The 288,358-nt window shown below is 41.8% G+C and overlaps 4 long non-coding RNA genes and 1 pseudogene across 5 annotated transcripts; 2 read left to right on the forward strand and 3 right to left on the reverse strand.

Annotated features, from left to right (window-relative positions):
• Positions 1 to 8,888: 8,888 nt before the first annotated feature.
• Positions 8,889 to 22,201, reverse strand: LOC145520027 (uncharacterized). Its single transcript, XR_014064131.1, has 3 exons — positions 20,263 to 22,201; positions 10,352 to 10,413; positions 8,889 to 10,058 (listed from the first exon to the last, which is right to left on the reverse strand). It is a non-coding gene; the product is annotated as an uncharacterized LOC145520027 (long non-coding RNA).
• On the forward strand, positions 21,127 to 154,960 carry LOC145520025 (uncharacterized). Its single transcript, XR_014064130.1, has 7 exons — positions 21,127 to 22,376; positions 39,651 to 40,620; positions 41,761 to 41,955; positions 42,584 to 42,752; positions 124,040 to 124,138; positions 151,432 to 153,360; positions 154,641 to 154,960. It is a non-coding gene; the product is annotated as an uncharacterized LOC145520025 (long non-coding RNA).
• Positions 75,534 to 80,552, forward strand: LOC145520028 (uncharacterized). Its single transcript, XR_014064132.1, has 2 exons — positions 75,534 to 76,890; positions 78,254 to 80,552. It is a non-coding gene; the product is annotated as an uncharacterized LOC145520028 (long non-coding RNA).
• LOC145520015 (large ribosomal subunit protein eL21 pseudogene) lies at positions 83,413 to 83,965 on the reverse strand (annotated as a pseudogene). The gene has a single exon (XR_014064127.1). The product of XR_014064127.1 is annotated as a large ribosomal subunit protein eL21 pseudogene (transcript).
• A 67,346-nt stretch (positions 154,961 to 222,306) lies between the features above and the next one.
• On the reverse strand, positions 222,307 to 237,275 carry LOC145520023 (uncharacterized). The gene is made up of 5 exons (XR_014064129.1): positions 237,110 to 237,275; positions 232,530 to 232,648; positions 231,498 to 231,633; positions 225,198 to 225,422; positions 222,307 to 223,079 (listed from the first exon to the last, which is right to left on the reverse strand). It is a non-coding gene; the product is annotated as an uncharacterized LOC145520023 (long non-coding RNA).
• Between the last annotated feature and the right edge of the window lie 51,083 nt (positions 237,276 to 288,358).

Raw genomic sequence — 288,358 nt, forward strand, 5'->3', positions numbered from 1 at the left:
TCCCTTTCGGCCGCATTGCTCAATTCCTTCCTGCTGAAGTTAGACCGCACACTTGCCTTTGAGGACACAAGACCCTAGCACATAACAATAACTTGACCTCAAGTTACTGGCAGCTTATTTCCTCACTGTGTGTGCGTGTGTGTTTATTTCTAAAAACAATAAATTCCCCTACCCAAATCACCAGGCCACACGTGTACAAATGCACAATATTGAAAAGCCTTTTTTTGCAGATGACCTTAACTCTTTTATGGAAGAAAGTGCAGGTTAAACAAAAAGTGGCTGAGCTAGGATTTAAACTCGGGAAATCAGACTCCATGGTTTGAGCTCTGAGACCCCCTGACTTTGTGTCAGGTTGGCCTTTCAGAAGAGCTCCCTGGTACCTGTGTGCTGTTGCTCAGTCAAGTCTGACTCTTTGCAGCCCCATGAACTGTAGCCGGCCAGGCTCCTCTGTCCATGGAATTTTCCAGGCAAGACTACTGGAGTGGGTTGCCATTTCCTCTTCCAGGGGATCTTCCCGACCCAGGGATCCAACCCACGTCTCTTGTGTCTCCTGCATTGACAGGAGGATTCTTTACCACTGCACCACCTGGGCTACACCTGAAACTAATGTAATATCCGTAAATCAACTATATCCCACTTTAAAAGATTTACTTGGGAGGGTTGGGATAACAGAAGCTGGCAAGCAGAGCCAGGACTCCTGGGCCCTTGTTTTTTCATATCACTAAGACCATAGAGCCTTGGTACTTGCACAAATAAATGACCTTGGAGACAGCCACAGGAGGCAAACAGAAATGCAGAGTGAAGAACAAGGCACGTCCTTTATACAAAGCAATCTTGCGTTCAGGCTGTACTGTGCCTCTCAGCCATTCTCCAGACAAGATTCTGTGCCCAGAGCAGAGACTTTCCCCTAAACAGCAATATTTCCGGTATATTCTACTTTTCATTTCCTTGATTCTCCCTCCAAAGGTCTCCAGGCAATTTACAAACTGTAGGTTGTGTTTGCAATTCGGACCCTTAAAGTTTATCTATCTTTGTCTCCCCTGTCACTTTTTCTTTGTCTTTTATGATTGTGATTGAAAAAGAGGAAGGGTTGGGAGACCAAAGCTCATGAATGTATATGAAGCCATTACATCTGCCGGGTGAGATGCGGGCACAGGCACTGTTTTTTAAATGGTTGCCTCCACATCACCAGAACTGCTTTTGAGCTTTTTCCTCCAATTGCACAAATTCATTATTTACTCTTTTACTGCATCTATTTATAAGTCCACATGGACCCTCTGGGAGGCCCACTTTGAGCCTCAGAGCTCCCGTAATGAAGCCTAGCTCACTCTCCTTTGATATATCTCCTTGCTACTGTTGCTCGGGGAATAGAGAGTGTGCCCACTTGGTTTTTGGAAGGTCAGCCTGACTGAGGACAAAGGATTTTAAATTGTGCTCTGTGGAATCCTGGAATCCTGAGTAGGCTGCCTAGAGTTCTAGGAAATAACAATAATAAAATCAGCCATGGACATTCTTTTATTTTTCAAGGCACTGTGATTTTATTTTGATTGTTAAACTTTTTCTGGGGTTAAAATAAATATGTAGCACAAGCTGACTGGACTCCCTGCAGTTTGTTGTCAGCGTTACCATAGGCGTGGACCGAGCAGGTACTGGGGACGTTCTCTGGTTCTGACTTGTCCCAGAGAGAGGTTTTTTTTTTTTTTTTGCTGCACTGGCTGAGTCTTTGTTGCTGTGTGCAGGCTTTCTCTAGTTGCAGTGAGCGGGCGCTGGTCTCTAGCTGTGGTGCACAGGCTTCTCATTGCGGTAGCTTCTTGTGTTGTGGAGCATGGGCTCTAGGTGCCTGCGCTTCAGTAATTGTGATGCATGGACTTAGTTGCCCCTTGGCACATGGGATCTTCCTGGACCAGGGATCGGACCCGTGTCTCCCAGGGAAGTCCCCCAAATAGAGATTTGTCACTTGACTAGGATGTCAGCCCCTAGAGTACCTGGCAATAGTAGGCACTCAATAAATATTTGTGGGATGAATAAATAGATGAATTTTCTGACCACCCTATGTTCTCTGATGGCCCCACCTGTAGCTTCATTCTGCTTCAGACCTTGTGTCCATTTTGACCAAGGGCAGCTTTGCTCTAGCGACCTCACATGCTTAGAGTCAAGGCCCTCAGGCCTGACTGGGATCAAGTGACCCCATCACGACTCCCCCGATCCCCTTTCCTGCACGGAATTTGCTCTCAAGGGAGTTTCTGAGTGCTTGGCTCACCTTTGGTCCCAGCTCTTCCCTCTCCCTTCTGGTGATGGCTCAGGTGGTAATTCTGGTCCCTGTTCTTTAGTTCCTCTGATTCAAGGACAGAAGCTCTGGGGTCCTGTCACTCTTGGGTTTTTCTCCAAATAAGTGCCTATTCTCTTAACTTGAGAGTCTTGGCCACCAGCTGCAATAACCAGGTCTCTGGAACTGAGAACTTTGTGGCCTGGCTATTCCCTGGAATATGCTTCTCTAGGGAGCCAGACTTCCCAAACAGAGAGCTGAGCACCTGAGTATGGGGACAGGACTGCCAGGGCGTGACTCAGTTTCTCTTCTAGCTAGTTGCTCCAGTCCCCCAGCCTCCAAACTCTCCAGAACAGTCGAACAGACTAGAGTTTGGAGGGGAGGGAAGTCTCTAACTTCTACCCCACTGCTCATAGGTAAGTTAACAACAAGTGCCTCAACTAACACATATGGTGACTCCTTGGAGTCCCTGGCCTGTTTGCTCTCTGAGGTTGCATTTTTAAGAAATGGACACATTTATTACCCAAAAATTCTTAATTACAGTTACCTTGGGGAGGGCACACAGAGCGAGAGAACCTTGCTTCTTCGAGCAGTCGACCCACTTCCCTCAGGAGGGAGCCGTCAACGTGGTGGGAGCAGACGTCCTTCTGAGGACGTAGGTGGAATGGGTCCATGAGGAAGGAAAATAAAGACCTTACAGGGACAGGGCACCTGGGGAGGGTTCAGAAAGAGATGTGAAGATTTTAGAGGAAGCAGCTCTGGAATCTAAGAATTCGCGTAGTACGATTGCAATCTTCTTCAGAGTTTTTAAAGACCACAACAAAAGGTTCAAACTGTTTTGGCTGCTGAATTAGCTTACTTGAATGAGATACCACGCTGTAGTCGAACAACTTGAGAACCAGGGATTTCAAATGTTGAGTGCCAAGCTACTGTGGATATAGCAATGGATGAAACAGACCCCAAACCCCTCCTCACGGAACTTACTGGAAGAGATAGACAGTAAATACAGTACGTAAATTATGTCATCTATTGTAAAGCTGGAGAAGCTGTAGGGAATTCCATGTTGAAAATTTTAAATATGGTGGACAGGGAAACCCTCCATGAGAAAATGTCATGAGAACAAAGAGTTGAAGGCTGTGAGGGGGTGAGCCAGGCAGGTATTTGGGGGCAAAGTCCCAGAAGAGTTAGAGTTAGGGCATGTTTGCAGGACACCAAGGAAGTCAGTGTGGCTGGAGTGGAGTGATGGAGGCAAAGCGTGGTACAGGGGATTACCTTGATCATACAGGAGTTTGCAAATGCCTTTAACTCTCTCAGGAGAGTTCTGAGTAGAGCAGAGAGCTCTGATAAATATTATGTCTAAAGTTTTAAAAGGAGGAAAGATGGACGAGGAGGCAGATATAAGGAGAGCAGTTAAGAATTACTAGAAAAATTCAGATGATAGAGATGTTGGCAGTGAATATAGTGAGAAGTGTGTGCATTTGTTAGCATTGCACATCCATTTGTTTATTAATACATCATTTGATAAATGAATTAGTAAATATTTATTGAATACTGACAGAGATTACATCTGAAATGGAAGACAAATAATTATCATAAGCTCATTCAACTCCAGAGTTCTAGGAGCCTAAGAATCAGAGAAGAGAGCATTGCTTCTTCCTGTCAAAGACAATATTTAGAAGCATAAAGAAGTATTTGGCAGGTGACATTCCTGTTTTGGGTGGAGAGAGGACAGAGCAAAGGCAGAGGCCCAGAGCATGGGGAATGCTGAGGAATACAGTGTTGGAGCCTCGTGTGTGAGGGGGTGTGGCTGGTGGTTATGCACCAAAGGCAGGTGGGAGATAACAGTGAAGGGTGTGGTGATGAGAAAGCTGCTAGGTTGGGGTTGGTGGTGGGACTCCCCTTGGCAACAGCAGTCAAAGGGGACTGACTTCTCTCAATCTCACCTGTTCCGGGGGAAGGAGACAGCCAGAGAGCCTGCAGCTCAGTGGGGTGCTGAGACCGAGGGTCAGGGCCAAAAGAGCCCTCAGAGATCACCCAGACATCTTCTCACTATCCAGAGGATGTGTGGAAGCTCGGAGAGCGGAGGAAGTCTCCAGGTTCACCAGTTAGAGAATGGCAGAGCTGTGCTCTTAAGCCTGGACAGAGTTCTCTCCTATTGCACTTGAATATGTCAGAAGGTTTCTTCAATCTCTTTCTCTCCTTTGTTCAGTGGAATATGACCCTTTCTCTTTGACATCTATTGCTCAGGATCCATCTCTGCTGATTTCTGTCATAGACTTCGACTCAAAGTCACACTGGCCTTGGGCTCTTCCTCAGGAATTTTGACCTGTGGCCCTTTGTGCACCTCTGGTCATCTGCCTGGAATCGTGACTTGCTGTCTTGCTTGTGTGACTGCTCCTACCTGGTGACCCATCTGAGGCTATGCCCAGCTAGATTCTGTCTTTACTAATCTCCCATACAACACACTCCATCAAAGCTTCACTTCTCTCCCACCCCAAACTCTAAACCCAGCTTGTAAGGTCTCTCATGTCTGGATACATTCTTTGCATTTGTTCTTCTTTTCCATTTCTGCTTTTAATTCCCCTTTTCCTTTTAAGAGGTATCCTCTCCCTCTTACATTCCCTCTCTTGTTGATTATCCCAGTATTCATAAAAATGTCCAGGGACTGATTGGATAATTGGAAAGAAATAATCATTTAGGGAATTTGGGGTAAGGAGGGAAAGAAGCTGTGAACAGCCATACTTCATTGTTACTTTTTGTCACATCTGTGTTTCTCATAACAAATACCGGCTAGAGTTTTTTATTTGACCTAGACCGTGGACAGTAGAGCTGTTGTGTCTCCTCTGCCCCTTCCTCTCTTTCCTCCTCCTCCTTCTTCTTACTATGCATTTTCACATAATAGACAAAGATGTCCATTCTTCAGAATGTGACTTCAGACTGCCAGCAGTATGAGCTTCCTTTTCTTTAACCTGCTGTCCCTAAGCCAGGCCATCTTGGTTTGTTTATTGGAACCCCATTGTGTCATTTTTCTTGGTTTCAAGTTTTGATCAACCTTCAAATATTTCTTCTATTCTGATGGACACCAATATTGTACCTCCAGCCCAAATATCTTTATAGATTTAAGACCTTAAAGATTGTCGTGAAGCTATCACTCTCATGGCTGTTGCAAGTTTGAGGCTGAGTTCTAATCCCATTATTGTCTGGCTATCATCTAAGGTCAGTTTCTTAGCTCTTGAGCTGCTTCCTTCTCTGCTGAAAATAGGAAAGAATATGAATACCCAGTGTCAAAGCTGGTGGGAGGAAAAAACGATATAATGGATGTAAAATTGTCTTGTAACTTGTAATTGGATGTTTTAAAAAAATCTCTAAGAATAGCTTTGTGAGTTGTATTTGCAACTTCAGCTACTGCTAAGTCTACTGCTAAGTCACCTCAATCGTGTCCGTCTATGGGGTTGCACAGCCCACCAGGCTCCGCTGTCCCTGGGATTCTCCAGGCAAGAGTACTGGAGTGGGTTGCCATTTCCTTCTCCAATGCATGAAAGTGAAAAGGGAAAGTGAAGTCGCTCAGTTGTGTCCGACTCTTCGCGACCCCATGGACTGCAGCCCACCAGGCTCCTCCATCCATGGGATTTTCCAGGCAAGAGTACTGGAGTGGGGTGCCATTGCCTTCAGCAGATACCAGCTAAATTTAGACATTGCCCCTGCAATAGACATATGTTGCCACCAGGTGGCAGGAGAAACCTGTGATGAAGTCAAGGAGAACACACGTTCCAAAAGCTAGAATGAGATAAATTGTGATTGTTAAAAGAAGCCAATTTAGTGATTATTAAATAAACAAAAAAGCCTATTTACAAATCACAGTGTCCCTAAATAAACCAAATATAAAGTTTCTAATACAATGTGTTTCAAACAGTTTTTTAGACAATGGTGACCATTTTTCAGATAAAATCATATAGAAAATCTCATATAGATGAAATAGATGAGAGTGGCAGGAAGAGTGATACTGTTTCTGAAGTAGGGCAGGGACACTGGGAGTCTGTTCTCTCATCCTCCTCTTTCATTCTTGAGCCACCTTTGCTGAACTTCAGGGCTTCATGGGACGGAGTTTCATTTTTAAATTATTATTAAATTTTTATTTTTATTTTACTTTTACCAAATGGTTCTTTATGAGAAAATAGCTTCATTTTAACTTGATCTGTCAATATCTTAGGCTACTACATAAATTATAGGTTACATGATAAATATATAAATGTATTCTCTAATAACCCTTTTCCCCCACCCCTTTTGCCCTTTTCCCCTTCCCTCTCCCCACTGGTGACCGCTCGTTTGTTCTCCATATCTTTGAGTCTGCTTCTTTTTTGTTATATTTGGTAGTTTGTTGTATTATTTCAGATTCCACATGTAAGTGATATCATATAGTATTTGTCTTCCTCTGACTTAGATTTATTTTTTTATTGAGATGTAATTGACATACATTATATTAGTTTCACGTATACAACATAATGATTCAGTATTTGTATATATTGTGAAATGATCACTACAATAAATCTAATTAACATGTCGCCAACATAATTACAGAATTTTGGGACAGAGTTTTAAGCCACTATTCTGATATTTTCCCAACACACCCTTAAAACATTCTTTTATCATTATGAAAAATATATGGTAGTTTAAAAAATACAGAATTTAAAATAGTTTATATAAAATATAAATTATCAATATATAAAATATATAACTATAAATTATAAAATTTATAGAATTCATAGAACAAACAGAATTTTTATAGACTATCCAGGATTATGACACATAATTATAAAATTTTAAATTTTAGAATGAAAATATATTATTTTAAGGCACTTAAAGTGTCCTAAAATAATATTCTTTTAAAATATTTTTATTGAAGTATAGTTGATTTATAATGTGTTAATTTCAGCTGTACAGCAAAGTGATTCAATCATATGTGTGTGTATATATATATATATATGTATACATTCTTTTTCATATTCTTTTCCACTATGGTTTACTACAGGATATTGAATATACTTCTCTGTGCCATACAGTCATACCTTGTTGTTTATTCATTCTATATATAATGACTTGGCATCTGCTAATCCCAAACTTTCAATCAGTCCCTTCCCCACCTCTCTATCGCTTTGGCAACCATGTCTATTCTCTGCTGCTGCTGCTGCTAAATCACTTCAGTTGTGTCCGACTCTGTGCGACCCCATAGACGGCAGCCCACCAGGCTCCGCCATCCCTGGGATTCTCCAGGCAAGAATACTGGAGTGGGTTGCCATTTCCTTCTCCAATGCATGAAAGTGAAAAGTGAAAGTGAAATCACTTAGTCGTGTTCGACTCTCAGCGACCCCATGGACTGCAGCCTACCAAGCTCCTCCGTCCATGGGATTTTCCAGGCAAGAGTACTGGAGTGAGGTGCCATTGCCTTCTCCGTGTCTATTCTCTATGTGAGTCTATTTCTGTTTTGTGGATAAGTTAATTTGTGTCATTTTAGATTCCACATAATTGATATCATATGGTATTTGTCTTTTTCTTTCTGCCTTATTTCACTTAGTATAATAATCTCTAGGTCCATCCATGTTGCAGCAAATGGCATTATTCCATTCTTTTTTATGGCTGAGTAGTATTCCTTTGTTTGTATATACCCCATCTTTATCCATTCATCTGTCAGTGCACATGTAGGTTGCTTTCATGTCTTGGCTGTTGTAAATAGTGCTGCAATGAACATAGAGGTACATGTATCTTTCTAAATTATGGTTTTCTCTGGATATATGCCCAGGAGTGGGATTGCTGGATCATATGACAAATCCATTTTTAGTTTTTTGAGGAACTTCCATTCTGTTTTTCATCATAGCTGCACCAATTTACAGTAAAATAGTATTCTTAATATTCTCTGCGGCTCTCTGTCTGTTAGGTTAATTGTTGGAAATTCTCTGCCTAGGTCTCACTCAGTTCATGAAGACAGACTGAGCACAAGCATTCAACCCCTTTCACCCTTAAGAATATCAACATGATTCATTAAAATGAGAAAGTAGTGTGGCATATTAGAACATCAAATATTTTGAAGAATTTCTAGAAAATAGAAGGCAGATGGAGTTTAAACTCATGGGCTAGCCAGAATGGAGAGGGCCAGGGCTCAGTCTTGCCCTAGAGACAGCAGCAGAATGGAGGGGAGGCAGGTTTCTTCAGGAAGGGGAGCCTGCCCGCATCCCGAAGTCAACAGTATGGAGGAACACAGCATGGGAGTTGGAGGAGCTGGCTTGTTTAACTTTTTAAACTTCCCTCCTTTCCCCCATCAAATCCACCTGCAGAGTGGGTGTCCTTTCCATCTAAGGCTGAAGAAAGAAGCATATTTTCTAAAGAAATCAATAAATCTGCATACAAGAGGCCAGGCCCCACAAATTTTATCAGTTTTCTTTATCTAGACATTGGGGCCAGTGGGCATTGGAGATGTTGCTGCCTGTCTGTTCCCCACCCTCATACCTTAAAGAGATGCTTCCCAGTGAACACACTCCACCTGCAGAGGGAGAGCCCACGTTCATTCCTCTACCTAAGGGGTAGGGAGGGGAACGCTGGTAATGGTTGAGCAAACACACACACATCATTAATCATTAATCAACCTAGTCCTTTATTCACCAATATGAATACAACCACTGATCACCAGATGCATGAAGAAAAGAAGCAAAAAATCATAATGCAATAACAGAATTGATCCCAGAGAAAACAGGGATCAGGGAAAAGAAGAAAAGGTGAGTTTGGAGGTTAGACACCTAGATTCAAGTTTAGACTATGTCACGGCTGGGGAGATGGCTTGACTTCTCTGGGCCTTAATTTCCTTCTGGCTCTGAAAATTGTAGGACCAGGAATGTACCCAATGAGGGCACAGCATGAGGTATTTTCCTCTCTTAGATGTTACAGATACTGATTTCACAAGTGGCCTTGTTTGATCTCCAAGTTGCTGAATCTCTGCATTTATAACTCGTTGCTACTTTTTTCTCCTATGGATATGAATATAGAATATGAAGAAGTTGAGAGGACACCCTCTTTTACTATTCACTACCCAAACACTGACTAGTCTCTAAGCAATTCTTTCTTGGTAATACTTCAATCCTGGACAAGTATATTATCTCTTTCATAAAGATGAGAATAGAAAAAAATCAATATAAGGTTTATGGAAAAATTCTCAGCACAAGAGAAGCATGGTAATGTACTGTAACTAAGCAAATTCACTTTCCTCTGAAATAAATTTCTTATGAGAAACCAAAAATACGTTAAAAAATATAATTGCTAACAAGATAGACAAGGTACTTGCTTCTATTTAACTGACTAAGCTGTTATGGAAGGGAAAGGAATAAGAAAATAAAAGGATGCATACAGAGGAACAAATAAAGTAGCTTAAATAAAGTTCATATAGGAACCAAGAAAGTGGAGACCATATACTATTAAAAAAAGCAATTAAGTGAGGTGGAAGACAAATGTTAGTTGTTCTTAGAATGCAGAAGAAAGGGGCAAAGATATTAGAGCAATATCAAGCAAAATGACATCTATAAGTAATAGAAAGGAGTTGTTGTTTAGTTGCTTCTGTCATGTTCGACTCTTTGCGACCCCGAGGACTGTAGCCCGCCAGGCTCCTCTTTCCATGGGATCTCCTAGGCAAGAATACTGGAGTGGTTTGGCATTTCTTCCTCCAGGGGATCTTCCCCACCCAGGGATTGAACCTGCATCTCCTGCATTGGCAGGCAGATTCTTTACCACTGAGCCACCAGGGAAACCTCTATAAGCAACAGAAAGCAGAAATTAACTTCATAATTAATAGGCACTCTAGGAAAAGAATCCAGAACAAATGGAGTAGAGGAAATAGAGGAAAACATGAAAAAATGATTTATGGATTAAAAAACTTTAAAAATTAAGAAAATTGAATTTCAGAGAAATAGAAGTAATCTTACAAGCATCCTGATAAGAAGGAAAAAACCCAGTTCTGGCAAATGAGCCAAAAGTAGATTGATTTTAGAATTCTTGGCAACAGTAAACATTAGAAAACAATGTAATAGTGTATGTAGAACTTACTGGAGAATGCTGTGGCTCTCATATGAAGGGTATAGAAAGACACCATCAGGTATGTTCAGTACCTGGAGAGACATAACACCCACATAATATTACTTAACAAATTAGTAACAAGGTGTTCCAGATCATTAAGACATATTTTACACTGCAGTAAGCATTGAATATATTAATTTAGTGATAAATGTAGTTGCACAGAAGGCACAGGACTATGTATTAAGAAATTATACATATTTCATATATCTAAAGGAGAAAATAACATTATCTGAATTCAAAATAAAAGAAAGAAAGAACGGAGGGCAAGGGAAAAATACAGCTGCTGATTTTCTTGTCTTTAATAGATTACAGTAAAAATGACAGTCTTTGATAAATAAAGATAGATTTGAGAGTGCTTTTGAAAGTTTTACATGCAATTCATTACTAGATTTTCAAAAGTTTTAGAAGAGTAAAATAAAGTTTAACCTATAGAATACTAGAACAGAAAGGAAATATCAAAGAAACAAAACCCAGAAAGCATAAAATGGCATTGTTGCTGTTGTTGAGTCACTAAATCGTGTCTGACTCTTTTGTGACCCTGTGGGTCTGCCAGGTTCCTCTGTCCATGGAATTTCCCAGGCAAGAATACTGGAGCATGTTATCTTTTTCCTTCTCCAGGGGATCCTCCCAACCCAGGGATCGAGCCTGTGTCTCCAGTATTGGCAGGCGGATTCTTTACCACTGAGCCACCAAGGAAGCTCCAATGGTATTAGAGAGACCAAATTATAATACGTATGAGAGTAAATGTAAAAAGCTTAAACTTTACTGTTTCAGTTCAGTTCAGTCGCTCAGTCGTGTCCGACTCTTTGCGACTCCATGAACCGCAGCATGCCAGGCCTCCCTGTCCATCACCAACTCCCAGAGTCCACCTAAACCCATGTCCATCGAGTTGGTGATGCCATCCAACCATCTCATCCTCTGTTGTCTCCTTCTCCTCCTGCCCTCAATCTTTCCCAGCATCAGGGTCTTTTCAATTGAGTCAGCTCTTTGCATCAGGTGGCCAAAGTATTGGAGTTTCAGCTTCAACATCAGTCCTTCCAATGAACACCCAGGACTGATCTCCTTTAGGATGGACTGGTTGGATCTCCTTGCAGTCCAAGGGACTCTCAAGAGTCTTCTCCAACACCACACCTCAAAAGCATCAATTCTTGGCACTCAGCTTTCTTTATAGTCCAGCTCTCACATCCATATATGACCACTGGAAAAACCACAGCCTTGACTAGACGGACCTTTGTTGACAAAGTAATGTCTCTGCTTTTTAATATGTTGTCTAGGTTGTTCATAACTTTCCTTCCAAGGAGTAAGTGTCTTTTAATTTCATTCCTGCATTCACCATCTGCAGTGATTTTGGAGCCCAAAAAAATAAAGTCAGCCACTGTTTCCACTGTTTCCCATCTATTTGCCATGAAGTGATGGGACCGGATGCCATGATCTTAGTTTTCTGAATGTTGAGCTTTAAGTTTAAAAAAGTTAAAATTTCTGAAATTTGAACACAAAATGAAATTCAGTGGTTTGCTATATTCTATAATAAAATAAAATGCAAAAATATGTCAGGAAAGCAGAAACAAGAAAGAAAGTAGGGCGCTTATAGTAACTGTTAACCAAGTCATTAGAATTATCTTATATTGCTAGAACAGCTGATATAGATCTGTGATTCTTTGAGTTAAGCTGCTTTGGAATCACCTGGAGGGTCTGTTAATAAGCAGATCCCTGGGCCCCACCCACAGAGTTTCTTATTTAGTAAGTCTGGGCTGGGTCATGAGGATTTGCATTTCTAAGAAATTCCCAGGTGAGGCTGATGCTGCCAGTCACCGAGAAACACTAACTGGGAGTGGAGATTCGATAGTAATGAAAGTACATGTGCTAAGGAAACCTCAAAATATACATAGCAAAAGCACTGGAAATATTAAGAAAATAACACATTTCAACATTACTATTCTTAAACAGAAGTAATTTTTAAAGGGATGAAATTATCTAAATATTTTAATTAACATTATTATATAATACATATATTATTATATTAATATCATACAAATAAAAAACATCCTTTCAAAGATGCATGGAATATTTGATTTAACCACAAATTAATGTACCTTTATAAATAATCTATTTATAAAGATTGAGGTAGAAAAATATATAATTAAAGTTTTTGGAAAAAAATATTAATTTTTTATACCAAGAAGCTAGAAAAAGAATAAAAACTTTAAAGAAAGTATAAATAAGGCAGTTATAAAGAAATATACTTACAAGTAGAAAACTGGTATTTGTACATTTGTCAGAACTGGTTCTTTAAAAAGAGAAAAGCTTCTGGAAATTTTAGTCACATAGAAGTGGAGAAATTATGTAAATAAAAGTGTAGCTCAGAATAGTGATATAATAATAAATATACAGAATATTAACAAATTAAAAATCAATCATGTGAACAGCTGGAGCAGAGTAACTTAGAAATGGATGGTTTCCTGGGAAGGGAGGAAATGATCAAAATTGATTCTAAGAACTAGAAAGCCTGAATGGCATGATAATCAAGGAAAAATATAGAAATAAAATTATTAAATCTCAAAAAAAAGAAAACATACTCTAGGCTAAAGGTAATTATGGATAATTCTTCCCCAGTTGACAAGAATTGGAGATTTTCATATCATTTGTACTGTTTTAGACTGTGGAACCTGATGAATTTAAAGCCAATCACAAAGTAGCGTAATTTAGATATTCTCAATTGAGATGGATTAAAAGGAAACCTGGAGATCATTCTTAAGAATCTGAAATCTTAAGAAAAAAAGTGAATGGAGAATGACATAACAAAACCAAATAGGGCTTATTCCATGGAGGAATGGATTACTTTCAAGACTTTATTACAATAAGGCATCATATCCACAGTATCACAGTGGGATCCCTGAAAAAACATGTCTAAGCCAAAATCATCTTTGGTATAATCGGTTGTAGTGATCAAGAGTTCCCATTAATCTCACAACTTTAGTGCGAGTATTTACACTTCCAAAAATAGAGGATTTGATGGGTTCAGTTTGCCCTCATACATATGGTGTATACCTCTAAAGCAGTGTCTATATCAATAGCCATCTTAAGAGTTCATGGGGCTTCTCTTGTGGTCAGACAGTAAACAATCTGCCTGCAATGCAGCAGACCCAGGTTTGATCCCTGAGTCAGGAAGATCCGGCTTTCTTCATACCTTTGCAACTGCTCCCTGGTACCATCACCTATGGCTGGAGTGGCAAGGTTGTATATGTGACATAGGCTTCAGCCAGGCCATGCTTGTGGAAGAGACCTGCTTGGGATCCCTTTTCTCAGGAGGAAAGTGAACTGGAAGGTAAACTATGGACTTCTTTTGCAATGTGTGCAGTTCATGGGCATATACTTTCTGAGCCATACAGCATCTGTGATAGAAAAAACCCCAGAAGAAAGAGGTTTAGAAGAGAGATGATGCAGTGTGATACATTTGTCTATGCAGGAATTCTTAAAAATAGTGGTGATGGCACTGAACTTCCTACAGCTATGTGGGTTGGGTTTTGAGCTATTTCTCTTGGCTATTAACAGAGTGACTTAAAAGACTAGAAGTGGTGTTAGGACAGAGTGATATCCAAATGCACAATAACGAAGCCAAACCCCTATTGCACTCAATATAGGAAAATTAACTCAAACTGGATTAATAACCTTAATGTAAGCGGTACTACTATAAGATTCTTTAAAAAAAAAAATAGGCCTAAATCCTCATGATCTCAATGTAGAAATTGTTTCCTATATATGGCAACAGAAGCACAAGCCTCAAAGAAAAAATAGCAAATTGGACTTCATCAAAGTTAAAAACTTTTTTGCTTCAAAAGTTTCAAAGGACATCATCAGTAAAATGAAAAGATAATCCAGAGTGGAAGAAAATATTTGTCAGTCATATATCTGATAAAGGACTTAGATCTAGAATAAAGAATTTTTACAATTCAGTAATAAAAAGACAACACAATTAAAAATGGGCAAAGGAGCTGAATAGATATTTCTCCAAAGAAGACATACCAATGGTCAATAAGCATAGGAAAAGATGCTCAACATTATTAGCTGATTAAAGAAAATGCAAATCAAAATCACAATGAGACACTGCTATATTCCTACTAGAATGGCTATAATTTAAAAGACAGATAATAACAAGTGTTGGCAAGGGTGTGAAGAAATTAGAACACTCATATAATGCTAGTAGTTATGTAAAATAGTGCAGTTGCCTTGGAAAACCAGTCTATTCCTGAAAATGTAGACATAGAGTTATTCTATGATCCAGTAATTCTGCTGAAGACAGACAAAAAACCAAACTTGTGCATGAATATTCATAACAGCATTATGTATTATATGTATATATTATTATATAATATTATATATTATGAGTACATAATAGCCAAAAGGTGAAAACAACCCAATTGTCCATTACTGGATTTTGAAAAGTATTGAAAGGAATGAATCTAAAAAATACAGTATATGAAAGAACCCAGCCACAGATGACAACATATTTTATGATTCCATTTATACAAAATATTCAAAAAGGCAAATCAATGGAAACAGAAAGTGTATTATTTGTTGCCTATGCAACCAATGGTTGATGGGGGATAAGGAGTTTAGGGATTCTTAAGGGGAATGGAGTTTCTTTTGGGGTTGATGAAAATCTTTTAAAATTATTTTGTGATAATGGTTGCATATCTCTGTACATATACTAAAAAGCATTGAGTTGTGCACTTTAACTGGTAAATTATATGGTATATGTATTATATCTCAATAAAGGGGCTTCCCTTGTGGCTCAGACAGTAAAGAATCTCTCTGCAATGGATAGGAGACCCGGGTTTGATCCCTGGGTCGGGAAGATCCCCTGGAGAAGAGAATGGCTACTCACTCCAGTATTCTTGCCTGGAGAATTCCATGGACAGAGGAGCCTGGTGGGCTATAGTGCATGGGGTCACAAAGAATCTGACACAATTGAGCACAAAGCTGTTATGAAGGTTAGAATACTGCAGACATTAGGGTCACACGCAGTTTGAATCTCAGTATATCCTGCATGTCTTCTTACATGAAAAAAAAAAGTTTATTTTTCTACCTTGCTCTTCTACTCCAGTAATCTGATTTTCTGCAGTATCTATTTGCTTCCATTACAGCTTTAATTCCAGGTTCATTTTTATCTCTATCCAGTCTATCTTGGTGTCGGATTATTACTTCTTCATGATTCTTTGTTTTAGTCGCATAGATGCAATATATTCTTGAATCTTGCTGAGAGTATGACATAAATGCTTCAAAAATTTCTCCTGCTACTTGGAGTAAATCTCTTTCGTAAGAAGATTTTTTAAAAAAAGATATTCTCTCCCTCTGACCTTCAGTAGTATTTATTTTGTAGATGTGACTTTACTGTTTCTCCACTTGGGGCATCCCATCTCCAAGACAGCACTGCCTGGCCTTCCACAATGAACACTAATTAGCTGTATCCTAAATGTTGTACATGCCCTGGGGTAATGCAAGTCTGAGTCGTCTTCCCTGGGATCAGTCTACAAATAGCTAATGGAATGTTAACTAAAGTTTGTTTGCCATTTTCATTGAACTTTTCGAGTGGGGATATCAAATATCTGCTGTAAGGTGTCAGATATCAGCTCTATTTGCCAGTCCCTTTTTTTTTTTTATCTGTTAAAAGGTTTGATATTGAATTACCTCGACATAATTTAGGAAGATTGAGAGTCACAGATGTATTGATAGGAATTCACATAATTGGAAAAGCACTTGGAAAACTTCAGCTTTGAGAGAAGAATGCCTTATCTTGTGATAGTAATTGCTGGAAGAGGCAACAAGAAGGCTTTTATGAGAAACACTGGTTAGCTAGACAAGTGAATCTCAGATTTGATTCCTACCATACTCAAAATGAATTCCAGATGGATTCAAGAGTTTAAAGAATGTATAGTAAGAAAATGAACAAAAGTAAAATAGAGTTGTTATCATTTTTTTTCCTCTGCAGCAGAATACCTTACCAAGCACTGAGGTCACAGAAAAATAATCATAAAAGAGTTTCAAGTTTGAGTCCATAAAATGAAAACTTCTGTCCATCAACAAAAATAACCAAAATTTAAAAGGTAAACCTACTTTGAATGGTAATGATAATGACAAAGTCATGATCCTAGCATTTAATATCTATACATGGAACCTTAGGAATTAGTGGGTTGGCCAACAACTTCATTTGGGTTTTTTGTACTATATTGTGGAAAAACCCAAATGAAGTTTCTGGCCAACCCAATTCTTTGGTCGCCTTTCTGCCCGGGTACAGTGTAGGCTGGTAGACCCATACTAGACTTTTGACTAACTTGAGCTATGGGAAGGCCATCAAGTAAGTGTACTGGTTAAGAGCATGGCCTCTGGAGTGTCTAGGCTTGAATGTGAGTTTCAGCTTTACTACCTACTAGCTGTGTTGCCTTAGGGAATTCATTTCCCTCTGAGCCTCAGTCTCTTCATCTGTAACATGGAGGATAACGACCATTTCTCCCTTACAAGGTTATAGTAAGGGACAATAAGAGGAGATAAAGGACTTAAAATCCCTAACAACGCCTAGCACACAGAAAGGGCTTGACAAATGGTACCGCTTTGTGTATCATCACTGTTATCCTCATGCTTTTCATCATGAGTCTTTACCATTATCCCCATCCTCATTAGTCTTCATCATCATCGTCACGACCTGTGTTTGAATCCTCCTTCAGGTTTTCTGAGGGTCAGAAGCTTCAGTGGATGAGATAAAATGGGGTCAGATTGGGCAGAACATCACATGTCCCCGCTACTGTTCTGCCCTGGTTCCTCTCCTCCCTTGGCTAGTTTCCTGGTTTGGTACTACCTGCTAACTCCGACATTCCATCCCCTAGCCAGTCCTGATGTGTTAGGGTGCTGTGTGACATTGGGAATGTTATGAAACCTTTGTTTCTTCCAGCGTCCTCACTTGGAAGTTGGGAATAACAGTTGTACATTCCAGTTGTAATGAGGATTTTAAAAAGCGCATGATGATGAAATTTAGCATTGTAGCAGACATGTTGTAGTCCTCCAAACTCTTAATTAATTTTGAGAGAGGGTGACTTGCTCAGTGTCACATATCTGATTGAACTAAGGAATGCCCTTGGGCACTGTGTCTGAGTATTGTTAGATTTATGGCCTGGTCTCGTGTTAAATACAGAAGGACTGGCTGTTGCTTGGGTGTTCTATGCTTGACCCAGTTCTCTCTGAGCGCCATTTTCATCCACTTCTGAAATTCCTATGGCGGCTTTTCCTCACTCAGTAGCCTTTTGGCTTTCTGTGATAGCTTACTTTTCTTTTGTTTCTTTTCAAATTACTTATGACCACTTGGTTTTTTTTTTATACATAATTTAGAGAACTGAAGCTAACACCCCTCCCCCACGTAACAGTTGGCAAAAACACTAAAAATATGCCAAACCTTAATTTTATGTGTGTACTTTTTTTTTACCCCTTAAGAAATAATAAAAAAAAATTATACTTGCAAAACATACAGTGTGGGTCTTGAATCAAGTAATCAAGTTACTTCTGCCAGATGCCTCTGACAGCACCCAAGAAGGTCTAGATTTCTGGGAATTGTATTCCTGTGTGTTCCCATCTACATGTCTGCACTTTGTGTGTATGTAAGGTGTGGGCTGCATGCAGCTCCCCCACCCCAGGACACAGTTCCTGGTGTTAAAAAACAATGCCGAGGACATTTTGGGGGGTTTCAAACAGCATATTTTTGTCTCAACAGTCTGATGCTGAAGCAGACCTCCTCTGGAAAAGCAAGTCTGTTCCTTGTGCAGTTTATCCCCAGCCCCCTCCCACCCTAGCCATATGCCTTTTCTATCTAACTCCCTTCTCTTGGATGCCATAAGGTTTGGCAGAATCTTGGCACGGGGCTCAGAGATCTGAAATTATGTTGGGTGTGATGTCTGACCATCCTCTCCTTGTCTGTCCAGCTTTCCTTTCCGTGGTGAAATGGATATGCGTGGTGATGTGGATTTTGATGTGTCCCTCTGGCAGTTGGAATCAGTTGCATCTCATTGATATTGACATGCTCACTCTGATTTAAACACTGCCTTTTAATTTAAAGCATTTTATTGGGAAGGTGTTCTTAGCATATGTTTCCAAATGACATTATTCTTCTGTAGCTATAATTCAGTGGGAACTAGATTCAGTAGGAGCTGGATCATTGCCCCTTGGATGTGATTCCTCTACTTATAAGACGTAGTGCCACAGTGTTAGGCATCACAGATGAATGGTTGTCCTTGTGTTATTAATATTCAATACAGAAGATGTATCCAAATACTTTTGCCACCTGATATGAAGGGCTGACTCATTGGAAAAGACCCTGATGCTGGGAAGGATTGAGGGCAGGAGGAGAAGTGGATGACAGAGGATGAGATGGTTGAATGGCATCACCAACTCAATGGACATGAGTTTGAGCAAACTCCGGGAGATGGTGAAGGACAAGGAAGCCTGGCATGCTGCAGTCCATGGGGTCGCAAAGAGTCAGACATGACTGAGTGACTAAACAACAATGTTGTTACGGCCCCTATGCTGTAAACAATTCAGGGTCATTCGTGAAACACTCTAGAAAGACCACAGTATTATAGCTGCCATCTTGCTTCTCTGAACTCTGCCTTCCTCAACAATTTCCCACTAGGTTCCCTGACATCGTCCACCTATAGGATTTCTCTTCCTCAAGTCCTGAGCTCATCATGATTGAGAAAGCTCCTGTACTCCTTTCCTTTAACACTATGGTCCTTAGAAGGAATTCACCTGTACCCTAGATCCAGGCTCCAGCAGCTAGCCACCACTCTTGGTTTCCTCTTTGACCCACCCCCTAAACCATCTACTAAAGTCTGTTTGGTGGTAACCAAATTTTGGACCTATGCACCACCAGAAGCTAGTTCAAGGTACCTATGCAATTCTTCCTTCCTTCCTTCCTTCATTCACTCAACCACTCAAGAAAGATTTGCTGGATCCCTGCTCTCAAACAGACTTTCCCCAGGCCTTGCGAAGGAGACAGAAAAGCAAGGGGACAGTTACACAATAGTAAGATAAAGGCTAAATTAGAGGGAAGCCCAGAATGCTATGAAGAAGAGATTCTTAACCCAGTCAAGGGCTGAACAGACAGCACAGAAAGGGCGATTGTGCAGAGACATTTTGTTGGAAGCAAATTCATGGAACTGAGTTTGCACACAGCCAGCACTTCTGCCTCTGTCCATGGGACTTGTTTCTGCCTTAGTTCTCTGCCTCATACTTTACTGGTTGCTCTTCCTAATTCTCCAGTCCCACCTTTGGTTGGAAGATCTTGAGTAGAAGTGAATTTCACTAGAGCCCAAGTTCCATGCTTAATTCCCACTGGTACCCCCATCCCCTCCTGATATCTGAGCCTTGGACTCTCATTGCTACAGCATCTTCCTGTGTAGTCAGACTGGCCCAGACAGGTATGTGGAGAACCAGACTTTAGGAGCTGGGTCACATACTGGTCCACACCTGCCTGTCCCGAGCCAGGTTAGCTCCCCCAGACCCCTTCTCTTTGGTCCCATATACTGGATTCTCCTCCCAGCTCAGAGTCCACATTTAACCGCTATCTCCTGCAAGGTTCAAGCATACCTCACATCAGCACAACCGAACTACAAGTATAATTATATATATGTTGAATGGGCTGAATGTGGTACAGTAAAGTCTGAAAATAATTTTTTTTCCCAACCAAGACTCTTTAAATCAATACCCACTTCCTATTTGTGGGTAAAATCTCAAACAGAGATATGAGCTTTTTCTGGCAATTTCATGTATCAGAACAGACTCACTTTTAGAGTACTAACAAGTTCTGTTTGATTTAAATTAAAATTTCACTCTCTTACCCAATTCTCTTTGTCCTCCAAGTCCCTAGCTCAGGGCGGACTCAGCCTCCTGCCTTGGAAGGGAGCTCTGCCTCCCAGCTCCTGCCCTCTCCTCTCCATTCACCTGCTTCTGGGGAGAAGGAATTAGAGGGAAGTAGTAATTCTTGTTTGACACTTGCTGGCATAATTGGGTCTTGATGTTCTCACTGTGGCAGATGCCCAAATGCTCAAGGAGAGATTCTGTGAGTCCTTGCAGCCTGGCTCCCCTGGGGGGGCGTATTTCTGGCATGGATGATGCCGCCTCTGGCTGGCTAACAGCCTCCCTTCAGTTCTGACTCAGAGGGAACGGCTCCGGACTCCTCCTGCTCGCAGTCTTCAGCCTGCAGGCCATCCTCCTGTGTGGCTCCAGCCCAGTACTCTTAGCGGAGTCCACCTGACCCATGGGAAGCCTACACCCGTGCTTCACCTTCTGGATAGGGGGTTCTATCTCCACTCTGCAGTCACAGGCAGTTCCCTGGGGGTTGAGGTGGGCTGAACACCCAACCCTTGTCATTTCCTCCCTTCATGGAGAGGGGACAGGGATGTCACATACTTCCTGTCGGATGGGCAACCCTTGTCCACAAAACCCTTCCTCTGACTCTCCTAAGCTTGTCTAGGCTGAAAGTGGGTGATGAACGGAGGGCCCCGTGTCCCATTTGTGGCCACTGGTGACCTTCGGGCTTCAAAGAAAATTCTGAGACACTAGTGATATTCCCATCTAACAAGAGATACGGTGTGGACTGTTTAATTCGAGAAAATGTACCAGACAGGAAAAGGCCAGGCTTGGAGGAAACCTGGTCTTGAACCGATTGGTTTCATGAACTGAGACCCCTCCTCACTCTGCAGGAGACTTCTGGAACCGTGGCTGGTGCTGTCCTGAGTCTCTATCAGCACATTTTGAGCCACAGGATCTGGAGGGAACCCAGTGGAGAGCTGGAATCGAATTGTGAAGTGGATTAAAGTGATGCCTGCTACGCGCTGTGGGCCACAAACATGCAATAAAGAGGGAACCGGCTCTGGACAAAAGCTGGTCATGGCGAATGGCCGCGCGGGTGCCTCTGGAAGACCGGACATCGGTGGACTGGCCCCACCTCCTGCCTAAGCCCGTGATGGTGGTGAGCTCGGGGAGGGAGGAGGAGAGATGGAGAGAGTGCATGTTGAGGTTTAGTGCGCTTAAGAGAAAGCCCACTGGAAGAAATTTTGAGTCAGGGGGGAGGGAACAGGGTGTGGAGAGAGGAGGAGGTAGGAAGAAGAGGTAGCAAGTGAGAGTGAGCGAGAGAGAAGGAGAATGCAACCCGGAGCAAGAAAGCCACAGCATAGGTCCAGAACGACCTGCACTCTGGCCGCCTCGCCCAGGGTGTCGCGGAGCGCGTGCTGCCAGTTCAGTGACCGCACAGGCCTGAGCCTACAGGGTTGTATCCTGGCCTCCCGGCCACCCTCGCGCGACTCCTCGTCCAAGTGGCGGAGAGGAATAATATGACGGGTTCAAAGTCAGGGACTCCAAGGAAAATGCAAGTAAGGGCTTCCTGGAGGTGGTGTCCGGCCGGGGGGTGTTAACAGGGATGCGGTGACTGGGGAAGGGGGCCTTCAGGAGGTGGGAGCAGCAGCAGGAACGACACAGACCCCCTCACACCCAGCAGGAGAGTAGACTGGACAGAGGCCAAGAGTTGGGTCAGGGGTCAGAGGTCATCAGCACCTTAGCTGGCCTCTGGGAACTTGGTTGCTTGCGTTCTTTGACCTTTAATAATTTCCAAGCCACCCAGTGTAGTTGGAGTCCAGGCGCTGACCCCTCCTGCTTAGCCCGCAGTGTTACAGTCTCCGTTACAGTGAGGGAACCGGCTTACCTTCCGCGCGGCCCCTCCGACCCGCCCAGCTGTATCTTCGCCTCCCTCCTCCTCTCCTCCTCCCGCCCCGCCCCGCGCCCAGGTGGCCGGGAAGTCGGCGGAGAACCTTCGCGGCTGCTGTAGTCATCGTCTCTAGTCTCCACCAGCACACCCGTGAACGAAAGAGTGCAGGATAAGGAACAGGCAAGGGTGTGGCTGACTCTGGAGTCTGAAAGCCTAACTTCATCATCTTCATCATTTTCTCCTGGACAAGTAAGTCACTTACCATCTTTGTTTCCAATTTCCTCTTAACCCCCCTGGGGATTGTTGAAGAGTCCATCGAAGTTGCTGCTGCGTAATGCACAAATATCAGCTGTTTAACAAAAACTACAAGGCAGGGGTCCCCAACCGCCGGTCCGTGGGCCGGTCCCGGTCCCGAGGCCTGTTAGCCCCCAGGCCGCAGGGCAGGATGCCGGCAGGGGTGAGCGAGAAGCTTCGTCTGCCGCTCTCCATCTTTCCCCATCCATCGCATTACCGCCAGATTCATTCTACGACCCTGTCTGGGGAAAACTTGTCTTCAGCGAAACCGGTCCCCGGCGCAAAAAGGTTGGGGACAGCTGCCCTAAGGCAATGGTGTTAACTGCATAGGATTGCTTTCTAGCTAAGAAACTTTCCCCAAATACTTATCATGGCCTTACGAGTTATATCAGAGTTTTTCAGTGTTTCTCAAAGGTAAGAGTTACCTGGAACTCTGCTTAGAAATACAGATTGCTAGGCTTCTTTCCAGAATTAGAATTTCCAGGGGACAGGCCCGGTGATCTTACTTTAGCAGGCATTCCAGATGATTCGGGCAGCAGTCTGGTTTGGGAAATGGGGCTCTGTGGTGTTCTATAAAACTCAGGTGCTGGGAATCTAATAGAGGAGGTCAGGGTAAGACATGGAGGTTGAGGGTGTGTGATAAGAGATGCAGCCAATAATTTATTAGAAGTGAGGCCTTATTTTTTAAGCGTTGGGCATTAGAGTTATTGGTTTTTGTCCTGGTTGTGAGTCCGAGTCTTTGCGCTGAGGAACCAGGCTGCCCTTCTCCCTGTTGCTTTCATCCTGAAGATTAACAGCCATGTTCTTCAGCAGCTGCTCCTGTGGGAGAAAGGCCAGGGCACTGAGAGCATAAAGACAAATAAAATCAGAATCTTGAGGGGATAACCACCATCTCGTGTTCTCTGCAGCATTACTCACAGTAGCCAAGTTGTGGAAGCAACATAATTGTCTGTTGATAGATGAATGGATAATGAAATTGTGATAAATACACACAACACACACACAATGGAATACTAGTCAACCTTAAAAAAAATGAATCTTGCTATTTCCAACAACACTGATGAGTGTAGAAGACATTATGCTAAGTGAATTAAGCACTGAAAGAGAAATGCCACATGGTCTCACTTACATGTGGAATCCACAACGGTCAGACTCATAGAACCAGAGCAGGGGAAGGGTGGGGGGAAGAGGAAATGCTAGTCAAGGGTACAGAATCTCAGTTTTGCAGGATGAGTACGTTATAGAGGTCTAAGGTACAGCATGGTGGGATTATGGTTATTACACTGTATTATGATATTAACATTGTAGATCTTAGATGTTCTTACTACATTAAAAAAGGTAACTGTGAAGTAATAGATGTGTTAATTAGCTTGACTGTAGTAATCATTTCATAACATGTGTATATCAAAACATCATGTTGCAGACTTTAAATATATACAATTTGTATCGAATAATAAAATGTAAAAAATAGAGGTTTACCAGCACTGGCAATAGTTTCAGGCTCCTAGTAGACCCTTGAACACTGATGAATGAATGAGCTACTAGTAGATAGCGGCCCAGAATCATTTTGTGATGGCCAGGAGTTCATCCTAAACTGGGACAATTCCTAGCAAAGGAGGCACTGGACAAACAATCCAGTTGTATCTTCCTGGGAGTGCTATTTTCATTGGCAGTAATCACAGCCACTACTAACTGAGCAGACGCCACTTGCCAGGCATTGTGCAAATTGCTTCATTGCCAGCTGGGAGGCAGGTGCTACTGGTATCACCATTACCCTCTTTTCACAGAGGAAGCTCAGAGAGGATAAGTAAATCCTTAAGAATCCACAGCCAGTGGGAGGGGACCTGAGATTTGAACCCAGGCAGCCTGACTACAGTGCTGGAGTTATTATTGTTAATATTTTATTTATTTATTTGGCTGCCCCCGGTCTTAGTTGTGGTACACGGAATCTTTTAGTTGCGGCATGCGAACTCGAGTTACAACATGTGGAATCTATTTTCCTGACCATGGATTGAACCTGGGCCCACCTGTAGCACAGTACCTTAGCCAGTGGACCACCAGGGAAGTCCCTAGTTTGGAGTTATTAATGCGACCCTGAGCCATATCTCAGGCATCGTGTGAGTTACTGGATATCTTTTACTAGAGGAATATGGTTGGGTCCTCAGGGTGCAATTTGAAATGGTGCTTTGCAGACAGTTCGTGAGGCTGGAGGCAGGGAGACTGCTCAAGAGATCAGGGCAGAGATGAGGAGGTCTGGATCAGGACAGAGGCTAGAGGACTGGAGGGGAGACCCTGGAGGGGACATCTGACCTCACACCCACCTTCTAGCCCCACAGCCCTGCATGTCTGTCTCTGATTTATGGTCTTCAGGCCCAGGGCACCCACGTTCAGTGTGATGAGCCTTTGCTGACCCTTTAAGTCGGCTGCACTCCTGTGCTCTTGGGGCTGGCACCTGGTGAGGAATAATGGACTATTCTCCGTCTTGGTAAGGACCTTTCAGTGTTGGGTCTGCCTTGACAAGCTTTACCCGTCGCACAGCTTTCAAGATTTATGAGGTTGATTTGCAGTCACTGGTCACTTTCCTGTTCTGAATTCTCTAATGCTTCTCTCTCGTTTTCTGCTTTAGAGTCCTTATGCTTTTCTTCTCTTTATATTTTATTCTGCTTGAGTCATGACAGTTTCCCTCTTTATTGCATTGCTTCGAAGAAACCCCTTCCCTGTAACCCAGTATTGTCCGTCAAAGCAGCTCCAAGTGTAGAAAAACCAGGAATCTAGAATCTGAAAAACCTGTGTCCAGGGACCATTTGATAATTAGCTTGAGCCTTGATCTCCTTGACTGTAGAGTAAGGATCCTTTACCTCGCAGAATTGTTCTAAAGGTTAAATGAAAAGATATTTGTATAAAAAGGCTCTGTAAATCCTAGGACATAATGTAAATGTTGATTAACTTTGTTTAGTTCAGTTGTTCATAATTTCTTCCCATTCAGTCATCTCCTTCTGCCCTGTTCTTGTGATACCTTCTCTTTGGCTGGATGACAGGAGTTACTAACATGAAAAACACCTGCCTGGGGTGGCACGTGGGACCTGATTGAAATCACCTGGTCAGAGAGATGCACTGGATCACTTTCTCTGCTGGAAGGGGGCTTCTCCCTTCCAGCGTGGTCAGAAGACTTTATTGCTCAGGGAGACAGACAGTTTTCATATTGTATTTTCTTTTCTGAAATTAATTATAGCAGTACTTTTCTATATTAAAAGTTAATTGTTAGTCACATTAGGGAATTATTTAATGATTTGGTAGTTGCATTGCCAAAAATACTTGAGGCCAAAATTAGTGGACTCATGGGGAGGTGAAACATCTTGAAATTTGCAAGTTGGGTTTGAATAGTATTTTCCTAGTTCGCTGGGTTTCAGGAATAACCTGAGGTGCTTGTGAAAGCACAGATTTCCTGCCCCCCTCCACCCTTGAGGGCATGAATCAGCTCCCCAGCTAATTCTTAGCATCAGGCAACTCTGGAAAGCACTGATTTTGTACATCTGGGAGATATTTTTTATACCTGTCTTAGTATTCTTGCCTTATTCCTAAATCATAGTTTTAAAAGCTAACAAATTCAACATATATATTATTTTAACAAATCCATTGTGTGTGTGTGTGTGTGTGTTTTGCATATCCCCTACATACTCATATACAGCAAAAGTTAAACACACTCTCTGGTTTGTAAAAATAAGAAATTTATAATATTGAGTTATGAAGTTGGTTTCTATTGTCTTTCTGTTTTGGGGCTTCCCAACTGGCACTAGTGGTAAAGAATCTAACTTGGGAAAGGCAAGGTGAACTCCCTTGCTTCTCTTTTTTGTTATGTTTTTAAAAAAATTATTTTAATTGAAGGATAATTGCTTTATAATATTCTGTTGGTCTGTCCCATACATCAACATGATTCAGCCATACAGGTGTACATATGTCCCCTCGCTCTTGAACCTTCCTCCCACCTCTCCCCCCAGTCCCTCTAGGTTGTTACAGAGCTCCAATTTGAGTTCCTTGAGTCGTATAGCAAGTTCCTAATGGCTATCTATCTTACATACGGTAATGTATGTTTCCATGCTACTCTCTCCATTCGCCCCACCCTCTCTTTCCTCCTCCCCACCACCCAAGTCCATAAGGCTTTCTTCTCTCTATGTCTCCATTGCTGCCCTGCAGATGGGTTCAGCGGTACTATCTTTCTAGATTCCATATATATGCATTAATATATGATATTTGTTTTTCTCTTTCTGACTTACTTCACTCTGTATAATAGACTGTATCCCTTGCTTTCTTAATTCCCCAAAAGAATTTGTTCAAGGAAAATTTTTTGACAGCTACAAAAGTAATCAAGGCTGTTAGCAGTGAGGTTATCAATTTTAGTGGTTTCTGACTGAAAGAGGTTTTCCAACTATTTCAGTAGGACTAATTTGAAGACTCAGATTAAAAACATAGGCACTGTGCTGAGTGCTTTCTCATATATAATCTCATTTAATTTACATAGCAACTTTGCAAATATATGATCACCATTTTTCAGGTGAGGAAATAAAGGCTCTGAGAGTTTAGGGAACTCACCCCCAAGTTACATTGCTAGTTAGAGCTGTGACTTCCTTGAAAACCTCATAATCAAAAATCACAGCTGTCCTTGAAATGAATTGCTCTTGAGCCTGAAGAGTTGAATTTGGATGTGCTTTTTTGAGAGATTAATGATTAACCTTAGAATTTAGAATAACAGCATGGATGTTGGTAACGTGCAGAAACATATTTGCCGTAATAGAAAGGGAACAGATTTGAACAGTCAGAAAAAAATGGCATTTAGGAGTTTTGTGACCTTGAACAAGTTTCTGAACTTTCCTGAAATTTGGTCTCTGAAAAATGAAGACAGTAAGTGCCTAATTCACTCTTCAGAGATGGTTGAGAGAAGTGAATGAGACTCCGATTTAAAGGGTCTAAGAGTGTCTGTCACACAGTTAGTGCTTAATAAAGTTGACTTCTTTCTTCTTTCCTCCTCCTGGTCACAATTTGAATGTCTGCAATTTAACCCTGTCATTATACATTTTCTTCTCAAGCTTTCTACCAACCCTTTTCTAACTGTAATAGGATTCTTAAGAATAATATTTAAATGTATCCATAATAACTAACATTTATGGAGTGTTTTACATGCATTATCTTTGAATTCTCACCACAGCTTCTTGAGGAAGATAGTATTATAATTATCATTTTCAATTTACAGATGAGGAAGCAGGCTGAGAGAGGGAAGTGATTGTCCAAGGACACACACGTAGTAATGGCAGATATGAGATGAGACTAGATCCACCTTACATTCTTTTTTAAACAATATTTGTATTTATTTATTGGGCTGTGCCGAGTCTTTTGGAGAAGGCAATGGCACCTCACTCCAGTACTCTTGCCTGGGAAACCCCATGGACGGAAGAGCCTGGTAGGCTGCAGCCCATGGGGTCGCAAAGAGTCGGACACAACTGGGCGACTTCACTTTCACTTTTCACTTTTATGCACTGGAGGAGGAAATGGCAACCCACTCCAGTATTCTTGCCTGGAGAATCCCAGGGACGGTGGAGCCTGGTGGGCTGCTGTCTATGAGGTCGCACAGAGTTGGACACGACTGACGCGACTTAGCAGCAGCAGCAGCAGCCGCTGGGTCTTTACTGTAGCATGTGGAATCTAGTTCCCAGACTGAACCCAGATCCCTTGCATCGGGAGTGCAGTGTCCTACCCACTGGACCACCAGGGAAGTCCCTTGCCTTATATTCTTAACTGCCATGTTCTATTGCTTCCAGAAAGATAACCACTTGCCAGTTTTTCCTAGTCTGGAGAGATAGGTCCTGCAGAGGGGAAGGGGGCAGTCAACACCAGTCCTCTGGTTTTCCTGAGTCCAGGACTGTCAATTTTGGTTCTGAAGAATGGGTTGACTTGTTCATGTTTTTCTTTGGGAACTGGCATCTTGTTATGATTAATCTCATGTGTCAATTGAACTAGACCTTGGGATACTCAGCATAGACATTAATTTCTGAGTGTATCTGAGAGTGTTTTTGGATGTGATGAGCATTTGAATCAGGGGACTCAGTCAAGCAGATTGCCCTCCCAAATTTGGATGCACATCATCCAAATCCATTGAGGACCTGAACAGAACAAAGAGGCAGAGGAAGGGGGGAATTCTCTCTCTCCGCCTGACTACTTGAGCGGGGACGTCAGTGGTTTGCCCACAGGCTGGGACTTCTACCATCAGTACTTTTGGTTTTCAGACTTTTGGAATTGGATTGAAACTTGCACCATTGGCTTTCCTAGGTTGGTCTTTAGCTTGCAGGTGGCAGGTCATGGGGCTTCTCAGCCTCCATAATCACAAGAGCTAATTCCTCATTATCTGTCTGTCTGTCTATCTCTTTCTCTCTCCTGTTGGTTCTGTGTCTCTGGAGGGCCTGGACTGATACACATCTAATCAGGCTAATTCCTAATGTGATGCTTAATCTCCTATCATGATTTCCCCTGAGTTTTCTTGTAACTTTTCTAAGTAGCCGTAGGAGCAGTGGCAGCAGAACCAGCAAGAGTGATTTTGATCAAATATGTACAGTTTCTGCAACTTTCTCCAGTGCTTCTAGAGCATCAAGAGAACTTGTCAGATGCAGGCTGCATCTGTATTACTAATACCAATGTTTGTCACTGATTTCTTTTAATCTCTTAAGTTTCTTTTCCCTGACAAAGCTACCTCCCAGATTCTTCAGCTTTCTTTACCATTTGTTCTAGTTCCACTGCTTCCTCTTCTGTATGCCTTCTTGGTGAGTAAGAGCAGCAACTGGTGTGACTGGAGCCCTTTACACTTTATAAAGTACTGTGTAGTTTAATTTTGTCCCCACACTGTCATTGCCCTTGCTGTGCCTTCTGTCTGGAACACACTGCCCCTCTTAGGTCTGGCAGACTTCTAATCAGGTTCCCAGGTGGCTCAGTGGGAAAGAGTCTGCCTGCCAATGCAGGAGGTCCAGGTTTGATCCCTGGATCAGGAAGATCCCCTGGAGAAGGAAAGGGCAACCCACTTCAGTATTCTTGCCTGGGAAATCCCATGGACAGAGGAGCCTGGTGGGGCTACAGTCTATGGGGTCACAAAAGAGACAGACACGACTTAGTGACGAAACAGCCACAACAAACTCCTATTCATCCTATAAGACCTAGGTCAGATATCCTGTCTGAGGCTTCTGAATGTCCCAACATTCTGACACTCTGATAGCTTTGAACATGCCAAGCATATCCAGCTTTGGACCTTTGCATTGACTGTTCTCTCAGGTTGGAACATTCTTTTCCCAGATTTCTGCATGACTTATTTCATTTCAAATTTCACTCAAAACTTACCTCCTTTGAGAGGCCTTCATCCTTCATAGACATTAGCCTATTACTAATGTTCACAAATATTGATTAATTTAGCTCTGTAATGCTAGGGGGAAAAAAAGAAAAGATTAATTGACTATAGGTATGTGGGTTTGTTTATGGCTCTCTGTTCTGTTCCATTGAGCCACATGTCTGTTTTTGTGCCAATACCACACTATTTTGATTACTGTAGCTTTGTACTATTGTCTAAAGTCTGCGAGGGTTATACTTCCTGCTTTGTTCTTTTTCCTCACGATTGCTTTGGCAGTTCTGGATCTTTTATGGTTCCATATAAATTTTAGGATTTTTTTGTAATAGTTTTGTGAGAAATGTCATGGGTAATTTGATAGGGATTGCTTTAAATCTATAGATTGATTTGGGTGATGTGGCCAACAACTCCCCATTTTTAAAGTGTGGGCTGCACGTAATTTCCTTTCAAAGAGTAAAGTAGCGAAGTGACTAAAAAGAAAAAAAAAAAAAAGAATAGCATCACAGCAGAGAAAACTGGCAAACACTCCCTCCGTCAGGTGATTAGAGTCCGTATCAACAGTAATGTCACATTGACTGTATGCACCCAGGCAATATGATGTGATGAGGGGGGTGCTTTACCTCTCTGATGTCCCTCCCCAAATCCATAGCCACAGACTGATCATAAGGAAAACACCAGATACACTTCAGTAGAAGAGAAACCCATAAAATACCTGACCAGCCCTCCTCACAATGGTCAAGGTTGTCGAAAACAAGGAGTATCTGGGAAATTGTCACGGCCAAGAGGGGCCTAGGGAGACCTGATAACTAAATGTGATATGGTCTCCTGATGGGATTCTGGAACAGAAGGAGACACTAGGTAAAAACTGAGGAAATCTGAATAAATTACGGCCTTTAATAAATAAAAATGTATCAACATTGGCTCATAAATTTTAATAAGTGTATTATGATTCAGAATGTAAGGGTGAGAGCGTGTTTAGGAACTCCTTGTATACTCTTCCTAATTTTTCTGTGAATTTAAAACTGTTCCAAAAAATGAAGTCTGTTTAAAAAAAAACGCAGATCCTGGATGAAGTCACTGAGGGTGGGGCCCAGGAAGCTGCGGATTTCCAGGTCTAGAGGCTTCCCAGGTGGTGCTAGAAGTAAAGAAAAAGTGAAAGCGAAAGTTGTTCAGTCGTTTCCCACTTTTTGCGACCCTATGGACTGTAGTCCATGGAATTCTCCAGGCCAGAATACTGGAGTGGGTAGTCTATTCCTTCTCCAGCAGATCTTCCTGACCCACGAATTGAACCGGGGTCTCCTGCATTGCAGGAGGATTCTTTACCAACTGAGCTTTCAGCGAAGCCCTAGTAAAGAGCCGGCCTGCAAATGCAGGAGAAACAGGAAACCGCAGGTTCGATCTCTGCGTTGGAAGGATCCCCTGGAGGAGGGCACGGCAACCCACTCCGGTATTCTTGCCTGGAGAATCCCGTGGACAGAGCCTGGCAGGCTACAGCCCATAGGGCTGCACAGAGTCGGACACGACTGAAGCGACGTAGCACACGCACACACGTACTTACTATCAGTCAGTGTTTAAACAATCACTGGCTCATCATACAGTTGGTTGCTTGGCTGCTCCCTACTTGGACATGATTTAATCAAAGTCATAGAGCCTGTCTCCTAGTCTCTGAGACCCTGGGCTGATACAGAACCTGGCTCAGGAAAGTGCTCCATAGAAGTGGACTGAATAATTATTATTAATGACCAGTTCTGCATCTGTGATGGCAACTTGGAGAGAAACAGTTAAAACAATAAGCCCTTAGGTTCAGTTTCAACTTATCTTAATGACACAGCACTTGCTTGCAGTCATTTCTCTCTTGACTCCATCAGGAGGCATTTACCCTGGGCAATGCTGCGATTGTTAAGGATTCCTGGTCCCCATTGACTGGTCTTTGCAAGGCTGGCATTGCTGCTTCCAGTCTTTGGGGCATGCTCTCTGCTCCCATGGGTGCTGGGGGAATGAGAAGGGGTACAGGAAGGGGTGAGGGCCAGTCATCTGCAGATGTCCAGGGTGCGTGATGAGGGAGGTGCTAATTGAGTAGAGCTGGGAATCAGCCAGGCCACCGCCAGGGCCACCTGCCTGCTCATTCACAGACTCTTGTGGGGCGCTGGCTTCCTGCTGCCTGGCTGGAAGCTTGGGCCAGAGAAGCTCAGCAGCCTGGGGAACCTCTGCTGTAAACTCCAGAAGTGCTGGAATCTCCTGCCTCCTCTCGTGGCTTCCCTGTGGCCTGGTCTCATTTCCTGTCATTTTCTTCCCAGGTTGGCTGTCATTTCCTGGCTTTGATCTTTGGCTGTGGCTTCTGGTCCCAGTTTCTTTTTGACTCTGGGGAAGCAGCATCTAAGCAGACTGAGCCTCTGCTGTTACATTCTCTGGCGTTGCCCTGGGGTGACCCATTGTGTTCTGTCTTTGGAGGGACCATGTGGACTGTCAAAACAAATTCAAGAGCAGCTTTCAAAAATGGCTCCTATGCGTGAAACAGGAGCAGCAGCTGGCTCACTCTGGGCCAGGCAGTGTGCTTTGCATGCATTCTCCCAGGTACCCCTAAACACCAGCCCCATGAAGAAATATTATAAATAGACCCATTTCTCAGGAGGAGAAACTGAGGGCCAGAAAAGTTCAGTCTCTTGCCTCTAATAAGTGGTGGACATGGGCTTTGAATGCAGGTAGTCTCATGCTAGTATATAAAGTAGGTTGATCCTTAACAGAAATGTATGCATTAACAGAGACTAAGTAATAGTGACTTAAAATAGGTTTTAAGTGACTTAAGGAAAAGTGGTGACTTAAAATAAAATAGGTGTAATTCTCTTTCCTAAAATTCCAAGCTAGGACAAAAGGGATGGAGAGGTGGGTGAGTGTAGCAGACGCATATGTATGATGAGATAGCCAAGGCCCCTCAAGACTTATCACATCTGTCCACTCAGATTATTGACATTTTAACACCTGTACCTGCCTGGGGCTCTCTCTGACCCCAGAGCACTCTGCCTGGAGTCAGAGTGCCCCCTTCTCTAGTATCCCTCAGTGAGTTTCTGCAGCTGTTGGTATATAACTACCCCAGCTCCCTTGCTCCTTGGGCAGGACATCTGAGTCACATTCTTCTCTCTCCCAGTATTCCCCATTGTGACTGAGGTCCAGCTGCCCATATGCGATCAGTAGGTAATGTGCACCTCATTGATTTCTCTCCCTTCTCTGTTTCACTTCCTCGCCCCCTAGTGGTGATTCCTGGGATCGCCTTTGAAATCAGTGCAGTGGACGCTTTAGGGCAGCCCAAACCAAGTACAGTCATGGTGTACTCTGCAGAGCCTCAGGGACTCAAGTTCCTTCTATCTTGTTGCTGCGTCACCCCTCCCACCCCCACCAGGGTGTTATCTTCATCTACATGATCAAAGCTGGTTTATTACCAATACGCCCATTTTCTTATTCCTGAGAACAAATAGAAAGTGAAGAGCAAGAAGCTTCTTTTTAAAAAATGTTTGTTTATCGTGATAAAAGTTACATAAAACATACTACTTTAACCCTAAGTAACTGTACATTTCAGGGGCACTAAGTACATTCACACTGTTGTTCAACTGTCACAACCATCCATCTCTCAAATCTTCACTTTCCTAAGCTGAAACTCTCTCTCTATTAGAAGGGATGGGGGAATGGATGGAGAGGTTAGGACTGATATATACACAGTACTGTGTATAAGGTAGATGACTAGTGAGAACCTACTGTATAGCACAGGGGGAAAAAGGTACAGTCTGTTTGTAGGACATGCATTGTTAACTTTAAAAATGCATTACAATAGACAGTAGGTGCAGGCAAACACTGTTTGATTTCACTTACATGTGGTCCCTAGAACGGTCAAATTCATAGAATCAGAAAGTACATTGGTAGATGCCAGAGGCCAAGGGTGGGGAGGTGAGGGGGTGGGAAGGGGAGTAAGGACTAAATATTAGTACAGAAGAAGGTTCTTTTTAGTGACATAGCCCAGGAGTAGTGCACATCACTTTCCCTTATATCCCATGGGTCACAGTCTCGTCACATAGTCATAGCTATCTGCAAGGGAGTCCTTGTGCTCAGTGAAAACTCCAGGGTTCCATCTCTGAAAGGAAAAAGTGGAGAATGGATTAGCATGAGGTGGGCTTCCCCGGTGGCTCAGTGGTAAAAAATCTGCTTGGCAATGCAGGAGACATGGGTTCCATTCTTGGGTCAGGAAGATCCCCTGTAGAAGGGCGTGGCAACCCACTCCAGTATTCTTGCCTGGGAAATCCCATGGAGAGAGGAGCCTGGCAAGCCACAGTGGGGTCGCAAAGAGTCAGCACGACTGAGCAACTAAACATTAATAACAAAGATGCTATACTATACTGCTTCATTAAGCAGTTGAAGGGGAGGGAATAGGGGTGTTGGGTGGATTGTGGTGAGGTTAAAGAGGCAACCTGGGTGAGAATATGAAGGAAGCTGTTAGGCAGGTTAAGGAATTATGGCTCTCTTTGCTGGGCAACCCACTCCAGTATTCTTGCCTGGAGAATCCCCGTGGACAGAGGAGTCTGGTGGGCTGCATGGGGTCGCAAAGAGTCGGAAACAACTGAGCAACTAAGTACAGCACAAATGAAGAAACGCTTCTATTAAATAAGGGCTTCCCTGGTAGCTCAGCTGGTAAAGAATCTGCCTTCTATGCGGGAGACCTGGGTTCTAGTCCTGGGTTCGAAGATCTCCTGGAGAAGGGAACGGCTACCCACTCCAGTATTCTGGCCTGGAGAATTCCATGGACAGAGGAGCCTTGCAGGCTACAGTATTCTGGCCTGGAGATTTTCATGGACAGAGGAGCCTGGCAGGCTACAGTCCGTGGGGTTGCAAAGAGTCAGACACGACTGAGCGACTTTCATTTGGAGATGATGGTGGGGGAGGGTCACACTGTTTTCAACAGACCTGTGACCTGATGGAGTTAAATTTTTTAAAGAGTGCTCTGTTAATTGATCGGGAGATTGGAATTGACGTGTATACACTACGATGTATAAGATAGATAACTAATGAGAACTGTCTGTACAGCACAGAGATCTCTACTGAATGCTCTGTGGTGACCCAAATGGGAAGGAAATCCAAAAAAGAGGGGGCTATATGTATACATATAGCTGATTCACTTTGCTGTACAGCAGAAACTAGCACAACATTGTAAAGCAACTATACGCAGGAAAAAAAAAAAAAGAGTCCTCTGTTGACAGTGAGGAGTTGAATTGACCAGGGAGGACTGGAGGTCGGGTCAGCAGGTGGCTGACTTGTGCGAGGATCCAGCTGAGAGCCTAATCGGGGGCACTGGCAGTGGGGACAGAGATGCACTCAGGGTATGTTTAATCGGTATTGAGATGAGAGTGCAGGAAAGCATGGAGGATGACATTTGAGTTTCAAAGCTAGACTCCTGGGTTTTGTATTCAGAGATTCGGAACACTGGGGAGCAGTTTCAGCTCGGCCTAGAGGCAGTTCCTTACACGAAAGTTGCTTTTCTGTGGTTCCAGGCATGCCAACTGAGTGGCCTGAGACAGCCAAGTCACACAGTTTCTTTGCTTGCGAGACAGGCTATTCTTAGCCTTTGTGGGGTTATTGCTACAGTGAATAAAGAGGGGATGACCCTTTGCCTGCAAGGTCAATTTAGTCATGTCCGACTCTGCGACCCTGTGGACTCCAGCCGGCCAGGCTCCTCTGCCCCTGGGATTTCCCAGGCAGGAATACTGCAGCGGGTTGTCATTTCCTTCTCCCTTCCTGACCCAGGGATCGAACGCGCGTCTCTTAAGTCTCCTGCGTTAGCAGGCAGGTTCTTTACCACTAGCACTACCTGGGAAGCCCATGGTCCTTTGAGGGTGAGTTAAATGGAAAAATGTTATAATGAGGAAGACTCAAGAAAGACAGAATTGAGGAGGCTGAGATCTAAGACAGAGCATATCACATAGGGACATTTGAAAGGGAAGGCTTTCAGAGAGGCTTTTATTGTATTTGGTTTGTTGGTATATTCTTGTTCAGTGGCTCAGTTGTGTCCGACTCTTTGTGGCCCCATGGACTGCAGCATGCCAAGCTTCCCTGTCCTTCACCATCTCCTGGAGTTTGCTCAAACTCATGTTCATTGACTCAGTCATGGCATCCAACCATCTCATCCTCTGTTGTCCCCTTTTCCTCTTGCCCTCAATCTTTCCCAGCATCAGGGTCTTTTCTAATAAGTTGGCTCTTCACATCAGGTGGCCAAAGTAATGGAGCTTTGGCTTCAGCTTCGGTCCTTCCAATAAATATTCAGGGTTGATTTCCTTCAGAATTGACTAGTTTGACTCTTTGCAGTCCAAGGGACTCTCAAGAGTCTTCTCCAGCACCACAGTTAGAAAGTATCAATTCTTCGGCATTCAGCCTTCTTTATGGTCCAACTCTCACATCCGTACATGACTACTGGAAAAACCATAGCTTTGACTAGACAGACCTTTGTTGGCTAAGTCATGTCTCTGCTTTTCAATATGCTGTCTAGGTTTGTCAGAGCTTTTCTTAAACTTGTTGGAAAAACAGACTTTGGTGTCTAGCACCTAAGAGCTCCAAACCTGGCTCTCCCACACATTTAGCTGTATGAACTCAGGCAAGTTACTCAACCTCTCTGAACCTCAGGTGCCACACTGGGAAAGCAGAGGCAAACATTACTTTCTCACAAGGTTGTGAATATTACATGACAGTGTGTGTGATGTGCCCAGCACAGAGCCTGGCACACGAAAGGTGCTTAACAAAGATGAATTTCCCCATTTGTCTAAGAAGAACTGAAAGATCTATTTGATTCTGTTGGTTTAGTTAAAAAAAAAAGTGTGTGTGGGGGGACAGTTAATTCAGACAGGAAAAAGGAAAAAAATACCCCCTCTGATATTTGGAATTCAGTCAAGGGAACCTGGTTGTTTGACTCGAATCTTCTTTTTCCACCAATTGTGTTGGCATGGTCTCAGCATAGCCTTTGTCAGAGCCACTTGCTAGAATACCAAAAGAAGAGACTCTGTGGAAATACGAGGCAGGATTGATATGGTGACTTTGGAAACATAAAATAGGGTGACATGAAACGATTAAATCATGTTTCCCCCTCCCACCTCAGGGTAATGACTCCAAGATTGAGGGGAATGGCTCCAACAGAAGGGAGAGGGAGCCATAGTTGCGGTCCACATGCCCGCTTCATTTTGCGGTCACTCCTAGCTGCCCATCTGTTCGTGGCGGCCTGGTCTAGCCAGGGGGCTTATAAAACGGTATCCACATCTAAGGATGCCTTCACTCAGCAGCTGGGAGGATGAGGGAGAGCCACATCCAACACCAGGCGCTTTCTGCTACACCTTCATGCCCCTCTCCACTCTGTTTTCTCCTGCTTGCCTTTCAATGTCACTTAAATATAGTTCTCAATTATTGTTATTTGTAACAGAATGTAAAAAGGAAAGGTTGCTAAAATGTATGGAATTCCTATTCTGTGCTAGGTACTCGCTGGACAGTGTGTCTAGTATCCGATTGTCTAATCATTCCCATCGGGTAGGCATGATGAAGAAACTTAGGCTCTGAGAGATTAAGTCACTTTTCCAAGTCCATAGACTAGGAGGCGGTGGCACTGGCGTAGGCCTCTAGTCTCTCTCTGCAGAGATTTTACTCTTGGACTAATGATGAATAACAATTAGAATACCCTAACACACCCACCCACCCACACTCACACCCTATCATCACCACCACCAAGAGAGGCACACCCACCCACACAGACACACACACACCCATCACCACTACCATCATGCCAACCAACACTTTCTAGGTTTTTGTCTCTCCTAACAGATGATCTCTTATTTTTAGTTTGAACTGAATGACTTCTTTGATGCTAAAGAATGCGCTCCCTCTAGTGGCAGAGTGTGGTTTGGCACAACCTCACTTTCTTGGGGACACAGGTAAATAGAAAGACAGACACTTTCTTTCATGTAGTTCAGTCTTGTCAAAAGACACAGTATTGAGACTTTCTTAATACAGTGTAAAGAAGGAATCCAGATCTGGGCAGATCCCCATTGCAAAGTTAATGCCAAGGGGAATGATGACCTCTTATCCCAGCATAGCAAGAGGACAGTGGTGTTAGCATTTTCACAGAGCTCTGTGATTTCCTGAGAGCTTTCACATAGTGTCTCAGAATCGTCACAACACCCCTGGGAGGCAGGCGTCCCTACTTTATAGTTAAGTGAGCTAGGAATCAGTGTTGTTAAGTGGCTTTTTCAAGGTTACACAGCTGGTCAGTAGAGGAGCCATGATTCTAATTTGGGATTTCTTGTACTCTTTAAACTATACCAGGGAGGTTTTCCAGTACAGAATCAGTTCTGTATCACAGTGGGTTGTCTGTCAGGTGAGGGACAGGTAATCATGGTGATGGATATCAGGATTAAATGAGACAGATTAAATCATAACAGATGGTTATAATTTCCTGTTACTTGTCGCTCTCGCCTCTGGCCCATCCTCTCACTGTGCCAGAAAGATTGAAATAAAAAGCACAAATTCCACTGGATCCTTGCTTGAAAACCCCCACGGCTCCCGTGATTCTCAAGATAGAGCCCGAACTCTTAGGCTTGGCACTCACAGCCTTTCCCAATCAGAACTCACCTTACCTCTCCAGGCAACTTCTCTTTTTGCACCTTAACTTTCTGTCACATTAGGAAACTCACCTTTTTCATCTTTGCTGACAAATATCAGCCCCTTTCATATCTTGTGCCACCTTCTCCATCCGGAGTGATTCTACTAACTTTCCTTTTCCAGGTGAGATATCACCTATCTCTGAAGGATTGTGGAATCGCATGGATTACGCTCTGTGCTCCCTTCTTGACTCTTCTCACACTTGATACATAATTTTACTTTAAGTGCCTTTCTCTCTCTCTGTCTGTCTGTGTTTCCATCTCTCAGTTGTTGCTTAGTTCATCTCTGTGTCCTCAGCACCTAACATAGTTCCTGGCACATGAGGAGTTGACGAGACGTTTGCTGAGTGGCTACAGGAAAGGTACAGAGTATTTTCTTTGGGAATTATGGACAGAATCCAAGCCCACTTGATGTGTAAATGGTGTTTAGGGCTCCTTGACAATTTGTCATAAAAATTTGTTGTGAGCCTGCATTCAAATACTTTTGCTGCTGCTGCTGCTAAGTCGCTTCAGTCATGTCCAACTCTGTGTGACCCCATAGACGGCGGCCCACCAGGCTCTGCCGTCCCTGGGATTCTCCAGGCAATGGAGTGGGTTGCTATTTCCTTCTCCAATGCATGAAAGTGAAAAGTGAAAGTGAAGTCGCTCAGTCGTGTCCGACTCTTTGCGACCCCATGGACTGCAGCCTACCAGGCTCCTCCATCCATGGGCTTTTCCAGGCAAGAGTACTGGAGTGGGGTGCCATTGCCTGCTCCGCAAATGCCTTTGGCCATGGTGTTAAATTCAATGTAAAAATAAAAAGTACTTTTAGGGGAAAAAAATGATGCAAATAAGACCACTTGGTTAACTGTGGGACTTTTTTCACCATACTTCTACAAATGCTTTTGAGCATGAGGAAGAGAGGGGAGTTTGTGGCTTCTCCACTGAGTCAGCCTTGAAAGGTCTGGGCTATTTTACAGCTGGTTACCACCAGAGGGCGTTGGCGGCGAGAGTGTGCCATCCCCTTCTCCATGGGCTACCAGGGACCACTGTCCCTTCAGGAACCCACGGAGATCTGACCCAGCTGTTCCCTATCCCACCTTCCCTGAGTTAAGTTTTGAATTATTTTAATGATCATCTATAAAATCTTCTGATTAAACAAATTAAACAGGAGTCTTTGACCCCCCCCAGCAATAAAGAAGATTGATCGCTGAAGAATTGATGCTTTTGAACTGTGGTGTTGGAGAAGACTCTTGAGAGTCCCTGGACTGCAAGGAGATCCAACCAGCCAATCCTAAAGGAAATCAGTCCTTAATATTCATTGGAAGGACTGATGCTGAAGTTGGAACTCCAATACGCTGGCAACCTGATGCGAAGAACTGACTCATTGGAAAAGATCCTGATGCTGGAAAGATTGAAGGCAGGAGGAGAAGGGGATGACAGAGGATGAGATGGTTGGATGGCATCACTGACTCGATGGACATGAGTTTGAGCAAGCTCTGGAGTTGGTGATAGACAGGGAAGCCTGGCGTGCTGCAGTCCATGGAGTCGCAAAGAGTCGGACATGACTGAGCTGCTGAACTGAACTGAACTGAACTGAAATACTTCTGTGGCATCCTTGACCAATGATCTTTCAGCATCTGCTTGAAGCTAGTGGCCTTAATGCTCTGGAGACAGGCCATCAGTTGTTATTACAAACACTTTCCTTAAATATTGATCTAAACTCTGCCTCCTTTAACATCCCTCTTGCTAGTTGTTGGGTATGGGAAGCACAAAATCCTTTTTTCTTCCCTCCAAAATTATTTTCCCCTGTCACCAGCTTTTGAACCCATCTTGCTCAGAGGCTTTGCTGGTGGCTGCCCATGAGCAGTCTCCTCGCGGGCTTGGAGGTCTGCCTGAGTGTGGGCTGCGCACAGCTGTCACTGTGAGTGTGAAATGCAAAAGAGCGTCTGCCGGCTGCCGGCCAGCATGGATGTGTCCTCAGCTTCCTCTGGTGGGAGACGGTCAAGGCTGGAAAAGAAGTATTTATTACACACTATGATAACAGGAATTAAAAACCATCCATGCTCCCTCAGTCATAAAAATCAGTGGTTTCATTTGCTGGGTTTGCTGCCAACGCCTGTCCATATGCAGAGCTCATTTTTATAGTTACACCGATAAGGTGGATATTTCATGTGCTTTTCTCTGCCCAATGAATCCGATTTTTCCTGTCATTTGAAAGTGACTGGAATTATTTCAAAGGCTGTAGGACAGGTCTATGAGGGGAAGCACATTGACCGGCTCACCTATGGCCTGCTGTGGGACAGGCAGGTGTTCCCAGGTGATCGTGGATTGAGGGCAACTGGGTGCCAAGCCCTCCCATGCCCACAGGCCAACAGTAGCTGCCAGGGACCTGGCCCAGACTGAGTCATACCAGTCTGCGAACGGTGGTCAATGGGGCTTCGAACACTCCATGGGGTCTTCAAGGAGTCTAGCTGCCTTCAGCCTGCTGCCCACGGAGCCTGAGGAGGGCTCTCGTTCGTTCATGCCCACAAAACCCCCACCGCCTGGCTCTGTCTTTGCCTGGGCCGCTGTACTGGTTCCCAGTCCCCTCACAGGGAGCCCAGCCCAGCCCCTGTGGTCACATGCGCTCTCACTGATGCTGCCGTGCTGGACGCTGGGATGACCATTCAGATCCCTCTCAGAAATGCAGGCTGCAGTCCTCCAGCCACCAGGAGTGTTACATTCAGACCCCTCTCCCAGCATCGCCTCCACTGTAGACAGCTGCCTCGCCAAAGTCCTGGCTCCTTCCTTGGCAGCCTCCATGATAGAGCAGGGAAATATAGGCCTTGCCGGCTCCCTGCAGCCCCGGCAGCTCTGAAGGGCCATCCCCGCCTCAGAGCGGAGGCCTCCGTTGAGGCTCCATCACAGCCCAGCTTCTCCCTCTCCCCAGTTCTGCCCCCTTCCCTCCCCTTCCTTCCGTGGGCAGTGATCCCCAGATCACACCCGAGTAAACCTTCTCTGTGTATTCTTCAGAGGTGAAAAATGAGGCTTAGAGAGGCCATGGCTTTTCCAAAATCAGATTTCATGATCTCTTTAATATAGAGCAGGTAAATAAATCTATTTACCCTCACTTTTTTGGTATTTTGGGACACTGTGTAAATTTGGAGACCGTTGCAGCTTCCCAGAAAAGATAAGACCAAGTAGAAACAAATGCAGGAAGAACAGGATTAGACTTTGAGGGTATGTGATGAACGGTGCGCAGCCAGCTCCCCTCATCCTGCACTCTCTCCTTCCTCCCCTTCTTGATTTTCTCATGCAGGCTCCAGGGTGGGGAGACTCCCTGGACAGTGATCAGAGACCAGAGGGGTTCCTCGGTGAGACAGTGACAGGTCCAGGAAGTCAGCGGGTGGCGGTCCAAACTCACTGTGCACGTGGACCCTATGGCGTGCATTTGGATTGTGGCCTTTAAAATCCCAGTGCCTGTGGGAGTCTCTGGCCACCCAGTTTTCCCCAGGTGGGTTTGAATCCATTCCTGCCTCACAGGATGCACTGATGCCCTCAACACGTGCTGTCTCCTCTCTGCCCCCAACCCATCCAGGCTGAACCAAGACGAGGGCATTCCTGGCAGGAATGGTGGGGGAGGGTGGACTCAGCGTTGCATCAGCCTCTCTGTTAGAGTAGGCATGGGGCACCAGCACAGGTCCCTGTGACCCCAGATGTTGCCTGAAATGTGCCCCTTCCCCCTGCCTTCCCTTCTTGTATCAGGACACCCACTTTCGGCAGTGATTTTACTATTTCTGAGTTCCTCTAAATCTTGATGGATTCCCTGTGATTGGCCTGTGTTCTAGTTTTCCTGCTGAGTTCCTGTGTGGTGGAGGGGGACTCCCTTCTTTAAGGCTGCCTTCCTGTTTCCCGACTCCAGTCCTCTTAGCCTGACCCCAGTGCCAACGGTGGGCCCACCTTCTGGTTGGGCATTGTCCATTTTTTGTTTATGATTAATACCCCAAGATCCAGCCTTATGCCTGGCACATAGTAGGAACTGAATACATATTTTTTAAATAAATAAATTGTAAACATGTAAGGGAAAGAATGGGGTTCCCCAGGTGTTTCAGTGGTTAAAAAAAAATCTGCCTGTAATGCAGGAGATGTGAATTTGATCCCTGGGTCATGAAGATCCCCTGGAGAAGAAATGGCAACCCATTCCAGTATTCTTGCCTGGGAAATCCTATGGACAGAGGAGCCTGCCGGGCTGCAGTCCGTGGGGTCGCAAAGGAGCTGGACACGTCTTAGCAATTAAACAGCAACAACAAGGTAAAGGATGCTGCAGGAATGGATGGTGATCAATTTTTTGTTTTCAAAGCTAGGATGATATAAAATGCTTGCATTGTTTTTCACCAAAACCTAACCTGTTAGAGAAACCTAAGACTGATCTCCTTAGATTTTAAGAGGTGCCAGAGGACTTAATTTAACATGCTACAACTCTTCAGATTTCAGAGCAGTTACCTTGGATGCTTTTGCTGTATAATCCCAAATCCTGTTCACAATTCTGCTGTTTGGATTTGGTGCGTATTCCCGTCCACTTGGGGATAAATCGCCTTTTTAATAATTCTTTGATAAAATGACTTCAGCCATCTTTGCTGTTCGAAACCCAAATGCACGCAGATATTTATTTATAAACACACCATCTCATGTGGTGTGAAGGGATTCAGATACTCTTTGGAGGTACTTCCACTCTAAGAATCCACTTTTTGAAAAGGAGACTTTGTGGTGGTTCCCTGTGGGGAAATTTTTTTTAAATTTTTATTTATTTTTAATTGAAGGATAACTGTTTTACAGAATTGTGTTGGTTTTCTACCAAACATCAGCATGAATCAGCCATAGGTTTACATAATCCCTGTGGGGAAATTCTGTGATTGTTCCCTGTGGGGAGACCAGCCACTTGACTAAGAAAGGGCAAGGACTTCCCTGGTGGTCCTGTGGTTAAGACTCCTTGCATCCACTGCAGAGGGCCTGGGTTTGATCCCTGGTTTGGGAACTAAGATCCCATGTACCGAGCAGCATGGCCAAAAAAAAAGGAAAAAAGACACCTACATGTACTGCAGGCTCAATTAAAAAATAAAAATAAAGGGCAATAATAGGGCTGGGCATAAGCTACATGTGAGGCCGACTTGGGGAGGTGGCTGAGGGTAGGAGCTTTTCCTCTAGGTCCTCCCTTTGCTGCTGCCTGTTCTTGGGCCATTACTGAGGAACGTCCTGGGCCCAGTTCCTGAAAGTTAGCTTGTGTTCCAGAATGCCTGCCTCCACTTGCCATGGTGGAGCCAGGTCTGCATGCTCTGGATTTTCACATATTCTTCACATGGCCTCTGTCACAGACTGAATTGTGTTTCCCCTAATTCGTATGTTGAAGCCCTAGCCCCCTGTATTTTGAGAGAGGGCCTCAAAATTTTGACTGTATTTTGACTGTATTTTGAGAGAGGGCCTTTAGATGCTTCCCTGGTAGCTCAGATGGTAAAGAATCTCCCTGCAATGCAGAAGACCTGGGTTTGATCCCTGGGTTGAGAAGATCTCCTGGGGAAGGGAACAGTTACAAACTCCAGTCTTCTGGCCTGGAGAACTCCATGGACAGAGGAGCCTGGCAGGCTACAGTCCATGGGGTTGCAAAGAGTTGGACACGATTGAGTGACTTTCACTTCCACTTTAGATGATGAAGCCAGAAAGGTAGGCTGGCATCTGATGGAACTGGTGTCCTTATAGCAAGAGGAAGCATTCTTTCTGTGTGAGCACAGAGGAAAGGCCATGCAAGGACTCAATGGCAAGGGGGATGTCTGCAGGCCAAGAAGAGAGTCCTCACCAGAAGGCAAGTTTGCCGGCACCTTGATTGTGGACTACCAGCCTCCAGAGCTGTGAGATATAAATGTTCATTGTTTAAGCCACTCAGTCTGCGGTACTTCGTTATGGTGGCTCAAGGAAACTGAGGCAGCCTTCTCATGGGTTTTCTTTCTTCCTTCTCCCCAGGGACATTGTCTTAGTTTCCTAGGGCTGCCATAACAGATTACCATACCCTTGGTGGTCTAAAGCAGTGGAAATTCATTCTCTTATACAGTTTCAAGAATTAGAAGTCTGAAATCAAGGTGCTGGCAAGGTCACACTCCCTTGGAAGTTTCTGGTTTGAAATCCTCCTTGCTGCTTCCTGCTTCTGCTGGCTCCAGGGCTTCCTTTCTTGGCTGTGCCGACAGAACTCAGATCTCGTCTCCTTCTCTCTGACTCTTCTCTTGCCACTTGTCTTTGGATTTAGGGTCCGCCCAGATAATCTGGTCTTCCCTGGTGGCTCAGACAATAAAGAATCTGCCTGCAATGCAGGAGACCTGAGTTCCATCTCTGGATCGGGACGATCCCCTGGAGAAGGGAATGACTACCCACTCCAGTATTCTTGTTTGGAGAATTCCATGGACGGAGGAGCCTGGCGGGCTACAGTCCATGGGATCGCAAAGAGTTGACTATAACTGAGCAACTTTCACTTTCAGATAATCCAGGATAATCTCATTTTGAGATCTATAATTTAATTACATCTCCAAAGACTCTTTTTGCAATAAAGGACAGGCTCAGGTTTTGGGGGTTAGGATTGAGACATGTTTTTTTTGCTTTTTAGTTTAATTTTTATTTTGTATTGTCGTATAGTTGATTTACAATATTGTGTTAGTTTCAACTGTATAAGCAAAGTGGTTATGTTATACATGTATCCACTCTTTTTCAGATTATTTTCCCATATAGGCTATTAAAGAATATTGGGTAGAGTTCCATATACTTTACAGTAGATCCTTATTGATTATCTATTTTATGTATAGTAGTGTGTATGTTTGGAGAAGGCAATGGCACCCCACTCCAGTACTCTTGCCTGGAAAATCCCACGGACGGAGGATTTTCCATTCATGGGGTCGCTAAGAGTCGGACACGACTGAGCGACTTCACTTTCCCTTTTCACTTTCGTGCATTGGAGAAGGAAATGGCAACCTGCTCCAGTATTCTTGCCTGGAGAATCCCAGGGACGGTGGAGCCTGGTGGGCTGCTGTCTGTGGGGTCGCACAGAGTTGGACACAACTGAAGCGACTTAGCAGCAGCAGCAGCAGTGTGTATGTTAATCCCAAACTCCTAATTTATCCCCCTGCCTATTCATCCCCTTTGGTAACCAGAAGTTTGTTTTTGAAGCCTGTGAGTCTGTTTCTGTTTTGTAAATAAGTCCATTTGTATCATTTTTTAAATAAGATTCCACATGTAAGCGATATCATATGATATTCTCTAGTTCCGTTTGTGTGAAATACGTGCTCCCGTGTCCTGGCTGTTATAAATATTACAGTGCCGCGCTGAACATTGGGGGTACATGTATCTTCAGATTATGATTTTCTCTGGGGATATGGCCAGGAGTGGAATTGCTGGGTCATGTGGTAGTTCTACTTTCAGGTTTTAAAGGAACCTCCATACTGTGCTCCATGGTGGCTGCACCAATTTACATTTCTGCTGGGTATGAGGGTTCCCTTTTCTCTATGTCCCCTCTAGCGTTTATTGTTTGTGTGTATATATATATATATATATATATTGATAATGGCGATTCTGACAGGTGTGAGGTGATACCTCTCTGTAGTTTTGATTTGCATTTCACTAGTATTTAGTAACGTCGAGCATCTTTTCATGTGCTTTTTGGCTATCTGTGTGTCTTCTTTGGAGAAATGTTTATTTAGATCTGCCCATTTTTTGATTGGGTGGTTTATTTTTTTGATAGTGAGCTGCATGAGCTATTTGTATATTTTAGAGATTAATCCATTGTCAGTTGCTTCATTGACAAATACTTTCTCCTCACTTGTGCGTTGAGACATATTTTTTGAGTCACCATTCAGTCCACTATTGATGGGCGATTTTATAAAAATGATGAACAAAATTTTTGTGTTTCTTGGTAGATAAGCAGGAAACCCTTTTGATACCTATGAGCTTATGAGATCTTGACAAATGTTGGGAGAGCAGCTCTTGTCAGAATCTCCAGTTAAGAGGAGGAAAGGCTGTTAGAAGTGACTTGCTCATGACTATCCAGGGAACAACACACTATGTGCCTACATTTTAATCCAGGGTTTCCTTTCTCCAGATTCCATGTTCCTCTCACTCTGCCCCTCAGTATCTCACCCTATATGGATGAAATAAAGATAATAGTGTTAAAGAGAGTAATTACAAACCTGTGTTCAGTACTCTGGCCTGGCCCTGTGCAAAGAATTTTATTTGCATCAGCCCATTTCATCTTCACCACAACTCTACAAGGTAGTTGGTTTTATTATGTCCATTTTACAGTCAAAGAAACTGAAGCACAGAGATCTGAAGTTAGTTGTCCAAGCCTCCCGGCTTGGCAAACGGCAGAGCTGGGATTTTGAATCCAGGTCTGTCTCAAGACTCTACCCATGGACATCACCATATGGCCAACACTGAAATCAGATTGATTATATTCTTTGCAACCAAAGATGGAGAAGCTCTATACAGTCAGAAAAAACAAGACCAAGAGATGACTGTGGCTCAGATCATGAACTCCTTATTGCCAAATTCTGACTTAAATTGAAGAAAGTGGAGAAAACCGCTACACCATTCAGGTATGGCCTTCCCTTATGATTATACAGTGGAAGTGAGAAATAGATTTAAGGGACTAGGTCTGATAGACAGAGTGCCTGATGGCCTATGGATGGAGGTTCATGACATTGAGTAGGAGACAGTGATCAAGACCATCCCCAAGAAAAAGAAATGCAGAAAAGCAAAATGGCTATCTAAGGAGGCTTTACAAATAGCTGTGAAAAGAAGAGAAAGGAAAAGCAAAGGAGAAGAGGAAAGATATTCCCATTTGAATGCAGAGTTCCAAAGAATAGCAAGGAGAGATAAGAAAGCCTTCCTCAGTGATCATCAGTGCAAAGAGTAGAGGAAAACAATAGAGTGGGAAAGACTAGAGATCTCTTCAAGAAAATTAGAGATACCAAGGGAACATTTCACACAAAGATGGGCACATTTAAGGACAGAAATGGTATAGACCTAACAGAAGCAGAAGATATTAAGAAGAGGTGGCAAGAATACACAGAAGAACTATACAAAAAAAGATCTTCATGACCCAGATAATCACAATGGTGTGATCACTCACCTGGAGTCAGACATCCTGGAATGTGAAGTCAAGTGGGCCTTAGGAAGTATCACTACGAACAAAGTTAGTGGAGGTGATGGAATTCCAGTTGAGCTATTTCAAATCCTAAAAGATGATGTCGTGAAAGTGCTGCAGTAAATTGCCAGTAAATTTGGAAAACTCAGCAGTGGCCACAGGACTGGAAAAGGTCAGTTTTCATTCCAATCCCAAAGAAAGGCAATGCTAAAGAATGCTCAAACTACCACACAATTGCACTCATCTCACATGCTTGCAAAGTAATGCTCAAATTTCTCCAAGCCAGGCTTTAACAATACGTGAACGGTGACCTTGCATATGTTCAAGCTGGTTTTAGAAAAGGCAGAGGAACCAGAGATCAAATTGCTAACATCTGCTGGATCATCGAAAAAGCAAGAGAATTCCAGAAAAACATCTATTTCTGCTTTATTGACTATGCCAAAGCCTTTGACTGTGTGATCACAATAAACTGTGGAAAATTCTGAAAGAGAGGGGCATACCAGACAACCTGACCTGCCTCTTGAGAAACCTGTATGCAGGTCAGGAAGCAACAGTTAGAACTGGACATGGAACAACAGACTGGTTCCAAATTGGGAAAGGAGTTACATCAAGGCTGTATATTGTCACCCTGTTTATTTAAATTATATGCAGAGTACATCATGAGAAACGCTGGGCTGGAGGAAGCACAAGCTGGAATCAAGATTGCCGGGAGAAATATCAATAACCTCAGATACGCAGACGACACCACCCTTATGGCAGAAAGTGAAGAAGAACTAAAGAGCCTCTTGATGAAAGTGAAAGAGGAGAGTGAAAAAGTTGGTTTAAAGCTCAACGTTCAGAAAACTAAGATCATGGCATCTGGTCCCATCACTTCATGGCAAATAGATGGGGAAACAGTGGAAACAGTGTCAGACTTTATTTTTTTGGGCTCCAAAATCACTGCAGATGGAGACTGCAGCCATAAAATTAAAAGACGCTTACTCCTTGGAAGAAAGGTTATGACCAACTTAGACAGCATGTTAAAAAGCAGAGACATTACTTTGCCAACAAAGGTCTGTCTAGTCAAGGCTATGGTTTTTCCAGTAGTCATGTATGGATGTGAGAGTTGGGCTATAAAGAAAGCTGAGCATCAAAGAATTGATGCTTTTGAGCTGTGGTGTTGGAGAAGACCCTTGAGAGTCCCTTGGACTGCAAGGAGATCCAACCAGTCCATCCTAAAGGAGATCAATCCTGAGTGTTCATTGGAAGGACTGATGCTGAAGCTGAAACTAATACTTTGGCCACCTGATGCGAAGAGCTGACTCATTAGAAAAGACCCTGATGCTGGGAAAGATTGAAGGCAGGAGAAGGAGGGGACGACAGAAGATGAGATGATCAGTTGGTATCACCGACTCAGCGGATGTGAGTGTGTGTAAACTCCAGGATTTGGTGATGGACAGGGAGGCCTGGTGTGCTGCAGTCCATGGGGTCGCAAAGCGTCCGACACGGCTGAGTGACTGAACTGAACTGAACTATCTCAATCCCCAGCACAAAGTTTTAATCCATGTTAGCTGCTTCCTAGAAAGAATGATGTACTTGACATTTGCAAATACCTATGGAATAAAACCCCAGATAACAAATAACAAATAACGGTCCAGGCCTTGAATTAAGCTTGCAGTCTATACTGTTTGCTTTTTGAATCTGGAGAAGCAACACAACATAACAGTTAAGGTCATGGAATCTGGAGCTACTCTGTCTGGGTTCGCATCCTTGTTGTGCCAGTTACTTTCTACATGACATTGAGTGAGTAACTTCACCCTCTGGTCTGTTTCCCTGTAAGTAACATGGGAGTAATAGTCATAGTATCTATTTTATAGGGTGGCTACATGGATTTAATGAGTTATTATTTGTAAATGTTTTAGAACAGTGCCTGGTATGTGGTGAGTGCTAAATTAAATCACAAGCAAAACCCAGCAAGCTTCATCGAGTTTCAAGACAGGGATAAGACACACTTTAGGGAACTCATGTGAAGGTTAAATGTAAAAGCTCCCAAAGCAGTGCTTGGTTCAGTGCAGTGGTTCACCAACAAACGGTGACTGTTTTTACGATACGTGGGGAGGTGAAGGTTGCCTTGATTCCTCCTCTGGACCTTCTTTGGCAAAAACACTGCAGCTTCAGGATTCCAGGAAAGGAAGTCCTCAAAGTTCCCACCCTAGTTGGCACAGAGAGGCAGAGCCGTCTTGGGTGATATCAATCACAATTCCTGTTAGAGTGCAGTTTGCTGATGTGGGACCGCAGAGGACCTCAAGCAGGGACCCCTGTCTCTCTAAAGACCCAAACCTCCTTGAAGTATCAGGACTAGCTCTGTTTAGATTTTCTCTGACTCCCTCCTCCAAAAGACACCCAGGCCTCTGCAGAGTGTGAGTAAAGTAATCCACAGGGCACTGTGCGTGAGAGCATCTCCAGGACACAGGCACCTGGACAGCTCACTGTGTGATTCTGGGATCTGGAACGGAGGCCATCCACCTCGCCTGCCTCCAGGGAGCAGAGACACATTGGGTTATCTTCTCCGCTGTGTGATGGCTGATTGTCCACCACTGGGCTCTGGGCTTTGTGAGGGCGAGAACTGGGCTCAAGTGAGATGCTTAGTGAATGAATGTTTCCAGAATTGAACTGTACGTGTGAAAGACCAGGGCCAGCTCTGTGGGTGTGTGACGTGTGTAGTTGCCCAGTTAGAAAGGCCCTGTTGTTGGCTTAATCCTCTGCTGTCTCTGTCTTGAAACTGTTAATAATTTTAGAATAAGGGCCCCTGTGAATCATGAATCGGGCCCAGGGAGGCTTGTTTACTTTAGAGTTCTCCAACCACAAGCTCTCAGGAGCTCCAAAAGCCTGATTTGTCCTTTGGATGGTGACTAAAAAGATGTACAGGAGTTGAACATTCTTACTTGATCACTTTTCTTCATTATGTATGCTTTTGGCTTCATGATGAGAAAGCTTCCTACTGCCTTCCTGAGATGATGTATCTGCTGGTCTTTTTCTTTAATTACTGGGTTTATTTTTATTTATCTGCCAACCTGAGATTGCAGGTAAGCACTGCCTTTTGCCGGCTATCATTTTGCCCAAGAAAGATAATAATTCAGGCCTGCCCAGGTAGAAACTTTTACACAGTCTGGCCTGCTGAGTGCTGGGGCTAGTGAAAGGATGAGCTGGATTGGATCATCCAAAGCAGGGACTAACCTAGAAGGTTACGTCTCGGGGTCCAGAAAAATCTAGTCCTCCTTCCTGGCGTTGCCCTCTGGAACACAGAGCAGCTTGTTGAATTAGGGGTCGTTGCTTGCAGGCAGAGGCACCCAGTTTGAATGTCGTCGTCTCTAGCACGTACGATTTCTACGAACTTGGGCATCAAAGAGTGAGCAAGCGACGAGGTCTCTGTCATCACATAGCCGGGAGCCTAGGGGATGGAGCAGACGGATGGAAACCACGTAACAGCACAGATAGGTAATTATTGGTACAAGCACTGCTGCGTGTTGTGGTAGGACACTGCAGGGAGTTATGAGTGTTTAACAGGGAGAGAGGATTGGGGCATGGAAGGCCTCCAGGGGGACATGATGTGTGAAGGAGGAGTTTATCAGGCAGGGGAATGGGGGTGGGGGGAGAAGGCAGAGCGGATGCGAAGCCTGCTTCCCTGAGATGGGAAAAGGTGCAGGGCCCTGGAGAAATTGACAACAACTGTGTGGAATGGAGGAAATCAGGAGTGAGAGGGGATCAATGAGACTGGACAGGTAGGTGAGGGTACAAAGCAGAGATGAAGATTTTGTTTTCCCAGCCTTTAGAACAAAAGTCATGGAAGCCACTGAGAGAATTTAAAAACTTTGTGTTGTTAAAACTGGTCATCCTGAACGATGGAGGCAGGTTGGATGACACAGCGTGGGGAAAGGGCCCAACAAAGAGCTAAGGGAAGCCTGGACTTGTGGGTGCATCACTGGGAAAATCCGAGGGCTATTTAAGGAGAAAATGGGCCTTGTGATGGCTTGTTATGGAGGCTGTGAAGACTAGTAACACTTCTCCCCTCCTGGGGGAGTAAGGCTGGAACCAGACGAGGTGGGAACCATATCTGCCCACGGCAGGCGTTCAGTGTACTGTTTGCTTGCTCCTTCTCCATTCTGGGTTTCTGAGGTTCTGTCAGCCCTGGAGCCCCCACCCCCTGTCCCAGCCTCCGGGATGTCTGCCTACAGCCTCAGCTTCTTGGAGAATTCAAGAGCGGTCAGCGCCCAGCTTTTTTGACCCCGTCGCCTGGCTGCTGTTGCCTTCCACGTGGTGGGACCCCGTAGGGAGATCACTGACAGCCAGCGCCCTCAGCCTTTGTCCTCATGGCGCGGAGGCACACCACTGCCACAGGTGAGGAGAGGCCGTGTGCAGGTGGGGGAGTCCCGTGCCCAGGTGGAGCCGAGGTCCTGCCGGAGGCCCTGGGGAACCTAAACTACAGAGTGGGCTCTGCCTGCCCATCAGAGCAGGAGTGCGGGGGGGGGCAGGAGCCACGGGGCCCTCTTCTCCTAGTTGCTGGCTGGGGGGGCGGGGCTTCGCAAGGGGCCATGCTCACGGCCTTGCGCACCTGCGTGAGTCAATCTGCCTGTCAGTGGAGGTGCGCAGGGGCATGCAAAGGAGCATGCGCATTGTGTTCCCTCTCTGCTTGAGCACTGGCGCGCAGATCTGCACGTCCAGGCATACATGGCTCTGTCTGTATGCACATGCTTGCTTGGAGGCGTGTTTCTGTGTGGGTGCACGTCATGGACTGGGGTGTCTCTGTGGGTCCCGGCAGCAGCCCTGGGCCTGAGCAGCCCCGCCCCCCCAGAGTCACACATGCGCCCAACTGCCAGCAGGGGGCCCCTGAGCACCACGTGCGGGGCTCCTGGGAAGGGGGCCAGTGGCGGCTGTCCTGCCTTCTTGAATCGTGGCGAGGACTGCAGGGGCCTTCCTCTCTGCTCTAGTCCCTCCTGGCTTTAGCCCTCTCTCCTGCCCTCAGCCCACATGGAAGCAGAGGTATATCCATAGCCAAGGGAGACATTGGGCATTGGAGGATGACTGTGACCTGGAGCAGGTTCCCTAGAATGGTGGGGACTGACCTTTCTGTAAGTTGCTGAAGACCTGCCACCCTCCTGGTTCCTTGTTGGGCTCTTGCTGAGAGATGCTCGGCCTGGACCTTGGCAGGCAACAGACTCATAGGCGAAACCCCCCGGCCTGGGCTGAGGCCTGGGAGGGGTGCAGTCTGAGGACAAGGGCTCCTTCCCTGTGGACCACAGAAGGGGCAGAAGATAATGCTCAGAGATGCCTGCTAACCCCTGCTTGAAGTGGCATTGAGGTCGAGCAAGATAAACAGATGATGGCTCCCTTTCTTGAAAGTGGGGCAGTAGCATCATCATGAAGGAAGCATGAGTGCCACAAACACAGCCAGCCGTCACTGTGCGACCTCAGGAACTGTCAATCAGGAAGGCTCGACAAAACTCAGGACCCACTGGACTTGACACGTGCCTGCGAGAGCCACCAGAATGCCAGGGTCACTGCTGGTGTTGACTCGGGCCTGGATTATCTCCCAGGTGCTGATTCTGCAGTACAGGGCCCTGGGCTGCTTGTCTCTGGACTTGCTGTGCCCAGTGCAAGGCTGAGCTGGGGCTGGCACTTGAGGGTGCCTTCATGAGCAGAAGCATGGAGTGGGAATGGATGCTACCTGGGTGTAGCAGTTGGGGTGATGGAGGCATCATGGGAAGAGACAGGTGGAACTTAATGCTGAGTCTGGACCAGACCTGTTCTGGTCATGCTGGCTAGAACCTGGAGGAGGTAGGCTTTCTGAGAAGGAGGGCTCAGGTCAGACCCTTGCATACTGAACTGGAAAAGAGCGAGCCATCAGGTGATCCTGTGGGTTTTATACAGTTTTTTGCCAGGCCCTGGGGGTTGCCTGGAAGTACCTTAAGGCAGCCCAGTGGTGGTGAGAAGGAAATGGAGAGGGAGACAATGGCAAGACTCTGGACCCCTGGCTTCAATTCAGTTGAAGCTGCTCAGTTTTGTTTTGTTTTTTTTTTTAATCTTGAGTACAAATTAGAATTCATTTTTAATCAGGGGAGTATTTATGGAGTGCCTACTGTATGCATCTCGTTGTACATTCTAGAGATACTAGATTGATGACAAAGTAATTGCAGTTTTGGATGGTGAATTTCATATCATTTTAACTAGGCTGAAACACATCTTTGTTAATCAAAATAGGAACCATTACAATCAACACATTTTTTGCCAATGAGAAATAAGTTTGTTAATGCCTATAGCATAAAAATCCGTGCTTTGGAATTCAGTGAACTCTTGGAAAACATTTTCTGCCTCCTGCTGGTTGTGGACGCATTTTCAATGCAGAAAGTTGTCCAGATGCTTGAAGAAGTGGTAGTCAGTTGGTGAGAAGTCGGGAGAATATGGCAGATGAGGCAAAACTCTGTAGCCCACTGTGTTCAACTTTTGAAGTATTGGTTGTGCGACGTGTGGTTGGGTGTTGTCATGGAGAAGAATTGGGTCCTTTCTGTTGACCAATGCCAGCTGCAGGCGTTGCAGTTTTTTATGCATCTCATCGATTTGCTGAGCATACTTCTTGGTTGTAATGGTTTCTCTGGGATTCAGAAAGCTGTAGTGGATCAGATTGGCAGCAGACCACCAAACAGTGACCATGACCCTCATTTGGGTGCAAGTTTGGCTCACCGGTTGTCAAATAAAATCCACTTTTCATTGCACATCACAGTCTCTTTGAGAAATGGTTCATTGTTCTTGCATAGAGTAAGAGAAGACGACCCATTTCAAAACGATGATGGTTTTGATTTGCGGTCAGCTCATGAGGCACCCACTTATTAAGCTTTTTCACCTTTCCAATTGGCTTCAAATGCCGAATGACCGTAGAATGGTTGACATTGAGTTCTTTGGCAACTTCTTGTGTAGTGTAGGAGGATCAGTTTCAGTGATGCTCTCAACTGGTCTTTGTCAACTTCTGAAGTCTGGACACTACACTCCTCATCTTCGAGGCTCTCATCTCCTTTGCCAAACTTCTTGAACCACCACTGCACTGTACATTCAGGAGCAGTTCTTGGTCCAAATGTGTTGTTGGTGTTGTGAGTTGTCTCTGCTGCTTTACAACCCATTTTGAACGTGAATAAAAAAAAAATCACTAGAATTTGCTTTTTGTCTAACATTTTTCTATATTCTAACTGAACTGAACTGAAAATACATATAAAATAAACAGCAAGTAATGTCATATTCTAAAATACATATAAAATAAACAGCAAGTAATGTTATTAGCAAAAAAACATAAAGCAAGAAATATACATTCACATGATTTATAACATAACCACATTTAAGAATGTATTCCAAAGTCAAACAGCAAAGTTCAGCAATGCCAAGCCATTATTACTTTTGCACCAACCTAATATTTGGAGAACAAAACATATAACAACCGTGCTCTCTTGACCATTATATTCTAATAGGGAGGACAGGTAAGCTAATAAATGACAGTTTAATTTTGGGTTGTAAGTGGTATCAGTAAAACAGGGTGTGGGATAGAGCGACTTGGGTAAGGATGGATGGGGCCCCCTGAGGTCCCATGGTTAAGGATGGCCCCTCTGAGGAGGTGCTATTTGAGCTAAGGCTTGAATGATGACAGTGGGATGAACATTCTAGATAAGATTTTGTTTGAAGAAAACTCTCTGTGGAAAGATTTGAAAATCTCTCAGTCTTCCTTTATTTGTATTCATTTATTTAAATTTCAAAGGTGATACATATTCATTGTAGCAATTTCAAACCTTATTAATGTACATACAGTCAAATGTAGAAGTGACTTCTTCCTGCTTCGCCTCTTCCACCCCCCACCCCTAATTCCACTTCTTGAAGGGAATCCCTTTATCACTTAGGTGGATAACCTCCCGGATTTTTCTCTGTGCAATTGCGAATATATATGTTAATTTCCAACTTTATCTCTGCTTACTTGTCTTGTCGGACAGGCAAGCTCATCAAGGCCAAAATGGACTCTGGACTTTCTCCCCTAAACTTCTTTCTCCCCCAGGTTTTCTCCTCTTTGAAAAAGAGGTGTTCAGGCCCCAAGGCTGGGAGACATCCTTGATTCTCCCTTTACTGTAGGAAATCCAAGTGCAGTCGCCTAGCAAATCCTATAGACTCTATCTCCAAAACATGTCCCTGCCGGACACTTGTTATACTCCACTACCACCAACTGGTGTAAGCCACCAGGACACCTTGCCAGGACCTCCTCCCTGCTCTTCGTCCTGTCTCTTTACTTCCTACAGTTCTTTCTTCACCCAGCAGCCAGAGTGGTCTTTTACAACTGGTAAACCTGGTCATGTCCCTCCTTGCTTATACCCCAGTGGCTTCCCAGACTCTTCATCTGCAGCCTGAGATTCAAGGACTAAATGATCTCAGACCATGGTCCTTCTCTCCAGTCTCATCACGTCCCTTTCACCTCCTTATTCATTACCCTCCATCTTCTCCCTGCTGTGTCTCAGGGCTTGCGTTTGCGGAGCTAGTTCTCTGTCATCATTCTGATCTTAACTTGGTGTCGCCCTCCAGGGAGGCATTCCCCAGGGCTGCAGGTACAACAGTCTCCCTTTTGCTCTGCCCCTCTACCTCTCCAAACACTCTCTATCCCACCACCTTGTTTTACTTCCTTCATAGCACTCAGTGTATTGGAAGGCATCATGCTCATTTGTTTCCTCGTTTATCATCTGTCTCTTTTGCGCCTCACTGAACTCAGGCTCTGTCAGGGCAGAGATCTTGACTCATGTTTGTGTTCACAGATCCACTGATGAATAAATAAAACTGTTCCAGATCGTTGCTAATGAGCAAGGCTCTAGTGAACATTCTTGGGCATATATACATCTTTGGGTGATTGTGGAAGGGATTCTTTTGGACACATTTTTAGAAGTGGAGTTTCTAGGTCCAAGGTGATGTATTTTAAAATTTGATGGATATGTCAAATTGCTGCCCAAATTACTGTTGCATTTTGCACTCCCACTGACTTGGATGGCGAATGCCTTCTTCTAAGTCCTTGTCAACACCTGATCATAGAATCTTTTCCTTGTTTTTGGCCTGTGTTATGAGCAAAAATCAGGTATTTCCTTTTGATTTGTATTTCTCTGATTATGTGAAGTTGAATATCTTTTCACATTTTTTTTTGGTCATTGATAATTTTCTTTTGGGTGACAAACTCAGTGCTGGTCCCACTCCCTAATGTAGTTCTGTTTGTAAGAAAGAAGAACAGGCAATGGGTAGGGATTACCACTGTCAGCCACACATCATTTGGCTATGACTACTTTTTACTGGCTGTTTAACTCTATCTTATTAATTAGTAATGCTCTTTATGTTTTGTGGAGTTTACTTTGTTATGTATGTTGCAAATATTCTCTCTTTGTCTTTCCTTTATCTTTCAGTGTTGTTTAAGCTATTGATATCTTTGGATCCTTAACTTTTTCTTGAGGATAACATGTATACCTGTAAACATTTAAAAGCAATCTATCAGTTCAGTTCAGTTCAGTCTATAGAAGACATTAAATAAAAAGTGACTCTTTCCCATTACACTAAGTTAACCTTGCATATCTTCAAATTTTTCATGTTTACATGCACATTCATTTATCATTCATTTATTCTTCAGTGATTCATTCTTCTAGCAAATATTTACAAGCCACTTACACTTCCAATATTTATTGGGTATTTACTGTATTTCTGGCATTGTATAGTTATATTAGAAAAAGATATATGTATTATCTTCTATTAAACTTGTTTTTGGAAGATGTGCTTTTCTTTTTTTTTTTCTTTTTAACATTTTAGATGCTCCTATAACAGGACCTGTATCTGCCTCATTGTTTTTTAATGTTTGCTCACTGTTCTATTTTATGCCTATGCCATAATATATTTAATCTGGTCCTTACTGATGGACATTTACATTGGTTCCTGTGTGTTTGCAATTACAAACCATGTTGTAGTGAGTATCTCTGTAGCTATATCTTTGCAGCCATGTGCAAATATATCTGTAGGGCAGACTCCTAAAATAGAATTGCATTTTAAGTTGATAGACATTGCCAAATTGTCCTCCAAAACTGTGTTCCAATTCACACTCCATCAAGATGTGTGAGAGTGCCCATTTTGCTACTTTATTTGCAACCCCGGATATTATGTCTTTATCATTTTTGCAAACATTTAGTGCTGAGAATGGTGTTTCATTGTTTTATTTTGCACTTCCCTAATTAGGAGCGAAGCTGAGAATCTTTTCATATAGTTATTGGTCACCTGTATTTCTTTTACAAATTGTATGTCCACATTCTTTCCTCATTTTTTAATATCAAGTTGTCTGTTTAAAAAACTTAAGTTGATTTGTAAATTCCATATAGTATGGGTATTCAAGCTTTATTTGAAGATTGCAGATATTTTCTCCCAAGCTGTCGTTAGTCTTTTATTTATTTACTTATTTGATTTTTGGCTGCACTGGGTCTTCGTTGCTGCACGTGAGCTTCTCTAGTTGTGAGGAGCGGGGGTTGCTCGCTAGCTGCAATGTGTGATCTTCTCATTGCGGTGGCTTCTCTTGATGGGCTCTAGGGCAAGGGCTCAGTAACTGGCACAGGACCCAGATGCCCCACAACGTATCATATCCTCCGGGACCAGGGATCAAACCTCTATCCCTGGCATTGGCAGACGGATTTTTAACCCTGGACCAGCAGGAGAATCCTTATCTTTAGTCTTTTAATATTGTTTATGGTATAACCCCACCTTTTCAATGGTGGATACCGCTGAATCCCCAGGACTTCTTGGAGCAGTTTTAGAAATGATGATCTATAGCAAGGCTGAGGGGCCATGCCCCACTATAGGTAATAGAGCTTTTTAAGTAACACATGAAGGACATGAAATCCTAAAATTTTCAACAAACAAAAGTACTTCTGTTTGCAGGAAAATGTGCAAATCAGTGATGAAGCACCGTAACAACACAGGAGAAAAGGCAACAGCAAGGCCAATGGAAGATTCCTCCTCACCTCGAGGTCAGGATTCAGCTGTGGTCCCCCAAAGTGGGATTACCTGGAAATCTTGGCCAAAAAGAGAAAGGAGGAAATCTACCTAAACACAGGTTGATAACTGCTACAGGAAAAGATCAGAGAAATGTGACCTACACAGGAATTGTAGTGGTCTCCTGGACCAGTCACTGCCAAGAGGATGGGAGTACTTCAGTCATTTACCGCCTGTTCACCTGTAGTTGTTGGTCGACTGAACCTCAGATGGGGAGAGGGTCACCTTCCCTTGAGTGGCGATAACCTCAAAATCAGGAAAGGTTGTCGTTCAGAAGGAGAGAGGAATGAAGAGGCAATTGACAGTGGTTGCTATGAGCTGCTTTTATTGTAATCAGTTAATTTTATTTTCCCCAAACATTAGCACAATTATTGTTGGAACAATCTGATCCACTACTTTGAGGTTTTTCAGTTCACTTCAAATGATCAGATACGTAAGAAAGAGTGCATGTACGTGTCTTAAGTCTGGTTCCACTTCTGGAAGGGACACTTGGTCGGGGAAGTGAGTCACACTTTCTTGCTGTGAACACAACTGAGCATTCAAGAGACTGAATAGTTGGTGTCAAGAAATAAAGTTGAAAAAAAAAGAAAGTTGGAAATTTATTGGAGGCTGCAAATTACACGTACGGTTCCTTTACGATGTCCTCACTCTCTCTTCTTTGAATATTTATTGAACACACACTATCCAATTTCAGAATTTTCTCTCTTTGAGTTTGCATCAGTCTAGTTTGGTAACAAAGCTACCATTTATTAAGAAGAATTTCAATGAATTGGTTAATTATTATTATTTTTTCGATGGGTTGAAAGGAGCTGGGACATGAGGATGGCAGCTAAATAGTGCTCAGCTGGTTCTGGGTATTTTCCCTCCATGAAACAAAGCCCCAGCTTTTGTTGTTGTTGTTGTTTTTTTTCCCCAGTGAAAATGTGCAGGTTCCACATGTTGGTTAAAGTGAACAGTAGGGTTGTGCCACTGGGGTCATTCTCAAGGGGTATTGTGGGCTTTGTGGCAGGTTACAGTTGCAACGTGTAGATTCCCGTCGATAGAAATGAGATTGAACATGTTCTGACTGGAGCGGCTGCTGGGCTTAGAAGACACTGGAAATCTAGTTAAGTCACACACAGCGTGTGCCGTTCAGAGCGTGTGGGATCACGAGAAGCACTGTGCACTGGGTCTGGATGCCTGTGGTGCCCAGGGATTGCCACAGGCAGCGGAGAACAAGAATTATGCTGTAGGTAGCTCCAAGCTATTTGAGCTAAAATTGCTCCTCCAGGATCTGGAACCCAGTCCAAATTTCCTCCAGCTGTTATACTGGGGAATGTAGGAAAGGGAGGAGAAGGCTCACCCCTTGAGATGTTTTTTGATGCTCTTGAACATCAGAACTGATTCTCCAGAATACGTTTTCTTTGTGTGTCCAGACATCTGAACATTGCAGCCGAGTCAAGTCTTGAGCTTCCATTCCAAGGTGACCTGGAATGAAATACCATTCTCAGCTTGGCAGATGTACATTTCATGACCTCAGAGAAAGAGACCTGGAGGTCCTGTCCACTTGGAGGAGTGAAACTGGAAGTGCCTCCTGGTGCTGGTGGTCTCAGCAGCGGGGCGGGGGTGAACAGCAAAGAATGTTGATGGTGAGAGAGAGAAGGAGAGGGAGGGAGTGTGCCCTGTGCCTGTTTCTTTCTAAAAAAAGCTCTGGTAACAGGTTTCTGGGTAAATGAAAGTTGCATTGTCTCCCATCAGAGATGACTTGAAAATAAAGTGCTTTAAAACTAATACTGCAGATGTCTGCAGGAAACTTAGCACCACACCGAACACTGTAGTTAGATAGCTGTGCAAAAAAGTACATGAAGGAAAGGGCTAATGTGCAATACTTCTATTTAAGATAGAAGGAGGAAATAGAAATTGTGATAGCATGCTATTTCAAGTAATAATAGAAAGTACTTGATGTTTACATGGTGAATGGATCAATACTAATTCTGTAGTCAGCGCACATACAGTAGTTTGGATTATACAAGTGATAGATGCACTCAGTATAGCCGAAATCTCCACCCTGCAACATTTATTTCTTGCTGCGTGTTAGATGGAATTTTCCACCCAACTATCTGGAAGGATTTGCATAAGAATGGTGATAGAGCAGTATTCTTTAATGATGTGCTTTTCTTTGTTAAACTTCAAAAATGTCTATGGTGCATGATGAGGTTTGGGTGAATTGCCAAGCTAATGCTTTTTATATTTTCTTTAAAGAGCTTATCTTCAGTGTGTTGTGGGAGTTACTTTATATTGTGGTTTTAAAGGCAGTGGCAGTAAAGCTGAATTTGTAGCAATCCCCAATAAACGCCTCCTCCTCCTCCTCTAGGGCTTGGTCTTGCTAAGAAGGGAATTTGGGGAAGGCTGCTTCTGGTTCAGCTGCAAGGAGTCCCTTGGATTTATGTTCTCCGACCTGGTTTTGCTCACCAAGAAGTGAGGTTGTCACTCTCCTTCCCAAACAATGACTTCTTGTTAGCCTAAATTAGCCCGGTTCTTGTCAGATGGGCTTGGAGCTCTCATGGAGGATGAGTTGAGTTATTCAGATCAGAGCCTGGGAGCAACTGTGGTTTGGAGAGTGACCTTTTTGTCCTCCCCACAAGAACCTAATGTTGACAATGTGAGGAGGAGAAGGGACTGGAATCTTGGGAATTCCAGGAATGCACCCTCCAAGCAAAAGAAGCTTTCCTTCCTGGCTTGTGCTCTCAGAATCTGCTCTGTGGCAAGGCTTTGCAAGTACAAAGGTGGAAAAACAAACCCCCCCAAAGCTGGAGCCCTGGAGGGTAATCCAATAGAGGACTTCACGTTAACCTCAGTTTCAATGAGACAAAGAATTTGAAAGCCAAGAATAGAAGGAAACTTAAGGTCACCTAATCTCCCCTTTTGTCTAATGCAGGAGTCTCTTTCCCAACACAGCTTTGCAGTGCATTGATCAGTTGCTGCTTGAATACCTCTGAGGACAAAGAACTCACTTCCTCTAAACAGCGATGACAAGGGTGACACTATATGGAGGACTTATCATGGGTCAGGCCTGTGATAAGCCTTGAAAAATCATGGTCTTATTTAATGCTTGCAACAACCTTATGAGAACTGATTGCACCATCGCTTTACAGATGGGGGAACAGGCTTCGTGTGTTGCAGAGAAAGGAATTTAGAGTGTGCATTCTTATTCCCTGCACCCCCTGCCTGGGCTGTCCCATGGGCTGTCCCATCATGGGCAGCCTCGATTCTTACTTTTTTGTTCCTTGGAGACACTTGGAATACTCTGTCAACTTAAACAAAAAGCGTAATGTGAGAGTTGCGAGTTAAGTTTTATTTGGGGCAAAATGAGGACTGTAGCCTAGGAGATAGTACCTCAGATAGCTCTGAGAAACTGCTCCAAAGAGGTAGCGGGGAAGAACAGTGTATACGTGATTTTGATGAAGGGAGTGTACATGCAATCAAGCATATATTTTCCCAGAAGGTTTGTGCTAGTCTTGTGAAGCTTTCTGCTAGTTGCTAGAAACCATTGTCACCGTGAAGGATTTTAGTGCTTTTCTAGATATGAGGAGATGTTAATATAAGAATTGAGCTTATAAAATCAGCTCCTGATAATACCTAACTATCTGATGACCTGTCCTGCCAGTACCCCGCTCCCAGCCAAGCACAGAGTGCCTCATTTCTGCTCTCCACCCTGAACTCCTTTCGGGTGGTGTTGAAGGTCAGCAGCTGCAGCAGCACATGATTTAATCCTAGTAGAGGTTAGATGGCAAGCACCCATGGCAAGTGCCAATTTGTAGTTGAGAACACCTTGCCAGTCTTGTACACACGAGCCCTTCAGACATTTGAGGCAGCCTTCCTGTCCCTCAACCTGCCTCCCAGTTTTCCTTTTTCCTCTGTTCCATGCCAAACATTGCATCTCAGTTTGGCAAGTTCCTCTGGACCCCTTCCTGCTTACCGGTGCTCTTCTCAAGATGTGTTTCACTTCCCTTTGGGACATATTGAAGAGACCTTATCACTGTTGCCTAGTTCTATTAGGAGACCGTGGGCTCTGTTGGCAACAGGGAACCATGAAGGCATCTATTCTGGGTGCGGAGGGAGGCTTTCCAAAGAGCACATGGTGAACTTTTTCCACAGCCCTTTTCAGGGAGAAGGCATTTAAAAAATCCAGAGTATTACAACAAGCCAGGGTTGAGCTTCCATGCCATGGCTGGTGGGAAAACCAGTGTCAGAGTAAGGGATGGAGCCTTCTTGCAGGGTTTTTGTGGTGGTCCTCCCAGGCCCTGGTGGAGACAGCTGCTCTGAGATCTAACTCGGCCTGTGACCTGGATTCTGCACAGCTCACTGGCACATCCCTGATGAGACCCTCTGCACTAGCCTCCCAATTTATGAAAGATGATCGTGTTGTTGACACTCTGGAGTTGTCTTTCTTATAGAGTGAGTCCTGACTCAGAATCAGGCCATCTCCCTTTCACTGTGTGACCTTGGGCAAATACCTCTACCTCTTTAGGCTTTCATATCCATATCTGTAGAGGTCAGTGTCATCTTAACAGTGTTAAATTAATTAAACAAGGAGAAAATTAGACTGAGGTGGCTTGGCTGCCATGGTGCCTACATCAGCAAACCAAAATCTAAGGCTGTAAATGCCTGTGCTTACTCGCTCAGTCGTGTCCAACTCTTTGTGACCCCATGCACTGTAGCCAGCCAGGCTCCTCTCTTCATGGGGATTCTCCAGGCAAGAATAGTGGAGTGGGTTGCCATGCCCTCCTCCACGGGATCTTCCCAACCCAGGGATCGAACCCAGGTCTCCCGAATTGCAGGAGGATTCTTTACCATTTGAGCCACCAGGGATGCCCTAAACAAAGAATGGTGCTGGGCCCCACCAAAGGGCCGGCGCACCCCCTCCTGCGAAGGTGAGGGAGGTTCTGCCCACATGCTCTGGCAGTCGCCATGGTGGCCACTGCACACTTGGGAGGGGCAGCGGCTGGGGGTTCTGGTGCCCCAAGGCTTAGAAGCCACGAAATCAAAACACCGAGGACAGCCAGTCACAGAGGCCAACCTATCACAGAGGCCCAGCCAGTCCTAAGCTCCTGCCAATCAGTAATTTCGTTCCTTCACTTTCTTTATAAAAGCCTCTCCCTAGCTCCTATTGGTGGGGTTTGGTGCTGCCTGATTGGAATGGATTTTTGTTGTTTTTGTTGTTTTCAGTCGCTCAGTTGTATATGACTCTTTATGACCCCATGGACTGCAGCACACCAGGCTTCCCTGTCCTTCACTCTCTCCTGGGTTTGCTCAAACTCATATCTATAGAGTTGGTGATGCCATTCAACCATCTCATCCCCTGTCGCCCCCTTCTCCTGCCCTCAATCTTTCCCAGCAACAAGGTCTTTTCCAGTGAGTCAGCTTTTTGCATCAGGTGGCCAAAATACTGGAGCTTCAGTTTCAATATCAGTCCTTCCAATGAATATCTGGGTTGATTTCCTTTAGGATTGGCTGGTTGGATCTCCTTGCTGTCCAAGAGATGCTCAAGAGTCTTCACCAGCACCACAGTTCAAAAGCATCAATTCTTTGGTGCTTAGCCTTCTTTATGGTCCAGTTCTCACATCCGTTCATGACTACTGGAAAACCATGACTTTGGCCATACAGACCTTTGTTGGCAAAGGTTTGATGTTTCTGCTTTATAAAATGCTGTCTTGGTTCGTCATAGCTTTTCTTCCAAGCAACAAGCATCTTTTACTGAAATAAACTCTTAAAATTTTTACTATGGTGTAGTTCATCTTTTAACAGTTCTGGTGTCAGAAGAAGGAACTGAAGGAGGCCCCTCAGAGTCTCCAGGAGCAGGAAGTAGCCATCAGTGGGGACTGTTGTAGCCCCTTCAGTGGCTGCCTTCTTGTGGTCTCTGGACGTAGTGGGTGAGTCCCTCCCGAGTCCTGGATCCCAGCTCCACAGCTTTCAGACTTGATTTGAGCATTTCTTTTTTCCAGACTGGGTCTGGAACCTGGACGGTAATAAATTGGTCCTACTTAGAAATTGGTCTGAGTCTGGGGTTGAACTGGGTCTGACTTAAGCTGGACTGGGGCCAGTGTGAGGCCTCAGGTGAATAAACTTTAAGGCTGAACAAGTAGGTTAACGTTTCCCAAGATCGTCTTGACACCATTGACACAGTGGAGAACTTTTAACCTAGATGAGCTCATCCATTAAAAGGTGCCCTAGAGAAAAAAAGGGTCTTGGCCACTTTAAAGGGTGGAGGGAAAATTATTTTTCCTTCTTTACAGTTTCTGGGGACCAAGATAAGACCCACTGAGACACCAACATGTTCTGTAGCCTCTAGACAGCACCCCGGGAAAACTAGCAGAAGCCCGCAAAGGGTAAGAATTCTTCCCAAAGTTGGCTTTCCTTGATCCCTATCTGTGGTGCCTGTTCCAGAGAGTACGGTAAAATCTCAAATTGTTCCTCCCTTTCTAAGGGCTTCCCTGGTGGCTCAGATGGTAAGGAATCTGCCTGCAATGCAGGAGATGCAGGTTCAGTACCTGGGTCGCGAAGATCCCCTGGAGAAGGGAATGGCAACCCACTCAGGTATTCTTGGAGAATCCCATTTACAGAGGAGGTCCTGATTCTTTCTCTCCCAGAGATTGAACAGTTTGTCTCATGCTGTGTTCTAAGAATGTGGCTGGCAGCCATCAGGTTGGGGGCCTCCAAAATATGGCTGAACAGAAATGTAGATTGCACCCTGTTTGCAGCTGGGGTCCTACTGACTATAGCCAGGCTCTCGGGGGAACTCATGAGAGTCCCTTGGACAGTGAGAAGATCCAACCAGTCAATCCTAAAGGACACACTGCTGAGTATTCATTGGAAGGACTGATGCTGAAGCTCCAATACTTTGGCCTCTTGATGTGAAGAGCCGACTAACTGGAAAAGACCCTGATGCTGGGAAGAATTGGGGGCAAGAGGGTTAGGGGTGACAGAGGATGAGATGGTTGGATGGCATCACCGACTCAACAGACATGAGTCTGAGCAAACTGTGGGAGATAGTGAAGGACAGGGAAGCCTGGCGTGTTGCAGTTTATGGGGTCACAAAGAATTGGGCACGACTTATGACTGAACAACAACAGGGGAACAGTCTTTCTTTTGGTTATCTGTGAGAGTGGCTCTGGATCTTGGGAGGGTAAGTTCTTTTGGACACTCTGCTGTCTAGGGAGTTATTCAGTACTGGCAGGGATATTTTTATTATTTGTCCAAACTGAAACTTGATAGGATATTTGAAATGATTTTTAAAGTAAGTATCTCTGTGGTCAGAAGTTGGCCAAATTGGAAGCTAATGTTCAGAACCTGATAGGAAAAAAAAATTGTTTTTAGGCCTTCTCCCTAAGCTAAAATGAAACTATGTACACAGAGGGAAAGAAAAACATTCTGAAGCCATTGTGGAAAGATTTACTAAAATGTTCCAACGAAACACAGCTCTAAATCTAGAACATGGGAATCATTTGATTTCCATCTTAGTTGAAGATCTTCTCCTTAATATAAAAGTAAGTTAAAGATAATGTGGTTGGATGGCTGGATCAGTGGCTGGATATAATTCAGATGACAACCAAATGATTTGAGGAATTAAAAACAACTCTGGGTGCATGCTCAGTCGCTAAGTCATGTCCAATTCTTTGCAACTCCATGGACTGCAACCCGCCAGGCTCCTCTGTCCATGGGATTTCCCAGGCAAGAATACTGGAGTGGGTCACCATTTCCTCCTGCAGGGTATCTTTCTGAACTAGGGATCGAATCCACGGCTCCTTCGTTGGCAGGTAGGTTCTTTACCACTGAGCCCCCAGGGAATCCCCCAGAACAACTGTACTTGACTTACAAATCAAGTCTTTGTAAGAATATTGTTGAAGCTCTAGAAACAGTTCAAAACCCACTATTGTTTTCACCAATCCCTGGATATCGCCTATTCAAACTAAAGAGGTAGTCAAAGTACCTCTTCAGCCATGATGAGGGTCTTTCTGATGGCCAGGTTGTGTCACTGCATGCCCCCAGGACCCCCATGAGGGTGCAGCACTGTGTGAATCAGTATCAGTACAACAAATGAAATTGCACTAAAATGATGTTGATGACAGATGACCATGTTGAAATAATTGTAACTTGCTAAGTCGAGGTTATTTTGAGTTAAAAAATTCTCAACACGCATACATTTAAAAAAAATCCTCTTTTAAGGAGCAATTTTTATAAGTAGCAATTTTTTGTAATCCTTATGCTTTTCTCTGCATTTCTGAAGAATAGTTTTCTTTCCTTACCTACCCATCTTTCATCAGATCCCATAGCAAAGTTAAGAGAGGGAAAGGGAGTGTCATGTCTCTTTATTGGTTTAAAAATATTTATTAAGCATTATATACTTAATATTTTTAGTTTTAAGTTTTTATTCATTGAAGTGGAAAGAGCACTAGGCTGAATTGGGAGATGCGGCTTCTTGTTGTGGTTTTGTGTGACCTTAAGAGAATCTCATTCTCTCCCCAGGTCTCCTGTTCTTCTTCTGTTGGGGCTGGTAAAAGTGATTTGTAAAGTCCCCAAGTCTGGCTTTCATGTGTCAAAGCAACTTCAGGCTGGGCAAGACAAGTCAATCTAGTCAGCGCTACTGAAGTCCCTATTAAGTTCTAGACCTTGTGCTGGGCATGGGATACAGTCAGTGAAAATAGACATGGAACCATTCCAGCTGCTGCTGCCTGGGATTATAGCCCAATACCAGCTCTTGCTTGCTAGAGAATCTTAGTCAATTGTTTCTCTTCTGTGCCGTGTTTTCCTCATGGGATTGTGGTACTAGTGAAATAAAGGAATACATGTCAAGGATTCCTATAGTACCTGGGGCATGATGAACACTAAATGATGTTGACTTTTATTTTTATTATTGGTAGAGGAGGTAGATATTAATCTAATAATCAAAAAAATAAATATAGCATTTCAGTTGTACTAAGTGCCCTGAGAACATGTATCAGCAGGATTCCTTCAGCATGAGAAGTAGTGATTAAGCTTAAGATCTGAAGGATAAGTTCACCAGTTGAAGGAGAATGGAACAGACTCCGGGGAATGGCATATGCAAAGCTCCTATGGTGGGAAGAAGCACAGATTTCTGTGGATTTAGAGTAGGCCAGGATGAAGCAGAACAAGAAAGAGGAGAGAGTAGAGGTTGGAGGTGGGGCAGGGACCAGGCTGTGCTGGGCTTTGCTGGAGCCCAAGATTTGGAAAAATTGGTTTTGTAAGTGCCTCCTGGAAGTCAGAGTTCCCAGTTAGACCCATGGCTCTGACACTCTGAGTTGATATCCACAAGGATTTGGCTTTCTCCAGATTGGAACCCAGTGGAACCAGATTCTAAGGGACACTAGGAAAGTGCATGTGATGAGTTGTGGCTCAAAAGGCTTGACACCTTCTGGGCCATTTTGCACTTAGATCATGCTCTCAGGACCAGAGTCCCAGACTGTATTCTGATCCTTTCAGTGTCCTAGTCAGGGTGTCTGTGGGTGGTCACATTTGAATAGGGTTGGAAAGACAAAACCAAATTCTTCCCTGTCTACAGGGAGACAAGGCTTCATGGGTCTTAAGCTCTCGAGAGCACATTTACTATTTGAGAATCAGATGAAATCTGTGGATTTTTCTACTGGAGAGATGCATTTACACACTTAAATCCAAATTAGGGTGTACTTTTAGGCTGGGTTTGTGGGTCCCCTTGAAGCTCAAACATAGTCCCAGGTTAAATGTCCTTCTAGTACAAGACAATGCCCAACATTATGGCCATTCAATATCCCTTTCAGTATCTCACCCCTCGCTCTCTGTCTCCCCCATCTATCTCCTCTCTCCTTCTCTGTTGCCTCCATTTTGGACTCTCATTGAGGGTCAGTCTCCCCTTAGACTACTTCAATTTTCTTTACCTTTGGTAAAGAAAGCTCAGCTCAGGAAAGCTGAGCGCCGAAGAATTGATGCTTTTGAGCTGTGGTGTTGGAGAAGACTCTTGAGTGTCCCTCGGACTGCGAGGAGATCAGTCCTGAATAGTCATTCTTTCTGTCTTTAGATTCTTATCCAATCATCTCTTCACATTCTATGGGAAAAAGAAAATGTATTGAGGGAGGGATGAAAGTCAAATAAGTGAATAAGATTATAAATACTGATTTTCAGAATAAATCAAGCTTATTATAGATACTTTGGAAAAAACATACAAGTTAAAAAGTTTATAGTCTCGGCACCTAAAGGGAATCAATGGTATTTTTTTTCCTAGTATTTTTCTGTGGAAAATTTTTTTTATAGAGTCATGATCAAAATGTATATGTATATGTATTTTTACATTTAAATGCTTTACTTAACATTTATTTTTCCTTTAGCCCAAATGCATATATGTATTAAATTTCTTTTATTATGTAAAGTATGAAACATACACAAAACAGAGGCAACATTATAAGGCGCCTACCACCCATCCCATGTACCCAACATCTAGCTTTAAAAATTATTAGCATTGTATCCATGAACTTCTGATGTGCAACAAATAGCCTCAAACTTTAGTAGCTTAAAATAGTAACCATTGATTTTGTTCAGAATTCTCTAGAGGAGTGATTTTGGCTAGGCTCAGCTGTGTAACTGTTCGGCTAGTCATGGCTGGCCTCAGTCTTGCATCTGTGTTTTGCTGCCACTTAGCTAGATGGCTTTGCTTCTGGGACTGACTGGCTGACATGTGGGGCCACAAGAGGGATTGGGTCCCTGTGTCTCTCGTCATTCAACAGGTTATCCTTGGGCTTTTTCACATGGTGATAGAAGGCTTCCAACCACAGCAAGAGGCAAGTGCTAACGCTTAAGTGTTTTTCAAACTTCTGGTTGTAGCTCACTAATACAACTATTGGCCAAAGCAGGCCACAGAGTCAATTTACACTCCAGGGGTGGAGAAATAGATTCCACTTCTTGATGAAGAATCTGCATCATCATTTTGTACGGATGTGAATATAAGCAGAAGAATTTGTGGCCTTTTTTAGTAAGGGTACGGCTATAGGCAAGAGAAGAATTTGCGGCCAATTTTAGAATCTACCACAAATGTGTTGCTAATACTAATATTGGTAAATCATCATTTCTGATGTTATTGGTAGATTGTCCTGAATATAATTTAGATGGCTGAGTAACATACCACCCAGTGCATTGCTGAACTTTGTGTGACCATTCCCCTATTGTTGAGGAGCGAGGTCATTGCCATTTTTTTGCCATTATGAGTAATGCTACAATAGATGCTTTGTGCATAAAACTTTTTCTGGTTTTGGGATTATTTCCTCTGAGTAGTCACAAAAGTGGTATTACTGTGTCAAACATTTTAGAGCTCTTAGTACACTTTGCCAAATTGCTTTCCGAAAGGATTGTATCAATTTACACTCCCACCAGTGTGTGTGAGAGTACCCCACAGGGATCCTTCTAAAATGCAAATCTGATTATCTCATGCCCAGTTTAAAAATGATCTCTACTGCCTTCATAATAAAGATTAAACTATGTAAGACAGAACTATGTCTGCTACGTGACTTTTGAAAAACTGAAAGGCCGTTTTAGCTTGATAAGACCCTGTATCCAAGGTTTATAGAATCTAGTGAGGAACAAGACTTGATAGGCTCAGAACCAAGTGAAGGCATCACCCTCAAGTTGTCCTTGAATGCAGGTGTCATCATTATAGAGGAGGAAGCTGAGGGTGAAAGACTGCAGTATTTAAAGTAGAAACCTGTTTACAACTTTCTATATATGGCATCATCTATGGATGTGAGAGTTGGACCACAAAGAAAGCTGAGTGCCGAAGAATTGATGCTTTTGAATTGCGGTGTTGGAGAAGTCTCTTGAGAGTCACTTGGACAGCAAGGAGATCCAACCAGTCAATCCTAAAGGAAATCAGTCCTGAATATTCATTGAAAGGACTGATGCTGAAGCTGAAGCTCCAATACTTTGGCCACTTGCTGTGAAGAACTGACTCATTTGAAAAGACCCTGATGCTGGGAAAGATTGAAGGCAGGAGGAGAAGGAGATGACAGAGGTGAGATGGTTGGATGGCATCACTGACTCGATGGACATGAGTTTGAGTAGGCTCCAGGAGCTGGTGATGGACATGTGTTTGGTGATGGATGGTGTGTTTCAGTCCATGGGGTCACAAAGAGTGACCCAACTGACTTGGACACAACTGAGTGACTGACTGAACTGACTGATTTTAGCATCACCTTTGCAAAGGAATGTACATATAAAAGTTTAAATATATATTTAATCAATGCAAAATAACTATAATATGTTTCTTTTTTTGGTTAGAATTCTTTAGTTCCAAAACCTGAAGACTGTGAGTCTTAGAATGAGACAGATCTGAGTTTGAATTCTGGCATTTACTAGAATTTGAGCAAGACTTAACATCTCTAAGCCTCCTCCACTTTGTTATCTGTAAGATGTGGGTAATAATGCCTACATTCTAGGGGTTTGGTGATGAATCAACATATATACCAAATGTCTAGCAGAACCATTCAGTCAGAGCTATTCTTCTTCTTCTTATGTGAGATGAATAGATAAGTAGAAGGGAACCATACATGCAACTAAAATGAGGAGGCATTGATAATCTAAGACTATAAATAAGGCTTTGTGACTTTTTACACCGACTCGATGGACGTAGGTTTGGGTAAGCTCTGGGAGTTGGTGATGGACAGGGAGGCCTGGTGTCCTGCGATTCATGGGGTCACAAAGAGTCGGACACCACTGAGCGACTGAACTGAACTGAACACCCACATTACCATGATTTGAATCTCGGCTCAGTCTACTAGCTGGAATTTACAGAGGATTCCTTTTTCCCAGTGTTATTGAGAATCCCCAGGTTCATGAATCATTGGTTCCCCTTGATGCTCACCTGGAAAGGGAGAACAGAGACCAGGATGCATTCCTCAAGATACAGTTCCTCGACTGTGGCTCTCCAGGCTGCCCTATCTGAGCTCTGGGTGCCTCTAGCACATGGCTAGTGGGGGAGGACAGCTGTTGACCAGAGCAGGCTCCACCCACCCTTGGCACTTTTCCATAGGAGTATCTGATGGAGCTCTCCCTGGGCCCCAGGAGTCCCAGGACTTGCTTGTTATCCATTGCAAATATATATATCTACAGATTTGCTCAAGCCAACCTGATTTTCTGGTGCTCTTTTTTTTTTTTAACTTTTTATGTTACATAGGAGTGCCTGGTGGCTCAGACAGTAAAGTGTCTGCCTGTAATGCAGGAGACCTGGGTTCGATCCCTGGGTCGGGAAGATCCCCTGGAGAAGGAAATGACAACCCACTCCAGTACTTTCAGCCTGGAAAATTCCATGGATGGAGGAGCCTGGTAGACTACAGTCCATGGGGTCACAAAGAGTCGGACATGACTGAGCAACTTCACTGGTTCACTGGTAGGTGATTAACATCGTTATGTTGTGTTAGTTTCAGGTATACAGCAAAGTGATTCATTTATATATACGTATATGTTAGTTGCTCATTCATGTCTGACTCTTGGCAACCCCATGGACTGTTGTCTGCCAGGATTCTCTGTCCATGGAATTCTCCAGACAAGAAGACCGGAGTGGTAGCCATTCCCTTCTCCAGGAGATCTTCCTGACCCAGGGATCGAAGCTGGGTCTCCCGCATTGTAGGCGGATTACCTTCTGAGCCACTCTATTCCTTTTCAAATTCATTTACAAATTCATTTATGTTGGTAGGTTTCAAATTCTTTTTCAAAATCATTTAGGTTGTTATGTAATATTGAGCAGAGTTCCCTGTGCTATATAGTAGGTCCTTGTTGGTTTTCCATTTTAATATAGCAGTGTATACCTGTCAATCCTAAATTCCATAACTGTCCCCCCCCTTTTCCTCCTGGTAACGATAAGTTTGTTCTCTAAGTCTGTGAGGCTATTTCTGTTTTATAAATTATTTATATCATTTTTTAGATTCTGCATATAGGCAATATCATACAATATTTGTCTTTCTCACTTTACTCAACATGGCAGTCTCTAGGTCCATCCATGTTGCTGCAAATGGCATTATTTCATTCTTTTTAATGGGTGAGTAATGTTCCATTATATGTATATACCATATCTTCTTTATCCATTCATCTGTTGATGAATGTTTAGGTTGCTTCCATGTCTTGGCTATTGTAAACAGTGCTGCAATGAATATTGGAGTACATGTATCCTTTTGGACCAAGCTAACCTGGTTTTCTGATAGTCCTTTCCATAGAGATGTTTTAGTGTGACACTATCCAAGAGAATATATAAGATCAGCCACAGGTATAATTTTACATTTCCTAGCAGCCATATTAAAATATATAAAGAAATAGATGAAATTAATTTCAACAATATGTTATTTAATGCAGTGTATCTATTATTTAGCATATAAAACATATAAAATTATTAATGAAATGATCTACATGATTTTTAAGATCATATAGCTCAAAAGCTGGTGTATTACTATATCTTATGCTTACGGCACATCTGAAGTCGGACTAGCCACCTTTTCAGTGCTCAGTAACCACAGGTGGCTAGTGGCCGCTAAATGGAACAGCACCAGTCTGAAACAAAACCAACTGGACTCCGAGTGGTACACCTCTCCAGCAGTACAGGTCTTGATGCCCACATTCAACTATTTTTCCCGAAAACCTACTTCTGATTTCAGCTTGGATGGATCTGTGGGGATTCAATATACTATATACTGTACCTAAAACTATTCTTTTTAACATAGTATTGTGTCCGGTTTACCAATTTGGACTCTGTTTCCGTTACAGTGAATTCCCTTTTCAGGAGTCTCTTGTGTTTTCCCACTTTGCTGCCACCCTAAATTATCAGAGAAGAAATGTTTTTAATCCTTGAACATTAATAAGAAAGGAGCAAGAGAGTCAGTTTTATTTTTATTCCTCCCATGAGGTTCCTCTGTTCCTCTGTGGATTTGTGGAATAAGAGAATGTGTGGGAATCCGTAACCCAAGTGCACAGGATATGATGGGGAATGGATATCTCCTTGCAGTGACCAGCAGTGTCTGAGCCTTGGGTAATGGCCCAGCTAAAATGTAGACACTTCTTAGAAAGAATTCTCAATTAGTGATAACAGATCCTACTATGTGTAAGAGCTTCACATGCCTCGTTTCCCGAGGTAGACATTATTATCCCTGTTTTATAGATGAAACAGAGAGGTTAAGGAACTTAGTTAAGGTCACAAAAAGGACCCAGAGTTGGATCTTCAGTGACTTGATGCTTTCCCTTGTCTCAAGGCCACCCTTCAATACTGGGTGGCTAAAATTGGCTCTGAGGATCAGCTGGCATGTAGCTGGAGACTTACAGATCTTTGCAGGAAACATTTGTCATTACTTACAAAGAGATGGTTCTAGGGCATCACTGTTCCAGTTACTATTGCTGTAAAACAAATCACCCCCAAATGGCAGGCATGAGAGGCCTCAGTTGGAGGACTTGAAGGCTCAGGGTGGAAAACAGCCAAAGAAAGTTGTTTACTCATGGACTTGCTGGTCAGTTAGGTAGCTCAAACCTCTCCGTGCGGCCTTTCCACATTGTCTCCCTGTGTGGACTGGTTCTGGCTTCCTCCCTCATAGCACGGTGACTGGGTTCAAAGGCTAGAAGAGACACACCGCTTATCATGGTCTCACCCCAGAAAGTCCTGCACCATGTACTTCATGCATTTTATTCAACATGGTGGTCACAGAGTCCTGTCTCAAGGCGAGGTGAAACAGATTCTGCCTGCTTATGGGACATGGTAAGGTTCCTGCAGGGCGAGTGGACCCACAAACATTGTCATGGCCATTTTTGGAAAATACAGCCTGCCATGGTCATTATCAATGTTACAGAGAAGGAAAGGTGGATAGGTTCCAGGGAAGGAAATGTTCTGTTGAGTGCCTGGGTCTCTAGTAAATGTCAAAATAGTGAAAGGGAATTAGGAAGATGATGGAAAGGGGAAGAAGTTCAAATGCAAATGAGGAGTATTGGAAGAGGCTTCCTCCAGCCAAAGATCCCTTCCAAAAAAGCAATGATTGCGCCCTTGACTTAGTCCACTGGCCTGACTTATGCTCTTTTTGTAGCCTCAGGTGGCCTCCACTGGCCAGAGCGGGGTGTCCTGAGTAACCTCCTACAGCCCAGGCCCAGGAAGGGCTACAGCATCTTGCTTTCAGCCTGCCCCCCTGGCTTCGTGGCTTAACCCTAAACCTCCTTTTCCTAGAGATTTGGAATTTCATTAAATCAGAGCTTGAGCTGAAAAATAACGACTGCCTTTATATGCACTGGCTCTTTACTGGCAGGCCATTACAGGGAAGATAAGGTTCCATAACACTGTAGGAATAAAGCCCAGAAAATTATGCGAAAAGCTCCGCCATCCAGGATAAATGTTATAGAAGGCATTAACCTTCCATAAAAAATCCCTTTGCTAGGCAGGAATTTAAATGACAGCCACTGTGAGAGGAGATATTTAGCCTTCTCTTAGAATAGCAGGTTCTTTGGTTATCAGCAGTTGAGTATTGTTCCTCTTTTTCATAGGAATGCTCAGCAGAATAGCAAATACGTAGACGAAGTCTTTTCTGGGTACACCCCTATATTGCAGTATATACTTCCCGAGATGTTATGTGTACATTCTCTGCCTTTATTTAGGAAAATTGAATAAGAGATTGATATCCAAATAAAACTGAAACAAACCTTTATGATAGCCTCCAAATTACTTGTCTTGAGAGAAAAATAATTTTTTCTCCCTGAGGTATAAGTGTGATTCTCCAATGAATGTGTTAGGGCAGAAATTACAGTGATTATCCTCTCTTTTTGTATAAATTTGGCTCTTTCAGCAAGCAAGCCAACCCAATCACAGGGCAGAGACTTTGTAGAGAAGTTTATGCATGTTCCACATACATATTTATATGCTTTGGGGGAAAAAATCTTAGATGATAGCGTAAAAGTTATTATTCTGTTCTAAGTAGTCAATCTCTGGGTCTCCATGCTGAAAGCATTTGCAGCAGGACAAATATGACTCTGCTCCATTGTCTTAGAGTCTCAGCTGAAGTCCCAGAACTGCTTCTGGCCCTTCCAGAGTTTGGTGTGGAAAAGAGGCTGAATTTCCCAATGTGCTAAGTGGATTGAGTTGTAATACCTACCCTCTTGAGCTCCACTCTGCCTCCCAAGTGGCAGGAATTCACACATGGGACATTATTTTTCTGTTAACTGAGCAGCTTTGTAAATATTGTTTGGGGGACCCAGTACTGAAACTTAGCATCATGGGTGGTTGAGAAATCCACAGTTGCCTCTCAGTTTGTTTAATCAAGTTGACATTCTTATGAGGCAATAAGTTGAAGAATTTTAAGACTCTCTCTAGACTAAATCACAATAAGACCAAACAGATTAACTTTGAGAGTCAGAAACAACTCCAAAGAAATGAAAGGAAAATAGATCTTCTAAAAGGCTTTATGGTTTTTCCTAATGATAAGCTAGTGATACACCCGACTAATTTGTGTTAGAAAATATTTATTTAGAATATTTTAAAGTTTTGTGCTTTAAAGTAGACTAAGTAAAAAAAAGTCCTCTTCAGAGGACTGTATTTGATCCCAAATGAGATGCTATTTTTAGGAAGAATGTAACTAATATTTATCTGGGGCCAAGATGTGCCAGTGCTCTTTGAATTCTTATCATCACTGGACAATATACGTATTATTATCCCCCCCCCCTTTCTTTTTACATATAAGAAAAACCAAGGCTGAGAGAGGTCTATCAACTTGCTCAGACTTCAGATTACCTGGACTAAACAGAGTTTGTTTCTCCTAACTTGAGAATCATTCTAGTTCTTTAGAATGTCTCTGAATTCCAGCGGGCCAGACAGTTTCTTAAGTGACAGTCCTAGGTAAGATGTCTGATTCTTCCTTCCAGTTAAATCTAAGCCATTGAAAAGTCTCTCAGTTGTACTCCTAAACTGATCACAGAAGCATGTATTTCTTTCTTTTGTCAGTAGAATCGTCCCCGGAGCGCTGGGCACCACCATCTTCTGACCCCTTCCCTGGTTCCTAGGTGTGCTCACTCCTCCCATGCTTGCTCACCTGGCATCATGGTTCACAGCAGCCAGAACCATCTTCCAAGAAATTAATATGCTGGGTCTCTCCTCTGTTTGGGACTCTGCAGATCTCCTGCTGTACCTATAGTAACATTCGAATGTCTTACCTTTGCTTATGAAAGCTAGTGGTATCCTGCCCGACCTTCCCCTCTCCTCTTACCTCCTGCACTCTCTGCTTTGCTCTCCAAGCTCTATGCCCCCATACACATTTGACTATTTCTGGAAAAGAGCAAGCTTTCCCCTCCTTCTTGCTCTTTTTCTCTCCACTCTTCTCCTGGCTCTTCATATGGCCTGTGTCTTGCCCTTCGGGTCTTGGTTTAAAGACCAGTCTCTCTGTGAGAACTTCTTTCACCATCCTATTAAAGCAGCTCCCTCCACCATGTTATTTGCCATCAGAGGGCCTTGCTGGCTTTCTTCATGGTGCTTGTCATTACCTATAATTACGTACAGTAAATCCCCTACATACAAGCACATTCTGTTCTGAGAGCATGTTCGTAAGTCCAGTTTGTTTGTTGAGTCCAACAAAGTTAGCCTAGACACTCAACTAACACAAAAGGCTATGTAGCACTGCTCAATAATATACTTTTCGGGCTTCCCTGGTGGCTCAGATGGTAAAGAATCTGCCTGCTCTGCAGGAGACCCAGGTTCAATCCTTGAGTCAGAAAGATCCCCTGGAGAAGGGCATGGCAAGCCACTCCAGTATTGTTGCCTGGAAAGTCCCATGGACAGAGGAGCCTGGTGGGCTACAGTCCATGGGGTCTCAAAGAGTCAGTCATGACTGAGCGACTAACGCGCATAATACTTTTCACATGTAATACATAAAAGCACAAAAAACAAAACATTTTTAGTCTTATAGTACAGTACCTTGAAAAGTACAGTAAAATAGCCGGCATACAGGGGCTGGCATCAAGTGAACAGGGAAGAAGAATGACTGGAAGAGGGAGAGGAGGTGGAAGATGGTAGAGCTGAAGGATCGTCAGCAGGGGTTATGGAGGGTAAGCTGCATTTTCATTCACACCTGGTGCTGATGGAATGCCCATTCGCATCTTTGAAGGTTCACAACTTAAAGGTTAGTATGTAGGGGACTTACTGTGTTTGGTGTATTTGCTTACTTGTTTGTTATCTAGCCCTGTTCTTCACCCAGCTCAAACTAAGTCACACATGACCAGGAACCCTTATCTTCACTGTTACCTCAGTTCCTGACCCGTGGTAGGCACTCAACAAACCTTTGGTGCAAAAATTAATCATACTTGTGTAGTCCTTCTGCTCTTAAAGCCCTTCCCCATCCCAAATCACAGTCTATTCGGGAATCCATCATCTTTTCAGTATTACTGGGAAAAAATATTGGAGTTGACTTTAAGAACCTTGGTCCATATTCCCATCATGCGTACTAAGTTGCTTCAGTTGTGTCCAACTCTGTGTGACCCTGTGGACTGTAGCCCGCCAGGCTCCTCTGTCCATGGGAGTCTCCAGGCAAGAATACTGGAGTGGGTTGCCATGCCCTCCTCCAGGGGATCTTTCTGACCCAGGGAAGCCATGTCTCACAGCCATGAATTTGCTGTAGAAGCGTAAGCAAGTCATTATTCCTCTCCAAATGATCTTTAAATCCCCCCTGAGCCCTGATCCCGGATTGTTTCCAGTTTTGCTACTACTGTCCTCTTGAAGCAACCTTGACAGAAGCAACTTGGTTTTAACTAAGTCATTATGTCGAGATGCAGCCTGCAGTTTATTTAGGAGGACCCAGTGTTTCCCCTCTATTTGAAGACTCTTGAGTGGTGTTAATGGAGGGTGTCAGGTGATGACGTCTGGGGGAAAAAGGATCCTTCCAGGCAGCAGTGCACATGAGAGGCAGATGGGATTTATTGCCAGAAGCCTCTGTGAAGATGGGGAGAAACCCATTTGCCTTTTGTAACACCTCAGCTGGCTGAACAGGCACAGAGGAACTGGTGCTTAATCGTATCTAGAGTCTCAACCTTATCACCTGAAGAATGGGAATTCCTCACCAGGAATCGCAGCCTGCAAAGGCAGCCAGGGGCCAGAGAAAGCAAGATCCTGCCTGTGCACTGGCTTTGGATGGGTCTGGCTGCCTGTCTGTGCCTCCTGCTTGTGGGAACCTGCTCTCTCCTGTAGTGTTCACCTGGGGATGGAGGAGGAGAGCAAGGTGGGTGCCATGGGCTGTGCTAAACACTCTGTGTACATTGCCTCTCCAAATGCTGTGAGGCAGTTATCATTTCCATGCTGTGCCCATTTTCCAGATAGGGACCCTGAGGCATAGAGATTGAGTAATCTGCCTGAAGCCTCGGCGTTAGGAAGTAATTATGTTCTGGTGCACTCCTTACGATCTCGATCTCTGTTCCTTCCTTGTGCCGTTGGTCAGTTTCTGCTGTCACAGGGAACCCAACTACACAGAACGAGTCATTTTCAGGGACTGTTTGAAAAGCATTGTAGGGAATCAAATGTGTGGGGTTAGATCTGGCAAATGAAGTCCCAGAGGCCCAGCTTCATGACTTGCAAAATAAAGCTAGGCAGAGTACATCAGATGTCCCCATGGAGACAGATAATGAACTGTGGGAAAGAATCACCTGCTTAATGGAGAAAAAAATAGTTACGTGAACTTTAAGAGATGTGTATTTTTCTTTTTTTAAATTAAAAAAAATATTTTTTGACCATACCATGTGGCATGTGGGATCTCAGTTCCCCGACCAGGGATCAAACCCGTGCCCCCTGCATTTGAAGCATGGAGTCTTAACCACTGGACCGCGAGGAAAGTCCCCTATGTTTTTCTTTATACCCCTATTGGCATCACGATTTTTGAGTGTTTCAGGAAAGCCAAATTTTTCTCGAGCCAGCAAATCAACCTTCTAGAAGGTCATCTGGGGCCTGAAAGAGAAGCTATTCAACAGTGTTTATGGAATGATGAAGTTGGACCGGGCCCTGCTGGTCACTAAAGATAACGAGGTGAAGAAGGTACAGCCCTGCCCTTGCAGAGATCAGGCTGAGGGTGCAGGGCAGGGACAGATAGGTGAGAGGCCAATTTAATACTCCGTGATTCATAGCTTAGAACAGGAGCCTGTGCGAACATGGGAGAAAAAGTTCCTTAGAAGAAGCAAATTTTGAGATGAGATTTGAAGGATAAGTCAGCAAAATGGGGAAGACAGTGTGGGCAAAAACCGCGGAATCATGGTATATACAGAGTGTCTGGGGCAGTAGGAAAAGAGGCTGGAGAGAAATTCAACCCAACTGTGAAGGGCCTTCCAAATTGGACTTTGGAGCACAGACATTACCCTGTGCTAATAGCTAGAAAGATCCCTCTGGGGGGTGGGCAGAGCTATTTGAGACTGTACTGGAGAGAACAGACTGGAGGAAGGTTGTCCTGGTAGTCAAACACACACACTGGAATATTACTCAGCTATAAAAAGAAATAATGCCATTTGCAGCAACATGGAGGGACCTAGAAATTATCATACTGAGTCAGACAGAGAAGGACAAATACTATATGATATCACTTATATGTAGAATCTGGGACTTCCCTGGTGGCTCAGATGGTAAAGTGTCTGCGGGAGACCCGGGTTCAATCCCTGGGTCGGGAAGATCTCCTGGAGAAGGAAATGACAACCCACTCAAGTATTCTTGCCTGGAAAATCCCATGGACGGTGGAACCTGGTAGACTACAGTCCATGGGGTCGCAAAAAGTTGGACACGACTGAGCAACTTCACTTTCATATGTGGAATCTAAAAAAAAAAATGGTACAAATGAACTTATTTACAAAACAGAAATAGACTCACAGACATAGAAAACAAACTTATGGTTACCAAAGGGGAAAGGGGAAGGGAGGGATAAATTAGGAGTTTGGGATGAACAGATAACATACTACTTTATATAAAATAGATAAACAACAAGGTCTTAGTATATAGCACAGGAAACTATATTCAGTATCTTATAATAATGTATAATAGAACAGACTGAGGAAAAGAATATATAGAACTATGTATATATAATGGAGAAGGCAATGGCACCCCACTCCGGTACTCTTGCCTGGAAAATCCCATGGACAGAAGAGCCTGGTAGGCTGCAGTCCGTGGGGTCTCGAAGAGTCAGACACGACTGAGCAACTTCCCTTTCACTTTTCCCTTTCATGCATTGGAGAAGGAAATGGCAACCCACTCCAGTGTTCTTGCCTGGAGAATCCCAGGGACGGCGGAGCCTGGTGGGCTGCCGTCTATGGGGTCGCACAGAGTTGGACACGACTGAAGCGACGCAGCAGCAGCAGCAGCAGCATGTATATATAAAAGTGTGTTAGTCACTCAGTTGTGTCGAACTCGTTGCTATCCCATGAACTGTAGCCCACCAGGGTTCTCTATCCATGGAATTCTCCAGGCAAGAAACATGGAGTGGGTTGTCGTTTCCTTTTCCAGGGGATCTTCCCAACCCAGGGATCTAAGCTGAGTCTCACACATTGCAGGCAAATTCTTTACTGTCTGAGCCACCAGGGAAGCCCATGTATATGTAAAGAATATATAAAACTGAAGCACTTTGCTGTACACTTGAAGCATTGTAAATCATCTATACTTCAGTTGAAAAAAAAAAAAGATGGTATAGGGAAAGGACCTGAAACAAAATGGATGCTTACTGTGTGAGGTGAAAGTTGAATACAGATGAATTGTATTATGTATATAGTTAGACATTTATATACAGATGCACACTCACCTATACCAGCTATATAATTTTTATGATAAACATGCATACCTGGAAATTTTAAAATATTTACTTTCATTACAGAAACTGAATGCGAATTATGGCAATTTTGAAGTGTCTAATGTTCTCTGTGTTAGGATGACAAATTGTTCCTTCCAGATATTCGTATTTAGTAACAAAGTTTTCTACTTGATTGCTTATTATTTTGTTGTACTATTACAGATGTTGTATTTGATTTTAGAGTGGAATTTGCTGTTCCATATCATTAAATAAATTCTCAGGGCTATAATTTATTTCACTCCTCAGAGAATAGAAGGAATTCAAGAGTTTTGAAGCATATGCCTGTCTTCCAAGGAGTTAGAAAAACACAAAACACCCTATTGAATTTTTTTTTTTTAACCACCAATAAAGATAGCTTTCCTTGGGGAGGAGAAGGAGAAGATGATGTTGAAGATGGGCTATATTTGTTATATGATGAAGACAGGCTCCCTTTTAAAGCTTATGCCTACTTACCCTTCAGAGCTGGAGAGAACCCAGAGCTGCCTGTTCACCTGGGCTAAATTAGATTTCCCCCCTCAACCCCCATCCCTCATGGCACCCTGTTCTCATCCTTCATAGCATTTTTCATGATTGTGAAATTATATATTTGTGGTAGATTGACTGCAGCTGCAGATTCTTTCTTCTTCCGTCAGAAAGAGGTGAGATCGTTTGTCCTCGCATTGAATCTGGGCAGGCTTTCTGACCGCGAGGCCAACAGGACCTGGCAGACCTTATGATGTGAGAGTTTCTAGGCTCTGACCTTAATAAACTGGGAGCTTCTGCTTCCTGTCTCTTGGGGCACTTTCTGGGAGCCTCACGCCCCTGAGCAAGATGCCTGATTACTCAGACACTGCCAGGCCAGAGGGTCCCCATAGAGGCCCTTGGTCAACCGTCCTAGCCAAGTGTAGTTTTCCAGCTGTTACTGCCAAGGCATCTGACGTGTGAGTGAACTGCACTGGACCCTGCAGACTACACCATACCTGCCTGTTGAATTCTGTCATGTGACCTCCATTGACGTCACGTGGAACACACTGCCTAGCTGAACCCTGCCTGAATTCCTGACCCTCAACATTGTGAGATCAAATACAGTGGTTGCTGCTTGAAGCCACTGTGGTTTGGAGTAGTTTGTTTTGCAGTAATAGATGACTGGAATAACACTGATTCAAGTTTAGTTATTTATTAATATCCATTTTCTCTTGCCTGGAGAATCCCATGGACAAAGGAGCCTGGTGGGCTACAGTCCAAGGGGTCGCAAAGAGTCAGACACAACTGAGCGACTAACACACACACACACACACACACACACACACACACACACACACACACACACACTTTCTCTTTTAGATTGTAAGCATTGTGAGGACCACAGGGACCATGCCTGGTTTGTTCACACTGTGTGCTCATTTAGCCCAGTATTGAGACACAGTAGGTACCTGTTTTTCAGTTGTTGAGTTGTGTCTGACTCTTTGTGACGCCATGGCCTGCATCACGCCAGACTTCCCTGTCCTTCCCTATCTCCCAGAGTTTGAGTCATTGATGCCATCTGACCATCTCACCCTCTGTTGCCTTCTTCTCCTCCTGCCCTCAATCGTTCCCAGCATCAGAGTCTTTTCCAGTGAGTTGGCTCTTTGCATCAGGTGGTCAAAATATTGGAACTTCAGCATCAGTCCTTCCAATAATATTTAGGGTTGATTTCCTTTAGGATTGACTGGTTTGATCTTCTTGCAGTCCAAGGGACTCTCAAGAGTCTTCTTCCCAGCACCACAGTTTGAAAGCATCAGTTCCTTAGCGCTCAGCCTTCTTTATGGTCCAGCTCTCACATACATACATCACTGCTGAAAAAACCATAGCTTTAACTATGCAGATCTTTGTCAGCAAAGTGATGTCTCTGCTTTTTAATACACTATCTAAGTTTGTTATTTTTTTTCTTTTTTTTTTTTTTTTTTTACAGTCCAGGTCTTTATTTTTACACCCATCAGGCCATGAATTCATAGGGAGTGGGCTCCAACAGTTCGGGTTCCTTTCCATTGGTTCTCACGAAGTGTGCTTCTCTGGGTGGAGCAGGCTGGCGCTTCAGCTGAACCCAAGTCCCTTTCTCTTTGGCTTCCTTCATTTTCTGATCATTTTCCTTCACACGTTTCAGGAAACTATCTCGGCTCTTAGAGTGCTTAATATGCTCAATACGTACATTAATTCTCTTGGCAAGAATCTTGCCCTTTACTTGTTTATTTACAATGATGCCAACAGCATGCTGGATAACATTATAGACTCTCCCAGTTTTGCCATGGTAACATTTGTGGGGCATTCCTTTTTGAACAGTACCCATTCCCTTGATATCTACAATATCACCCTTCTTGTAGATTCTCATGTATGTGGCCAAAGGAACAACTCCATGTTTTCTAAAAGACCTAGAGAACATGTAGCGGGTGCCCCTCCTCTTTCCCTTTGTGTTGGTCATTTTGGTGGATTACTGGAAGATGGCGGTTCCGGCCGAAAAGCTATATTTTTTCTTCCAAGGAGCAAGCATCTTATAATTTCATGGCTACAGTCACTTCAGTGATTTTGAAGCCCCAGAAAATAAAAGCTGTAACTGTTTCCTCTTTTTCCCCATCTATTGCCATGAAGTGATGGGACCAGATGCCATGATTTTAGTTTTTTGAATGTTGAGTTTTAAGCCAGCCTTTTCAGTCTCCTCTTTCACCTTCAAGAGGTTCTGTAGTTCCCCTTTGCTTTATGTCATAGAGTGTATCATCAGTGTATCTGAGGCTATTACTGTTTCTCCTGGCAATCTTGATTCCAGCTTGTGAGTAGGTACTTAATAAATACTTATTTAAATAACGAACATTCCATGACAGAAGTTGAGCAAAGGAAAGTTAGCTTATAATGTAGGTATGGATCTCCTATTCAGGTTCCTGAATTATTGTGTACTGTCTTGTTAATTGCTTCATTTTTTTCCATCATGCTTCTGTGCCCTGATAGTAAAATTATTCTATTTGTTTGCATGCAATGCATTTTGAGGATAAGGATGCTATTTGCTTTAAGTTAGGGACATAAATTTTTATCAGAATGCATCACATGCACAATTATCTCAGAGAGGTGATGGCAAAGGGTGAGTATTGCCTGGGTCTGAAATGAATTAAGAAGCAATATCTATCTATCTAGGGGCTTCCCAGGTGGCACTTATGGTAAAGAACACACTTCCACTGCAAAAGATGTAAGAGATGTAATAGATGCAGGTTCAATGCCTGGGTCAGGAAGATCCCCTGGAGAAGGGCATGGCAACCCACTCCAGTAATCTTGCGTGGAGAATCCAATGGACAGAGGAGCCTGGGGAGTTATAGTCCATAGGGTCACAAAGAGGACATGACTGAAGCAACTTAGCCCACACACATCTGTCTGTCTGTCTGTCTGTCTATCTGTCCATCCATCCATCCCATCAAGCATAATTTTGGCTCTAATGCAAAAATGGAAAAGTAATCCTTGGGCTAGCATTTGGTATCACACTGTACACAGAGAAACAGGTATGTTTATAGTAAGAAGAATGGCTTTTTTGCCTGATTTGCTTTGACAGCCAAGCTTCTGCTTTCTTAGTGTCCACAAATCTCAGCTATTAGTAAGGCTTTTGTTAAAAAGTGGTGCGCTGGCACTGGGTCCTTTGTCTTTTCAACAGACAATTCTGTGTCTGTACCAGCAATTCTAATTATTATTATTCCTATTATATTATTATTTTGTTTGGTTGCAATTTCACTTTCCACACCACAGTATATGGTAAGCATCTGGCGATTCTTAAAGCGTCTTTATTAACTTTCTCTGAGAACCTTTTCTATCACCTAGAAGATAGGTCTTGGAAAGGGCCAAGCTGATGTGACTGCCAAGGGGGTTTTACTAATAACATTTTACTTTCTTCAGAGAAGCTCTTTATAGTGAATTAAAAAATACTGTTATGAACTTTAGCAGTCTTTTAAAATTTTTTATTTTATATTGGACTATAGTTGATCTTCCAATGAACACCCAGGACTGATCTCCTTTAGGATGGACTGGTTGGATCTCCCTGCAGTCCAAGGGACTCCCAAGAGTCTTCTCCAACACCAGTTCAAAAGCATCAATTCTTCGGCGCTCAGCTTTCTTCATCGTCCAACTCTCACATCCATACATGACCACTGGAAAAACCATAGCCTTGACTTGTCTATCCTAAAGGGGATCAGTCCTGGGTGTTCATTGGAAGGACTGATGTTGAAGCTGAAACTCCAATACTTTGGCCACCTCATGCGAAGAGTTAACTCATTGGAAAAGACCCTAATGCTGGGAAGGATTGGGGGCAGGAGGAGAAGGGGATGACAGAGGATGAGATGGTTGGATGGCATCACTAACTCGATGGACATGGGTTTGGGCAAACTCCGAGAGTTGGTGATGGACAGGGAGGCCTGGCATGCTGCGATTCATGGGGTCGCAAAGAGTCGGACACGACTGAGCGACTGAACTGATAGTTGATCTACAATGTTGTGTTAGTTTCAGATGTACAGCAAAGTGATTCAGTTACATATGAATATACATCTATTCTTTTTCAAATTTTTTTTCCTATTTAGGTTCTTACAGAATATTGAGCAGAAGTCCCTATAGCAGGCTTTGTATCAGATGGGTTTTCCAATCTGAATGCCCATCATTAATATTGCCCTTTGGCTGGAAGTGGGTGTGTACCAAGGCAATAGGACTGTGGATTGGATGCTTATGCTCTCACAGTGGGGGCCCTTTTCTATTAGGTAAACCAGAGTCCTAAAAGCCCAGATGCTTCAGTTATGTGTATTTTTTTCCTGACGTGAATTTGAAAGAATTTAATGGCAGTATAGTCAGCCATAGGACTGGAAAAGGTCAGTTTCATTCCAATCCCAAAGAAAGGCAATGCCAAAGAATGCTCAAACTACCGCACAATTGCACTCATCTCACACGCTAGTAAAGTAATGCTCAAAATTCTCCAAGCCAGGCTTCAGCAATACGTGAACCGTGAACTTCCAGATGTTCAAGCTGGTTTTAGAAAAGGCAGAGGAACCAGAGATCAAATTGCCAACATCTGCTGGATCATTGAAAAAGCAAGAGAGTTCCAGAAAAACATCTATTTCTGCTTTATTGACTATGCCAAAGCCTTTGACTGCGTGGATCACAATAAACTGTGGAAAATTCTGAAAGAGATGGGAATACCAGACCATCTGACCTGTCTCTTGAGAAACCTGTATGCAGGTCAGGAAGCAACAGTTAGAACTGGACATGGAACAACAGACTGGTTCCAAATAGGAAAAGGAGTACGTCAAGGTTGTATATTGTCACCCTGCTTATTTAACTTATATGCAGAGTACATCATGAGAAACGCTGGGCTGGAGGAAGTACAAGCTGGAATCAAGATTGCCGGGAGAAATATCAATAATGTCAGATATGCAGATGACACCACCCTTATGGCAGAAAGTGAAGAAGAACTAAAGAGCCTCTTGATGAAAGTGAAAGAGGAGAGTGAAAAAGTTGGCTTAAAGCTCAACGTTCAGAAAACTAAGATCATGGCATCTGGTCCCATCACTTCATGGCAAATAGATGGGGAAACAGTGGAAACAGTGTCAGATTTTATTTTTTTGGGCTCCAAAATCACTGCTGATGGTGATTGCAGCCATGAAATTAAAAGACGCTTACTCCTTGGAAGAAAGGTTATGACCAACTTAGACAGCATGTTAAAAAGCAGAGACATTACTTTGCCAACAAAGGTCCATCTAGTCAAGGCTATGGTTTTTCCAGTGGTCATGTATGGATGTGGGAGTTGGACGGTGAAGAAAGCTGAGCGCCGCAGAATTGATGCTTTTGAATGGGGTGTTGGAGAAGACTCTTGAGAGTCCCTTGGGCTGCAAGAAGATCCAACCAGTCCATCCTAAAGGAGATCAGTCCTAGGTGTTCATTGGAAGGACTGATGTTGAAGCTGAAACTCCAATACTTTGGCCACCTCATGTGAAGAATTGACTCATTGGGAAAGACCCTGATGCTGGGAAGGATTGGGGGCAGGAGGAGAAGGGGACGACAGAGGATGAGATGGCTGGATGGCATCACTGACTTGATGGACGTGAGTTTGGGTCAATTCCTCCGGGAGTTGGTGATGGACAGGGAGGCCTGGCGTGCGCAAAGAGTCAGACACGACTGAATGACTGAACTGAACTGAACTGATAGTCAGAGATAATGCAAAAAGTAGTGCCTAGTGATAATTCATTTGGGAGGCTCAGGGAGCAATTCCATGTAGGGGGTTCATTGGGTATAGATTTGTAAGTGGGTAGGGGAAGGGGTGCTCACATTGTCAGTGATCATGTTAAAAGCTGTTTTGCACCACAGAAATCTTCAAATTTCATTCATGATTGAAACTCATTGAGAAAAGTTGGTGTGATAGTCAGGATTCACTTGCTTACAAATGATGGCACAACTCAGACTATCTTTTTTTTTTCTTTAAAAGGTAAAATTTATTGACCTATAATTGAAAAGTCTAGGTCTTCAGACATTATTTGAATCTAGGAGTTCAAACAATGTTAATGTGTTGGATTTATTCTAAGGAAGGCTTTTTTGAACTAGTGACAAAGACTCTAGCAACTCAAGGCTTTTATAATCCTTACGATTTACAGTCCCAGAGAACATAGATTCTTTTCTGAAAGTTTTAGCAAAAATCCTGGGGATGATTCTCCTTGGCTTTATTTAAGTATAATTATCTCTGAACCAATCACTGTGGCCAGAAGGAGGGTGTATGTTCTAAAATATCCAGGATCATGTGATATTGCTTATATGTGGAATCTAGAAAAATAGTATAAGTGAACTTATTAACAAAACAAAAATAGAGTCACATGTAGAAAGCAAACTTCCAGTTACCAAGGGAGAAAGTGGGGGAAGGATAAATTGGGATACTGGGATTGACATATACACATTATTGTATATAAAATAGATAACTAATAAGGACCTACTGTATAGCACAGGGAACTCTTCTCAATGCTCTGTAATGGCCTATATGAGAAAAGAATCTAGAAAAGACTTGATATATTTATAATTGATTTACTTTGCTATACACCTGAAACTAGCACAGCATTGTAAATCAACTATACTTCAATAAAAATTAAAAAAAAAAAATCTAGGTCTGGGCCATGTGCTTCTCTTGAAACTGGGAAGCAAGGTCAACCTCCAGTGAGTGATGTTGACTAGAAATGGTGGCAACACAACATGGTTTCTTAGAGGATAGCCTCAAGATATAGTCCTTTACAGTTGCTTATTAGTCTTCTGGGATCCCAGGAGCAAAGAATGCAAAGCTTCCTGAACTGAGATTCAGGTGGAAGAGAAATCTGAGTCATTTTGCCATTCACACACTAAATGGTTGTGGACTGGTCACTTTCCCTCGTGAGGGTCTCAGATTCCTTATTGGTACAGGGAGGAGTTTGGATCAGGTGATTCTGATGATTCCATCAAGCTCAAAAGTTCTTGAGTTTCCTTGTCCCTAGCTGGAAAGATTATTGGAAGTGTCCAGAGAGCTGAAGTGTAGCGTTGCGCTACGTAAACTCCAGGGGTTTCTGATTCTGACGTCGACGGTGATGGTCCTGCTCTTTATTAGAAACAGCCCTCAGCCCTCTGCTCTCACAGACGCTGCTTCAGAGCTCCCTCCTTCACTGCCCCTCAACCCCCAACCCCAACTCAGTAGTGATGTTGGTGAGAAACTTCCTGGCTGCTGTAAGATCACGGAGATAAATGGGAAGGTCAGCCCATTGCCTGAAAATGAGTTTGGCTTAAAGGTTCCTTGCCCAAGAAAAGGAAAGAGAAACCTGCTGGGGATAGCCAAGGGGGAAAGAGAAGAGTGAGTGACCTCTTTAGAAAGAACTGCAGCCCTGGAAATCTGGCTAATGGCTGGAGAGGGTATGTGGTGATAACTCACAGCGGCCACTTGGATTTAATTATAGCAACATTTGCAGACAATAAGTGGGTCTTGAGTGAAGCCGGCCTGATAATATGGCAGTGACAAAAGCTGATCTGGATTTCTGGCCAAAAGGATGGATGAGGAATGACAGATGACATAGGAACATTTCGTCTAGGAGATGTGTGTGTGTGTGTGTGTGTGTGTGTGTGTGTGTGTGTGTGTGTGTGTGTGTGTGTGTGTGTGTGTGTGTGTGTGTGTGTGTGTGTGTTTCTTTTTTATATCACCATCGTCAATTATTTGTAGAGATTCCTGTGGTGAAGATGGTAGTATTCTGAACTGTGGCAAGACTTGGAGTTTGGAAACCTAGGTTTATGTCTAGTTTCCACTTACTCACCAAGCCTCAGTCTCAACATTTGCAAAATGAGGAGCTTCGCTCTTTGTAGTCTTGAAAATTAGTAATTTTCAGACTAGAGGTTTACTAACGTACATTCTATTTTTTTCACTCTTTACTTTTAAAAAAAAATGATTTATTTATTTTTGACTGCCCTTGGTCTTTGTTGCTGCATGGGCTTCTCTCTAGTTGTGGTGAGCAGGGGAGATGGAGGCAACTAGGTCTCATGTCTTTCATTAACCAGCAGGATAACCTGGGCTTGTTCACTTGATGGCTGGATGGGATTCCAAGGGGGATGGGAACTTTTAAAGTTCTTTTGAATCTTAGCAAACTGTCTTAACTTTACTTCTGCTGCGTTCTGTTGATTCAAACAAGTCACAAAACCCACCCAGATTCAAGGAGTAGAGAAGTAAATTCCACCTTTTGAGAGGCATTGCTGCAAAGTCATGCTGCAAAGTCGCATTCACACAGGAAGAAAACCATTGTATCTATTTTTCTGAACTATCTACCACAGCCATTCCTGTTGGTACTGAGTGACCACAGAGATTGCCACAGTTGCTATGGAATCATAGCACCCTGCAGTAAGAAAACAAGGCATTGTCATTAGTAACTAAGTGGAACTTTGATTGTAGATTTTTGTTGTTTTTCACCTCAGGAGAAATTTGGGTTGGGTTTTAGAGTTACAAGTAACAACCCAAGAGAGAAAATGGGAAGTACAGGATAAAAATGAAATAGTAGAAAAAGATGAAGTCAGGAGCACTGTTAGGTAAGAATGCATGCTTAGAAGTCCTGTATAGTTGCTAGAGGTGGGCATGTTTCGATCTGGGCTCCTGGAAGCCAAGGTACAGAGGAGAACTTCATCACTTGTGTGAACCATGGTGCCTACAAGAGAGAAGGAAGCTAGTATCTGATGTTAGGTCTGAGTCAGAGTTAGTAACGTATAGCTCAGGGAGGGAATTTTTTATTTCTCAAGGGAACACCAGAGGGGTTGAATGTACTAAGCAGAATTTGAAAAGAGGGAAGAGTAATTGAAGTTGATCCATATATATTGAGTATTGTTGTTGTTTAATTGCTAAGTTGTGTCTGACTCTTTGCAACCCCGTGGACTGTAGACCTCCAAGCTCCTCTGTCCATGGATTTCCCAGGCAAGAATACTGGAATGGGTTGCCATTTCCTTCTCCAGAGAGGTCTTCCCAACCTAGAGGTTGAATCTGCGTCTCCTGCGTTGCCACATGGATTCTTTACTGCTGAGCCACCAGGGAAGTCCATATATTGAGTATATTTGATTGTAGCTAAGGCTAACAGTCACATTTTACAGATTGCAGGTACTTTTTAGATAATGCAGTACTATACATCATCATCTACTTGTTGTCTCTTAACAGTGGTATGAAATAACTAGGGGAGATATGGTAATATGACTCACTTATCAGACAGGGAAACTCAGAGAGGTCAAGTGAGTTGTTCAAGGTCGTATAGTAAATAAGACATATCTTCTTACTTTCAAGTCAGTGTGCTGTGTGTGATATATTGGGTGAGATGCCTTGGAAGATACAGAAGTGTGCCATGGTATCACGAAACTATGAACTCTCTGGAGGAGGAAGGGTTTGATAATGGTACAAATAATAATAAAGCCTATTTTTCTTTTGGTTTCTTTTTTGGTGTCTTATTTCTTTTGATCTTTGCACAGTCCCTTTGCGATAGTATCCCCATTTTACAGATGGTAAACAAAAACAGAGCTCTGAGGACAGAAATACTTGACTGTGATTTCCCAGATGGTAATAGCAATATTGGTTTCAGTCTCTCTCTTTTATAAAATTCTGGGACTTTCCATTAATTGATGCTGGCTGAGGCACATGTAAACTTGATATTTTTATTTTTTCATTTTTTTATTGGAGGATAATTGCTTTACAGTGGTGTGGTGTTCTCTCCTGTACATCAGCATGAATCAGTCATAATTATATATAACTCCTCCCTCTTGAGCCTCCGTCCCTCCACCCCATTCCACCCTCGAGATGGTCACAGAGCACCAGGCGGGGCTCCCTGTGTTATATAGCAGCTTCCTGCTAGTTCTCTATTTTACACATGATAGGATTTTTGTCAGTGCTACTTTCTCAGTTTGTCATAGCCTCTCCTTCCCCTGCTGTGTCCACAAGTCTGTTCTCTACGTCTGTGTCTCCATTTCTTCTCTGTAAATAGGTTCATCAGTACTGTTTTTCTAGATTCCATATATATATATGTTAATATATGATATTTGTTTTTCTCTTTCTGACTTCATTTTGTATAACAGGTTCTAGGTTCATCCACCTCACTACAACTGAGTAATATTCCATTGTATATATGTACCCATATTTTCTTTATTCATTCATCTCTTGATGGACATCTAGATTCCTTCCATGCCCTGGCTGTTTTAAATAGTGCTGCAGTGAACATTGGGGTACCTGTGTCTTTTTGAATTATGGTTTTCTCAGGGTATATGATCTTAGTATTTTGAATGTTGAGTGTTAAGCCAGCTTTTTCACTCTATTCTTTCACCTTCATTGAGAGGCTCTTTAATTCTTCTTTGCTTTCTGCCATATGGCTGGTGTCATCTGCATATCTGAGGTTATTGATATTTCTCCTGGCAATCTTGATTCCAGCTTGTGCTTCATCCTACCCGGCATTTCACATGATGTACTCTGCAGTACAGTAAGGTTCCCTTTTCTCCACATCCTCTCCAGCATTTATTGTTTGTAGGCATTTTTGATGATGGCCATTCTGACTGGTATGAGGTGATACTAAACTGTTGTAAGACAGTACAGCAGCCATATATGAATAGAGCCTTAGGAAATCAGAAGCGGGGACTAGCCAAATTAGGAGCAGAAAGTTAGTGGAGGGACTCAGAACCTGAAGGGCTGGCAAAGATGTGAATGGGAAGTGAAGGCCAAAGAGCTAGGTTGGGGGAGGGGATAGTACAAAGACAGGTGCAGAGGCAGATGTGAGTGAGGTACATTCAGGGCAATGATGAAAAAAATTAGTCTGATTATATTGGACACTTACTGTTAACATTTTAATTCAACACAATGAGGACTTATGTGCAGAAGGTAAAAAGATGAATTAGTTACAACTTGGTCCTTAGAAAATCAGCAGACAAACAACCATAAGAAAAGTAGTAGAACCTAAATTTTGGACAATACTGTTTGACCAAATATTGGGAGAATTGTCAGAGTAAGGATTTTGGTCTTGATTCTATTGGAGATAAAGTAGCATGGGTATAACAATGCAAGGATTCCAGGAGCCATGTCACAAATGTAGAGAGGAGAGAATCCTAATGTCAACTATTAAATAGAAAGACCCCTGACCTGTGTGTCCTGGGGACAGTTTAAATCAAGTCCCTGGACTGATCTGTGGCAGAGAGTTCCAGCATTCTGAATGCAGGGAATGGTCTATCACCTCAGCACCATTGTGTATCCTGGCCTACAAAATGTATTCAGACCTAAAATGTATTTACGTGACTCTCTTAAAAAATGTTGTTTTCTCTGATAATAAATGTAATATGTGTTCATGGTAGGAAAATTTTAAAATATAGAAAATAATTTTAAAAAGATATACGATCCAGAAACATTGTGAACCCTTTGGAAGAACTTCCTCTAGATTCTTTTTCCTAGTTCTGTGTCTTACATAGATGTCTTCATCCAATTCCTCCTACCTGTCGAGCAGAGAGAGAGCTCAGTCCTTGTTTTTATCTCTGATAATTTTTTTAGAAGTCTTTGAAATGAAATCACTCGTTTGTATGAAGTATCATCACATTATTAAATTTTTTTCTAGGGAAGGTGTAGCAATTTTTACCCTCACAATATGAGAATGCTTTTCTTAATGCACCTCTCTCAGCCTTGAGCATAATCATTAAAGATATGTCTGTTATGCTAAACCCATGAACCCAGTATAATCATTCATCAGGCAAATCCCAATAGAAGGTCAGTTTACAAAATACTTCTCAAAGCTGTCAAAGTCATCAAAAATAAGGAAAGCTCAAAAAACTGTCATAGCCAAGTGAAGTGAAAGTCGCTCAGCCGTGTCCAACTCTTTGCAACCCCATGGACTATACAGTCCATGGAATTCTCTAGGCCAGAATACTGGAGCGGGTAGCCATTCCCTTCTCCAGGGGATCTTCCCAACCCAGGAATTGAACCCAGTTCTCCTGCATTGCGGGTGGATTCTTTACCAGTTGAGCCACAAGGGAAACCCAAGAATACTGGAGTGGGTAGCCTATCCCATGAGATCCAACCAGTCCATCCTAAAGGAGATCAGTCCTGGGTGTTCATTGGAAGGACTGATGTTGAAGCTGAAACTCCAGTGCTTTGGCCACCTGACGCGAAGAGCTGACTCATTGGAAAAGACCCTGATGCTGGGAAAGATTGAGGGCAGGAGAAGAAGGGGACGACAGAGGATGAGATGGCTGGATGGCATCACCGACTCAATGGACATGGGTTTGGGTAAACTCTGGGAGTTGGTGATGGACAGGGAGGCCTGGTGTGCTGCAGTTCATGGGGTCGCAAAGAGTCAGACACGACTGAGCGACTGAACTGAACTGATCCCATCTCTAGCGGATTTTCCTGACCCAGGATTCAAACTGGGGTCCCCTGCATTCCAGGCGAATTCTTTACCAACTGAGCTAGAAGAGGAGACCAAGGAGACGTGATAATTAAATGTAGTGTGGCCTCCTGAATGGGACCCTGGAACAGGAAAAGGCTGTTAGAGAAAGCTAAGAAAATGTGACTAAAATATGAACTTTACTTAATAATAATGAATCAGTATTAACCAGTATTATAATCAGTATTAACTGTGTCTTTGGAGTAAGTCTTGAAGTTAGATAGTATAAGTATGCCAACTTTGTTCTTTTTCATTTCCATATGTATCTATCAATATATAAAAATTTTATAGTCAACTTGTGATTTTCTATATAAAAAGTCTTACTGGAATTTTTATTGGCATTATATTGAAATCACAGGTACATTTGGAGAGAGACATCTTAATTATATAGAGTCCTCTAATCCATGGACATTGTATATTTTTCCATTTATTTAGATATTTAATTTCTCTCAGCAATATTCTGTACTTTTTTTGTATAGGAATCTTATATAGATTGTGTTTAATGTATTCCTGAGAATATTTTCATTTTTTGGTGCTAAGAAATGAAATTTTAAAATTGTGTTCCTACTGTATGCTACTGTTACATAAAAATTCAATTAATTTTTATTTTAATCATGATTTTTAGAAATTCAAATTCATATTCTGAGATCTTACTTTATTCACTAATTAGTTCTAGTAGTTGTTTTGTATCTTCCTGAGGATTTTCTCATGAATAATCATGTCTTCTGCAAGTAGAGCCTGTTTTCCTTCTTTTTGTGTGTGTGATCTTTTATGACTTTAAATTTTCTTAATTTATTGCGATTGCTAGCATGACCTGTGTTATGGCAGACATCCTTGCCTTCTTCCTGATCTTAAGGGGAAAGCATTCATTGTGTCATCATAATGATGACATTACCTGTAAGTTTTTCCCTGGGTGTCCCTTACCACATAGAGGAGATTTCCTTCTACTCATAGTTTGTCTCTGAGAATTTTTATCATGAACAGGTGTGAAATTTTGTCAAGTAATTTTCCCCTGCATTTTATTTTTCTCTTTTGTTCTGTTAAAATGTTTAATTGCATTGGTTTCTTTTTAAATACGAAGGCAGCCTTGCATTACTGGTGTAAACTTGACTTGATCATGATATCTTTTGATATCTTACTGAATTTGATTTTATTAAAGTTTAGGGTTTTTTCATCTATGTTCATGAAATATATGGATTTTTAGTTTTATTGTAGTATCTTAATATGTATTAGCATCAGAACAGTTTCACTCTTCTGACCTATTTTCTGGAGCAGTTTGTGTAGAGTTGGTATTCACTAGAGACATCTGAGTCTAGTGTTTTTCTTTGTAAGTAGAATTTTTAACAAGATATTTTCATTTCTTTAATAGCTATCAAGTAGTCTCTTTCTTCTTGATTGTACTGTGCTACCTTTCCAGAAATATATTTATTTTACTTAGGTTGTCAAAATTTTTATATGATAATGTTTATAATTTTTCTTCTTAATAGTATTTTAGTTTAAATACTTTTTAAAAATTCCTGAGATTGGTCATTTGTGTCCTCTTCCCTATTCTCCCTCCCACTTTCAGCTCAGTCTAACTAGGGAGCTAGGAAATTTGTTGATCAGAGAGTAAGCTTCTGCCTTTAATATTCTATTTATTGTTTGCTTTCTATTTTATCATTTTTTTTGCTCTTAATTTTATTTCCCTTTTTTCCTGTTTTGAGTTTATTAATGCTTTGCTGTCCTTTTTCTAGGTTCTCAAGGTCATTAATTGTAGATCTTTCCTTTTCCGATATAGATATTTAAAACCATGATTTTCCCTTTAAGTACTACTTTAACTGTTTACATCCCACAAATATTTATATGTTGTATTTTCATTATCTTTCAGCTCCAAATATTTTCTAATTCTTCAGTGATTTCTTCTTTGACCTTTGGATTATTGAGAAGACTGTTGTCAAATTTCTAGATGTTTGTGATTATCCTAGCTATATTATTGGTACTGATTTCTGATTTAATCTTTTAATACTCAAAAAACATACTTTGTATGCCTTTAATTCTTTGAAATTGTTGAAACTTGCATTATGGCCTAACATATAGTTTATCTTGATGAATTTACAATATGCATGTGGAAATAATGTGTATTGTGCAGTGTTTGCACATTTATATGAATGATATGTCCAGTTATTCTATTCTGTATATTTACTGGTATTTGTCTAGCTTTTCTATTATTTGTTGAAAGAGGGATGTTAAATTCTCTCAGTCTGATTGTAGCCTCATTTATTTCTTCCTTTCATCCTGTTAGTTTTTTACTCAGAGATTTTAAGTTTCTGTTACTAGGTACATGTACATTTATGATGGCTATGACTTTCTAATGAACTGATTCTTTTATTATTATGAAATGTTCTTCATCATTTTTTGTAATACTCTTGAGATCTGTTTTATCTGATATTACTACAGCCATTTCATCCTGACTATGTTTACTCTTTATGTAGTGTCTTTTTTTCTGTCCATTATTTACATTTACAATGTGTCTCTTATGCATAGCATTTAATTTGGACTTGATTTTTTAAAATTCATTCTGCTGACTTGTGTCTTTTAATCAGAATGACTAGCCAGTTAATATTTAATATATTGATATGGTTGGACTTAGAAAATGGTCTGCCATTTTATTCTTTGTTTTTGATTAATTAATTAATTTTTGGCTGTGCTGGGTATTCATTGCTGTGCAGGCTTTTCTCTAGTTGTGGCAGGCAGGGGCTACTTTCTAGTTGCAGGGCACAGGCATTTCAATGGCTTCTCCTGTTGCAGAGCACAGGCTCTAGACCCATGGGCTTGAGTAGTTGTGGCTCACAGCCTCTAGAGTGTGGAATCAGTAGTTGTGGTGCATGGACTTGGTTTACCAGTGGCATGTGGAATCTTCACAGATTAGGGACTGAACCCATGTCCCCTGCATTGGCAGGCAAATTCTTAACCAATGGACCACTAGGGAAGTACTTTTTTCAATTTTTTCATCTTTCTTGTTCAAATAGAGTAACTTCTATTAATCCATTTTAAAATTCACTTTTACTTTTCATCTTTGTTTTGCCATTTAGGCCCATCAATTGAATTTAAAATTTCAGATTTGTTTTTTTGTTGTTGTTCTAAAATTTCCATTTGTTACATTTTTATATTTTCTGTTTCTCTGCTGAAGTTTCTTTCATTCACTATGAGTGTATTTCCCTTGACTTCCCTGAATATATTTATAATAGTTTTTTGAAATACTTTTCTTGTAAACCAAAATAAGGACCATATTGAGGTTGGCATCTATTATTTACATTCCCTTTACATTGAATCATATGTTGAATATTTTTACATTACATCCTGGACATTGTGCATGTTATCATGGAGAGACTCTGGATTTTGTTATATTGCCCTAAAGAGTGTTGATATTTTATTGTAGTGGCCAACGGACTTGGTTTGACTGAAACTGAAAACTGCAATGTCTATGGTGAGTGGAATTTCAGACCTGAGATCAGTTCTTTAAGTCTTAACTGCTAGCTGATTTCCATTTGACCCACCAATGAATGGTTTAGGGGTCAGGCAGAGACAGGCTGAATTTAAGCACAAAATCTAGTTTCTTCTTTCCTGACTCTCTTCTCCCTCTGCTCTCTTGTTGCCCAATTTCCCTGGGCTTTTTTCAGGTGCTTCTTCCAGCCAGAATAGTAGCAGACTTTTTTTTTTTAATTTCAAACATGCCACTTTGGCCACGATTCTGGCTGCCTTCAGGACATGCCAGAAAAAACTGGAATTCACTTAGTGTTGATTTCTTGCTACAATTTTTGACTGCCTTCCAAAATATGCCTGCTTTTTTTTTTGAGTTCCTGGAGCCCTCAAGACTTTATATTTTCCTTCCACCATTTATAGATGTTATTTATGGGAGGATAAGTTGTTACAAAAGCAGAACTTTGTACTTTGTTTCCTATCCTTGGAGGTCTATGATTTGCTTAGTGTTTCCTTCTAAGGAATCCCCACTTTACTTGAGCTAGCTTGATTGTGTTTCTCTTTCTTTCAAAACCATAACAGAAGCCATTAGTTATGGAGCAGAGAACTGCTATAGACTTGGCATAAAGGGGCACTGGCAAAGGCATAGATTTGGGAAACAGACATACCACTCTTTCAGCTATAGGGCTTAAGCAAGTATTTGTATTAGTTATCTATTGTTGTATAATAAATTACCCGAACACTTAGTAACTTAAAACCAGAAACATTTATTATCTCACAGACATTCCAAGGGTCAGGAATTTGGGAGCTAACTTAGATGGATGGTCCTGGCTCAGATTCTCTCATGGGGTTTTGCAGTGAAGCTGTCAGACAAAGTTGCAATGCTAAAGACTTGACTGGGGCTGGAAAATCTTATTTCTAAGTTCAGTCACTGTTGGCAGGAAGCATTTGGCAGAAGGCTTCCGTTCTTTGACACATGGGCCTCTCAAAAGGGCTGCTGACTACATAACTCCTCCCCTAAAGCAAGTGGAGAGGGAGAAAGAGGGAAGAAGGATGAGAGAAAGTGAGAGTGAGTGAGCATCGGAGAGAGAGGAGAGAGAGGAAGAAAGTGGTTAGCACTTAATCCATATAAATAAGCCTCTTTTCTTAGGCTGCCCTTAGCAATTGACTTTGAATTGCCTGGAATCTAAAATTCGAGGTGACTGGTTTACTTACCATGGCTTTCACAGCTCTTGGTCACATTGAACCTGTAGAGATGCCTAGTGACATTGCCAGAACCTTTAACCTGAGTCAGTCTTATAGTTCTGAGATGAATTTGGAGATACACAAGAATCCCAAGTATCAAGCTTTGACTCACTGATGTACCGAGAATTCACTTTGAACTTTGTGAAGACCACCAAGGACTTGGAGCATGCAAAGTTAGAAGGAGAATAACCAGGCTGATTCTGGCCCTTCTGTCATCTAACAGAATCCCCTCCCCTCCTTCAAACCCCCTTTTTGAGTGATTCCCCCCAGTACTGCAGTAGGGAGGCCTGTATACTGGCTTTTCCCACACTGTAGCCAACACAGTTCCATTCATTCTATTCTTGTCCTGGGGAGGAAACAAAAGTTGGACCTTAATGGTCAACTCCTTTAAGGTTCTCCTGGTTGTTCCCAGCTGTGAGACGTTGCTTCTGCGCCACCTCTGGAGTTTCCCATTCTCAATCTCTTTGTGCTTTTTGGATCCATATTATTTGTACCATAGAACTGGGACAGAAGCTAGCGTTTTGGTTGTAGTTTGTGAACTTTAGAGTAAATTTAAATTCCGAGGGCCTTTTTAGCTTGGGAGGTTGCTAAACATATGAAAATAGGCTTGCTTTTAACCTCCTATACCTGTAACATCAACAAATCCTCTCTGGGAGGGAACCTGGAGAATATGATGTCGGAACCAAGTCTCCCTCTTGGTTTTTCCCTGTCACAGATTGCCCGACAGAGATTTCCAGGGTCAGAGATTAGACAGTGAAGATGCCTTCACCTGTCATTTCCATATATCTCCTTCAATAGTCAAAGGTACCACTCAAACAACAAGAACACTCAGCCATTCGTCTGATTGATTCTCAAGACCAAAGAGGACAGGGAAGGGAAGGCAAGAACCAATGTGCTTCTAAGCTTCCTCACTTTCCCCAATGGTTTGGAATTGGTTGGTCTGATAAGACACATACTGCAGCAGGCACAAGCTTACTCGGGCACCATTGTTTTGAACTAGTGGATGTACCACCACAGCCCTTTCTGAATTTTTCATGTCACAGAGTATTTTTAAGCCCCTGTGTTACTTGTTCTCTGTTCAAAATTACATTGTAGTGCCTCTAGGAAAGTGATAGGCATACCTATCACTTAGAGCTCTCTGATGTCTTTAGTGAAGTAGGTTCCATTTGCTTCTTTGGGTCTTATAGCAGTAGTCAGTAGCGCACACCCTGGAGCCATTCTGTCTGGGTTTGCATCCTGGCTCTGGCACTTACTAGGAATGTAGTCTTGAGCAAATCCCATACTCCTTGCTTGGTGCCTTATTTTTCTTATCTGTACAATGGGGATAACTATGGTACCACTCTATAGAGATGTTATGAATATGAATTGAGTTAATAAATATGAACAATTCCTGGTACTGTGTAAGCACTTTCAGTATTAGTTGCTGCCATTGGCCCTCATTCTCTTCTCCTTTTATTTGTCCTTCTCTTTCTTCTTATTGTGTATTATGCATCCTGGCCTTTCCTGTGTTTCCTGAGATGACCGCAAGATGTGCCAACACAGGGAGGAACAGACAGCAAGGCTGGAGGAATTGTGCTTCAGGCCCGTATAACTTGTATTTCCAGAAAAATATTATCTATTGAAACCTTAATACATATTAAATACTTAACATGTATTTCTGTAATTCTTACAGCAATACTAGAAAGGAGGTATTATTATCATTATTTTATAGGTGAAGAAACGAGAGGGGTAACTTGACCAGAGTCCTACAGTTAGTAAGGGCAGCACTAAAAATCAAACTTGACCCTATCTTACTTTAAAACCTATGAGATTTTCTCTAGGCTTATCAGGATTTCTTAGTTCCTTCCACTCAAATTCTCAACCCTAGTCCTGGGGAAATGGGTGGATGGCAGAGGCTGTGTATGTTCAAATGATGCCAGGAGCTCTCCTTGTAGAAAAAGTACAGAGGACTATGGATCGTGTGGCTAATTGAGTGTGCAACTCCTAGGTTAACTGGCTGTAGGTGGCACCAGCATCATGACCGATGAATCTGTGGCATTTCACCCTTTATGAATGTAATCTTGGCCTTGGTATATTTCCAACTAATTACACTGAGTGCCTTCGGGTATATGTCTAGGTCTGTACAGGGCAGTGCAATGGATGGGAGCTTCTTTATTCTGAATGATGTTGATACAGTTTTTCCAAATATGTGGAATATTTCCAACTCCACTGATACCTTTCCTGGTAACGAAATTATGAGCCATAAATGAACTCACCTATGAACCTTCCTACTGAAAGATGTCGAGTATGGCATTGTGTTTTTGAGTTAGGAAGCAGAGAAGTATCAGCTTTTCTTTTCCTTCTTGTTTTTCCCGGGGTTGTCGCTTGGCATTCTGGGTAATGTGCATATTGACCGGGGGTTGTAGCCATCCAAACAAAATGTATAAATGATATGTAGGGTTTCTCCTTTAACATACGAATTTGGGGGAAGATGCTGAGTTAAAGGGAAGATGCCTTGGTGCAAAATAAAGTGAGTTAGGCTGCCAGCAGAAGTGCTAACAGGGAGACATTTTGTAATTTATCACGTTTTAAGTGGTTGTCTCTGTCTCACCAATAAACAGCAGAGTTATTCATTTGGATTAGCTAAAAAGCCTTCTCACAGACAGGGATCTGCGTCTGAGTTTGGGGATTCCTTGCTGATTACAAGTTAAAGTTCCTGAATGGGTTTCCTTGTCATCTCTCCTTTCCCACCCAGCAGAAGGTGGAGTTCTTGGCAGTTCCATTCTAACTCTGTAATTCCTTATTTTGCCTCCTTCCTCACTAATTCATTCTGAGCTCCAGACACACTGATTTCTCCTTACTTCAAACGGGTTTTACCTAATTATTAACCCAGCAGGAAGAATTAACTTTTAACTCCAGTGTTGTTTTTTGTCTCTTGAGACCTCTCAGCATGACTGAGCACCGTGAAATCTGAGCAGTGATTTCTGGACCTGGAGTGTGGTTGTGGAGGAGGAAACTTGAGGGGTGACCTGTAACATAAGAAAATCATTTTGATGGGAATGTCTGCAAGTGAGCATTCACTAATGAGGCTGAGAGCTTGTTTATAGCAAATAATAACAGTTATTATTCTTTACTTGCTATGAATCAGCCTAGCACTGGATCATCTGCAACATGCCAAGGTTTTTGCTGTTTCCTTCTTAAGGCATAGGGACAGAACAATTTAACAATGTGATGAGTAATCCAATTAGAAGAGTGGAGATCTTTGTCACTAAGTCAATAAATAAAGACAAATAGCTAATGTGTATATATGTGAAATAACATATCTACAATCCATGTAGTCAAGAAAGGGTAGTGTCCATTGAGAGAGAGGGACAGTGTGGAAAGAAATAATAAACACAGTTCAGCGTTATTTGCTATAAATGTGTTGCACTCTCATTGAGCTCTTACTTGGTGTCAAGTGACTGTAAGCACTGCCATTTGTTCATATATCACCCACTGCTGTTTCCACACTGTGAGAGCGGAGTACAGAGGTTGCTGCAGGACTACATGGGCCACAATGCCTAAAATATTTACTGTCTGGCCCTTTGTAGAAAAAGTTAGCTGACCTCTGTATTAACTCATTTGGTTCTCCAAATATCCTTGAAAGTGAAAGTATCAATTGCTCAGTTGTATCCAACTCTGTGACTCCATGGACTGTAGCCCACCAGACTCCTCTGTCCATGGAATTTTCCAGGCAAGAACACTGGAGCAGGTAGTCATTCCCTTCTCCAGGGGAGCTTCCTGACTCAAGGATCAAATCCAGATATCCTTAGGTGACTACTGTTGTTCAGTCACTCAGTCGTGTCTGACTTTTTGACCCCATGAACTGGGGTGCACCAGGCTTTCCTGTCCTTCACTAGCTCTCAGAGTTTGCTCAAACTCATGTCCATTGAGTTGGTCATGCCATCCAACCATCTCATCTCATAATTATAGGTGACTGTAATTATCCCCATTTTATAGGTAAAGAACCTGAAGCTTAGAGAGGTCAAACACCTTGCAAGGTCATACAATTCAAGAGTGACCAACTCAAGATTCAAACTCAAGTCGTCAGACTCCAGAACCTGTACTCTTAACTGCTACACTGTAACTGCCCTTCTTGCTATAGAAGACATGACTCTAGGGTTTTAGTTACCTTGCAAATAGAAAATGATTTGAACTCACCACCCTGCTGGGCCTTTCAACAGCCTGGCTTAGGCTCTGGACAGAAGAGTACTCTGGGTGAGTTAGAGGTTAAAATGGGGAAGTAGTTGATGATTAGGTCCAGATACGCTCGACTGAGTTCCGCTTAGCCATTGTTTTTTTTCTTTATTAATTTTTACCTCTTGCCTGCAATTGGCACACTTTAGGAATTCAAAAGAAGGGTAAAAAGTGGAAACAGTGACAGGTTTTATTTTCTTAGGCTCCAAAAACACCACAGACAGTGACTGCAGCCATGAAATTAGGAGGAACTTGCTCTTTGGAAGGAAAGCTATGACAAACCTAGACAGTGTATTAAAAAGCAGAGGCATCACTTTGCCAGTAAAGGTTTGTAGTTCGTAGTTCATAGTCAGTTCAGTTCAGTCTCTCAGTTGTGTCCAACTCTTTGTGACCCCCATGACCCGCAGCACGCCAGGCCTCCCTGTCCATCACCAACTCCCAGAGTCCACCCAAACCCTTGTCCATTGAGTCAGTGATGCATCCAACCATCTCATCCTCTGTCATCCCCTTCTCCTCCTGCCTTCAATCTTTCCCAGCATCAGGGTCTTTTCCAATGAGTCAGCTCTTCGCATCAGGTGGCTAAAGTATTGGAGTTTCAGCTTCAACATCAGACCTTCCAATGAACACCCAGGACTGATCTCCCTTAGGATGGATGGGTTGGATTTCCTTGAAGTCCAAGGGAATCTCAAGAGTCTTCTCCAACACCACAATTCAAAATCATCAATTCTTCTGCACTCAGCTTTCTTTATAGTCCAACTCTCACATCTGTACATGACCACTGGAAAAAGCATAGCCTTGACTAGATGGACCTTTGTTGGCAAAGTAATGTCTCTGCTTTTCAATATGCTGTCTAGGTTGGTAATAACTTTCCTTCCAAGGAGTAAGCGTCTTTTAATTTCATGGCTACAATCACCATCTGCAGTGATTTTGGAGCCCAGAAAAATGAAATCAGCCACTGTTTCCACTGTTTCCCCATCTATTTGCCATGAAGTGATGGGACCAAATGCCATGTTCTTAGTTTTCTGAATGTTGAGCTTTAAGCCAACGTTTTCACTCTCCTTTTTCACTTTCATCAAGAGGCTCTTTAGTTCTTCTTCACTTTCTGCCATAAGGGTGGTGTCATCTGCATGTCTGAGGTTATTGATATTTCTCCCGGCAATCTTGATTCCAGCTTGTGCTTCCTCCAGCCCAGTGTTTCTCATGATGTACTCTGCATATAAGTTAAATAGGCCGAGTGACAATATACAGCCTTGACCTACTCCTTTTCCTATTTGGAACCAGTCTGTTGTTCCATGTCCAGTTCTAACTGGTGCTTCCTGACCTGCATACAGATATCTCAAGAGACAGGTCAGGTAGCCTGGTAGTCCCATCTCTTTCAGAATTTTCCACAGTTTATTGTGATCCACACAGTCAAAGGCTTTGGCATAGTCAATAAAGCAGAAATAGATGTTTTTCTGGAATTCTCTTGCTTTTTTGATGATCCAGAGGATGTTGGTAATTTGACTTCTGGTTCCTCTGCCTTTTCTAAAACGAGCTTGAACATCTGGAAGTTCACAGTTCACGCATTGCTGAAGCCTGGCTTGGAGAATTTTGAGCATTACTTTACTAGCATGTGAGATGAGTGCAATTGTGCGGTAGTTCGAACATTCTTTGGCGTTGCCTTTCTTTGGGATTGGGATGAAAACTTACCTTTTCCAGTCCTGCTGAGTTTTCCAAATTTGTTGGCATATTGAGTGCAGTGCTTTCACAGCATCATCTTTTAGGATTTGAAATAGCTCAACTGGAATTCCATCACCTCCACTAGCTTTATTCATAGTGATGCTTCCTAAGGCCCACTTGACTTCACATTCCCGGATGTCTGGCTCCAGGTGAGTGATCACACTATTGTGATTATCTGGGTCCTGAAGATCTTTTTTGTACAGTTCTTCTGTGTATTCTTGCCACCTCTTCTTAATATCTTCTGCTTCTATTAGGTCTCTACCATATCTGTCCTTTATTGAGCCCATCTTTGCATGAAATGTTTCCTTGGTATCTCTAATTTTTTTGAAGAGATCTCTAGTCCTTCCCATTCTGTTGTTTTCCTCTATTTCTTTGTATTGATCACTGAGGAAGGCTTTCTTATCTCTCCTTGCTATTCTTTGGAACTCTGCATTCAAATGGGTATATCTTTCCTTTCCTCCTTTGCTTTTTGCTTCCCTTCTTTTCACAGCTATTTGTAAGGTCTCCTCAGACAGCCATTTTGCTTTTTTGCATTTCTTTTTCTTGGGGATGGTCTTGATCCCTGTCTCCTGTACAATGTCACGAACCTCCGTCCATAGTTCATCAGGCACTCTGTCTATCAGATGTAGTCCCTCAAATCTATTTCTCACTTCTACTGTATAGTCATAAGGGATTTGATTTAGGTCGTACCTGAATGGTCTAGTGGTTTTCTCCACTTTCTTCAATTTCAGTCTGAATTTGGCAATAAGGAGTTCATGATCTGATCCACAGTCAGCTCCCGGTCTTGTTTTTGCTGACTGTATAGAGCTTCTCCATATTTGGCTGCAAAGAATATAATCAATCTGATTTCGGTGTCGACCATCTGGTGATGTCCATGTATAAAGTGTTCTCTTGTGTTGTTGGAAGAGGTGTCCATGTGTAGTCTTCTCTTGTGTTGTTGGAAGAGGGTGTTTGCTATGACCAGTGCGTTCTCTTGGCAGAACTCTATTAGCCTTTCTCTGCTTCATTCTGTACTCCAAGGCCAAACTTGCCTGTTACTCCAGGTGTTTCTTGACTTCCTACTTTTGCATTCCAGTCCCCTAGGATGAAAAGGACATCTTTTTTGGGTGTTAGTTCTAGAAGGTCTTGTAGGTCTTCATAGAACTGTTCAATTTCAGCTTCTTCAGCTTCTTCTTATTCAACTGATTGTTGTATAGACTTGGATTACCGTGATATTGAATGGTTTGCCTTGGAAACGAACACAGATCATTCTGTCATTTTTGAGATTGCATCCAAGTACTGCATTTCGGACTCTTTTGTTGACTACGATGTCAAAGCTATGGTTTTTCCAGTAGTCATGTATGGATGTGAGAGTTGGACCATAAAAAAGGCTGAGTGCTGAAGAATTGATGCTTTTGAATTGTGGTGTTGGAGAAGACTCTTGAGAGTCCCTTAGACAGCAAGGAAATCCAACCAGTCAATCCTAAAGGAAATCAACCCTGAATATTCATTGGAAGAACTGATGCTGAAGCTCCAATACTTTGGCCACCTGATAGAAAGAGCCAACTCTTTGGAAAAGCCCCTGATGCTGTGAAAGATTAAAGGCAGAAGGAGGAGAGGGTAACAGAGGATGAGATGATTGGGTGGCATTATCGACTCAATGGACATGAGTTTGAGCAAAATCCAGGAGATAGTGAAGGACAAGAAGCCTGGTTTGCTGCGGCCCATGGGGGTTGCAGAGTTGGACACAACTTAGCTACTGAACAGCAACAACAAGGAGTTCAAAGAATATCTGTAGAATAAAGGACTGAATATCATTGTGGGGTTCTTGCCAAGATTCCACTGCCTCTCCTTCCTGATAACAGCACCTTGAATTTCCTTTGAAAAAGTACCTCTCCACCATAGTCATTCATGTAGACTGAGTTGGATTGACCTCACTTCTGACTCTGATGGTGGCCTCTGATTATCCTAAACTAACCAAAATATCCTTTCCTTCTACCTATTATGATTGGTTCAGGGATGGACACATGATTAAGCTAGTCCAATCAGAGAGAAACTCACCACCCTATGGAATTGCAGAGACAATTCCCATGGAAGATGGCAGTGTAAGGATTTGAGGAATGAAACTGCCTCTACCATGGGAAGAGATCCTGGACTTGCTAGGGTGCCACCACGTGGAGGGAGCCAACTCAGACTTTAACTTGAGTTTTGCAACCAGACTTTTCCCTGAACTATTTAGTTATTTAAAAAAAAGACAACAACAACAACAAAAAAGAAACAACTAGAGGGGAGAGAGAAAAGAAAAAATTAACTTTTTTGTTTAAGAAGATTTGGATTGGATTTTCTGTTATTTGCCATCAAAATATTTCCAATTGATGACGACAGTACTATACTTTGGTCTAGTTCAAAGAATATGGGACTGGAGTGAGGAAATCTGTGTTTAAGATGTGGTTTTCCAACTGAGTTGTGTGTTTCTACATATTTTGCCCTACTTGTGATTTTTCAGTTTCCCCAACTGCCCCATCTTCATCATAAGACTGTTGTGAGGAGGAGGCTGCTGCTGCTACTGCTAAGTCGCTGCAGTCATGTCCGACTCTGTGCGACCCCACAGACAGCAGTCCACCAGGCCCCGCCGTCCCTGGGATTCTCCAGGCAAGAATACTGGAGTGGGCTGCCATTTCCTTCTCCAGTGCATGAAAGGGAAAAGTGAAAGTGAAGTCGCTCAGTCGTGCCCGACTCTTAGCGACCCCATGGACTGTAGCCTACCAGGCTCCTCCGTCCGTGGGATTTTCCAGGCAAGAGGACTGGAGTGGGGTGCCATTGCCTTCTCCAGAGGAGGAGGCTACATCATTTATATGATCAGAGTTGCATCTGAGGGTAGAGAAAGAGAGTACCCCCAGCAAGCGATGGTACCTTGCAGACAAAGTCAGCTCTGTTCTCTCCACTGGGTAGAGCAAAGCCTTCCAGAGCTTTCTCAGGCTTGCTCCACTAGCAATCACACAATGGTTAGATGATACCATTTATGTATATGGGTTGATGGACGTTTCATGTTATTAGTTTCCAAGGGGAAATATTCTTTCATGAGTCTCTTCTGGATTTTCTATTTTGGGTTAGGAGTGGAGGACACAGAGCTAGTTAGATGACCAAGGAGAGTGCTGTGCTGACTCAGCTGAAAGGAGTCAGGTGGAGGCTAGATAACTGCACATTAGGATGCAGAGAGCAGAAAGGGCACAACTGTACCAGACCTGCATGAGTTCCATGCTTGTTTCCAGGTGGAAATGTTTAAGTAGTCGGCTCAGTGTACCATGGGGATGGGAAGCAGACAACCAGGCTTGTGGTCTAGATTGTCAAGACCACCTAGACAATCTAGTCAGTCTAGATTGTTGCACCACCTCTCTGCAACACTGAGCTAGTAACTAAATGACTACAACCTCCTGAGGCCTCTGGTTTTCTTATCTGTTAAATGGGTATCTTGTACTTGTCCTCGCAACCTCACATTGCTGGTATATGGGGTTAAAATGAGAGAACATCAGTGAAAATGCTTTGTAGAAAGTCCAAGTAAGATGATATATCTGCAAAAATTCAGAAGTTGCTCGTGTTTTCAAGACGTAGTTCTTGCTCACTGAAATACTTTGCACAGGGAATGCTCCCTGTATGAATTATGCTTTCCAATGTCATATCTAACAGATGACGGTATTTTCTAAGCTACTTGTGATCCTTAGGACTCAGTGTGTATATGTAGCTGCTTTCTAGAAAGGCCTGTGCATCATCTTCCTTATTGTCATCATCATCACTTCTTGCATCATCTTGTATTAGCCACATCCTGCTCATCATTATTACCATTTATTTATGAAATGCCAAGGTATGTCAGGTATTGTGGCTGGGGCTTTGCATACAATCTCTAATTTAAAACTTCTGATAACCCTGTGAGATAGTATCCCCTTTTCATATAAGAGAAAAATAAAAATACAGAGAGATGGTGTTTCCCAGGCTCATATAGTTCAGGGAGAGCTATGCTGTAACCCAAGCCCTCGCTCTTTCCACTGCAGCGTTATTGCCTCCACCAAAGGGAGCTTTGGAATTAGACCTGGAAGTTCTGATCTCATTCCATTGCTTCAGCAATTCAACACAAAGGCTCTGGTCCAACTCCTTTCCTTTTGTGTCTCAGTGAGTCATATTTCATTCCTCTCCCCTCTGATCCCACCCTCATTGCCAGATTCTGGAACTGGCTGTGTGTTTCTGGTCTATAGTTCAGCCTCTCTCCCCAGGCGTTTGAGAAAGGCATCCTCCACACAAAGGGAAACCACATTTTATTAAAGCAAACATGCCGTCCTCAGCACTTTTACTTATCTTATTTATGCACTGCAGTGCCGCTTTCTATGACCTAGTGATTATCATTTCCCAGAGCTATCATCATTTTAAAGCTACCTGTTCATCCCGCTTCAGCAGATGGTAGTGTGCTAGGAGTATTGTAAGAGCTTTAAAGAAAGAAAACAAACAAGCAAAGGAAAGATGTGTGGTTGGGTCAGCTGGAGGAAGGACTCACTTATGTTGGCTCCTGACACTGTTCTGCTTCAGCTGGGGCTGAGCGGGTGGGACATTTCTTTTAGAGGTCTCCAGCTCCCAGGCAAATTTAGGTGGTGAGATTCTTTTTTTTTCTCCCTCTCTCTCTTTTTCCCTAACAATAGGTGGTGTGAAGTAGGCAGTCTACTCCTATTTTTTGGTTTAAAAAATTCTTGTACCTGATCTTTTCAATGAAATCTCTTTATCAAAGTCCTTTTCCCCTTCCCTCACTCATGTAACCAAATACTATTTGGACACCTACTAGTGCAAGGTGCTGTTCTGGGTTTGAATTCAGACTGCCACAAACAGTACTACATTTTTGGACAAACCTTTTGCTTCTCTGGACCTCAGTTTTTCCTTCTGCAAAATGAGGGGGCTGGCTCAAGTTGCTAAGTTTCCTCGCAGAAGCAAAGGGATTGAAGCTCATAAAAGCCTTTTACGGAGAGCAAATCCTCGGGTTGCAAACAACCCAGGCTTATTCTCCAAGGAGAACTCCTCACAGAGTCACAATTCACAGTACATAGGCTGCTCAAGCTGAGTAACGACCAAGCTATTCCTCTTTTCTGTTTCAAATTCTGAAATTCTTAATACCCTAGAGCAGTATTTTTCAAGGTTTTTTTCACTGTCTCCTCCATAAAGAACTTTTTAGACTTTTTCCTAATCCCCTTCTCCCTGTGAAAATTTAATATAGCAAAAATACTGGATACTTGTTTATGTAAATACTATGACCCTCGGGAAGGCGGGAAAAACTATTGCAGTAGCTAAGATTGTGGGCCCTCAAAAACAAAATTTTGTCACCCTCTCCTTGAGATTGCATGCCCTACAGCAGGGATATTCAAGCCTATTTTTTTTTTTTTAAGCCGATACAAATTCTGTACAAATTCAGTATATGAAATTGATACAAGGCATCATTTTAGTAGTATACATGTATTTTAAATGTTAAATTATATAAACGTGTTCTGTCGCAAAGTCAGCCAGCAATTAAACCAGTCAATATCCTGGTAGTCTCCAAAAGGTTCTCATTGAGTATATACTACTTGAATGTACCTCCTGTGTTTTATCCTAGTCTTAAAGCATTTCAAAAGATATTTGAAAATTCAAATCAAATTTGAGGAGCCCCTAAAATACTGGGACACAGTTTGGTTCTAGTCTTCTGGAACATAGGCTTTGGAATCACATGGGTTGGGGTCTGAGTTTATTCTCAGTCCCATGGTCTCCAGCTATAAGACTGTGGGCAAGACTTCGTGCTTCTGTTTGATCATTTGTAAAGTGTTGGAGAAGACTCTTGAGAGTCCCTTGGACTGCAAGGAGGTCAAACCAGTAAATCCTAAAGGAAGTCAGTCTTGAATATTCATCGGAAGGACTGATGCTGAAGCTCCAATTCTTTGGCCACCTGATACAAAGAACTGACTCATTGGAAAAGACCCTGATGTTGAGCAAGATTGAAGGCAGGAGGAGAAGGGGACGACAGAGTATGAGATGGTTGGATGGCATCACTGACTCAATGGCCATGAGTTTGAGCAAGCTCCGGGAGTTAGTGATGGAAAGGGAAGCCTGGCGTGCTGCAGTCTGTAGGGTTGCACAGAGTCAGACACGTCTGAGCAACTGAACTGAAAGTGGGTATTGGGATCTTTGCCTCATAGGGTAACTCCGAGGATTGAAAGCGATAATCAGCTGTGCCCAGCACATAGTAAACATAAATTATCTTTTACTTCATCCTGTGTCTTTGTATCTTCCACTGACCGTCGCTGCCCATGCCGAACACACAGCAGACAATGGCTGCAGAGGAATACGGGGCTAGATCAAACAAGGAGGGGTTCCAGTATCACTCACGGTGACTCTGGTTTGCTTGTCCTGGACCTGGAACAAAGAGGTGTATTATTACTCTGCCTGAGATTGTGTTGAACTGGCATGAATCCCAACATTTTTTTTTTTTTTTTTATGAAACTAGTGGGCCCGGCTATGAGCTCTTCATATTTGTAGTAATGTAAATCTGGTCTTGAAAAAAAAAAATCACATATCATTAAATAGAGGCCACCCAGTTTTATAGGTGGAAATACCACATGCTGTTTCATAACAAAGTTTCTTGTAAAGTATGCTGCATCGTAATAGAGTTTAGCAGTGCATGCCATTTTTTCCCCCTTTGGACCTCTGAGTAGTCTATCTATGTATGTTTATGGATCAGGTGGATCTTAAATGTGATGACAACCATGAAGTATCACTGACCAAAACTTTTCCAAAGCTCTAGTTGTGCTTGCTTTCCATAAAGATGAGAAATGACTTGGTGGGCTTTGGGACCAAGATAATGAAGAATACTACCAGATATAGATGTTACAAGGACAATTCAGAGAATCAGGCTGTGGTCAAGTCCCACTTGAATTCCTTCTGGGATTTTGCTGTGGTCATTTGCAGAAGACTGAGAAGGCAATGGCACCCTGCTCCAATACTCTTGCCTGGGAAACCCCATGGACGGAGGAGCCTGGTAGGCTGCAGCCCATGGGGTCGCAAAGAGTCAGACACGACTGAGCGACTTCACTTTCACTTTTCCCTTTCATGCACTGGAGGAGGAAATGGCAACCCACTCCAGTATTCTTGCCTGGAGAATCCCAGGGATGGAGGAGCCTGGTGGGCTGCCGTCTATGGGGTCGCACAGAGTCGCACACGACTGACGTGACTTAGCAGTAGCAGCAGTTTGCAGAAGAGCTAGTGTGAATTCATTGACTGTGTATTCTCTCAGATCCATCAATGTGAAAATCAGAAATGATGGCCTCAACGACCCCCTTCTCCACCCTAACCTGTTGGAAGAGGGAAAAATGATGTGGGTGAGTTGGAGGGGGCTGGGGAATGAGAAAAGCATGCACAAATGGTTCTCTGGGTTAACTTTTAACATTTCTGCTAAGGGAAAAAAATTATGTCTTTCTCCCTTTGTATGTGTGTTGAAGCCTACGGTTGATAAAACAAGCTCTACATCATAAATTCCCATTTGGACATTCAGTTTTGAGACCCTGCATCCAGCAGCCTTATCACTTTGAAGGGAAGTCACAATCACTAATAGAATCTGCTAGCTTTTCACACACTGAAATTAGCTTTGATTCTTCCCCCAAACATATATTGAAAAGCAACATGCGCATACAGTACACTGACCCATCAAAGCAACAATCAGTGCTGTGGAGGAAGTTTGTGGACTCACCTGCTGGGGTTGGGAGAGAGAAATGTATTTCTTTCAGGAGTGGAAACAGAATTTCTGAGCCCTCTTCTGGCCCCAGAGAAGGGAGAACCTCCTCCTTCCCTTCCTATGGAGAAAGAGAAAGTAAATGCCATTTTCCTTTGCAACTGTGAATAATAACATTTAAGCTCTGAGATCGGGTTTGCTTCTTTAAATTTGAAAAATGATATCCTGTTTGGATGAGACATTTCCTTGAATGCTTAGCATAAATTGAGCCCTTAAGCTTTTAACAAGAAATTCTGGACTGTCTTGCCTGAAAACTCAGAGTGGATCTTGGAAACACTGCAGGTTTCTTGATTTGTGAGAACTAGCCTCTTCCATGAGATTACTAACAGCACTCTGTGTTTGATATTCAGGAGAAGCCATCTGAAATAATCCTCGTTTGGTTATCTTTTTTTCCTCTCTCTGCCTTTGTCTCATTGTCTCTTGCTGAGTCTAGTGCTCTCTTGTCCCTTTCTGTCTTTCTCTCTCTTCCCACTTTCTCTATCTCTCTTGTGTTCACAAACACACTTCTTTTCCTCTCCCTGCCCCCGATTTTTTTTTTTTTTTGAATCATGCTTTCAAATGACATGGACCCAGTGAAGGTATTACAAAGCTGAGAGGTAAGTATGTGGCAGCAGAAACTGCATTTTTCGTCACTCACAGTGACAATTAAAATGACAACAACAAGGCTAGGCTCTTCCATCATTGTTTTTTAATGCTGTCAGCACCAACTTTGCCAGAATTATCCTGTCTGATGCATGAGTGGACTTTGTCATTTTTCACATTGTGCTACCCAGAGCCAGAATATCATTTAAGAGAGTAAATTAGCTTCCATCTCATTTAAAGGAGCCCTGTAAAAACCCTTCTCAGCAACATGTTTCCATAGCCAGAGAAGGTTAATTTGGTGGGCTGGGAGGTGTCTTTTGATGTAAAATCTCTGTCTCTCTGTGGCATGGATGATGGTTTGGATTCTGATGTCAAGAGAGTAAAGGCATGTTGGTGAACCACATTTGGTTCATGAAGAGGACTCAGTGGGTCAGTTGTAGCCACTGCAACTGAGATTTTAATATACATATATATGAATGTATAAAAATTCTAAACATATAGAAAAGATATTCATATATTCTATTCTAATATATAGTAAATGTATTCATTTCTATTCTAATATATAAAAATATATTAATTTTATATATGTATATGATATATCTGATATATGCCTTGATCGTTGTTCAGTTCTGGAGAACACACATAGGATGACAGAAACACTTGGAGTCCTTCCAAGGAGATATAAATGGCCAGTTGTTTCACAGTGTGGCTTCCATCTTTGTACCAGGCAGGATGAAGCTCCCCGCTAGGCAGAGACTTCACTGAACTTTGAGAAAGGGTCCCGGCCCTGCTTCTCCCTTCTCATTTAGACCCTACAATTGATAGTCTACTGATGGACTGAATGGGGTCCGAAGAGGACCTGTATCATGTCTGCAGCTGCCAGCGACCTCAGAGAATTGGACTCTTTCAGTGTTTTTTTCTGGAGAGGGAATGAGCTAGAGAGTTGACTGCCAGGCAGAGGCCAGGGCCACAAAAATCTCAACTCAGAGAGACTGAAGTCTGACCTGTCTCATAACATGGAAACTTCTAAAGTAGACGTTTGGGTGACATGAATCAGTTCTTGATCAATAGGGAGCACGGATAATAGAACAAATCTGACTTGGCACAGCCAACATATTTTTGTGTTCCTGGAGGTTGTTGTATTTTGAGGTATATTTATTTGCTTGTCTAAAGATGAGGACCTCACTTGAGGCCTCTTTCTCTTTTTTCCTTCTCTCCAATGGTTAATGTCTTTAAGCCACCACTCAAGTGGCTTACATTTTTTGTTTCTCTCTCTCTGAGATCAAGGACTGGGTTGTGCTGATCTTGTGGCCCAGTACCTAGTGTAGCACCCACACATTCTAGATGTTGGTGAATGTTGAAGTCCATGGACTGATTTATGAAAACATTTTGAGAAAAAGAAGTATGATTCTATGCTCTTGGGCCAGGCCTTTCCCAGCCTTAGTTCAGGTACATGCTTGGAGAAAATTCAGAAACCATGGCATAGAGAAAGGTTATAAATCACTTACATGAAGTCAAAGGAAGTTGAACGTCCCTGGGAACTCATCAATCCTCATTTACTAGGAGTGGGAGATGTTTCACATTTCAAATCCTGGCTTTCTGGTTTTCAAGGGTAATGCCGTATTGACCAATTGTTCATGGCCAGTGTGTGCCCCCCGCTGCTTTTCATCTGTGAATAGCAATCTCATTGATGTTGGGAGATGTTCATGGACGTTGAAAGCATTTCACTTTGTTGTTTAAAGAGGCCTTTGTCCTGAAGGCATGAGATTATTCTTTCACATGAGGTGGAAAGGAAAATAAGAAAGCCTCCCTCTGTCCTTGGGTTCACATGGTAGGAATTCTTTCTGGCAGCAATAAAAGCCTTTGGAGGAGACCTTTCATTCTAGGGGTTTCATGTTAAGAATTGCTCATGGGGATGGATGCTAAATCCCAATTTGCTCAGCTGTATTTCCCAAGATCTGTTCCCTGGCAGACAGAAGCTCCATGCAAGCTCCACCAAGCCACTGCAGACCAAGTTAGAGGATTTGAATATTAATGCCATTCGGGTTTTCTTTTAGAAGAAGGCCTCTTAGTCACAATAGTGAGACACTGCCTGCAAGTCTATGACTGAACGTGAGAATAAAGAGTTCAGAGTGTATCCATAAAAGGAGAGATCGAGAAAATGCACACAAATCATGTCCAACCGTCCAACCTGTCCCACCTTCTCTCTCTCAGTATGTAGAGAATGCTCTCTCCAGGGACGTGCTTGTTGCATAATGAAGTCTCGTCATTTGGGAGCCAAAAGAAAATCAGTTTTCTGTGTAGTCAGATACATTCTTGATGAGATTCCGAGCCTCACAAAAGAATGTTGCAGATTCCTTCCACTCAAATCAAGCCTCTAAGATGTTGATCTGGAGAAACAAAGAAATGGAAAAGGAAAAATGAGTTTGTTGTCAAATTGAAATACCACGTTTTTGTATCGCTGGCTGATATATCTGTAATTCTCACCTGCCATTCCTCCATCCTCTGTGTGTGTGTGTGTGTGTGTGTGTGTGTAATTTGTCCCTCAAAACCTGCAAAACATTGCAAAACTGGATTTAAATATTTCAGGCAGACTGCGTCCAGCATTTGCATTCCTCTGACTCATTCAAAGAAGAGACATCTGAGCAGAAATACAGCAGATAAAAGAGAAACCATTAATCCAAGAAAGATTACTAGCACAGAATCTTTATCCTGTATCCTTCCTGAAATGAGACAAAAATCTTGCTATGTACATCCCTCTGGCTTAGCTTCAGATAGTAAGCAATATAGAGGTATAGATGTGATCCTTTTTAAAGGCGCACTACATTTGTCTGCAGCCTGAAGCATCATCCTTCTGTTAGAGTCTTGCTTTCTTGAGTGTCTTGCTTGCTTCCCCAGGTCTTCTGCCCTTGTTCTCATTCCTTCCACTGTACCTTTCTAATTGGGTCTCTTCCTTCCCCAGAATGTTAGAGATCTGGTTAGTTAAAAGACCGTTACATAACATCCAGGGTAGTACTAAGTGCTTTGGGCCGTGAGCAGGAGAGATAGGGTCTCAGCTTAACTCATTAACTATAGGATTCTATGTATGACTTTAATTTCTTCATCTGTAAATTGGGCAAATAATGACCCTTATGCCCTGCTTTACACACAAGAGATACTGAGTTTATTTGAAGAAGCTTTGAGAGGAGAAGCAATGTGAAAATACAAGCTATAATATTTTTAAGCATAATATGCAGAGCAAATTGGATACGGAAGTGTCTCATTTGGGAAGTATTAGTCCTATTTACTAAGAATATTTATTTTTTTTCTTTTTTAAAAAATAATTTATTTTTTAACTGAAGGCTAATTGCTTTACAGAATTTTGTTATTTGCTGTCAAAGCTTAACATGAATCAGTAATAGGTATACAGATGTCCCTTCCTTCTTAAACCTCCCTCCTATTTCCCTCCCCATCCCTCTAGGTTGATACAGAGCCCCTGTTTGAGTTCCCTGAGACATACAGCAAATTCCCATTGGTTATCTTATTTTACACATGGTAATATAAGTTTCCATGTTACTCTCTCCATGCATCTCACCCTCTCCTCCCGTCTCCCCATGTCCATAAGTCAGTTCCCTATTGCTGTTTCTCCATTGCTGCCCTGCAAGTAAATTCTTTGGTACCATCTTTCTAGATTCTGTATATATGCATTAGTATATGATATTTGTTTTTCTCTTTCTGACTCACTTCACTTGTATAATAGGCTCTAGGTTCATCCACCTCATTAGAACTGACTCAAATATGTTCCTTTTTATGGCTAAGTAATATTCCATTGTGTATATGTACCGCAATTTCTTTATCCATTCATCTGTTGATGGACATCTAGGTTGCTTCCAAGTTCTAGCTATTGTAAATAGTGCTGCAATGAACATTGGGGGTACAAGTGTCTTTTTCAATTTTGGTTTTCTCAGGGTATATGCCTCAGAGTGGGATTGCTGGGTCATATGGTGGTTTTATTCCTAGTTTTTTAAGGAATCTCCAAACTGTCTTCCATAGTGGCTGTATCAATTTGCATTCCCACCAACAGTGCAAGAGGGTTCCCTTTTCTCCACACCCTCTCCAGCATTTATTGTTTGTAGACCTTTTGATGGTGGCCATTCTGATTGGTGTGAGGTGATATCTCATTGTAGGTTTGATTTGCATTTCTCTAGCTCAGTCGGTAAAGAACCTGCCTACAATGCAGGAAACTTGGGTTCGATTCCTGGGTTGGGAAGATCCCCTGGAGAAGGAAATGGCAACCACTCCAGTATTCATGCCTGGAGAATCCCATGGACAGAGGAGCCTGGCAGGCTACCGTCCATGAGGTCGCAAGAGTCGGACACGACTGAGTGGCTTTCATTGCTACTCACTAATAATGAGCGATGTTGAGCATGTTTTCATGTGTTTGTTAGCCATCTGTATGTCTTCTTTGGAGAAATGTCTGTTTAGGTCTTTTTCCCACTTTTTGATTGGGTTGTTTGTTTTTCTGGTATTGAGTTGTATGAGCTGCTTGTATATTTTGGAAATTAAGCCTTTGTCAGTTGTTTCATTTGCTGTTATTTTCTCCCATTCTCTAATGACATTTAAATCAGCCTTTCTTAGGAAGGAAATTTCCTGCTGTCTTAGTTGAAGCCAAATACTATAATAGTTATTACCTTTTCCATTTCTTGAGCATTTACTGCACTGTGCCAGATATTATTCAGGAATTATTGCATTCCATTCTTACAGCAACCCTGAAAAGTATTATCTGTTAACATTTGTATTTTGAAGACGAAGAAACTGAAGCTCAGAGAGGGTAAGAAATTTGCCCAAAGATAGATAGCTAATGGGGGTCTGGATCTGAATTCAGGTTTGAGTTTAAACTCTATTATTTAAACTCTAAATTATTTCCAGTATATTGTCCTGCTGCTGCAATTTCCAAGAGCACAATCAGGTTAATGTTCTCAACTTTTATGTTTCTCCATTTACATATTTCCACTCCAGATGGGTGAGAATATGTACAGTTATAAATGTATTAACACACGGTGGTTTAATATGCAATTTCCAAGTTTAACAACCCTTGCTGTCATTTCCCCATGAATCACCCGTCTATGGGTCAAGCCTAGTGCCTTTCATTCTGGATGAAAACCAGGAACAGTGGTCTCCACTCTCACACATAAAGTGGCATTCTTACCCCGAGTGTCCCAACATGAGGAGGTGCCAAGTCTGAATCTCTCACAGACAAGTGACGCTGGTCTGATAGGTCTCTGGTCACTGCAGTTATCTCCGTCTTTATGTATTGGGAAGATGTTATCAGATGAAGTGTGCTAAAGACCTCTGATATCTGTGTGTGTGTGTGTGTGTGTGTGTGTGTGTGAGTTGCTCAGTTGTATCTGACTCTTTGTGACCCCATGGACTGTAGCCCGCCAGGCGCCTCTGTCCATGGGATTTTTCCAGCAAGAATACTCAAGTGGGTTGCCATTTCCTCCTTCAGGGGATCTTCCTGACCTAGGGATCAATTCTGTGTCTCCTGCATTGGCAGGTAAGTTCTTTACCACCATGCCACCTGGGAAGCCCCTCCGACAGCCATGCCCTCTGCAGATGGAAGGGATGATGATGATGCTTTAAAGCAGGGGTTGCCAAAGTAAGGGGCCAGCTAGTAAACATTTTAAGTTTTTCAGGTCACACAGTCTCTGTCATTAATCACTGAACTCTGTCATTCTAGTGCAAAAACAACCATTGATAATACATCAGTGATGAGTGTGGCTGGGTTCCAATAAAGCTTTATTTACAAATACAGGCAGTGATCTAGATTTGGACTGTGGGTGTAGTTTGCCAACCCCTGACTAAAAGGAAGGTGACTGCAATATTTTGAGCAGAAATGATAGTCAAGAGGTGTTCATCCCATTTTCATTTCAGTGGACCTCCTTAACCAAAGATCAAAAGAGCATGGACAATAGTTTTTCTCTCTGGTCATTGTCCCTTTTTAAGATGGCTAGATAAATATAGGGCAGGATGACAGCAACGGTGATGATTATGAAATAATGAAGCTACTCACAGCCATCTGAAATCGACATAAGCAGTTGTTTCCATCTGAGGCAATAATTGGAAGTCAAAAAATTTTTTTCTAACTGCTGTGCCTGCTGTGGTCACTGGCCTTTTTAAAAATAATGTATTTCCACGTTGCAACAGTAGCAAAACCTACTGTGTCCAATTAAATCTCCACTTTTGGCAGCCCAGGGTGTGTGATCGCTTTCTGGAGAAAAATCCATGTCCTTGTGACCTTATCTTCTTATACTTTGCATTCAGCTCCGAAATTAAGTTGCAGGAAGTGATTCCGTATTGAACGATTCCATTCAAAACGGCAGAAGTCACAAGTTCTCTGAGGAGTGACAAACATGTGGACTGCTTTTTTAGATAGGCCAACATCTTTAAGTAGCCTCTGTAAACTGGGCCAGAGCTTCAGACATTTCCAGGCCTGGTGGGGCTGGAGCTTTCAGATTTGCTCCAGCTAGTTTTTATTTCTGACACAGGCCCTTATTTAGATAAAGAGAGTTTATCTTCCTTGTTTCCTAGGGAAAAAAAAATATATATATTTTTTTTAGTTCCCTAGAAAAGACTCTTCTAGAGGCATTGTCAGTCTAACTTCCTCTTCTGGTTAAGAACCTGAAGGACAACATTAAAACTTGAGGTTATAGAAGTTATGCCAACTGGGACTAAGCTGTGATTATTTTGTTGATTTAGAGGCAGAAAGGTGAGGTCAGAATAGAATCGTGTTTCTCCTGTAATTTAGAGGCTGGGAACCATGATGCCTTCCCCCCCTGTCCACTCCCTCCCCTCAGTAATGCTCAGATGATCCATTCAGAGTGACTTGATTTCAGGTTTGAAGCTGGAGATCGCAGTAATAATCTTTCTCAGTATGAAGCACTTACTGATGGAGTAGTCTTTGCCATTTTTAATTGCAGTTTCCCCTCATGCCATTATTAATTATCTCTCTGATAAGGTTCCTCTTAGGACTTGTCACGATGCCAAATATTGAAATAGAAAGGTTTATTTATTTCCAAAGACACACAGAATGGGACAGGTTTTGCAATTTACTGGTTCGACTCTCAAAGGTTCATACTTTCAGAGAGTATGTTTCATGAAAATGGGGGTGCTTTATGCAAATTGAGTGCCCCCGTGGATTTCCTGTTGGTAACAGACCCTTAGGAGTGTTCCTTGCTTGGAGCATCCTTGGACTTCTCACAAAGCAAGGTGTTTTGTGAGCCTAGTGAAGGTCAGTGGTGCCCAAGTGCTCCTGGTATTGCATCCCACCTTCTCTAATTCTCCCACCTAAACGTCCCTGTACTCTCACTTTCTCAGACAAACAGGACCCTTCAGTGTGCCCAAACTGGTCATAACACTTTTCTGCATCCACACTCTTGTCATTTCCTGTATTTGGAATATCCTCATCCATGCCCCAACCTGTTGAAATCTTACAGCCATTCAAGGCTCATCAACCTTTCCATTTCACATGGAGCTTTTTATAATGCCTCCTTTGACTCTGCTTGGATACCTGGATTATGTCTCTTGCGGTGTTCTGTTGTGCGGCCAGATGTTGTCAACATTAGTAATCTGGTCTTACCTGTCCTAGCTCGATCGTGAACTCCTTGAGGACAAGAAGGTGCTGACTCATTTTTGTTGTCCCCGCAGCGCTTTGCAGGGTGTTGGGTATAATAGTTTCCTATTTAGGCTCAGCTAACTCAATTGCAATAAAAAAAAAATACTCCAGTTCAGTTCCAGGCGAACCACTCCAGAGAAGGTTGGCAATAAAGATCGTCCTCTGAAAGAACAGGTCTGTCCTACTGGGGCTTTGAACATTTCAGGGCAGTGGGTGAGGCCTGAAACAGAGTTGATCCTAAAGCTTATTGGGAATAGCAACCCCACAAAATGCCCTTCCTTCACTTGTGGTGACAGAGACATAAAAAATAAGATGATCCTTTGCCGTGCATGCTAAGTCAATTAAGTCGTGTCTGATTCTTTGCAACCCTGTGGACAGTAGCCCACCAGGTTCCTCTGTCCATGGGATTCTCCAGGCAAGAATATTGGAGCGGGTTTCCATGCCCTCCTCCAGGGCATCTTCCTGACCCAGGGGTTGGACCCGTGTCTCCTACATCTCCTGCCTTGGCAGGTGAGTTCCTTACCACTAGTGCCACCTGGGAAGCTTGATCTTTGGCAATAAAGCAAAAAATTCTATGGGACTGAAAAGCAATAGGAGTTGAATATATATAATATATGTATAAGTTTCTATATACATTTATTTTATCTATATAAATTAGTTTCCTAATTTTTTGGATTTGAAATATTTATAAATTGTAGAAGGAAACTTTTGGAGCTATAGTGGGATCTTTTTGAGGTTGACTGCAACTTTCTTATACAAAAATATTCTTTGTGATGAGTGTTAGAGATGAGTGTTATCCACAGAGACAACTTTTATGTTTTACTCTTAAAGAATAATTTCAAGTCTCAAACTTACCCTTTTCTAACTTGTAGGGCAGTTGGGTGTCTTCTAACTGAATGATCTCAGCAAGACATCCTGACCTTCCGAGGAAGTTAGCATTCCAACAAACATTTGGCTTAGAGAATTCCTAAAAAAGCAATATGTACTCTGAAGGGCAGTTAAAATTCAAGAAGCTGGTGGAAGCTGTGTGTGTGTGTGTGTGTGTGTATGTGTGTGTGTGTGTGTGTGTGTATGTGTGTGTGTGTGTTGCGCTCTCTGGAATGTGAGAGCTGGTGTTCTCCCTCACAATTTGTTTCTTTTTTTTCTCTCATCCTGATTACACACTCAGATCCCATATGTAACAGAGTGTATATTATGTTATTCCTAGATTATTTCAAAGGAAACAAAACATTCCTTCCTTCATGAGTCAGTTTCCTAGTTGCGGTGTAGAAAAAGGCAGAGAAGCTGTCAGAGAAGCTGATGAAATGACAGATTTTTTTTTTTATTTAAATGGGCTTCAATGTTCTGCAATATTCCAAGTCTGAAGCATCAGCTGAGTAGCTCTCCTTTTTGTGTGTAGGTTTTAAGAGTGCCAGTTGTGGTTGAATGTTAATAGTCAATCTGGCCATTGATCTCTGAAGACACAGAGTACCTCTCCAAATGTGCTGACTCTGACATTTCATGCAATTTTATGTTCTTGGTGTGGGGAGGAAAGAGAGGGCGATTACAGACCAGTGGGATTTGTTTGTTTTTGACATTTTGACATTTGGGCATCTTTCCTTATACATCCATCCCTCTACCCTGCCAACATTTACTGTACACCCCCTACTCCATGCCAGGCTCTGTGCTAGGAACTGAGAAGTGTTTATCAAAAAGCAAAGCCCCCATGGGAGACAACGAAAGAATGATTTCCAAGAAAAAAAGCTTCAGACGGTTCCCCAATCACTGCCCTTTCAGAGCCTCTGTTGTCTGCTGCTGGCTTGATCCAAACCCTCTTTTCCTCCTTTTCTAACTCTGTGGCCCCTCGAGACCTTTGTGTGCCTTAGAGGTCAGCTCACAGATGTGGCCATGGGCCACCCTCCTCTTTATCTATATAGTACTTACAAGAGAACGAGGCACATGGGGCTTTTATAATTTTTTTTTCCCTTTTCTTTTTTTGATTAGCATCTGCACAAATGGCCTCAGTTCATTGCTTGAAACTAACTAATCCGGCTTGTTAAGATGGAGATTGTCATCCACAAGTTGTTATTAGCAGGCTTCTAAAGGAAGAGGGTCTCAGGCAGAGCAGGGCGGGCTTGGAGAAAGGTTATATAATATAATATGTTCTTCAGGCGCCGTATGAGGGGGAGACAAAGCTGCCTTACGGGACCTGCTCTCAAGTGCTACTTAGAGGCTTACATAGTCCTGGCTATTCTACCTCATGAAAAGGGAGATCCAATCACTGCTTTCTGGAGACTATTCTCCTCATCTCTTTGGCTGTCATATGTATTTAACAGTAGTGCCCTCAAGGACAATGGGGTGGGGAAGCGTGCTAGGGGGCTCCAGCCTCCAGCCTGTAGTTTTTCATTTCACATTGCAGGCTTTGCTAAGAATGGTCTTCTTTGTTTCCATTTTGAGTCATGGCTGAATTCTTATATGTTGTCTGATCTTCAAGCTCAAATACCCAAGGGACCAGGCAGCTGTGAATCAACCCTGCCTGTGTGTATGTGTGTGTGTGTCAGCTAGCAGGTACTATAGCAAAGAAGACAGTATACTTTTCCTTATTTCTTTAAATCGATAGGGATTTGGAGGAAAAGCCTTTAATAAAATAGAACTGTGACTGATTATTTCCCCCTTTCTGAGCACTGTTGTAAAATCAGAAGGTTATGAATGGCATGAGGGAAAAAAATAATAAAAAACCCATTTCTAATGTAGTCCTGTGGGTTTAAGCCCAAACCTTCGATTTATAATGAAAGCTCAGTGTCTATACATGAACCTCCCCTTATGAGATGGATCTCCTTTCTGATTGCAGAGGGTAAGGAAATCTTCTACATGCTTTCACTTATTGGGAAGGTACACAGTTGCTTATCTGTTGTTTTTCTTCCACATAGTCTACGATTTGGAAATTCGACATCATGTTTTTTTTTTTTTTCCCTAGGCCAGATGTTTTATCCTGCTACTTTAAGTCATCTTGACATGCTGCCACGAAGTGGAAACAACTGCTAGTTTTAATATCGCTCCATATCTTTATTACAAGGTACGTCCCATGCATCTTAATTCCTCCTATTCTCCCTCTCTGTTGTTCCTCTGATCTTCTTCATCCCAACCCCCCACTTTGCTCCTGAAGAAGGCATATTGTAATTGCATGACAATCGTGTCCCAGTAGCTAAAGAGGTTCTAGATAGCGTGATGAATATGCAGTGCATTATCTCCCAGGATGTGTGCCTGTGTCTTTAATCACAGCTGGAATGCAAAATCGGGCTCCACCTTTCAACTCTATCTCCATCATGCTGAGAGAGTGAGAGCGAGCGAGACGGAGACTGCTAGACAGCTCGAAAGAGATTGCAGCTCAGATGTCCTGAAAAACAGCAAATCCCTCAGACCTGGCAGATTCCGTTACCATGAGAACTGCAGATATTTCCATTGTGATGGTTTGCTCCAGCAGCCATCTGTTACACCCATTTGATTAGGAAGTACAGTTCAGCTTGTATGGGATTTTCATCACACCTTATCCCAAGGCAGTATACAGAGCCTCTTGCTTTTTTATATGCTAAACTCCAAGGCTTCAAAGTACTGTAATTTACCGAGGCGGAGGGCATTTAATGAAACAGTATGAGAAGGTCATCAAAGACCAGAGCTCCAAGAAGAAATACACACAGGAGATGTAAAAGAGGATTAGATTCCACAGCAGAAACGCAACCAACTCAGAAAATTAACCATATTTAGCAATCCCTTCTTCTCTTGGTGGAGGGGAGGGAAATGAAGACCTAAGTTCTGAGACCTGCAGGGAGGAAGATGTTTTGTGCAGTCATGGCATGAATGCTTCCAGAGCAGGAATTCTGCCTAAGGACTCCAGGATGGTCAGAAGAAAGGGGGAGAGAAGGGTAGTGCCTCAAACTCATCTCATCAGTTGAGTTGAATCCACTGTATAAAGATTACATTAGCTCTAAAAATTTTATGATGCCATCTAACTTTCCTGTAGACACAAAATGACCTTAAAAGTTCCTTGAAGCAGTGCTGTAATTTACAGATTTAAACCAGTTATTTGGACTAGTGGCCCCTCAGTGTATTTTTGTAGGGGAGGAAATGCTGATGGTACATCATATAGACATAAAAATAGGAATTCCCTTCAATTAAGTCTCTCCAAACACCCTTCCCGGGCAGTAGGCATTCTAGGTCCAAGCTTCCGAGAGGGCTGGTGGAATCTGGAAGGAGCTGCCTAGAGAGTCTTAAACTGACTGGAGTTCTTGTGAATCCAGGAAGTTAATTAAATGCTTACGCACCAATGTGAATTTGTGATTGCTGCACTGGGGCTCTTGATGTGGCCTCCCTTTGTCTCTTAGCCTGTGTTTTCTAGAATGGACCTCTGATAATATATCACTCAGATTGGGCCAGAGCTGCCAGATTTTTGAAGTTGCAAGTCCCATTATGCCCTGTTCTGTTGGTTGGGCTTCTGGCTGACTCTTTCTGAACAAGGGAGACACTTTCCAGATCTGATTGCTCTGTGGGCTAGAGAACTTCCCCCCACTCTCCTTTCCTGATCTGGTGTCAGGTTGCCATCTAGGGAGACAGGAATGTCTGGAGGGACCAGAAAACTCAGTCTCAGCTTTGATGCCAGAGATAAAATCAGTGACCAGACCCTTAGAGATAAAAAATCAGGACAAGTTGTTGTCTTTTTTTTTTTGGAAAAGTGGATTTTTTAAAAACCTTCAGTCGAAAGGCTTGAACTTCATTGATGAGGACTTGTGTTTTCACTGAATGAGGAACCAACTCTCTGAGCCAGCAGCTGAAGATTCCAAAGGATCATGATGTCTTCTCTGACAATGGGTCCTTAGAAGGCCCTCTTCTCTCCCGGCAGCAAAGGCCCCGCACTGTGATCTTCCGGTGGTGCTGACTTGCCCATTAAACCCTCAATCCTACACCTTGGAGACTGCCTTCTGTCCAAAGTTTTTGAGACTGGGCCCTGGTTTTATGAACGCAGTGCCTGTCTCTGAAAGACTGCAGATGCAATGAGGGCCCGGATGGAAACGATAAATACCATTCAGATTTCCCGCACAGAACTTCTTATAGTGGTGCCTTTGTTGAGGGAAACAGGGATTGAAATGCCTTCCCCCACCCTTCCTTCTCCTTCCAGCCCCCTTTCACTGCTAGGATCTCAACCACCTCTGGAAAGCAAAGGTTAAGAATCTGAGGAGAAATCAGTTGACACACCAGAGACTCCAGCGAATGTATCACTCACTTGCCAGCAATTCGGTGGGGTGGAGAGCTTCTGGGGAGGGGAATGAATTTTACTTGGAGCCAGAAGAAAAGCAGCCCTGGGAGGGGAGTGCTCGCTAGAAATATCCTCCTCTGAGCTGGGATGTTAACAGTGGCACCTTCTGACTTAATGTGGCATCTTTCTTCGTCGTTATCAATCTCTTGAGAGTTTTCGTGCCATCTGTACCATTTGCGCTTCAGGCTCCCATATGAAAGTCCAATCTGGCAGCATAAATACTGGCTAATGAAGAGTAGGTGTCTGACTGACTGGGAGAGAAGGGATCCTGTCTCAATGATGGGGCAGGATTCATTCATTTGAGAAAAAAAAACAACTGCATTTCTATAGCCATTCAAGAAGAAATTCTCTCTCCTTCTCTCTTTACCCCCTTTTCCTCCCCTCTCTGATCCTCCTTTCTCATTTTCTTCCTGTGTCATCCTTTGTTAATGGAGTTCATGCAAAAGTCAGCACAAAAATGGTCTTTGCCTAGAATGTTATACCTCAGAGATTAAAAATAGGAACGCGATGTGGACTTGCCGACATGTGGTGGGTTATTTTTTTTCTCTCTCTTCAGTGGGAAAGCTATAACTACATAGATTAGCAAAACTTGTGCAAGAATGGATGTAAAACAGATTTATCTCTGTGTCAGCTTTATCTGATCCATTTGGTCTTGCAGAGTTTGGATGGCCTCCTTTGTTACAATAACCAGCTCTCAAACATCTATATCCTCAGGGTATTAAATGTCAGCCTCCTGATGTACCAGTCGAGGAGAGAGGGTTGGCAGTCTGTGGGCTGGGGAAGTTCTCCTTGTGCGCAGGGCAGAGGGGCTGCTTGTGTGCCAGGCTGGCTTCTGGGATGACCTCCAGAAACTTCCACCACCTCCCCGTGTCACCGTGCAGGGGTGTCGAAGCTTACCACCACCATTAATATCCTTTTACACAGAATTCAAAAAGATTTCCTGTCACTGACAAGGACAGATTTGTTAGAGGTCTCTCAAGGAAATGGACAATAACTAATTAATTGAGCTCTCCAGGACTTTCCGTGCTGTCGTTCCTCATTTATCTGTTCTCGTTTCTCACCACGCAGGTCCAGCTCGCCTTTTTCTTTCTCTCCTTCCTTTCTTCCCCTCTTCTATTATGTCCATCACCCCCATGTTTCCCTTTTGCTTCATGTTCTCCCAGCTCTTTTTTTCTTTCTCTTTTATAGAATCTTTACATTAAAAAAAAAAAAAAGCCAAGCCCTAGCAGGGCACGCATATGCAAAGATTTTTCTAGAAATATGGATCATTTCTTTTGAGTCTAAAAACTGTGTTCTTCCAAGGTTGGAAGGGGCCTCAGAAGTTTCTATTTTGTACTGGATATGTAGGTAATCTTTAGTATCCTTGATAAAGAATTGCAAATTTTTGCTAAAAATCTACACTGACCATACATCTGTGTGTATAACTACATCTGTATGTGTATCTGCATCTATGTCTGTATCTATAATCTCCTATCTTGTTAAATGGAAAATTCATCATAACCTGCATGCAGTTCCATGAGACCCTGAATACCCCATGTGGATGTTGCTTCATCTTTCTCCCCATAATTGGGCTCCTTGGCTCCTTGGTTTAGAGCAGGGCATCAACAAACTCAAGATTTCCTGGTCTCTTTTCAGTCACTCTGTGCACAGAGAGCCTGAATTTCCAATATGCCTGCTCTACTACTTTTGTTTTCGTGTCCATCTATGCAGAGAAGCACCAGGCATCAGTTCAGTTCAGTTCAGTCGCGTCCGACTCTTTGCGACCCCATGAATCGCAGTATGCCAGGCCTCTCTGTCCATCACCAACTCCTGGAGTCTACCCAAACCCATGTCCATCGAGTTGTTGATGCCATCCAACCATCTCATCCTCTGTCGTCCCCTTCTCCTCCCGCCCCCAATCCTTCCCAGCATCAGGGTCTTTTCCAATGAGTCAACCCTTTGCATGAGGAGGCCAAAGTATTGGAGTTTCAGCTTCAACATCAATCCTTCCAATGAACACCCAGAACTGATCTCATTTAGGATGGACTGGTTGGATCTCCTTGCAGTCCAAGGGACTCTCAAGAGTCTTCTCCAACACCACAGTTCAAAAGCATCAATTCTGCGGCGCTCAGCTTTCTTCACAGTCAACTCTCACATCCATACGTGACTACTGGAAAAACCATAGCCTTGACTAGATGGACCTTTGTCAGCAAAGTAATGTCTCTGCTTTTAAATATGCTATCTAGGTTGGTCATAACTTTCCTTCCAAGGAGTAAGCGTTTTTTAATTTCATGGCTGCACTCACCATCTGCAGTGATTTTGGAGCCCAGAAAAATAAAGTCTGCCACTGTTTCCACATCTATTTGCCATGAAGTGATGGGACCATGGGACCATGAAGTGATGGGACCAATATCCGCTGGATCATCGAAAAAGCAAGAGAGTTCCAGAAAAACATCTATTTCTGCTTTATGCCAAAGCCTTTGACTGTGTGGATCACAATAAACTGTGGAAAATTCTGAAAGAGATGGGAATACCAGACCATCTGACCTGTCTCTTGAGAAACCTGTATGCAGGTCAGGAAGCAACAGTTAGAACTGGACATGGAACAACAGACTGGTTCCAAATAGGAAAAGGAGTCCGTCAAGGCTGTATATTGTCACCCGGCTTATTTAACTTATATGCAGAGTACATCATGAGAAACGCTGGGCTGGAAGAAACACAAGCTGGAATCAAGATTGCTGGGAGAAATATCAATAACCTCAGATATGCGGATGACACCACCCTTATGGCAGAAAGTGAAGAAGAACTAAAGAGCCTCTTGATGAAGGTGAAGGAGGAGAGTGAAAAAGTTGGCTTAAAGCTCAACATTCAGAAAACTAAGATCATGGCATCTGGTCCCATCACTCCATGGGAGATAGATGGGGAAACAGTGGAAACAGTGTCAGACTTTACTTTTTTGGGCTCCAGAATCACTGCTGATGGTGACTGCAGCCATGAAATTAAAAGACGCTTACTCCTTGGAAGGAAGGTTATGGCCAACCTAGATAGCATATTTAAAAGCAGAGACATTACTTTGCCAACAAAAGTCCATCTAGTCAAGGCTATGGTTTTTCCAGTGGTCATGTATGGATGTGAGAGTTGGACGGTGAAGAAAGCTGAGCGCTGCAGAATTGATGCTTTTGAACTGTGGTGTTGGAGAAGACTCTTGAGAGTCCCTTGGACTGCAAGGAGATCCAATCAATCCATCCTAAAAGAGATCAATCCTGGGTGTTCACTGGAAGGTTTGATGTTGAAGCTGAAGCTCCAATACTTTGGCCACCTCATGCGAAGGGCTGACTCATTGGAAAAGACCCTAATGCTGGGTAGGATTGGGGGCGGGAGGAGAAGGGGACGACAGAGGATGAGATGGTTGGATGGCATCACCGACTCGATGAACATGGGTTTGGGTAGACTCCGGGAGTTGGTGATGGACAGGCGGGCCTGGCGTGCTGCAATTCATGGGGTCGCAGAGAGTCGGACACGACTGAGCGACTGAACTGAACTGAACTGAACTGATGGGACCAGATGCCATGATCTTAGTTTTCTGAATGTTGAGCCTTAAGCCAACTTTTTCACTCTCCTCCAGGCATGGAGTGGGGTTATTGGAGGTGGCTCAAGATCAAAGCGGCCAGATTTGGGACTGAATCCTGGCTCTGCCACTTTCTTTTTGTTTGTGGTCATTGGACTTCTTGATTCTTCAGTTTTACCATCTGGAAAGTGGGGATACCAACATCTTGAATCATAGTAGTTTATTGTTTGAATCAGAGGAAGTAAGGCTGTGAACATGTTGGAAACTTAGTGCCGACTTGAGGTTACCTAAGAGTGGAAGGTTGCTTGGGGGAAAGGACTTTCAGTGCTAAAACTGGAAAAACTGGGATGGGTGGTCATCCTACTCAGAGCAGTCCATTCTGCCCACATCCCCCTGCAAGGACCCAACCCAGCTTAAACAATTACCCCAGTGAGTAATGGAACTTTCTCCACAGTTGAAGAAAATCTTTTTTGTTTGTTTGTTTTTAAGTGGATTAATTGCCCGATCTCTTTTCATTCAGTGTACTCTGAACTTTGGTTTGGAGAATCAGAGTTACTTACTATCTTACTATCTGTCCCCTCAATATCTCAAGGAGTGGCATGAAACTTTAAGCAAAAGTATGAAAATATTTAAAATGAAGCACAGATTCCTTCCTCTGAGTTGGAGCTTGTTCATTCTTCAAGACCTAGTATATTCCTTACCCCATTCATGAGCTTTTGCCCATGAGATCTCTCTCTTCAGCATGATTTGTGCTTTTAGGGGGTAATGTGTTAGGTTATTGCTTTACCTGCAAGTTTATTTTTTAAACTCCTTGAAGGCAGGCAGCCTGCCTTATATTTTCTGAGTATTCACTGAATGAATGAATCAATGAGAGAATGAATGATTTATAAGTGGGAAAATAAGTCAGAGGGAATAAATGGAGCATGAGAGAGCACATAAATGCATGAGTAAATTAATGACTTTTCTGTGCTAATTAACAAGCATACATGCCTTTCTAGTCTAGCCCTGTTGTGTATCTCATGTCTAGAATTTTTGACTTGAAATCCTGAATCCCAAGTCCTAGTTCTCAGTCTTAACTACCATCGGTTCAGTTCAGTTCAGTTCAGTTCAGTTCAGTTCAGTCACTCAGTCATGTCTGACTCTTTGTGACCCCATGGACTGCAGCATGCCAGGCTTCCCTGTCCAGCACACCAGAGCTTGCTCAAACTCATGTCCATCGAGTCAGTGATGCCATTTGACCATCTCATCCTCTGTCATCCCTTTCTCCTCCTGCCTTCAGTCTTTCCCAGCATCAGGGTCTTTTCCAATGAGTCATTTCATAGCTGCCATAACAAATTCCTAATACTCAAAATGACCCAGCTTACCTTGGCAGCACCACTCACTGTTTGATAAACTGGGAAAATACACTTATTTTTTTCTTTAAAATTTTAAAGATTAATTTAAAAATGAGAGTAAAACCTGCATGTGGCGAATAGAAAAAACATTCAAACTACATATGAATCTAAAATGAAAAGTAAATATCTATCTTTTCCGTTTCCTTTTTCTGAAGGAAAGAAATACCCCCCATTTCATTCCTCTGAAATTAAAGTTTCTTCTTTTAGTTTTTTGGTGGCTACGGTTGAAATTCTAAATAAAATAAATTTATGTTTTTGGTATATCAGGATCTGAGCATGTAATCTGACATCCTGTTATGGAAATTGAGGTATTAGTCATTTTCAGCATTGTCCATCTTTCTTTCTTTCTCTGCCTCCTGAGATTCAGTAATTCTAATGGTTAGCTTCATGCCTTTACAGATTCACTCTTATCTGTTTGTCTCTTACATTTAGTCATTGTGCATATGATATTTCCACTGTATAGTCCACTTACATTTATTTCTACAACTCCCCTCTGCTCCTGAATTTTGTTATATTTATTTTTATGTTGTCAAGTTTTGCAATATTTGCATTCTGTCCTGTCATTTTAAATTGTATTTAGTAGTGCTTTTTGCATAGGTTCATTCTAAATATTAACCAAATAATGATAGAACTCAACCCAGTGAGGTGACTGGATCCAAAGAGAAGGAAATGAAATGCTAAGTCATTTGCAAGAGATCCTGAGTCACAGGGCTCAGAGGTTTTTCTCTTGATTTATTCGGAGCTCTCTTTCCTCCTGGGTCATGCTTAGCTATATATATCCTTTTTTCAGGTATTTCTCATGTCTTGTTATCTTATGTTTTTGTTTTACTGGGGCACCTCATTGAAACACTTTTTTTTTTTTTCATGTCTGAGATTTTTATTTATTTATTTATTTATTTTGTGCTTGTTTGTTTTGTTTTGGTTGTTTGTTGTTAGAATATTTTTTTTTCACTTTTGCCTGATAGTTTGGCTGGGTATATATTTCTAATGTCAAACACTTCCCTCAGTACTTTGATGGTATTGCTATTGAGATGTATGCTGTCATTCCAATCTTATTACTTTGTAGGTAACCTCTCTTCCCTCGGATAATTTTTAGGATTTTTATCTTTGCCCTTGGAGTTCTGAAATTTTATGGAATTTGTTCAGATGTATGCTGTTTCTATTCATTTTGCTTTTATCTTGGTAGGTCTTTTCATTATAAAGAGATATCTCTTTGTTTATCTCTGGAACTTCCTCTCTCTCCCCTCATTCCTGTTATTTCTTTGTTATTTTCTTCTCTTTGTTGTCTCAATTTTTGCTTCGAGGCATCATATTAGATACATGTTGACTTCCTGGCTCTGCCATCCATCATCGTGTATTTTCTATCTCTTTTCATTTTTATTCTTTTTAATAGAAAATGTTTTCTCCAGTCTTTAACCTTATCCATTGTAATTATCTATTCTATACATTGCTTTTAAAAATATTTTGGTAATCATGTTTTTAATTTTCAGGGATTTTTTTCTTGTACTCTGATTGCTTTTATAGCACAGCAACAATTACACTTAAGTATTTTTTAATTTATTTTTGTGTTTTTAAAAGAGGTACCAACTTCCAGTTATAATCAGTAATTTATTTTGATGTATATTCAATATCCACTAAAATATCTCTGAAGACACATATTAGAATATTTAAAATTAGTTTCACTTTATTTAATCATTTCTATTTCTTTTGTTGTCATATTGGCTTCATCCTTTTAATTAAAATTGATCTTTTCAGATGTCTCTTGATCTTGACTGTAAACGAAGGAGTGGTTTGATTCATGTGGGTACCACGTATGAGGTTTTCTCTGCACGTTTTAAAAGTCTGTGTCCTCAGTAGGCTTCTCTCCTGACTGGGATGTCTTACTCTGGGCACCTATAAAAGTAAATGAGTGGACAGATATTCCCATATGTTCCATAAGCAAGTAAAGTACATGTTCCTACAATTTCCAGGGAAATTTCTCAGAACTTTATCAGAGGTTAGAGAACTTTAGCTTATTTTGTGCTTAAATGGAGCGAAGACTCCACCCTAACCTGGTCTAATGTGGAAGTTGACAGTGATTTTTCTTCAAGCTCTTTCAGGCCCTGTCTCTTATACTAACTAACTCCCTTTCCCAGTCACGTCCCCATTATTCCTGGAGAGAAAGTTTTCATGCTTCATCCTGGGGCATACCATTTTGCTGCCAGTCTCTTACACTCTGTAAGCCTGGGGACAGAGCAAAGGTCTGATTAACACTGTGATTCCTGTTATCATTTTGTAGTTTATTGCCCTCATGATGAACCCTCTGCTTATTCAGACTCTGTTGCACCTTAAGGGTGCTTTGATTGTCTGTCTTTGGACTGTAATTTTTCCAACTGTTATTCTTTATTGATCTTACCCTAGCAGCAGTACAATTTGCAAGGGTTCTTCAATATTTCTGTGATAGCTAGCTCACTTTCTTGTATTTGATTTGATCAAGAAAAAAATGTTTTTTCTATCATATCAATATATAAGTATGAACCCAGTTGATGGAGAGGTGGTGTGTATGGTGTATCAGCTAGAAACAGAAAGTAGAATAGAATTTCTGAAAAACATATATATAATGGTGGTGGTTTTTCCAGTGGTCATGTATGGATGTGAGAGTTGGACAGTGAAGAAAGCTGAACACCGAAGAATTGATGCTTTTGAACTGTGGTGTTGGAGAAGACTCTTGAGAGTCCCTTGGACTGCAAGGAGATCCAACCAATCCATCCTAAAGGAGATCAGTCCTGGGTGTTCATTGGAAGGACTGATGTTGAAGCTGAAATTCCAATACTTTGGCCACCTCATGCGAAGAGTTGACCCATTGGAAAAGACCCTAATGCTGGGAAGGATTGGGGGCAGGAGGAGAAGGGGATGACAGAGGATGAGATGGTTGGATGGCATCACTCACTCGATGGATATGGGTTTGGGTAAACTCTGGGAGTTGGTGATGGACAGAGAGGCCTGGTGTGCTGCGATTCATGGGGTCGCAAATAGTCAGACACAACTGAGCGACTGAACTGAACTGAACGGAATGGTGGTGGGGTGACTGATTTGCTTAAAGTACTCTATTTCTTTCTTTCTTTTTTTTAAATATATTTGGCTACACTGGGGCTACACAGGACTGGAAGAGATCAGTCTTCGTTCCAATCCCAAAGAAAGGCAATGCCAAAGAATGCTCAAACTACCACACAATTGCACTCATCTCACATGCTAGTAAAGTAATGCTCAAAATTCTCCAAGCCAGGCTTCAGCAATACGTGAACCGTGAACTTCCAGATGTTCAAGCTGGTTTTAGAAAAGGCAGAGGAGCCAGAGATCAAATTGCCAATATCCGCTGGATCATCGAAAAAGCAAGAGAGTTCCAGAAAAACATGTATTTCTGCTTTATTGACTATGCCAAAGCCTTTGACTGTGTGGATCACGATAAACTGTGGAAAATTCTGAAAGAGATGGGAATACCAGACCATCTGACCTGTCTCTTGAGAAACCTGTATGCAGGTCAGGAAGCAACAGTTAGAACTGGACATGGAACAACAGACTGGTTTCAAATAGGAAAAGGAGTCCGTCAAGGCTGTATATTGTCACCCGGCTTATTTAACTTATATGCAGAGTACATCATGAGAAACGCTGGGCTGGAAGAAACACAAGCTGGAATCAAGATTGCCGGGAGAAATATCAATAACCTCAGATATGCGGATGACACCACCCTTATGGCAGAAAGTGAAGAAGAACTAAAGAGCCTCTTGATGAAGGTGAAAGAGGAGAGTGAAAAAGTTGGCTTAAAGCTCAACATTCAGAAAACTAAGATCATGGCATCTGGTCCCATCACTTCATGGCAAATAGATGGGGAAACAGTGGAAACAGTGTCAGACTTTATTTTTTTGGGCTGCAAAATCACTGCTGATGGTGATTGCAGCCATGAAATTAAAAGACGCTTACTCTTTGGAAGGAAGGTTATGGCCAACCTAGATAGCATATTTAAAAGCAGAGACATTACTCTGCCAACAAAAGTACGTCTAGTCAAGGCTATGGTTTTTCCAGTGGTTATGTATGGATGTGAGAGTTGGACGGTGAAGAAAGCTGAGCGCTGCAGAATTGATGCTTTTGAACTGTGGTGTTGGAGAAGACTCTTGAGAGTCCCTTGGACTGCAAGGAGATCCAATCAATCCATCCTAAAAGAGATCAATCTTGGGTGTTCATTGGAAGGTCTGATGTTGAAGCTGAAACTCCAATCATTTGGGCACCTCATGCGAAGGGTTGACTCATTGGAAAAGACCCTAATGCTGGGTAGGATTGGGGGCGGGAGGAGAAGGGGACAACAGAGTATGAGATGGTTGGATGGCATCACCGACTCAATGGACATGGGTTTGGGTAGACTCTGGGAGTTGGTGATGGACAGAGAGGCCTGGCGTGCTGCAATTCATGGGGTCGCAAACAGTCGGACACGACTGAGCGGCTGAACTGAACACTGGGGCTTATTTACGGCACGTGAGATCTTTAGTTACAGCATGAAAACACTTAGTCGCAGCATGTGGGATCTTGTTCCCTGACCAGGGATTGAACCCAGGTTCCCTGAATTGGGAACATGGAGTCTTAGCCACTGGACCACCATGGAAGATTGAAGGCAGGAGGAGAAGGTGATAACAGAGGATCAGATGGTTGGATGCCATCACCGACTCAATGGACATGAGCTTGGGTAAGCTCTGGGAGTTCGTGATGGACAGGGAGGCCTGGTGTGCTGGAGTCCATGGGGTTGCAAAGAGTCGGACACGACTAAGTGACTGAACTGAAGTGAACTCAAGAAACTTGCCTATGCATTATTTCTCTTTGATAACATAACTTAGGAATGTCCTAGAACTGTTCTACAGAAACCTTGATAAAAACAAGTTTTTTTAGTTTCAATGATATTTTTAACATGTAAAAATATCCCATCACGTGCCCGAGCGGTTAGGCTTATAATACATAATTAGAGGTCTCCCTTCCTTCCCTATTTCCCCTTTCTCCTATTCCCTCACAGATCTGATTTCACATATTCATGAAGTCCAACATCTCTGTGATCTTATTCTTTTCTTTCTTGCACAAGGAAGGTTGAAATATTAATTGCTGCATCAAGCATTTTCAGATTTCATTTTCTCCCTCTATTCTAAGGGCTGCCTACCTCCTGCTCGACTTCTGTCTATTCTGACAATTGTCTGAGAGATAAATAACTGTTATGTCTCTGCATGTACTCTATAAAATATATTCAAATTCATGTATCCAAACGATCCTTTGTTTAATCTCTAAAATGACTCTACTAGAGGCTTGCTAGGGAACTTCAACTGGAGACATTATGTTTTCCACCCACTCCTATTCCTGTTAAATACATTCGTGTTAGAAAAGGAATAGAACAGGTGAAACAGGCCTTCAAAGCCTCTGACAGCTAGAGAGGTTGCGTGGTTACAGTAGGATACCCTGGTTTAAGTCAGTAAGCCCTGGCTATTGAAAGAAAATCAGAAAAATGATAATGAAATTGGTTGTCTGGTGCTAGAAGAGGCGTCCTTTGTGAACTCTGTTTGGCATACCATTGCTCTCAGATAAAGAGAAAAATTCTTAATTCCAGTCATTGTTCAGTGTTCTTAACATAAGATTGTTTAATGTTCTTAACTCCACAGAGAGGATGTGAGGGCTGAGTGATCATATTAGCATCAGGTCCTCCATTTCTTATCATTTGGCTGAGTGGTATTTCAGGTTTCATACCATCTAGTTCATTCTACTCCTCTAATCTTGTCTCCAGCCTCCAATCCTGGTGGGTCAGAGACCCTGCCATGCTCCACATGCCACGTTTTGTTCATTCTCACCTCCATGCCTTTCCTCCTGCCATGTTCCTGCCTGGCTTGCCGTCCTTAGTTTTCATCTCTAAAGCTTTTTCAGTGAGCAAGTAATCTTTCCACGCTATCCCTCAAAATCAAAGAACTAAATGGTTTCTTACTGAGGTCCCACTATATTTCTTTTATTCTGTTAGCTGTGTCAGATATGGAGAAAGATGTATAATTAACATTTATGTAGCACCTAACTATGTGCCTGGTGCTGGACAAGACCATTTGCATGGAGCATTATCTGAGTCAACTCTTGCATCTTACAATTTCTAGTTTGTAGATAAAGAAACAGACTAGGAAATCATGCACTTAATAAATGGAAGAACTAAACCTATATCTGCCTGTGTTAGTTGCTCAGTCATGTCCAACTCTTTGTGACCCCATGGACTATAGTTCGCTAGGCTCCTCTATCCATGGAATTCTCCAGGCAAGAATACTGAAGTGGGTTACCATTCCCTTCTCCAGGGGATCTTCCTGACCTAGGGATTGAATCCGGGTCTCCTGCATTGCAGGCAGACTCTTTACCATCTGAGCTACCAGGGAAGCCCCCCAAAACCCATGTCTACTTAACTCTAAATTTCATATACTTTTCATTATGCCATGATGTCCATGCCAGTAGATTCATCATAATTTACTTGGGGGTGCAAGATAGGGATACGTATAGAATCTTAAAATATTACAATCTTGGAGTTGGGAGTGTTTTTTGACATCTTATATTTCAGCCCTCTCCTGGATACGGAATAGTCTGTAAATATTTTAAGACTGAAAAAAAAAGCTTCTATCAGAAAACCGTCAGTGACAGAGATTTCCTGTCTGTCATGTTGGATGAATGGACCTGGGTAAAACACCTTAAATTTGTCTCCATTGAGTGCCTTATTGTCAGCATTGGCTCTTTTTCCAACTAGCTCAGAAAATTTTGTAATGTTATTTCATCATTTAATTTTTTTTTCTGATATATTTTTATCAGAGTGACATAATTGATACCATCCTGCCATTAACAAAAATGTCCTAGGGATGGACCTGTGAGCGCACTGTCAGAGCTCTCTTTGCTAGTTGACAACTATGCAATGATTGGCATCCTTTAGGTGTGGTCACTGGATTATCTAGAAAGTTCATCAAGATTATTATTGCTCTTAAATTTTTGGTATGAGGAGAGTTTATGAAATATTTAATGAAATGCAGAAGCACTGTGTTTGTTCCATTTTACCTTTGTAAAATTCCCAAACAGAAGGAAAGAAGTCATCTGGTGTGATTTGTTCTTCCCGAGCTGGCATCATGGCATCTTTCAATTTCTTTCCAAGTCTGCAGAAACTGCCTATTTGCTAAGCTGTTGTAGAATTTGTCCTGAAATGATACAGATGACTGGTGACATCCCAATTCTTGCAATTTTGAAAAATTGGGACGCTTTGTGAAAGAACATGAGACAGTGACCTGGTTACAGTCTATAATGAGGCACCTTGTTTGACATAGAGCAGATGTACTTGTGGGAGAGCAGAAGGGCATGATGTAATCAAGAAAGTCTTCATTAGAAAGGTGGACTTTGGAACATGGTTAGACTTGAGTCACAGCGGGAGAAGATCAAAGAAAATTCCACATGATGGGGATATAGTATGGGCAAAGGTATAAGGTCTAAGCGATGAATGAATGTGGTGTGTTTGTGGACCCAAAAGACATTGGTTTGGCTGCAGTGTGTGCGTACATGCCAGGGGTTATCAAAATTGCAGTGGAACAAGCAGGGTGGGGCTTGCTTGTAGGATAGTATGGAAGGTGATACAGAGAACCTTGGCTCTAAATGGTGTGTAGAATAAAAGGCATTAGAGATTTTTAAGTAAAGGAGTAACCTGGCAAGAGCAACATGGAAGAAGATGATCCTGAGTTCAGGAATGCATAATATGGAAAAACTGCGGGAATCTAGGGGGTTTAATTGGAATTGACACAGCAATCCCAGGATAAGGGTGGGATTGCTACAGGGGTATTGGAACTGAATAGCCATAGACATGAGAGTCATTTCAATAGGAAATAAGTCAGATTGAATGTGTGATGGTTAATTTTAAGTGTCAGCTTAATTAGGCCATGGGATGCCTAAATATCTAGTTAAACGTCAATTCTGGATGTGTCCATGAGGTTGTTTACAAAAAGATTAGCATTTGAAGCTGTGGAATGAGTTCAGATTGCCTTCCCCAATGTGGCTAGATATTATCCAATTCACTGAGGGCCAGAATAGAACCGAAACGGCAGAGAAAGGGAGAATTATCTGTCTACCTAACTGATTGAGTTGGAACACTAGTCTTCTACCTTTGAACAACCAGCAATCCTGGTTCCAGGCCTCTAGACTTGGACCAGAACTGGCTTACAAATGGCAGATTGCAGAATTTCTTGGCCTCCATAGTCACATGAGCCAATTCCTCATAATCACTCTCTCTCACAGAGAGAGGTCATCTCTTAGACCTTATACCTTTGCCCATACTATACCCTCATCATTTGGAATTTTCTTTGATCTTCTCCCACTGTGACTCAAGTCTAACCATGCTCCAAAGTCTACCTTTCTAATGAAGACTTTCTTGATTACATCATGCCCTTCTCCTCTCCCACAAGTACATCTGCTCTACGTCTATGCTCTATCTCTATGTCTCTCTTGTCTTCTGTCTGTGTCTCTCTGTCTGCCTCTGTCTGTTTAAATATCCTATTGATTCTGTGTTTCTAGAGAGCCCAATACAGGATCCTTGACTAGCTCAGTGATGGAATGGTAGAATGAGGATATGAGGAATGAAAGAGGTTGGTGAGTCAAAGACAAGTATGTCAGGCAAGGTATGCAAACCTGGATTAATTAGAAATGAAATCCTTTTACAGAACGTGACTTTCAGAGACATTCTAAACACTCCGCTGCCAAAACTTATATTTGGAGGTGAATTCATTGTAGGTATCTCTTTAAATACAAAATAGAGGGGCAGCAAAATAACCTCCCACCCTAGATCTTTACAGAAAATAAGAGGCCCTGTAACTATTGAGGAAAAATACATTCACCTTCAAATTATATTGTTTTAGAGGTTAAAAGTATATAATTTCCCCAGGAACACATTGCGATTCAGCCTGCTGGGAGGCTATTGCTCAATTACTCCCAGCAGTGGCGAAGGTGCCTGCAATTCCTCCAGTTCTGCTTAGGCTGGTGGGAGCAGAGGCCTGGCCCAGGCCACGGGCTCACAGGGCAGATTCAGGCCCGACCGGGCACACGGTCCTGCCCCCTGGGCTGTGGTCCCTCTGCCCTGATGTGTCAGGAGCCTGCCTAATGGCAGGTTGCCCACACAGGTGGCCCTGGCCTCTGTTTTCTCTGTCTGTTAGCTAATTTGTCTGGCTGGCATAGCTCCGAGCACGTTTGTGCTGCAGGCTCCATCCCCGGGGTGTGACCGAGTGAAAAGATTCGTGTAGTTTTCTTGTCTCCACAGGAAGAGGCCAAGTCTGAGCTCGGCCAGTTGGAGGGGCCAGGGTGACTGCCAGAGGTGACCCTGCCCTTGCGGTTGTAGACTCTGTCACCTTTGAGCTGCAGAGGTCCCGCTGAGCAGGATGGGCTGCTGAGAGCTCAGTAAGCAAGTCAATGCCTGATGCCTGAGGATGCATCTTATTAGGGATGCAGTTGCTCGTTCTGGATCTCTGGGAGGGGCTGTGGCCACCTTGAATTTTTGTTACTTTAATAATTTAGTATCTGATGTCACCAGTGGTGTCTGATGAGATGCGAGGGGTCATCAGACATGTATGCATCAACGTACATTAATCATCTATGGAGATACTTTGCTTTTCTGTATTTTTTTTTTCCCACGTGCACAGTTCTGGTAGTCTGAAAAAACAGAATTGTCAAACCCACTGAAGGATTTTAGGTCTGTCTTTCTTCTCACTGCTCTTCCTTAATGTTGTCAATTCAAATGTCACTTAGCATGAGGAGGAAACAGTCCTGGGCCCGGGCAGAGGATGGAGATGTGAGTGAGCTGGTATCTTCAGAAAGTAGCAGGAAGAAGGAGCTAATCTGAGCAGGAAAGTGGGAGTGGGTGCGGGGGTCTGGGAAGCCTTCATTCTCTCACATCCTCCCTCTCATGACATCAGTGCTCCCACCGCAACCCTTGAAAGTTGGCTTGTTAAGACTCCCGAGAAGGTGCCGCCAAACAGACCCACTATAGTCATTTCAGAGGTTGATGCTGGTCTGCAGGTGGAGGTTTTGGAAAATGATCACTGGCTCTTGTTAAAGATTTATAAACAGGCCCCCAGTGTCAGTCAGAGGCAGAGTGTTAAGGAAAGGGAAACGCTAGAATCTTTGACTCCTCAAAGAGAGTTGGTAGCTTTTCTAGCTCTCCCTCCTTTCTGTCTCAGCATCTCTCCTGGTAACAAGGAGAGTTTGGAAATTGTTTTTTAGCAAATGCATTAGAGGGAAGGTTGAAGGGAAGTGACACATTGACAAGTGACTGAGGGAACAAACCTGGAGAAGGATGCTTAAAACACATGCTGCTGAAAATGAGGGCTCCCCGATCCCTTCAAGGTGTAATTGCAGGTGTGCAGTTGACCCACGTAAACTGGAAACTCAAAGGATGTGGCAAGATGCCTTCCTCCCTTTGAGGAACCAACAGACCTTCACAGAGCCCTGCAGCAGATGCAGTAGCCCCCGCCCAGATTATGCAGGCTGACTCTGACCTATTGCCTGGTGCTCTCCATCTGCAGTTTGCTTTATGCATCTCTATCCTTCACCTTTGTGCAGATTTCCTACAGTCTCTCAGCATCATCATTGTCATCATCATGGTTGCAGCTAACATGTAGTGATGCTCATTCTGTGCCAGGCACTAGATGCAGGAATTGTTTTTTTCCCTACCAAGTAAGCCTGTGAGGTCATTACTATTATTATTTCCATTTTACAGAAGGGGGACATTGAGACTTAAGAAATTAAGTGCTTCGGTCATGTCACATATCCAGTAAGTTATGGGTTCAACTCAGGAAGCCTGTCCTGTCTCTAGAGCCTCTGTGCTGTAAATGGATAGATGAATGAATGGATGGAAGGAAGGATGAACACTTTCCAATAGGCTGTGCAGCGGTGTTCTCTTTGCCCTGATTTCAAAATTTCCAGAATCCATGAGGGTGGGCTAGGGCAAACATCCTCTGAGATCCCCCAGAAATTCCAGAGAAAAGAGTGTCCTCATCTCACATTTCAGAGCCACCCTCAAGGCTCTTGGCAGCACCCAAAGTCAGAGGGTGCAGATTTAGCATCCTCTCTGTGAGTGAAGATGCAGAGGAGGAAGAAGGGGTAGGACCAAGCACCAAAGTCTGATCCCCCAAGTCACCAAACTCCACTTTAGTTTTGAAGACACCATCTGTAATGGGTTGAAATCGTGTCCCCAAAAGATCTGTTCAATCCCAGCACTACCTTGGTACCTGTGCATGTGACTTCATTTGGAAATAGGGTCTTTGCATATATGATTAGTTAAGATAAGAGTATATTGGGTTAGTGTTAGTAGCTCAGTCCTCTTCCCATAAAGACATCAGTCACTGGATGCAGGGCCCACCCTAACCCAACAGGAAAGTGTCAGTCGCTCAATCGTATCCAACTCTTTGTGACCCCAAGGACAGTAGCCCACCAGGCTCCTCTGTCCATGGAATTCTCCAGGCAAGAACACTGGAGTGGGTTGCCATGCCCTTCTGCAGGGGATCTTCCTGACCCAGGGATTGAACCCAGGTCTCCTGCATTTTAGGCAGATTCTTTACTGTCTGAGCCACCAGGCAAGCCCCTAGGGATAAAGAATCTGCCTGCAGTACAGGAGACCCAGGTTCAATCCCTGGGTCAGAAAGATGCCCTGGAGAAGGGAATGGCAGCCCACTCCAGTATTCTTGCCTAGAAAATTCCATGGACAGAGGAGTCTGGCTGGCTACAGTCCATGGGGTTGCAAAGAGTGAGATACGATTGAGCGACTAACACTTTCATATTGGGTTAGGGTGGGTTCTGCAACCAGTGACTGATGTCCTTGTGGGAAGAGGAGAGGACACACACAGGGAAGAAGGCCATATGAAGATGGAGACAGAGATTGGAGTGATGCTGCCACAAGCCAAGGAACCCCCACAGCTCTCAGAAGCTTGGAAGAGCCAAGGAAGGATTCTCCCTTTGTGTCTTCAGAGGGATCGTGGCCCTTCGGATACCCTGAGTTTGGATGTCTATCCTTGAGAACTCCGAGGGGACTACATCCTAATGTTTTAAGTCACCCAGCCTGTGGTAATCTGTCATGGTAGCACTAGGAGGCTAACATACCCTCTTCTGGTTTCTCTCCCCCAGCTTGCTTTTTGTCTTAGGATGTCACTTCTTCTGGCACTTTTACCCATGTCTATACCACCTTGTATAGTCTTCACTTGATCTAATCTTTGATAATTTGGGTGAGAAATAAGCTAGAGAGAGAAAAAAGAGAGTTTGATATTTCAGGCTATTGCCACAAAGAAATACATCACATCACCAAGTTCCACCTTGACACTTAGTAAGTGCTCATTAATGTCTATTGTGTCAAAGAAAGAGACTGATTCCACTCATGGGGCATAGCTTTCCATCTCCCTCTCTGCCCCTGAGTAACTATTCTGTGGAGTGAATTTTCACAAAATAAAAGATTGATGCTATGTTTCAGATCTTCCACTTCCAAGTTTAGACTTAGTTCTTCTGGTGCACAAGCCAGGAAGCAGTTACCCAGGGCATCAGGATTCATTGCCTCCATCGATAAAGAGCCTACTGTGTGCCAGGCACCATGCTAGGTCCTTGCATGCATCATCTCATTTACTTACTACAACCCAATGGGGTACCTACTTTATTTATTGTTATTATTTAATTGATGCAGGATCTAAAATCCAGATAATTAATTATAATATTAATGATAATAGCAAATATGTTTTGAATACTTACTTTGTGCCACGCTGGGGCTTTTTTATGCGTGGTTTCATGTCGTGCTCCTAGGGACCCTCTGAGGTTGGCTGTATTATTTCCCCCAGTTTTGCAGAGAGGCTAAGTGACTCACTCCACATTGCATGGCACACACAAAAAGTCTGAAGATGTGACTCCTGCCCTTTTGGAGCTCGCAATCCAGATGTAGAAAGGAGACTCTAATTCACGGAACAAGTCTGTGTATCTTCATAGATGGGCATAGGGTGGGCTGAGGCAGAGGCTGGCTTTGAGAAAAGACTTCACTCTGGGGAAATGAGAGGGAATGGGAGGAAGCTACAGAGATTGTTGGTGAAATGACTCATTTTAGTTGTGTTGAAGAAGGTGTAGGACATGATGGCAGAAGGTCCTCAAAAATAAGAGGAACAGTTATAAACATCGGTTATAAGCATCAGCAGAATGGCTGAGCTTGGCCGTCTTCATAAGAAAAGAGCTCGAGGGCCGGTCCTTAGATCTGTTCACTTAACAAACATCAGAGATATTCACATTGAATTAAGATCAACAGTGTCGCCTTCCTATCTGGGATGATATGAGACTTCATGAGGCTTTGGCTACAACCTGGAGGACTCACTCTTAGGATATTAAATTCTGTGGGCTTGGAGTCAATGTCCTCAACCTGAGTAGGGGGTCTGAGTAGAGGACTCTTGATAGAGGACATTGTACATCAGTCCCACTGTCTGCAATGGTCCAGTCTCCTCATTGCTAAGCCAGTGAAGGTCATGGAGCTAGGGACTCAGGCGTAATGCCTTGGGAAGTAGCACATCATATCCAAATGTTCCAGTGGTTAGAGCAGAGAGGAGTGACAAGAGAGAGAGTGTGTGAGGCAGAAACTGAACCAAAGTGTGGAGACCACCCAATGGTCATCCCTCTGAACGGGCTGAAAAGAGGTAGAATATACAATGGCAATAGGAGAAAAAGGAAGAAAGTAAAAAATTAGGGCAGAACATTATTTTGTATATTTTTAAAATTTGACTAGAGTTTAGTTGATTTACAATGTTACGTTAGTTTTAAGTGTACAGCATGGCGATTCAGTTATAACATACATTCATTCTTTTTTAGGTTCTTTTTTCATATAGGTTATTATATAATATTGAGTAGAGTTCCCTGTGCTATACAGTAGGTCCTTGTTGGTTATCTGTTTTATTTATAGTAGTATGTGTTTGTTAATCTCCAGCCCCTAAGGGACCAAACTTTAAGGATGAATGTAGAGGACTTCCTGGATTTAGAGAAGATAACTGAAGGGAATTTTTATTAAGGCCCTTTTGGCCGTAAGCTTGGGCAAGAAGGGTTCGTAACAGCATCAAACATCAGTGAGTGTCATGGGTGTCCTCACTCACCTGGAAAACTCCTATGCAGTCTTCAAAACCCAGTGCAGGCATTACATCTCCCAAATGACTTCCCTGATCCCTCAGCATGTTCTAGGGGCCTATCATCTGTATTACTGTAAGATTGTCTGCTCACCTTTGTATGCATCCTTATTACCTTCTCTTGTAATCCTCGCTTTATTTTCTGTTTCACCTACTGTGAGCAGCCGGGTGTCAGAACAGTGAAATCTTACTTGCTCCATTTCCAAGTAGCACATGGCTCACTTCCACTTCTCCCTTCACGCACTGGAGGAGGAAATGGCAACCCACTCCAGTGTTCTTGCCCGGAGAATCCCAGGGGCGGTGGAGCCTGGTGGGCTGCCGTCTATGGGGTCGCACAGAGTCGGACACGACTGAAGCGACTTAGCAGCAGCAGCAGCAGCATAGTAGAAACTCAAAGCATATTTATTGACCCCAGTTACTAATTTAAAAAATGGCCATTTTTTCCCCACTCACTCTTGTTATGAATCTAAAACTGCCCTAAAGATAGTCTATTGGAAAAGAAGCCATTTTGCCCTAAACGTCAGTCTCATGAGCTTAGTTGGAACATGAGTTCTTAAGAACTCGATCAGCTCAAGGTACCTGGGCAGAATCATATTTTTGGATCTGAAAAGCTAAGTGGGTACACCAAGCCCCCACAGGCACCGGCCCTAGGGAGGGAGGTCAGCTGACATTGTGAGTCGCCGTCTGACACCCCTGCCCTTTAGATTCAGCAGGGCTTGAGGCTGCCTCTGTCCCCTCTGTCTATGGAATCTACAGATGGTACTGGCAGGTGCTCAACTTGGTGCCTCTTAGTGCTCCTTGTTCGTCTGCTGGCGGTCACTGCACGGCGGGCCTGGTGCTGGCAGAAATGATAGCATGTCTGGGTGGAGGGGTGGATCTAGGTGGAGGTCTGGGAAATCTGACTTTCATGCTTGGAATGACAACTCACCGTGTGGCCCGGAGAAAGCGTTCTGACCTTCTTTGTATGACTTGTGCTGAAATGGCCATGGAGCTGTCATGCCCCACTGACCCTAGGAGAGGTTTGTGGGCACAGTCCTCCATTTCCATCTTCAGAGTGGAAAGATGTCCTGCTTCCGCCTTCAGAGAGCCTTTCTCTGTGCTTCTTTGTGAGATGTTTCTGAGAAGTGCCTGCATTCCGTTTCTGGTGGTGAATTGATTTAGAAGATCCTTTGTTGATAGCCCAGCTTCAAAAGCGGTCAGGGTCTGCTGTTTATCTTCCTTCTTCCTTCCAAGCCGAGAGATGGTCTAACAAAGGAGAAGAGGAAAAAAAAAAAACATTAAAATACCCTTTTAATGGCTTATGAACTCATTGAGCCCTTTGGAGTGTGTGTGTGTGGGGGGGGGGGCATAGTGTAACTATTTTGTGGGTAAATAGTGTGATTTCCACATGTTTTAGATTCAGTTAACTGGTACAGAGGTAGGGAGTAATGCTAAATCAAACCATCCTGCGTCTGTGAAGAGTGTGTGAATTTTATATTACTGTCTCATAGTTTTGTTTTCTAGATGCTTATTTAATTATATTTCTGCAAACATTCATTGAGCCCTTAGTGAGTGGCAAATGTAGATGAAATGAGATCCACAGCTTGGAGGGGCTCATGGGCTACTGGAAGAGAGGCAGGGAAACAAACAGCTGAAGTTTGGGGTCAACTAGGACACCAAGACCCTTTCAGATAGTTGCTATCAAGGTCATATTTCTCTGAAGGCAGGTCTAAACTGTCTTTATATATTCCAAGGCTCGGGTCAGAGCTAGGCTGTATTTTCGTAGCTTGGAGTCTGGGGAAGAAAATCTTATTTGCAGTTTGGCAAATCCTGGGGATGGACTGATTGGTCTGACTGAGTCCTGTGGTCTTTTGTGTGGCCCATGGTGGGGTGGGAAGTATGACTGGCTAACTCCACTAGAGTAGGTAGATGGAGAAAGGAGAGGCACCATACCTATTAGAAAGTGGATGCTGTCCCCAGAAAGAGGGAGATGTGCTCAGCAGACAAGGAGTAGTTCACTACAGCCTAAGGAGCACTCACTGATCAACATTGATTTCTGGCTGAAGAGTAAGTCAAGTCTTAGATTCATCCACTTTAGATGCGTTCATCCTCAGCCACCCCTTTGGTTTAGGGACATCATAGGCAACCCTCCTCTTCCTCCTCCTCATAATACTTGTTTTTTTTAATTGAAGTATAGTTGATTTACAGTGTTACAAGTCAACCGTAAAAAAAAAAAAACAACTATAGCACAGCAACTCGGTTATAAATGTATATACGTTATTTTTTAATACTCATTTTCATTATGGTTTATCCCAGGAGATTGGATGTAGTTCCCTGTGATGTACAGTAGGACCTTGTGGTTTAGCCATTCAAAATGTAATAGTTTGCATCTACCAAGCCCAAACTCCCAATCTATCCCTCTCCTTCCTTCCCACCCCCCTGGCAACCACAAGTCTGAGCTCTGCATGTCATACTTACCTTAGTGAGGACCTGCTATGTGTGAGACACTGGACCCAGTGCTTTACTCACACTATCTCACCGATTTCTACAATAATCCCTTAAGGCAGAAATTATTTTGCTACTTTACTGAGGCTCACTCACATGAAGTGACTTCCCAAAGTCTTACACCTAGTAAGTGGGGGAGCTGGATTTGACTTCCAGTTTCTCTGGCTTCAATGTCTGTCTTCTTCCTGCTGCCCTATTTCTGCTTAAGATCTTTGCATCTCTAGGATGAAAGATCTCTGGTATTGTCACTAAACTCAATGACTTTGACCTCAGCCATGGTCTCCAAAAGCCTCACTGGAAATTCTCTGATTATTTGTGCTCCAGGCAAAAGGAAGGGTATTCAGAACAGGCTTGGAGCAACTCACTCATGTAGCACATCTCATAGGCAGATATGCAGGTATTCATGGTCAGCCAGCTGGCAAAACCGAGAATGGGTGATGGAATACATGGGTTACTGGTTGTTGATGGAAACAGTTACAGTGTTCATGATTATTATTATTCATTTGGGAATGTCTGGAAAAACAAACTGAAGGAATGACATAAAAATGGGTACTATTCCCAGGAGAATGTTCTGTGTTTAGCCCCAGGCCGCCACAGAGTCTCAATTTTGGTTGACTAATACAATAGTAATAACAATTATGACAGTACTAAATGTCCACAGTCTGCCACTGGTTCTTATTTTCCTCAAGTAGTGAAATACATGGACTTCCCTGGTGGCTCAGACAGTAAAGAATCTGCCCGCAGTGTAGGAGACCAGGTTTTGATCCTTGGGATGAGAAGATCCCCTGGAGAAGGGAATAGCAACCCACTCCAGTAGTCTTACCTGGAGAATTCCACGGACAGAGGAGCCTGGGGGGCTACAGTCCATGGAGTCGCAAAGAGTTGTACACAACTGAGCGGCTAACACACACAGTAAAATACATGAAAAGGAGATAATGAAGTTTTATTATGTTTATTTTTAAAATTTCTTTTATGTTGTGGTAAAATATACATAACATGAAACTTATTGTGGCCATTTTAAAGTGCACACTTCATTGACATCAAGTACCATTGTGTTGTACACTCTTCATGACCATCCATCTCCATAACTCTTTTCATCTTATAAAACTGAAACTTGGAACTGCTTAAATAATAACTCCCCATAGCACTCCCCTTGCTGCCCTTGGAAACCACTGTTCTACTCTGTGTTACTGTGACTTTGGCTGTTTTAAAAAAAATGCTCCACATGTAAGTTCAGTTCAGTCACTCAGTCATGGCTGACTCTTTGCGACCCCATGGACTGCAGCACACCAGGCTTCCCTGTCCATCACCAAATCCTGGAGCTTGCTCAAACTCATGTCCATCGAGTCAGTGATGCCATCCAACCATCTTATCCTCTGTTGTCCCCTTCTCCTCCTGCCTTCAATCTTTCCCAGCATCAGGGTCTTTTCTAAGGAGTCAGTTCTTCGCATCAGGTGGCCAAAATATTGGAGTTTCAGCTTCAGCATCAGTTCTTCCAATGAATATTCAGGACTGATTTCCTTTAGGATGGACTGGTATGATTTCCTTGCAGTCCAAGGGACTGTCAAGAGTCTTCTCCAACACCACAGTTCAAAAGCATCAATTCTTCGGCACTCAGCTTTCTTTATAGTCCAACTCGCACAGCCAGCCATACATGACCACTGGAAAACCATAGCTTTGAGTAGATGGACCTTTGTTGGCAAAGTAATGTCTGATTTTTCGTATGCCGTTTAGGTTGGTCATAGCTTTTCTTCCAAGGAGCAAGCGTCTTTTAATTTCATGGCAGCAGTCACCATCTGCAGTGATTTGGAGCCCAAAAAATAAAGTCTGTCACTGTTTCCCCATCTATTTGCCATGAAGTGATGGGGCTGGGTGCCATGATCTTAGTTTTCTGAATGTTGAGCTTTAAGCCAACTTTTTCACTCTCCTCTTTCACTTTCATCAAGAGGCTGTTTAGTTTCTCTTCGCTTTCTGCCATAAGGGTGGTGTCATCTGCATATCTGAGATTACTGATACTTCTTCCAGCAATCGTGATTCCAGCTTTGGCTTCCTGTATGTACGCTGCATATTAGTTAAATATAAGTTAAATAAGGGCGACAAAATACAGCTTCGATGTACTCCTTTCCCAATTTGGAACCAGTCTGTTGTTCCATGTTCAGTTCTAACTGTTGCTTCTTGGCCTTAGGAGGCAGGTCGGGGGTCTGGTATTCCCATCTCTTGAAGAATTTCCCACGGTTTGTTGTTATGCACACAGTCAGAGGCTTTCGTGTAGGCAATGAAACAAGTAGATGTTTTGCTGGGACTCTCTTGCTTTTTATATCATCCAGCAGATGTTGGCGATTTGATCTCTGATTCCTCTGCCTTTTCTAAGTCCAGCTTGTACGTCTGGAAGTTATCAGTTCATGTATTGTTAAAGCCTAGCTTGGAGAATTTCTAGCGTCACTTGGCCATCATGTGAGATGAGTGCAATTGTATGGTAGTTTGAACATTCTTTGGCATTGCCTTTCTTTGGGATTAGAAAGAAAACCGACTTTTTCCAGTCCTGTGACCACTGCTGAGTTTTCCAATTTTGTTGGCATATCGAGTGCAGCACTTTCACAGCATCATCTTTAGGATTTGAAATAGCTCAACTGGAATTCCATCACCTCCACTAGCTTTGTTCGTAGTGATGATTCCTAAGGCCCACTTTTCTTCACATTCCAGGATGTCTGGCTCTAGGTGAGTGATTGTACCATTGTGGTTATCTGGGTCATGAAGATCTTTTTTATATAGTTCTTCTGTGTTTTCTTGCCACTTCTTAATATTTTCTGCTTCTGTTAGGTCCATGCCATTTGTGTCCTTTATTGTGCCCATCTTTGCATGAAGTGAGATCATGCAATATTTGCTTTTCTTTGTTTTGCTTGTTTCATTTAGCATAATGTCCTCCAGGCTCATCCATGTTGTCACAAATGGCCAGTTTCCTTCTTTTTTAAAGGCTGAATAATAATATTTAAAGGCTGAAACATATACACACACACACACACACACACACACACACACACTGTACTTTCTTCATTCGTCAATCAGTCTTATTTTTATTTGTTTGTTTTATTTTACCCTTTTTATTTTTAATAGCAGAATAATTGCTTTACAATGTTGTGTTTGTTTCTGCCAAACAACAACATGAATCAGTCAAACTATATATATATATCTTAAGCCTTCCTCCCACCCCTCTCCATGCTACCCCTCTAGGTCGTTACAGAGTGCCAGGCTGGGCTCCCTGTCTTATATAGCAGCTTCCCACTAACTGTCTAGTCCATATATATATATGTCAATGCTATGTTCTCACCTCATCCCACCATCTCCTTCCCCTGGTATGTCCACAAGTCCATTCTCTATGTCTGTGTCTCCATTCCTTCCATGCAAACAGGTTCATCAGTACTGTTTTTCTAATTTCCATAGATATGCTTCACTGTGGATGGTAACTATAGCCATGAAATTAAAAGACACTTGCTCCTTGGAAGAAAAGCTGTGATAAACCTAGACAGTGTATTAAAAAGCAGAGACATCACTTTGCCAACAAATCTGTGGTTTTTCCGGTAGTCATGTATGGACGTCTGACTTGAACCATAAAGAAAACTGAGTGCCAAAGAATTGATACTTTCGAAGTGTGGTCCTGGAGAAGACTCTTGAAAATCCCTTGGGCAACAAGGAGTTCACGCCAGTCAACCCTAAAGGAAATCAACCCTGAATATTCATTAGAAGGACTGATGCTGAAGCTGAAGTTCCAATACTTTGGCTACCTGATGCAAAGAGCCAACTCATTGGAAAACACACAGATACTGAGAAAGATTGAAGGCAAGAGAAGAAGGGGATGACACAGGATAAGATGGTTGGATGGCATCACTGACTCAAAGGACATGAGTTTGAGCAAACTCTGGGAGATAGTGAACAACCAGGAAGTCTGGTGTGCCGTAGTCCATGGGGTTGCAAAGAGTCGGATATGACTTAGTGATTGAACAGCAACAAATATATGTGCTTTGATATACTATATTTGTTTTTCTCTTTCTGACTTACTTCACTCTGTATGATAGGCTCTAGGTTCATCCACCTCATTACAACTGACTCAAATTCATGCCTTTTTATGGTGGAGTAATAGTTCATTGTATATATATACCACAGCTTCTTTATTCACTCATCTGTCAATGGACATCTAGGTTGTTTCCATATCCTGGCTATTATAAATAGTGCTGCAGTGAACATTGGGTTGCGTATGTCTATTTTAATTGTGCTTTTCTCAGAATGCATGCCCAGTAGTGGGACTGATGGGTCATATGGTAGTTTTATTCCTAGTTTTTTGAGGACTGGCCATACTGTTTTCATAGAGGCTGTGTGAGTTTACATTCCCAGCAACAGTGCAAGAGGATTTCCTTTTCTCCATATCCTCTCCAGCATTTATTGTTTCTAGAATTTTTGATAATGGCTATTCTGACTGGTGTGAGTGCAATGTAGTTTTGATTTGCATTCTCTAATAATGAATGATGTTAAGCATCTGTTCATATGTTTACTGGCCATATGTATGTCTTTTTGGAGAAGTATCTGCTTAGGTCTTCTGCCCAGTTTTTGACTGGGTTGTTTGTTTTTCAGTAAGTCTTATTTTGAAAAAAATGTCAAGATACCCTGAAACCTCATAAACATATAAAGATTAGCTTAGTATACTTGTTTCAGAATGAATGAATTGATTTCTGTTATATCATTGATAGTAAAAATGAGGCTGACATTCATCATTTATTATTTTCTGCCCCTGTGAGGAAAATATATTCTCCACCATATATGGAGAAAACCTAAAGGAAGGATGGCTGGGATTATTATTTGTTAAGGCTTAAGGCCTTAGATCACAGCCTGGCCCACAGTAAGGACTACATAAGTGCTGGTTAAATTCAACAGGACTTTGCAGCTTATAAACCCTTCTGTATGCGTTGCCTCTTTTGACAACAACCTCTTGCAATAACCTTGGAGTTTGGTAAGACAGGGATTATCATTCCCACTTTACAAATGAAGAAAATGTCTTCCAGCGAGGTTGAGGAATTTGCTTAGATCATCCAGCTAACAATTAGAAGGGATTAAGGTAGAATCCTTAGATGGTAAAGGACAGGGAAACCTGATGTGCTGCAGTCCATGGGGTCACAAAGAGTCGGATGCACCTGAGTGACTGACAAGATGGTAGAATCCAAGATTCTGTTTTTCTTTTGGGTGCTCAGTCTACTAGATCAGGGATGGCCACGATTTAATTTTCATGGACTAATTAAAAAACTGAGGGGAATGGATGTATATACCCCTGTGTTCTGACAAAACGTGATCCACTGGAGAAGGGGATGGAAAACCACTTCAGTATTCTTGCCTTGAGAACCCCATGAACAATATGAAAAGGCTAAAAGATAGGACGCTGAAAGATGAACTCCCAGGTCAGTAGGTGCCCAATATGCTACTGGAGATCAGTGGAGAACTAACTCCAGAAAGAATGTAAAGATGGAGCCAAAGAAAAAAACAACAACCAGTTGTGGATGTGACTGGAGATGGAAGTAAAGTCCGATGCTATAAAGAGCAATATTGCATAGGAACCTGGAATGTTAAGTCCGCGCGCGTGTGTGTGTGTTAGTAACTCAGTCATGTCTGACTCTTTGCAACCCCATGGACTGTAGCCCACCAGGCTTCTTTGTCCATGGAATTCTCCAAGCAAGAATACTGGAGTGGGTTGCCAGTCCATGAATCAAGGCAAATTGGAAGTGGTCAAACAAGAGATGGCAAGAGTGAGCATCAACATTTTGGTAATCAGTGAACTAAAATGGACTGGAATGGGTGAATTTAATTCAGGTGACTGTAACATCTACTACTGTGGGCAAGAATCCCTTAGAAGAAATGAAGTAGCTATCATAGTCAACAAGAGAGTCCAAAATGCCTGTACTTGGATGCAATCTCAAAAACGACAGAATGATCTCTGTTCATTTCCAAGGCAAACCATTCAATGTCATGGTAATCCAGGTCTATGCTCCGACCAGTAATGCTGAAGAAGTTGAATGATTCTGTGAAGACCTACAAGACCTTCTAAAACTGACACCCAAAAAAGATGTACTTTTCAATATAGTGGACTGGAATGCAAAAGTAGGAAGTCAAGAAACACCTGGAGTCACAGCAAATTTGGCCTTGGAGTACAGAATGAAGCAGGGCAAAGGCGAATAGAGTTTTTCCAAGAGAATGCACTGGTCATAGTGAACACTCTCTTCCAACAACACAAGAGAAGACTCTACACATGGACATCACCAGATGGTCAACACCGAAATCATATTGATTATATTCTTTGCAGACAAAGATGGAGAAGCTCTATATAGTCAGCAAAAACAAGACTGGAAGTAGACTGTGGCTCAGATCATAAACTCCTTATTGCCAAATTCAGACTTAAATTGAAGAAAGTGGGGAAAACCACTAGATCATTCAGGTATCGGAGAAGGCAATGGCACCCCACTCCAGTACTCTTGCCTGGAAAATCCCATGGACAAAGGAGCCTGGTAGGCTACAGTCCATGGGGTCGCTAAGAGTCGGACATGACTGAGCAACTTCACTTTCACTTTTCCCTTTCATGTGCTGGAGAAGGAAATGGCAACCCACTCCAGTATTCCTGCCTGGAGAACCCCAGGGATGGCAGAGCCTGGTGGGCTGCCATTTATGGGGTTGTACAGAGTCGGACACGACAGAGGTGACTTAGCAGCAGCAGCAGCATTCAGGTATGACCTAAATTGAATCCCTTACAATTATACAGTGGAAGTGACAAATAGATTCAAGGGATTAAATCTCATAGATAGAGTACCTGAACAACTATGGATGGGAGTTTGTGACATTGTACAGGAGGCAGTGATCAAGAGCATTCCCAAGGAAGAGAAATGCAAAAAGGCAAAAGGGTTGTCTGAAGAGGCCTTCCAAATAGCTGTAAAAAGAAGAGAAGTGAAAGACAAAGGAGAAATGGAAAGATATACCCATTTGAATGTAGAGTTCCAAAGAATAGCAAGGAGAGATAAGAAAGCCTTTCTCAGTGATCAATTCAAAGAAATAGAGGAAAACAATAGAATGGGAAAGACTAGAGATCTCTTTAAGAGAATTAGAGATACCAAGGGAACATTTCATGCAAAGATAGGCACAACAAAGGACAGAAATGGAATGGACCTAACAGAAGCAGAAGATGTTAAGAAGAGATGGCAAGAATACACAGAAGAACTATGCAAAAAGATCTTCATGACCCAGATAATCACGATGGTGTGATCACTCACCTAGAGCCAGATATCCTGGAATGCAAAGTCAAATGGGTCTTAGGAAGCATCACTATGAACAAAGCTAGTGGAGGTGATGGAATTCCAGTTGAGCTATTTCAAATCCTAAAGATGATGCTGTGAAAGTGCTGCACTCAATATGCCAGCAAATTTGGAAAACTCAGCAGTGGCCCCAAAACTGGAAAAGGTCAATTTTCATTCCAACCCCAAAGAAAGGCAATGCCAAAGAATACTCAAACTGCTGCACAATTACGCTCATCTTACATGCTAGTAAAGTAATGCTCAAAATTCTCCAAGCCAGGCTTCAACAGTATGTGAACCATGAACTTCCAGATGTCCAAGCTGGATTTAGAAAAGGCAGAGGAACCAGAGATCAAATTGCCAACATCTGTTGGATCATTGAAAAAGGAAGAGAGTTCCAGAAAAACTTCTGCTTTAGTGACTATGCCAAAGCCTTTGAGTGTGCAGATCACAACAAACTGGGAAAATTCTTAAAGAGATGGGAATACCAGACCACCTGACCTGCCTCCTGAGAAATCTGTATGCAGGTCAAGAAGCAATAGTTAGAACTGGACATGGAACAACAGACTGGTTCCAAATTGGGAAAGGAGTCCATCAAGGCTGTATTTTGTCACCCTGCTTATTTAACTTATATGCAGAATACATCATGCAACATGCAGGGCTGCATGAAGCACAAGCTGAAATCAAGATTGCCGGGAGAAATATCAATAACCTCAGATATGCAGATGACACCACCCTATGGCAGAAAGCGAAGACCTTAGGAGCCTCTTGATGAAAGTGAAAGAGGAGAGTGAAAAAGTTGGCTTAAAACTCAACATTCAGAAAACTAAGATCATGGCATCTGGTCCCATCACTTCATGGCAAATAGATGAGGAAACAATGGAAACACTGACAGACTTTATATTTTTGGACTCCAAATCACTGCAGATGGAGACTGCAGCCATGAAATTAAAAGACTCTTGCTCCCTGGAAGAAAAGTTATGACCAACCTAGATGGCATATTAAAAAGCAGAGACATTACTTTGCCAACAAAGGTCCATCTACTCAAAGCTATGGTTTTTCCAGTAGTCATGTATGGATTTCAGAGTTGGACTATAAAGAAAGCTGAGCACCGAAGAATTGATGCTTTTGAACTGTGGTATTGGAGAAAACTGTTGACAGTCCCTTGGACTGCAAGGAGATCATACCAGTCCATCCTAAAGGAAATCAGTCCTGAATATTCATTGGAAGGACTGATGCTGAAGCTGAAATGCCAATACTTTGGCCACCTGATGTGAAGAACTGACTCATTTGAAAAAACCCTGATGCCGGGAAAGTTTGAAGGCAGGGGTAGAAGGGGACAGCAGAGGATGAGATGGTTGGATGGCATCACGGACTCAATGGACATGAGTTTGAGTAGGCTCCTAGAGTTGGTGATGGACAGGGAAGCCTGGTGTGCTGCAGTCCATGGGGTCACAGAGTCAGACATGACTGAGCCACTGAACTTAACTGATACTCATAGCAGCAGTATTCACAATAGCAAAGATATGGAAGCAACTTAAATGTCCATTGAGAGATAAATGGATAAAGATGAAGTAGTACATATATGCAATGGAATATTACTCAGCCATAGACACAGATGAAATAATGCTATTTGCAGCAACATGGATAGACCTAGAGATTATCATACTAAGCAAAATAAGTCAGAAAGAGAAAGGCAAATATATGATATCACTTATATGTGGAATCTAAAATACAACAAAAATAAACATACCTACAAAACAGAAACAGACCCACAGATACAGAGAACAAATATGTGGTTGCCAAAGAGGGGTGGGGAAGGGAAAGATTAGGAATTTAGCAGATCCAAACTATTATATGTAGGGTGGATAAACAACAAGTCCTGCTATATGACTCTTTGATGAGTGGGCTCTTTGTATCAGATGGCCAAAATATTGGAACTCTAGCTTCAGCATCAGTCCTTCCAATGAATATTCAGGGTTGATTTGCTTTATTATTGACTGGTTTAATCTCCTATATTCAATATTCTGTTATAAATCATAATGGAAAAAATATTTAAAGGAGTATATATATATATATATGCATAACAGAATCACTTTTCTTTACAGCAGAAATTTACAACATTGTAAAATCAACTATACTTCAATAAAATTTTTGTGAAAATTGAGGGGAACAATGCAGCTTATTCCTAATTTTCCTCCTTCCCCCAATCCATTCTGTGCCCAACTCTGACCTTCTCTGTGCCTAGATGGCTGACCCTCATGAGCCTTGCAATTTAACCATCTTTTCTGGCTGGCTGCCAGTTGGATGTGGCCAGTGAAGTCCCTGGCAGAAGACTGGGGGGTGACAAGAGAGAAACTTTGCTTCAGTGCTTCATGTCAGGAGTAGTGATGTCCACTCAGTCCATGGCTTCTGCTGGGTGGCATTTTCTCCAAGGCTGTAGCTCCCACCGTGCTCCAGAGACATTATCTCCTTGCCTTGACTGTTCTGGGCATCTCACCGCCCTTGTTTATTTTCCCAGCCCTCTGAGCTTTGTGAGTGATCCCTTCATTAAAGTCTCCTTATTTGAACCATCTGGTGTGAATTCTGTTTCCTGCTGAGACCCTGACTGTTGCAAAGACCAATATTGACTTGCTTATTTTTAGATTGCCAAGTAAAGGCATTAACAAGCAAGCAAAATCTGAACAAAATTGCCGTTTACTACTGCTTCCTTTATCTCACTAAAATAAAGGTATCGTAATACAAAAAACATTAGGAGGAAAGGAATAATTGTAGAAAATCTCAAGATGTTTCTTTATTCTGATTTTATCATGACCTAGTAAAAACTTTATCCAACATTGGGTGTGGTCCATAGGCCAATGTTTGGAAGCAGATAAGTGAGATAACTTTACCACTCCAATGACTTGTTCTCCTGGAATGTAACATAGTTGGAAAGATGCCTATACATTACACATGCATTTTCTCTATACATTTCACAGTGCACTTAGTTCCATAAGCGCCCCATGGTCTTTTTTCAATAGGCCTATATGGAACATCTATACTATGTCCCTTGCAAAACTGTGAATATACAGGTATATAAGACATTAACCCTGCCATCAAGTCTAGTTGGGGTAACAGATAAGAATAGAGATATTTGTAACCTATGGAGGACAATGCAGCAAAGTAAAGATCAGCATGGGGGCTGTAGGAGCACATTGCAGATAGAGCAACTAATTCTCTTGGGAATAGGGGTACAGTGGTCTAGACCAGGTGACATTTGAGCTGAAGCTTTGGAACATTATATGAGTTTTCTAAGGGACAAAGGGAAAGGGCGTTTCAAGCAAAAAGTTCTGGCTTCAGTATAGGCATGGGGGCATGAGAGAATATGATACCCATGGGAGTAAGGTCTGAAATAACCTGGCATGGCAAAATGTGGGATTCAGAGTGAAACACAGAATGGAACCAAAAAGGATGAGGAACTTTAGATGCAGCACTGAGGGATTTGGCCTTTCTCCTGAAAGCAGCCATGATATATTGGAGGTTTTATTTTAATATACATTTAGAGGTATGACATGGTCAGAATGGCATCTTACTATAATCACTCTGGTTATCATTTAAGAGAGAGATTGGAGAGAACTGAGGATATGACTACAGTGGTTTAGAAAATTAAAAAGTGAGGTTCTGGATTAAAGTGACAGAGTAGATGCAATATGCCCAGTGCAGATCTTCTTAAACCCACCTTTGGGTCAAGGGGAAGACAGCAAGGCTCTTCCTTTGACTGTTCTTCTTAGCTTCAGCTTCCAGTCCGCCACCTTGTAACCCTAGACCCCATCAGCCTATGAAAGATAACAATTGAGAACTTCCCATCTTCTCATGAGTCTTTGGACTCACAGAGATCAGGATCTCATGAATGCTATAATTTTACACAGTGGTGTATTGGTGAAATAAAAGGCAGGCTGCATGTCCCAGGAAGTATCTCCAGGCAAGCACTTTGTTTGATTTGTGTGTTTGTACAGTTAAAGCCTGAAGACTTGGCAGACCTCTTCCGTGTGAATGTCTGTGTGTGTCCTGTTCTCCCTGTGTCCAGTTGCCCAATATGACTTTGAACAGTGAAACCTTGTTTGCCATCTTCCTGGGAGCAAATCTCCTCACTGCAAAGTTGGACTTAGTGAATTTTCAGATATACTGCATGAACTTCCAGATGTTCAAGCTGGATTTAGAAAAGGCAGAGGAACCAGCAAAGGTCCGTCTAGTCAAAGCTGTGGTTTTTCCAGTAGTCATGTATGGATGTGAGAGTTGGACTATAAAGAAAGCTGAGCGCTGAAGAGTTGATGCTTTTGAACTGAGATGTTGGAGAAAACTCTTGACAATACCTTGGACTGCAAGGAGATCCAACCGTCCATCCTAAAGGAAGTCAGTCCTGAATATTCATTGGAAGGACTGATGCTGAAGCTGAAACTCCAGTATTTTCGCTACCTGATGCAAAGAAATGACTCATTAGAAAAGGCCCTGATGCTGGGAAAGATTGAAGGCAGGAGGAGAAGGGGATGACAGAGGATGAGATGGCTGGATGGCATCACTGACTCAATGGACATGAGTTTGAGTAAACTCCAGGAGTTGGTGATGGACAAGGAGGCCTGGCGTGCTGCAGTCCATGGGGTCGCAAAGAGTTGGACATGACTGAGCAACTGAACTGACTGAGGAACCAGAGATCAGATTGCCAACATCTGCTGGATCATTGAAAAAGCAAGAGAGTTCTAGAAAAACATGTATTTCTTCTTTATTGACTACGCCAAAGCCTTTGACTGTGTGGATCACAGCAAACTGGAAAATTCTTCAAGAGATGGGAATACCAGACCACCTGACCTGCCTCCTGAGAAATCTGTATGCAGGTCAAGAAGCAACAGTTAGAACTGGACATGGAACAACAGACTGGTTCCAAATAGGAAAAGGAGTATGTCAAGGCTGTAGATTGTCATCCTGCTTATTTAACTTATATGCAGAATACATCATGCAACATGCCGGGTTGGATGAAGCACAAGCTGAAATCAAGATTGCCAGGAGAAATGTAAATAACCTGCAGATGACACCACCCTTATGGCAGAAAGCGAAGAACTAAAGAGCCTCTTGAGAGTGAAAGAGGAGAATGAAAAAGTTGGCTTAAAACTCAACATTCAAAAAACTAAGATCATGGCACCCAGACCCATCACTTCATGGCAAATAGATGGGAAAACAATGGAAATGGTGACAGACTTTATTTTTTTGTCACTGCAGATGGTTACTGAAGCCATGAAATTAAAAGACGCTTACTCCTTGGGGAAAAGCTATGACCAACCTAGACAGCATATTAAAACAGCAGAGACATTACTTTGCCAACAAAGGTCCATCTAGTCAAAGCTGTGGTTTTTCCAGTAGTTGTGTATGGATATGAGAGTTGCACTATAAAGAAAGCTGAGTCCCGAGGAACTGATGCTTTTGAACTGTGGTGTTGGAGAAGACTGTTGAGAGTCCTTTGGACTGCAAGGAGATCCAACCAGTCCATCCTAAAGGAGATCAGTCCTCAGTGTTCACTGGAAGGACAGATGCTGAAGCTCCAATACTTTGGCCACCTGATGTGAAGAATTGACTTATTTGAAAAGACCCTGATGCCGGGAAAGATGGAAGGCAGGGGGAGAAGGGGACAGCAGAGGATGAGGTGGTTGGATGGCATCACCGACTCAATGGACATGAATTTGAGTAGGCTCCTGGAGTTGGTGATGGACATGGAAGCCTGGTATGCTGCGGTCCATGGGGTCACAAAGAGTCTGACATGAGTGAGCAACTGAACTGAACTGTATGATTGGGGCCACATTTCTGTGGCCTTTTTGTTAGGTTTTTTCATTGGAATTTCAAATCAATGAAAATTTTACATATAGACATTAACAATTTTTCTGAGTAGGTAGCATGGAGAGTTCCAGTTTTATGTATCATATGCATTGGTTTGTCTGTGTATTTACATACGTATTCTAGAAATTTTCTTAACAGTTCCATGGGAAACTAGGAAACCTGGTTTACCCAACTCTAACCTAAGCATCCTTGTCTTATTCAACTGTGTAACGTTAGGCAAATTACTTAACCTCTCTGAATCTCAGTATCACCATGAGTAAGACAGAAGTGTTTCGTAAACTCTAAGGGGCACCATGAATGCTCTTATTGCTATTTTTATTAATAGCACAATTTGGATATATTGCAAATGTCAGTGTAACCTTTGTAAAACTATCCTCCTGACAGTGATTATGATGAGTCTTGATGGCTCTTACAGATTTCAGATCTGGTATCTTTGATAGGTAAATACAAGAAGAACTACTCTTGCCTGAGTAGAATAGATTGCTTGTTTGTTTATATGTTTAAAATATAAAGAAATTTCAACTATAGTTGCTGCTCTGTAGCTGCTGCTATTATTGTAATTTAGAATAAGAATAAAATCGATAATTGAGCTAGTGGTAGTGCTGGGGCAAGACTTGAGGGTTCACACAGGTGAAGATTAAAGTGTTCATTGGGTTGTGTGATGAGTTCACAGGTATTCTTGGTGAGAGCATTTAGGGGGTTGAATACAGAATGAATGGTAGAATTAAAATACATTGAAAGTGAACAACTCTCTAGATACTTGGTTTTAAAAAAGAAGAAGAGACTTCCCTGGTGGTCCAGTGATTAAGCCTTTGCCTTCCAATGCAGGGTGCAGGTTCGAGCCCTGCTTGGGGAGCTAAGATCCCACATGCTTTGCAGCCAAAAAGCTAAGTATAAAACCAAAGCAATATTGCAACAAGCTCAATAAAAATGGTCCACATAAAAATTTTTTTTTAAAGGGGAAAAAGGGGCAGCAGCTACTTAGGGATGGGAGAAGACATCAAGGTTAGGAGAAGCTTGCTCATGTTTCTCAGAGGTGGAGAAGGAGTCAGTAGAGAGGGAGGATTTGGACTGTCCAAAGTTGAAGGACCATTGATGGGAAAAGTTAAGGTAAGAACGATAAGAAGAATGTGCTTATAGCAGGAGGAGGAACATTTCTTCCTTGGATATTGGAGGCAGACAGTCAGGATGACATGGTATAGGATGGTTGTTGGTGTAGAGGGCGGGGGGTAAGAGAATCCAGGCTGGGTCACCTATTTTGTCTTTGAAATAATTTTCTGTGAGATCATCTGAGGTGTGGGTTTGAAGTGAGTGGTAAGGTTTGGAGCAGTTTCTGAAGGGGATAGAGAGGGAACTGGTCTCAGACAAGTAAAAGCCGTGCTAGTTAAAGCACACTGAGGACTTGGCTGTTAGGAAAGAGCCTGAAGCTGTCCCGGCACCCCTCTGAAGAGCAGTGCCACCTTCTTGGACTCCATCTTCCTTCCACCTTCCGAGGATACCCAGGATACAACAGTCCAGTTGACCCTTGAACAGCGCCAGTGTTAGGTGTGCTGACTTTCTGTGGTTGAAAATCAAGGTGGGATGTTGTGACTCTAGATCTTTAAGTTTCATGTTAGTAGTTTGAGGCCCCCAAAGGGCTCCCTCCCTTCCTAGCTGTCTCTCCCCTGTCACAGATGGGACACTTTCTATTACACACCTTTCAGGAGAATAGTTACTGCCATTTCTACATCTTGATGTTAGATCCATCAAGAAGATGGACCTAGAGAAGACCTTCTGTTACCACTTAATCAGGTAACAGTGACAGCGTACAGTACAGTAACCTCTGCGGTCATAGAACAAGATTCGTGGATGAGGAACTTGATTCCTTAGAGCAAACATGATGGAGATATGGTAGTGGGAGCAACAAGAGCACAAAATTAGCTTTAATTCCATTTGTTAGTTGCCTATTGTGCATTCTATGATTTATATGCATTATCCTTTATCCTTATGTAGACCCTGTTGAGAAGAATATTACCATCCTATTTCATAGATGTAAGAAAAGCGGGGCTCTGAGACATAAAGTAACTTATCTAAGGTCACAGAACAAATGGAAGGGTTGGGAGTCTAGTCGGATCTGCCTGATCCCAAAGTAACATCTTTTCCTGTTAATTCTCATGTGTAAACTCTACACCTGTAGGAGGAGTGAGACATTTAGAGGTGCATGTATGGTCACTGGGAGGAGAAGCCTCCTCTCAGGAGCTGCTCAGGGGGAAGTTCAGGGAGAGAAAGCCCTGGTGGTAGCCTGGTCCAGAAGAAACACTGGAGGAGACAAGGGCCTAACCTGAATTCTTACGTGGTTTGTGTGGGGAGGAAGTTGTCAGGCTCCTCTTCCATCTTCTCCACAGACCTTGAGTCGTGGTGATTTTGCTCATCGCTTGTTATTGGAAGGATCATGAAGAGGGTTTAGTTTGGCATTTGGGCTGATGTGGGGTGAAGAGAGCATGCATGGGAGTGAGGAGCTAGAGATGCAGAGGACGGAGGACCTCGGGGATATCTGTGTGTGAGGAATGTTCTTCTTGGGAGAAAGAGAAGAAAGGAGAGAGATGAAGGGGAAGAGAAAAGAAGAGAGACGGACATGCACTGGAAGAGTGTAAAGTGAAAAAGCCTTCTTAAGAGATAATGAAAGTCGCTCAGTCTTGTCTGACTCTTTGTGACCCCAGGGACTACATAGTCCATGGAATTCTCCAGGCCAGAATACTGGAGTGGATAGCCATTTTCTTCTCCAGGTGATCTTCCCAGCCCAGGGATCAAACCCAGGTCTCCTGCATTGCAGGCGGATTATTTACCAGCTGAGCCACTAGGGAAGCTAAACATTCAGAAAATGAAGATCATGGCATCTGATCCCATTACTTCATGGCAAATAGATGAGGAAACAGTGGAAACAGTGACAGATTATTTTTTTGGGCTCCAAAATCACTGCAGATGGTGACTGCAGCTATGAAATTAAAAGACACTTGGCTACTTGAAAGAAAAGTTATGACCAACCTAGACAGCTTATTAAAAAGCAGAAACATTACTTTGCCAACAAAGGTCCATCTAGTCAAAGCTGTGGTTTTTCTAGTAGTCATGTGTGGATGTGAGAGTTGGACTGTAAAGAAAGCTGAGTGCCAAAGAATTGATGCTTTTGAACTGTGGTGTTGAAGACTCTTGAGAGTCCCTTGGACAGCAAGGAAATCCAACCAGTCCATCCTAAAGGAGATCAGTCCTGAATATTCATTGGAAGGACTGAAGCTGAAACTCCAATACTTGGCCACCTGATGTGAAGAACTGACTCATTTGAAAAGACCCTGATGCTGGAAAAGATGGAAAGTAGGAGGAGAAGGGGATGACAGAGGATGAGATGGTTGGATGGCGTCACCGACTCAATAGACATGAGTTTGAGTAAACTCTGAGAGTTGGTGATGGACATGGAAGCCTGGCATGCTACAGTCCATGGGGTTGCAAAGAGTTGGATATGACTGAGTGACTGAACTGAACTGAGAGATAATGAACTCCAAGACAAGACAAAGGAGGGGGGATATTGAAGAGGAGCCAGATTTCAGGATCCTTTTGAGGTAGAACCAAGCATTCTTGGTGATTTAGGAGGAGCAAAAGGGTAGAGTCCAGGCTAACTCAAGAGTGTTACGGATTTAATGTACATTGGGCTTCCCTAGTGGTTCAGAGGGTAAAGAATCCTCCTGTAATGTGGGAAACCTGGGTTTGATCCCTGAGTTGGGAAGATCCGCTGGAGGAAAGCGTGGCTACCCACTCCAGTATTGTTTCCTAGAGAATCTTCATGGACAAAGGAGCCTGGCAGGCTACAGAGTCGAGCACTACTGAGCGACTAAGCACAGCATGGTACACTGGGAATGCTGATGGAAAGAAGACAGAGAGCCCAAAAAAGGAGACAGAGACAAGTGTCATAAAAAATATGAGCAGGAGTCTCCAACACAATCCAGCGGGTGGAGCAGTGATTTTCACACTGACTGAAGCCTCAGACTCAGAATCCTTTCTTCACGTGGTGTTTCAGCTGAAACCCAAGAAGGAAATGGCAACCCACTCCAGTGTTCTTGCCTGGAGAATCCCAGGGACGGCGGAGCCTGGTGGGCTGCCGTCTATGGGGTCGCACAGAGTCGGACACGACTGAAGCGACTCAGCAGCAGCAGAAAGAAGTACCAGATGCAGTGGTTTCGCCTGGAGGTTGGGGGAGGGGGCTCCCTGCCTGCTGTCCCCTCCGTTTCCCCTGCTGGGGTTCTCAGGAATTCCCACTGATCCTCAGAGAACGGTCTGAGAAATCCGTGAATAGAAGGTAAGGAGGCTAAACTGTGAGAGGGTGCAGGAAAGAACAGAATAGGAACAAGAGAGATAGTTCCCACAATATTATGCATTGCAGACTGCTGGTGAAAGAAAGTTCCTGGCTTCTTCATGCCCCATAGCAAAAGGCTTTAGAGCCAGAGGACTAATTATGAGGCAGAAAGAAAAAAAAAAAGAGTGGCTAGCTATTGTCACAAAGAGAGAGCTTGTGGAATTTTATTAGAAAGAAAGGGGAGGAAGAACAAACCCCCTCCTAAGTGGAAGATACAAACCCTTTAAGACATCAGAAAAACCTGGAAATGTGTAAAAATGTGGATCAGATGAAACTTATTATGGATAAGAGAAGAAAGGAGAGGTAGGGAAAATGATTATTTTTCCAAGCAGAGAGTTTCTACAAATTGACACAAAAATTGTGTAGTTTTTTTGTTTTTCTTTTTTGCTTTGGGGATGGGAAAATAATTTGCAAATATGTATTTTCATGGCAAGATTTGACTTTATAAAACCCTCTGAGGGTGAAACAAGAAAATCTATGAACATGTTTTTAAAATGCTTGAAGATAAATAGTATGTGGTGTTGACATATCATTATTGCAATTTTTCTGCACACTTTTCTGTTCCTGGTCATTCAGTCCACAAGGGGCATATTAACTAGCAGCTGATACCTTGTACACAGTATATTCCATTAGAAGGTGCTCTCTTCAAGGAAGTCAGAGTCCAGTTGGTTGAAAGTCAAAGAACTTGGTCCCCGGTGTTATTTGTTATCGGTGGATATGTGTTAAGTATACCCTGAGCTGCAGAGGGGAAGGATGGGGAGGAGGAGTAGGTGGAGCTAACCGGGTTTAAGCATTGGGTAGAGTTGAAATTTTCCAGTTGAGTAAGCTGTCGCCAGGTAGACAGGGAGTGGATGTAGCAAGTGTATATGTGGATTAAGAAAGTGAAGAGTAAAGCATGTGCCTACAGGAGCTGCAGAGAGGTGGGTGTGGCTACAGTATGTGAAGATGTGGCAGGATGGATATGAAGGTGGAGGGGTCATCCAAGGCCAGCCCATGGAGGACCTTGTAGGTATTGCTGAAGGGCTTGAATTGTATCCTGAAGGCAAAGCAGAACCACTTGAAAGGTGTGTCTGTCACCTGCATTGCCAACGCTCTACCACCATTGATTCTAGATTGTGTGCTGAAATTAGCCAGAATTTAGCTACACTGAGACTTTGGGTGTATGTCACTCACATGCCTTTGGCCTCAATCTCCTCATCTGTAGAGTGGGTTTTTAATAGTACATACCTCATAGGGCTAGAGTAAGAATCGAATTACTTCCTAACATGGAAAGGGACCTGTAAGGTTTCTATTATTAGAGCAAATTAATTTTTGTCCCGTTTTCCTTTCTGCTTCTTAAACTACCATGTTCCCACCATAAGAAACAGGCAGAAAATACTTCCAGTGTTGTTTTAGATGTGAGCACTTTGGTCTAGAGTCATATTTTAATCATGAAGGAAAGAGTCATCACTTGAATACACTCAGAGGGTGAACAGGAATCTCTGAGGTTTTTTATTTGGGAGCAGAGAAGGGTTTACTGCAGGGCCAGGTAGGAAAACTCTGAACTCCTGAGGCTGATGTTTTGGAAGGAAAGGCCAAAAGCCAGACAATGAGGGTGATTTAGGGGCTTATCGTCCCCTGGAGCCAGGACACTTGATGGCCATAACCAACATACCTAGAGCTTTTCAATTTACCTGGTGTCTTTTGCATCCCTATGTAAATCCATCCATTTAGTAATGCTTATACATCTTTGACTTCCCTGGTGGCTCAGACCCTAAAGAATCTGCCTGTAATTCGGGCGACCTGGGTTCAATCCCTGGATTAGGAATATCCGCTGGAGAAGGGCATGGCGACCCACTCCAGTATTCTTGCCTGGAGAATTCCCATGGACAGAGGAGCCTGGTGACTACAGTCCATGGGGTCCCAAAGAGTTGGAAACAACTGAGCGACCGAGCGCGGCAGCACGTAGACCTGTAGTTACTGTTCTGATGTTAAGGGCAAGGAAACTGAGACTTAATCCATATCCACAAATAGGCGAGACTTGATCCAGGTCCTTGATTCCAGATCTTGTGTTCTTTCCATTTTCCCACATCGGGTAGGAATTAAGTGGAAAAGCTAATTTTTCCTTTGAGGTCACAGAGGTCCAAGCTGGCTGCTTATTGCATTCCTTGTTTGAGAGTTAAGGGAAACTCTGGCCAGCGTCAAGCTCCTTCCTATAGATTTTCCTAAACCCGAGTGGGAAGATGGGTGAAACATAGCCTAATTTATTGTCTAGTGTCCAACAAGTTTCCAGTAAACACATGAGTTTCCTTGGATTTTCCAAATGTGTGGACTCCTAGTGGGCTGGAAAAAGTGGACTTAGAATTCTTAAAAAAATTTTTCTCCTCTCTTTCTACCCCTTATTCTTTCCTCATGAAAAGTATCATTTTCATGTTTAAGCCTCCTGATTTTGTAGCATCAATAATTTGTTTTGAATATAACCACATCTCGTAATTTTAAATGCTTTAGACATAAACTCCTGGGATGCTGACTACAGAAAGGGGGAAAAATCTCAGTGCGAGAAATGAGACTGTGGTAAGGAAAGCTTGTCAACCGTCATGGGGAGGCTTAAAAATTCTGCAGCCGCCCCGTGTACTTCTCATCTAGAAAAAAAATCGTTGGAAAGAACCAGCTGCAGTGTCCTGCTGAACTGATTGTTCCAAGACAAAGCATCATCATCTCTGTAGCTTCCTGCTTCCCATCCATCTCCTCTCTCTCTTCTTTGCAACCCTCTTCCCTTTGCTTTTCTTCTGTTCTTTTACCTCACTCTTTACTCCTCCACTACCTTGGATATTGTGTTTCTTTTCATGACTACCCACTGGAACAAAAGGAAAACCAGCTGTGGAAGAAAGAAAATAGCTTAAGAAGCCATTTTCTTAAGAGAAATAGTAATTTGTTTTTTCCTGGGGAATTTAAAAAAAAGCAGCTTGGGTCCACCTCTTTGCAAAGTTGCAGGTCTGGTTGTTCTCTTGCTCATGGATAATGTGGGAGCAACAATGTAAGCTTGAAAAATGAACCTTTCCTTGCTGGGTGAAACTTTGCCTATCCCCCTCTATCATAATTATCAACAGATTTAGATTGAAGTGATTGTGGAACGCATTGTCCTTTTAAGATATTCAGGGACGTGACCACGAGCAACTCTGATGGAAAGACTGAAAGCAGTGCAGTTCATCATCTGAGCCCCTGAAATGGCTGAGATATGTAAAAGTGCTGGTTTGATCCAAAAGGTATAAATAGCATGCGAGGGGGGAGGGTGAGCTGGGCTTGCAGGCTGCTGTGTTGGAGGAACAATTTGACAGAGACAGAGCAAGATGATGATAACTTGGAAAAAGGATAATTTGTCATGATTACCTCTTTCCCCCTCCTCACTAGAGAGAAGAGCTTGCACCCAATGGGATTCATGTGTGGGTTTAAAAAATATGCAAATGGGCATCATAACAAAGAAACCATATCATTTTATCTTTTTCCTTTCTGGGTTGACACTTCGGGTGCATGGTGGCATCAGATTGTAACCATTCTGCTAAAAAGATATGGCCTGTGGATAGGGTTCTTCTGAGGTTTTAGACATTTTTGGACCAGTAGCTTCTTCCTAAGTTGTGTTCCTAAGTGCAGGTGCTTCTGGTTTATGACTGCTTATGCAGTCTTCAGACAGCCTGTCTGCCCCACCAATTTTGTTGCAAATGCATCTGCCCCATGAACTCAAAGGGTGCTCACTGCTATCAAAGGTCTGAGGATAAATCCTAAAATTTTCATGGCAAAATTTTCAAATAGTCTACTTTTCCTTTTAAAATAACACTGAGTTTTAGAGTTAACTGAGTTTTAAAGATCTGATTAAAAAGTAGTATATAGCCAATGTAGCAGTTTTGGAAATAAGGGAAAGTATGAATATTCATGCTTTCGAACTGTGGTGCTGGAGAAGACTTTTGAGAGTTCCTTGGACTGCAAGGAGATCAAGCCAGTCAATCTTAAAGGAAATCAACCCTGAATACTTATTGGAAGGACTGATGTTGAAGCTGAAGCTCCAATATTTTGGCCACCTGCTGTGAAGAGCTGACTCATTGGAAAAGACACTGATGGCTGGGAAAGATTGAGGTCAGGAGGAGAAAGGGGCACAGAGGATGAGATAGATGGCCAGATGGCATCACTGATGCCATGGACATGAACTTGGGCAAACTCCGGGAGGTGTTGAGGGACAGGGAAGCCTCGAGTGCTACAGTCCATGGGGTCATGAAGAGTCAGACACGACTTGGTAACTGAACAACAGCAGGAATATTGGGGAATAAAATAGTATCTGTAATCCCATCGCCCATGTTGTGGTACGATTTCCCGAAGACCTCGGAGTCTTGGGTCTAACCTATGAGGGAGGTGGTTTCCTTTCCTTTGCCCTGCCCCTCTTCCTCTTCTCATATTTGCCTTTTCTCTTCCCCTGCCCTCCTTTGTGTCTCTGATTTTGGTCTTTATTCTCTTCCTGTGGCTAATCCCTGAGTTCTTTCAGGAACGACCCTGGAGGAGGATGGTGGTAGTTTCTTTACTCGACAACTTGATGAGCCACAGGAATGCATTACAGAGAAACGACTCTGCTTATTTGCCAGAAAGGGGGCACTCTAGAACAGCATTTGCAGACTCCTGTTCTGTGGCTAGATAACACCTCCTCAGATTTCCACTCCAGGCCATGGGCAGGGTCACAGTGGGGATCCCTGGATGAGGATGTGGGCTGAAACATAGTCAGATTAAGCAAATAAAAATCCCGAATGCCCTGAGACCTCCCCAGAAGTCCAGTGTTTAAGACTCGCTGCTTCCACTGCAGGGAACACAGGTTTGATCCCTAGCTGGGGAACAACGATCCCACATGCCACGTGTGTGGCCAAAAAATAATAAACATTTAAAAAAAATTCAGAATGCCCAGATGTTTCACAGGACATACTTAGATGTAAAAACATTTATTGTTCATCTGAAATTCAAGCTTAACTGGGTGTTCTATATTTTATCTGGCAAGCCCTCACTGAAACAGTAGCTGAACCCCTAGAAGGGCAAGAGTTGAAAACAAAAGAAGAGACCGTGGGAAGTATACTCATTCTGATTCACTGGGTTCATGGGAGCCCCGTTTGTTTCCAAAACAGGATGGTTCCACCCAAAGACCTAAGTCAGACCCTCTCCCTCCCCTCTCTACCCTCAAACTGTTACCCATCCTGGTGTTGCCATCACCTAAAAATCCTTTACCTTCACCACCACCCCCGCCATCCGTTGAGGCTTGCATCGTTGAGGACCTTGACCATCATGATGCATCCTTAGATCAGACTATAATATGTTCTCTTCTGAACCAGCTTCTACAATGGTGCTGAGAGATCTTTCTAACCACCAAGTTGGTTAAGTCCACTCCTCTGTTTAAAACCCTTCTCCAGGTCCCCTTAGGAGACTGCCCTTAGGAGAAAGTCTAGACTCTAGAAAACCTGGCCAGACCTCACTGAGACAGCCTCTACCCTCCTCTCCACCCTCTGTCAGGCTCCACCTTTACATTTGTCTTAATTTTTGCCCCCAACTCCCTGAAAAAGATGTACTCTTTTTTGCATCAGGCCCCTTGTACACACTTTTAATTCATTCAAAAAACACTTATTTCTCCTCCACTAAGTGCCAGGCACTGTACGTGGTATTGAATCCACAGAGGTGATAAAGACATGGTTCCTACCATCATGGAGACCTAGACCAGGGCCTCAACACTCAAATGTGTATAAGATCTGGTTGGCCATACCGATGAGGGCAGAGAGCAGGGGGAAACACGGCTCCCTCCCTCTATCTTACCTTGTCCATTGTGGCAAAAACACGGATGTAAGAAACATCTTGCTTTTTCTTGAACTCATCTATTAGAAAGACAACGTCACAAGCTCTGCAATGAATATCAACTAATCTAAGCTTCTCTGCTGGAACACAAGAAGGAATGGTGGGGACTGTAGCAAACTAGGGCCTGTTTAAAGGGGCCAGTCAGTACTCAGTTCTAGCAGATCGTTTTTTTAAGGGAATTTCCAGAGAAATCAGAAACCTGAACTTTCATGTGAAACCTTCATCGTTGACCAGGAATGAACAGCAACAGCAATGAAAGCAACAATGTCAAACCCACAAAACCAGGGGCCACACACAATACTTTCACGAGTTTGCTTTTCCTCTTGGTCCTGATGTGCTAGAACTCTGAATGATCCAACAGCTTGATTCATTCGTTACATCCTCTTTACCTGAAAAGCTCTTACTCACCCTTTAGGCCACAGCTTACAATTTATTTCTGATAGTAACTTTCCGTAACCACCACTCTCAACCCTGGACTGTGTCCTGTCGCTGTGCAGGGTGTTTCCATGGCAGGGCTCTACAGGAAGCCTGCCTTCCCTGCCATAGCACTTGTTTTAATTGCACGATATTGTAATTGCCTTGGTGATTGTTTGTCTTGTAGCAGATAGTCATCTCCACGAGGTGTGTTGATGGTGTGACTTCCGGTCCCACGGTACAGGATGCCTGAAGCATAAGGGTGCCTAGAGATTAATGGTCAAATGAATGAGTGATGTTTGTATTCTCCTACATATGTGGCTGTGAGCCCACTTTTTCTCTACTGTCTTAGGACTTGGGCTGTTCATTTATTTGCAGGATTCTGTGCCCTCTGCCTTCTCCTCATCTTTATGCTCCAGGCTTTGGTCAGCTGTCGCTGTGCTCAGCTCTTACTGCAGAGATGTGAGAAAGGTTTAATCTTGCTTGGTTCTTGCCAGATAGATTGGAGTATGAATAAATAAAAAGCAGATCCCTTGTTGGGCAGAAACATGGATGCTCAGACACTATCTGTATATAGTACCATCCAACATCCCTCACTCACTCTATCTCTCCCTCACCAACTCAGTGGGTATCAGTGTTTAACCCTTTCATACCTGGTGTCATCTGGCTCCAGGAGTGTTCCTTGACATCAGCAAAATGTGCCAAACACTTGATGAATAAGGATGATGCCCTCAGAGAGAAGTTTTATTATAATAACTACTTAAAGTAAGACTTTGATATTATTTTAAGTTAGTTCTTCAGAGCAAATATTCTATTTTATTTGTTAAGAGGCTGAGTTCTTTTCTCCGTAAAAATCTGCCTTTGTTAGTTTAGTTTCTGAAACTCTTTGTGAGGTCTAAGGGGTACTTTACACATATGTAGGGGCAGCAGATGGAGTTGTATGTATGTGTGTGTGTGTCCACCCCAGTGCTACCTTGGTGGGAGACCTTAAGCTGGTTCCATCTGGTCTCACCATGAACAAATGTGGGGATAACCCTCAGCCCCATCCCTGTGTCTGCAAGGCATTATTTTCTATTTAGTGCAGGTATGCGAGTGTGTGTGTGTATAGAGGGGGCCCTTCAAGTGCCCTGGGCCATTTCTGACATGGAGTGGGTTGGATGAGAAGCTGGGCAAACTTTTGGATGGAGAGGAGATGAACCCCTCCTCTCCTGGCTGATGTGGGGCTGTCACTGATTGGTCGTCCTCAGCAGATGAAAGTGAGGGAGCTGGGTTCCCATTCAACTCCCAGGGTGATGATGGTGATGGATGACTCCTGTTCAGGCAGATGCCAGTGGTCATGCCATCTCACTGTTTCTGTCCATGGGTTCTCTCCTCTTCTACTCTCTCAACCTGTCTTTTTAGTCCAGCCTAGTGTCAAGAAGTACTCAGTCTGAGAGTATGCTCTAGATCTGTCTTACACTTGGACCAGGGATGTTGAACTTAATATTTAAGAATATTCCCTCCTAGTTTTCTGGTTCCTCCATTGCTCTCTCACTTCCACACATTAGATGACTCACAAATGTGGAGGTGGATGTCCTTGGAGGAGCACTGAAGAAAATCAGTCATGAAGGAAAAACACACTGATTACTCCTCCAAAATATTATTTTGTACCACATAGGTATGTCTTAAATCCTTTTTGCTATTTAGTCGCCATATCGTGTCTGATTCTTTGCAACCCCATGGACTGTAGCCAGGCTCCTCTGTCCATGGGGTTTCCCAGGCAAGAATACTGGAGTGGGTTGCCACTCCCTACTCCAGGGAGTGTTTCTGACCCAGGGATCAAACGCATGTCTCTTGCATTGGCATGCAGATTCTTTACCATTGAGCCACCTGGGAAGCCATCTTATATCCTACTTGCTTATAAATGTACGTTCAAGATTTTAATGGAAGAACATTTCTAGGGGGCAGACTTTTAAATAATTTAGGCACATTTGCTGAGCTGACCAGAGGATAGACCCTTGAGAAAGTCAAATAAGGATGATAGCTTGTATCACCCTTGGTTAGCAGAATACTCTTACATGTGATACTGTCCTTGTGTCCAGATTATGAAACAGCCAGGATGGGTGGTATCATCCTAATTAACAAATGAAGACCCAGGTAGTCAGGTGACTTCTGCAGAGTTGCAAAGCAAGAGGCAGAGGAGTCCACAGTCCCTGGCTTGTTCTGCACCCCCGGGCTGCCTCTCCAGGATATGAAGGGTTAATCGTGTCATTGAGGTATCTCTTCCCAGGAGGTGCCTACAGGGTGGGGACAGGATGTTTCCTCACCCTGTCCCTTACATGGCACCATCCCTCCATCCTACAGAAGGTCAGCCCTAGACAGACAAGCTGCCCTAGGGGAGCTTTCAGGCTTCCCAGGCGGCTCAGCAGTAAAGAAACTGCCTGCAATGCAGGAGCTGCAGGAGACTTGAATTTGATCCCTGGGTCGGAAAGATCCCCTGGAGGAGGGCATGGCAACCCATTCCAGGATTCTTTACTGGAGAATCCCACAGACAGAGGAGCCTGGCGGGCTATAGTCCATGGGGTCTCAAAGAGTCAGACACAACTAAAGTGACTTAGGACACATGCAGGGGAGCTTCCATGGAGACCTCTTGACCTCTTTTCCTGCCAGGGCTGCCAGGACTGCAGAATCCTCTGGCTAGTTTCTTTGATGTTTAATGAATTAGTTAATCTACGCATCAGTTTTTATTGATGCTCATCCTAGGCTAGGCTGAGGGGAGAGAGGTGTGTGAGTTGTCCCCTGTCTGGCTGAGATGCAGAGGGAGAAGGAAGAGGGGATGAGGCTGAGTGCCAGCGAGTGGCTGACAGCCTGTGAAGTGCTGTGGGACAGGAGAAGGGGTCAGGGAGAGCTTCATAGAGTGGGTTGAGATGCTGGTCAGGCTGGGGTGGGGAAGGGACATCAGGCAGAGGGGTCAGTTTAAAGAAAGTCATGGACGCCTGAGAGTGGGTAGGTTTATCTGACTGGTGCTGAGCTTGGGCAGTGATGGGAGTGATGGGAGAAAAGGCCATGGAGATGAAACCGTTTTCCTCAGATTGAGACTGAACCCATGTACCAGGACTCAAACTTAGCCAAAACCCTGCTTGGGACTGTAACCTACATGGCTGGTACTTGAACCCAGCCAAAACCCACAGTAATGAAGCTCAGGTTCTTGATGTCTCATCGCAGAACGAATTCAGTGAGAGAAGAGACAAAGTGATGGTAAGAAGTGGATTTATTCAGAGAGAAACACACTCCATAGACAGAGTGTGGGCCATTGCAGAGGGCAAGTGTGGTGGCCTTGAAATATGGTGTGGTTGGTTTTTATGGGCTGGGTAATTTCATAGGCTAATGAGCAGGAGGATTATCCAATTATTTTGGTGAAGGGCTGGAGATTCCCACAAGTTGGGCCACCACTCGCATTTTGGTCTTTTGATGGTGCCTTGGAACTCTCATGGTGCCTCGGGGTGTGTCATTTAGCTTTTGCTGATTGAGGATCAAGTTCTAGTCAAAGAGTAACTTGTCATCTCTACCCGTTTGATTCTGATTGGTTTATGTGGTGTCCTTAGGCTGTGTCGTTCTTTCAAATGTTGTGCCCTGCCCCCTTCCCTCTGGTTCAGAGATGGACAAAGGTGAGATGATGAGGGGCCCCAGAGCCCAGACTAGGTCTGGACTTTATGCTGAGGCAGGTGAGAATCACTGGGAGGTGGTGATGAAGGTGAACAGAATAGTAATTAAAAAAAAACAAAAAACAAAAAACAAAAACATGCACTTTCCTGCTGCAGCATAGAGGATGAATGACAGGAAAGTGAGGCTTCAGGCTGTAACATCAGTTAGGAATGAAGAAGGCCTACACTGGGGTACTCTCACAGGCTGGAGAAGAGGGGGCGGGTACATTAAGAGGTAGTCCACAGAGAAGGCTGACCTCAGTAGAGATGGATTTGATGAGGTGACAGGGGACAGAGGGAAGACAATGGGCCGACAACCCTTCTGGACAAGGGGAGCATTGCTGCTCAGGAAAATGAGGGGTGGAGGATGAATCCAGTCTGGCCAGGAAAAGGAGAGAGCCTCGTGGTGGTATGTACCAGGCAGGAGGGGATGTGGGTCCAGTGTGGCCGAGCACACGGTGCACAAAGTTACGTCCTTCCAGCCCTGAAGGAACTCCAGCAGAGGGGCTGTCACTCCCACTCTTCTCTCCCGCAGCATCACCTTCATCGCTGAGACAGGGTCTGGACCAGCCCAAGGGACGAGGTGCTCTCAGTTCCAAACCTGTGTCCTCACGCTACCGGCCCTTCATCTCAGGAGTTGAAGGTGTGCTCAGGCAGTGAGGGGAGAGAAAAGAAGGCAGACACTTGTAAAGCAACTGCAATTAAAACCAAGAATTAGAGCATCAGGTCCTTGCCGGCCTGTCAGCGGAGAAGAGGAGTAAGTTCGAATTAAACCTCACTTGATCTGGGTCTGAAATAGATTTAAAGCAGCTCCACCAAGCCAGGGCAGGTCCTTAAATCAAAACCCGGGCTTCGGGTTCCTTTTGTTAAAGAAATGCCCTTACTTGATGGAACACCAAAACCTCATTAAATTGCAAACACTGGACTATAAAAGATGGGGAATGAGCAATTCCACTTAAACGTGGCAGCTCTCCACACGTTGCCCCAGAAGGACAATGAGTTCTAAAGTTCAGGGTTACACATGGCATGGTAAGTGTTTTTCTGCGTCTAACACTAAACAGGCTTGGAAAAGGGCCAATGCGAGAAGGAAAGAGAGCAAGAGAGAGAGGGAGAGACATTCTGTACTCAGCTTCCTTCAAGAATGAAAAATAAACCTTTTCCCCCCTGCAGAAAAAAAAAAAAAAAAAAAACCCTGAAGAAAAGCAGACAGCTGCTAACTAGTTGTCTAGCTGTCTGTTTGTGGACACTTCCTTTCATCTTGTCATATCTTTTGTGCTGTTTGAAATGTTTGGAGCTTAAGAGTGGAAGAACGCTCAGTGGAATCCAAACTTTCATTAAAAGAAAGGGAAAAGGAGACAGCAAAGTTCTGACAACAAGTGTGTGTTTAGATGTCTGGGCCATATTCTGCCCAAATACCAAGCAGAGGAGAGATTTATTTTTAGCTAAATGAAGCCCCGCAACACACTTCTATTGAAAAATACACAAGAAGCTAACATGTAGGAAGCCAACCGATTTTGTGGGGAGGCTGCAGAGAGATACAAATGGACCTTAAGAAAGGTCCAGGAGGAGAGGGGCCTCCTTCCCAGGCTTGGTCAGGGTCCCTTTGTGCTGGTTCATTGGGATGCTAATTTCTGCCCCATTGTCCTTCGGAAGCCACTCTCCTTTCTCTCGCTGGAAGCCCTTTCTCACTCTCTTGTCTTAGGTGGTCTTCACCAGCTGCTCCTATTAGCTGAGAACCTCAGGAGATTTTATTTCTCTGAGTGCCGTTGTGCTTAGACCTCTTTTTTGTTTTTTGATCAGTTCTTCAATTTGATTTTCATTTCCCCCCCTTGCATTCTTCGTCAGGGGTTAGACCACCAGATTATGGTTTCCTTGTCAAAATTAGAAACCCAGCGTGGACGGTCACAAGGATCCCAGGGTTTTTTGCCTTTGACATCCATTTTGGAGGAAATGGAGATTGAAATCTTAGCAGGAGAAGCTCTTCGGGGACTCTTTGATTTTTTCCTTTAAAAGGAACCAAGTCCTGAATTAAAATAAATACCTAGACTTCAGATGAGGCGACGTTGAATCAACAGAGGGCCCAGGCCTTTGTTTCTCGGCTGTCTGCGTGCACCATAATTAGGGGGAGAGAGCTTGGGGAATTATCTACAGCTCAGCTCACACAGCCAGGTTTCTTTTCAAACCCAATCCTTACCATAACACTCAGAGAATGCATTTGAAGGACTTGTCTGGGTGCCGATGGTATGCCGTGGAAAGACAGGGGCAGGAGCAGGAGAGATGGGCTCTGCTCATTCATGTCCCGAAATTCCAACAGCCTTTGGTCTGCCCATCCCTGTGGTTCTGGCTGCTTTTTCCCCAGCATTAACCTGAGTTGTGCCCTCTTTCATTGTTCCACTGTGTCAGGAGGCAGCTGGTGCAGGGTGACAAGGGGGCGTGACAGGAAGAGCTGGGGTGAAGTCAGCCAGATCTGGCTTCTGCCCCACCTCCTCTCTGGGCCTCGTTCTCTGTGCCTATAGAATGGGGATCATCTGCTCTCTGGTCGTATGGGTGATACGAGATCATGTATGTTGAGTGCCAGGGATCTGGAAGGCATTCAAGGAATATTAGTCTCACCCCCCTCTCTTCCTCCACCCCTGCCCCCAGGGAAGATTGTAGTATGATTCTCAACTTAATACCCAGTTTGAGTCTGTCCCTTGACTGTGCTCCGCTTCCTCATGGCTCAGTGATTTATTTGACCTCGCTGCTCTTCTGACTGCAGTGGTCTTGCCCCAGATCCTCCCACAGCTGGTTCCTATGCATCATTTAAGTCTTAGCTCAAATTTCAAAACCCTTTCTTGGCCTGACTAAGGTAACCCTTGGTTGGTCCCTTTCTAATAACCCTGTTTATTTTTTCATAGCACTTCCGCTGTCTGAAATGTTCCTGTTCTTTTGTTTTGCCTTGATGTGTGTTATTGACTTCCCTCTACCGAAATGTAAGGTTGCAGGGTTAGGGGCTTTGTCTGTCTTGTTCACTAGCATACTGGCTGGCATCAAAGTTTATATACTTTGGTCTGGTGCTGGCTGGAGATACAGCATGAAAAAGACCCAGTTCCTGCTCTCCAGGAGTTTATAGACATGTAAACAAATAAAGATGATGTGCACACGATTCTTACGATGATTCAATTGACTTTTGGCTTCCAGAGAGGAAACAGACGTATACACAATTACATAGTACTCTGAGGTCAAGGCATCAGTAAAAGTGTTCTAGGTATAATTGTGACACTAAAAAAAGATTTGACAGTTCTTCCTGGTTGTGCTCGGTAAGGCTTCCAAGAGGAGAAGACAATTCAGCTAGGAAGTACAGAATGAAGAGCAGATCCTGGCTGGGTAGGCCAGGGAGGGAGCTGTTCTGGGCAGGGGACCAGCATGAAATGTGGAGACACGAAGCAGCACCCAGGGGCAGTGGGGCATGCCTGGTCCAGGTTTCCATGTTAAATCTGTAAAATTTCATCAGATTGGCTTCTGCTCTACATTCCAACCTGCTGTTTTCAATTCTGCACCCAACAGCTGTGATATTAATCATCTCTCCTGAATTAGAGTCACCTGAAATGTGTTCATAAAGCCCTATAAAATTGATCAGCAGCTGGGACTGAAGAGGACGAATGGAAATGGGCATAGGAAGGGAGATATTTTCCCAGGAAAAGTGATGAAATTTGAGTTAGTCATGGCGAGGGCAGAATGTGAGGTGCAAAGAATCCTAGATGTGAAGCTGGAAGCCTTGGACTCTCGCTCTTTCTCTCACTCCTTGTGTAGTCTTAGGTGGATCATTTAATCTCTCTAAACCTCAGTTTCTTCATCTGTTTTAAAAAAACTCAGAACCATTAGTTTGGCTAGTAATGGTAAGAAATGAGAATCATAGGAGAAAAGTTTGAGCTTTTAAGGACACTTTGCCATTAGTGAGGCGGTGCTAATGGCTATGAGAGCACCCAGAGGTGCTAGGATTCCGTGGGCTTGAAATGCCTCTTATTCATTTTCCTAATTGTTTCCAGGTTTAGGTTTAAATATATTTATAGAATTTTATTTATTTATTCAGTTTTGGCAGTGCTGGGTGTTCGTAGATGCGCGGGCATTTTTCTCTAGTTGTGGCTAGCAGTGGCTACTTTCTAGTTGCAATGCTTGGGCTTCTCATTGCAGAGGCTTCTCTTGTTGTGGAGCACAGGCTCTAGGCATGTGGCCTTCAGTAGTTGTGGTACGTTGGCTCAGTAGTTGGGGTTCCTGGGCTCTAGAGCACAGGATCTGTATTTGTGGCTCACGGGCTAATTTGCTCTGAGACATGTGGAATCTCCCCGGATCAGGGATCAAATCAGTGTCGCCTGCATTGGAGGTGGATTCTTTACCACTGAACCACCAGAGAAGCCCAGGTTTAGGTTTATAAAGCTTTTTCACTTACTTTTTCTCTCAATCTCTCCTACATTCATTTTTAATCCAGAGTATCGGTGTGTCTTCTACTTTATCAGTCAACAGTTCAGCACTGGAGAGATTTCCATCCCAGGTCCTTCTCCAAAAAGTGATCAAATAATACCCATTCTTTGGTATATCTCTTTACAGAGATGTTAGTGAAGGTTGGAGAGAGTCACTGGGCATCTCAGCTTATGTCAGCATGTTAAATCCATTTTTCAGATTGCTCAGGGTATGAGCCTTTGTTGCTATGATATGAGCTGCAGTTCTGCCCTTCACTGGCTGTGCCATCAGGGTGTATGTATGGTGTGATAACTTTAAGGAACCCCAGGCATCATCTAATTCAGCTCATCTGTTTTGCAGAAGAAGAAACTGAGGCCTTAAGAGAGGAGCGGATTTGTTCAAGCCTTTGCAGTCAGTAGGTGAGTCAAAGCAACAAAAGACAACAGAAGAAAGAAAAAATCACCCTGTATAACCTTCATTATTCTATTCATGTTTAAAAATACGTAAAAACTGTCATGTCAATGTATGGCAAAAACCACTACAATATTGTAAAGTAATTAGCCTCCAATTAAAATAAATTAATTAATTAAAAATTATCAATATACTAATTTGTCTCCAAAAGGATCAGGGTGACTTTTAAAAATATACACTACAAAAAGATTTCTATTAAGTAATTGAGAATGAGAAGACAGGCCACAGATTCGGAGAAAACATATGCAAAGGCATATTTGATTCAAGGACTATTATCCAGAAATATACAAAGGACTCTTAAAACTAAAACGACCCAGTTAAAAATGGGCAAACGATCTGAACAGACACCACACCAAAGAAGATATACAGATGTCAAACACTGTATGAAAAGATACTCAACATCACATGTCATTAGGGAAATGCAAATTAAAACAACATGGTACCACTATACACTTATTGTTGTTCAGTCCCTAAGTCGTGTCTGACTCTTTTAGACCCTGTGGACTGCAGCACCTCAGGTTTCCCTATCCCTTCACTGCCTCCTGAAGTTTGCCTAACTCATGTCTATTGACTCGGTGATGCCATCCAACCATCTCATCCTCTGTTGTCCCCTTCTCCTCCTGTCCTCTCTCATTCCCAGCATCAGGGTCTTTTCCAATGAGTTGGCTGTTCGCATCAGGTGGCCAAAGTATTGGAGCTTCAGCATCAGTCCTTCTAATGAATATTCAGGACTGATTTCCCCTAAGATTGACTGGTTTGATCTCCTTGCTGTCCAAGGGACTCTCAAGAGTCTTCTCCAGCACATAATTCGAAAGCATCAGTTCTTCGGTGCTCAGCCTCTTTACAGTCCAACTCTCACATCCATACATGACTACTGAAAAAACTGTAGCTTTGACTATACAGACCTTTGTTGGCAAAGTAGTGGCCCTGCTTTTTAATACTCTGTCTAGGTTTGTCCTAGCTTTTCTTCCAAGGAACAAGTGTCTTTTAATTTCATGGCTGCAGTCACCATCCGCAGTGATTTTGGAGCCCAAGAGAAGAAAATCTGTCACTGCTTCCACTTTTGCCCCATCTAGTTGCCATGAAGTAATGGGACCAGATACCATGATCTTAGTTTTTTGAATGTTGAGTTTTAAGACAGTTTTTTTTTTACTCTCCTCTTTCACTCTCATCAAGAAGGCTCTTTATTTCCTCTTTGCTTTCTGCCGTTCAGTTCAGTTCAGTCACTCAGTCATGTCCGACTCTTTGCAACCCCATGGACTGTAGCATGCCAGGCCTCCCTGTCCATCACCACCTCCCAGAGCTTGCTCAAACTCATGTCCATCGAATTGGTAATGCCATCCAACTACCTCATCCTCTGTTGTCCCCTTCTCCTCCTGCCTTCAATCTTTCCCAGCATCAAGGTCTTTTCTGCTATTAGAGTGGCATCATCTACATATCTGAGGTTGTTGATATTTCTCCCAGCAATCTTGATTCCAGCTTGTGTTTACCCAGCCTTGCATTTTGAATGATATACTCTGCATATAAGTTAATTAAGCAGGGTGACAATACACAACCCTGTCATACTCCTTTCCTAGAGTTGTTCTAGTCCATCGTTCCATGTCTGGTTATAACTGTTGCTTCTTGACCTTCATACAGGTTTCTCAGGAGGCAGGTTAGGTGGTCTGGTATTCCCATCTCTTTAAGAATTTTCCACAGTTTGTGGTGATCCACACAGTAAAAGGCTTTAGTGTAGTTAATGAAGAAGTAAATGTATTTCTGGAATTCCTTTGCTTTTTCTATGACCCAGCAAACGTTGGCAGGTCCCTCTACCTTTTCTAAATCCAGCTTGTACATCTGTAGGTTCTCAGTTCCTGTACTGCTGCAGCCTAGCTTGAAGGATTTTGAGAATAACCTTGTTAGCATGTGAAATGAATGCAATTATATGGTAGTTTGAACATTCTTTGGCATTGCCCTTTTTTGGGATTGGAATGAAAACTGACCTTTTCAGTCCTGTGGCCACTGCTGAGTTTTTGCAATTTGTTGGCATATTGAGTGCAGCACTTTCACAGTATCACCTTTTAGGATTTGAAATAGCTCAGCTGGAATTCCATCACCTCTAGTAGCTTTGTTCATAGTAATTCTTCCTAAGACCCAGTTGACTTCACACTCTAGGATGTCTGACTCTAGGTGAGTGACTACACCATAGTGGTTATCCAGATTGTTAAGACCTTCTTACTAGACACACTTATTAGAATGGCTAAAATCCAAACGACTGATAACATCAAATGCTGGATAAGACGTAGAGCAGTAGGAACACCTCTTTATTGCTGGTGGGAATGCAAAATGGTACAGTCCTTTTAGAAGACAGTTTGGAGGTTTCTTACAAAACTAAATATACTCTCACCATACAGTCCAGCCATTGTACTCCTTGGTATTTAGCCAGAGGACTTAAAACCATATGTCCACACAGAAACGTGTACACAGATAGCAATTTTATTCATAATTTCCAAAACTTGGAACAACCAAGATATCCTTCAGTAGGTGAATGGATAAACTATAATATATCCAGACAATAAAATATTATTCATTGCTAAAAGGAAATGAGCTATCAAACCTTGAAAAAGGCTTTAAATGCATATTACTAAGTGAAAGAAGCCAATCAGAAAGGCTACATACTGTATAACTCCCACCATATGACATTCTGGAAAAGGTAAACTATGAGAACAGTAAAAATTTAGTGGTTACTAAGGGCTAGGGGCTAGGGGTGGGGGAAGGGATTAAATGAGGAGCACAAGTCACTGAAACTATTCTATGTGATACTGTAATGGTGGATACACATTTGTCCAAGCTCACAGAATATATGACTTAAGTGTGGACCCCAGTGTAAGCTATGGATTTTGGGTAATACTGAGGTCAGTTGGTGTCAATGTAGGTTCATAGATTATAACAGTACCAGTCTGGTGAGTGACATTGATAATAGGAGAGATTGCATGGGTAGGGGAAGGGAATATATAGAAATCTTCTACTTTCTGCTCAGTTTTTCTGTGAACTGAAACCTCTCTAAAATAAAGTTTATTAAAAAATGTAATTGAGGAAATTAAGGCAAAAGGAAAATAATGACAGGGAAATGGGAACCCTGGGTGAGGTTAATGGATAAAATGTGTGCCTCAAACTTTTGCACACTTGCTAGAGGGGGGTCACCTACTTAACTTCCAAACAGGTAATTTCAAAAGAGGAATCATATTAGTACTGGGTTGGCCAAAAATTTTGTTTGGATTTTTCCATACCATCTTACAGAAAACCCTGAACGAACTTTTTGGCTAACCCAATATGTATTAAGGGCTGATCTTATCTCAGTTGGTAAAGAATCTGCCTGTAAAGCGGGAGACCTGGGTTTGATTCCTGGGTCGGGAAGATCCCTGGAGGAGGAAATGGCACCCCACTCCAGTATTTTTGTCTGGAGAATCCCATGGACAGAGGAGCCTGGCAGGCTACAGTCCATGGGGTCACAAGAGTCGAACATGACTTAGCAACCAAACCAACCAATATGTATTAATATTCATATGTGAAAAACAATTTAGCACAGTTGATTCCTTTAATCCTGCAACTAAGATCAGAGAAGAATTTCTCTTATGTTTCTCTGTACTAGGGACAGGATGAAATAGTGAACAATGTCCTCAACAACATTTGCTATGTAATTAAAACAGTGGATTTCATAGGTGGAGGCCCTAGCCTTATAATGCAGTTTACCCAAAGGGGTCCTAGTCTCAGCGCTCACCTGGGGCATTCTGGCCTGGCAGTGTAGGTCTATATGAATAACAGGTTGGCAGACCTCCTGAAAGAAATTGTCACTATTGATGCTAGGCCTGGTTGCTACCTGTCAGGGGAACATAGGGTGTCTTCAGGGTCTCAGGCAGTGGACTGGATACTGGTGAGAGTTGGCATTCACCTCCCCCCACCCCATTAATTAAATGCCAGGACTGTGGAGTGATTTCAGATAGACCACTGTAATTGTGTCGACCTCCTTCTCTCAAAGGAACTTGTTTCATTTTTTGAAAGAATATTGCACAGGACTGAAAGAATGAGGAAATTTAAAAAAAAAAATCAACTTCATTGAGGTGTAATTTGCATATAATGAAACTTACACTTGCTAGTGTACAGGCTACTGACCCGTGTAACTCCCACCCCATGAAGACACAGAACATTCCCATCTGCTCTGACAGTTTTATGAATGTCTCTCGCTTTTTCAGTTAATCTCTGCCTCCTTTCTCCTCTCCCCATTCCCCACCCCAGGCACATGCTGACATATCACAGCTGATTGGTGGTCTGGCTGGTGTTTCATATAAATGGAATCATATGATGTTGGTTCTTCTTTTCTGTCTCGTTTCTTTCATTTTGTATAATGTCTGTGAGATTAATTCAGTATCCTTTCATATGTCAGTAGTATACTGCTCCTTATTGTTGACTCCTATTTCATTTCAAAAGTATCCCACTATGGATTTATCTGTTCACCTGTTGATGGACATTATGGTTGTTTCCAGTGCTAGGGTGTTCTGAGTGGAGCCTCTATGAACACCCGCGTATGACTGCCCATGTGGACACATGTTGTCGTTCCTACTGTTACTGTGACTAGCGGTGGTGGTGTGTGTGAAAGATTACCTACTACTCACGGGCTGTATCTCTTTCTGCCTATTTCCTGCTTCCTTTTACCCTCCAACTAACAGAGCAGACCTAGGAGGGTTCCTCTTGTATTTTTCATTCATAACACTTACTCAGGTGGTGACTATCCTTTATGAAGATGCTCATCAGCCTCTGTTCAACCTGTGATGAGCTTTTTTTTTTTTACTGAAGCTCCAGCGTATTCTCTGGAGGCATGCCTGAACTTGGAGGTCCTCATTTTTGGCCTTAAGGCAAGCCTAGTTCTAAAATACAGCTTTTCCCAGAGAGAACAGCATGGAGGGGTGATGTAGCACTTGCTACGTTTAATAACCCTCACCCTCCTATTATTCTCTCTTATAAAATTCAGTTACTTGCCTTCATTATATTTATCACAGTTGTTAATTATATACAGTTTATTTGTGGTTTATTGATTATAATGCTTGTCTCTGCTATTACATTGCCATTTTATTAACCACTGTTTAACCAGCACTTAGCATGGAACTTGGTTTGAGTAGGCACAAAAAAAAATATTTGTTAAATGAATACAGAGGCTCCAGCCATCATACAATCTCCATTATTGCATGTTTCAGACTAGGATGCCCAAAGGTAGGTCAGCTTCTTGACCCTGAGATGGTTTGCCCAAGTTGCTGAGGGCATTAAGATTTCCCTTCCTCTGTTTAATGTATATATGATGCGGAAATCTGCCAGACACCAGTGGCTGAAGTGATGGAGCTGCATCCTCATACTGATGGGGATTTGAGACCCAAAGGGATTTTTCTAAGACATCAAGCCCTATTTCAAGCATAATGGTTTTGGGACTTAGAATGGTAAGACTAGAGTTTGATTCTCAGCTCTACCACCAAGTCATTATGATTTTGATCAAGTTACTCCCTGAGCCTTGGTTTCTATCCTAACAGGCCTTGTGATATGATCACAGCTCTTACGTCGCTTAAAGCCATCTCCAGGCCAGACGGTTTCTTTGACAGTTTCTCTTGTGCCATGAGTTGAAGTCCACTTATGTTATGGATACTTTCAACTGAGTTTTCCATTCTTTTCTTATGGAGTGGAGTCCAGAGGTGAGAGCAGCCACTGCTTAAGATGTGGCCTGATAGTGCAGAGATAAGCAGAGTTATTTTTCCCTTCTTCTGGGTGCAGCTGAGGGGCACGTCAGCTCTCCTGGTGGACATGTTGCTGATTCAGGTCCAATTCCTCATTGATTAATAGCCTCACCTCCTCTCTTTATGTCAGTCATTATTAGCATTGCTATTATCTTAAGTTTTTAAATTCAGCTTTAAGCCCACTTGCTGTCTTGGTGACTTTAGAAAGTCAAACCCTCTTGGGTATTTTCCTGTTTGTTCTCAGTTGATCCTATTGCCTTGAGGTAAAAGCAGAAGCCTCATTATTGCCCTTATTTCCAGGAAAAATTTGCTGTTTCATCTCTGTGGGTAAATCCTCAGGACAGGGTTACTTAACAACATCTGTGAGTTCTTATTATGTGCCAGGTGATGTGTCAAGTTCAGTAGGGAAGACAGAAAAGAGGAAATTCTTCTGCAGGTAATAAGTGCATGGATGAAGGGAAATACAGGGGGTTAAACAGCAGAGGAGGGACCCCAAACCACAGAGACTGGAGCAGCAAGCCAGCAGTTCAGGATACAGGCTGGAGGAATAGTTAGAGTTGAAACTTGGGGTGGATAGAATCTAATTCATCAAATTCTTTGCAGTTTGAAGCTTCTGCTTCTCCCAATCTTGCCATGCCATTAACTAGCATCATATAAAAGAGGAATTCCATACCTGGATGATCCATCCATTTCTTTCAGTTCAGTTCATTTTGCTCAGTCGTGTCCAACTCTTTGCGACCCCATGGACTGCAGCATGCCAGGCCTCCCTGTCCATCACCAACACCCGGAGTTTACTCAAACTCATGTCCGTTGAGTTGGTGATGCCATCCAACCATCTCATCCTCTGCCATACCCTTCTCTTCCCACCTTCAATCTTTCCCAGTATCAGGATCCTTTCAAATGAGTCAGTTCTTTGCATCAAGTCTGCCACTGTTTCCACTGTTTCCCCATCTATTTGCTGTGAAGTGATGGGACTGGATGCCATGATCTTAGTTTTCTGAATGTTGAGCTTTAAGCCAACTTTTTCACTCTCCTTTTTCACTTTCATCAAGAGGCTCTTTAGTTTTTCTTCACTTTCTACCATAAGGGTGGTGTCATCTGCATATCTGAGGTTACTGATATTTCTCCCGGCAATCTTGATTCCAGCTTGTGTTTCTTCCAGCCCAGCGCTTCTCATGATGTACTCTGCATATAAGTTAAATAAGCAGGGTGACAATATACAGCCTTGACGTACTCCTTTTCCTATTTGGAACCAGTCTCTTGTTCCATGTCCAGTTCTAATTGTTGCTTCCTGACCTGCATACAGGTTTCTCAAGAGACAGGTCAGATGGTCTGGTATTCCCATCTCTTTCAGAATTTTCCACAGTTTATTGTGAACCACACAGTCAAAGGCTTTGGCAAAGTCAATAATGCAGAAATAGATGTTTTTTCTGGAACTCTCTTGCTTTTTCAGTGATCCAGCAGATGTTGGCAATTTGATCTCTGGTTCCTCTGCCTTTTCTAAATCCAGCTTGAACATCTGGAAGTTCACGGTTCACGTATTGTTGAAGCCTGGCTTGGAGAAGTTTGAGCATTACTTTGCAAGCGTGTGAGCTGAGTGCAATTGTGTGGTAGTTTGAGCATCCTTTGGCATTGCCTTTCTTTGGGATTGGAATGAAAACTGACCTTTTCCAGTTCTGTGGCCACTGCTGAGTTTTTTAAATTTGTTGGCATATTGAGTACAGCACTTTCACAGCATCATCTTTCAGTATTTGAAATAGCTCAACTGAAATTCCATTACCTCCACTAGCTTTGTTCATAGTGATGCTTCCTAAGGCCCACTTTTCTTCACATTCCAGGATGTCTGGCTCTAGGTGAGTGATCACTCCATCGTGATTATCTGGGTTGTGAAGATCTTTTTTGTATAGTTCTTCTGTGTATTCTTGCCACCTCTTCTTAACATCTTCTGCTTCTGTTAGGTCCATTCCATTTATGTCGTTTATTGAGCCCATCTTTGTGTGAAATGTTCCCTTGGTATCTCTAATTTTCTTGAAGAGATCTCTAGTCTTTCCCATTCTGTTGTTTTCCTCTATTTCTTTGCATTGATCGCTGAGGAAGGCTTTCTTATCTCTCCTTGCTATTCTTTGGAACTCTGCATTCAAATGGGTACATCTTTCCTTTTCTCCTTTGCTTTTCCCTTCCCTTCTCTTCACAGCTATTTGTAAGGCCTCCTCAGACAGCCATTTTGCTTTTTTGCATTTCTTTTTTGGGGATGGTCTTGATCCCTGTCTCCTGTACAATGTCATGAACCTCCGTCCATAGTTCATCAGGCACTCTGTCTATCAGATCTAGTCCCTTAAATCTATTTTTCCCTTCCCCTGCATAATTGTAAGGGATTTGATTTAGGTCATACCTGAATGGTCTAGTGGTTTTCCCTACTTTCTTCAATATAAGTCTGAATTTGGTAATAAGGAGTTCATGATCTGAGCCACAGTCAGCTCCTGGTCTTGTTTTTGCTGACTGTATAGAGCCTCTCCATCTGTGGCTGCAAAGAATATAATCAGTCTGATTTCAGTGTTGGCCATCTGGTGATGTCCATGTGTAGATTTCTTTATCCATTTCTTTATTCAGTAAATATTGCAGCATTTTCCAAGTGCAGGGTCATAGAAGGGCATGAAAGAAATAAAATCTCGGTTCTCATGGAGAGATGGCTGTCACAGTCTTGGGCTTAGACTGCCTCAGGCCCTTTTGTGCCTCACTGACCTGTCCCCAAGATTCTGTGTTTTTGGCTTCCTGGTTATTTGCCTTTTTATTGCTTCAGTGTAACCTTATAGCAGAGACCTAACACTGCTTCTCCGGAGTGCCCTCACTGATATGACCCAGACTCTTTCTGGCTATATATATGACTTTTGAAAAATATTCTCAGCTTAGTTGTAGTCCTGAGACCTGTTACCTTCACACACAAGCCTCTGGGTGTCAGCGGGTGGCACAGCGCATGGGGTTTGTTTTAGCTACACCAGTCAAAACTGGAGGTCTGAGAAGCTGAGTGGGTCCAATCAAGGGTGATTCTTGATATCAGGGTGTGTGGTGCATGGTTTATAGCAGAACTCCATGCTGGGCTGAGAATAAAGGGAACACATTGAACTTTACTGGAAAAGGGAGCTGGCAAGAGCTTTGCCATGCCTAGGACCTAGTCACATGGGCTGGGATTTGGGGCAAGGATCTGGGCTCAGGAGGGAAACCAAACCAGAAGCCCCTCCTATAGCCTGGGATGAGCAATGACTGTGATGGGAAGGAAAATTAAAATAACGAACACTGATAGTTTTTACAATGGACTTAACACTGTTCTAAACACTCAGCATCTATTTACTGATTTAATCTGGGCCTAATTTAGTCTGTGTCTTTTCCAGGAGGTCTTGAAAGGATGCCATTAAAAGAGGCTAAGATAAAAAGAATAAATAAAAAGGGCCAAGATCACCAGATGTTCCCACCGAAAACAGACACATTTACATTTAGAGCTGAGGGCTCTTGATGTTGCTTCTGTTTCTCCTAAGACCGTACCATTATTTTTCTTGACTGTTGTGGTGCTGAAGGAGGTAAAGAGGGAAGTGTCCTCACAGGGCAGGGTGGTGTGCATGACAGGTTGCTTCAGCCGTGTCTGACTCTTTGCGACCCTATGGACTGTAGACCCCCAGGCTCCATGTCCATTCTCCAGGCGAGAATACTGGAGTGGGTTACCATGCAGGGCAGTGGGAGGTGGGGTTTAACTTCTGTGAACCTTTGCAATGGCTTCTCTTTGCAACCGTTGCCACCTTAGATTTTATTTCCCACTCTGGCATCTGCATCTTTGTCACTTTTAGGCAGAACTGAGCATAATGAGCCTGTTGAAAAGCCTAGGAACCTGTCTCTGGGTCTAGATTGCTTTTGCCTTTCCTCTTATAAAAGAAGCCTCACCTCCTGGTTTCCTGTTGATTTTTAGAGGCACGACTGTTTGACAAACCATTTCAGGTGCTGTCAGCAGGATGCCTAACGAGTCCTCATCCTTCACGTCACTGACTATTCAACTGATTTAGGGAAAAGTGCCCCCCACTGATGTGTAAGAAACAGATGCCGCATAATTGCTCCATATCTTTTTTCCCCCTTTTCTTTTCCTCTGTCTCTACTTCTGTATAAGCTTTCCCAGGAGATCTGATGGTTTCCCTTGCCATTTCTCTACTGGGAATGTATTCTATTAATGCAACTTACTGCCAATTAAGGTATTATATTAGTTAATATTTATGGGTATTTTTTCTTACCTTAAGGTAAGAAATTACCTTAATTTCTTAATGTAATTTGAGAAATTACATTAATGTTTGTTGCTGTTTCAGCTTATGTTTATTATTGAATGGCCGTTTTTTCTATTTCTTGGTTACTTTAAACCTTGAAAACGCTTTTAGCTTGTCTTTAAACATCACCTCTGTTTTCCCCTGATTTGGTGGTTCTTCTCTTGTCCTTTCTTCTTAAAGTGGTAAATAGAAATTCTTGTGGGTCTGTGATTAACCTGGTCCATAAGTACCTTCAGCAAACTTCTCTAGCTCTGTGACTCTAAGTGGCAACCCTTGAATAGAATCTATGCATTTTGTTATCAATCTGATTTCCTCCATGGACTCATATGCTTTGGATCTTGGGAATAGCAGAATACACATTTGAGTTATGGGCTCCCAGGGCTCAGTGGGACCTGAAAGGGGGTCTAGTTTGAATCCCTATCTGATGCTTTGCTTGACTTCCTTGACAGCATAGAGATATCAGAACTTCTTACCTGCTTGTGTGTTCTGGACAGGCGAGGAAAAGAAAGGAGTGTGTTGCTGAATTCAAGAGACAGATTTTTCATTTTCATGAATAAGTCTGTGGTTGTGCTAATTTCAAAAGAGCAGACTTTGTTCTTGTTGTTTTTGTTAGATTAGAATGTGTTGACTATTACCAGTCAGTGAGAATTGGTGGGTCCTTGGAGGTTTGTGGATAAAGCCTTAATACGCTGTTACAGATGTGTTGCATGTCTAGACGTGTCTCTGGTCTTCCCCAGAGTTGCAGGAGGAACGCGGTCATCGTGATTCAATTAATCCTGTTTTGTAACTAGGATGGAAAAGTTCAAGGGAAACTCAGCTGGCTGTGCCAAAACCCAGAAACTTGATTCTAGGAGCTGCTTAATTGTGGCGTTTATTTTAGGTGTAATTATTTGAACCAAGGATTCCTGTCTTCTCTGGAAATGCATTTCTATCCTGATCTGTTCCACAAAGGATTAGAGACAGCTCAAATATTTCTTTTCATTACCCAACAACCCTTTTCCTCAAAGAGCTGAATGGAACATATTTATCTTTCAAATTAGCATAAATTAAACGAACTGTGTTTTGAACATTTTTTGAAAATTAGAGGGGAAATGCAGTAGGAAAAGCTCTGGAGTTAGATAACCTGGCCTCTTCTCCCAGTTTCACTGATTAATAAGAGCTCTGTGGCTTTGGATAAGTCATTCTAATTTTGCATCTGTAAGATGGGGAAAGTAATATAGATGATTTAATAGTAACAGCTTCCACTTAGTTCAGCTGGTAAAGAATCCACCTGCAATGCAGAGACTCCAGTTCAATTCCTGGTTGGGAAGATCTGCTGGACAAGGAATAGGCTACCCACTCTAGTATTCTTGGGCTTCCCTGGTGGCTCAACTGGTGAAGAATCCGCCTGCAATGCAGGAGGCTTGGGTTCAATCTGTGGGTTCAAAACCTGTGTTGGGAAGGTCCCCTGGAGAAGGGGATGGCTACCCACTCCAGTATTCTGTCCTGGAGAATTCCATGGACTGTTAGGTCCATGGGGTCACAATGAGTTGGACATGACTGAGTGACTTACACTTTCATGTATATATTATGGCTATAAATCCCGTTCTGTCCCTGCAAAGTATGTTTTGATGTCTCCTGGTTTAAAGATGAGAAAAATGGAGACTGAGGACATGTCCACACAAGTACAAATAAGTAAATAAGTGATAAAAAATTAGGGCATTAAGGCTTCTTCCGTGATGCCAAGGTCTGTAGGTAGAGGGAGGAGCTGATGACTGAGATTCTGTTCATCACGTGTTTTTTTGATGCTCATGGAGTGGTGGTCAGTGATGTAGCTGGTGCCTTAGCACAGGGACAGTCATCTCACTGGGGCCGCTGAGCCCCTGCCTCACTTAAATCCACAGTTTGTAAGCTTGTTCTGGCTCTCCAATTTGTTTCTTACTTGTGCAACTGAAGAAATAAAGGTTTGTGTTAGGATAACCTGGGTTCATGCTGTGCTTTGCTTGCATTAGCTATCTAAACTTAGTGGCTTTGAGACTTCTCTGGTGGTCCAGTGGTTAAGAAGCCACACTTCCAATGCAGGGGATGCAGATTTGATCCCTGGTGGGAGAACTAAGATCCCACATGCTATGATTGCAGTGAGGCAAAAAAATAAATAAATTGAGTGGTTTTAAATAATACGCATTTATTATCTTGTAGTTTCTGTAGCTCAGAAGTCCAGGCCTGGCTGAATTAGGGCCTCTACTCAGAGTCTCAGCGGGTGTAAACAAGGTACCTGCCAAGGTGTGTTCTCATCTGGATGCTTGAAAGAAGAATCCAACTCCATCTCATTCAGATTGTTGGCAGAGTTCGTATCATCATGGTTTATAGAAGCCAGGATCTTGGCTTCTCACTGGCTATTGGCTGGAGGTCCCCTGAAGGTCCTGGGGTCCCCTACAGTTCCCTGCCAAGTGGCCCTTTCCACAGGAAGTTCAAACACAGTAGCTTACTTCTTCAAGGCCACCAGAAGAGCTGGAGTGAGCTGGCTGGTGAAGTGGAGTCTCACATTAAGTAATGTAATCACAAGGTTGACATCCCATCTCCTTTGAGGTTTTCTATGGGGCCACCCACTCCAGTATTCTTGCCTGGAGAATTCCATGGACAGAGGAGCCTGATGGACTGCAGCCCTTGGGATTGCAGAGTCGGACACAACTGAATGACTAACACTGGGTTAGAAGCAAGTCATATTTCCCATCCGTGTTCAGGGAACTCTCAAAGCTGGTTTAGAGTTTTCTGTGGGAGCTGGATCTATTTATTTATTTCTTTTACTGAAGGTGGTCTTTGAGTCAGGAAGGTTTGGCCATTCGTGGAGCTTCAAAAGAGTGCAGAACTAGGGGAAGGTCATACATACCTGGGTGATCACATAGCTGAATCAATTTGGTACATCCATGTTGAAGCCAAATCTTGTTACACTGAACCCATGTTTGGAAAGTCCGTTACTTTTTTTTTTTTCTTTTCTTTTCTTTTTTTTTTTTTTTGAATTTTCTTACTTTTTACATTGGGATCTTAATTCCCTACCTTACAGGGTTATGGTAAGATGATGGTTGTCAAAAAGGCTATTTGCAAAAAGTAACATGGGCTTCCCAGGTGGCTCTAGTGGTAAAGAACCCACCTGCCAATGCAGGAGATGCAAGAGGTGTGGGTTGGATCCCTGAGTTGGGAAGATCCCCTGGAGGAGGAAATGGCAGCCCACTCCAGTATTCTTGCCTGGAAAATCCCACGGACAGAGAAGCTTGGCGAGCTACAGTCCATGGGGTCCGAAAGAATCAGACATGACTGAGCACGGGCGCAAAGCATAGAACAGTAAAATAATACACATAGTAGTCACCTTCCCGCCCAGATTCTGGATTCCCATCCACATCAGCTTCTGAGAGAAGGCATAGTGCCAACTTCTTTTCCAGGAGTTCATCTGCCCCTGCCCCACGAAAATAAAAATGCAAACGCTTCCCGGTGTGATGAAAAATAATGCAACGATTTGCACATTTTGGATGCTTAAAAATCAACAGGGGCCATTGTAAAGAGTCTTCCAAGCATCTTTTAAAAGGACTGATATGTCATCATTTTGCTGAGAGTTTTCATCTCTTTTTCATTCTACCTTGTAATTTTCCTTCTGGACCAGTTATTGAAGAAAAAAAAATGTTTAAAAAGCAGCAGTAAAAGAAAGCCTTAAGAAAACACTCCCATGTTCCACAGTTAGACAGAGGTTTCTGAAATGGCCACTTCCTGCCTGATTCTGGCCTTGCATCCTTATTCAGGTGCCTGAGTTAGGAATCCTTGGTTAAGAAAACAGGACCATAATGATATCTTCTGTAAACATATGCTCACTTCTAAAGGGATTCTTATGATTACCAGAATATTTATAATTTTCATCTCGAGGATTGGATAGTTTAGTTTTTGATGGTTCTAAATCTTAATATGTTTGCTCTGACAAATGGTGGATGGACTTGCCTTTAGTGGTCACTCCTTATGGTTGTGAAATGAGATGGTTAACTCAGTTTTGACTATTACAGTTTTCTATATTTCTTCTGGGGTTATCACGAACAATACTGAGCAATTTTTATTATACTTTTATCTATAATAGTAGCTAACTTTCACTATTTTTGGATCATTATTATATTCAAATTACACATTTTTGAGGAGGACATTGATACCTACACTTGGCTTTGCCTATTCTTCTATAATTTATAGATTAACTGGTCTCATTTATCTATGCATGGATCACCCTTAATGCCCAATCTAGTTATCTAATTGCTGGGTTTGATTTCTTTAGAAGAATTTTAATGCAGGCACTAAGTCAGAATCCCCAAACAAAGCAGTATTTTAAATGAACCTCTTAAGTTTCTTTCTACATTTTGGAAACTATTTCTCACAAAACTTTTTCTGAGAGTCAGTTGTGTGCAGGCATTCTGATTGAGGCTAGAGTACAAAGAGAACTATAATTGCAATAGTATTAGCTATAAGTTCCTTGAGGGTAATGGCTTTGTTTTACTCACCTTTGAATATACCAAACACAAGCTCTTACAACATACTAACAATCATGAAAGAAACGGGTAATGTTTTATAGAATTATTGATAAAATGTTCTGGAAGCAGATGGTTTTAGTGCTAAGTTATTTCAGAATTGAAAAGGACAGATACATAAATTATTTTCTATTGCAAAGAAATAAGTAGGAAGCATTTTTTGTTGTAAGGGAGGTGGCACATCCTCCAAACTCCCTCCATCTGTTTGTGTGAGTCCTCATAGGAGGCATGACCCACTTCATGCTGAAATGAACATGTAATGGCCTAATATAAGCTGAAATAATATAAGCTGAAATGGACATGTAATTGCCTTCCTTGGGCCCAGAAACTGGGCTTTGTGCAGCCTGTCATACCAGAGTTTTGAATCTGAATCAGTGGAGCAAAGAAATAGGAGCAGTTTAGAATAAATAATCTGGAATGGTGGGAATGGCACCTGGGGTCCAATGATAGAAGTGTCAGTGGTCATGTACCCAGGTTCCCTTGATTTACAGGATCGGTTTCCTAGCTTTGTTTCTAATCCTCTGGACTGTCCTCTATCTTAACTTACAGAGGCTTACATATGGAAGCCCCTGGAATCCTCCCATCTGTTAAGGAAATTAAAGCAATACTCTATCTTTGGAGGGAATTTGCAGTGATTAATTTTTTCATCAAAGAAGGGAAAATATGAAGGAAGAGATTCCTGTAATATTACATTTAATTCTCTAAAATGAGCAATGCACAGTATGAGTAGATCTTGTGAAATTTTTAGAGCAATATAATACTCATAGTATACAGAGGAAAATGGTAGCCATTCTCACTAATGAACTGACACAAAAATCCTAAATAAAATGATAGCAAACTGAATACAATAACATCAAAAGAATCATTCATAATGACTTAGTATGGTTTATTCTGGGAAAATGAAGGTAGTTCTTTAATTAATTCCAGTACGGAAACAAATTGATTAATATAATACATCATAACTCTAGGTAAAAGAACAAAGAACTATATGCTAATCTTAGTAGACAGTGAAAAGACTTATAATAACATGCTATTCTATATTTAAAAATATAAATCTTAAGAAATTAAGAGTAGTTTTTTTTTCCAATGTGCCAAAAATGAACTATTCAAAAATAAACACTGTGATATTTAATAATGAAACATTAGGCTCATTGCCACCCAAATCAGAACTTTTTTCTGGAAGTTCTGGGCCATACAATGGGATATCAAACATAAATAAAAGACTTGCAAAGAAATACATAAAGGCATCACTATTTGTACATGTTTGTCTTACTAGAAAGCCTGAAAATATCAACTGTAAAACTCCTAGAAGTATCGAGTTAAGTAAAATATCTATATATGAGATAAATATATAAAACGAATAGATTTTCTCTATATAACAAACAAAATATTAGGCAATATGATAGAGAAAAATATATAACAACTATAACAAAAGCAAATAGCAATTTTAAAGCATGAAGGAACTATTTAGCAAATTATATGGAGTAGTATAAAGAGCATTTGGATAAGTGAAAAGACATAGCATGATCTATATTCATAAATGAGGAGCCCAACTAGTGTAAAAATGTCTTTTCTTCTCACAGACACTGTGCTCAGTTCTCCCTTACTCTTGTCAAGCAGGAGATACATAGTGAGGCCTGATCATAGACTAGTCATCATTACCCTGTTGCAATACAAGTGCTGTAATATAACTTATGGACAATATATAGCACTGTGACTCAACAGGCAGAGTAGAAAGCTGTACTCAGGACCCAGACATCAGATTCAGATGTGGCTTGCTAAAGACAGTTTTCGAAACTACATAAAGTCTTAGAATGACATAGCAGGGAGAGATAAGAGACTCGCCGAGGTCCTACTTGGGTGTTTCCATTCCCTGGTTGTACCTTACCCAGTACAGACAGACACCATTGGTGGCACCCAAGGGAACTGGTGGAGACTCAGGAAGCCCCAGTCAGGTTGATATACTTGAGTAAACAGGGTAATATAGTGTATAAGCGTGTTACCTTTACCAGTGCACAGGGACTCATACTCAAAAGGGTCCTGCACTGGGTTTAATGCTATGCTATTTAGATCTTGAAATTCTTGATAATTTTTGAACAAGAGCACCTGTATTTTCATTTTTCGCTGCATATCACTATAAAAATCTAACTTATGTGAGATGTCAGAGTATTCATTTTTGTCTGTCTTCAAACCCAGCTGTTGCAGGACAAATTCAACTTTAATGCTATCTTAATTAAAATTCTCCTTCTGGGCCCCCATCGTCCTCACATACCCTGAAGAGAAATTACAGGTCTTTTATGAGTATATATTCTGTAGGATTCTAGTTTATGCTGGACACAGAGATGAAGGACATAGTCACCATTCTCAAGATGCCCACTCATGTTGGAGTGAAGTGATAGGAACACAAACAAATACAGTACAAGGTGAATGTGTTCTCTAAGAGAAGCATAAACCAAGAATTCCTGGAGAAGGAGAGGAGCAATTAACTGCTTTTCATAGAGATGTAATGTTTCTTCTGGTCTTTGAGGATGAATAGAGATAAACAGAGTAGCTGGGGGAGGGCAATTCCAGGCAAATGAAGAGTATAAATAAGAAGGTCATGAAAGAAGAATGCATTTCAGGAATGGCTGGAGTTCATGGTGACTGGAAGAGGGAAATGGGGTGAGAATGGGTAGAAGATGCTACTGGAGAGGTAAGCTGGGGTAGACTGAAGAGGTTTGCATACCTCTTTGCAGGCAATTTAGATCTTATCTAGCAGACAATTAGGATGCTGTGAAAGTTTTTTTTTCTTTTTTTTTATAAAAATGAAAAATTTTGTAAGTCAAGTTGAAAGAATTTGATTGTGAACACTTCTCATCACCTAGATTCCATCATTAGCATTTCATCACACTTTTAAAAATCACATAGCTTTAAAAAGTGTTTAGTAAGGGAGCAGGCCCAATTCAAAGGGTATGGAATATAAACTGGAAGTAGAGAAATCGGTGGGAAGATATCAGGTAAGAATCACTTCCCATGTAACACAGAACACAGCATAAGAATCTCAAATGAAGAATGATTTCCCTGGCTTCAAAAATACTCATATAACAATGTTTTCCCTCAAATCTTTATAGACATTGGTTTATGACCTTCTGAAATTTTAGTGTTTCAGAGTAAAAATCTAAGGTCAGTTTGAATTTTGTTCCTTTAAGGATAGCTACTTTTTTTTTCCTTCTTGGAGGTTTTTAGGACTTTCTCCATTAACAGTATGATTAACAAAAATTTCAGATATTTCTTTATTTTGCTGGACCAAATATTCAAAAAATAGTCAAAAATTTTTTGGTCTCTGGGAAATTTTCTTCAGTTATGTCTTTGATTTTTTTTTCTTACACAAGATTCCTAAAAGCATCCGATATTCCTAGATTACATCATTATTTTTTTCCTCTCATTTCCCTATTAGAACTTTTTGCTCTTTTCCTTTCAGTTCTTAGGGAACCTCAGTTTTTCCTTTATATGTGTGTCTTGATTTTTCACAATCAAGATTTGTGAAAAAGACTTTCACAATCAAAATAGATTTGTCTATTCTGTTTCTAATAGAGGTATATCTACTATTACTCTCTAATTTTTGCCTGACTCATCCTTTAACCTTAGCTAATTACTTTTCCTTTCTGTCCTTTCCTTTTAGTTTTCTAATTTCTTTATTAAAATAATAGTTATTTTTATTTTATAGAAGTTTTATGATTAAAAACCTTCCACAGTTCCCCATTTCCTAGAGGACAAAGTGAAATTTTTGTAGTATGTCATTTATGGTCGTTCATAGTTGGGCCCCACCCACTGTCTCCCTGTACACACATGCTATGCTTCAGCCACTCTGGATATTCTTTTACACCTCTCTCCCATTGTTCATTCTGGGTGGAATGCCTTCTTTTCTCACTTCCATCAGGAAAATTGCTATTTACCCTGAGTCACCTAATAATGACTCCAATGCTATTGTTTTAGCAGTCTTCCATTATTTCTCCACTTAGAATTAATTATTTGTTCTTCTATGCTTCCATGATATAATGATTAGAGGACTCAGTTATAGTTGTGTGGATGCATTGTCTTTTCCAATAAATTCAATGTAACAAGAATGCTATTTTGAATGTATATAGTATAACAGCCGATATTAGTTCAATCAACAAATATTTATTGAACAACTACTCAATGACAAACACTGTGCTAGGCTCTTGAGATATATGGGTGAACAAGACAGACAAAATTCCTGACTTCATGAAACTCACAGTTTGTGAAAGGGAAATAAATGACTAGTAAATAAACAATTTCCTATGATGACCCAAAGCCGCCACTTGTAAAATGTTAGATGAGCTAAATTTTTTGAATGAATCTTTGGTGCTAGCACAGAAGAAAGTACAATTTTTGTATCAGTTATCTTTGGCTTCAAAGCATTTAATAACCAGAAAAATTTCAGGGGTATACAACGATAAGCATTTTTTAAACTTGTTTCTGTGGATCAGCTCAGTTCTAGGTTAGGCTCATACAGGTGGTTGAGCAGGGTTCACTCATATGTCTGTGTGACTTGCTGGGGTTAGCTGATCTAGGCTGGGCTTGTATAGGGGTAGCTTAGGTTTCTTTTGCAACCAGCTGAATAACTCTGACAAACTCCAATAAGCAACCCTAATTTAAGTCTTTGCTTCTGTCAAACCTGCCACTGACCAAAGCCAGGCACATGGTTAAGCCCAGAGTCAAAGGGAAAGGAGGTACACTGTTCCCAAAGCAGGAGGCACTGCCAAGTTACACGGCAAAGGGTAATTTGTAATTCCATTATTGGACAGGATATGAAAAGTTGGAACAATAACCTAGACTGCTTCAGGTCTCTTGATGTACATGACATCATGTGATAGATTATTGTTTAGTTGCTAAGTTGTGTCCAACTCTTTTGTTACCCCCATAGACTAGAGACCACCAGGCTCCTCTGTCCATGGGATTTCCCAGGCAAGAACACTGAAGTGGGTTGCATTTCCTTTTCCAGGGGATCTTCCCAGACCAGGGATCAAACCTACGTCTCTGCATTGGCAAGAAAATTCTTTATTACTGAGCCACCTGGAAGCCCCCATAAGAATGATTGTTCAATTGCTAAGTCATGTCTGACTCTTTGCAACCCCATAGACTGCAGCACGCCAGGCTTCCTTGTCCTCCACTACCTCCTTGAGTTTGCTCAAGTTCATGTCCATTGAGTTGGTGATGCCATCCAACCATCGCATCCTCTGCCATTCTCTTCTCCATTTGCCTTCAATCTTTCGCAGCATCAGGGTCTTTTACAATGAGTCAGCTGTTCGCATCAGGTGGCCAAAATATTGGAGCTTCAGCTTCAGTACGAGTCCTTCCAGACTGATTTCTTTTAGGACTGACTGGTTTGATCTCGTTGCTGTCCAAGGAACTCCCAAGAGTCCTGTCCAGCATCACAGTTCAATAACACAAATTCTTTGGCATTATAAGAATGATTAGAGTCTGATGAATCCTCAAGCCACCACTTGGGTAAATTTTTGACCTTTCCTTATCCTCTGACTTTTCCTTACCCAACCTACCCTCCCCTGACACCCCATTTCCCATGCCATACCACCAACATATCATTTACTTGGTCTTGATTCACTTATTTACTCAGTGATATGGTTTCTAATATTTGCATCTCTTGCTTGGGAGGTGTTTTTTTTTTTTTTTTTTTCCTGTGGTGTGTGTATATACATGTCTTGAGCTGCTGTGCTGCACAGCAGGGCAGAAGTACCAAAACACTAATACCAGCCAGGAGTTTGTGTATAGATATTCCAATTCCTTCAGTCAAAGGAGATGGGTGTCTGGAGCATATTTTCCACTGCCTCCCCAGAGTTTCTAATGGAATCAAACTCCTTGTTTGGCAGTAAACCCTTCAGTGACTGTCTCATGCCTCATCTCCCCTACTGGTGTTTCCTGGGATCACTCTGCAATAAACTGTTATTGTTGTTGCTGTTCAGTCGCCCGGTCATGTCCGACTCTTTGAGACCCCATGGACTGCAGCACACCAGGCCTCCCTGTCTCTTGCCACTTCCCCAAATTTGCCCAAGTTCATGTCCATTGCTCCGTGATGCCATCCAGCCATCTTATCCTCTGACGCCCTCTTCTTACTTGCACTCAAATCCTTGTTTCAGGGTCTGCTTCTGTGGAAAGCTGAGTGAGAAAACATGTATTGAAAGTCTGCCATGAGCAGAAAGCAGCATGGGAGTCCACTCTTCTGCTAATAAATGTATCCTGAGAAGTTGTATTATTGTTGATATCAGTTTATAGGAAAAAATCAGGTGGGTAGTGAAAAGAACATGGGGCTTTGGAATCAGACAAAGTTGGGCTCCAGAACTTTCTCCACAACTTACTTTCCTACCCTTCCTGAGTCTTGTTCATTATAAAATGCAGATAATGTCCGTCTAAAAGTGTAAGATGATGCAGTAACACATGTAAGTACTCTTCACCGTGGCTGGCACATGGTGTGTATTCAGTAAGTATAAGCTCAGGGAATTAGCAGAGAGGTACCTGGCGGTTTCTATGAGACAGTAGCTCTGAGAGAGAGGCTGATACTCTCCTACATTCCAAGGTTCTTCTTTCCTCCTTTTTGTGTCATTTCACTCTCCCTATAGTTCTCTATCCATTAAGAGGACTAATTAGCCTCATAGATTCAAAGTTATTCCAGAAATTCCTGTTTAGACTTGGACCAAGTAATGTGCCTCTTTGTCCTTCGATTTCCTTATTTCTATAATTGAGATTATAACACCTAATGTAAAAGTTTTTGTAAGGATTAATGATAATGATACATTTAAGAGGTTTAGCCCACAGCCTGGCAGAGAAAATGCTCAGTAAGTGGCATCAGTTAACATTTCCTTTAAAATAATGACAGCATTTATACAGCATCGTGAATAGACAATATCTCATTTAATCCTCACAACAAGTGAACGGGGCAGGTATTATTATTATTATTATCAGACCCATTTTATAGGAAAAGAAGCTAAAGCTCAGGGAAGCCAAGAGACTCACCCAGGATCACTCAGTCTCGGGCATCAGAAACAAATCTTCCACTTCAACATCCATATTCTTCCACTTTATCTTCCTTCTGCTATCTTGGTTATTTATTCTCTGCCTTGCCTAGTGAAAGTTCCCCAAAGACAGGAATAGATTTATTTTCCCCCTGGATTCTGGGACTCCACTCAGGGAACTTGGTTATTGAGAAAGGAATTAAATAATTGTCAGGGGAAAAGACAGCTTGTAGGAGAATGTGATAAATTCAACTGAGAAAGTGCCAAGGGCGAAGACACACGCAAAGCTGGCACCAGAGCACAGGCCTTTAGGCTGTTGCTTAATAATATTAACAAGTAATATTTGTCTAGCATTTTACAGTTGTCAAAGTACTTCCTGATGTTTAGTCTCACTTGATTCTCACAACAGCCCTGTGCTCTGCAGTAACTTCTTTTCACAATATTTTTACTGCGGCTCAGATAGGATAACGGATTGGTTAAAACGATCCAGCCAGTAAATGTTAGAAGCAGAGGGTCTTGGAGAGTCTGGAAACCAGATCTTCTATTGTCTGATAACGACTAGAATTTGCATCGTGCTAAGGAGTTAAAGCACATTCACAAACATCATCTCGATTTTTACAGTTACGAAGGCATTATCCCCATTTATGGAGAAGAATACCGGGGCTCAAAGAAGTAAAACAACTTGCCCAAGGACATTGTTGGCAACTGCCTGAGTCGGGTTTCAAACAGGGGTCTTTCGACAGAAAAAATTCATCTACCACTCAACCCTGCCGGACCTTCAATGCAGCTTCCCTAATTAAAATGAAGAGATCAATTTTCTTAATCTATTCCCAGTGTCGTCTCAGGCAAAAACCTTCCTTTTTGCCCCTCTCTTCTCTTTAGACCTTAGTCACCATGGGAACAGTCAACCTAAGGGGCAGGAGAGTGCCTAGGTGGAAGGCCTTGGCGGGAGCCTAGCTCATCCCATTTGCTTATAAAGATCAGCTGAGCTCCTTGAGTTTTCCTGCCTCAGAGGAGCAGGGAGGTGTCTCACTGAGTTAAAAATGCAACTGCAAAAGCAGATATTTCTCACAAACCAGGAACCAATGTGGCTTCTTGGGCAGGATGGAGTCTCCAGCCTGGGCCTCTGATGTCCATCCGCTTCTCTCCAACCACCGGAAAGCACAGTTATGAAGACAGGGAGGAGGTGGGAATGGAGGCTAAGCTACCCTCTTCCGAATGAGAAACAGCTCCCTGCTTGTAAACAGCAGAAGGCCTGGGGGAAGACCGAGCTTTGGTATCACATCAAGCCAGAGAACTTCTGTATCAGTTGCAGGATCTGAATAGTTTATTTTTCTTTGCTTGTATTGCAAATTTATAACAAACTGAGAATAAAGCATACTTCTCCTTTTTTTTTTTTTTTCAGTTGGCCTCTCACTCTCTTCCCCACAATGTCTGGGTTTCCCTCAAAGCTACCAAGTGCTAATTTGAAAAATATGTTGCCGACAAGTGTGAGAGAAAAAGGCATCCAACGTGAAATGCCCTCTAGGGCATGGAGGAACTCCCAGAGAGAAAGCGAGAGAGAGCAAGCGCGCATGCGTGCGCCTGGGCTGCGTGCTCCCTGAGCAACAGGAAGAAATGGGAGCAGGAAGCAGTGCGGACTGTTGGAGTCTAAGACGTGGAGGCCGGCGTGTACCTCGGTGCTGGATGAAACTCGCAGTTGCATTTAAGGTACTACACAAATCTCATTGTTGGTATTATTTGCTGCATTTCTCAGGGTCACCTGTAGGATACTTCCTAAAAAAAAATGTAGAGTTAATAACTAAAAAAAACACTTCTACTGAAGAATTTATATGTTTCCTTCTCATGGATAAAAAGACCTAGGTTACACATTGTTTCCAATTTTGCTTTGTCTGCCAGGAAGCTTAGAGCAAAAAGTACAGCTCAAACAGAGCCTTGGTAGAGATGCCATCACCTGCTTAACCACATTGTTTTTACCCCGACGTAACTCATATTCTAATTTCCTTCCTTCATTTTCTTTCTCTTTCTCTCTTTGACTTAAAGAAATATTTTATCATTCTATGTATGTAATATAAGTGGCTTTAAATTCTTTGTGGAATATGGCAATATGTAAGTAAATAAACAAATACACACATAAATAAGCCTTGCTGGAACAAACTTTGGATGAGCAAGTTAAGAGGATAAAGGAGCGAGGAAGGGAGAGCCTGAAATTGACTTCAGGCTTTCCTCATCTACATCAAATTACATCACCTTGTTCCCAGCTGCTTCCAATCTTGAGATCGGCACCATGGATAGGGAGAGAACTTCCAAGATAAAGCTAATAGGAATGGCTTGTGGTGGATGGGTGCTGACCCCTTGCACTTCCTGTCTGCAGAGCACCAAACACACAAAGGGCACAGAATTCAATTTGAACATTTCAGAGAGACCTTCCTCTGGGTTCTTCCCATGGCAGTCTGGGTTTTAAAAATTGAGGTATAGGGGGTTTACAAATTAGTTTCAGGTGTACCATGTAGTGATTCGATAATTTTATAGAGTATACTCTATTTGAGGTTATAAAATAATGGCTATAATTCCCAGTGCTGTACAATATATCCTTATTGTTTGTTTTGTACATAGCATTGGTATTTTGTATCTCTTCTTCCTCTATCACTATCTTGTCCCTCCCTGCTTCCTTCTCTCCACTGTTAACCACTCGTTCTCTCTCTGAATCTGTTTTATTTTTTAGTTTCTGTGTATAAGTTATAATAGTATCTGTCTTTCTTTGACTTATTTCACCAAGTATAATACCCTTTAGATACATCCGCCTTGTTGCAAGTGGCAACATTTCATTTTTTTTATGACTGAGTAATATTCTAGTCTTTGTGTAAAAATATATATCCACAAATATCTCACATCTTTATCCATTCATCTGTTGAACACATCTTGACACTTATAAATATTGGGGTGCATGTATCTTTTCGAATGAGTGTTTCATTCTCTTTAGATATAGACCCAGGAGTGGAATTGCTGAGTCATGGTAGTTTTTTGCTGAGTCATATTTTTAGCTTTCTGAGGAAACTACTTACTGCTTTCTATAGCAGCTGCAATTTACTTTCCTACCACAGTGCAGGAGGATTCCCTTTTCTGCACACCTTCACCAATATTTGTTTCTTGTAGGGAGGTCTGATTTTTTTAAGTATTAGAAAGAATATGGGATTTAGAGGCCAAAGACTGTAAAGTTTCTAGCTCCAACTGTGAGGACCTGGGGCTAACCTCTTACTTTTTGCAAAGAATGGATAATATTAACCACTCTACAGAGTTAATTTAAGTATCAAGTGAGAATAAAGGTGAAAGTGTTATGTTGAGTGTAAGGAATTACACAAATCTAATTATCTTCATGGATTCAGGGTTCTTTGCAGTCTTCTCCTACCACCATTTGATACCTTAGTTCACAAACACTGTAACTAGCTGTCGCTGTGCTTCAGTCATTCCTTGACCATGCCTGGGTGCCCTTCTTCTCCCCTTCAGTCCATAGTAGGTTCCTACACAACCTTTAAAACCCATCTCAAATATCACCACCTTGATAAAGTCATAGCCCCACCATTTGGAATGAATACATTACTTTTTCTTACTTTTGGTCATCAGAGGATTTGGTTCATACCATTAATGTTGCATTCACTATATTGAACTTGGTTGCTTTCTGCCTATTAACTTCTCTTGTGTTCAGTTTTAAATCTCTAACACCTTGTAGGTACATCTAGCTTTGAGCCGTTACATCACAGAGTAAACAGAGGTGAATTTTGAGACTTGTGAGCAGAGAACAAAATTTTTGCAAAATCCATATATAGCTTAGAAATATTTTGTGTTACAAAAAGCCAGGTTGATAAAAATGAAACACCAAACAATAGCATTGAGGTGGGCTGTTTTATTTTGTTACCATCAAATGTGATGGATAAATGTTCCCAGTTTCTTCGTAGAACTCTTGATTTCCAAATCTAAGGCTACATCAACTCTAGACTGGGACATTAGGGAACTGTAAAGAGAGATCTGTGGACATTTCATTTTTATTTATTTTTTATTTAAATTAAAAAATTTTGTGGTCACAACTACATTTTATTATAAAAGACACAATTCAGGAATAACTGAATGGAAGAGAAACATAGGGCGGGGGGAGGAGGAGGGGAATGCAGTTTTCATGCCTTCTCCTTACGCAATCCAGTGCCTTATCATCATGGCATATTAGCGTGTTTATGAACCAGGAAGCTCCACTGAGCCTCAGATCCAGAATATTTCCTGGGGTTTCATTGCATAGGTATGATTGACTAAATCATTGGCCACGTGACTGAATCCAGTTTCCGGTCCCTCACCCCTCCCAGGAGGTTGGGAATGGGAATTAGGAGAGTGGGGCTGAAAGACAAAGAGCATTTTGTTTTTAAAAAGGATACGAGGCAGATTAGCAGTGATGGGAACAGCAAAACAGAGAGGTTTGGACCCACACTGTGGCATCAGCTGCCTGAGTGAGCAACTTTACAGTGTTTCCTTGTGATAGTTAATTTTGTGTATTAACCTGCCTGGGTGAAGAGATGCCCAGATAGCTGGTAAAATATTCCCAGGTGTGTCTGTGAGGGTGTCTCAGGATGAGATGGGCCTTTGAATATGTAAATTGAATGAAGAAGCTGCCCCTCACCAATGTCAATAGGCATCATCGCGTCCACCGTGGGCCTGAATAGAACAAAAAAGCAGAGGAAAGGCTAATAGTCTCTGTTTGGTTACACTGGGACATCTGTGTTCTGTCCTCAGACATTGGTGCTCCTGGTTCTTGGGCCTTTGGTTAGGATCAGGATGTATACCATCGACTGCCCTGGTTCTCAGACCATTGGGTTTGTCCTAAAACTATTGATACAACAACCCTCCTGGACCTCCAGTTTGCAGGTGGCAGATCATGGGACTTCTCAGCCTCCATAATCATGTGAGCCAATCTTTCATAATAAGTCTCTTTTTATGTAGATCCTATCAGTTTTGTTTCTTTGGAGAACATTCTTCATTTGAAAAATGGGAATAATAATAGCACACATCATTTTGAGAGTTAAATGAGATAATAGCGTGGAAAGCAGTAAGTCTAGTGCCTGGCCCAGGGTAAGTACTCACCAGATGTCATCTCATAATTAAAGTGAAAATCACTTAGTTGTGTCTGACTCTTTGTGACCCCAGGGACTATACAGTCCATGGAATTCTTCAGGCCAGAATACTGGAGTGGGTAGCTGTTCCCTTCGCCGAAGGATCTTCCCAACCCAGGGATCGAACCCAGGTCTCCTACATTGTGGGTGGATTCTTTACCAGCTGAGCTACCAGGGACTCAATTAAAAGTGCAACCTCATTTTCACACAAGAGGCCTGTGTATCTCGTGAGCTTTCAGAGTTAGGGCGGCTCTCTGAAGCTGGCTGTCACCTTTTTCCCTCCTGAATATGTGTGTCCTTGCGTGAAGTGGGTGAGATCAGATTCCAGGGGACTTCAGTGGCTGACACAGGAGTGACCAGAACCTGAATGTGCCCCAGCAGAAGGCACACAGCCTTGTTTTGCTCTGCTCATGTCTCATCAAAAGCACTGATTCATCTGGATGCAGCATTTAGGAAGGATCATTGTCCAGAAGGACCATGTTCAACAACTTACTTCCCTGTCTATATGATGAAGATGACACTCTGGTAGCTCAGCTGGTAAAGAATCCACCTGGAACACAGGAGACCCTGGTTTGATTTCCTGGGTCGGGAAGATCTGCTGGAGAAGGAATAGGCTGCCCACTCCAGTATTCTTGGGCTTCCCTGGTGGCTCAGCTGGTAAAGAATCTGCCTGCAGTGTGGGAGATCTGGGTTCAATTCCAACCCTGGGTTGGGATGATCCCCTGGAAAAGGGAACAGCTACCCACTCCAGTATTCTGGCCTGGAGAATTCCATGCACTGTATAGTCTGTGGGGTCGCAAAGAGTTGGACAAGACTGAGCAACTTTCACTGGAAAGAATAAATGATACAAATATGTCAGGGTGTCTAAATGTAAAAGAATGGTCTGTATCTTTGTCATTATTACGATGGGCCAATGTGAGGAGGAATTCAGTCTGAACAGCAACACCAAATTCATGCATGTGCAAATGGCTTACCTACCCCATTATATGATTAGCCATCAAGCCAATTTGTGAGATGTTATTTTAGGTATGGAAGAGTCACAAGAGCAGATAGATTTCAGTGATGTTTTTCAGTGCTTTGTGCTGGATGTGGATTTTATTAGAAAAATAAATGAATAAAAAGAGAACACATCCTTGCCAGCTCTGGAGGACAACTTGGAGCAGTCTCTCCTGGTTGGCAGAAAACCACGATCACCTCTGCTGACCTGAGGGAGCTGTACCTTGGATGATGGGAGGTTGTCACAGAAATATTGTGTTCACGTAGCCCAGGGAGCTGCATCAGCATTTTAGGAGATTGCTGAACTCAACCGTTCAGAGCGCCCTACATCTCCTCCCTGACAGGACACCACAGCCGTGGTGAGGATGAGGGGGAATGGGACTCTTCTGGCAGCGAGATGGTGATTTAAACTCAGCCCCTACTCACTTGGATAATGGGCATCAAAGCAGGGAAAATCTTCTTCCATCTGGGAGTGTTCCTCATTTGCGTGATAGCTGTTTGTGTTCCTGGAGATTTGTGTGCAAGGCAGTTTTCAGGAAACCAAATCATTATTTTCTGGAATTCACTGGGAAGTCTGAGAAACTGTGTGTGGTGAAAGTTTTAGATGTTGGATACATTTGGAGTTGTTTGTAAGTTGCATTGTTTTTGAAACATGGACAATACCAGTAACTGACAAAAAGCTGCTTGTTTTAAGTTTTGCTGTGGATTTCTTAAATGTTACAGCAGGCTGTATGTAATATTTTCATTTGTATAGAATTATCAAATAATGCAAAGTTCTGGATATCATTGGAAATTAATTGAAGTAACCTGGACAGCTTGCTTGGAGCACTGTGTGAATCTAATTCTTTGGCATCTTATGAATCAGAGGCATTGGGCACTCATGCATGTCTCCTAAGTGTACAACTCGTTTCTCAGGTATCCTTTTGAAGGGTGGAGCTGGCTCTTAAATATTCACAAAATATTTCTATGAGATAGCTGAAGAGCCTGCAGTGTTGTGTTTCTATAACTCTATTTTATATTTTGGGAAATGGCTTTGCCTATCAGCTTACCCCGTGCCATCACAAACTGAGCAGCTATGCTCTGCCTGTTCATTATACCATTTTATCATTACAATTGATATTATTTAACCTACTTTACAGATGAGGAATCTGAGGCTCAGAAAATTTAAGTGACTTTCCAGAGGTCAAGTAGGTGGCAGATCTTAAACCAGAGGTTTTGTTCTACATTATCATGTAACCAGGGAGCAAAATTGACTAATGATGTGATTCAAGACTGAAGGATGGAGGGTTAGAAGGGAGAATTTCAAACTAGTGACTGAAGACAGAGTTGGAAAAACTGGAAAGGCTTTTTAACATGGATATAAGAACCATATGACTACCATTTATCAAGTGCTTATCATGAACTTGGCATTATGCTGTGTTTCTCATGAAAACCAACAGAATTCCTGGGAAATACTGTTCTGTTTTCCAATCATACAGATGAATAAATTGAGGTTCTGAGATTTAAATGAATTCACCTCAGGCCATACAACTTAATAAGCAGGAGCATTTGGTCTTGGACCCATTGCTGTGTCCCTCTAAAGCGTGTACTCTTTTTGCCCATTATCCAAGCAGCAGAGGATTCTCTGCTTGCTCCCTGTCCAAACTCATGAAATGTGAATGCTTTTGCCCATTGATGACAGCTGGAATTTAGGCCTCAGCTCAAGACTTGATCAATACTATACAAGGCCATGAAGCCATACAGAAATGTCCTTTGAAACTTAAAGACCAGCATTTTCTTAATAGAACAACAGCAATAAAAACCTTTGATGCTGTGCAAATAGTAAAAATGTAGAACGCGTCTTCCCTAAGATTCTGCAGAAGCTTAAAATGTGACAAGAGAGCTTTTAAGGATACATTTTTATGAAAGTTGCAAGTACACATAGTTTAAAAAGTCTAATAGTTTTACATGACTTATAATGGAAAACAGCAGTCTCCTGCCCACACCCACATCCCTTTTCCCACTTCCCAGAGGCAACCACTCACACTTATGGTTGCCCCCATGTTTACAATAGCATAAATATATACATATATATAATATATATATATACATGTATATATATGTATATATATATTGTATATATATAGTTATATATATAATATATATATACACCTCAGATTCCTCATCTGTAAAGTAGGTTAAATAATATCAATTGTAATGATAAAATGGTATAATGAACAGGCAGAGCGTAGGTGCTCAGTTTATGATGGCATGGGGTAAGCTGATAGGCAAAGCCATTTCCCAAAATATAAAATAGAGTTACAGAAACACAACACTGCAGGCTCTTCATATATGTATATATATATATACTGCCATTTCCTATTTGTTTGTTTAGTTACTTACCTACCTACCTACTTATCTACCAACCTACCAACTGAAACTTCTTAGCCCTGCCATAAATAAGTGCTACAAATTTGTGGCTTAAATATTGGAAATTTTTTGTCCTGCGATCTGGAGGCTAGACATCTGAGATCAAAGTGTCAGCAGGGTTGGTTCCTTCTGAGGGTGAGGAGGAAGAATCTGGCCCTGCTGGGTAACTCTGGTGTTCCTTGACTTGTAGGTGCATCACTCTGATTTCTGCCTTTATCGTCACATGACATTCTCGCTGTGCAAGTTTGTGTCCAAATTCTCCCTTTTCATGAGGACCCTAGACATACTGGATTAGAGCCCAGCTTAAGGACCTCTTTTCTGCTTGATTAATCCTGTAGAGACTCTGTTTTCAAATAAGGTCACATCCTGAGGTACGAGGGGTTAGGATTTCAATATACCTTTTCTGGAGAGTGGACACAATTCAACCCATAGGAGTTATCTATTGTTTTCCCAACATACAAGATGAGATTCAGCTCTCATCTTTACATCTTCTGTCCACTCACTTTTAGGCCTCCTATCTTTCTGGTAATGGTTTTTGTTAGATTTAGTGTTTATACTGTTATGGTTGTGAAAATATTACTTACATTTGGGTCATGTAATGAATATGATTAAATTTTCCTTTCTGTGCAACTCTTGGTTTTCATGGAATTATTAATGGTCTTATGTTCTTGTTTGCTTACTTTTCTTTTTCTTGTTTATTTTTTAAATTTTTTTATTGGTGGAAATTGCTTTACAATTTTGTGTTGATTTCTGCCATATACCAATGTGGATCAGTTATAATTATATATAATTATGGGAAATATATATATTTATATATACATACAAATTAAGGGAAATATGTATATATTCCCTCCCTCCATCCCATCCCTCTCAGTCATCATAGAGCACCAGGCTGGGCTCCCTGTGTTGTTTGGCAACTTCCCACTCACTGTATTTTACACATGATATTGTATATATATCAATGCTACTTTCTAAGTTCATCTGACCCTCACCTTCCCCCATTGTGTCTATAAGTCCATTCTCTACTAGGTTCATCAGTAACATTTTTCTAGACTCCATGTGTACACATTGATATATGATACTTGTTTTTCTCTTTCTGACTTAACTTCACTCTGTAAGAGGCTCTGGATTCATCCAACTCACTACAACTGACTCAAATTTGTTCATTTTTATGGTTGAGCAATATTCCACTGTATAAATGTACCACAACTTCTTTATCCATTCGTGTTGATGGACATCTACATTGCTTCCATGTCCTGACTATGTGTAAATATTGCTACAATGAATATTGGGGTACATGTGTCTTTTAAAATTGTGGTTTTCTCAGGGTATATGCCCAATAGTGGGATTGCTGGGTCATATGGCAGATGTATTCCTATTTTTTTTTTAAAGGAATCTCCATACTGTTTTCCGTAATGGCTTTATCAGTTTACATTCCTACCAACAGTGCAGGAGGGTTCCCTTTTCTCCACATCCTTTCCAGCATTTATTGTTTGTAGATTTTTTTGATGATGAATGAACAGTCGCACCATTTGGACTGGTATGAGGTGGCACCTCATTGTAATTTTGATTTGAATTTCTCTAATAATGAGTGATGTTGAGAATATTTTCATATGTTTATTTTCCCTTTGTATGTCTTGTTTGGAGAAGTGTCTGTTTAGGTCTTCTGTCCTTTTTTTCATTGGGTGGTTTGCTTTTTTGATACTGAGCTGTATGAGCTGTTTGTAGATTCTGGAGATTTACCCTTTGTCAGTTGCTGTATTTGCAGTTATTTTCTCTCATTCTGAGGGTTGTCTGTTCATTTTGTTTATGTTTCCTTTGCTGTATAAAAAACTTAAGTTTTAAACAGAGTCCCACCTATGTTTTTTTCCATTAGTCTAGGAGATGGGTCAGAAAGAATCTTGCTGTGATTTATATCAAAGAGTGTACTGACTATGGTTTCCTCTATGAGCTTTATAGTTTCTGGCCTTACATTTAAGTCTTTAGTCCATTTTATTTCTAACTTCATTCTTTTGCACATAGCTGTCCAATTTTCCCAGCATCACCTACTGAAAAGGCTGTCTTTTCTCCATTGTATATTCTTCCCTCATTTGTCAAAAATAACGTGCCTATAGGTATATGGGTTTATCTCTGGGCCTTCTATCTTGTTCCATTGGTCTATATTTCTGTATTTGTGTCAGTACCATCTTGTCTTGATGACTTGCAGCTTTGTGGTATAACTTGAAGTCAGGGAGGTTGATTCTTCCAGCTCTTGTTTTTTTTTTCCCCTCAAGACTACTTTGGCTATTCAGGGTCTTTTGCGTTTCCATACAAATTGTGAAATTTTTTGTTCTAGTTTTGTGAAAAATGCCATTGGTAATTTGATAGGGATTGCATTGAACCTGTAGATTGCTTTGGGTAATATAATCATTCTGACAATATCGATTCTTCAAATCTAAGAACATGATGTATCTTTCTGTCTGTTTTTGTTGTCTTTGATTTCTTTCATCGGGGTCTTAGAGTTTCCTGCATACAGATCTTTTGTCTTTTTATGTAGGTTTATTCCTAGGTATTTTATTCTTTTTGTTGCAATGGTGAATGGAATTGTTTCCTTAATTTCTCTTTCTGATTTTTCATTGTTAGTCTATAGAAATTCAAGGGATTTCTGTGTATTGATTTTGTATCCTATGACTGTACTAAATTCATTGATTAGCTCTAGTAGATTTTGGTGGCATTTTAGGGTTTTCTCTGTATAATGTCTGTGCCTCAGTGGTTAAAAATCAACCTGCAGTGCAGGAGATGAAGGACATGTGGGTGCAGTCCTTGGATCAGGAAGATCCCCTGGAGGAGGGCATGGCAACCCACTCCAGTATTCTTGCCTGGAGTATCTCATGGACAGAGGAGCCTGATGGACTACAGTCTACAGGGTCTCAAAGAGTTGGACATGACTGAAGCACCTGAACACAGCACAGAGCGCACACATGGATAGTATCGTGTATCATGTCATCTGCAGACAGTGAGAGTTTTATTTCATCTTTTCCAATCTGGATTCCTTTTCTTTTTCTTCTCTGTTGCTGTGGTTATGACTTTCACACCTATGGAGTAATAGTGGTGAGAGTGGGCACTCTTGTCTTGTTTCTGATCTTAGGGGAAATGCTTTCAGTTTTGAGAATAATGTTTGCTGTGGGTTTGTCATATATGGCCTTTATTATGTTGAGGTAGGTTCCTTCTATGCTGATTTTCTGGAGAGGTTTTTTAATCATAAGTGGGTGTTGAATTTTGTCAAAAACTTTCTCTGCAATATTGATATGCTCATGCGGTTTTTATCTTTCAATTTATTACTATGGTGCATCACATTGAAGAATCCTTGCATCCCTGAGATCAATCCCAGTTGATCAGGTTGTATGATCCTTTTAATGTGTTGTTGGATTATGTTTGCTAGAACTTTGTTGATGATTTTTGCATCTGGTTCATCAGTAATATGCTTTGTTTTCTAAATTATTAATAAACGAGACCAAGTTCTAAACTGTAGAAGAATTTCTACAAATCAAAAAATATAAGAAATTAGTAAAAACATGAGGGAAAGGTATGAAGAGTTAATTCCAAAATGAAAAAACCCATGGGTTAGTAAGGACATAAACAGATGCTCAAACCCATTGGTGATTAGTAAAATTAAAATGTCAAAATACTACTTTTCTTCCACCAGATTGGCCATGGTTGGGAAGCTGGATGGTGTTAACGGTTGTCAGGTCTGTGGCAATACAAAAATTGCCAAGTTACATAGTGGAAGTATGGACCAGGGCAGCAGTTCTGGAGAGCACTCTGCCACCTATGCCACTACTTGCTGCTCTGGCACACTCCAAGATGTACGTTCTACAGAAATTCTACTTTGTTTGTGATAGCAGGAAGTCGGAGACAATCGAGTTGGTGGTCAGTAAAGGGCCAGATAAGTACATATGGTGAATGCATTTTGAGGACTACTTGTGAGTTGAAAGCAATGAATTTGATGTACACACAGCAATATGCATAGTTCTAAAAAATTGTGCTGAATGAAAGAGGTAAAGGAAAAACTTAAGATACTTAGCAAATTAAACTTGTATAAATTGAAAATATGTGCATATAATTTAATATACATTTTAAAATAACTCATATAAATGAAATGATACATTTCACACATATCAAGGTGGTTGTATATGGAGAGATGGAAATAAGGGAAATGCATAAATAAAAAAGGGAGGGTTCTGCTGAGACCAGGGCTGGTGAGCCAGGGATTGAGGAATGTGATTGACTCAACCATCTGCCCTTGAGATCTAAAAACAGACTCAGTGTTTACACAGTTATGACTAAATAAACATTATTTACACCTGAATCATGGAGTGTATTATGATTACATTTCCCTTTTGGTATAGAAGGAGGTAGTTTACTTTCCTGGAATTAAAAATGATTTGAAAATTTTTTGTTCACTTTTCTGTTCCTATATTGCTGTTTCATCCCTGAACTATTTGCCAGTGAATATATCTCTTCCCTTTGTATTCAAATTCCTCAGATAATCTGTATTTTACATTTTCTTTTTTTGTGACATCCATCTTAGAGCCTTTGGTCCTTGACTGTGTACTGAATTGAGTCCTCCCCACCCCTCTGAATTCATGTTAAAGCCCTACCCAATGTGACTCTATTTGGAAATAGTCTTTCCTTAAAATTTTTATTTTATATTGGAGTATAGTTGATTTAAAGTGTTGTGTTAGTTTCTGGTGCACAGCAAAGTGACTTAGTTGTACATGTACATAGATCTATTCTTTTTCGAATTGTTTTCGCATTTAGGTTATTAGAGAATATTGAGTAGAGTTCCCTGTGTTATATAGTAGGTCCTTGTTGGTAATCTGCTTTAAATATAGTAGCATGTATATGTCAACCCCAAACTCTCAATTTATTCCCCCTCTACCACTCTTCCACTTTTGTAACCTTAAGTTTGTTTTCTGTGTCTGTGAGTCTGTTTCTATTTTGTAAATACGTTTCATATGTATCATTTTTTAAAGATTCCACATATAAGTGATATCACATGGTATTTGTCTTTGACTTACTTCACTTAATATGATAATCTCCAGGTCCATCCATGTTGCTGCAGATGGCATTATGCCATTCTTTTTAATGACCAAGTAATATTCCATTGTATATATATACCACATCTTTATTCATTCCCCTGTAATGGACATTTAGGTTACTTCCATGTCTTGGTTGGACTTCCCAGGTGGTGCTAGTGCTAAATAACCCGCCTGTCAGTGCAGGAGACTGAGAGACATAGGTTCGATCCCTGGGTCAGGAAGATCCCCTGGAGGAGGGCATGGCAACCCACTCCAGTATTCTTGCCTGGAGAACACTATGGCAGGGGAACCTGGTGGGATATGGTCCATAGGGTCACAAAGAGTTGGACACAACTGAAATGACTTAGCACCCATGCATGCATGCATGTCTTGGTTATTGCAAACAGTGCTAGAATGACCATTGTGGTGCATATATCCTTTCAAACCATGGTTTTCTCTGTATATATGCCCAGGAGTGGGATTTCTGGATCATACGGTCACTCTATTTTTAGTTTTTTAAGGAACTTCCATATCCTGTTCTCCATAGTGGCTGTACCAATTTACATTCCCACTAACAGTATAGGAGGGTTCCCTTCTCTCTACACACTCTCCAACATTTATTGTTTATAGATTTTTTGATGATGACTATTCTGACTGGTGTGCAGTGATATCTCATTGTAGTTTTGATTTTCATTTCTCTGGTAATCAGTGATGTTGAGCATCTTTTCATGTGCCTCTTGGCATCTGTATATCTTCTTTAGAGAAATGTCTGTTTAGGTCATCTGCTCATTTTTGATTAGATTGTTGGGTTTTTTTGATATTGAGTTGCATAAACTGTTGGTAAATTTTAGAGATTAATTCCTTGTTGATTGCATCATTTGCAAATATTTTCTTTCATTCTGTGGGTTGTCTTTTCATTTTGTTTATGGTTTCCTTTGCTGTGCAAAGGCTTTTGAGTTTACTTAGGTGGAGATAGTCCTTAGGGGGCTTTCCTCATAGCTGAGTCGGTAAAGAATCTGCCTGCAATGCTGGAGACCCGGGTTTGATTCTTGGGTCAGGAAGATCCCCTGGAGAAGAAAATGGCAACTCACTCTCTTATTCTTGCCTGAAGAATCTCATGAACAGAGGAGCCTGACAGGCTACAGTCCATGGGGTTGCGAGAGTTGGACATGACTTAGCGACTAAACCACGGGTCCTTAGGAGGTAACGAGCTCCTAAGAGAGGAGACCTAATTTAATTGTACTGGTGACCTTATAAGAAGAGGAAGAGATCTCTCTCTCTCTCTCTCTCTCTCTGCCATGTGAAGCATAGTGAAAAGATGACCATCTGCACCCAACAAGCGAGGTCTTACCAGAAACCAGCTCTGTCAGATCTGAGACTTCTACTTTCAAGAATTATGAGAAAATAAATTTCTGTTGGTTAAGCCATCCAGTCTGTGGTATTTTGTTATGTTAACCCAAGTTAACTAAAGACAGATTTTGAAATCAAGAAGTGGGGTGGAGCTGTAACAAATACCTAAAACGTGGAAGCAGCTTTGAAACTGGGTGATGGCTAGAGGCTGGAAGAATTTTGAGCATGCTTGACAAGTCTAGCTTGCTATAAAGAGATTGTTGATAGAAATATGGATATTAAAGGTGATTCTTTTGAGGACTCAGAAAAGAGCAGAGCTAGAGAGAAAGCCTCTGTTTTCTTGGAGTATATGTCAGTAATCATGAACAGAAAGTTGGTGGGAATACAGATGTTAAAGGTCATTCTGATGAGGTCTCAGATGGAAGTGAGGGACACATTATTGGAAACCAGAGGAAAGGCAATCCTTGTTATAAAGTGACAAAAAACTTGTATTCTAGTGTGTTTTGGAAGGAGGAACTTGTGAACAATGAAATGAGATATTTAAGTGAGAAGATTTTGAAGCAAAATGTTGAAAATACATCCTGGGTCCTCTTGACTGCTATGGTAAAATGTGAGATGAGAAATATGAAGAAGAAACTAAGTGAAAGGAACCAGAATGTGAAGATTTAGAAAATTTGCAGCCTAACTATATTGCAAAAAATGAGAAAACTAGTTCTGAAGGGAGGTTGAACAACCATTTGATAAGGAGATTAGTATATATGTGAACTATGAATTCAGTCAGCCACTTCAGCAGAAACCAGAATTGGAGATAGGATTATATCCACAGAAACACTGCCAGTTTTAACTGAAGGGGATGGAGATGGATGAAATGAGGAAAGGCTGTCAGGATTTCTTAGATTCTTCAAAACAGTACCATAGGGATATTTGGTTGTAATACTGTGCTTCTAGTTTCATGGAATAGGGAAGAATGATCCTGAATTTTCTTCTCTGCTCTGGTTTCTCTATTTTCTTCTCTAGACATTCCAAAGTATGACTTTAATTTCTTTCTCTTTCCCCTCTAGTTTCCATCTCTTTTTCTTTTATACTTTCTGAGAGATTTTCTCAACTTTATTTTCCAACCCTTGTATTGATTTTATTTCTGCTCACTTATTTTTAATTTCCAAAGATCTCATTTTATGCAGACTGATTCTTTTTATTTAATAGATGCATACTCTTTCTTTATCCTTACAATATTCTTTTTTTATTTCTGTGAAGAGGTCAGTTTTTTGGAGATGTTTTCTTCTGGTCCCTGCATTATTTTTCTTTCCTGTGAGATCCTTTGACTTTTTGATTTCTTTTACATCAGAAGCTTTCCCTCAAGTATCTGGTGGTGTGGGACTGTTTCACCAAAGAGCAGAACACTGAAAACTTAGGGAAATGGACATTCTGGGAGCAGGGACAGAGCTTGTTAACGGTGAATTTCACTGTGGGATGATCTGATAGGATTGTACAAGGACAAAAACAATTAAGAGTCCCTTTAGCTCTTTTCCGTTGGGCTGATCAGTGTGCCCAGAGATGACTCTTCCCGTCTCCCTCCTGGAGAAGATATGCTCGGCTTCCAAGCATTCCTGTTGCTGAACTGGGTAAGGAGACTGGTGCTCTTAGCATTCAGTAAACAGACCTTCATCTACCCCTCCAGTTTTCAGTATGAAATCAGACTTCAGCTCTGCTTAACAACCCTGAGACCAGAATGTCTGGTTCAGTCTCTTTATGGAGCCTATATCTAGTCTTCTGGAATGGGAGGAGAGGTCCCCCAGCTGCAGATTCTGATCCAGATTTCCAACTTTATCTCCTGTTTCTTTCTCATTGGTCTCCAACTTTCAAAAGTACATTGAGCCATGAATTCCTGAGCTTTCTCGAGTTCTTCCACTTGCAAAGGCTTGTTGCTGGGATACCCTCATCATTAGTTTAGAATTCAATTTCCATGTGTCTAATGAATAAGTTACTACCTTTCCATCTGCTCTCTAGTTTTCAGAATTTCATTTCTGTTACCTTCTTTTCCATCCTCTTGTCACTGCGTCATATCTTTCTAATAAGTCAATAAGGTAGGTGTTATTATCCTTTTTTTTTTTTTAAAAACCTATGAGACCAAGACCAGAATACCTCTGTATCATTGTGATTTGTTTTGAGAGGGAGAAATGGCAGAACACTTCTGTTAAGTCTTCAGCTTCATCAGGAGTCCTATAAAGTTTTTGAGAAAAATAACTAGGGATATTTGGGAGACATTTATTATTTATTGAAATAAGGGATTTCAGAGCTAAAAACTAGAAATTTAAATCCTGGTTCAGAGTCTTCGTTAACCATGTGCCTTGAGCATGTTAACTGAACTGCTCTTGGTCTCATAGATTTAAAAAAAAAAAGGATAATAACACCTACCTTATTGACTTATTAGAATTTAGAAGTATACATATAAAGCATGTAACTCAGAAACTGATATATAAGAAGTACTGGATAAGTAGCAGCTTATATCAGTTTATTGTTGACAGATAGAGTACCATTTATCTATTATTTACTGAGAATAGGGGAAGAGAAGCAAAGGCAATTCAAGTGTCAGTTTTATTAGAGGTACCAGGGAAATGTCAAGTGAATCTCCCTCCATGCTTCTCAAAAGCAAGATTCTCTAACAACAACTAGATTGGAGAATGGAATTGGGTCTCCTCTTTTCCAACTCTAGTGGACACTATTTACATACGTCCAGTAGAAGCAACTTAACTTACTTCCTTTATTGCAAGTAGGTGGAGAGCTGGGAAGTGGTTAACTTTCTCCATGCTCTACAGAATCTCCGCCCAGGAGTCTTTATCCTCTCTGGAGTCTAAAAGCCAGTTAGAGAACAGTCTGTTCAAACACAGATAAGTGTAAGAAGAAACAGGAGAGAAAAGACATTTCAGACAGTGGTGGCCTCTGAATGCACTGGCCCACCCTTTGGTAGAGCTGTGGCCCGTTGGATGACAGACTGTCACTGACCAACCTAGTTCTACACCAAGTCATATGGTTAAAAGAGAAACTGGAAGACCACTCCAGATTTACTTCTTAGGCCTGTCCTGTAGGGAGGGAAGTGGAAATCTCCTTGATGATTAGAACAGAGGAAGAGAGGTTCCTTCCTGAAAGAATTCTTGATGTTACTGGGGTCACATCCCATCTTCTGCCATATTCCTGTTGCTGTCACCTCCAGAACATTGTATATCATTTCTTTATATACATTTTTGTTTGATTCTCATTTCTTTGTAATTAAATTGCCCATAGCCTAAAATATATCTCTTTGTCTTCTTTAACTTCCTGAGGGAGAGAATGCAAGAACTATTTTGTGTGTGTTAGTCACTCAGTTGTATCCGACTCTTTGCAACCCCATGGACTGTAGCACACCAGGCAACCTTGTCCGTGGAATTCTCCAGGCAAGAATACTGGAGTGGGTTGCCATTCCTTTCTCCAGGGTATCTTCCCGACCCAGGGATCAAACCTGGGTCTCCTCACTGCGATCAGATTCTTTACCATCTAAGCTACCAAGGAAGCCCTAAGAACTGTTTTTCCCCAAAGTAATTTTTTCATATCAAGTTAGCAAAGAATGAGAATTTCAGACAAATCAATAACTACTCTTTAAATTGCTGTTCCCTTGATGGGAGTGTGGTCCACAGAAGTCCACTTTTGGTATCAGAAATCAAACATCCAGTCTTCTCCCTCATCCAATATCGATGTGAGGCTTCTTCCCTGGGGCCATGGTATACAGTCGGATAGGTCCTTTTCTGGGTTATTACAGTTTTACGTGCCTTAGGCTTCTAATCTGAGATGAAGGGATGCTTTCCCTGTGGGATTGAAATGCAGAATCTTCCCTAGTGACTTCCTTTCTTTGGAGGGTGATTATTAAATCTGGATTTTTTTTTTTTTTTTTTTGCCAGATTTAGCTTTTGTAAAAGCAAAATTCCTATAGAAGGAAGATCCCTGTTGTGAGAATAATGAATATAAGACAAACAAAAGCCCTCCTGTAATGGAGAGGTTTCTACTCATTGTCATGATAGAATTTCACATCTCCTGCTCCTTCCTTTCTCTCTGCTTTCCCCCTACCTCTTCCTTTCTGTTTTCTTTTTCATTTATCCATTTTCTTTACTTTCTCTGCTTCTTTTTATCTTTAGTTCTCTCTTGCTTTTATTTTTTCTTATTTAGTTTATTTTAATTTCCAGCTCCTCTTTGTCTTCTATTCCCTTTTTTCCCTCCTCGTTCACCTTCATACTTGTTGGATTGTCACCACTCAGCTGAATTAATCAGGATACTGAGCAAAAGTTTTCCAGAGTTACTAAAAAAAAGACTTATGTTTCTCATGGAGCTTAACATTTGAGAATGTACACTTGTGAACATAACGGTACACAGGACCAACTTAGGAATCTAGGGCCAAATCTTTGTGCTTCTGTTGGAATGGTTATTCCCGGATGAGTCCACAGGTGTCACTTATGAGGGTGGTGACTACAAAGCAGTGGCCTCCTCTGGGACCTCCAACTCATTTCTCAGAGGGCACGGGGAGCCCAGCGACCACTACAGCTCTGTGCAACTTTCCACCTCAGATAGATCTGAACTGATGACCTGAGGGTGAGAAGCTCTGTATAACTTGATTACATTTTTTAACAATTCCATTTTTCTCATGAAAAGACACCTTCAGAACACAGTGTCAGTTTATCTCTGCAATTTTAGACATCAAATAGCTTATTTTTTTAGTTCTCTCTGGGTCAAAGAATGTTATTAAGAAGAAAAATGTAAAAAAATATTGGCTTTGTAACAATTCGGAGTCAAGACTGAAGGCTCTCATAAACCCACAGAAATGTTCTTGCTTTGAAATTCTTTAGAGGAGAAAGGAAGATAAAAATATTGTACAGAGAAAGAGTGTCCTAAAATATACATTAAAAAATGAAACCAAGCCAATAAACTGGCCAACAGATTTTGAAGGTTAAGGTGCCCAAACACTCTTTTGGTGGAATTATCATGTAGGTTCTAGATGTGATTTTTTGCTTCTGGGGAGATCACTTTAGAATCCAGAGTATAGATTTGGCATGAACAGGAAATGATAATTACTCCTCACCTTCCTTATTTATTTTAGAATCTGTGAACTGAGATGTTTGCTCCATTTTTCAGGACTGGCAAAAGATACTGGATCTTATTTCAGGATCCCCAGATTAGAACTTTATCTCCTGATATTGTGAGTTTGCTTCATCAAAACAGGCACTACGAAATTAAAGCAACGAACACAGTGGAATGAAAATGAACAGAGCCATTCTTTTTTTTTTAAAAGGCATAGGAAAAAAATCAATAATTTGTCTTCAAGTGCTTAGACCTATGCAGGAAAAGGAAGTGGAAAAATGAATTGTTCCATCTGTAAATTTCAAGCAGGGAAAATGAGGTACAAGCCTATCAGCAAAGTACAGACAGAGGTGGACCTGGCGAAGCAGAAGGAAAATGACTAACCACTGTTTCCCCTTATTCCCATAACTGATTGGACGTAAACAAGACATTCTCCCCCAGATGAGACGCAGAAGTCTGATACTGAGCAGTGGCTACTTCTCAAGATATCTTTGCAGCAAGATGGGTTCAAGTTATGATTTCACCATTTCTATGATTGACATTGTTACGGTTCTTGGAGCAGTTACCATGGAAACAGAAGGGCCTTGCATGTATTTGAAGTAATTCACCTGACCTAGTGCTCAAAATGAGGGAGAGCTGAGCGCTAGTATTTCACCCAAGTATTCCCCATGATCTAGCTGATGCAGGCTGCAGTCTTGGCTCTGATCTGAAGAGGCTGTTGAGCAGTGCACATGAGGAAGGATGAGAAAAATGGCAAATTCCTGCATCTGTTTAGACAAATTCCAGGCAGAGATTTCCCCTCGGGAGTTACGATGCTGTCAGTAGCCTCTGGTATTTTCTCCTTCCTAAATGTGGACTTGATTTTTATCCTTTCTCTCCTGATATCCGCTGGGGAGGCCTTCAGGAAGGATGCTTCAGTCAATTTGCAGCAGGACATTTGTGTCACCCCTGAGCAGAGGGAAATGGGGAGAGAGACAGATTGAGAGAGAGCCATGAAGCAAGTTTAAGGTGGTTCTCTGCCTTGGGGCAGATGTATCCCATTCCTCCAGAAATAGTATCTGGATTAGATTAAAAATCAGCGTGTGGTTTCCCATCCCTTTTAGATCAGAGGGCAACACTCAGGCAGCTGACCATCACTGTATCTCACTTCATCACTGCAGCCTTGACGTTCGATCTGTCCAGGACTCAAACGCTCTCTGTATTCTGCCTGCCCCTTTCACTAATATGTTCCTCTGGACTAGACAGTGCTTCCTCTCCATTTCAGAGCACTCCCATTTCTTTGAACTTGTGGAACAAGGAGGAGTGCTGGCAGTTTTCCCCACTGCCCCTTGCTTTTTCCATCAACACTCTTTAGTCTTCTTTTTGAGAAACTCAGATTACCACTTGGACCGTTTTTTCGCATCTTCATTGATCTCATTAACTCTCCTTTGGGATCTTCTGCTCTTCTCAGTGACCTTAGCCCCTGACTTGGTGTCGTGCTTCCTGACCTGATGCACAGGGAATTCAGTTTCACACTGATAACTCTACTAGTGCATTGGTCCTCTCCCTTTCTTGACCTCTCAACTCTGATCACCCTCATCTGGCCCCTAATCATGGTCCCTAGAGTAGAAATAACTACTTTTTGATCTCATCTTCACCCAAAATTGAGATGTTTCCTCTACTCTCACATCTTCCTATCCTTTCACCTGACACAGTCTCATCCTCAATGAGCCTCCTCCTGATTCTGATGACACTTTCCATCTTGGAACCACTGTGCTGTCTTTCTGTCTCTCAGACCCTTCATAGCTTCTCAGATATTCTCACCATAGGTCCTGTGGTTAATGAGTTCAGCTCTCTTCTCAACGACAGTTTGGGCTCTCTCAGACCCTATACACTGAATTGTACATGATATGAACTCATTCATTCATTCCCCACTCATTAAGTATTTATTAAGCAGCTGGCATTTTTATATTGGAGATATGGACCAGTTCTCTGCCTTCCTGGAACTTGTAAAATAGTGTATGAGCCATACAGTTAACGTGAAACACGAAAGTACAAACTAAAGCGTTAGACAGAATTGACAAGGTACTGGGATGATAAATTTGTACTAAACATTTATAAGGACCAGGGACTTTTATAAATTTCTTATGACTATTAACTCATTGAATCACGACAACCACCCTCTGAATAACTGCTTCACATTATTCCCATTTTATACTGGAGAACAATTCAGTTTCTTGCCTGGGGGTCACACAAGTGATGGAGCTGGGATTTGAAATCAGGCAGTTTCCTTATGCCACCATCTTAACTGCTAAATCCCTGCTCTGGGGCAGTGGTTAGGGGATTTTCTTAGACAAGCTGGTCATTGAAGGCCTTTTGGAGAAGAAAGTTTTTAGCCTGAGGCTTCAGGAAAGAGAAGGAATCCTACACACAGTCATAAATAAATGAAAGAGCTAGGAAAGAATATTTCAGTGAGAGCAAGTAGAATGGAGCAAGGTCTGAGTAATAAGGGGAACAGGGTTTATTTGAAAAATGGAAAGAATGTCAAGATACCTGGACTACGGATAGGAAGGGAGAATGGCCTATGATTGGGCTGGAGAGGAGAGCTGAACCAGATGATCTGAGGCAGTTTTGGCAGAGTAAGGGATTTTTATTGTATTCAAAGAGCTATAGAGGATGGAGCTGGAGTCAGTTTTTACTTTTGAAATCTCTTTCTGGCAATTGTATGGAGAGTGGATTGAGAGTTAATAGAGGAAGTGGGGAAAACAGCTGGAAGCTCTTGCAGAGTCCAGGCTGGAGATATGACTTGGACTTCAGTGGTGGCTCAGTAGACGGAGAGCATGGCTCCATGGAGATACACTTAGGATCAACTGGACTAGGTGATGGGTGAACCCAGGGAGTGGGGGGAGGGAGAGAAATGAGGATGGGTCTCAGGTTTCCGACTCATACCTGTGAACTTTACCTTCATTTGACCAGGCAGACAAGACCAGCAGACAGCCCAGTCCTCACTTCTCTTCCTTTTACCCTATGGATTACCACAGATTTTCTGTCCTCCTATTTCCAATAACAGGGAGTTTATCTCCTTACCTCACTCCTATGTATCATCTTCAATCACCGATTTCCAGCCACCCTTCCTGTCTTCTCTGTGGTGACGCTCAGTCTCTTATCCTCATTCTGTTGTGTACCTTCAGGTTTTCTTCTGCTGGCATCTTCTTTCACTTATACAACAAATTCCAAGTTTTGTCTACTCTGAAACAAAGTAGACAGCTGTGACCTTGGACCTGTGACTTGACCTCCTTGGGCTTCAGTTTCCTGATACGCAAAATGGAAATAATACTAGTAACTATTTCAGACTGCTGTGATGCTTAATAAGTTGCCATCTATAAAGTATTTAGAATATTGTTTGGTGCATAGTAAATGCCCAGATTGAAGAAGGAAATGGCAACCCATTCCAGTGTTCTTGCCTGGAGAATCCCAGGGACAGAGGAGCCTGGTGGGCTGCCATCTATGGGGGCGCACAGATTCAGACATGACTGAAGCGACTTAGCAGCAGCAGCAGCAAATGCCCAGAAAGGCAACGGAGAAAAGGAAAGATACCCATTTGAATGCAGAGTTCCAGAGAATAGCAAAGAGAGGTATGAAAGCCTTCCTCAGTGATCAGTGCGAAGAAATAGAGGAAAAAAATAGAATGGGATAGACTAGAGATCTGTTCAAGAAAATTAGAGATACCAAGGGAACATTTCATGCAAAGATGGGCTCAATAAAGGGCAGAAATGGTATGGACCTAACAGAAGTAGAAGATATTAAGAAGAGGTGGTAAGAATAAACAGAAGAACTATAGAAAAAACATCTTCATGACCCAGATAACCATGATGGTGTGATCACCCAGCAAAGACTGACATCCTGGAATGCAAAGTCAAGTAGGCCTTAGGAAGCATCACTACGAACAAAGCTAGTGGAGGTGATGGAATTCCAGGTAGCTATTTCCAATCCTAAAGATGATGTTGTGAAAGTGCTACACTCCATATGCCAGCAATTTTGGAAAACTCAGCAGTGGCCACAGGACTGGAAAAGGTCAGTTTGCATTCCAATCCCAAAGAAAGGCAATGCCAAAGAATATTCAAATTACTGCACAATTGTACTCATCTCACATGCTAGCAAAGCAATGCTCAAAATTCTCCAAGCCAGGCTTCAACAGTATGTAAACTGAGAACTTCCAGATGTTCATGCTAGATTTAGCAAAGGCAGAGGAACCAGAGATCAAAATGCCAACATCCATTGGATCATCAAAAAAGCAAGAGATTTCCAGAAAAACATCTGTTTCTGCTTTACGTGACTACTGGAAAAACCATAGCCTTGACTAGACGGATCTTTGCTGGCGAAGTAATGTCTCTGCTTTTTAATATGCTGTCTAGGTTGGTCATAGCTTTTCTTCCAAGGAGCAAGTGTCTTTTAATTTCGTGGCTGCAGTCACCATCTACAGTGATTTTGGAGCCCAAGAAAATAAAGTCTCTCACTGTTTCTATTGTTTCCCCATCTATTTGCCTAAAAGATGATGTTGTGAAAGTGCTGCACTCAATATGCCAGCAAAGTTGGAAAACTCAGCAGTGGCCACAGGACTGGACAAATGTCAGTTTTCATTTCAATCCCAAAGAAAGGCAATGCCAAAGAATGCTCACACTACCACACAATTGCACTCATCTCACATACCAGCAAAATAATGCTCAAAATTCTCCAAGCCAGGCTTCAACAGTATGTAAACTGAGAACTTCCAGATGTTCATGCTAGATTTAGAAAGGCAGAGGAACCAGAGATCAAACTGCCAACATCCACTGGATCATCAAAAAAGTAAGAGATTTCCAGAAAAACATTTGTTTCTGCTTCACTGACTATGCCAAAGCATTTGACTGTGTGGATCACCACAAACTGGAAAATTCTGAAAGAGATGGGAATGCCAGACCACCTGATCTGCCTCCTGGGAAATCTGTATGCAGGTCAGAAAGCAACAGTTAGAACTGGACATAGAACAACAGACTGGTTCTAAGTAGGGAAAGGAGTATGTCAAGGCTGTACATTGTCACCCTGCTTATTTAACTTATATGCAGAGTACATCATGAGAAATGCTGGGCAGGAAGAAACACAACCTGAAATCAAGATTGCTGGGAGAAATATCAATAACCTCAGATATGCAGATGACACCACCCTTATGACAGAAAGCGAAGAAGAACTAAAGAGCCTCTTGATGAAAGTGAAAGAGGAGAGTGAAAAAGTTGGCTTAAAGCTCAACATTCAGAAAACTGAGATACGGCATCCGGTCCCATCACTTCATGGCAAATAGATGGGGAAACAGTGGAAACGGTGGCTGCCTTTATTTTTTGGGGCTCCAAAATCACTGTAAATCGTGACTGCAGCCAGGAAATTAAGAGATCATGGCATCTGGTCCCATCAGTTCAGTTCTGTCACTCAGTCATGTCCTGCTCTTTGTGACCCCTGGGACTGCAGCACATCAGGCCTCCCTGTCCATCACTAACCCCAGAGTTTACTCAAACTCATGTCCATTGAGTCGGTGATGCCATCCAACCATCTCATCCTCTGTCGTCCTCTTTTCCCCCTGCTTTCAATCTTTCCCAGCATCAGGGTCTTTTCGGATGAGTCAGTTCTATGCATCAGGTGGCCAAAGTATTGGAGTTTCAGCTTCACCATCTGCAGTAATTTTGGAGCCCAAGGAAAAAAAGTCTGTCACTATAGAGTTGAAGTATAAAGAAAGCTGAATGCTGAAGAATTGATGCTTTTGAACTGTGGTGTTGAAGAAGACTCTTGAGAATCCCTTGGACTGCAAAGAGATCAAGCCATAAATCCTAAAGGAAATCAGTCCTGAATGTTCATTGGAAGGACTAATGCTGAAGCTGAAACTCCAATACTTTGGCTACCAGATGCGAAGAACTGACTCATTTGAAATGACTCTGATGCTGGGAAAGGTTGAAGGCAGGAAGAGAAGGGGATGACAGAGGATGAGATTGTTGGATGGCATCACCAACTTGATGGGCATGAGTTTGTGCAAGCTCTGGGAGTTGGTGATGGACTGGAAGCCTGGCATGCTGCAGTCCATGGGGTCAGAAAGAGTTGGACATGACTGAGCAACTGAACAGAACTGAAGTGCTCAGTAAGTGTTGGCTAGTATTTCTTTCTAGGTAGAATCACTCATTCCTTCTTTTGATCTCTCATAGTACATTCTTCTATAATAATGATTATTACAATGTTATGATTGTGATAGGCTGTGGCTTAGAAAAAACGAAATCCAGAACCACAGCAGTGTTCTTTCCATCTCCTGTGTTATTTATGTGATACATGATCTATAGTGCACATTCAATAAATGTTTATTGAATTAAAGAAATGTGAGAAATTTTGTGGTTAATTTAAAGATGAATTAATAGGGGACCCAAGGTGAAGTTATTGCTAATGAAATCAGCTTTCGTGGTTAACCAAATTACATAGTCATTTGTAATTTTGTAATTTTAATCTTTGAATATATTAAATCTCTATATGTACTAAGATGAAAGTAGGAATCAAAATTTAATACTGTGCAATCTATGTGCTATATGCTTTTTATAATTACTATCCTCTTTTAATTTATTAATACAATTCTACAGTGGAAAAATTTGATTTGGAGTTCAGTGACTCTTCTAAGGTCACAAAACTCATGAGTGGTTGGAAACTTATATAGGTTTCCAATCCATAGAACCAAACTGTCAACTGTGTCTGATCTTTTTACTTTCCTGTATTTTACTTTTCCCCTTCCACTGTTGGTAACTTTCTACCAACACCTCTAACTCTACTTGCATTGACAATTTTATAATTTAGTTATAAGTGCCTTTGGTTCACTGATACTTACACTATACTTCTCATTGATATCTTTCTGGCAGTCTAAAAGTGTTTTTGTGACCAGATAAAGGAATTCTGGGTATGAACGGAGGAGTTGCTGTATTCAGTTCAGCCTGGTAAAAATATCAGACTTCAACTGTCAGCTGTGCTTAGCTTCACAGTCCTCCACTGGCGTGGTGTAACCCCAGCCATGGAAGACACCTCTCCCTGATGGCTCTCCTAGTCATGGAGGAAATGAGTACTTTTTGCCTCTAGTTTCTCCAGCTGTACCATCAGTTTCAGGTTGAACTTCCCTCAAAGCAGCTGCCACGCTCTTCAGTCATGAAATTCCCTTGGTTTCCCATACAGGAAAGCTTCATTCTTGAATCTTTCCCTTTCCTGGGCACTTCCCATCTAAACAGTGTCCAGCAATGACTGCCCTCTGCTCCCATGTTCTGTAAAGTTAGTTCCTCGGTGCATCTGCATGTTGAGTGTTCTGCAGAGGTCTTTCAGTCTGGAAAAAGTCCTGCAATCTCTGAGACACAATTTCTCTAAACTAAGATTTCTTTCACCCTGTATCTCTCCTTCCCAACAGTTTCAATATTCAGACTACCCAGGCTTCCATCAGTGATGAATCTGGCTCCTCCAGTCTCTGTTTTTACATTTGAGAACTTAGTCAACTGGAAAATAAGATCAGATTGCCCTGTTGTTGAAGGGGGTTTGTTTTTCCTTCTCTTTTTAGTTACAACACTAAATGGTGTATGAAAAACATTATACAGTGCTTGATGGCAAAAACTTGAGGATAAATTTGTACTCTTATAAAGGTGTATCTATTTCAAAAGATCTCGTAGGTTAAATAGATTACGTTACTTTTGAGTAACACATATATGATATCTCAGGGGAAAACAGTAACCTACTAATTAAATGATGGATGTTTGTGCAGCACAGCCTTCCTGTCCCCACCATTTTTTGAAGGATGATATTTTAGTTGATGGTGTCGATTTAGTGTATTATTCCATAAGCAGTTGGTCTTCACTAATACCTGCATAGACTCTGTTGTTAGGGAAATTAACCATTCCTGTGCTACAGCCTAGGGCTTCCCAGATGGCTCAGTGGTTAAGAATCCACCTGCCAACGCAGGAGATGCAGGTCTGATCCCTGGGTCGGGAAGATCGTCTGGAGAAGGAAATGGCAACCCACTCCAGTATTCTTGCCTGAATGATTCCACAGACAGAAGAGCCTGGCAGGCTATAGTCCATGGGGTCACAAAGAATCAGCCACGACTGAGCATGCATGCACTCATGTTCCAGCCTTCTAATCAGTGGCAGATGGAAATGGATTCCTGATTTATCTTCTTGTTTCTGCACTTGTCATCTTCCTAAACACAGCAGTCAGAGAGATTCTGTTCAAGTGCTGCTGCTGTTTTTCAGTCTCTAAGTTGTGTCTGACTCTTTGCAACCCCATGAACTGCAGCACGCCAGGCTTCCCTGTCCTTCACTATCTCCTAAAGTTTGCTTGAACTCATGTCCATTGACTTGGTGATGCCATCCAACCATCTCATCCTCTGTCACCCTCTTCTTTTGCCTTCAATCTTTCCCAGCATCAGGATGCTTTCCAGTCAGTTGGCTCGTCACATCAGGTGACCAAAATATTGAAGCTTCAGCATCAGTCCTTCCAGTGGATATTCAGGGTTGATGTCCTTTAGGATTGACTAGTTTGATCTCCATGCAATCTGAGGGACTTTCACGATTGAGTCTTCCCCAGCACCATAATTTGAAAGCATCAGTTCTTCAGTGCTCAGCCTTCTTTATGGTCCAACTCTCACATCCGTACATGACTACTGAAAAAACCATAGCTTTGACTATATCGGTCGATTAAAGTATAAGTTAGATAATTCTACTCCTGTGCTCAAAAACCTCCAGTGACTTCCTCTTTCTTACCAAGTGAAAGTCAACCCACAAGATCATCCATAATCTGTCTGCTGTCTTACTTCCTCTTTTCTTTGATTCTTCTACTACAGCCACATTGTGCTCATTGCTAGTCCTTGGACTTAACAGGCATTCTCTTGCCTTAGGATCTCTGTAAGCTTTTCCTGCATCTTGCTCCTGTATCCTTCTGGCTCCACTTATTTCAGATCTTCAAATGTTCTATGGCAGCTTCCCTGATGACACCATTTAAAAACCACAGGCCCCACATTTTCCAGTCCCTTTCTTCTTTGTTTTTCTCCATCATAGTATTTATTGTGTACATTTAGATATTTTATCTCTTTCCTCCCCTGAAATATAAGCTCATCTCAGCCACAAACCTTATCATTTATTCACTGCTTTATTCACAGCTTCAGGAACAGTGTCTGGTAGGTATTCAATAAACATTTGTTAATTGAGTGGCACAGTCTATGATTTTGGCATTCTTTCCATAGACTTCCCTTGAGTTCTCTGATAAGGCTGTATATAAGAGCATGGATCTGGCTCCTTGAGGAGACCACCAGGGATTTGAATCTGTCACTCACACCTACACAGTACCCACCTCTGGACCTTGGTGGGCTCTGCGGGTGAGCCCTTGTTCTTTAAAATCCTCATTTCTTGTATTTTCTTTTTTTCTTATTGTAACATCCCACGTGTAAGTCTGTCTCCCATGATTGAAGTCAGTCTTCCCATGAACCCTGTGAGATAGATTAAAAGAGGAAAGAACAGAACCAGTGATAATGGAGCATCACTTTGTTTCTGGGACTAAGCCAGGGACTTTCACAGTGGTCCTTTCATGTATGTGTCAACCCTAAGAGGGAGTTACATTCCTGCTTTACAGATGTGGCTCAGAGAACTGGTGACAGGCAACGTGCCTGAGATCACACCTAAGTCTCTCATACCTGAGCCTCTTCTCTGTCTTCCGTCCTCCTTCCTCCGTGCTCCCCTTATCTCCTTTGTGTGGGAGATAGTTTCACTTAAGTCATGTTTTAGACTTGCTGCTTCTTTAAAGCCTCTTTGGCTTTGGTGAAAACAAACAGTTGTAGGTTCATCCTTTTGGCTACTATTTGTCCTTGAGCGTGAACCCAGAGTCCACAGCAGTCAGATAGTTTAATGAACTGCAAACAAATGGGGTTTCCCACATGGCGCAGTGGTAAAGAATCTGCCTGCCAGTGAGGAGATGTGGGAGATATGGGTTCAATCCCTGGGTCAGGAAGATCCCCTGGGGAAGGAAATGGCAACCCACTCCAGTATCCTTGCCTGGAGAATTCCATGGACAGAGGAGCCTGACAGGTTACAGTGCACGGGGTTGCAAAGAGTCAGACATGATGGAAGCAAACAATAAGTGAACTGTCACTAAGTCATGTCCAACTCCTTGTGACCCCATGGGCTGTAGCCTGTCAGGTTCCTCTGTCCATGGAATTCTCCAGGCAATGATACCGAAGTAGGTAGCCATTCCTTTCTACAGGCGATCTTCTCAACCCAGGGATCAAACTCAGGTCTCCTACTTTGCAGGCCGATTCTTTTACCTCTGAGCCAGCAGGGAAGCCCCAAATGAACTGCTTAGGGTTTTGACTCATTGAAAGAAAGTTACCCAATAAGTTCAGAGCACTGTAGATGACAGAAATGAGATTGTCTTCAACATTTGGCTTGGCTTCTTGACAATGCGCACTGGGGATTTTATTTTGGGAACAATACTGAAGGGTCTTCATCCTGTAAAGGAAAGATTTAAACTCTTATAAGGCAGCATTTGAGTTTGTTTTCTGAAAAAAAGACAGTTGATTGGAAGGAAGCATATTTGTCTGTAGCAAAAGCACACACAACTTAAAAAATAAACTCAAGCCAAGTTTTCTCTGTTGGCAGAGTTCAAGACATACCATTATAATCAGTCTAGTTCTGAGAGAATGTCGCAAAGTTTAAAAAAAAGAGTCCCCAAATTATCCAAATAGTGAAACTTGAAAAGCAGCCAAGGAGAATTGCATCTTTCCTATTACTACCACATGTGCTGTCCTGTAAACCCCATTTCACAAAGAGCTGAATAATAGTTCACTGTCTCTACCAGAAGTGCTGCCCCACATCATCTCCTTGGCATGATGGCATTCTAGAGCAGGAAGCCACAAGCCTGTGGTTTTCCTTGCATGGTGTTCTCATCCTTGCTCACTGCCTGCTTCATTCACACCCAGCTCATGTGCTTTGAATTTAAGTTGTTTTTTCTTTTTCCCCCATGTAGGCTACAAGTGTTGCATTTACACACAGTAAAGTGGCTTTATTTCTCATCTGAACAATCTTGCTGTAGTGCTTTCAGAATTTTTTGTTGTTGTTCAGTCACTAAGTCCTATCTGACTCGGCAACCCCTTGGACTGCAGCACACCAGGCTTCCCTGTCCTTCATTATCTCCCGGAGTTTGCTTAAATGCATGTCCATTGAGTCAGTGATGCCATCTAACCATCTCATCCTCTGCTGCCCTCTTCTCTCTTTGCCTTCAGTCTTTCCCAGCATCAGGGTCTTTAACAGTGAATCTACTTTTCACATGGGTGGCCAAAGTATTGGAGCTTTTCAGCATCGGTCCTTTCAATGAGTATTCAGGGTTGATTTCCTTTAGGATTGACTGGTTTGATCTCCTTGCAGTCCAAGGGACTCTCAAGAGTCTTCTCCAGCACCCCAGTTCAAAAGGCATCAGTCCTTCAGTGCTTAGCCTTCTTTATGGTCCAACTCTCACATCCATACATGACCACTGGAAGAACTGTGACTACTATATGGACTTTTGTTGGCAAAGTGATGTCTCTGCTTTTTAGTACACTGTCAAGTTTTGTCATATCTTTTCTTCCAAGGAGCGAGCGTGTTTTTAGTTTTATGACTGCAGTCACCGTCCACAGTCATTTTGGAATCCAGGAAAAGAAAATCTATCACTGCTTCCACTTCTTCCTCATCTATGTGCATGAAATGATGGGACCAGATACCATAATCTTAGTTTTTTGAATGTTGAGTTATAAGCCAGCCTTTTCACTCCCGTCTTTCACCCTCATCAAGAAGCTCTTTAGTTCCTCTTCCCTTTCTGCCGTTAGAATGGTATCATTTGCATATCTGAGGTTGTTGCTATTTCTCCTGGCAGTGTTGATTCCCGCTTGAGCTTCATTCAGCCTGGCATTTCACCTGATGAACTTTGCATATAAGTTAAACAAACACGGTGACAATATACAGCCTTTTTGTACTCCTTTCCCAATATTGAATCAGTCAGTTGTTCCATGTAAGATTCTAACAGTTGGTTCTTCACTCCCATACGGGTTTCTCAGGAGACAAGTAAGGTGTTCTGGTATTCCTAGCTCTTGAAGAATTTTCCACAGTTTGTTGTGATCCACACAGTCAAAGGCTTTAGTGTAGTCAATGAAGCAGAAGTAGATATTTTTCTGAAATTCTCTGGCTTTTTCTATGATCGAATGGATGTTGGCAGTTTGATCTCTGATTCCTCTGCCTTTTCTAAATCCAGCTTGTACATCTGGAAATTCTCAATTAACGTACTAGTAAAGCCTAGCTTGATGGTTTTCAGCCTGACCTTACTAGCATGTGAAATGAGCACAATTGTGTATTAGCTTGAAAATTCTTTGGCACTGCCCTTCTGTGGGATTGGAATGAAAACTGACCTTTTCCAGTCCTGTGGCCACTGCTGAGTTTTCCAAATTTGCTGACATACTGAGTGTAGCACTTTAACAGCGTAATACTTTAGAATTTGAAATAGTTCAGTTGGAATTCACCTCCACTAGCTTTGTTCATAGTGATGCTTCCTAAGGCCACTTGACTTCACACTCCACGATGTCTGGCTCTAGGAGAGTGATCACACTATCATGGTTATCTGGGTCATTAAGATATTTTTTGTACAGTTCTTCTGTGTATTCTTGCCACCTCTTCTTAATATCTTCTGCTTCTGTTAAATCCTTGCTGTTTCTGTACTTTATTTGTGCCCATCTTTGCATAAAATGTTCTCTTGATATCGCCAGTTTTCTTGAAGAGATCTCTAGTCTTTCCCATTCTTTTTCCTCTGCTGCTTTGCAATGTTCATTTAAGAAGGCTCTCTTATCTCTCTTTGCTATTCTCTGGAACTCTGCATTCAGTTGGGTATATCTTTTCCTTTCTCTCTTGCTTTTTGCTTCTCTTCTTTCCTTAGTTATGTGTAAAACCTCCTCATACAACCACTTTACCTTGTCACATTTCTTTTTCTTCGGCATGTTTTTGGTTGCTTCTTCCTGTACAACGTTACAAACCTCTGTCTGTAGTTCTTCAAGTACTCTGTCTACTGGATCTCATCCCTTGAATCTGTTTATCACCTCCAGTGTATAATCATAACAGATTTGATTTAGGTCATACCTGAATTGCCTATTTTTCCTACTTTGTTCAATTTAAGCCTCAATTTTGCAATAAGGAGCTGATGATCTGAGCCACAGTCAGCTCCAGGTTTTGTTTTTGTTGACTGTATAGAGCTTTTCCATCTTTGCTGCAAAGAATATAATCAATCTGATTTCAGTATTGAGCACCTGATGATGTCCACGTGTAGAGTCGTCTCTTGTTTCGTTGGAAAAAGGTTTTCCATGACCAGTGTGTTCTCTTGACAAAACTTTATTAGCCATTTCTCTTCTTCATTTTGTACTCCAAAGCCAAACTTACCTAATACTCTAGGTATCTCTTGACTTCCTACTTTTCCATTCCAATCCCCTATGATGAAAAGGACATCTTTTTTTTTGGTGTTAGTTCTAGAAGGTCTTGAAGATCTTCATAGAACCTGTCAACTTGAGCTTCTTTGGCATTGGTGGTTGGGACATAAACTTGGATTACTGTGAATGGTTTGCCTTGGAAATGAACCGAGATCATTCTGTCATTTTTGAGACTGCACCCAAGTATTGCATTTCAGACTCCTTTGTTGACTATGAGGGCTACTCCATTTCTTCCAAGGAATTCTTGGCCACTGTAGTAGATAAAATGGTCATCTGAATTAAATTTGCCCATTCCCATCCATTTTAGTTCACTGATTCCTAAGATATTGATGTTCACTCTTACCATCTCCTGCTTGACAACATCCAGTTTACCTTGAATCAGGGACCTGACATTCCCGGTTCCTATGCAGTATTGTTCTTTACAGCATTGGACTTTGCTTTCACTGCCAGACACATCCACAACTGAGCGTCATTCCACTTTGGCCCAACTGCTTCATTCTTTCAGGCGCTATTAGCATTCAGGATACATGAGACAAATAAAATGGTTTACTACCCAAAAGAATGTTTTAAAAAGTGTTCATGTAGAAGCCTATCTGGAAGAACCCTTTTGGTAGAAGCAAAGCTGACTACTGGGTACAAAAAAAGAAGATTTGGACTTGCAAAGTGTAGAAGGCATGGGGCCTGGTACAGTGTGCCTCATGACTTGTCATCATATTTTAAGTCACGATTGCTGTGATTGTGGATTGTCTGTTTAGTCAAAAAAGAGAAAGAAAGAACAAAAAATGCTGTCTGATAGTAAATCTAGAAAGATCTGTATTTAAAATATTAGCTTGTCTTCTATTTACATAGCTGATCTTGGCTATGCCATTTCACATCTCTGAGTCACATATGCCTGATCTGTAAAACAGGAGTGATAATCTCTCCCTTCCAGGGCTTTAGAGGAAATGATATCTACATAATCACAGTATGTGTATCGTAGTCCCTTCCTTCACCGTGTCACCTGACATTGATGGCTTATTGGTTCTCTGAGTATAACTGGGTGGGTTTTCGCCTCCATGCCACTTTGTAATCCAGCTAGATCATTCCCGCCTCATTCTTTTTCCTTGAAGATGTTTTCCTAGCTCTGATTTTTGGAGTGGATGTACTGCAGGTTGAATCCTGAGAGGATGCCAGCACTGAACATCACATAATGATCCACTGTTAGATATGAAAACTAATATTTACATAGCACTTGAGCATTTAAGAAACACTTTCAAACATGACATCCTCTTTAATTCTTAAAATTACTTTCTGAAGTAGTTATTAGTATCTGTTGTTACTCCATCTTCTAGGAGAGGGAATCAGGACTCTGAAATGATCAGGGGCTCAACTATAGTCACATAGCTGGAAATAATGGAGTAAGCATGGCTTCCCCCAGTGGACCTCATAGTAATAAATAGTATTAATACTTTGCAGTTCCTGACCCCACCTCTCTCTCCTGTGTTCCCGCTGCCTTGCTGACACTGTGTCTTGGTCCCTTGTATTTCTGGGCATCCCCGTAGACTCTCATAGGTCCTCATGAATACATGCTCATAGCTACCACTTGGTGTTGGCCATTTTCCTCCTCGTCAGATTGGGTTTATTTTGGTGAGGTCTGCCACCTGAAAAGAAGCATTGTGAAGGTGCCTCCCTGTTGCTATGGCTACCGGTGCCTGCCATCAAAGGAACTTAAATTGAGGGCCCAGCCTCATTGTGTTCCCGAAGTCACCGGTGTTTTTCCTCACCTTGATGCTGCCTAAGCATCATGACGTTGCTGTCCGATGCCTCTGTGATAAGAACATCCATGTGGGGGGGAACCCTCAGCCTATTTTGACGCAAATGGGGCTTTATTCCTCAAGCCCCAAAGCAGTACTATTTTGTTCCTACTCCAGTGCTTATGAAGTTTGGTGAAAATAGTCCTTTTAGTTTCATTATAGTCCTCTTAAAAGTCCCAGTGAGGGCTTTTGTTAGCCAGGGTTCTCCAGAGAAACAGAGCCAAAAGATATATAGGTGGCTAAGTAGGTAGGTAGCTAGAAAGATAGGTAGTAGATAGATAGAAAGATTTATTATGAGAGATAGGTTTATGTGATTATGGGAGATACTCCCAAGATTTCCATCTACAGTCTGGAGGCCCAGGCAAGCAGGTATGTAGATCCAGTCCAAACTGAGAGGGCTGAGGAAGAATAGGGGAGCCCATGGTCTAAGTTCCAGTCCAAGTCAAAATGCCTAAGAACCAGGAATGCAGATGTCTGAGGGTAGGAGAGATGAATGTCCCAACTCCAGCCAAGAGGATGGACTCACTCTTCCTCTACCTTTTTGTATATATGAGCTCTTAGCTGTTTCAGTGTTGCCCACCTGCATTGGCCAGGGTGACCTTCTTCCCTTAGTCTAGGGATTCAGATGCTGATCTCTTCTGGAGACACCCTCACAGACACATCTGGAAATAATGTTTACCAGTCTTTTGTATTGTCTTTTGGTCCAGTGAAGTTCGCATATAAAATTAGCCATCATAGGTGTTATTGAGATACACAATTATAAAAGATAAATTCAAGGGACAGGTAACATGGTGACCTTATTAGAATCATCTTCTGACTCCATTGATCATTAACTGCTGTGCCTGAGGAACTATTTCTTGTCTTTCAGTAAGTTTTTTTTTTTTCATCTGAATTTCCTTTGTTCTTTAAGTAAATAAACTACCTTCTGGTGATCCCTACTTGTCTTCAGACACAACCGATCCTGTTTGGTGACCATAGCTCAGGCCCATATAGGGTCCTCTGCCATTCACATAATATTTTAGTAGTACTTTGACTTTCGGACTTCAGAGATCAATAACAGTTCAGAAACAATTTGCAGAAATAATATTGAATTGCCTACTGTTTATTTTGCCAACTGAGAAAAATAAATCAAACAATAAAAACCAAAACAATAGATACTTACTAAACCATACAGAAAGAGCTGGACCTTTGCCAACTCTTTAGTTTCAATAATAGAAAGATGATTTTACCACCGAAAGAGGAGGAAAGACGTATTATCCAAAGAACAGGCATGTTACAGAATACATAGCTTTATAAAAAATCCACACATCCTTCTCCCCTGTTGTTGCAGACTGTAAAATTCTTGTCACACTGTGGTATTTCGGAACTATTCGATCGCTTCATTTGCTATTCATAGCACTTACTGTGAGGTAAGTGTTATCATTATCCCATTTTACAACTGTAGAAATTCAGGACCAGAGAAGTTGGGCATCTTGCCAGAAGTCACAGAGTAAATGAGAGTAGCTGAAACTTAAATTCAAGCCCTCCACTGCCAGTCTTGCCTGGGCTTGGCTGAACAACTGCAGATGATGGGGATATTCGTATGGAATTGTCTGCTTATATTTTTCGAATGTTTTGAGTTTTTAAAATAAATTTATTTAAATTAGATTATTGTTTGCAATTTCCCCAGTGTGTCGTTTTGGCCATGTGATCTTTATTAAGGAACAGGCATATGTATCTATAAAATGTATCACTCTGAATAATTGGCCTTATAATTTGTGGGCAGATTCTTCTATCTCTTTAGTCTATGAAGAATTTACTACAGAAAAAAAACCATGGGACTGTTATTATCATTCTGAGTGTTGCAAAGGTCCTCTCTGTATGCTCACAAAAAAAATGGACAGTATGACAACTTCCTAGATTTCATCTTTCCCTTCTCTCCTCTACCTCATTCTTCATATGTCTGTCTCTTCCCTGGATTTTTTTCTGTATTTTTGTCCTTTGAGATTTTGGTTTTCTGGCCATTCTATATTTTTCTCCTTTGAGATTGTGGTTGTCTGGCCATTAGAAGCTTCTCTAGGTGTTCAGTTCAGTTGTTCAGTCATGTCCAACTCTGTGACCCCATGGACTGCAGCATGCCAGGCTTCCAGTCCATCAACAACTCCCGGAGCCTGCTCAGATTCATGTCCATCGAGTCAGTGATGCCATCCAACCATCTTATCCTCTGTCATCCCCTTCTCCTCCTGCCTTCAATCTTTCCCAGAATCAGGGTCTTTTCCAATGATTCAGTTCTTCGCATCAGGTTGCCAAAGTACTGGAGTTTCAGCTTCAACATCAGTCCTTCCAATGAATACTCAGGACTGATCTCCTTTAAGATAGACTGGCTGGATCTCCTTGCTGTCCAAGGGACTCTCACGAGTCTTCTCCAATACCACAGTTCAAAAGTATCAATTCTTTGGCGCTTAGCTTTCTTTATAGTACACCTCTCACATCCATACAGGACTACTGGAAAAACCATAGATTTGACTAGACAGACCTTTGTTGGCAAAGTAGTGTCTCTGCTTTTTGATATGCTGTCTAGGTTGGTCATAGCTTTTCTTCCAAGGAGCAAGCATCTTTTAATTTCATGGCTGCAGTCATCATCTGCACTGAATTTGGAGCTCCCCAAAATAAAGTCAGCCACTGTTTCCCCATCTATTTGCCATGAAGTGATGGGACCAGATGCCATGATCTTAGTTTTCTGAATGTTGAGCTTTAAGCCAACTTTTTCACTCTCCTCTTTCACTTTCATCAAGAGACTGTTTAGTTCTTCACTTTCTGGCAGAAGTCAGTTCTTAATTAATAGATCAAGATTTCCTCATGTTGGGATAGCACCTTTGTCCAGATCAATCTGCAGTTTACATCAACCATAAACATGTACAGAATGGTTTATTTTTGAGGGGGTTGGGCTGGAGGGATAGAGAAAATCAGGCAGTAGACTCTTGGTGTGCGTGGACCTGACATTTGACGTTTCTGCTTTTCAAAAATGAGTCTGGAGGCTAATGCTCTCTAGTCACTTGTAATTTTGCCAGGACATCAATTTCAACCAAATATGTGAACTCTAAGTTGTGCCCAGAATCTATATTTTATTTATAGTTTATTTATTTATTTGGTTGTGCTGGGTCTTAGTTGTGACATGTGGGAACTAGTTCCCTGACCAGGTATTGAACCCAGGCTCCCTGCATTGGGAGCGTAAAGTCCCCAGAACCTATATTTTAATATGGCTTTTATTGTTTATATATACTTCATGGTCTTGTTTGGTTCTTATAAAAAAGTGATGTGAATCTCGGAAATGTGACAAACTATATTTGATAGACTTAGGGGTAGCAGAAAAAATTGAGTTACTCAGAAAAGTCTTGGTTTCATTATTCTCAAATATAAAGGATGTATGATATATTTGAGCCCTTTCTACCAAAATTATGTTGAAGGGCCTCCTTTCACCCACTTCATTTCTGGAATTTTATGCATTAGCCTCTGGGGAATTTATTATTCTTTTGAAGCAAAACTCTTTCAAAAACTTCTTTTGATTGTTTACGTATTTATTTTTAATTGGGAAAAGTAAGGAGAATTTGGACTCTAGAGACTTGGAGAATGGAATATGAATATGAACGTAAGTTCTTTGTTTTCAGGGAAGATTGTTTCAACTTCTCATTTTCATCAGCACTTACAGTGATCATGATACAAATATGTTTCTGTTCTATCCACTGATTGCTTGTTTCCCAAGATAGATACTTACTGGGGCAAGACATTTCCTTGAAGCCTTTTGATTTTCCAGGTGGAAGGACATCTAATTTTCTTTTAAATTGGGTTCAGAGAAGACTACATCCCTTTTTATCCTACCTTTTGCCAAGCAGCTTTTCATGATTACAGAAAAGTTTATGAAAACATCGGTCTCTGGTTTCTCTTCTGGAGAAATCTCTCGGGATTCTGGGATGAAAGATGGAATGAAAGTAGGAGTGGGAGGATCTGAATCAAGGGGGGGATTTTTTTTTAGAGTATCAGCTAGAAAATGCAGAATTTTAGAAGTGATTATTTTAGTGTTTATAGTAAAGTTCATTAATTTCTCAAAAGGACACGTTGTCTGGGATGAGAGTGAATAGGTTCCTTTGGGATAGATAAAATTTTGTCTGATAAGTCTTTATTCTTTTATCTCAATTTGTAATTTCCTGCTTACTCATAAGAAGGCTTGGGGGACCCTAGGAGATCTCAAAACACAGAGTCTCTGGAACTTAAGAGATTAAATGTCATACATCTGTTCATTCATTCAGTCATTCAGCAAATACTTACTATGTATAACTTCTCCAGGCATGACAGTAGAGGCTGAGTATAAAGTGGGGAACACTAGAAAAATAGTCTCTACTCTCGTGAAGCTTACTGGGGAGAGGGAAAATCAATACAACAGTACAAATAATGGAAATTTTGTTGAGGACTGTGAAGGAAAGTGGGGAAAAGGAGCAGGAAGAGAGAGAGAGTTTGGGTTTCTGCTCCAGATCTTGCCTCTTTACCTTTAGTGAAGCTGTCACCCACCCAGCAGAAGAGGACACCTACATGCCAGCAGTGTTCCTAGAAAGAGCTCTGGACCACTTCTTGCCTCCTTTCCATCCATCTATTGATTCACACATTGATTTAGCACACATCGGTTGAGCATGGGGTCACTTCCAGGCAGGCTTGGTGTCAGGCACTGGGAATGTGATTATGGAAGACAGGTGTGGTTTCCAGCCCCATGGTGATCACTGACTGGTGCAAAGTGAAGACTATGTATAACCATAGTTACCAGGCAACTAAGATGCAGTGGTTATGGACTCTGGCAGAGACAGTGCTGGGCAGTAAGAGGTGGATAACTCTACCTGGGGATGAGGGATAGTGTACAGAAGACTCAAGAGGAAAGGGGAAGGGGTGTGAAGAGTATTACAGGCAGAAAAAACAGCTTATACTAAAGGGGTAGGAAAAAGCAGGGTTTTCCAGTGAACCAGATAAAGTTAAGAGTGGTGGAGTGAAGATGTGGAGGGAACAGAAAATTGGACAAGGTAATGCAGGACTTAGAAGGTCATGTGAATTAGTTTGCATTTACTTAAAGCCTCAGTTCTAGGCATCTTGGTTTCATCCTCATGTCTTTCTTCTTTCATTCTAAGAACACTGCTTCTTGATTATACCTCAGTCCCTGGAACCCAACTCTTTTATCTCTCTGCTTTGTTGGTGGTCTTGAAACGGGACTGGATAATAGGGGCTTAGACTCAGGGAAACTTTCAAAATACTTAAAATGTGGTGTAGACTGTTTTTATGACATAAATGTACTGAGCATCAAAAATGCTGAAGAGCTGGTCTTACCTGAACCAGGGTGGATAGGTATTGGAGTGAGTCCTGGAAACAACAGGACTTCCAAAGGCTGGTAGCCAGGAAGCTTGTGTTCACTGCAATGTGTAGTATTTCTGCCTCTTGCTTTCTGAAGATCAAGCACTTTGGGAAAACTGAGGCTGCTCAAAGGATAAATGTTGGTGAATTTGCTTCCTTAATCCTCCTAAATCCCCCATCCTTGAGAAGTAACAAGAGTTACAAGGGATTTCATTTAGGCCCACAGTTTTCCATCTGAAATGCTTGGAACCAAATATATTTCACATAGCAAATGTTTATGATTTGACAAAAGTAAAATGAAGCATGCTTTTGTGACACCCCCAGAGGGTCTGGAGTGGCACCTTGCAACCACCAGATTAATGTTTCTGCAGCAAAGTGTATATATAGCCACACAAAGTTAGATGAACTGAGATTTTAAAAAGTATTTGGACAGTTCAGGTCAGGTTTTACCCCCAAATGAGTTAAGCTCACAACAGCTTTGGCTGCTGGATGATTTAGGTAAAGATGTTTAGATTTCAGAACTTTTGTATTTCAGAATTGCAGATTAAAGAGTGTGTGGATCTGTAGCATATCAATTTGTTAGGCACAATTGAAAAAATTATTCACAATAGGAATTTAGAAACTCTAGAAAATTCTTAACCAGGGGTGTGCGGATCTGGTGGGAGACCTAGTAAATCAGGCCGTCTGGGAGTGGACTGGGGAGAGATACTTTTAACAAGCTCCCTGGCTGACTCTGATTCACATCAAAATTTAAGAAGCTCTGCTCTAAAAAGAAAATTTCAAGGAAGATTGTGAATCTTCTCTACACATGGGAGAAAATGTTGATTTTCTTTAGATCTCTGTGAATTGATAAATGTATCAACTTTGCATCAAACAGGCTCCTCTTTGCTAAGATTGTGGTTCAGGTACTGATTCAACTTGTTGGATTTCCTTGTGCCTCTAGAGATAAAGACTACCCTGTGGGACATCCCATTGGTGATTCACTGGATCTTTGACTACTGCAGGCTCCCCAGTTACTCAAGTGCTTTGGCAACAGCTTTCATAGGACCAGCCCTCCACTGGGCACTGTAGGAAGAACGGCTGATCCCTGCCCTCAAAGAGCTGAAAATACCTGAACATGTTAATATTAATGAATGCCAAGACCTTTTAACTTGGGCTCAGTTCAGCTCAGTACTGTTACAGTTTCAGAGCTACATTGACACTTGTTCTTTTAAAACTTTTATTTAATGTTTACTTTTTGACTTTCGGGGAAATAATCAACTCATATGGCAGACATACTAGAGAGGGAGGGAACCTCTTCAGAAGCATATGGGAGACATTTTGCAATGGATCAAGGCATGAATATTTTTTTTCATACCCTATTTTTATAAACGGGATTAATTGGGAGTGGAGTGAAATAACAGGGTCTTTGATAACCAGCTTTATTAGCTTTATGCTCTTGGGCATATTAACTAAATCTCTGCATCTCAATTTGCCCATATATACTGTGAAGACGTAATGTGTACTTCATGGCCTTGCTGTGTGGATGAGGTCAGCTTCTCACTGTGGAACACTGAAACAGTGAATACTGATTTCTTCATTCTCTCTGCTCCATAACACTTTTGATGTTTGTGGACTCTGCACTTGTTTCTCTCTCCTTTGCTGTTGATCTGTTACCTGTTGATGTCATACTGAATTGTGAGCTCTTGGAGAACATGGGCCTGGTATTTCTAATTCCTCTGTCCCTTGTGACTTCCCTGGTGGCTCAGATGGTAAAGCATCTGCCTGCAGAAATGGTATGGACCTAACAGAAGCAGAAGATATTAAGAAGAGATGGCAAAAATACACAGAAGAACTGTACAAAAAAGATCTTCACGATCCAGATAATCACGATGGTGTGATCACTCATCTAGAGCCAGACATCCTGGAATGTGAAGTCAAGTGGGCCTTAGGAAGCATCACTACGAACAAAGCTGATGGAGGTGATGGAATTCCAGTTGAGCTATTTCAAATCCTAAAAGATGATGCTGTGAAAGTGCTGCATTCAAGATGCCAACAAATTTGGAAAACTCATCAGTAGCCACAGGACTGGAAAAGGTCAGTTTTCATTCCCCATCCCAAAGAAAGGGAATGCCAAAGAATGCTCAAACACTGCACAAATGCACTCATCTCACACTCTAGCAAAGTAATGCTCAAAATTCTCCGAGCCAGACTTCAACAGTACATGAACCGTGAACTTCTAGATGTTCAAGCTGGTTTTAGAAAAGGCAGAGGAACCAGAGATCAAATTGCCAATATCCACTGAATCATTGAAAAAGCAAGAGAGTTCCAGAAAAACATCTATTTGTGCTTTATTGACTATGCAAAAGCCTTTGACTGTGGATCACAACAGACTGTGGAAAATTCTGAAAGAGATGGGAATACCAGACCACCTGACCTGCCTCTTGAGAAAGCTGTATGCAGATCAGGAAGCAACAGTTAGAACTGGACATAGAACAACAGAGTGGTTCCAAATAGGAAAAGAAGTACGTCAAGGCTGTATATTATCACCCTGCTTATTTAACTTATATGCAGAATACATCATGAGAAATGCTGGGCTGGAGGAAGCACAAGCTGGAATCAAGATTGCCAGGAGAAATATCAATAACGTCAGATACGCAGATGACACCACCCTTAAGGCAGAAAGCAAAGAAGAATTAAAGAGCCTCTTGATGAAAGTGAAAGAGGAGAGTGAAAAAGTTTACTTAAAGCTCAACATTCAGAAAACTAAGATCCTGACATCTGGTCCCATCACTTCATGGCAAATAGATGGGGAAACAGTGGCTGACTTTATTTTGGGGGGCTCCAAAATCACTGTATATGGTGATTGCAGCCATGAAATTAAAAGATGCATACTCCTTGGAAGGAAAGTTATGACCAACTTAGACAGCATATTAAAAAGCAGAGACATTACTTTGCCAACAAAGGTCTGTCTAGTCAAGGCTATGGTTTTTCCAGAGGTCATGTATGGATGTGAGAGTTGGACTATAAAGAAAGCTGAATGCCAAAGAATTGATACTTTTGAACTGTGGCATTGGAGAGGACTCTTGAGAGGCCCTTGGAGTGCAAGGAGATCCAACCAGTCCATCCTAAAGGAGATGAGACCTGGGTGTTCATTGGAAGGACTGATGCTGAAGCTGAAACTCCAATGCTTTGGCCACCTGATGCGAAGAACTGACTCATTTGAAAAGACCGTGATGTTGGGAAGGATTGAAGGCAGGAGGAGAAGAGGATGATAGAGGATGAGATGGTTGGGTAGTATCACCGACTCAATGGAAGTGAGTTTAGGTGGACTCCGGGAGTTGGTGATAGACAGGCCTGGCGTGCTGCGGTTCATGGGGTTGCAAAATGCGAACATGACTGAGCAACTGAACTAAAGTAAACAACGCAGGAGACCTGGATTCGATCCCTGGGTTGGAAAGATCTCCTGGAGAAGGAAATGGCAACCCACTCAAGTACTCTTGCCTGGAAAATCCCATGGACGGAGGAGCCTAGTAGGCTACAGTCCATGGAGCCACAAAGAGTCAGACAGAACTGAGTGACTTCACTTTCTTTCACTTTCTTTTTTTTGTCATGTGGTAAGCCCTTGGCAAAGGTTTGTTGAAAAGGAAGAGAGCAGCCTGGACTACAGACTGTGAAGGAGTGGGGTTTGGTATACTACTAGTTAATGACCTGGCTCGCCAGTAAAAATGTGTATTCTTTTTATTATTCATTATACTTACATAAAGCTTGTATAGCACACATTTATAAATCATGATGAAATATACAGTACCCTTTATTGTCAGTTTCATAGAGCTAATTGATTCTCTCAGAATGCCTCCCTAAGTCTAGATCAGTGCTTCATAGACAGTGGTCAAATATGACCCACCACCCACTTTTGTAAAGAAATTTTACTGAAGGATAGCTGTACCCAATGACTGCCATTATGCTACAGTGGCAGAATTGAGAATTGTAACAGAGACCAGACAGCCCTCAAGGCATATGTATTATTTAGTTCTTTAGGGAAAAGTGAATCTTTGTCTCTTCTCTCCTTCTCCTATTCCTCTTCCTTCTTTTAGAACCCCTTAGAAATGTAAAAAGTACTTTTAGCTTGTGGACCATCAAAAATAAGCTAAGGGCTAGATTTGTTCATTGAGCCATAGATCACTGAGCCCCAGTCTAGCCAGTCAACAGAACAATAAGTCAATCTCTGATTTGTATTGTTTTCCAATTACTGTGGTATAAATACTTCCAACATGGTTGATTTCCAGTTACCAACATGATATTACTGAATGTGAAATTAGAACAGATGCACAACAGCACACCCTCATGTAATATTTCTACTATACAGAATCAATAGATGTAAATAACCATAAGAGCATAGATAATAGTAAAATGTAGTGAAGTAGCGAAGTGATGAATTTTGAACATTTATTACCTTTGTTTTTAGTAACATGTGATAATGTTTATATAATTTAATTTTTAACATTAATTCATTTATTTGTTTTATTGAAGTGTAGTTAATGTACAATGTTGTTAGTTTCTGCTGTACAACAAAGTGATTCAGTTATATATGTATATATACACACATCCATATTCTTTGTCATATTTTCCATTATATTTTATTATAAGATATTAAATATAGTTCCCTATGCTATACAGTAAGACTTTGCTGTTTATCTGTTTTATATACAGTAGTTTATATATGCTAATCCCAGACTTCTACTAATTTATCCCTCCCTCTCTTCCTTTCTCCTTTAGTAAGCATATGTTTGTTTTCTATACCTGTGAGTCTGTTTTTGTTCTGTGAACAAGTTCATTCGTATATAACTTAATTTTTAAATAATAACTGTTACTGACAACTGGATTGCAAATTTCCTGAAAGTTTAAGATTCAGCTCTTGCAAGTTGGTAAAATCTGGCTCCATCACATTTCTGGATGTTTGAGTTAGTCCCTAAAGGGTCTTGATAAGCCTAAGAAGAGAGAGGCAGGTGTTCCATCTTTGTATCTCATTTCTTTGTCCCATAGCTTTCATCTAGTTAAAATCCTAGCAACACTGACATAGAATCTGATCTGAATTAGACTTCTTCCCTACAAAATGTCTAAAGTGAACTAGCAAAGGTAAGGATGAGGGTGAAACCCAATGCGACCCGATGGACTGTAGCCTGCCAGGCTCCTCTGTCCATGGAATGCTCCATTCTCCAGGCCAGAATATCTGAGTGGGTAGCCGTTCCCTTCTCCAGGGGACCTTCCCAACCCAGGAATTGAACCCAGGCCTTCGATTGCAGGTGGATTCTTTACCGTCCTAGCCACCAGGGAAGCCCAGAAGGGCCACATAGAGATTCAAATTGCTAAAACAGTCCTCTTCACCATTGGACACCCTAGTCAGTCCTGCCAACTCTATTGATAGTTCTTACGACCCTGTTCTTATGAATAGGCTTCACCCGATGGTGTAAATGGAGTTTTGGGAGGAAGGAGACGAATTTTTGGAATTGTTTGGTTTCATTTATTGTTGGCTACATATAGTAACTGGACATTTGGCTTCTCTGCTTGAGAGGCTTATCCTTTTCTTGGATGGCAAGGTGATGCCCTATTATTTGCAATATTACACTTGTAGGGAGGAGCAAGGAAGAGGCAAAGCCTGCTCATGTAATCATTATCATGAACCAACAACAGGGCAAAGCATGCTTCATACCATGCCTTTCATGCCGAGCTCAATGGGTGTAATTTTATAATCTTGCAGGAAGGATTCTTTAGGTCACTCACACCATGAGAGGCAAAAAGGAAAAGCTAATTTAACAAGGTTGTCACCTTCTTGAAAGCATATTCAAAAGCTTGCTACTAGAAGACATTTGAAAGAAGGCAATGGTGAGTGCCGAAAGCTTTTTCCCTTCTCTCCATTTTACTTTTCTTCATTCAACAGGGACTTGTGGAAATAAAATATGTCTAAGGAATAGAGAAGGAAAGGAGAAGAGCGAAAAGCTACATTTCTTTTTTTTTTCTTTGAAATCTGTACATGAAGGATCTGTGGCTTGTGTGGAGTGGGTGAGGTGCTCTGTAGCTCTCAGTGACATTACCAAGGGGAATCTGGGGCCAGAGGTGTACAGGTGGGGCTGTCAATCAGAGACAACATCAAGGGCTCTTACAAAAACAAAAGGAAAGAAAATGGATGTTTAATCAATACAGTTGCTCTCTGCTTAACCTTTTGTGTTTTAAGCAACATTCACTGGAGCCCAGCACCAGAGTCCAATATTTAACACATAAAAGGTACTCAAAAAGCTGAAGCCTTGGAGAGCAGCTGGAAAGTGAGGATGGAATTGAGGGTTAAGAAATGGAAAGAAAAAGACTTGAAGGAGAGGAAGGTCAAATGGATTTTTAAAGGCCGGGATCCATTAATAACAGGCTGGGGACCACTAAGGGACAGATAGATGAGCCCAGTGGTAGATTGCGTGGATGCTGGGTGCCTGGTGATCCTACACTGGGTTCAGCTCAGGTTCCCTTTCCTTATTCCTGGAGGGAATCAGAATAACTCCAGCTTTGACTGAAAAAGAGGAAGAAGTAGCCACAGCAGGCTCAGGTTATCACTTGGTCTGCTGTTATTTCTGGTGATGCCTGGTCAGCTCATTATTTCCACTCTACCTTCAAGTACATAATTAACAGTATGTCACTGATAATTACAATTATCAATTGTGGAGGAGGCAGCGTCAAGCAAATGTCAGAGAAAAGAGCCTGCCAAGAGCATGTGGCTCTTTGGCAACACCAAGGGGTTAGGCCACTCAGAATCTCCTACCTGGCCTATGGAAGTAGCCTCTTGAGTAATAGCCTGCCTCCACGTTCAGGTCATACTCCACACTTCTACCAGTTATATTTTTTAGGTAAAACAATTTTGAAAATGTGAAAATCACAGAAAAGCACAAAGAGGGAACTGAGAACCATCTGTGTCTCACTCAGCACATTTTTATTTGTCTTCCTTTTGTCTTTATCCTCCTCCTTTATTTATTGAGTACCTACTATGTGGCAGAAACTGCCACAGTATGTTATAGGAGATATAAAGATGAATATAACTGACCCCTTGTCTCAGTCTGGAGGGGAAGACATACGGACAAATGAATGTAGTATTCTGTATCCGCATATGCACATGTTTTGGTTTTATTTTTATAATAGTTTGGTTATTCATTTTTATTAAGAAATATATGTGAACAGTACAAGATTGAAAAATTACAAAAGGGCATCGAGTGAAAGGTAAATCTGTTTCGTATCCCTGTCCTTTAACTGCACAATTTCCCATCTTAGAGGCAACCACAGGTACCAGTTTCATATTTTTCATTTTCTCTTTCTCTCAGTATATATACATGCATATATTTATAAGTAAATGTATATATATACATGGAAGTATATATAATTTATATGTAGCATAATGTATACCTCATTTTGTATCTTCCATATTCTTTTAGTATATTTTAGAGATTATTCATCAGCACAGAAAGAGCAGAGCTTACTTTTTAAATTAGCTATATCACATTCCACTTACATATACATATATTAAAATTCATATAAAAATAGGCATTTTATATATAAAAGTTTACATCAACCATATATAAATATCAAAACTACATATATTTTAAAATCTATCCTTGACTATTATAGGCTCTCTGGTACAAAGTGTTGAGTTAATTGTACTCCTCAATTCATGGAATGTCATCAACAACGATCCTTATGAAGTTTTCTCCTTTTGCTCAGTACTGTGTTTTTAGATCTATCCATGTTGCTTTTTAGCCAGCTTTCTAGTTTTGGGAAGTTTTTATTGGTCATTTTATTGACCAACATTTTAAAAACGATTCTAATTTTTAGAACATTTTATGATTCACATCAAAAATTAGGTGAAAGTTCAGAGATTTCCCATTCTCTACCTGCCCCCACACATAATAACCTCCACCGTTATCAAAGAGTCAGACACGACTTAGTGACTTAACAACGTTATCAACGTCTGCCAGTAAAGTGGTATATTTGTTATCATTGATGAACCTGTACTGACACATTATAATCACTCAAAGTCTATAGTTTACCGTAAGGTTAACTATTGGTATCGTATATTCTGTGAGTTTGGATGAATGGATAATGGCATAATCTTCTTGTGTGGGTTTTGGCAAATTGTGTTTTTCAAGAAATGGTATATTTCATCTAGGTCATCAAATTTATAAGCCTAGTGTTACTCACAACATTCCCATATTATCCTTTGAATGTCCATGGGATCTGTAGTGATTTCCTTTTTTTTTCATTGTTTTAATATGTATTTCTGTAAATATAAATGAGTCTGGGCACATTTTCATATGCTTGCTAGTCTGTTGAAATTCCTCTTAAGTGTACTGTTAGTTCATGTCTTTGTTCCATTTTCTGGCTAGACTTCCTGTTCTTTCATTATTGATTTCAGAAGTTCCTTGTATATCCTATGAATTCTGGATATTAGTCTCTTGTTTTTAGACAATGAAAATATTTTCTTCTGTTGTTCGTCTGCTAACATTGTCAAGGGTGTTCTGCGTGTAATGGATGTCTATAATTTTTATGTAATGAAGTCTATCTTTTTTTTGCCTAATGGATCAAAATTTCAGATTTTTCTTTCAGAAGTTCTCCCCATCATAGGGATATAGATATTCTCCTACATTATTTTATATCAAACCCATTATCTCTGTCATCTACATCTTTAATTCTTCTGTAGACAGTGTTGTGTATGTTGTAAAAAAGGGTCTAAGTTCTTCACATTGAGCTGGTTATTTCTAATACCATCTATAAAGAATAAGCCTTTTCTATGTTGCCTTGTAGTGCTACCTTTATTATGTATCAGGTTACCATAAATTCATGAATCTATTTCAGAACAATCTACTACCCTCCATTGGTTTGTTTGCTCTTGTTACATGTTGATTTGATTGCAGTGGGTTTGTACATATCTTAATATCTGGAAAGCAGGTTTCCACTCTTTTTAAAATTTTATTGAAGCATACTTGATTTAAAATGTTGAGTTAGTTTCAGGTGTATAGCAAAGTGGTTCAGTTATACATATACATATATGTATATATTTTGTATATGAATATACAAAATAAAAGAATAATAAATAAATTCATATTTAATAAAAATAATGAAGAATAATATATTTATTTATAAATAATAAAAATAATTTTTTTGCATTCTTTTTGCATTCTTATCACAGAATATTATCACAGAATATTGAGTAGACATCTTCACTCTTTCTTTACTCTTTCAAACCTGACTTAGCTAATCATAAGCATTTTTTTTCCTTATAAATTTTTGAATAAATTGAGTTCCTTAAAGACCTAACTGAAATATAGTGTAGGATTTAATTTTTAGGTTAATTTTGGGAGAAATTAATATTTTTATGGTATAAAGTATTATTATTGAAGATCATAAGCTTTCTCTCCATTTACACAGATCTTATATGCTCCTGAAAAGACAAATTAGAAATACCTCCATCAGGTCTTTATACACTACATCAAGTTTAGATAACTAATTTTTCTTGTTATTTTGAATGATATCTTATACTTGATAACATTTTCTGTTTAGCAATTCCTGGGGAAGAAAAATGCTATTTTTATTTAATATGTTTACCTTGAAATCTAGTAACCTCATTGAACTCATACCTTGATACCTTGATAATTTCATTGCTTTTTTCTTCTATGTAGATGATCACATTATTTTCAAGCACTGATTATTTCTTTCCTTACAGTTCTCATTTCTGTTATTTCTTTTCTTACTATATTGACATGACCTAGTATTATGGTACATGGTAAAAAGCCATCTTTGTCTTGTTTACATACTTATTAAACTTTCTCTAAAAGAGAAATATATATAGTAAATTTTTAGATATAATATTTTCCATGTTAATGAAGTTCCCTTCAATCCCTGGTTTGCTAGTTTTGTCATAAATAGGTGATAAACTTTTTTTTCTGTATCTGAGGTTTTTCTGATTTAGTTTTCTTGCTATTAATGTGTTGCGTTTCCTTGGAATATTTTTTGTATTGAATTTTCTTTGCCTTCTTGGAATAGACCTTACCTGACCATGATGCATTTTGTTTTATATATACTGTTAGATGTTGTTAGCCTGTATTTTTGCTTCTGTGAAATTAAGTCTGTTCTTTTGGAGAAGTATGGCATGGAGCTTAAGAATGCAATCTCTGGAACCAGCTTGGCCACTTACTAGCTATGTTTTCTGAGGAAACAGTAAACCTCTCTGGCTTCATTTACCCCATCTTTAAATGAGATTAATGTTTATGGTACCTAATGTATAACTTGTATTTATGAATACTGCGGCTGCTGCTGCTACATTGCTTCAGTCCTGTCTGACTCTGTGCGACCCCATGGACTGCAGCCTACCAGGCTCCTCCGTCCATGGGATTTTCCAGGCAAGAGTACTAGAGTGGGTTGCCATTGCCTTCTCCATAATTATGAATAAATGACTTAAAATAGAGAAAACACTTAGAATACCTGGCACCAAGTAAGCTCTGTCTAAATGTTTACTGTGATTAGGGTGCCAAGTTTATTTTATTTGGGCATCAACATGACAGTAATCTTATAAAGTAATCTAAAGTTTTCTTACTTTTCCTGTTTTCTAGAACAATTTGTATAAAATAAGAATAATCTGTTCCTTGAAAATTTGATAGGAATCAACAATAAAGCTTTGTGAGCCTAGAGAGGTCTTTGTGGAGGTTTTTTTTAACTTCCTTGTTATTTTAACTTCTTTATGCTTATTATTATAGTCAACTATTATATTTCATCTTGCATCAACTTTAGCATTTTATGATTTTTTACAGGAATCTATTCATTTTGTCTAGATTCAGATTACCTAATGGATAGTTGGTCATAATATTCTTTTATAGACTAGTAGTCTTTAAATTCTGTATTTAATTATTTATATCCTTCTCTCCCTCTCCCTGTTTTCCTCAGTATTGTTAGAGTAGTATCTATTAAATTTTTTCAAAGAACCAGTTTTGTTAAACTCATCTTCTCCTCTTCTTTTGCCTCTTTTATGGATATATGTACTTATCTCTTATTGTTTACTGCTTTTGTGTTTCTTGGAATAAATGTACTCTTGGGACTACACCCCCCCTACCAATTTCTTGAGCTAAAAATATTAGCTGTTTTTACATTAAATTATTTTGTCTTTGTTAATAAAATGTATCTCAATCCATGTACTTATAAATACTTCTTTGACTATAACATAAATATTGGCATACTATGTTTTATTGCCATTCAGTTCTAAGTATTTCTAATTTCTATTCTAATATCCTTCAAACTCAAGGGCCATTTAATACCATATTATTTAGTTTTCAGATATATGTTTTTTTTTAAAGTTAAGGCTTTTTTTATAATTGAGATAATTTTTATACTTACAACATTTGGTATGTACATTGGATACATAAGATATAAACAGTTTAAAATAAACCTCAAAAAATATATAAAATATATTTATATTTATAATATATTATATTTATATATAATTTATATAATTTATAATATATTTATTATATATATTTATATTATATTTATATAATATATTTATATATCTATATATAAAAAAATACAAAGGGAGAAAGGTTACCATTGCCTAGGCTACTCACAAAAAAAATCTAGAAAATTGATTCAGATAATTGTTAAATTTCAGGTTTTTAAAAAAGAGATAATTGACCTGTTAATCTTATTAAAGAAATGTTTGCAAAAGAAACGTACAATTTTAGTATTAATATTTGTAAGACCATGAGGAAGTTTTCAAACCATGTGCTAATAGTCCATGAGTGAATCTGTGAATCCACAGATTTCCCCCTGGTCTAACAGGAAGTAGCAAAAACAACCACCTCTAGGGACTGGAATGCAAAAGTAGGAAGTCAAGAAACACCTAGAGTAACAGGCAAATTTGGCCTTGGAATACAGAACGAAGCAAGGCAAAGGCTAATAGAGTTTTGCCAAGAGAATGCACTGGTCATAGCAAACACTCTCTTCCAACAACACAAGAGAAGACGCTGTAGAGTCTTGGCATCACCAGATGGTCAACACCAAAAGCAGATTGATTATATTCTTTGCAGCCAAAGATGGAGAAGCTCTATACAGTCAGAAAAAAACAAGACTGGGAGCAGACTGTGACTCAGATCATGAACTCCTTATCGCCAAATTCAGACTTAAATTGAAGAAAGTAGGGAAAACCACTAGACCATTCAGGTATGACCTAAATCAAATCCGTTACAATTATGCACTGGAAGTGAGAAAGAGATTCAAGGGATTAGATCTGATACACAGAGTGGCTGAAGAACTATGGATGGAGGTTCATGACATTGAACAGGAGACAGGGATCAAGACTATGGCCAGAAAAAGAAATGCAAAAAGACAAAATGGTTGTCTGAGGAGGCCTTGCAAATAGCTGTGAAAAGAAGAGAAGCTAAAAGCAAAGGAGAAAAGGAAAGATACACCCATTTGAAACAGAGTTCCAAAGAATAGCACAGAGAAAGAAGAAAGCCTTCCTCAGTGATCAGTGCAAAGAAATAGAGGAAAACAATAGAATGGGAAAGACTAGAGATCTCTTCAAGAAAATTAAAATTAGAGATTCCAAGGTAATGTTTCATGTAAGGATGGGCTCAGTAAAGGACAGAAATAGTATGGACGTAACAGAAGGAGAGGATATTAAGAAGAAGTGGCGAGAATACACAGAAGGACTGTACAAAAAAGATCTTCATGACCCAGATAATCACAATGGTGTGATCACTCACCTAGAGCCAGAGATCCTGGAATGTGAAGTCAAGTGGGCCTTAGGAAGCATCACTATGAACAAAGCTAGTGGAGGTGATGGAATTCCAGGTGAGCTATTTCAAATCCTAAAGATGATGCTGTGAAAGAGCTGCACTCAATATGTCAGCAAATTTGGAAAACTCAGCAGTGGCCCCAGGACTGGAAAAGGTCAAATGCCAAAGAATGCTCAAACTACTGCATAATTGCACTCATCTCATATGCTACCAAAGTAATGCTCAAAATTCTCCAAGTCAAGCTTCAACAGTACATGAACCGTGAACTTCCAGATGTTCAGTCTGGTTTTAGAAAAGGCAGAGGAACCAGAGATCAAATTGCCAACATCTGCTGGATCATCAAAAAAGCAAGAGAGGTCCAGAAAAACATCTATTTCTGCTTTATTGACTGCACCAAGGCCTTTGACTGTGTGGATCACAACAGACTGTGGAAAATTCTTCAAGAGATGGGTATACCAGACCACCGGACCTGACTCCTGGGAAATATGTATGCAGGTCAGGTAGCAACAGTTAGAACTCAACATGGAACAACAGACTGGTTCCAAGAGGAAAAGGAGTACTTCAAGGCTGTATATTGTCACCCTGCTTATTTAACTTACATGCTGAGAACATCACAAGAAACGCTGGGCTGGAGGAAGCACAAGCTGGAATCAAGATTGCTGGGAGAAGTATCAATAACCTCAGATATGCAGATGACACCACCCTTATGGCAGAAAGCCAAGAAGAACTGAAGAGCATCTTGATGAAAGTGAAAGAGGAGAGTGAAAAAGTTGGCTTAAATCTCAACATTCAGAAAACTAAGATCATGACATCTGGTCCCATCACTTCATGGCAAATAGATGGGGAAACAGTGGAAACAGTGACAGACTTGTTTTTTTAGTGGAGGGCTCCAAAATCAGTGCAGATGGTGACTTCAGCCATGAAATTAAAAGATGCCTGCTCCTTGGAAGAAAAGTTAGGACCAACCTAGACAGCTTATTAAAAAGCAGAGACATTCCTTTGTCAACAAAAGTCTGTCTAGTCGAGGCTATGGTTTTTCCAGTAGTCATGTGTGGATGTGAGAGTTGGAATGTAAAGAAAGCTGAGTGCAGAAGAATTGATGCTTTTGAACTGTGGTGTTGAAGAAGATTCTTGAGACTCCCTTGGACTGCAAGAAGATCCAACCAGTCCACCCTAAAGGAAATCAGTCCTGAATATTCATTAGGAGGACTGATGTTGAAGCTGAAACTCCAACACTTTGGCCACCAAATGCGAAGAAATGACTCATTGGAAAAAACCCTTATGCTGGGAAAGATTGAAGGCAGGAGAAGGGGACGACAGAGGATGAGATGGTTAGATGGCATCAGTGACTCAATGGACATGAGTTTGAGTAAACTGCGGGAGTTGGTGATGGACAGGGAGGCCTGGCGTCCTGCAGTCCATAGGGTCGCAAAGAGTTGGACACGAGTGAGCGACTGAACTGGGGAATTTCCTTTTGGGGGATGCAAAGTCATAGCTCTTGCCTCAGCCCATCTACTTGAAGGGAGGGACTTCACAGACTGCAGTCTGGGTGGAGGCCCAGAGTTACCAACCTTTGGCTGCATTCTTGTGAGTTTTTAAGCCATGTTTGGGGGTAAGATTTGGATAAACGAGAGCACCATTTTCTCTGAATTTCCTACAGCGCCCCTGGAGACAGTTTACCCTTTTTTCTCTGCACACAAACTTCAAGTGGAGGTGACGGAAAGTGCTGCGTTGTGAAATATGGACTGCTCACTTTAAAGGCATCTTTTGTGGGAGGCAACAGCTTCAGATGCAGGAGAGATTGCAGGTAGGCAGTGGAGCGGGGGTGGGGAGAGGCGGGGAGGAGCGGCATGAGCTGTGAAGTTTAGCATGTGATGGGAATCTTGACTCTCTGAGGGGTTACAGAGAGGCCCAGAGACTGTAACATTACCAGTTGGATCCAGGGATCAAAATGTTTAGGCATGGCTAAGACGAGTATATGGCGTTAATATTTCCTAGAAGCCTTTAAGTCTCCTAGGTTTTACTGTCAGCCTTTAGGTCTCACATGAACTAGTTGATTAAGGAGGTCTTCCCTGAGCTTATGGAACTGTTTTGTCAGGTAACTCATTCCTGCCATCCTTGGATATGTTGGTTAATGATGCGATCCTTTCCTTCTTCTTTCCTCTGGGCCAAAGAAACACACTTGAGCACACAATGTACTAGTTCGTCTCAGTTCTTTGAAGGCCGCTCTGGGAGAAGATACAAATCCTTTGTTTGTATAATCTTTCAGCATCTTATTAATACTAGTTACTGATCCAAATTAAAAAAAAAGAAAAAACAACTTCTTAAGGTTTCCTCATAAACATCATCATCCTGTTAACAGAGTGTCTAAAGGCTATGAAGACCAGATTCAGAGAGATTACATCTTCATTTAATCAAAATCTTCTGACAAAACCTCAGTAATAGATCTAGTCTGGCCTGGGGATTTGTAGTTTAGTCCATTCTTATTTAAATTACCAAATTATGAAAAAAGAGTTTAGCCAGGAAATTTCCATCAAGTTTGCAAAAAATTCTTTAAGGAGCAATCAGATGATGTCCACAGAGGCTCTCCAGCCACCATTTCTCTAACTGGAGTGATTAGGAAGTTTTCCAGTTTCCTAGAAACGTCCTGGAGTATTTCTGCAATCCTGGCTTGTCATCTGGAAGTGCTTTGGTCTGGCTAACAAATTGTATGATCATCATGTCTGTAACTGTAGGTTTTAGGTCCTCGGCAGTTTGAATATTAGTTAGTTGCCACTCTGTTAACCCTCAGCTGGTGCTTGAGTCAAGTCCACTTCACATGCCAGGCTCCAGGAGGAAAGCAGGCACGTGAGGTGATATAAAGGGCAGATAAGACGTATTGGAGCATGCGCACTGCTTGCTGCAGGCTTCTACAAAAACGAGGAAGGTCAGCGGGACTAAGTCTGCCATGCAGCACCTGAGGTCAGAAGAGGGAAGTGCATGTGATTCAAACAGAAATATGTTGAATCATGACAGAAGTTCTCTGGACAAAAAACACTGTGCGGGCAGAAAACAGGTGAATCTGTATAGCTCACCATGAGACAAACTGCCGTGGCAGTTCAAGAGGGAAAAATGTAAATTCCCTAACTCTTCTCTAAGAGGACTACATTGTTTTTTTCCTTTTTCTATTTTTGCAAATCCTTTTCCTCTTTAGTCTATGGATCCTGAAAGTAGTAGAGGCAGTGGTGGTAAGCGTGATGTGGAATTTCATATATTGTGCTTTGATTTCAATGTTTTTGCTGTTGGTCTCTATGATATTAATTATATGGAATATACTGACCCTTTCTTTGTAGCCCAGAATATGCTTAACCTATGTAAATCTTGACCATATGTTTGAAAACAAAGGACATTCTTTATAATATGAAGAGATCTCTATATATCTAATAATATAAACTTTTAAATTATATTTAAATCTTCAGTATATCTGATTACTTTTTGGTTTTTGAAGGCATATTTTCCACCACAATTACCAGTTAACTACCACTGTTGTGTGTGTGTGTGCGCTTGGTTGTGTTGACTCTTTGTGACCCCGTGGACTATAGCCCACCACACTCCTTTGTTCAGGGGATTTCCCAGGCAAGAGCACTGGAGTCCAGGGGATCTTCCCGACCCAGGGATTGAACTCGCATCCCCTGTGTCTCCTGCATTGCAGGTGAGTTGTTTACCTGCTGAGCCACCAGGGAAGCCCACTTCCCACAATTACCAACTCATCTGGTTCCCTCTGTAGGTCTTTAGTTGTTGCCTTGTATAGTTTGGGACTCTGCTGTTGGATCCATACAGCTTCATGATTTTTAGATCGTATTGCTCTATTCTTTGTGACCCCATGGACTATACAGTCCATGGCATTCTTCAGGCCAGAATACTGGAGTGGGAAGCCTTTCCCTTCTCCAGGGGGTCTTCCCAACCCAGGGATTGAACCCAGGTCTCACGCATTGCAGGCAGATTCTTTACCAGCTAAGCCACCAGGGAAGCCCAGGAATACTGGAGTGGGTAGCCTATCCCTTCTCCAGCAGATCTTCCCGACCCAGGAATCAAACCAGGGTCTCCTGCATTGCAGGAGGATTCTTTACCAACTGAGCTACCAGGGAGGCTCTATTCTTTGTTTTACAAGAATATAACATCTCCCTTTATTACCTACTGTGATTTTGTCTTTATGTTTTGAGAGATTTTATACATTCTAGATTTCTTTGGTTTTGTCTATTTGAAGATTTTCCTGTCCCAAAACTTGGAGAAAGTCATCTGAAAGAGTTTGAATAGGATTCTTCAACCTTGGTACTATTAAAGTTTTAGTCCAAAAAATTTGTTGTGTGTGTGTGTGTGTGTGTGTGTGCGGGGGGGGGGGCAGTTGTTTTGTGTCTTGTAGGACGTTTCCTAGTATTTCTGGTCTCTAATCACTGAACACTTGCAGTACCTTTTCCTAGTTGTGAAAAGCAAAACTGTTTTCAAATATTACCAGATGTTCCCTGAGGTGGTGGGGGATTGCCTTCAGTTGAGAATGACTAGATTAGAGGGGACAATCTCTGGAGCTCAGCTAAGACCAGCAATAATTTGTGTTTCCACCAGTCCAGTGGAAAAAAACTCATGATGCATGGAACAGGAAATAGAGAACTCAGAGGGATATAGCTTCAGTAGTGGAGTATAATTAACCCTCAACTGCAGGTTGCTCTGCTCTTGCTTATCAAAGCTTAAAATAAAACCTCAAAAAATATCACAATGTTCCCAAAGACGTAACTGTATCCCAGAGAAAAGCTCAAAGATATTTGTAATAACACAAAAATATCGAGGACTTAGCAAGATAAAATTCAAAATGTCTGCTATCTGATTAAAAATATTACCAGATACGCAAAGAAGCAGAAAAATACTATTCATAAAGAAAACTCAGTCAGTAGGAAACAACCTAGAAATGACACAGATGGCAGAATTAGTAGAAAAGGACAAGAAAACACAAATCGGAAAGACTCAAGATTCACTGGGCACTGGGTGGGCTACACAGAAGGCTCTTGCCTCAGTGGTAGAGAATCGGCATCTGTCGACTAAGCATTGGTTCTGTCCTGCCCAACACATCACAAAAGCAAGACCGGATTTTGTCTTGATCTATTTCTGCTTTATTGACTATGCCAAAGCCTTTGACTGTGTGGATCACAATAAACTGTGGAAAATTCTGAAAGAGATGGGAATACCAGACCACCTGACCTGTCTCTTGAGAAACCTGTATGCAGGTCAGGAAGCAACAGTTAGAACTGGACATGGGACAACAGACTGGTTCCAAATAGGAAAAGGAGTACGTCAAGGCTGTATATTGTCACCCTGCTTATTTGACTTATATGCAGAGTACATCATGAGAAATGCTGGGCTGGAAGAAACACAAGCTGGAATCAAGATTGCTGGGAGAAATATCAGTAACCTCAGATATGCAGACGATACCACCCTTATGGCAGAAAGTGAAGAGGAACTAAAGAGCCTTTTGATGAAAGTGAAAGAGGAGAGTGAAAAAGTTGGCTTAAAGCTCAACATTCAGAAAACTAAGATCATGGCATCTGGTCCCATCACTTCATGGGAAATAGATGGGGAAACAGTGGAAACAGTGTCAGACTTTATTTTTTTGGGCTCCAAAATCACTGCTGGTGGTGATTGCAGCCATGAAATTAAAAGACGCTTACTCCTTGGAAGGAAAGTTATGGCCAACCTAGACAGCATATTTAAAAGCAGAGACATTACTTTGCCAACAAAAGTCTGTCTAGTCAAGGCTCTGGTTTTTCCAGTGGTCATGTATGGATGTGAGAGTTGGACGGTGAAGAAAGCTGAGCACCGCAGAATTGATGCTTTTGAACTGTGGTGTTGGAGAAGACTCTTGAGAGTCCCTTGGACTGCAAGGGGATCCAATCAATCCATCCTAAAGGAGATCAATCCTGGATATTCATTGGAAGGACTGATGTTGAAGCTGAAACTCCAATACTTTGGCCACCTCATGTGAAGAGTTGACTCATTGGAAAAGACCCTAATGCTGGGAAGGATTGGGGGGCTGAGATGGTTGGATGACATCACCGACTCGATGGACATGGGTTTGGGTAGACTCTGGGAGTTGGTGATGAACAGGGAGGCCTGGCGTGCTGCAATTCATGGGGTTGCAGAGAGTTGGACACTACTGAGTGACTGACCTGACCTGACCTGAAGTTGGAGGTTCAGATCTAAAAAGTTCAATAAACTCAAAGTACAAGGCATGAAGAAAACTGCACCAATGAACATAATAATTCAATTACTAAAAATCAGTTATAAAGATAAAATTTTAAAAGTGAGAGAAAAAGGACACATACACACACACGCATGTGCTAAGTCACTTCAGTCCCGTCTGACTTTTTGTGACCCCATGAACTGTAGGCCGTCAGGCTCCTTGGTCCATGAAATTCTCTGGGCAATAATATTGGAGTGAGTTGCCATTTCCTTCTCCAGGGTATCTTCCTGACCCAGGGATTGAACCCATGTTTCCTGCATGGCAGGCAAATTCTTTACCACTTGAGCCCTCAGGGAAGCCCACAGAAAAAAATGAGAGTAAGAGCAGATTTCTCTTTGGAAAGACTGCAAACAAGAAGACAGTGGAGTAGCAACTTTATGTATTTGAATTAGTTTCCTAGGACAGAAGTAGCAAAGTACCACATGTTGAGTGGTTTAAAACAATGGGAAGATATTGCCTTATAATTTTGGAGCCTGACAGTCCAAGAGCTAGGTGTTGGCAGGATCTCCTCTATGGGAGAATTCTTCCTTGCCTCTCTTAAACTTCTGACGCTTTGTTAGTGATCTTTGGCAATCCTTAGCTTGAAGCTACAGCACTTGAGTTTCTTCCTCCGTCATCACGTTGCTTGTCTCTTTCTTTACCTGGCATAATCTGCTTCCTTTGAGGATATCAGTCATGATGCATTAGGATACACGGTAACGGCTTGATTACATTTGCAAAGGCCCGATTTCCAAGTAACATCCCATTAACAGGCACTGAGGATTAGGACTGCAACATGGCTTTTCGGGAGTGACACTATTCAACATATAACAGTAATGAAAGGAAAAATTGTCAACTTAGACTTCTAAAACCAATGAAAATATTGTTATAAAAAGAAGATAAAGTTAAGACTTCTTTATAATAAATGAGAGTGAGGTTTGGTAGTTTGTCTCTTTCAATGTATTTTACGATTTCAGCTGAAGTGTCCTATTTATTGGCATAAATTTGTTCTCAGTATTTTGCTTGTTATCTTTTTGATATCTGTAGGATATGTAGTAATGTATCCTCATCATTTCTGATGTTGAATATTCCCTTTCTCTCTCTTGCTGGTTAGTCTGATTGGAGCTATGTCTATTTTATTGTCATCCAGTGTTTGAAAACTCATGTTTCATATATTTTCTCTAGTTTCCTATTTGAGGAGGTAAATTTTGTTCTGGTTACTGTCATGGCCAGAAGCTAACTGCTGCAATCTTACCTTTAAATGATCATTTGGCTGGACAAAACTTGTTCCAGATATTTTTCTTCCCATAAGAAAATGATGAACCACTGCCTTCTTGCATCTAGTGCTTGCTCTTGAGAAATGTGATGTTATGATTCTTTGGTCTTCTGCAGCCCCTTTTTGGATTTTAAAAATAAATGTATTAATCTTTCTAATGTTCACCTTAATCTAAAATTTGTTTTAATATGTATCGGTGAGGGTTTTTCTGTATCTATTGTGATTGGCACTCTATTGAGCCTTTAAGTTAAACATGTTTCATCTTTTTCATCTTGTTTTCAATCTGAAAGTTTTTATCATCTTGATTTCTTCCTTTATTTTTTTCCTCATACCTGCTGGGACTTCTGTTATCTGGAAGTTAGTGTTTCCAAATCACATCCCTGTGTTGCTTAGCTTTTCTTTCATATTTTTTATGTCATTATAATTCTTTGCCTTTTGGAGGAGCTCCTTAATCATATTTTATGGCTCACTAATTTATTTGTCAGCACCATCCACTCTGCAGTTTATTTCATTTATTTACATTCTTTAACTGTTGTGTTTTTCACAGTTAATATTTGGTCCTTTTCATGAATTCTTATTTCTGTTTTATTTAATCAATATCTTCACTTATTCTTTTGAAAATATTGATTATACTTAATGTATAACATTTATGTTCCTATAATTATGCTTTCTGTGACATATGATACTCAGTTTGCTGTTGTTGTTTTTTTTTTTAAGTCATTGCTCACCTTAGCTTTCTATTTTCTCTTTGGATCATTAACTACCATCTACTAGTGTATATTGGGCAAGAGACCAGTACTCAACCTCTGTTACATTCTTCCAAGTGAATATAGGAAAGAGGAGAGGAAAAAAATTGTTGACTGTCTTTTTTTTTTTTTGGCCACTACTCTACCTGGCAACGTCTCTGGTTGGGGATTCTTCTCTAAACTATCTAGTAAAAATAGCACTGAGTAGAGTTAATCCCAGAGAGTGGTTTTCCAGGGGAATGTTTGATACAGTGCAACCACTGTTTTAAAAATGAAGTAGAATCGAATATAATGGAAACTATCATAGAACATCACAGTTGATAAATAAAAGTACTGTTGAGTGAAACTTTTGTTTCGACTCTATATCTCTAACACAGACAAAGATATATAAGTGGGAAAAAAATGTATTCCTTGCTGTGAAGCAAAATCAAACATTTTGAAAGTCATTGTCCTGGATTATAATCTACTAGTCCTAAAAAGCTGGGGAAAGCTGCTGATCTATTTCTACCTTTTTTTCTCTGATTCTTCAGTCCAACGGGGCTTTGGGTCTTCCTTGTTATTGTCCTGCTGACACTGTGGTTTTTATCTCACAGGGGTAATGGGGTAGCCATTATCCATGTAAGATGATATTAGAGTGAGGCTGGAGCAGAATGTAAAAGCTGTCTTTCAATTCGTCCTCTGCTATCCCTGGAGCATCTAATATATGTCAGTGTATTCCTGCTCCCTTTCTTCTCAAGATTATTGAATCTTCAGGCTCCTTAAGCAGCTCTCATAGTATTAGGCAGTTCCCAGATCTTTCCTTTCTTCTCCCTTTTCAATCACAGTGATCAGTGTGGTTGATCATTGAGGGTTGAGAGAGAACCAGTCATACCAGTTACTTTTTCACTTTTTCCGGACCTAGACATACAAACATTTTGAATATTTGATATTAAGTCCTCTATTAAATTCAGAATCCTGCATTTTAACTTAATATAACATACATTTTCCTTTATTGCCAAAAGTCTAAATGAATACCATTTGAATGGCTATACAATATTTCATCAAATGATTTTACCATAATTTAGTCATTTCTCTATTGTTGGACATTTAGATTGCTTCTCCTTCCCTGCACCGCCGCCCCCCCCACCCCGCCCCGTGTAGTATAACTCCAGCTTGGGAATTTTTATGCATAAATCTTTGCCCGGGGTTTAGATTAGAATGACCTTTTTTTTGTTATTGTTCCCAAAGCAGCTTCCATTTATTTACAGTTTTGAAACACATTTTTCATGACTTAGCTTCCTAAGACAAAGAGCAAAATGGCAATGAAAGATAAACTTCATCAGATACTAAAATTATATAATTTGATCAGGAGAAAAATTAGATACAGGTTAAGTGAATTGACATATGTTTTCCTTTTCGCCTTTGAAAGATTTTATTCAAAACCTGAAATAAAGTGGTTTATTTCAGATCACACAATCACATTTCTTCTCATCCATGAATCTCAGAACTTTTTCATCCTGGTTTTGAGGAGGAGGAGCAACCAGTCTTGAGTTGATGGGACCAGCATGATCCAGAAGGACCCCGTGACAGAACAGCCACACTTTTAGGACGAAATTCCCACAGCAGAGAAGCAGGGAGTACCTAGAGGGTACCTCTGCTGCTGCTGCTAAGTCGCTTCAGTCGTGTCTGACTCTGTGCGACCCCATAGATGGCAGCCCACCAGACTCCCCCATCCCTGGGATTCTCCAGGCAAGAACACTGGAGTGGGTTGCCATTTGCTTCTCCAGTGCATGAACGGGAAAAGTGAAAGTGAAGTCGCTCAGTCATGTCCGACTCTTCTCGACCCCATGTACTGCAGCCTCCCAGGCTCCTCCGTCCATGGGATTTTCCAGGCAAGAGTACTGGAGTGGGGTGCCATTGCCTTCTCCGTAGAATGACCTTTTTTAAATTTGCACTCCTTAGTTTACCAAGAGCTCATTTTTCCCCACTGATGAATTGTTGTAGCTGAAAGGAAAAATTGCTATTAAACAATGACAATTAAACAACTGGAAGTGACAATAAAACACTTCTACATTCTAAGGTTGATGAGGAATTCTCAAGGAGAAACCTGGTATTTTATTTAGAAGGCATACTAATGGAACTTCTACTGTGAATTTAAGATAATGTGAGATGGTATGATAAAGTGTTGTTTAAGGATACTAAGTTTTGCTGTATTATGATAAATTGAAGGTTAGAAGCTCTTTTGCTGTGCAAACATGTTTGACTTCATCAGAGTGTATCTCTGATCAGTAGTTTGTAAGGAGCCTTGGCATTGGGAAGGTGAGAGAAGGTGGAAGGAAGGACCTGGTTCTGAGTAAGCACAGATCCTAGAAAGATTGTTGCTGCTCAGTCACTGAGTCTTGTCCAGCTCTTTGCGACCCTGTGAATTGCAGCACACCAGGCTTCCCTGTCTTTCACTGTGTCCCGGAGTTTGCTCAAACTCATGTCCATTGAGTCGGTGATGCCATTCAACCATCTCATCCTCTTGTCCCCTTCTCCTCCTGTCCTCAGTTTTTCCCAGCATCAGGGTCTTTTCCACTGAGTTGACTCTTCGCATCAGGTGGCCAAAGTATTGGAGTCTCAGCTTCAGCATCAGTCCTTCCAATGAATATTCAGGACTGATTTCCTTTAGGATTGACAGGTTTGATCTCTTTGCAGTCCAAGGGACTCACAAGAGTCTTCTCCAGCACCACAATTTGCAAGCATCAATTCTTCGGCACTCAGCCTTCTTTATGGTTCAACTCTTAAATCAATACACGACTATTGGAAAGACCATAGCTTTGACTAGAGGACCTTTGTCAGCAAAGTAATGTCTCTGCTTTTTAATATACTGTCTAGGTTTGTCATAGTTTTTCTTCCAAGGAGTGTGTTTGAATTTCATGGCTCCTCAGTGATTTTGGAGCCCAAGAAAATAAAATCGGTTGCTCCCCATCTATTTGCTCTGAAGTGATGGGACCAGATGCCATGATCTTAGTTTTTTGAATGTTGAGTTTTAAGCCAGCTTTTTCATTCTCCTCTTTCACCTTCGTCAAGAGGTTCTTTAGTGCCTCTTAGCGTTCTGCTTTTAAAAAGATAGGAGGAGTATATCTGACTAATGAGAGAGGAGGGTTCCAGCAGGAGATTCCTTTGACAAGGTGCATGGATGTGTCGTTGATGCAAGGATATCTGATACTCAATACTTACAGCTTTAATTTTCCTTTTTTTCCTTCCTTCTCTTCAATCACTGTAAAATTTTAATAGACCCGTATTAACAACCAATTTAGTGAGCCTTGTCCTATAAATGCTACCTTGAAGAATAGCGGGCCCCTCTTGTGATTACTGTGAAATCAATCCGAGAGAGACGGAGCAGCGTGAGAAGTGCTGATGAGGAGGCCCAAGGGGACTTAGAGGAAGCTTGGGCTGGTAGGAGACAACCATGACTTATAAGCACCTGCCTCAGGACTTCTTGGGAACATTCTTGCAGAAACAGGATTTCCACCCAAAGGCACAAAGGAACTTGAGTTGTTTCATTCAGGTGGTAAAGGACAGAGGTCCTTATAAGGCAAAAGAAGTTGGGGATGTTTGGCTACCAGTGCTTTCTTAATACCTTATGCTTCTTTTTCATCTTATTAGTCCCAGTTGTCAAATAATTATGTATCTAGTTGTTCAATGTCTACTTTCCCATTAGCATATGAAGTATATAAGGCCAGGAAGAGGTTTGCTTTGACTGCCAGCATCTAACACAGTCTCTGGCCTAAGATAAATGGTTGGTAAATGTTCGTGAAACAAAGGGTTGTCAACAAGTATTGTTAGTTCTGTGTTATTAAAAAGAAGCACTCAAATGCAACAATTATAATGCTGAAATATTGGGATTACGGGCAGTATTCGGTTTTTCATACTTTCTGTATACTTTTTATTTTATTTTTCACTGAGAGAGAAAGAATTGACTCTTGCTTGGTAAGACCTCTTTAAACAGAGTCTTATATTCTTGCGAGTTTGCCTCTGTTTCTGCGTTCTTTCTGATAACGGAGATTGATTGGTGAAGCTCTGCCAAGTTGTCCAGGTTTACCCACCAGAGAGCTAATTATAGCCATTCAGTGGCACTCCTCTACCTTTCGGATCTCCAAGTTTTGTCCTCCAGTCTACCAGAGTTGAAATTTATGTTTAGATTCTGGTTCTTCTTGTGTATGTTTTGATAATTGATGAAAATATTGCTTTGATGAAAAATATTATGAATCTAAGGTTTTTGTATTCATAGGCGCATGCTGTGTCCTTAGAGGAAAGGGAAGGTTTCCATAAATCAAATAAACACATACTTTCCTCTTTTTTGGTTGCCTTCATTAATAATTAGTCGACCTTCACTTACCTTGAAAAATGTTGTAAATTTTTGACCAGCTAATTCCTTTGAGAATTTAGCAGAGATTTGTTCCATTGAATGTAATGAGCAGGCTGGTAAATCCAGATTCTCTCCATTACTGGCATTCTGTCTTGAAATTGACATCCTGTATTTGTTCTTGGTCCTCTCCTCAGCCCTTTAAAGTAGCTTCACTTTGATAACATTATTCTGGTAGAAGCAGCTGCAAAAACCAAAGGGAGAATGAATATTCTTTATTGAGACTGGATTGAGAATAAAACAGAAACCTTAAAACACAACCCTAATGGAATGAGGGTCTCAAAGAGTTGGACATGACGGAGCGCGTGCATGTGCAGACACACACATATATACACACACACACAATGGAATGGAATGGAAGTGTATGGATTCTTCACGTTCTCACTTCAAAGTAATAACGCTCAATGTCTTTGCTGTTCTTCACTTTGAAACTTTTGGTGAAAGTGGTCTATCCTCGTGTTCACTCCCTCACCTCTCGTTCACCCCTCAAGTTATTGCAGCTGCATTCCATCCTACATCACCCTGCTGAAACATTGATGTGATTAATAATCTCCTAATTGACAAATGTGAAGTATAATTTTCAGTCTGCCTCTAATTTGGTGTCTCCACATTTTTTTTGCCTCTTTTGAACCTCTCTCCTTGAAAATCTTTCCTTCTGTGTATTTTATGACTCTGAAATCTCTTGAAAGTCTTCCTCCTCTTTTAGAGTCTCCTTTTCACTGTTTTTAATGTCTTTTCTTTCTCCACTACCCTTTATATATTGGTATCCCCAGAGGTCCCATTCATGGCTGCCTTTTCTACATCATAAGCACTTTAGATGATCTCCCTTCATACTATAAGTTTAACTAGTGCAGTAGTACTGAATGATAGTAATTCCAAAGTTTTTATTTTCAGCTGGGACTTCTCTCCTGGAATTTGGATTGCATATTTCTTTTATCAATATAACTAAAATCAATGCAGACTCATTATGTTTAAAGATGAATTTATTTCATTCTTTCCCCCATAAAACAGCTGGACCCCCTTCCTATATTTCCTATCTTAGATAATGAGGTCATCATATGCCTTCCAGAAATCTAGAATTTACTTCCAATCTTTTTTCTGCATGTGTAATTAATCACTAGGCCCTGTCAATTCTAATAAACATCTCTGAAGTATATTTTGTCCTCTCCATTTCACATACCATTGCTCACATAACTTCCACCAATTCTGTCCTCAAAATTGTCCTTCTAAAATACTGATCTGAATCTTGGAACATACCTGCTTAAAATCCTTTATTACATAGAAGATGAAGTGCAAGCTCCTTAGGAGGCCAATAAGGTTCCTCTCACAAGAAAATTCTTTCTTCTGTATTACCATGCACTTCAGTCATAACTCTCTTATGGCCCTTGGTATATTGCATGTGCTTATAATGTGGACTGGGCTTCTCAGGTGGCACTAGTGGTAAAGAATTTGCCTACTGACACAGAGACACTGGTTAAATACCCTTGGAAAGATCCCTTCTAGTAGGGAATGGCAACCTGCTCCCATATTCTTGCCTGGAAAATTCCATGCACAGAGGAACCTGGCAGACTGCACTCCATGGGGCCACAAAGAGTCAGACACAATTGAGTGACTGAGCACACATTATGTGATTGTGAAATGGATTGACAAACTTCTTGAGAACAAGGGTTGTTTCTTTTACACTTTTGTATTTCCAGTGCTAAACTCATGGAATAGAATGATATTTAAATGTAGTGGGGTAATGGATGAGCTGGACAAGAAATGCTAAAATATTCTCTCTGAAAAATGACAAAGACCAAAGGATCAAAGTATGAGAAATAGATGGAGAGATGTGAAAATTACAAAAATTAGAGGTCGCCAGATTATAGAAGTTCATTAACTGGGACATTGGAAAACTTGTCATTCTAGAATCTTCCCTATACTTCTCTATGGGCTGCCTCTCTAGTGGTTTTAAAATATGTCTGCAAACTCTTGACACTTCTCCCTTCAAATAGTAGAGCCTAATTCTCCCTCTAATGAATTGCCTCTGACATTAGTGTTTGGCAGAAGTGTTGCTATATGACTTCCAAGGTTATGTCATTAAAGAAGAGCTTCTGCCTGGATCTCACTCTCTTTCTCTCGCGAATCCCTCCCTTGCTCTGTGGAAAACGAGTCACCGTGTTGTTGAAGACATCCAAGCAGCCTATGGAGAGGCCCTTGCAGGGAGGAGTGGAGACTTCCACCAACGACCAGCCCCAAATTCCCAGCCATGTGTTTCTCACCTTGAAGGAGAATCTTTTTGCCAGTCAACGCTTCAAATGACTGCAGCCCCAGCCAAGATCTTAACGGCAACCTCATGTGAGGTCCCAAATTGAAATCACCCAGCAAAGCAGCTGCTGAATGCCAAACCCACAGAAACCATAAGGACAGTAAAGGTTTATTTTTGTTTTAATCTACTAAGTTTTGCATCTACTACATTTGTTATGTGGCAGTAGATGACCAATACACTCTCCACTAAGAATGGCTGTCTTCTCAGTCTTTTAGAATCCTATGATTCTTATTTTTTTAAAGATTTTTTTTTTTTGATATGGACCATTTTAAAAGTCTTTATTGAATTTGTTACAATATTGCCTCTGTTGTTTATGTTCTTTTTTTTTTTTTTAAGCTGCAAGGCATGTGGAGTATTAGTTCAGTCCCAACCAGGAGTTGAACCCACACCCTCTGCACTTGGAAGGCAAAGTCTTAACTACTAGACTGCTAGGGAAGTTCCTTGAATCCTACATATTCTTGATTCAACTGTTTCAGTTTTGGATTGTTCTCAGTTTTTTCCAAGTATAAATCATGTTTCTCTTTCATAGTTTTGACTCTTTTTATCTCTTAGTGTCATTTTGGTTTAGGTAAAATGTATTCCTTGTCTGCTGTGTGCTCTAGTCTGTGGTAGTTTTGGGGGGACCCAAAGATGAGAGATTCAGAGCTTTTGAAAAAAGAAGTTTTTTAACCTCCCTCGATATATCCAGTTTTCTTTGAAAAAACACACTTCTTCTGATGGTTCCTCTTTAGGTCATTCTCAAACTTAAAATAGTATGCGCTCTGGGCTGGTAGTGTCTGGGTGAGGATCCAGGTCTTGGCTGCCTGTCTACCAGACTTTGGACAAGGTACCTCCAGAGGTTTCAGTTGCTCTGTCTGTAAGGTGGGCGTAACAGTAATCCCTGCCTCCTGTTGTTATGATGAGGATTAAATGGGATCATGCATGTGAAGTTCTTAGCATGACACATGGCACCAAGTGAGTGCTCAGTAAGCAGTTGTTAGTTTGTTGTTGTTGACTGTCCCACTCAGAATCTCACAGAATGAATACAATAGGTATTCAGGAAGTGTTTGTTGAATTGAAATGCAGTAGGGATAGGTTAGTGCTGCTGCTGATGGGGGAGTCAAAAGAGTGTCAGGCCTGAATGTCAGTCACTGTGCACTGAACATTGAATATGATCAATCCAATTATTTGTTAGTTGGTTAGTTAGTTTGTCAGACATTCATTTATTTCCTATAAGATGCTATTAACTACAGACAGAGGAAAAAAATGAGTGAAGGGCCTTTAGATGGGCAAGTACTTGGACACTGGAGAAAGTACTTATAAACTCAGTGGCTTACATAAGAAAGCAATACATTCAACAGTCATTGAGCAGTTCTTTTGTGCCAGGCACTGTTACAGGAGCTAAGAATAAAATGAATGATTTATTTTCATTTATTCAGTAAATATTTATTGAACACTTGCTGTAATCCAGTAATTCTTCCAGGTTCCAGACAAGGATTTCAATCCCCATGGACCCTTCATTCTCAAAGGGCAGGGGAGATAAACAAATGATATTTATCATAGGTAATTGCATAATATGTCGGAAGATGAAAAAAGCAATTAACAGAGGCAGAAAAGGAAGGCGGGTGTGTGTTGGAGACTTTGCAGTTTGATCTATTTCTCATTGAGGAAGTGGGGGGGGGAGAGATGAGAAGGAGGTGAGGGAGTTCATTTTAGCGATGAGCAAGGGACCTCTTTTACCATGTAGTGGAAGTTACAGACAACAAGTAAATAAATCATTTAATCTCAAATAGTGATACATGCCTTGCAGAAAAGAGGATAGCATGAGAAATTTAAGGTTCTAGCCCTGGATGTCTGGCTCTTCCATGAGGCTGCTGACAGTCCATGGCCATCTGGCTGATCAGTGTGTTTCTGTTGCCAGCACATACCTGCCGGGAGGTGGTCACAACCTACGCGTCTGTGAATAGGACAGCAGGATTGCTTTGTGTCGTGGCAGGCCTTGTATTCCAGCTGATTTGCTGACAGAAGAAGAAATGTTTATAATCTATTAGTCAGACTTGTGATGACATAAATGGCTGATGATGGATTGTCTGACTCACACCCAGACTCAAGCCTCTTTGCACAGGACAGAAAAAACTGTGGGTAGCTTGCTGGCCACTGCCCAGAGAGTGGATGTTGTCACTGAGTGCAGAAAATCCCATTAGCACATTTGCTTATCTGAAAACAGAATTCCTCATAAATCTGGATTTAACTTTCAGTGAAGACCAGTCAATCCAACTGGTCAACCAAGATCCAACCAGTCAATCCTAAAGGAAATCAGTCCTTCATTGGAAGGACTGATACCGAAGCTGAAACTCCAATACTTTGGCCACCTGATGCAAAAAATTGACTCACTGGAAAAGACCCTGATGCTGGGAAAGATTGAAAGCGGGAGGAGAAGGGGATGACAGAGGAGGATGAGATGGTTGGATGGCATCACCGACTCGATGGACATGAGTTTGAGTAAGCTCTGGTAGTTGGTGATGGACAGGGAAGCCTGGCATGCTGCAGTCCATGGGGTCACAAAGAGACATGACTGAGGGACTGAACTGAACTGAAGACTACTAAAAGGAGATGGCTCTCTTAGTTTTTTTTAATGTAAATGTTAACATTGTTACTAATCAATATGTTAATTTCTCATTTTCTGAGAAGGAGTGATCTGAGTTGTAACATATTTGTCTTTTTCAGTTCATTTGAAGACAGGAAGAGAGGGAGTTTATATCCAACTGGAAAGGATGTAGATAGTGTAGGGTTATGCAGAACCCAGCCACCAGGGTGATTAAAGGGCCTGGGAAGGAAGGGACATCAAAATTTTTAGACCTGCAGAAAGGTGTGTGTGTGTGTGTGTCTGTGTGTTGTGTGTATGTGTGTTTTCTCCCTCACCAGGAGTTGAACAAGAGGAAACAAGAGGCCTAAATGAAAACAAGATCATTTAAGATAAGAGAGGTTAGTTTCTTCCCTGAGCTCTAAAGCTGGAGTCTTTTCGATAAGATCTCCAGGGAAGATACACATCAGTGTAGTCTGGTTCGTCTTAACTTTGGTAACCATTTTGCTCCAGGGGTAAGGCTATGTCCATCCCATTCCGTGCTTCTAGCTGGTAAACTGAGAATACAGGCCAAGTCTGAAAGCTGCTCTAGGCTGAAGAAATCTGATGTTAGTGTCATAGGATTTCCAATTAAAATGTTCCTTTGTCCTTTGTGCCACATACTTTGGGCCCCAAGCTAATGTAAGTGCGATAGTTTCAGTGATGTCCCCCCTAGACACAGGAAAATGGTCTATGGGACAACTTCAGCTTTCCTTTATTCTCCACATTCTACAGGAAAGCTATGGGAGCTCAGATTCAGCTATATTTTTTGTTTAAATAATGTTGCTTGACGCTTTTGCATACGATCCATATTCTCCATTTTAAAAAGCCAGTATATATGAAATAAGCCCATTTATATGAAATGTCAAATCATATATATACACACACACACACACCTTTGTAGTGAGTCATAGAAAAAAATATATGAAAGATGGCCAAGAAAATGTTAATGGTGCTTACACCAAGAAGATGGAATTCATGTGACCTTTACATTTTGTTTATAGTACTGTGTAGTTTTTGGATTTTTTACAATATCAATGTATCACTGATATAGTCAGAAGACAAACAAGAAAGTTATAATAAAGCCATTGAGGAAAAAATACTACCAGCCACATTCTGTGGTTATTATGCTGTCACAAAGAGGGAAAATAATTTGCTCAGGATTCAAATCCAAACCTCACTTCGAGGCACGTGACTGGTTTATTAGGTAATTTGGGGATACCGTAGAGCCACCCGGGAACTAACAACCTGATTGAAGAAAAAAGTCACATAGGCCAGAGACAGGAAATAAAATAGCTAAAGCCATTGACAGAGACAGAGAAGGCCTCGGGCATTCTGTGAAGAGGTCAAGGAGGGCTTCCCGATGTTGGAGGGAAAACAAAACTTGGATAGCTTGGGGAGAAGGGGAAGAAGGTTCCTGGTGGAAGGCAAAGCATGAACAAAGCCCCAGGGCCTGGCGTATACAAAGCAAGTGTGGCAGGATAATTTGCTGAGATTTTAATTGTGTCTTGTGACCTATTTTCTGCAGAGGTTTAGCTGCAGGACTAGAAGCAGAAGTTGCTTGAGGACAACAGATTTTGCTAGCTATTGTATTCAGATGCCTCAGCTTATTGGGGGAGTTACAGGAAGGAGAGAGGGAGTGATGAATGCCTTTGTATAAGGATGCAGAATAGTGAGAACAGAGAAGCGTTTTCCCCCAGAATGCGTGGGCTTTGCAAGGGCAGTTTCACCTGCTCCTACACCTTCACAGAGCCCCAGGGAGGTTGACCTTGGTAAGGAAAGGCTGCGTGGTACTTCCAGGTACCTCCAGTGCTGGGCAAAGACCCTGAGCTAAATGTGAGATTCTCAGTATATGTGCAACAAAATAGTAATTTTAAAGTGCTGCAGAAAACACATAAATTACATCTATAGTCACTTGTGAGAATGTCATCTTGACCAAGTCAGTTACCTTCAAAAACTTCAGTTTCTCTAGTTACCAAGAAAAAAAAAAATGGGTGTATCAGTCCCTTCCAGTTTGAAACTTCACTAAATCTGTGAAATTGGAGTATCTGTTTCTGGAATCGCTTCATTTCCACCTGAAATGCAGGGAGGATGAAGTGCAAACTTCATTTTTAAAGAGCGACCCCCAGAATCTGCGCGTAGGCATAATGTTTTTCAGCAGGAAGGAGGTATACCCTGCGTAGTAATCGAAACTGCCTTTTGAACCTTCTAAGCCAGCAGGATCTGATACCCGATCGGTTGTGCATTGTTTCCTCCTTCCTGTAAATGGAGCTAAAACGGGAAGACTCAAGTGCACATTTCCATCACAAACTGAAGAAACCTTCACTCCCTCATCCACCCACTCTCTCTCTTCACCTGTGCCCTTTATTTGTATATATTCTTGCTTTCAACCAAAGGGACTCAGCTCCAGAGAGAGACAAATCATGCACAAAGAGAAAAGAAAATCGCCTCCTAGACCTGAATATTTACTGATGAACTAAACCTTTGGAGAAGGGGAAAAATACGATTCTGTTGCAAAGGGAAAATAAATGTCCTCCAAATCAACATGAAAATGGAGACTGAGGGAAGTGAGGTTCGCCTCTGTCCTTAACGCAGCTTTGCAAGGATGGTCGCAGAGACAATAAATGATATATCAGACATGGCACTCTGCTTAGAAATTGCAATTCTAAATGTCATGTGTGGTGAGCCTCTCTCGCTCCCCACCACATGATTCAAGACAATTCGCAAGAGATGACTTTTCTCCGCCATAATAATATTCTTTTGCTTGTATCCCAAATACACAACTTTGGTTACTGCTTTAAGCAGTAGCTTCTCCAGTTGCCCACACCACTTAAATCAGCAGCCCCTTTCCCTGTGTGACCCTCATCTCAAGCCCCTAGCCTCGTACTTGGCTGAAGATACCCTCTTCATTTTGGGTCGCTATTCCTTATCTCTCATATTACTAAAGAGCAGATCAGCACTGCTCCACTTGTATTGGAGTTTTTCCACCATTCTAGATAAAATGGGAATATTTTACATCTTCCTATTTTTTTTCTTAATCTTTATCACAATCTACATATTTTTCAAACTGGTGGTTTTCTTCTGAGAGTGGATATTTTTTCCCCCTTTTTATTAATCTTCTCAGACTCCAATCCAGCCCTCTCCTTACTGAAATGAGAAACCTGGTATTCACATCACTCAGCATGGTTGGTTTTGGAGCTTGGTGAAGATTAAAAACACAAGAAGACTTGCAAGTAACCTAGAGGGAATAGAGAGGTTGCTGTTAATGTGTTTCTTCGTTGAACAGGGCTCGTGCATGCATTTGGAAAGAAAGAAAGTGCCTGTTTGAAGACATTGGGGGAAGTGCTGTCTGGCTCATTTTATCCTGAGATTTTATAGTAAATTAAGAATGGCCCAGAGTAAAATGTGACATCACTGTAGCTGATCCCAGTAACATCGAATTAATGCCAGCTGCTTCACTAAGTAGTAGCAAGGGGAAGAAACTGTCCCTGGGGAGTAAGGCTGGTCTCAGAGAAGAATAAAATGTTCCGGGCAGAAAAATAGAAATGGCTGCACGTTACGAGGTCCAGAGCTGTTTGGTGTTGGCAGAATATTTAGTCCTTTGGATTCCTCTGGCCCTTCAGAATTCCTCTTCTTTTCCCTGTGCACATTAGCTACTGTTAGATGTCCTCAGAAGTAGATAATGAGATGGCCCTCTGAAGGTAAAGTATCCAGAAATCAGCAAAGATTCAGTCAATTGAACCATCATCAGATTCGGTCAGCTCCTGAGATGTTCTATACTTGTGTGATTGAGTGGACCTGCAAGTGGACACAGGGCAGTTATAGATTCAAACGGTCTGTTTAGCATTTACCTTTAGGACTTTGTTGTTGTTTAGTCACTGGGTCTGGCTCTTTTGCAACCCCATAGACTATAGCCCGCCAGACTCATCTGTCCCTAGGTGTTCCCAGGAAGAATACTGGAGTGAGTTGCCATTTCCTTCTCCAGGGGATCTTCCAGACCCAGGGATTGAAGCTGCGTCTCCTGCAAGTGGCAGGTGTATTCTTTACCACTGAGCCTCCAGGGAAGACCTAGAAACAGTTGGCTTAATAGAATTAAAGTAGTAGCCACTATTAATTTAACAACAATCGCACAAGTGCTGTGCTGAGTACGTTCTTGCTAAGTATCATCACAGCCTATGAAATAGGCTGTTGGCCCTACTTTCAGTTCATTTCGGTCACTCTTTGTGACCCCATGGACTGCAGCACACCAGGCTTCCCTGTCCACCACCAACTCCCGGAGCTTGCTCAAAGTCATGTTCATTGAGTCGGTGAGGCCATCCAACCATCTCATCCTCTCTTATCCCCTTCTCCTCCTGCCTTCAATCTTTCCCAGCAACAGGGTCTTTTCCAAGTGAGTCAATTCTTCATATCAGGTGGCCAGGGTATTGGAGTTTCAGCTTCAGCATCAGTCTTTCCAATGAATATTCAGGACTGATTTACTTTAGGATGGACTGGTTTGATCTCCTTGCTGTCCAAGGGACTCTCAAGAGTCTTCTCCAACACCACATTTCAAAAAACATCAATCCTTCAGTGCTCAGCTTTCTTTATGGTCCAACTTTCACATCCATATGTAACTACTGGAAAAACCATAGCTTTGACTATATGGACCTTTGTTGACCCTACTTTATGGATCAACAAACTGAGGTTCAGAGAAATTGAGTTATGTTACAAAGTTACACAGCTTGTCAGTGATGGAGCAGGCTTGGTTGACTTCAAAACCTTTACTTCATAGAGGAAAGTGTTCTGTGTGGGCTTTGGGGAAAGGGGAGTAAGACTTTAGTTCTGTACATCCATCAGAAGGAGACATTACATTTGGTAGCAGGGCAGTGTAATGGCCAGGAGCATACAGATCTGGACAGGAATACCACTGCCCTGCTTAGTCTCACATGGCAACCTCTCTGAGGCTCTGTTTCCAGTAAAACAGAAGTATCTGAATGTTGTGTACTTGACATTAATGTCAAGTATTCAGACCACTTAGAAGGTGGAGTCTACTGTGCGAGAGAGCCTATTTAGCTTTGACATACCTGGATAAATACCCTACTGAACCTCCTAATTTCCTATTGTCTCAAGCTTACCAAGTCATCTTCCCATAGCTAATTGGGTTACTTGCTGTGGCGTGGTTACTAAGAATGGAAACCTGAATCTGTAAGTGAATATGTTTGTGTCTGGTTTCCATGTCAGTGTGTCCTGAATTCAGGAAGTTTGTTCAGCCTGGTGCAGTTCCTTTAAAGACACCATCGACCCACCCATACTCTGTATACTGATGACCAGATTATGAAACATACAGGAAAGACCCTTCATCTGATCTACCATCTGTCCTGCTCCTTTCTCCTGATACTGGCCTAGCTTTGCTCCACAGTCTTCCTTTGAATAATCGAAATACAAATTTTAACAGCAACTACAGTGGTGATTGCTGTCATTATCTGAGGGCATTGTGTGTGTCAGTTGCTGTGCTAGACACATCATGGACACTGTTTCCTTTAAATGTTACAAGTCCCCTCAGAGATACTTCTGTTTTACTGGAAACAGACTCAGAGAGGTTTGTCACATGTGTCTAAGCAACTGAATTCCTGTCCCGACCTGTCTGTTCTCAATCACTATGATGTGATGCTAGTTTTGTCTTAACTTCATCTCTCTCATCTGGGCCAGTGTTTTGCCTTTGGAGTACAACAGTCTCCCAAGAAGAAAGTGAAAGTGAAGTCGCTCAGTCGTGTCCGACTCTTTGCGACCCCATGGACTGTAGCCCACCAGGCTGCTCCATCCATGGAATTTTCTAGGCAAGAGTACTGGAGTGGGTTGCCATTTCCTTCTCCAGGGGATCTTCCCGACCTGGGGATCGAACCCAGCTCTCCCACACTGCGGGCAGACACTTTACCATCTGAGATAACGTTATATTGGACTGCCATAAGGAAACACTCTGTCCAACTTGTCTGATTCTCTGAGACTTTCCTATAGGGAGTGTCTCCAAGCGTCTGTTGGGCTCTGGCTGTATGGACACATTTGTGTTCCCAGGCCTGGGAATTAGAAGACGAGAACCTAAGTATTGGTGCTATGTGGTGAGAGATGTGGTGGCTGGTGGGGCAGGAGGACGTGGAAGGGAAGACCCTCTCTAAATGGCCAGCTCGAATACCTTTCTGGTTTCTCTGTCATCACTATCTTCCCTCTCATTTCCCATAGAATCACAGCCTTAGGCACCAGTTGCCACTGTGTCATTGAAGGAGGCCTTCATAGGCTTCCCTGGAGGAGTCATGCATGGTGAGTTATGATTTCTCCAATATCAAATTTATTATGATGATGGTGATCATTAATAGCAACCCCTTAGATTTATAAAGCACCTTTCTCCTAACAATCTCTCTCCTAAAGATTGTCTCATTTATCCTCACAGATCCCGAGGGAGGCAGAGGCGGCAGTATTATGATTTTTACATTATGGATGGCTATGATCAAGGAGTTTTTATTGCAGTACCTATTTTTATGTGGAACTATGTTAGGTACTACATAAAGAGATCCCACTAATTCATCAACTAGTTTCTGAGTTTCATTTATGTGCCAAGATAACTTTGTGACATTAATATCATCCCATTTTACAGATGAAGAAATGAAGTCTCAGAGAGGTTAAATGACTTGCTTGTCAGCAAGTGTGGATAAATGAATAAAATGCAGTCCCTGACCTCACCAAGGAGACAGTGTTGTAAATAACACGTAGTCGTTGTTTAGCATTTGCCATGTGCCAGTTGCTGCGCTGAGAAAAATTTGGGAGTTACCTTTCTTAGTTTGTTTTTAACAGCCGTACAAGTTTGCAATACTTTAGTGATCTATGATGATCACCATTTAGCAAGGGAGGCATAGAGAGACTGGGTACCTTGTTCAGAGCCCCACAGCTAGTAAGTGATTGACCTTGAGAGAGAGAAGCGTGGAGCCGGGTTGCCTGGGTTGGATTCTAGCACCGGTGCTTTCTATGTGATCCTGAGCAAGTTGCTCAACTTTTCTGTGCCTCAGTTTCCTCACTCTTAAAATGGGAATAACTCAAGTATCTACTTCATAGGACTGTTAACAGGATCAAATGCATTTTTATATGTGTATCTATATAAAATGTATATTATATATATATATCTTCGGAGAAGGCAATGGCACCCCACTCCAGTACTCTTGCCTGGAAAATCCCATGGACACAGGAGCCTGGTGGGCTGCAGTCCATGCGGTCGCTAAGAGTCGCACACGACTGAGTGACTTCACTTTCACTTTTCCCTTTCATGCACTGGAGAAGGAAATGGCAACCCACTCCAGTATTCTTGCCTGGAGAATCCCAGGGATGGCGGAGCTTGGTGGGCTGCCGTCTATGGGGTTGCACAGAGTCGGACACAACTGAAACGGCTTAGCAGCAGCAGCAGCAGCAGCATATATATATCTTTGACTTCAGTCTTGCATCTGTCAGCTATGAGTAGTTGGGGTTCACATCCAGACATTCTGACTCTAGAACTATTATGCTATTCTACTCCAAAAATAATTCTTCCAGGGACAGAAGCAGGAACACTTGAGTTTCCGAAGGACTAATAGAGGCTTGGCTCTTAGCAGTCTAGTTCTAGTTCAGTTGATGGAGAGTCACCTGTCTCAGGTGTCAGGAGGTAGAGTTGCTTTCTTTAACCCTTTGTGATTCACCCAAGAAGGGGCTGCAGGGCCTAAGCAACTTTGTATTTACTCTGCAAGAGGCCATTTATTTCCTTATAAAGATACATGGAAATTCTGCCAGTCATGAAGGTTGTCATCGACCCTCTAATTATTGAAAGATTTTTTTTTTCTTGAGAATCCAAAATTTTACTTGACCACATATTTACAAACTGATTTTTCTTTGAAGGTTCAGTATTATGAACATGGGCCAGTCTCTTTTCATCGCAAACAAAAAGTCACAGCAAATGCTGCATTACTTTCAGTATATAGCAGAACTATTTTCTTAATTATTGTATTATTCATATTAAGTGGTAGAGACTGGATTTGAACCTGGCTTTTCTGGTTTGACAGCCTATATCATTGTACAGGATCTCACTACTTTTGTAAAAGTGTATCTATTCTGGCTCTCTGATTCTTTGGAGATTGTTGATTGCTATATTTCTTGTATATGGAAGGCAAGCATCCAAGAGATGTAATTTTAAGTTAAGACTTTCATGCTTAATTTAGATCAAATGTCTCTAATCCACACCATTATGGTGCAGCTCTCCATAAACTAAACAAAAATAATTCCAGTTCCCACTCTTGATGCACTAGCTTAATCAATAGGTGATTCATTCATATTCCAATATAGCTGAAGAAGAGGGACATTCTATTGGCTTTTTAAATATTTGGTGATAAAACTTTCATAATCAACCCCTGACTGCTATATAGAATGTTCGTTTAGTCACTAAGTTGTATCCAACTCTTTTGCAAACCCATACTGTGTAGCCTGCCAGACTTCTCTGTCCATGGGATTTCCCAGGCTTGTATACTGGAGTGGGTTGCCACTTCCTTCTCCAGGGGATCTTCCCAACCCAGAGATCAAACCCGCATCTCCTGTGTCTCCTGCATTGCAGACGGATTCTTTACCACTGACCTACCGGGGAATAGAAATCCTCATTTAATGTATTTCTGTATTTTGAAAGGTACAAAAGAGGTAGCATGATATGTTCAAAAGAACACTGGAGCTCTGCCCTTTGCCCCTGCATTCCTCAAGGGGATTTTGACAGTGGCCTGCAGAGTAGGAGTCAAAAACCACAGATTTCATTGGCCCTGGGTCTACCGCTTGATAAGTCTCTCAATTTCTCAGAGCCTCCTCCCTTCTCTGGTAAAATGGGGTTGGTTGTCTCTGCCTTGTCTGCCTCCCCAAAAGATAATGAGGACTAAATGAGAGCGCACACACTCTTGTTTAGAGCTCCATGAACTTAAAATGTAATGTGCTTCTGCCAGGTAGAGGATGCACCTCGTCTAAGGAGGTATGCCTGCCCCTCACTCCCCACACCTCCCTCCCTTGCGCTTTCTCTTCAGACAGTTGTCTCCTTTGCCTTCCTGCCTTTTATCCTCTGCCTCCTCTTCTCCCTCCTGCTGGAGTTTATGACCTAGGCTAATGAGATAAATATGGCTCCTCACATCAAGGGTGGGGAATTAAGGCCTGGTTATAGCCCAATTTAATTTTCATGATCTCTTGAACAAGTGAAGAAATGCCTGGGAAACAGGCTGCTCTTGGCCTGCTGCCGGCCCAGCCCGAGTCGGGGCAGCCGTTACCCACACGAGCTCATCGCACTCCTGGTAGACATTTCAATTACAAGTCATTACCCTTCCTTCCAGGCCTTCCTCAGTAGCGCAGTACCAGCCCTGGGTCTTGGTCTCAGTTCTGTCACTTAGCATGCCATCTGGAGTGCGTCCTTTAACTTCTGTAAGCCTTAATTTCCTTGCATCCTCTTCCTTATAAAATGGTGTTATTAATGATACCTGCCCTACCTTTCACGCAGCACTGTTTTAAAAATTGCATTAAAGCAGAAAAGTGAAGGTGATTCAAACTGGCAAGTTCTCTAAGTATACATATTATTTAAGTAGCATGCCTGGCCATCCACATTTTTGCAAATTAATCCAAGTAAATATTTTCATGGATATTTTTGGATAGCATGTTTGTTTTTTCCAAGGTCTCCTGTGATTCTCTGAGCTATGGAGAAGGCACTTTTGCAAGACCTGTAATAAGAGTTTAATAGATGTAAAATATCATGTATCCCATATAGGAAGTACTAGGTCTTCAGACTTCTTATAGAAGTTAGAATTCTATCCAAACTGTTTCCCTACTACGCAACCAAGGACTCTGTCTAGTTTTCCTGGTAATCGTGAGAGCCTTGGGGATATACCTTTCTTCCTGTCTTTGGCTTCCCAACTTTATCAGGATTTCTCTGTGCTAACATCAAAGATCAGTGATCACAGATCACCAAAGCAAATATGGTAGTAAGGAAAAGTCTGAAATATTGTGAGAATTTCCAAAGCATGTCACAGGGAGATATGAACTAAGCAAAGTCTGTTAGAAAAATGGCACAAAGTCAGGCTTGACTCTGACTGAGGATTGCCACAAATCTTCAATTAGTAAAAAAAAAAAAAAAAAAAAAAAATTCAGTATTTGTGAAGTGCAATAAAATGAGGCATGCTGGTATTCACTGAGTGTAGCAAAATGTCTAAATTGCCTCTCCAGGACCCATCTCATCTCTTGTGGACACAGGCTGTCTCCCAAGTCGCTTGGCCAGTGAGCTCTTCAGTTCTTGAATTCATGAGATAATTCCTTTGCAACTTGTTTTTTCTCCCAACGAAAGATACCCGAACTAAATTCACTAATGGTTGTCATGTTGTTTCTCTTCTTTTCTGTCTTACACTCTTTAAGGTTGACGAGTCACTTACCATACTCACTGGGTCCTCTAGGGTCTCCTTGCTCACAGTTTTCAGTACTACCCCTCTGTATTTAGAAAACTTTTTTTTAAAAGAGAAATTTTAGCTTCATAGCAAAATTGAGAGGAAAGAGATTTCCTACATTCCCCCTGCCCCTATACATGTGTAGCCTCCTCCACTAGAGTGGTATGTTTCTTGCAATTGATGAACCTATCATGACACATTGTAATCTTCCAGAATCTATAGTTTCACATTGGTGTCCTGTATTCTATGGGTTTGGAAAAATGTATAATGACATGTACCTACAGTAACATACAGAGTATTTTACTGCCCTAAAAATCCTCTGTACTCTACCTTTTCATTCCTTCCTCTATTCCCAGCCCCTGGAAACCACTGATAATATGTGTGTGTATATATTTATACACACACACGTATATATATACATATGTGTATATATATGTATATATATATGAACTATTCCTACAGTTATGCCTTTTCCAGAATATCAGATAGTTGGAGTCAAACAGTATGTTGCCTTTTCAGATTGACTTCCTTCACTTAGTAATGTGCACTTCAGGTTCCTTCACATATTTCATGGCTGGATAGTTCAATTCTTTTTAATCTTGAATGATATTCCATTGTATTTGTCCATCCTGCTACTATAAGACATCTTGATTTCTTGATTCCTTCTATTTTTTTGCAATATGAATAAACTTGCTGTAAACATCCATGTTCAGGTTTTTGTATAGACATGACTTTCAACTCCTTTGGGTAAATACCAAGGAACACACTTGCTGAATCATAGGGGAAGAGCATGTTTTAATGTTGTAAGAAACCATCAAGCTGTATTCCAAATTGACAGTAGCATTTTGCATTTCCTACTAGCATTGAATGAGAGTTCCTATTGCCCCACATCTTAGACAGCGTTTGTTGTCAGTGTTCCAGATTTGACAGTTCTAATAGTTGTATGGTGATATATCATTGTTTCAATTTACATTTCTTTGATGATATGCTGCTGACAGTCTTTTAATTTTTTAAATTTGGCATCTGTATATCTTCTCTGGTGAGATACCTGTTAAGGTCTTCGGCCCATTTTTAAACTGAATTGTTTGTTTTCTTACTGTTGAACTTTAAGTGTTCTTCATGTGTTTCAGGTAACAGTCATTTTCATATTTATCTTTGCAAACCTCTTCTACTCTGGGGTTTCCCTTGTGGCTCTGGTAAAGAATCCACCTGCAATGTGGGAGACCTGGGTTTGATCGCTGGATTGGGAAGATCCCCTGGAGAAGGGAAAGGCTACCCACTCCAGTATTCTGACTTGGAGAATTCCATGGACTATACAGTCCATGGGGTCACAAAGAGTTGGGCATGATTGAGTGACTCTCACTTTCACTTTCTCCTATTCTGTGACTTGTCTTCTTCTTATCTTGACATTAGTTTTTTTTAAGAAAAAATTTTTAATTTTGTCTTTAATTAGGTCCAGCTTATCAGTTATTTTAATCGTGGATCATGCCTTTGTATCTAAAAAGTCAATACCATACCCCAGGTAATCTAGGTTTTCTACTATGTTCTCTTCTAGGAATTTTATAGTTTGCAATTTGCATTTAAATCTGTGATCCATTTTTTTTTTATTATTCTGAATCAGTATACTTATTTACTAACTTTTATTTATACTCTGACTTTTTCTTTTTTTCAAATTAATTTATTTTAACTGGAGGCTAATTACTTGACAATGTTGTAGTATAAATCTGTGATCCATTTTTGAGTTAGTTTTTTTGAAGCATGTGAGGTCTGTGGTTAGATTGTTTTTTTTCTTTTTTTTCCTTTTGCATGTTGATAGCTCGTTGTTTCAACACCATCAGTTAAAAAGTCTTTGTTCCTTTATCAAAGATCAGTGACTAAAAGTTTAAACCCATCTACTTTTGGATGCTCTATTCTGTTCTATTGCTCTGTTGCCTATTCTTTTATCAATGCCACATTATTTTGATTAGTCTTAATTTATAGTGAGTTGTGATATCGAGTGGTGTCAGTCTTATAACTGAGGTCTTCTTCAATATTGTGTTGACTATACTATAGGTCTTTCACCTCTCCCTGGAAACTTTAGGATCAGTTTGTCAATATCCACAAAATAAGTAGCTAGAATTGTGATTGAAATTGCTTTGAATTCATAGATTAAGTTGGAAAGAACTAACATCTTAACATTATCAGTCTTCCTACCTGTGAACATGTAATATCTCTGTACTTATTAAATTCTTCTTTGATTTCATTCATCAGAATGAATGTGGCTCTTATATATATATATTTTTTCCTTATGTGGATCTTATATATATATTTTGTCAGATTTACATATTAGTATTTTTAATTTTTAGGGGGTGCCAATGTAAATTATATTGTATTTTTAAGTTCCTTCTGCTCATTGCTGGTATGTAAGAAAGCAATTGACTTGTGTGTATTAACTTTGTACGCTGCACTAATTAGTTCCAGGAGATTTTTTTGTAGATTTTTTTTTCTGCACAGATGATTATGTCATCTGTGAATGTCATCAGTTTTATGTTTTTCTTCCTGATCTGTGTACCTTTTAATTTCTTTTTCTTATTGTCTTAAATTGACAAGGATTCTGGGATGATATTGAAAAGGAGTGGTGATAGGAGAGTTCCTTGTGTTGTACCTGATCTTAGTGGGAAAGCCTAGAATTTATCATTAAGTGGGATATTAGCTGTAGGTTTTTGGTAGATTTTTTTTTTAATCAAGTTGAGGAAGTACTTTATTACTAGTTTATTGAAAGCTTTTAAAAAATCATGAATGGGTTTTAGATTTTGTCAAACACTTTCTGATCATGTGATTTTTTGTTTTCTTTTTAAGCTTTGATGTGATGGCTCCCCTTTTATATTGTTAGTAATAAAGGCAGTTTTATTAAATCTGTATTATTTAAATTATATTGTTGATAAGTTCTCCTCCTCTCTCTGTCCTCTAAATGTTTTCATCCTCCTGAATCCTGTCCTCAGCCCTCTGTTTAAATGTGTTTACTTCCTAGACGATCTCAAATAGTCTCAAGGCTTCCTTATCGTGCATAACCCAGAGAAGGGGGTACTAGCAGCATAGTGACCTGAAAATAACTCTAGTTCCTTCTCCTCTAGCTCCATGTAAACTTAGGTGTGAGTCAGCTAGGTATCACGATCTCTCAGTCTGGTGTGGGTGAAGGCCTCAGGCTTTGCTGAGGTCGCAGGGAGAGAACTGGATGAGACTTTTTCTAGTTGATGGGCAATCACTGGAGAGAGCATCAGAGACCGGGGATGAGGAGAGGAGAGTGTTGGTTCTGGGGAGAGACTGGTTTTCAGAGAGCTTAGGGTGTTAGAAGAAATCTAGTGCCAACTCTTGGGAGTGTGCTCATTCTCCATCGTACAAAACAGTGAGAGGGAGTTGGATGACTGGCCTAAATCTTGTCTTCTCTCTGGGGTGGAAGAGTTCAGGTAGAACGTAGAGAGGAGACAAGCTTCCCTCAGTAGCTTCAGTAGGGGTGGATATCCCACTCTTAAACCACAGACCCACAGTTTTACCTTCTTGCAGATTCTCATAATTCAGTGTATAATAGCATTTAGGTTTGATGGACCCCAACAGCCAGAAAAGAGGAGAAGAGAATCAGATTGAACAATTAGGATGCAAAAATGGTGAAATAGATCTACTGGAGGAGATGGATGTCCATCTGAATGAGAGAGAGAGTGCATGAGGGGGACCAAGTAAAATATAGCTTTCTTGGTCTTAATAACTTTATTTTTTAGCTAAAATTTTGAGTTTAAGGAAAGGATGATTACTTTTGAGACCCAGATTAATGATCTGGAGAAGTAAATTCAAGAGTCTCTTAAACTGTTTTCTTGGTTTGGCTCCTCCTACCCAACTCAGTCACCTCAAATCAGAAATTAAGACAAGGGCTGGGGTGCAGACAGTGTGTTTTGGAGATGATTTCTGGAAGCAGGAGTTAGATGATGGGGAATGAGATAGGGAACAAGTAAAATCCATTGTAAGGATACATTCTTGAAACCACTGCTAAGGGCGTGCATGCATGCTAAGTTGCTTCAGTCGTGTCTGACTCTTTGCGACCCTATGGACTGTAGCCTGCCAGGCTCCTCTGTCCATGGAATTCTCCAGACAAGAATGCTGGAGTAGGTTGTCATGTCCTCCTCCAGGGGATCTTCCCAACCCAGGAATGGAACCCCTGTTTCTTATGTCTTCTGCATTGGCAGGAAGGTTCTTTACCACTAGAGCCACTTGGGAAGCCCTTGCTAAGGGACACGACTCGATTTCACTGAGACCTCCTGAGAAACATCCAGAATGCTTCCTAGAATTGAGCCCCTGAAGGATGGAAGGCTGGAGCATTTGTCTACTGTCTCCCATTCTCCATTGATTGAAGGATGCCCCTGGGAACATTCAGTTCAGTTCAGTTGCTCAGTCGTGTCCGACTCTTTGGGACCCCACGGACTGCAGCACACCAGGCTTCCCTGTCCATCACCAACTCCTGAAGCTTGCTCAAACTCATGTGCATTGAGTTGGTGATGCCATCCAACCATCTCATTCTCTCTTGTCCCCTTCTGGGACAACTACCCCTCCTCAGGCCTTCAATCTTTGCCAGCATTGTGGTCTTTTTCAAGGAGTCAGTTCTTTGTGTCAGGGGGCCAAACTATTGGAGTTTCAGCCTCAGTATCAGTCCTTCCAATGAATATTCAGGACTAGTTTCCTTTAGGATTGACTGGTTTGAAC

This window comes from Giraffa tippelskirchi, chromosome 1 (assembly GCF_054371585.1).
Source record: "Giraffa tippelskirchi isolate mGirTip1 chromosome 1, T2T-mGirTip1v1.2.pri, whole genome shotgun sequence".
NCBI lineage: Eukaryota > Metazoa > Chordata > Mammalia > Artiodactyla > Giraffidae > Giraffa > Giraffa tippelskirchi.